The 288,358-nt window shown below is 34.1% G+C and overlaps 2 protein-coding genes and 1 long non-coding RNA gene across 5 annotated transcripts; all 3 read right to left on the bottom strand.

Annotated features, from left to right (window-relative positions):
- Positions 1-41,297: 41,297 nt before the first annotated feature.
- LOC128984656 (uncharacterized) lies at positions 41,298-43,716 on the bottom strand. The gene is made up of 3 exons (XM_054403989.1): positions 43,687-43,716; positions 42,237-43,291; positions 41,298-41,469 (listed from the first exon to the last, which is right to left on the bottom strand). The coding sequence occupies exons 1-3, from the start codon at positions 43,714-43,716 to the stop codon at positions 41,298-41,300; spliced, it is 1,257 nt and encodes a 418-aa protein (XP_054259964.1).
- Positions 43,717-64,225: 20,509 nt separating this feature from the next.
- LOC128985438 (carbonic anhydrase-related protein 10-like) lies at positions 64,226-256,390 on the bottom strand. 3 transcript variants are annotated; one of them, XM_054404916.1, is made up of 10 exons: positions 256,128-256,390; positions 141,940-141,987; positions 100,751-100,887; positions 97,495-97,686; positions 81,866-81,961; positions 80,668-80,740; positions 75,554-75,708; positions 67,049-67,189; positions 66,514-66,559; positions 64,226-64,627 (listed from the first exon to the last, which is right to left on the bottom strand). In XM_054404916.1, exons 1-10 carry the CDS (start codon positions 256,186-256,188, stop codon positions 64,581-64,583), a joined length of 996 nt encoding a protein of 331 aa, XP_054260891.1. In that variant the 5' UTR covers positions 256,189-256,390; the 3' UTR covers positions 64,226-64,580. The 3 variants fall into 3 exon arrangements, with proteins under 3 accessions (XP_054260891.1, XP_054260892.1, XP_054260890.1); XM_054404917.1 differs by lacking the exon at positions 64,226-64,627 and adding an exon at positions 65,563-65,659 and having other exon boundaries at positions 66,468-66,559; XM_054404915.1 differs by lacking the exon at positions 64,226-64,627 and adding an exon at positions 65,563-65,659.
- On the bottom strand, positions 219,213-221,270 carry LOC128985439 (uncharacterized). The gene is made up of 2 exons (XR_008490022.1): positions 221,122-221,270; positions 219,213-219,789 (listed from the first exon to the last, which is right to left on the bottom strand). It is a non-coding gene; the product is annotated as an uncharacterized LOC128985439 (long non-coding RNA).
- Positions 256,391-288,358: the final 31,968 nt, after the last annotated feature.

Raw genomic sequence — 288,358 nt, 5'->3', positions numbered from 1 at the left:
AGATGAAAGGAAACTGGTAATTTGTTTAAATAAAATTTTCAGACAAATATATGGTCCAATAACAAAGATGGGACTTGGAGAATCAGAACGAACAAAAGACATATTACAAGAGCCAGATATAGTAGCTTTAGTTAAAAGTCGAAGACTTCATTGGGTAGATCCAGATAGAAGACCCAGAAAATCAACCCTGAGAGTAGTGCTGGATGCTGTACCTGCTGGAAATCACCTTTATGATAACCACGGTTGTGATGGCGGGACCAAGTCAGAGGAGACATGAAGAGGATGTCCATAACAAGGGAGATGATGGAGGAAAGAAACTGATGGTGCAGAGCTGTAAGGTAAGTAAAAAACTGCTTAGCTTTGAGTAGCCAACTAGGTAAGGTAAGATAACTTCATTATGGCTATGTTTAACCATTACCTGACTAAACAGCCGTGTAGACAATTTGTGTGAAAACCTTTTTTGGGAGAATAGTATATTTGAGTAAGGTTTGCTGCAATGGAAAATTGTTTTTTGTTGTGTGGCAGCTCCAAATTTTCAAATGTAAACATCTATCACGATACCTTTCATTTTAAAGGGTTTCTAAAGACAAATTAAATGGCGCAAACTCGAGGTCAATATCGCAGCCCTAATATCAAAATGGCAGTTATTTTGAAATATTCCCGATTAACTTTTTAACAGGTTATAGCAGAAAAACTAAAATCAGCATACCTTTATAAAAAAAGAGAATTCACCTTTTGGTCAGTATTAAAAGTTAAATTTTTAAAGTTAACGGGGGGTGTCCAGACTTTATCTTGCTTGCTCATCTTAAATTAAAATGGCCATTTTGATTAGGGGTGCAATATTGACCTCTGGTTTGCGCCATTCAATTTCTCTTGATAAAACCTTTAAAATAAGGGGTCACATGATAGGTGTTTACATTTGAAAATTTGGGGCTCCCCTAAAATACCCCATTTTGGGGACTGGGGCAAAGTTATAACTTTGATGAAAAAGTGCAATTTCTTATGTTGTAAATATGTGCCGAGTTTGGCTTTCCTACTGCAATACGTTAAAACGTTAACTGGGGGGTTCCAGAGTTTTGCCTAACCCTGTATATTACCGGTTCTTGCATTCTCTTGGTGACAAGTTCACGTTCTAGCTTTAACTGTTTGGTTTTCCTACTGCATCGCGTTAGCAAGTGGGGTTCCAGACTTTTGCCTAACCCTTTATATTAATTTATTTTTATAAATATAAATGTGAGTCTGTGTTTATTTGCACAACAAATTGAGCAAAAATGAGTCGGGTTTCCTGTAATTCAGTTTTCTAGTAATATAATAAAAAAATTTATTAAACTTATGGTAAAATTAAAAAAAAGATCATCTCCAGAGGAAGAATGTAATTCTAAATTAATATCGATGTTATGTATCACTTGATATATTATAGGTACTACAAATATATACAATAATTAATTTGTCCTGTATTTCCGGCTTAACCCATCACATATAAATCACTAAACGCATTACGATTCACTATTTATAATTTAAAATAATTAACTAAAAATAAAATATTTTTTTTTGCTTTGTTTTTTACTCACGGGTTGATAGCTCAGTTTAGGTGTTAAGAACAAAAAGAAGCCACAAAGCAGTTTCTCTCTTTCTGTGGCATTATTATTTATGGAGTCACGCAATTGTTTCTAAAACACTTTGTCGCTGAAGTGAGAAAGTTTTAATGCTTTGTTGTTGAGGAAATGGAAGTTTAGGGTCTAAATGATAAGCGCTCCCTTGGTCTTCAAAACAACACAAAACGGTTTTATTTGGCCGTTTTCTTTATATTTTTAAATGTATGTAATGTAATAAATGTATGGAAAATTTGACGTTACCATTTATTTAGTTTTTGTAGCTTTTACATAAATAATACACTTATTAGGAAATTATTATAAGTTGGTACAATTATCTGGCATTGTGTTTAGCATCAGTTCTATACATATTGTTGATGGGATCGTACCGAATCTACTTTCTGGTGAATGAACAATAGACCTGCCAGTCTATATTAGCTTGAAACACGACTAAACCATTTGCACGTTGATATGTTATGTTAAGATAACCAGCGGTGTTTCATACACAATTGTTACACACTTCTTTTGCTTATTCATGTCAAGGTTATTATTATTTATTATTTTAATGATTATTTTACCAAAATATAAGAAGATATTTAAAATTTGTATAAAAATTAACCTACAATATTTCAATTCGTTACAAAAGTAGTTAACAAATAAAACAGTTTTGTGAAATAACATTACGCTTGTTGTACGAGTAACTTTTGAGTTTTAAAAAGTTTTACTTGTTATTATAGTTTGTCTTTAGTCCATGAATGATACCTCAAACGGTCGGTGGAGAGTTCAGGGACAGCCAGAATGAAGAAAGATGTATTGAATGTTGTATTAATATTAATGAAGTGTCCAAACTAATAATTTTTTTTATTAAAATATAAAAATATATTTAAAATTTGTATAAAAATTAACTTAGGTTTTTACGTAATTAATGTATGTACAATATTTAAATTCATTACAAAAATAGTTAACAAATAAAACAGTTTTGTGAAATAACATTACGCTTGTTGTACTAGTAACTTTTGAGTTTTAAAAGGTTTTACGTGTTATTATAGTTTGTCTTTATTCCAAGAATGATACCTCAAACGGTCGGTAGAGTGTTCAGGGACACCCAGAATGAAGAAAGATGTATTGAATGTTGTATTAATATTAATATATATTGTTCAAACGTCCATACAACATTGTTGTTTCACCAGCAGTTTAAGTTTCTAACCACTTACAAATAAAAGTTTTATTCTATTATTGCGTTAGCATTTATCAAACACCGGTGTTGTCTGTTCAAGGGCAACAAAGCCGTATTTAATGTAGACAACCAGAGGAGATTGTCTGACCGTGATGAACAGCAGTTGTCTCTTACAACCATTAAAGCTGAACTGGCAATGTCGATGAGAGAACACTATACATTATGTGATACCAATGATAACCCGGGCAAGTGATGAATACATACTAGGTGCTATTTACGAACGGGTTTATTGTTAAAATGGATAATAAAATGTCTCAAGTCATAAATAACACCCAGTAAAATCTATTTACCAATTATTAGATTTGATACTAGGTAATATGGAAGTAGTACCTATGTACGTATAAACTAATACGATATTCACGAGTACGATATTTACAAGATATTTTCAAGTAAGTTTATATAATTTCATAAAAAAATCATATTACATTTTGGGGTCTAGAGACTTCTTTTACAATACATATTTTGTCTTCACTGATTTGTCGTACAGAAAGTAAAAAAGTAAGCTGGAAATAAGATTGTCTAAAATACTTTAAAGGCCTATTTTTGACTGAACTTAATTTATTACAATTTTATGAGGAGGTCGAGATGATAAGTTAATTACTTACGACTAAGAAGAAGTGCATTTAAGTTACGTTTTCCTCTCCTGTAATGAAAACACTGGTCATTGAATTCTCCAGCTATCTCCAAACTTATTTAATCTAATCTGAATTTAATTTCCAGCAATAAATTAACAAACAACTGAATCGCTGATTTAAAATCCTTGTTGCTTGATTAAAATTAGATAAGTTTAGTTAATTTTATTAAATATTTACAGCTTACACACGCAATTCTACAATCCACACAATCACAGTAGTTTTATGAACAATTAGATTTTATAAACAAATAAATCTAAAGCGACAAATTTAAATTACGAAATTAACTATTTTGCCAATGTTTGAGTCGGTAATATTCTCAAAATAATCCAAATAACATATAATAGACACATGTATCATGACAATAAATATGTTTAATCAATATAGCAATATCACAAATCTGTTTTTATTTTATATTTATAGTCCTTAGCAATAAGATACGAGATACGATAACTGTACAGGGTGATTTGTACTCAGTGTGACAAAATTCTTTTGGTGTAAGTACAAAGTAAATGAAGTGTGATGATGCATATCAAATGTTCCAAGTCTAAAAATTAGCTTCCCAAAAAATTATTTTATGTTTTTCAAAAATAACCATGTTTTTAAACTTAATACAGCGATTTCTCAATTACCTGTATATGGATTTGAGTAGATAATGTAATTTTCGTGTTCTACATTAAATTTTGAACAAGAATAATAGAAAATGACGGAGGATCAGTTGTAAAAACTCCATTGTAAATAGATTCAAAGATAAAAATTAAGATGTTTGATAAAAATTTTAAAAACAATGGTCTATTGCATTTTTCACACCCTGTATACAAGAAAGTGTCGGAATATATTAAAAACTGCGCCATTTTATAAGCTTTCCAACGATATGCTACACTATTGAGGTTTATGTCTGCTTATGTACGCTTTAGTGGTTTGAAGACTACAAAGCACGGTGTCTTTAACATTTAAAACATAGAAAGTCGGCATGTATTAAGCAAAAGTTGTATTTTTGATTCAGCTTGAACAGTAAAAACAGTAAAAAAGTTCCCTGTTTTCTGGTATTCAAACCACTAAAACAAACAAAAAAATATCTAAACCTCAATAGTGTAGCATATGGTTGGAAAGCTTATAAAATGGCGCAGTTTTTAACATATTCCGACACTTTCTTGTATACAGGGTGTGAAAAATGCAATAGACCATTGTTTTTAAAATTTTTATCAAATATCTTAATTTTTATCTTTGAATCTATTTACAATGGAGTTTTCACAACTGATCCTCCGTCATTTTCCATTATTATTGTTCAAAATTTAATGTACAACACGAAAATGACATTATCTACTCAAATCCATATACACGTAATTGAGAAATCGCTGTATTAAGTTTAAAAACATGGTTATTTTTGAAAAACATAAAATAATTCTTTGGGAAGCTAATTTTTAGACTTGGAGCATTTGATATGCATCATCACACTTCATTTACTTTGTACTTACACCAAAAAAATTTTGTCACACTGAGTACAAATCACCCTGTATATGTGTGTTTGTTTTAAATGTACAAAAACCTTTTTAACAAATTAAATTACTGTAATGAATATAAGTATGAAGGTTTTTTTTAACAGTTGCAGAATAGGTTTATTATACAGTGTGTAAATTAAGTATGGAAACAAATCTGTATTTTAAAAACCGAAATAAGTAGAAATATTCTGTTCATTGCATTAACTGTTAACAAAGGTTAACATTAAGAATATTTGTTCAGGATAGGAGGTGTTTTATTATTTTCAAAAAGCTGCCTCTATCAAGTGACTTCATTTTGAAGGGTTTGTATAAAGAAATACAGCGACGCAAACCCGAGGAAGATATCTCACCCCTAGCCAAAATGGCCGGTATTCCAAAATTTGATTTTAGGTATGTGAAAAAGCGCAAATTTCACAAATGAAACAAGTCTGTATTTTTTCACCGAAAAAGATAGAAATATTCTGTTTTTGGCATTGATGGTTAAAAAAGGTTCCGGGATTTTCACATACAAAATATTTGTTAACCCCCCTAAAATTATTAAAAAATATTGGTTTAAAAATATTGATGGTTAAAAATATTTGTTAAAAATCAATGGCACAAACAGAAGATTTCTATATATTTCTGTTAAAAAAATACAGATTTGTTTCCATTCTTAATTTACACACTGTATGTCCTAAGGTTAAATTTATTAAGAATATCAGAAAATATTATGTCATTAAATCTTCCTAAAGTTTATAAAAAACAAACGAAAAAATTCTACAATTAAAAAAAAACTTCTCCCATTGCCATTAATGACTCGTATCTTTACTTCCGACTTTAACGTAAAAATACGGCCGAATTAATTGAAATTAAAAATAGACTGTATTACAAGATAAACTACAAATGACTTCTAAAGTATTTCAGCTCTACAAACTAGGATGTAACGATAGCAGAAGTAATCTAAGAAAAAGGTTTTAGAGGACCATTTTTGATGTCTGTGCTGATAAACAAAAAATTTCTTGCTTTAAACTTGCAATATTATCATATGCGAGTTTAGGACTTTAAGAAATTATGTTAACAAAATGACAGCTCAAAACTACTTTAAATAACTATTGTCTCAATCATTTTTAGCTGCCATTTTGTTATTAATGGTCCGATTTTTATTTTCTTTATGTTAATTGTTATGTTTTGTCAAGACCTACAAAACGATACCAAACTTGACTATTGTTACTGTTTGAAAATTTTGAGCTACCCCCTACCCCCGCTACCCCTAAGGGCAAAATTTTCAAAACTGACCATAATTATTGTAGCCTTTCATTTCCAAACAAGTTGCCGCAAACCGATTTCAAATATCTCAAATAGTTAAAAAGTTAAAGAGGGTGCAAGTTAATTTTTTTGCCACCCTCATGGTTATTTGGATTAGAAACGTTTTAGGGCGCCATTTTGTTATTAGTGAGCCGATTTTGGTTTTCTTTATGTCAGTCAATGTTCATGTTTCGTCAAGGCCTGTAAAATGATACCAAACTTGGCTATACTTGTCATTTGAAAATTTTGAGCTACCCTCTACCCCCGCTACCCTTAAGGGCGAAATTTTCAAAATTGACCATAATTATTGTAGCCCCTCTTATCTAAGAAGGTTGCCGCAAACCGATTTCAAATATCTCAAATGGTTGAAAAGTTAAAGGGGGGTGCAAGTTACTTTTTAGCCACCCTGTATTTATAAACTTATGTTGAGGAAATTTCTCAACACTCTTTACACATTATGACTCTTTTTACATTAGTTTCGTTGTTTTCCAAACAACATATTTATTTTCATTTGTTTCTCGTCCTTGGTGTGTCTTTTTAAAAGCTATATTTTTTTAGTTTTTTAGTATTACAATTTCTACCTTGTGCAGTAATGTTATAAAACACAGTCTAAGAGGGAAATGCGATGCGTTTGGCTCCCTACCTTTTCGATCGTAAACCTAAATCTTCTTCAATTTTTAAACATCACTATTGGCCACTTCACTGACTGCGGGGTTCTAAATAAGTCATTCCTCTTTACGTTGGTACTGCCCTGAAAACCAACTGAATGTCAAAACCCGTAAATACGGGCAGGGAAACATTAAACATATTTTTACTTATCTAGACATTCATCCCGATAGATAGATTTTTAATTCTTTATACTTAAAATATCCTATATTTTCTCAAGTATATCCAGAATCGTTGAATTTATGACGTTAAGAAGTATTTAAAATATACATTTACAATCGATATTTTGGTTTTCACTCACATAATGTTAATACCTACTAAAGCACAAAATACTCCCTTCAAAGTCACTTATACAGACTGTCCCAAAAGTTCCGGACCGGTTTAATATTTTCTAAACTAAAACAGATAATTCAATAAGATTTGGTACATCAACACCACACCTAAAAATCTACTTTTTTAAGGAAATATCAATTTTCTGTCACATCACGGGGACGTCCCGCAAGGAGTCAGAAGGAAATCTTAAATAGAAGCATGGGTTGACATGCACATCAAATTAAAGGTCTTCACTAGTAGATTACAATGCCGTAAATTATAGCTCAAAAGAACGCCTGAGTAAAAAATGGCAGTCGTTCAAAGATTCAAAATGGCAGGTTCAAAAAATCTTTGAACGTCTGCCATTTTTTACTCAGGCGTTCTTTTGAGCTTGAATTTACGGCATTGCAATCTACTAGTTAAGGTCTTTATTTTGATGTGCATGTCAACCTATGCTTCAATTTAAGATTTCCTTCTGACTCCTTGCGGGACGTCCCCATGATACGACAGAAAATTGATAGTTCCTTAAAAAAGTAGATTTTAAGTGTGGTGTTGATGTGCAAAATCTTATTGATTTATCTGTTGTCGTTTAGAAAATATTAAACCGGTCCGGGACTTTTGGGACAGTCTGTATATTTTTATACCCTAGTGTCACTTACTCAGGTGACATCGGTGTAAGCGACATAAGAGAGGTCACTAACAATGTGATTTATACTGACTCTGAAGGTAAGTGGGAGGATGTTGTTATACGCTAGTGTCACTTACTCAGGTGACATCGGTGTAAGCGACATAAGAGAGGTCACTAACAATGTGATTTATACTGACTCTGAAGGTAAGTGGGAGGATGTTGTTATACCCTAGTGTCACTTACTCAGGTGACATCGGTGTAAGCGACATAAGAGAGGTCACTAACAATGTGATTTATACTGACTCTGAAGGTAAGTGGGAGGATGTTGTTATACGCTAGTGTCACTTACTCAGGTGACATCGGTGTAAGCGACATAAGAGAGGTCACTAACAATGTGATTTATACTGACTCTGAAGGTAAGTGGGAGGATGTTGTTATACCCTAGTGTCACTTACTCAGGTGACATCGGTGTAAGCGACATAAGAGAGGTCACTAACAATGTGATTTATACTGACTCTGAAGGTAAGTGGGAGGATGTTGTTATACGCTAGTGTCACTTACTCAGGTGACATCGGTGTAAGCTACATAAGAGAGGTCACTAACAATGTGATTTATACTGACTCTGAAGGTAAGTGGGAGGATGTTGTTATACGCTAGTGTCACTTACTCAGGTGACATCGGTGTAAGCGACATAAGAGAGGTCACTAACAATGTGATTTATACTGACTCTGAAGGTAAGTGGGAGGATGTTGTTATACCCTAGTGTCACTTACTTAGGTGACATCGGTGTAAGCGACATAAGAGAGGTCACTAACAATGTGATTTATACTGACTCTGAAGGTAAGTGGGAGGATGTTGTTATACCCTAGTGTCACTTACTCAGGTGACACCGGTGTAAGCGACATAAGAGAGGTCACTAACAATGTGATTTATACTGACTCTGAAGGTAAGTGGGAGGATGTTGTTATACGCTAGTGTCACTTACTCAGGTGACATCGGTGTAAGCGACATAAGAGAGGTCACTAACAATGTGATTTATACTGACTCTGAAGGTAAGTGGGAGGATGTTGTTATACGCTAGTGTCACTTACTCAGGTGACATCGGTGTAAGCGACATAAGAGAGGTCACTAACAATGTGATTTATACTGACTCTGAAGGTAAGTGGGAGGATGTTGTTATACGCTAGTGTCACTTACTCAGGTGACATCGGTGTAAGCGACATAAGAGAGGTCACTAACAATGTGATTTATACTGACTCTGAAGGTAAGTGGGAGGATGTTGTTATACGCTAGTGTCACTTACTCAGGTGACATCGGTGTAAGCGACATAAGAGAGGTCACTAACAATGTGATTTATACTGACTCTGAAGGTAAGTGGGAGGATGTTGTTATACGCTAGTGTCACTTACTCAGGTGACATCGGTGTAAGCGACATAAGAGAGGTCACTAACAATGTGATTTATACTGACTCTGAAGGTAAGTGGGAGGATGTTGTTATACCCTAGTGTCACTTACTCAGGTGACATCGGTGTAAGCGACATAAGAGAGGTCACTAACAATGTGATTTATACTGACTCTGAAGGTAAGTGGGAGGATGTTGTTATACGCTAGTGTCACTTACTCAGGTGACATCGGTGTAAGCGACATAAGAGAGGTCACTAACAATGTGATTTATACTGACTCTGAAGGTAAGTGAGAGGATGTTGTTATACCCTAGTGTCACTTACTCAGGTGACACCGGTGTAAGCGACATAAGAGAGGTCACTAACAATGTGATTTATACTGACTCTGAAGGTAAGTGGGAGGATGTTGTTATACGCTAGTGTCACTTACTCAGGTGACATCGGTGTAAGCGACATAAGAGAGGTCACTAACAATGTGATTTATACTGACTCTGAAGGTAAGTGGGAGGATGTTGTTATACCCTAGTGTCACTTACTCAGGTGACATCGGTGTAAGCGACATAAGAGAGGTCACTAACAATGTGATTTATACTGACTCTGAAGGTAAGTGGGAGGATGTTGTTATACCCTAGTGTCACTTACTCAGGTGACATCGGTGTAAGCGACATAAGAGAGGTCACTAACAATGTGATTTATACTGACTCTGAAGGTAAGTGGGAGGATGTTGTTATACCCTAGTGCCACTTACTCAGGTGACATCGGTGTAAGCGACATAAGAGAGGTCACTAACAATGTGATTTATACTGACTCTGAAGGTAAGTGGGAGGATGTTGTTATACCCTAGTGTCACTTACTCAGGTGACATCGGTGTAAGCGACATAAGAGAGGTCACTAACAATGTGATTTATACTGACTCTGAAGGTAAGTGGGAGGATGTTGTTATACGCTAGTGTCACTTACTCAGGTGACATCGGTGTAAGCGACATAAGAGAGGTCACTAACAATGTGATTTATACTGACTCTGAAGGTAAGTGGGAGGATGTTGTTATACGCTAGTGTCACTTACTCAGGTGACATCGGTGTAAGCGACATAAGAGAGGTCACTAACAATGTGATTTATACTGACTCTGAAGGTAAGTGGGAGGATGTTGTTATACCCTAGTGCCACTTACTCAGGTGACATCGGTGTAAGCGACATAAGAGAGGTCACTAACAATGTGATTTATACTGACTCTGAAGGTAAGTGGGAGGATGTTGTTATACGCTAGTGTCACTTACTCAGGTGACATCGGTGTAAGCTACATAAGAGAGGTCACTAACAATGTGATTTATACTGACTCTGAAGGTAAGTGGGAGGATGTTGTTATACGCTAGTGTCACTTACTCAGGTGACATCGGTGTAAGCGACATAAGAGAGGTCACTAACAATGTGATTTATACTGACTCTGAAGGTAAGTGGGAGGATGTTGTTATACGCTAGTGTCACTTACTCAGGTGACATCGGTGTAAGCTACATAAGAGAGGTCACTAACAATGTGATTTATACTGACTCTGAAGGTAAGTGGGAGGATGTTGTTATACCCTAGTGCCACTTACTCAGGTGACATCGGTGTAAGCGACATAAGAGAGGTCACTAACAATGTGATTTATACTGACTCTGAAGGTAAGTGGGAGGATGTTGTTATACCCTAGTGCCACTTACTCAGGTGACATCGGTGTAAGCGACATAAGAGAGGTCACTAACAATGTGATTTATACTGACTCTGAAGGTAAGTGGGAGGATGTTGTTATACCCTAGTGTCACTTACTCAGGTGACATCGGTGTAAGCTACATAAGAGAGGTCACTAACAATGTGATTTATACTGACTCTGAAGGTAAGTGGGAGGATGTTGTTATACGCTAGTGTCACTTACTCAGGTGACATCGGTGTAAGCGACATAAGAGAGGTCACTAACAATGTGATTTATACTGACTCTGAAGGTAAGTGGGAGGATGTTGTTATACGCTAGTGTCACTTACTCAGGTGACATCGGTGTAAGCGACATAAGAGAGGTCACTAACAATGTGATTTATACTGACTCTGAAGGTAAGTGGGAGGATGTTGTTATACGCTAGTGTCACTTACTCAGGTGACATCGGTGTAAGCGACATAAGAGAGGTCACTAACAATGTGATTTATACTGACTCTGAAGGTAAGTGGGAGGATGTTGTTATACGCTAGTGTCACTTACTCAGGTGACATCGGTGTAAGCGACATAAGAGAGGTCACTAACAATGTGATTTATACTGACTCTGAAGGTAAGTGGGAGGATGTTGTTATACGCTAGTGTCACTTACTCAGGTGACATCGGTGTAAGCGACATAAGAGAGGTCACTAACAATGTGATTTATACTGACTCTGAAGGTAAGTGGGAGGATGTTGTTATACGCTAGTGTCACTTACTCAGGTGACATCGGTGTAAGCGACATAAGAGAGGTCACTAACAATGTGATTTATACTGACTCTGAAGGTAAGTGGGAGGATGTTGTTATACCCTAGTGTCACTTACTCAGGTGACATCGGTGTAAGCGACATAAGAGAGGTCACTAACAATGTGATTTATACTGACTCTGAAGGTAAGTGGGAGGATGTTGTTATACCCTAGTGTCACTTACTCAGGTGACATCGGTGTAAGCGACATAAGAGAGGTCACTAACAATGTGATTTATACTGACTCTGAAGGTAAGTGGGAGGATGTTGTTATACGCTAGTGTCACTTACTCAGGTGACATCGGTGTAAGCTACATAAGAGAGGTCACTAACAATGTGATTTATACTGACTCTGAAGGTAAGTGGGAGGATGTTGTTATACGCTAGTGTCACTTACTCAGGTGACATCGGTGTAAGCGACATAAGAGAGGTCACTAACAATGTGATTTATACTGACTCTGAAGGTAAGTGGGAGGATGTTGTTATACGCTAGTGTCACTTACTCAGGTGACATCGGTGTAAGCTACATAAGAGAGGTCACTATTAATGTGATTTATACTGACTCTGAAGGTAAGTGGGAGGATGTTGTTATACGCTAGTGTCACTTACTCAGGTGACATCGGTGTAAGCGACATAAGAGAGGTCACTAACAATGTGATTTATACTGACTCTGAAGGTAAGTGGGAGGATGTTGTTATACGCTAGTGTCACTTACTCAGGTGACATCGGTGTAAGCGACATAAGAGAGGTCACTAACAATGTGATTTATACTGACTCTGAAGGTAAGTGGGAGGATGTTGTTATACGCTAGTGTCACTTACTCAGGTGACATCGGTGTAAGCTACATAAGAGAGGTCACTAACAATGTGATTTATACTGACTCTGAAGGTAAGTGGGAGGATGTTGTTATACCCTAGTGTCACTTACTCAGGTGACATCGGTGTAAGCGACATAAGAGAGGTCACTAACAATGTGATTTATACTGACTCTGAAGGTAAGTGGGAGGATGTTGTTATACGCTAGTGTCACTTACTCAGGTGACATCGGTGTAAGCGACATAAGAGAGGTCACTAACAATGTGATTTATACTGACTCTGAAGGTAAGTGAGAGGATGTTGTTATACCCTAGTGTCACTTACTCAGGTGACACCGGTGTAAGCGACATAAGAGAGGTCACTAACAATGTGATTTATACTGACTCTGAAGGTAAGTGGGAGGATGTTGTTATACGCTAGTGTCACTTACTCAGGTGACATCGGTGTAAGCGACATAAGAGAGGTCACTAACAATGTGATTTATACTGACTCTGAAGGTAAGTGGGAGGATGTTGTTATACCCTAGTGTCACTTACTCAGGTGACATCGGTGTAAGCGACATAAGAGAGGTCACTAACAATGTGATTTATACTGACTCTGAAGGTAAGTGGGAGGATGTTGTTATACCCTAGTGCCACTTACTCAGGTGACATCGGTGTAAGCGACATAAGAGAGGTCACTAACAATGTGATTTATACTGACTCTGAAGGTAAGTGGGAGGATGTTGTTATACCCTAGTGTCACTTACTCAGGTGACATCGGTGTAAGCGACATAAGAGAGGTCACTAACAATGTGATTTATACTGACTCTGAAGGTAAGTGGGAGGATGTTGTTATACCCTAGTGTCACTTACTCAGGTGACATCGGTGTAAGCTACATAAGAGAGGTCACTAGCAATGTGATTTATACTGACTCTGAAGGTAAGTGGGAGGATGTTGTTATACGCTAGTGTCACTTACTCAGGTGACATCGGTGTAAGCTACATAAGAGAGGTCACTAACAATGTGATTTATACTGACTCTGAAGGTAAGTGGGAGGATGTTGTTATACGCTAGTGTCACTTACTCAGGTGACATCGGTGTAAGCGACATAAGAGAGGTCACTAACAATGTGATTTATACTGACTCTGAAGGTAAGTGGGAGGATGTTGTTATACCCTAGTGTCACTTACTCAGGTGACATCGGTGTAAGCGACATAAGAGAGGTCACTAACAATGTGATTTATACTGACTCTGAAGGTAAGTGGGAGGATGTTGTTATACGCTAGTGTCACTTACTCAGGTGACATCGGTGTAAGCGACATAAGAGAGGTCACTAACAATGTGATTTATACTGACTCTGAAGGTAAGTGGGAGGATGTTGTTATACGCTAGTGTCACTTACTCAGGTGACATCGGTGTAAGCGACATAAGAGAGGTCACTAACAATGTGATTTATACTGACTCTGAAGGTAAGTGGGAGGATGTTGTTATACGCTAGTGTCACTTACTCAGGTGACATCGGTGTAAGCGACATAAGAGAGGTCACTAACAATGTGATTTATACTGACTCTGAAGGTAAGTGGGAGGATGTTGTTATACGCTAGTGTCACTTACTCAGGTGACATCGGTGTAAGCGACATAAGAGAGGTCACTAACAATGTGATTTATACTGACTCTGAAGGTAAGTGGGAGGATGTTGTAGATTACTTCTGAGAGGCAGCTGTCCACGACAATGCCATAATGAGTCAGGCTTCCTACAACCATTATACTTGTAAATGTTCGTGTAGTAGTTTATTATTTGGATACCCTCATGGCTCAAAGACATATCTACAGCTTTTAATAATACATCTTATCTACTAAATCACAAAACTTATGACAGCTAGCCTGACCATACTACTGGACCGAATTATACGCGGTTGGTACCAAATGAAAGACATTTTCCTGTAAATGTGCAGAATACCTTTATAAATTAAAATAGGCTGAAAAATAAGCACAAAATAAATAAATAAATAAATGGAAGAAATTCCAATCACATGTTTTATTTACAGCGTGGGGTGAAAATAGAGAAGTTTGTGTTTATTTCCATTTAAATTTTACGTTTTGTTTTGTAAAGTTTATTTAATTTATCTTAACATTCCCCAATTGTTAGTTAGCTTTATTGATTGGTAATTAAATTAGAAGTAATTTGGTTCTACAATCGCTTTAAGTAGGCATCGAACTAGCAATTTCAGTTTCGAAGTCGAGCATTATAATCAGCTGGCTACATAAACCAAAATATAATACATATTTACATCTGTACAATGTATTCTATACATAAAATACTAATAACAAATAATTTTATACAATACAACACACTGTTGCTGAATGGATTCCTGAATTTCGTTTAATCAATATTTATGATGGGTCAGAATCAATTGACTCCATGTTAAGCGTACCATATGTCCTATTGCATTTGTTAAAAAATGCAATATTTGTGACGTTGAAGTATCCATTTTCTCAATGTATGGTGATTTTTAATTAAAGTATTCGGTTTAGCAGTACCGTATGGTATAAATGTATTATTTAAAACATCTGTATTCAATGTTTCCACATGTTACATTCATGTATGTTTTCTTTACCTATTATATTATACAGTTGTTAGGCTAAATTAACGTCCAAAAATAAAATAAAATGCATAAGAAATAGATAAATAATCAAATAAAACTAAATGAGAACACATATTTCATATAGTAAGAATAATTTTCTATCGAATAATTTGTATACTATTTGATTATGCCAATGTTTGTTTTAATTATTTAGAAGTAAATGTAAAAAAATAAAGTTTGATCAGGTTTCATATAAGAACTAGCTGAACCCGGCAGACGTTGTCTTGCCTTTGACTATTTATAATCCCGCGGGCTTTGCCCCGTTTAACTTCTTAATTTTCAAGATGATCTCGTTCGCATGGCTCAATCACGTCTTGGTTGAAGTTCGTTCGCTACGCTCACTTACCTTTAGGTTGGAGCTCGTTCGCTACGCTCACTCACCTTTGGGTTGGAGCTCGTTCGCTGTGCTCGAACACAGCTCAGGTTCGCTTGCCTTCAGGTTAGCTCGTTCGCTACGCTCACTTGCCTTCAGGTTAGTTCATTCGCTACGCTAACTCGCCTCCAGGTTGAAGTTCGTTCGCTACGCTCACTCACCTTTTGGTTGCAAATTAGCTGTTGTCATAAATGTAAAAGAAATAATAGTGCTGCACCCTGTTGGTAATCCTTGTAACTTTAATGCTATTGAACATCATAGAACAGAACCAACTTGTTTAATTGAAACAGCTGTTAAGATTCATTAATTCCATTTCTCATAAAGTTAACATGGGAAACTCCAGAGCCACTGGGGCGGAGCCGATTGGACGGATCACGAAATTGATGGTGTTTAAACCTATTCCATGACATTCTACACGTATGTACCAAGTTTCGTGGCAATCGGTTCAGCGGTGTCTGAGTTTATCACTGCCAAACAAACAAATATACAAACATCCTCTTTTATACTTATAGATAAATGTGTGATGTTGAGCTTTTTATATTAAAATCCAATTATCATATCGTAGAGATAATTGTGTAATCAACAATAATTCACAATTTTTAGATAGAGTAATTAAAAGCGATCATGCGAGTGAAAGAAGCACTTCGTTGAATAATTTGAACTTTTCGGACTAGAACTGGGTTATTTTCAAATGAATAAATATTGATTCCAGTTATCAAACAGGAGCAGTGATGTTGTTATCAGCTTCAATACACAATAGCTTGAAGCCGCGTAAACAAAAGCCATTGACTGTTTAAAAAACACTTTGTTAAGTAATTGAACTGTTTTGACAGAATCTGTGTAGGGTTAGCTTATACCTGGACATTCAAGAATATTAGTACTGAATAATATTGGATTGGTGTGCTCTACCGTAGTATAGCAAGAGTGGCAATAAGAAGTAAAAAGTCATAAAAAAGGCTCAGATTAAATTAGTTATAAAGTTATTGTTAGTAAATTAAATATTTTTTACAACTCAAAATAATATTTGTACTTAAAGTAGGCAAGGTTACGTATATACATTATATATTCAGTCGCGGATATTTATTTTTGAAACATTAAGCCAAGTAAATACAAGAGATATGACATATTATAAATTGTTTATTTTGTAACATTTTGATACATCAAAAGTAAAAGTAATCCACTATACAATTAATGACTCCGCCACCGATTTCCTAAACTCTGAAGTAACTATTAGAATAACTCAGTAACGCCAGTTCAAACCAACTTTGCTACCTAGAATAGTCTCGATTGTAGCAAAACTGCTGGCAACTTATTTGCATTTAGTGGACGAATTGGTTCTCGTTATAAATACTGTATCAATAATTTACCAATAGAGGCTTGAAGAAATTTAGATAAAATGAAACGCACCCGAATAAAACTACACATGGTAGAAGGATACAGTAAAAGTATGATAACAAAAGCGCAAGTAACAAAGTCACCACTCAATGTACAATTTTTAACAACGAAATAATTTACTCCCACAACAAAAGTTGAAGCAAAGAAAAAAACCTTTTTAATGTCTGTTATTTTTCTTTAATAAAAGACACTTGCTTGTAATTTTTTTCAGTAGTAGGCTATAATTTATTTTACTGAGCCTCTTCGTTGCAACCGCAGACTATGAGACAGAATTTTCACGTGCTTAATATTGGATCTTAGATTATACTTCGAGGTAACATAAAAAAAAAAACAGATCGAATCATACCACTGTTTTTGACAAATTTTTGTACTATGGATAATATTTTACAGTTTAAAGGAAAACTGTTGTAATAGTTTGCTCTTATATTTATGTTGAAACGGTTGGCCTGTTCCCTTAGCTCTAGAAGTGTAGTGTTTTCCTCAATTAGACCAAATTGGACACATTCAAGGTTTCTTCGTTTATTGGGGCCATGCCAGCTCTATAAGGGGCCTAGCTGGTACAGTCGTTCTTATGTTTTCGGAAACCTTGAAATTGTGCATGCAGGGCACCTCCTTGGCCTTGAGTATAGCTACCTGGTACAGGTTAGGGAACTTGGCTATCGTCAGTTCTGTGGATATTTAACTAAGTATCGCAGCGTAAGGGGAGTGGTCACTCCAGGAGTTGTTAGAGGAGATAGCCTCTTCTGCAAGAGCTTGAATGCTAATCAAGGGGCTTTGAGATTCAACGATCCCCTTGATGAGCTGGAGGGATCACATTCCGTGGAACTCCCATGTCATCACTTTCCTTCCTCAGTCACAGATTTCCTTCCTTGGTGATGTGGTGGGTCCCCCGACACCTTCATCCCCACGAATAGGTTTATTTGGGTTCTTATTATGGGACTTTGATATCAGCCCATGAATAACTAACAAGCTTGATCAAGCCGATTATGCTTGCTCTTCCATCGGAATATTCATTATATAAAATAGCATATCTTTAATAGAGTAAAAAGAAATTACTATAAAAAAATTTTAAAATTTATTTCTTAATAAAAGTTTAAAAGTATAAAAAAAATAATAATCTTTTTAATTTTTTAGAAGTAAACGTAAAAAACCAAGTTCAATCAGGTATTAATAAGAATAACAGTGCGATGTTGTGCTTTCATATTTAATCAAGTTATCATATCGTAGCGATAATTGTGGTATCAACAATAATTTACATGATTTTAAATGTAAGTAAATAAAAGCCATCATCCGCGTACAAGAACACTATAATTGAATAATTTGAACTTTTCGGTCTAGAACTGGGAACTGGCAAATGAATGGAAATATTGATTCCAGTTATCAAACAGAAGCAGTGATGTTGTTATCAGCTTCAATACACAATAGATTAAAGCCGCGTAGATAAAAGCCATCGAATGTTTAAAACACACTATGTTGAGTAATAGAACTGTTTTGACAGAATCTGTGTAGGGTTAGCATATACGAGGGCATTCAAGAATATTAGCACTGAATAATATTGGATTGGTGTGCTCTACCGTAGTATAGCAAGAGTGGTAAATTAACATTCTAAAAGGTTTGTTTCGTGACATGTTGATACCACAAAAATTAAAGTAACAATCCTCAGTACAATTAATGACTCCGCCACCGATTTCCTCAACTCTGAAGTAACTAACTATTAGAATAACTCGGTTACGTCAGTTCAAACCAACTTTGCTGCTGACAATAGTCTTGATTGTAGCATAACTGCTGGCAACTTATTTGCATTTAGTGGACATTTGTTTTACAATTCAGACTTTGAGGAAATTTTTATAAATTAACTGTATCCGAGTAAAATTGTATATATTTGCTGCGGCGGGGGTATTTTGTTTGTGTAATCCGTGATTGGTATAATAATGGTGTGGCAGATTGTGAAGCAAGAGGATTTGAGCATTGTTGGATAAGTGTAATATTAATTTCTCAATTTCTTAATTTATTATTGTTAATTTACTGTCCAACTCAGGTTTGTCATGGCGCATAGGTAATGTAGCTATGATTAGGTTGGTGTGACGTGTGGTAAGAAGTAGGGTGCGAACATCATCCAAAATATGTTTTACCTTTGTAGGACCAGCATCATTAGTTCCAGCTACCACAAGCAGGTAATCTTCCTTTGACAGGTTCCATGCGAGATCTACAATATCTTCAGTAACACCACTTAATTTAGCATTTGGTCTCACATGAGCGGTGACATTTATAGGAGTACACTGTTGCACCATGTTGCTTAAACCATGTCCATGACTATCCGCTATAATTAGTAGACTTGAGTTGGTGACAGATGTATTTTTAATTGTTATCTGTTTTTTAATTGCAGCTACATAGTTCTTATTAAGTGTGGTTTTGATTTGTTTAGGTTCTTCTGATTGAGTGACGAATGCCTCTATGTTTGTAGACTCATTATTAGCAGTTTCCTCACTAAACATTTTTAAAAGAAGTTCATATTTGTTTGGAGTAGCAACTGACGGCTTCTGAGTTGTAGTTTTGTTTCTCGAAGTATGTAAAGGTGTCTGCTACAAATTTTCTTGTGAGTTCTGGGTTAGTGGAGGGTTTAATGTAGGAAAGCAGGTGAGACATTTTTGTTCTATACTAGCTTTTGTGATACTTTCTTCAGGATCCTTATAATCATTCCTCAATATGGTTATTATGGTATTTAGATTTTCAATTTCAGCTTTAGCTTGTTTCAGCTCCTGTAGTAAAATTTGTGTTTGGAAGTCTAAGTTATTAGTAACAGGCGTGCTGCTTGTTTTCTGCTGTAGGAGAATTTCTTAGGTCTAAACTTGTAGAAATGTTTGCTGCTTTATCACAGTAAGAAGCCCTATAATTGCTGTTGTCACAGATCTGTACTTCTGTCTGTGGTTTGTGTAACTTAGGAGTTGAACAGGATTTTTTTCCCATCTGTACCAGTGCATTTAATTTCTATTGTTTTAGATGGTTTTGGTGTAGAGTTCTGATTTTGTTTAATTTTTACTGCTCTTTCAATTACTTGAAGTGCTGAATTAAAACTTTTTTTGTTTTTCCTTGTAATTACTGTTATGTTTAAATTTAATTTAACCATTTTAGGCTATGTTATGCCTATGCTAGGTTAGGCTTTTGTTAGATTAGTTGTAATAAAGGTAGGATTATTTCGCACTTTCATAATTTATATATTGCATAATGTACTTTAATTCATTGATATAATAACATTTCTAATAATTTATTTAGTAAATCATGCTAACTAAGAATATTTATACCCACTTACCGTACCTAGGTTAGCTTACCCACTTACGTATTTAAGTTAGGTTATCCATTTCAGCGACACAATAACAGTTATAAATTTACATTTATTTCACAAACAAAGGGATAGCCATGTAAATATAACACAACAAACTAAATAATCATAAACATATTTATTTTTTACATTTGATTAATGTTTGTTTATTAGTTTACAATAGTTACAAATTAGTTTACAATACAAATTCTTAGGTCCGTGAAGTTGGCCAAAGGGATAGCCATGTAAATATAACACAACAAACTAAATAATCATAAACATATTTATTTTTTACATTTGATTAATGTTTGTTTATTAGTTTACAATAGTTACAAATTAGTTTACAATACAAATTCTTAGGTCCGTGAAGTTGGCGTACCCATATTAGCGTATCCACTTTTGATCATACCAATCGGTAGTTCTTCGTTAGTCCTCGATAGTTCCCAAATTTTTTCGTTAGTTCTCAAAAGAAAAAAAAAAATTACGAGGCATACAAAGTGGGTACGCTAACTTTACAATTCTACAATTTCCAGCGGGCACAGTTTTTTTACTATTAAGGCCTATATCTATATACCAATCGTTAGTTCTTCGTTAGTTCTCGATAGTTATCCAATACTTTCGTTAGTTCTCAAAAAATAAAAAAGTTTCGAGGCATAAAAAGTGGGTACGCCAACTTCACAATTATAAAATTTCCAGCGGGCACAGTTTTCGGAATAAAAATGCTTATGTCTATATACCAATCGTTAGTTCTTCGTTAGTTCTCGATAGTTCTCCAATATTTACGTTAGTTCTCAAAAAATAAAAAAGTTACGAGGCATACAAAGTGGGTACGCTAACTTTACAACTATACAATTTCCAGCGGGCACCGTTTTCTGACTATAAATGCCTATATTTATACAGGGTGGCTGAAAAGTAACTTACACCCCCACTTAACTTTTCAACCATTTGAGATATTTAAAATCGGTTTGAGGCAACCTTCTTAGATACGAAAGGCTACAATAATTTTGGTCGATTTTGAAAATTTTGCCCTTAGGGGAAGGGGGTAGGGGGTAGCTCAAAATTTCCAAATGACAAGTATAGTCAAGTTTGGTATCATTTTACAGGTCTTGACGAAACATGAATATTGACATAAAGAAAACCAAAATCGGCTCACTAATAACAAAATGGCGCCCTAAAACATTTTAAACCCAAATAACCATGAGGGTGGCAAAAAAATTAACTTTCACCCTCTTCAAATTTTAAACTAAAAATGCTAAAAATGATTGAGACAATGGTTATTCAAAGTTATTTTGCGCTGCCATTTTGTTATTAATGGTCCGATTTCTATTTTCTTTATTTTAATTGTTATGTGTCATCAAGACCTACAAAATGATACCAAACTCGACTATACTTGCTATTTGAAAATTTTGAGCTACCCCCTACCCCCGCTTCCCCTAAAGGCCCTAAAGGCAAAATGTTCAAAACTGACCATGATTATTGTATCCCTTCATTTCCAAACAAGTTACTGCAAACCGATTTTAAATATCTCAAATAGTTAAAAAGTTAAAGAGGGTGCAAGTTAATTTTTTTGCCACCCTCATGGTTATTTGGGTTTGAAACGCCATATTGTTATTAGTGAGCTGATTTTGGTTTTCTTTATGTCAATGTTCATGTTTCGTCAAGACCTGTAAAATGATACCAAATTTGACTATACTTGTCATTTGAAAATTTTGAGCTACCCCCTACCCTCGCTACCCCTAAGGGCAAAATTTTAAAAATCAACCATAATTATTGTAGCCTTTCGTATCTTAAAGTTGAGGGGGGGGGGTGCAAGTTACTTTTTAGCCACCCTGTATAACTATCGTTAGTTCTTCGTTAGTTCTCGATAGTTCTCAAATATTTACGTTAGTTCTCAAAAAATAAAAAAGCTACGAGGCATACAAAGTGGGTACGCTAACTGCACAACTATACAATTTCTAGCGGGCACCGTTTTCTGACTATAAATGCTTATATCTATATACCAATCGTTAGTTCTTCGTTAGTTCTCGATAGTTCTCCAATATTTACGCTAGTTCTCAAAAAAAAAAAAAAAGTTACGAGGCATACAAAGTGGGTACGCTAACTTCACAATTCTACAATTTCCAGCGGGCACAGTTTTCTGAATAAAAATGCTTATATATATATACCAATCGTTAAAAATAAATTTGGGAACTATCGAGATCTAACGATTGGTATGATCAAAAGTGGATACGCTAATATGGGTACGCCAACTTCACGGACCTCAAATTCTTATGTTTATCGGTCTGAAGAATAACATTCTAGTAATTTATGGATGAACCCATTTTGTATACACAAGATTACCGCCTGTCTGCAATGTTTCACAACTCACCTTGAGCTATTCCATTACTTTCAGTCTTCTGTTTCTCGTAAAACTTGACTAACTTATCTCCGACAGTAAAGACGTGATCTGCCTCCTCATTTTTCACCGGGAGGAACTTCTGAAGCAAAGTTAGTGACTTCATTTAAGGAATGGAAAATTAAGGAATGGAAAATACGAAGAAATGACTGGAATTACAAATTAGTATATTATATTAACAATTTTGCTGTAGGGTGTTTTAAGTGCGTAAAGTAGTTTAAGTAAAATATTTTATTGGATAGTTTTAAGCTATTTAAACTTAATATGGACTCAAAAAGAGGTTGTAAAAAAGGAGGAATATTTTATTATTAATACAAAGTTTTATCTATATGGCCTTGCCCAATAGTTATTTGTGTAACTAGTGTGCGAAGTGGCATTTTGCACTCGCGTTACACACTATATATTTAATAAAGTACAAAAATAATTAGTATCTCAAACACTATACTACACATTTTTAGGTTATTACATCCAAGAGTTAAACGAAATGGGAGCGCTGCACTTGCTGATCGTAGTCGTAGTATCTTGAAGTAGTGCTAAACTATTTTGAAGCGTACACGTATTACTTGCCTAATAAAAGAACACTATTTTGTATTGTTTGGTTGGAATACTTGAGTTCGGCAAAAGTAATTGCGGCTATTAACTGACACAATATTTACAATACTTACTTGACATGCCAACTACGACAACTAATAATTAATTGTATGAATGAGTCAATCGTGGTGATCCGTTTAAACATTTCCCCCGAGATGTGCTTTCTAAATTGAAAAACACAAAGGCTATCACAATACGAGAGTGCGATAACATTTACAGCACATGGATAAAGCTTCCGGAACATTTGGTTACACAGACGACTTCACTTAAACACGGTTCTAGTGTAAAGTTCAACAACCTTAAAGTGTTGAAGCGTAGCTATAAAATATATTATTTTTAATAAATCATACTTTTATCCTTTTATCTTTTTTGTTACTGTGAATAAAAGTTTATATTACTTATTCGGCGTGTAATTACATATTTTCCAACAACTAGACCAATTAGAAAAAAATATAGTAATAGTAATAGAATGTTTGGTAACTCAAAAACGTCTTTAGTCCAGGATTGATCCCTTAATATTCCACTTAATATAATAGGTATAGAACAGCAAAGTAGCTGTAAGACAGGTTTTTACATTTTGCTTTTTTGCTGTAAAGCTATTAACTTGTTCAGTATAAACCTGACTAATATAAAAAATTGTTTCTTAACAAATACATGTTAAGTTAAAAAATATAATCCGTAAATTGATTTTAAAACAAAATTACTGTATGCTGTGGATAATATTTTTTTAAATTGACTTCTGAATTAAATAGGTTATTTTTAGTGAACACGCCACCTCTTTTCCTGAATAAAGAAACATATTAAAACATAAAAATACGCCTCCATCTGTTTTATGTTTTCACCCCGCTGGAGCACGGGAAAAGCATCTATTAAATTTATAAATATAGGGTAAACAAGTGTGGTAGTCAGCGTCAAAAATGTTAAGGCATAATTAATTACGCATGCAAATTGCGAATAAAATATGCGATTCAAAGATAGCTATATTTCTCTTATAATCTTGAAACAGCAATTTTTAGATTTGTAAAGATTTCTTGACATTATATTTTTTTACAGCTTTTAGCCAATAGTTATTTGTGCAACTAGTGAGAAAAGTAAGCAATTGACTCACTCGAGAGAAATCCTTACTCACGAGCCGTAGGCGAGTGAGGAATGGTTTCTTGAGTGAGGCAATTGTACTTTGAACTCGAGTTGCACATTATACTTTTCCTACAGTTACCATAAAACAAATAAATTTGTGAAAAAACATAACCTATTTTTACACAGAAGTGAACTTTTAATATAACATTTAATGTGAAGTGACAAATACAACAGTACAACAGCTGAACAGCTGATTTACAGCCAGTGCTGCCAACGTATTTCGCGCGCATACGACGTTGCCTGCATGTTACGCGCTCACTATTTCGTGCCTTCACGTTGCAAATCTGGAGTGAGACAAAGTAATTAGAGTGAGACAATGTTAACATTGTCTCACTGATGAGCGAATTGGCCACTTTGCTTTCTCAAATCAGTGAGAGAACAAGTACATTGTTAGGTAACTGTAGGAAAATTATGATTTTTTAACTCTTTTTAGAAACTGCAAAAAAAATATTCTATTAGGAAAATAAATGTGATAGCTCCTTATAGAAGAATCCACGTAAAACCTAGCTAACTTGACCCTGTATATTTCAATCTAATTGAATTTAAAATAAGACAAGTGGTTCTAACTCTAGTTAAACTTTGCATAACCTGACCTAGCGGTACACTTACAATTTATCAAATCCTTCCGTCATTATTTTTAAGACTCTATTTGCACCTGCGAGTATCGAATTAATAATAGATACGAACAGAAAAACAACAACAAACGCAAGGATTAGTCTGCACCACCGCCTTGTTTGAACTTGCAGTAAATTATTGAACAAAGGATAATTGTTTGCAAAAGATTAGAGTGGAGGGATTAAGGGAAAGGTGTTTCAACTTATACAACAAACTTAACTATCAACCACAGTAGGGTTATTCAAACTTTGTGTATTGAAAGTTTACAAGTTGGTATGATTTTTAATCTTTTGGGGGTTATTATATATATAAGCTAGTAACATTTCTGAATAGATATAGTGTTTATCACATCGAGAAAGGACGCTTTACATTTAAAACCGAGCTTTTCTCGTATTAAATAAAACATTTATTATATATGTTAATTAGCAATTAAAAATAATCTGTTTAGTGATCAATGTGAACACATATTTTGATTATTGAAATGAAACATTAAAATACTTCTTAATAAACAAATACTTCAACTTTTATATCTACTACTAATTCAACTTCCATATCGATCAGTTTGTCTTATTACGGGACAATTAGTTAATGAGGTGGAAATATAACACTATTCTTTAAAATGATTCTTCCAAACTAACCGATGCAGTTATTTTTGTTTACACCTTGTCAAAATATTACGATAAAATAACCTGTATCAGCTGTTTTTGCATATCTTGCATATCAACTTAAGCATATCTCCAGGCTTAACTTGTAACTGCAATGTGAATCCCTTTTTGAACCTTTGGGCTTGGTTTGAGCTAAAAGTATGATGTATGCCTTGTCCTTAATATAGAAAGAAATCGCATACAGTAATGTCTGAGGAACGGTCCTACAACTTTCTTAAATTGTAGGCATTTTAAACCCCAATATGAAAGTAAACAACAAAAAAGTGAACAATGAACTATAAACATATAATTATAAAACATTGAACCATTCTCTTTAACCACATGTTTGTCAGAGTCGAATGACAAAAATTAAATGAAATATATATTATGTAAATAAAACGCGATCAATATTTTATGGATAACCGTTATACAGTGTGTAAAAAATGTCTCCCCCCCCCCTATTTATTTTTTTTATTTTTTAAAATAATGAAATATCGTTTGGGGAGTGATAGTAACATAACGTGAAGTTTCTTTTGACATAGTTAAAATTTTTGAATTCCCCCCCTAAATGGGGGGTAAGGGGGGTAACTCAAAATTTTTAAATGTAAACCCCTAGCTTGTGACACCTCATTTGAAAGAGCATTAAAAAACTAGGTAAATGGTGAAAACTAGAAATTTCTATCTAATTTCTAACCGGAATTACAGCCAAAAACGCTCAAAATACGATATTTTTGGGAAACTCAAAAATGTAATTATTGCATACACCCTTTGAGTGATCCCTCATTTGAAAGATAAATAAAAATCAGGCCAATGATAAGGATTAATAATTTCTAACAGGTAATTAGATGGTTTTTTATGATTTTTACAAACAAACTAACCTTAAGTGCGAAATAACAGTAGCGATGTTGTGTTCACCAAATAAATACACAGCAAATGTTCAAACTGAAGTCCTCCTACTTCCTGACAGTAAAATAAACGAGACGTGAACTCTTCCCTCACGTTATGGAATGTTTCCTCAGTGATTTTTCTGCAGGCTTCAACAATCCTGTGTCTCAAGTCTTCAATATTCTGTACGGGAGTTTTATAAATTGTCGATTTAATAAACCCCCATAGAAAAAAATCCAAAGGTGTTAGATCGGGGGACCGTGCTGGCCATTCTATCCGGCCACGCCTGCCAATCCACTGACCATTCAGTTGTGTATTTAGAAATGCTCGGACCTGTCGATGAAAATGAGGGGGAGCGCCATCCTGCTGGAAGTGAACAATATCTTCATCAAACTCATGTGGATGTTGTGCAATAACTTCCACTATGGCTGGAAAAACCGACTCTTGAAGCATTTGCAAATAATGTTCTCCATTGAGGTTGCCATCGATGAAAAATGGTCCTAGGATATGATTACCCAACATCCCAGCCCATACATTTAATTTTTCTGGGTACTGCGTTGAGGATTCTCGGTAAACATGGGGGTTTGCAGTATCCCAGTATCTGCAGTTATGTTTATTGACAGTTCCATTAACAAAAAAAGTGCATTCGTCTGAAAAAGCTACATTATACACGAAATGTGGATTAGCTTTGATTAGTTCTTCCATTTCTTCGCAAAATTGAAGTCGACGGTCTGGATCATCGTCGTTTAATGCATGGACAAGTTTAAATTTATAAGCGTGAAATTTATTTTTCTTTAAAATATTTCGAACTGTTTGATGGGATAAGTCACACAGTGTAGCAACTGATCGAGTCGACTGCTGAGGATCCTCTACAAATTCTGCCACAACTTCAAATTGTGTTTCTTCGTCTAAAGATGTTCGGCCTGATTTTGGAGCATTAGCTACGGATCCAGTTCGTCTGAACTTGCCAATTAGTTCCCTCAAATATTTTCGACACACTGGTCGATCAGGATGTGCTTCGTTGAATCTCCTTTCTGTCTCGTGGTAGTTTTCATTCGAGGCACCAAAAGTTAAAACCATTTCCACCTTATCGTCTTTGCTTCGAGCCATTATTAAAAATTTCTAATAAACTTTTAACAAAAAACTAACTATTGAATAAAGAAACTAAATTAAAAAACCTGACTAACTAAATAGCAACAAACTAACAATTAATTATTAACCTTAGAGAATTTTAATGAACAAAAAAGTCTTTACAGTTATCAAATAGTTACATAATTGTTATTATTAAATAGAAATTGAATTTATGCTGCAGTACTGACCTAGACCTGTCTGTAACAGCTCATTGACAGAATGAGTTGAGGAAACCCATGCCAGGGCAAACAGGGAAAACCGGCTGAGCAAAGGTCATCTAATGAAACAAACTCATGTTCACGAAAATTTCTTATTGTAATAACCTTAAATTTTTAGTTTGTACTTGCTCTGTTGTGGATAACCAATACATTTCATTTTCACTTTTTTTCAAAAGATGTTATTTTGCACTTTTGCAATAATAAAGAAATAAAAGATTTTATTATAATAATAATTTATTAGCTGTAGAAATTTTTGGCTGTAGGAAGTAACAGTTTTTTAATTTAATAACATAAGCCTGATTTTTATTGCTCTTTCAAATGAGGGGTCACTCAAAGGGTGTATGCAATAATTACAATTTTGAGTTTCCCAAAAATATTGTAATTTTGAGCGTTTTTGGCTGTAATTCCGGTTAGAAATTAGATAGAAATTTCTAGTTTTCACCATTTACCTAGTTTTTTAATGCTCTTTCAAATGAGGTGTCACAAGCTAGGGGTTTACATTTAAAAATTTTGAGTTACCCCCCTTACCCCCCATTTAGGGGGGGGGGAATTCAAAAATTTTAACTATGTCAAAAAAAGAAACTTCACGTTATGTTACTATCACTCCCCAAACGATATTTCATTATTTTAAAAAATAAAAAAAATAAATAGGGGGGGGGAGACATTTTTTACACACTGTATGTAATAACTTATAAAATATTTTTACTATTTTAAATGTTGTCCACCAACTAAGATAGGGGAATATCAAGCATTAGACATTTAGATTTAAAAAGCTAAACTTTGTGATTACTATGAGTTTACTTCCCTTACCTAATGACTTCAACAATTTGTGATTTAATGGTTTCCTGGTGAACTTACGTAAGTGTTTAATGTATGTTTTTTTACAAATCTGCGTCTTAAAACGCTGTCCAGAAAATAGGCTAATTTAATGTGGTGTCTACTTATTTAATTAATTGTTATATAGCATCCCAACCTGAAGGTTGTAAAGTTTAACTTATAAGAAAATAAATGTTATAAGATATTCAATTATGAGGCTCAAAATAACATTATAAATACGGGATTGACACTACTACCATTCGAATTTTTAAAATGTTAGAAATCTTAGGAAAATAATTGTTTATAAATTGTTTTCCATGAGAGTATTTGTACTCGACCACAGCCCTTCAGACCAAGTGGTTCGAAATGGAATTTCAAATGTCATCAATATTTATGATGGGGAACAGAATCAATTGACACCATGTTGTCAACGCCATCTGTTGTATATCTGACTTTCTGCCAATTGTGTTTCTATTTCAACTATCTATTTAAAATTTTCAATATTTGATATTGCAAAAACGTTTTGCGAACAATTGTTATAATGGCAAACCGGTATTATGTTATACAGATTTTTAAATGTTTTTGACTAATTATGCAGTTTGTATGGACATGTACGTTTGTTTAATGTTTCGTATATTCTATAACATATTCTAAGTTTGCAATTTTAATAAAGTATTCATGTATTAATAAACTAATTAATTACTATGTTCCTGAGGCTATAGAGTACAATCATTGGTTAGGTATAACGTAAATGTAAAACATCTAAATTAAATCTAAATTATCTTTAAATGAGATTTAAACGCACGTGTGTAAATCCTTTAACACGTTGAGTGCGGGCATCATCAATAGATGATGTCCGACACTAGCACTGGTGGCGGACATCAGCTAAAGCTGACGTCATGCCACTCTCTCCACGTTAGTTTAGTGTGAGCTCAGCCTTTGCCGGGGAACGTTGTAATCGATGCCAGCCTGTAGCTTAGATTATGTAGCTTTAGTCTGGTGTAGGTTGGTACTAAAATTTCCCGTAAAATCCCGTCTAGCAATACTTTTGTCCCGGTTCCGGCAATTTTCTCTTTTCGAGCCACTTTACAAAGACACTGGCTACGAATCCAGGCAGTGCTGCTACCTTTGGGTGTTTCAGTGAACTACGTCCACTCTCGGGCTAACACAGCACAATCACCGCTGCTCTTTTTTTATTCGTCAGACTGAAATATTTGAATGCCAATTGCGTTCACCGATTCAGTTGCGCTGCGGGGCTTCGCCCGGGCCTCGCCGCCATTATCGAGCGCCTGTTTGAAGGTATTCCGCACTGAACGTGTTAAGAGCGTGTTACCTAAAAATAAATACTATCTATAAATACTATAAAAATATATGTATCAGATAATATGTATATTTATGTATTGTTAGAGGAAAATATTTTGTCAGAAGTCCATAAATTACTGGAAAATAGACTGTAATAGATTTTCTAATCGAAAAATGAACTCACTGATAATTCCAGTCACTTTTCTATGTTGTCAATGCTTTAAATGAAGTTCCTAAAATTACTTTAGAAGTGGAGAAGAAAAATAAGAAAAATTTAGGAGACAGATCACGTCTTGACTTATCAGAAGGTTAGCCAACTTTTTTTGTGAAGACTCGTCTGGAAGTTTTACAGCAATAGGTGAGTTGTAAAAAAGTTTAGGCGATTTCTAAATCCATATGTACAACACAGTGTATCCACACCAAACTTCAGTAAACCTTCAATGTGGTTTGTGATTTATGATTGTGAACTCCTAAACATACAGTTACTTTCTTACGATCTCTAATACGAGGCATGTTTTTTAAGTAAGTACCGTTTTTAAGCTTCTCCGTTCCAGCGCTGTGATTGGCATCTAAAGATGGCCCCACTAACGTTCATGATGAGCAACGCACTGGGTACTGGGGACAGTGACGCTGCCCAGTGCGTTGCTCATAATGAACGTTGGTGGGGCCGTCTTTAGATGCCCTTACCCACTTTTGTACCATTCCGTCACTCATAAATGTTCTCGCCATACACCTCACTAATCTGTCAATAAATTTTAATGGCTTTCACACCTTTAGCACTTAAAAATCTAATTACAGCGCGCACTTCACAGTCGGCGGCAGTCTCAATTGGCGGCACCATTTTGAATGCTCGATACCGGATGTAAACACGGCCGATTGTTGTCGAATTTCCGGCTAGGGCTTGCCAATAGATGCACATATACAGCGCAAATGTCCAAAATGCCAATCACAGCGCTGGAACGGAGAAGTTTAAAAACGGTACTTACTTAAAAAACATGCCTCGTACATGGAGTATTTTTCTGTGTCATAACATAGAACCTGTGTGACACTTGTCTTTTTAATTGCTTCTTTTATTTATAGTTTTATGTTAAAATATTTGGAATATTGTATAATTTTATCGACCAGGATAACAGCGACGAATCTGAAACCAAATCAAGGCTACACAGCGGTTATAGGTGTTACTTGTCTCTGCAAAAAGTTTTAACAAGTATAATAATTTCGAAAAATCTAAGATCTAAAATTTATGGCACCATAATATTTGCAGTGGTTACATTTGACCCAGAAACCTGGGTGCTATCCAAACAAGATAAAAGGAAACTGGTAATTTTTGAAAATAAAATTTTCAGACAAATATATGGTCCAATAACAAAGATGGGACTTGGAGAATCACAACGAACAAAGGACTGCGTTACATTTACAAAGAGCCAGATATAGTAGCTTTAGTTAAAAGTCGAAGACTTCATTGGGTAGATCCAGATAGAAGACCCAGAAAATCAACCCTGAGAGTAGTGCTGGATGCTGTACCTGCTGGAAATCACCTTTATGATAACCACGGTTGTGATGGCGGGACCAAGTCAGAGGAGACATGAAGAGGATGTCCATAACAAGGGAGATGATGGAGGAAAGAAACTGATGGTGCAGAGCTGTAAGGTAAGTAAAAAACTGCTTAGCTTTGAGTAGCCAACTAGGTAAGGTAAGATAACTTCATTATGGCTATGTTTAACCATTACCTGACTAAACAGCCGTGTAGACAATTTGTGTGAAAACAATTTTTGGGAGAATAGTAAATTTGAGTAGGGTGCATCCTGCCCTTTGCTTTTTAGGTTTTAGGGGTTATTATGGAAAATTGTTTTTTAATTGTTGTGTGGCTGCCCCAAATTTTCAAATGTAAACACCTATCACGAGACCCCTCATTTTGAACGGTTTTTTAAGACAAATTAAATGGCGCAAACTAGAGGTCAATATCGCAGTTCTAATATAAAAATGGCAGTAACTTTTTAATATCCCCTATTAACTTTTTAACAGGTTATAGCAGAAAAACTAAACTCAGCATACCTTTATAAAAAAAGAGAGTTCACCTTTTGGTCATTATTCAAATATTAAATTTTTTAAGTTAACTGGGGGTATCCAGACTTTATCTTGCTTGCTCATCTTAAATTAAAATGGTTGCCATTTTGATAAGGGGTGCAATATTTACCTCTGGTTTGCGCCATTCAATTTCTCTTGATAAAACCTTTAAAATGAGGGATCACATGATAGGTGTTTACATTTGAAAATTTGGGGCTCCCCTAAAATATCCCATTTTGGGGGCTGGGGCAAAGTTGTAACTTTTATAAAAAAGTGCAATTTCTTATGTTGTAAATATGTGTTGAGTTTGGTTTTCCTACTGCAACGCGTTAAAAAGTTAACCGTGGGGTTCCAGACTTTTGCCTAACCCTTTATATTAATTTATTTTTATAAATATAAATGTGTGTCTGTGTTCATTAGCACAACAAATCGAGCAAAAATGTTTCAGGTTTCCTGTAATTCAGTTTTCTAGTAATACAATAAAAAATGTATTAAACTTATGGTATAATTAAAAATATGTATCACTTGGTATATTAGAGGTACTACAAATATATACAATAATTAATTTGTCTTGTATTTCTGGCTTAACCCATCACATATAAATCACTAAACGCATTACGATTCACTATTAGACGAGTCAAAATAAGAAAATTTATTGCACAACCTTAAAAAAATTGCTACAAATTGTTTTGTATCGTTAATTTAATCTAATTGGTATATTAAAAAACATAGTAAAAGTCTAGGGAAATCGGAATCCCGGAAGTGGGTTATTTTCAAGATGGCGCCTAAATTAGCCAGAATGTACAGATTTTAAAAGTTATTATTGTATAAAAGGCACATTTCTTATCAGATTGTTTTACAATTTGGTTTAAATGTAAGAAAACAAATAATTTAGTATATTGAAGCATCATTACTAATGGTAAGGTTGCGTTTAGCCTAATGGTTACGGAAAAAAATTTAAAAAGTTTAAAATTAAATTCCCATGTTATTCTTATGGAGAATAAGTCAACTGTTGTAGTTTGCTTGTTTATGAACATATTTTGATCAAATTTGGAAAATACATTCATTTGTTACTAAACTACAGTATAAACATTTTACAGCAAAAAACACACTTTTACCCTCCCTGTTGCAGCAAACCTAAGTACTTGTTAAATTAATTATATTTAAATAGGGAATAAATGTGATGTTTTTAAGGAGACATTTTAGTGTAAATGCAATCAGGCAAATGGAAATTCGCTTAGTCTGCAGGTTTGCTGCGGCGGGGGTATTTAAATGTGTATTATTGATTTAAATTAGTTTTTAATCCGTTAGAGTATAATTTTAGTGAATAATTATTATTCATGTATTTCTTCGTTCTTTCGTATCAAAAACTGAATAGGCCTGGTGCTCTTATGCAATTTTCTGATATTATGGCTGATAAAAATTTTCAGCCAGCTTGCCTTATTTTTACAAACAACTAATCGTTAAATAAGAAGTAGTTGAAATCAGACAAAAAGGTGCGTCGAAATGTCCACCGAATGGTGGAATAAACGCAGCTAGTGTTCGAAGAGGGGACACCATAGTAGAGGTCCCTGGAAATTAGGTGCATACAAGTTGTCGCAAGATATACATTAAAAAAAGATATTATAATTTACAATTATCCCTTTCTGTACAAATGCATAATTTATTTAAGACCAGATTTCTAAATAGACACTTTAAATAAATTGGAGTTCTGCTCGTCGTATAGTGAAGTGCAAAGATTTGGAAATAAATGCTACTAATGGACTAATGCCCCAAACATGGGAATAGCACTGAAATAAAATATACAGCTTTGTTATTAGCAGCAGACAATGTTGACCACAATATCTCAACTCTCGATGTAAAAGTAACATTTTATGGAATGGAAATGATAGCTGCCATGACACCAGGCAAGTCCACACTAGTGTAGCCTTGCACCAGGACAGAAGACAGTTAATATAGCAAGGCGTCAATCAGCTGAGTTGAATATTGCTGTATTATCGAAAGTGCCGATATTTGTTTAATCTTCAGAAAACAATAATAGGCATATTCATAAAACATAAGTTTTACAGAGTCCCTAATTTTGCCTGAATGTAACTAGAAGATTGATATTTTGTGGGAACTGTCGTTCAAATCGGCTACCCTAGGATGGCATGGTTTGATGCACACTATTTATAAAGGAAATGGATACCCAGGAAAATCGTCCGTCAGGTATTTGTCAATGATAGATATGTACTCTGCAGACAAATGATGTATTCTTTCCACAGTGAAATTCCCATGTGTGTCCCAGAAAATGTCAAAAGGGGACCTTACCTTACAATCATGTACCAAAGTATTTACCACTCCGAACCAGACCACAGAGCTCATTTGATGACCTTGGTTGTAAGGCCAAGTCCATTTTATATATGTAGTAGTATAGATAGTACTAAGTACATGTAATGGTTTCATAGGAAAATTGCGATACAATATATTCAGCAAAAAGGTCGTTACCACTTCTTAATTCGTAAAGCCGTAATCACCTCCACCGACTGTATGTGCCTCAAAACTGCATTGTCGCAGAGGGTATTACCCGATTCTGGTATGGATGGGAAAGGAAAATGAGGTTTATTCTATAAAGTGGGACTGGAAGATCCAGAACAACCGATTCTACCCAATAATTACAACAAAGAGTGCTGCGCTAGAGAGTCTCCTGAAGGTCATTCATTGTAACTGTTCTACCAAATTGTAAAACCTTAAGATGTTCCTGTAGAAAGTATGGCCTTCCTTGCACAACAGCCTGTGGTCAATGCCAATATGAAGAGCGTGACAATGTGCAGAACAATTCATGTTCGATAGAGTTAGATGAAGACGAAGACGGTTGAACAAGTTTTAACAGAGCAGCCCATTTACTATATCAACATTGTAATGAATTGTATATTTGTTAGAATATTTATGCTAATAAAGTTTAAATGTCTTCTTGCACATTGTGTACATCATTTTTTGGTGTAAAATAGTTAATATTTAGATTGAAAATCAAAGATATGTGTTAACAAATATTCAAGATACCTTGATTTACTTATTTTTACAGGAATCTTCGACGCCATCTTGGAAATTACCCTTTCCGGAGGCCCGATTTTCCTAGACTTTTATATTTTCATTGACAGGTATCTATTAAAGTAAGATTCGGCAAAAAATCATTTGTAGCAATTTTTTTGGGGTGTTTGCATAACTTTACTTGACTATATTTATAATTTAAAATAATTAACTTAGAATAAAATACATTTCTTTGCTTTGTTTTTTACTCACGGGTTGATAGCTCAGTTTAGGTGTTAAGAACAAAAAGAAGCCACAAAGCAGTTTCTCTCTTTCTGTGGCTTTATTATTTATGGAGTCACGCAATTGTTTCTAAAACACTTTGTCGCTGAAGTGAGAAAGTTTTAATGCTTTGTTGTTGAGGAAATGGAAGTTTGGGGTCTAAATGATAAGCGCTCCCTTGGTCTTCAAAACAACACAAAACGGTTTTATTTGGCCGTTTTCTTTATATTTTTAAATTTATGTAATCTAATAAATGTATGGAAAATTTGACGTTACCATTTATTTAGTTTTTGTAGCTTTTACATAAATAATACACTCTTGTAGGAAATTATTAAAAATTGGTACAATTATTTGGCATTGTGTTTAGCATCAGTTCTATACATATTGTTGATAGGATCGTACCGAATCTACTTTCTGGTGAATGAACAATAGACCTGCCAGTCTATATTAGCTTGAAACACGACTAAACCATTTGCACGTTGATATGTTATGTTGAGATAACCAGCGGTGTTTTAGTCACAATCGTTACACACGTATTTTGCTTATTTAGATCAAATATATTATTATTATTATTTATTATTTATAATGAATGATTATTCTCTTCAAATATAAGAATATATTTTAAATTTGTATAAAAATTAACTTAGGTTTTTACGTAATTAATGTATGTACAATAATTCAATTTTTAATACAAAAGTAGTTAACAAATAAAAGATATAAAATAAAAACTTCACCAATATTTAAAGAATTTTAAAATTCTTAAAATAATGGCTAAATTTTATTTCAAATTATATTCCTTCCAATATTACCAGTTCTTCTTGAAAATTAAAATAAAACATAGTTTTGTGAAATAACATTACGCTTGTTGTACGGGTAACTTTTGAGTTTTGAAAGATTTTACGTATTTTAGTTTGTCTTCAATCCAGGAATGATACTTCAAACGGTCGGTTGAGCGTTTGGCGACAGCCAGAATGAAGAAAGATGTATTGAATGTTGTATTAATATTAATATATATTGTTCAAACGTCCATACAACATTGTTGTTTCACCAGCAGTTTAAGTTTCTAACCACTTACAAATAAAAGTTTTATTCTATTATTGCGTTAGCATTTATCAAACACCGGTGTTGTCTGTTCAAGGGCAACAAAGCCGTATTTAATGTAGACAACCAGAGGAGATTGTCTGACCGTGATGAACAGCAGTTGTCTCTTACAACCATTAAAGCTGAACTGGCAATGTCGATGAGAGAACACTATACATTATGTGATACCAATGATAACCCGGGCAAGTGATGAATACATACTTGGTGCTATTTACGAACGGGTTTATTGTTAAAATGGATAATAAAATGTCTCAAGTCATAAATAACACCCAGTAAAATCTATTTACCAATTATTAGATTTGATACTAGGTAATATGGAAGTAGTACCTATGTACGTATAAACTAATACGATATTCACGAGTACGATATTTACAAGATATTTTCAAGTAAGTTTATATAATTTCATAAAAAAATCATATTACATTTTGGGGTCTAGAGACTTCTTTTACAATACATATTTTGTCTTCACTGATTTGTCGTACAGAAAGTAAAAAAGTAAGCTGGAAATAAGATTGTCTAAAATACTTTAAAGGCCTATTTTTGACTGAACTTAATTTATTACAATTTTATGAGGAGGTCGAGATGATAAGTTAATTACTTACGACTAAGAAGAAGTGCATTAAAGTTACGTTTTTTCTCTCCTGTAATGAAAACACTGGTCATTGAATTCTCCAGCTATCTCCAAACTTATTTAATCTAATCTGAATTTAATTTCCAGCAATAAATTAACAAACAACTGAATCGCTGATTTAAAATCCTTGTTGCTTGATTAAAATTTGGTAAGTTTAGTTAATTTGATCAAATATTTACAGTTTACACACGCAATTCTACAATACACACAAGTACTACAAGTACTATAACAGTACTATAAGTACTACAACACACAGTAGTTTTATGAACAATTAGATTCTATAAACAATAAACAAATAAATCTTAAGTGACAAATTTAAATTACGAAATAACCTATTTTGCCAATGTTTGAATCGGTAATATTCTCAAAAGAATCCAAATAGCATATTATAGACACATGTATCATGACACAAAATATGTTTAATCAATATAGATCACAAATCTGTTTTTATTTTATATTTGTAATCCTTAGCAATAAGATACGAGATACGATAACTATATATGTGTATTGGTTTTAAATGTACAAAAAGCTTTTTAACAAATTAAATTACTGTAATGAATATAAGTATCAAGGTTTTATTTAAAACAGTTGCAGAATATGTTTATTATACAGTGTGTAAATTAAGTATGGAAACAAATCTGTATTTTTAAAAACCGAAATAGGTAGAAATATTCTGTTCATTGTATTAACTGTTAACAAATGTTAACATTTAAAATATTTGATCAGGATATGAGGTGTTTTATTATTTTCAAAAAGCTACCACTATTAAGTGACTCTTCATTTTGAAGGGTTTGTATAAAGAAATAAAGCGACGCAAACCCGAGGTAGATATCTCACCCCTAGCCAAAATGGCAGGTATTCCAAAATTAGATTTTAGGTATGTGAAAAAGTGCAAATTTCACAAATGAAACAAGTCTGTATTTTTTCACCGAAATAGATAGAAATATTCTGTTTTTGGCATTGATGGTTAAAAAAGGTTCCGGGATTTTTCACATAAAAATATTTGTTACCCCCCTAAAATGGTATGGGTAGGGGTTGACTTATTTTTCTAATTAGCAACCTGTGTTGAGTGACCCCTCAACACTACAGTACCTACTCTGGTTACTTCTAGCACTAAGTATGGTAAAATGTATACTATAAATGTATTAATATATTTATAAACTTATTTATGTTGAGGAAATGTCTTAACACTCTTAACACATTATGACTCTTTCTACATTAATTTCGTTGTTTCCCAAACAACATATTTATTGTCATTTGTTTCTCGTCCTTGGTGTGTCTTTTAAAAGCTATATTTTTTTAGTTTTTTAGTATTAAAATTTCTACCTTTTGCAGTAAGTAATGTTATAAAACACTGTCGAAGGGGGAAATGCGATGCGTTTGGCTCCCTACCTTTTCGATCGTAAACCTAAATCTTCTTCAATTTTTAAACATCACTATTGGCCACTTCACTGACTGCGGGGTTCTAAATAAGTCATTCCTCTTTACGTTGGCACTGCCCTGAAAACCAACCGAATCTCAAAAACTATAAATACGGGCAGGAAAACATTACACATACTTTTACTTATGTAGACATTTATCCCGATGGATAGATTTTTAATTCTATATACTTAAAATATCCTATATTTTCTCAAGTATAGCCAGAATCGTTGAATTTATGACGTTAACAAGTATTTAAAATATACATTTACAATCGATATTTTGGTTTTCACTCACATAATGTTAATACCTACTAAAGCACAAAATACTTCCTTCAAAGTCACTTATACAGACTGTCCCAAAAGTTCCGGACCGGTTTAATATTTTCTAAACGAAAACAGATAATTCAATAAGATTTGGTACATCAACACCACACCTAAAAATCTACTTTTTTTAAGGAAATATCAATTTTCTGTCACATCACGGAAGGAAATCTTAAATAGAAGCATAGGTTGACATGCACATCAAATTAAAGGTCTTCACTAGTAGATTACAATGCCGTAAATTATAGCTCAAAAGAACGCCTGAGTAAAAAATGGCAGTCGTTCAAAGATTCAAAATGGCAGGTTCAAGAAATCTTTGAACGTCTGTCATTTTTTACTCAGGCGTTCTTTTGAGCTTGAATTTACGGCATTGTAATCTACTAGTTAAGGTCTTTAATTTGATGTGCATGTCAACCTATGCTTCAATTTAAGATTTCCTTCTGACTCCTTGCGGGACGTCCCCATGATATGACAGAAAATTGATAGTTCCTTAAAAAAGTAGGTTTTAAGTGTGGTGTTGATGTGCAAAATCTTATTGATTTATCTGTTGTCGTTTAGAAAATATTAAACCGGTCCGGGACTTTTGGGAAAGTCTGTATATTTTTTATACCCTAGTGTCACTTACTCAGGTGACATCGGTGTAAGCGACATAAGAGAGGTCACTAACAAAGTGATTTATACTGACTCTGAAGGTAAGTGGGAGGATGTTGTTATACGCTAGTGTCACTTACTCAGGTGACATCGGTGTAAGCGACATAAGAGAGGTCACTAACAATGTGATTTATACTGACTCTGAAGGTAAGTGGGAGGATGTTGTTATACGCTAGTGTCACTTACTCAGGTGACATCGGTGTAAGCGACATAAGAGAGGTCACTAACAATGTGATTTATACTGACTCTGAAGGTAAGTGGGAGGATGTTGTTATACGCTAGTGTCACTTACTCAGGTGACATCGGTGTAAGCGACATAAGAGAGGTCACTAACAATGTGATTTATACTGACTCTGAAGGTAAGTGGGAGGATGTTGTTATACGCTAGTGTCACTTACTCAGGTGACATCGGTGTAAGCGACATAAGAGAGGTCACTAACAATGTGATTTATACTGACTCTGAAGGTAAGTGGGAGGATGTTGTTATACCCTAGTGTCACTTACTCAGGTGACATCGGTGTAAGCGACATAAGAGAGGTCACTAACAATGTGATTTATACTGACTCTGAAGGTAAGTGGGAGGATGTTGTTATACGCTAGTGTCACTTACTCAGGTGACATCGGTGTAAGCGACATAAGAGAGGTCACTAACAATGTGATTTATACTGACTCTGAAGGTAAGTGGGAGGATGTTGTTATACGCTAGTGTCACTTACTCAGGTGACATCGGTGTAAGCGACATAAGAGAGGTCACTAACAATGTGATTTATACTGACTCTGAAGGTAAGTGGGAGGATGTTGTTATACGCTAGTGTCACTTACTCAGGTGACATCGGTGTAAGCGACATAAGAGAGGTCACTAACAATGTGATTTATACTGACTCTGAAGGTAAGTGGGAGGATGTTGTAGATTACTTCTGAGAGGCAGCTGTCCACGACAATGCCATAATGAATCAGGCTTCCTACAACCATTATACTTGTAAATGTTCGTGTAGTAGTTTATTATTTGGATACCCTCATGGCTCAAAGACATATCTACAGATTTTGTTATTACATCTGATATACTAAATAAACTTTCACAAAACATATGACAGAGAGCCTGACCATACTACTGGACCGAACTATACGCAGATGCGGTTGGTACCAAATGAAAGATATTTTCCTGTCGATGTGCAGACTCCCTTTATATATTAAAATAGGCTCAAAATAAGCACAAAAAAATTAATAAATAAATCAAAAAATGGAAGAAATTCTAATCACATGTTTTATTTACAGCGTGAGGTGAAAATGGAGAAGTTTGTGTTTATTTGAATTTAAATTTTACGTTTTGTTTTGTAAGGTTTATTTAATTTATCTTAACTTTCCCTTATTGTTAGTTAGCTTTATTTATTGGTAATTAAATTAGAAGTAATTTGGTTCTAGAACCGCTTTATGTAGGCATCGAACTAATGCTAGGCAGCTTTGAAGTCGGGCATTATAATCAGCTGGCTACCTAAACCAAAATATAATAAGGCTTGTGCCTTATATAAATATACTAACACAAAATAAGTTAATTAAAAGAAGAGATTATAACATTGAAACACTTCTGTATTAAGAAAAAAACTACAATAAAATCAAATATAAAGTTTACAAACAGTCAGCTGATCATATGATAATTTTTAACGTTCAAAGTATAGTTGAGACAGTAATTAGCAGATTCAAATTAATGGCAAAGCCATGTAGCCACATACTCCCCTCCCAGTGTCATCGAGGAACATAACGATGCGGGGGATGAACACTACGACCTGATCTTGTAAAAATCAGTGTTTTTTTAAGGTCAACATCTTAATTTCTTTCTTTGGTCTTGTCTACTTGAGTTTCTCTAGGTTGCATGTCATTTTTTCTTACGTTAATGGTCGTATCGCTCATAGCATCTTGAAGGAGGAATGCCGGTTTGAGTCGGTCAATAGAAATCGACGTAGGTCCTCGTGGAGTAAGAATAGTAAACCACTTGTTCCTACATTCATGAATGTATGTACTGTAGTACTGTACTGTACTGTACTGTAGTACATTCATGTTTCTTTAAATTATCATAATTAAACATCTGTTAATATATCTGAAATACAAGTCATATCTTTGCAAAGAGGATAATATTGAATTATATACCAATATTACATTTTATAACACACTCCCCCTTTTTTTGCGAGATCGCAAAATAAGAAGTCTTCATTCAGTCCTTCTCCGGTAACTTCCAGTGGGTACAGTCGTTGTATGGGTCTTAGTATTAAACCCTTTTTAGTTTTTACTTGTACCAACCGAACTTTGCCGTCTTTCCCTGGGAACAGTTTTATTACAATACCCAAAGGCCAAGTAATTCTTCTTCTGTCTTCAATTTGAACCAATACCACGTCTCCAACTTTAATATCGTCGGATTTTAACTTGTTGGACGATTTCAGGAACCCCAAATACTCCTTTTTGAAACGGGAGTTCATATTGTCTCTTAGACTTTGAATATATCTCCATCTTGTTTTCAAACTGGTTCTCTCTAGGATGTCCAAGTTCGTGACTTCATTTCCCACAATGCTTTGTAGAAACAAAAATGGAGTCAGAGGTCTTAAGTCTCCCGTCTCCTCTGAGACGTATGTTAGTGGTCTTCTGTTCATTATTCCCTCACATTCACATACTAGGGTGTTTATTTCTTCGTATGTGAGAGACGAATTTCCCAAATTCCTCCGGAGGAGTCCTTTTAGGATCCTTATCAGTCTTTCCCAAAATCCTCCCTACCAAGGACTTGCAGGGGGAATGAACTTCCACACAATAGCATTGAGGCTGAATGTATTTTGGATTTCAGTCCAGTTCAGAGACTTTAGATTCTTGTTTAAACTAACAAAATTCGTGCCATTATCTGAATAGATAACACTTATCCGGCCTCGTCTAGCTATAAACCGTCGTAAGGCTCTTATGAAGGCTTCTGTGTTGAGGGATTGGATGACTTCTAAGTGGACTGCACGATACACGGCACATGTAAATATTACCACCCAACACTTCTGATTATCTCTAGTGATCAATGGACCAGCCAAGTCAATCCCACATGCTTGAAAACATGAAGAAATCTGAGTGCGGTCTGTGGGTAAGGGAGGTGATGGCATCTCTAAGGCTTTTGCTATGTGTCGCTTGCATCGAACACAGATGTGAACTACCTTTCCAACAGCCCTTCTGCCTTTCAGGATCCACACTCTGTCACGAAGGATGACAATCAATGCTTGTACTCCTGCATGTTTATTCTGTAAATGGTACTGCCTGATCATTTTCTCAACAGCAGGGTGTTTGCTAGGTAGAATGGCAGGGTACTGGTATTCAACACCTTCCTCCCGATCTGATACTCTGGTTTTCATTCTTATGACGCCATCTTCATCCACGAATTTTTGTACACCACTTAGCTCTTGAGATTTTAGACCTTCAGGAAAGCTCTCTCTTTGAATCAATTTAAATACAATCTTTTCTGCATTCAAGAATTCTTCAGAACTGATGTTATTTCCCAAGTTCAATTTATTCTTGGGAGACATTCTCAAGATCCACGCTACAGTTCTTACTATCTTAGTATACTTGGAAAATCTATTTCCTAACATTTGAGCGATTGATATTGGCTCAACAGAACTAGCAGTGACGACAGATTTACGAAGTTCTTCCTTAAGCTCTTCTGGATCAGGTGATGGGCGTTCTGCTGGCCATTTATCAGGAGAAGCATATAGCCATTGAGGGCCAAGCCACCATTGAGAATTGAGTAATTTTTTTAGGAGTGCATCCCCTGGAAAGAATGCCAGCAGGATTGTCAGGTCCTGAAACATGTCTCCACTGTGAAAGTTGGGTCAATCTGTTAATTTCTTTCACTCGGTTTTCAACAAAAACAGACCACTTCCCTTGCTTTGCAATCCATGCTAGAACTACGGTGGAGTCCAGCCAATAATAAACTGGGACTTTGGGGTTGTTGAGACACTGTAAAGCTAGACATGAGAGTCTCACACCAGTAATTGCACCCATTAACTCAAGACGAGGTAAAGTAATTGGTTTGATTGGTGCAACTCGTGATTTGGCTAATATAAGATTTATGTCAATGATACCATCTACTTCGGTTCTTAAGAATATACAACATCCAAAAGCAGATTTACTGGCATCACAAAAAACATGTACTGTACTTGAAGCATTCAAAAATATTCTCCTACTCAATACACACCTTTCCAGACAGCCTAGTTCCTCGACCCATTTTTGAAACTGTACCTGTAGGTTTTGAGGTAGTTCTTCATCCCAACCTACCTTCAACGTCCAAGTCGTTTGCAAAATAATTTTGGGAATCAGTCCAACCGGAGCAGTAAAACCAATAGGATCGAAAACCTTTTGAGCACATGATAGCAATGTCCTTCTGGTAAGTACTGAGTCCTTGATATTCAAAGGTTGAACATTACAGTACAGTTCATCTTTAGAGCATAACCATCTAAGTCCTAAGACGTTCTCAACTTGTTCAGGAGTTTTAAAGTAACCGTTACCAGCCCAACCCCTTAGGTTAAAGCCTCCTAGCTTTAAAAGTGTTTGAGCATCATTTATGAAATTCTCTTGCTCAGAAATACTGTTAACTCCCGTAAGGCAATTGTCAACATAAAAAGTTTTTAGCAAAGCCTTGGCTACATGTCTAAGATTGGTAGGAGCGTTTTCCAGAAGATTATATAATACTGCTCCCAAAAGAAAAGGACTACACGACAAACCGAAGACAACTCTAGCATGGCGGTAAACGATCACATGATTGTCTTCCCACCACAAAAATCGTAACATGTCTCGATCATCATGGTCAATTCTAATTTGTAGAAAAGCCTTTTCAATATCTGCCGTTAAAGCAAATGCATGTAACCTAAAATTAGTCAGTACCTTAGGTATTAACTCTATCAAGTTAGGTCCAGACTCAAGACATCCATTAACAGACTATCCATTTATGTCTTTAGCGGAAGCGTCAAAGACAGGTCTGATCCTCGTGGTGCTTCCCTCCTTGACAACAGCCCGGTGTGGTAAATAGTGACTTTTCAATGGCTGTGAAATGTTTTCATCCGTCACTCGCTCAATGATGCCTTTGGTCAACCAATCGTTCAATACTAAATCATAATCAAGATACATATTGCACTGTTTCAACTTACGTGTTGTTGACAACAGACGTTTTTTGGCTACTTCACGGTTCGTATCCAGAGGGGGGTGGTCTTCAATCCAAGGTAGTTTTACCTCGTAGCGTCCATCCACATCTCTGGTGACAGTGTCTTCGAAGAACGCTAAAACATCTATATCTCTCTCCTCTTTCTGTTGCTGGACACTCGGATCCATTATACCCATTGTCTCTAGTTCCCAAAATTGCCTAATATCTTGTGAAGATTGGAAAGCCACAAACATGGAGGAGACAAAAGAAGATTCCTCGTCAGACGTGCCAACAATTGTCCAGCCCAATCGAGTTTTTACAGCTACAAGTTGCTCATTTACCTTATGAAACTCTGGAGTGATTATCTGTGTCCAAACGTCAGCTCCTAATAAGACATCAATACCAGTGAAGTCATCGCCGTCACAAGAAGAAACATCAGTCAAAAATATGTTTTCTTTCTCTAAACGAGTGATCAAGCTGTAATCACAAAACTTAGGAACATGATTACATATAACATGTTGTTCTACAACGTTGACACTTGTCCGAAAGTTCTCATTTATTGAGCTAAAATTTAATTCATAGGTGTTATGATATTTAGGACCGGATTGTTTACCTCCAAAGACTTCTTGCTGGATCAGAACCTTACCATTGCTTGAGAGACTCAATTTAGATACACAAAGACTAGAAATAAAGCTTTTCTGTGAACCTGAGTCACATAAGATTCTAACCCTTTTCGGTTCTCCATTTACATTAACAAAGGCATACAAAGTTTGTAAATAGGTAGTTTTACTTTTGTTGTTCAAAGTCGAAAATGAACTAGTACTTTGAACCGGAGTTTGTTTTGACTTGTCCTCACCACTCGGCTTGGATTCATTAGTGGTAGGGATCTTTTGACATAAGATTGCCAGATGTTTACCCATACAGATGTGACATTTTACCTGAATCCTGCACTTACTTGCTAAGTGTCCCTTCTTCAAACATTTAAGACACAACCCCTTTTTCTTTGCAATCTCGGTTCTTTCTGAGGTTGTCTTATCAAAGATGGAAAAACAATCAGATGAATTGTGAGTTGATTTTCCACAAAATGCGCAAAGATTCTTATTAGGGTACATACCTGTGCTCATTTTAGGATCCTGATGTCCATCAGACGATACAAGGACTGCTGCTGAAGGTGTCTTAGGCTTACTAGTTCGTTGTTGTTTCTGTGAATCTTCATTTAACTTGTAATTTTCACTACTAACTACCCCAAAACATCCTTCTCTCAACTTAAATCTCTCTTCTGCCTCGACTTCCGTCTCTAGGAACAACAATAGCTCTCGTAAGCAATTATCAGGCTCCATTGTGGTCACATTTTTGCCTACTCGATACCTTTCCCAAACTTTAAAAATATTCTCTGGTATTGAAGTTTCGACAAGAGGGAATAACATAGCGGCATATTTTTCCTTAGTGACGCCCAAAGTTTCAAGAGCCCGCAGCTGCACTTCAAGTCTATCATAGAGGTTAGTGACAGAGACCTGGCTACTTTTACTTAACACTAAGGTCAACAGCTCCCTTACATAATACTCGATTAGTAATTCGTCTTTGCCAAATCGAGATTTCAAGAGCTCGATTGCTTTATAATAGTTTTCCTGAGACAAAGGAAAACCCTCGATCAGTTTTAGAGGCGCGGAACCTGGTGTCATTGATTGAATTAAATATTCAAATTTATCCTCATCATGCAGACTCTGATCATTATGGATTTTCGAAAACTGTGACCAAAATCCAATCCAATTTTTGAACTGTCCGTCAAATTTCTTTAGTTCAATTTTTGGTAAACGAATTTTGGTTTCATGTTTAGAGGGGTTCAACACACCTCGGTCGCTGCAGGGAGAGGTTTTTACCAGGTTTTTGTATTGGGCCTTCATGTTGAACCACTTGTCTCGAAACTCTAACGAAGCGTCGTACTCTGCGTCCAGGTCAGCGTCAGAAGTGTTCTCGCCTAGCATCAAGTCTTGTATCTGTTCATCCATAGTGAAGAGATTGTCACATGTCACCTCCATACTTAAATATTGTGTTTCAATGGCTACCAGGAGTTCTTCTTTTGGCAAATCTTCTTTTAAAACATTTTCAAAATTACTATGTGCTTTCAAAAATTTTCGCCGAAGCTGTCTTCTTTTCCTGTTTAAACGTATTAGGTCATCTGCCATTTTTTATTAATTGACCTTCAGGTTTTATACAATAATTAATACTTAAAAATAATTTATTCTTCTAATAATCCTGTCCAAGGGTCGCCAAAAATGTAAACTGACTCCAAATATGAGCCAATTTTCTAAAAAGTTAAATAAAATCAGTCTCAAGTTAGTTGGAACAAATTTACTATTTCTTTTTCAACACACACTGTTTACATTCATGTTTCTTTAAATTATCATAATTAAAAATCTGTCAATATATCTGAAATACAAGTCATATCTTTGCAAAGAGGATAATATTGAATTATATACCAACTAGCTGTAACCCGCGGGCTTTGCCCCGTTTAACTTCTTAATTTTCAAGATTATCTCGTTCGCATGGCTCAATCACGTCCTGGTTGAAGTTTGTTCCCTACGCTCACTCACCTTTAGGTTGGAGCTCGTTTGCTACGCTCACTCACCTTTTGGTTGCAAATTAGCTGTTGTCATAAATGTAAAAGAAATAATAGTGCTGCACCCTGTTGGTAATCCTTATAACTTTAATGCTATTGAACATCATAGAACAGAACCAACTTGGTGAATTGAAACAGCTGTTAAGATTCAATAATTCCATTTCTCATAAGGTTAACATGGGAAACTCCAGAGCCACTGAGGCGGAGCCCGAAAGGATTTTTGAAATAAGAATATGCCTATATGTTAATCGGGAATGTGAGCTATCATCATGCCAAATTTCAGTCCAATCCGACCAGTATTTTTCGCGTTCACTTGTCACAAACATACATCCATACATCCATACATCCAAACTTTCTCATTTATAATATTAGTAGGATAGTAGGATATTACATTTTATAACAGCTTGCAACGGTCTTCGGGATGAATCATGACGAACAAAAACATGGTTGGATGTTCTTAATTCTGGATGAACAAAGACCTTCTTAGAAGAATGGTATTTGGCTTCTATTGGTTTGAGATCATTCATTTTTTTTTTTCAGATTGTACACTAAATCAGGAACATTTGTTGAGGTATCTTCTGTGGTTTGAAAAAGATCGCATTGCAGTCTGATAGACTGACCTAGTGTCATTTCTGCAGCAGTAACATTGTGTTCTGGAATAATATAAGATCTTAGTCCCAGTAGAACCATTGGTAACGTCTGTGTCCAGTTAGATGTGAGTTGAGCTGTTAATGCAGATTTCAGATGTCGGTGCCATCTCTCGATCTTTCCATTAGCTTCAGGGTGATACGCTGTAGTTTTAATGTGATGGATACCGAGATGTTTTGTTAATTCCTGAAATAAATTGCAGTCGAATTGTCTTCCTCTATCTGTAGTAATGTTTTGAGGAACTCCAAATCTAGCAATCCAGGTAGAAAGAAGTGCTTCTGCAACTGTTCCAGCAGTAATATCCTTGATAGGCGTTGCCTCGACCCATCGTGTAAAGCGGTCTATGATAGTTAGCAAGTACGTAAATCCTTGAGAAGGTGGCAAGGGTCCAACTATGTCCACATTAATGTGAGAAAAACGTCCATTAATGTTGTTGTAAGCTCCAATCTCAGAAGTAATATGTTTCCAAACCTTTGATTTCTGGCAAGCTACACATGCTTTGGCCCAAAGTCTGACATCTTTATTCATGGAAGGCCAAACAAAACGTTGTTTAATAAGGTCCAGAGATCCTTTGATTCCAGGATGTGCCAGGTTGTGAAGGGAGTCAAATAACTGCTTTCTGAACTGCTGAGGAATAAATGGTCGTAGCCTTCCAGTACTTGTGTCACAACACAGCTCTGAGCCATTAGGAAGTAAAATATTTTTGAATATCAAAGAAGTTGTGTTTGAGTACTTCAGGTTTTTAAGTTCAGCATCTTGAGATTGAGTTTCAGAAATTTGTTCAAATGATATAGATGAAGGTAGGTCAATAGCACTTATTCTTGACATGAAATCAGCAGGAATGTTTTGTTTTCCTGGAAGATACCTTATGTCGGTAGTGAACTTTCCAATGAAGTCTAGATGACGCAATTGCCTTGGACTAGATGTATCAGAGGGTTTATTGAAGGCAAAAGATAGAGGTTTGTGATCTGTATATATAACAAAACTTCGCCCTTCAAGGAGATAACGGAAGTGCTTCACAGATAGGTATGCAGCCAGGAGTTCCCTGTCATAGGTACTGTATTTTTTTTGAGTTGTTGTAAGGGATATAGAGAAAAACCCAAGAGGTTCAAAGTTTCCATTACAAATCTGGTGGAGTGATGCAGAATGGTCAGTTCAGTATGTACAACACCAATACACTGTTGTACCACGACCCTCTCAAGGAAGAAGAGGTGGAGGCTGCTGCCTTGTTTGCCGCCGCTTGGGGAGCTGTGGACTCCAGCACAGAGAAACTACTGGCACAAGTCATCTTACCTGAGGAGAGTGAGGTGAACGTGATCCCCATGCAGGAGGAGCTAGAGGTTAGACTGGAAGAGATCAAGTCAGTACCAGGCTGGTCTAGTTATCCTCATGACACTAGGGCGATGACACCTCTTACACAGACCAACCCCTTGAGGTGACGCTGACTCCCGTGGTAGACAGTCAGGTGTCTAGTACAGTGGAGGGGGGAGGTGTAGCCAGTGGTTCACGAGTCTCAGCCCCCACAGACGGCACATTGCCCAAGACCACAGCGGCGCCTGTCAATGTTATACCCCCCACTACATTTGTGTGTCTACCTTCCATCAACCCAGTGACATCTGCTCCGCCACATCAACCCCCCCCCCCCCCACAAGGAGTGGTTAGTTCATCCGCTGTACCCTACCTAGCCTTGACTACCACAACAGCTGTACGAGCACTGCCCACGAAGCCTAAGGTTAAAATATGCACAAATTGTAAAAAAAAATCAAAGACAAGTACAAAAGGAGGATTGACGAGAAACCTGCCTGTCACGCCTGTTGGTCCTACTTAAGAAATAGAAAAATACCAAGGCCTGAAAAACTTTGGTAGACACCAAGAGAGAATGAAAAAACATAACAAAACTACTACTTCCTTCGACCTTACTTTCTTTTTTTATGTTCCTTACTTTCTTAGGTACTTCCTTCGAATCGTTACTTTATCTTTTTATGTATGTTGTTTCTTTTGTTTGATCATCGTCCAAATGGAGTCATTATTTTGATATATTGTTTTTTTCATCCTTTTTCAACATTCTTCCATTTCAAGTTTTTAATAATTAAAACAATTATTGGACATGTTATTAAAAAACAAAAAAAAACTACAATAAAATCAATTATAAAGTTTACAAACAGTCAGCTGATCATATGATATTTTAACATTCAAAGTATAGTTGAAACAGTAATTAGCAGATTCAAATCAATGGCAAAACATAATTGTCTATTACTTACAGCACATTTGTCTTTGTTTGTGAGAGGCAAAACAGATATGTCTGCTCCAGAATCCACGAGAAACTTACGACCACAGGGTAAGTCAGTTACAAATAAGCGGCGAGATTGAAAGCCCCTGTCATCCTGAGCCGCATTTAGTGACGGGGCAGGAAGTTTTCCTGTTGTGCATTCTTTTTTGGTGTGAACAAACAAGGTTGAACACATTTTTTAGCATTTTCACCAAATTTGTTATGATACCAGCAAATTTCACCTTGATCATTTCTCTCTTTAGGATAGTAATTGTTGTTATGTTTGACTGGGAAGTTGCGTTTACTTAACTTAAGAAGTCCATCAATAGACTGAGTTAGTTCGCTGACTTGTTTTTCTAAGTTGGCAATCCGATCACTAGATTGTGCAACATCCCCTTGAGCACAAACGTAGTTGTCGACAGCTGATAGTTCAGCTATTTGGTCACCTAATTTAGCTAAGTCATCAAGAGAATTGGTTTGAGAAGCAGCTAGAGCAGTACGAATGTGACTAGGTAGACGTTGTAGAAAAATAACTTTCAAAAAACTGTCAGTTACCTGTGTGCCTGCTAAGGTTCTCATTTCACGAAGAAGAGTTGTCGGCTTTTTATCTCCGAGAAAAACTTCTATTGTCAGTTGTTTTACTTTGGCATTTTCTGAAATTTCGTATACTGAGCAGAGCCTTTCTTTTAAGTCAGAGTAGGGAGTTTGAGACAAAGGTTTGGTAATAAAATCTGAAAGGTGACTTGCAACTTCATTGTCCAGTGAGCTCATTACATAATTGTATTTAGTTCTTTCCTTTGAAATTCCATGAAGAGAAAACTGACATTCAATTTGATGAAACCAAAGTGAAACATTTTTTGTCCAAAATGGTGGAATTTTCACTTGAATTGGTGAGATTTGTGAAGCCTCTGGTGTACTAGGAGTTGGAGTAGATTCTTGATTATTCATTATGGTCCAATTGAATTAATGACAATAAAAAGTACAGTAAGGGGTCACCAAATAAGGCTTGTGCCTTATATAAATATACTAACACAAAATAAGTTAATGAAAAGAAGAGATTATAACATTGAAACACTTTTGTATTAAGAAAAAAACTACAATAAAATCAAATATAAAGTTTACAAACAGTCAGCTGATCATATGATAATTTTTAACATTCAAAGTATAGTTGAGACAGTAATTAGCAGATTCAAATTAATGGCAAAGCCATGTAGCCACAATATTACATATTTTAAACATCTGTACAATGTATTCTATACATAAAATACCAATAACAAATTATTTTATACAATACAACACACTGTTGCTGAATGGATCTCTGAATTTTGTTTCATCAATATTTATGATGGGGTCAGAATCAATTGACTCCATGTTAAGCGTACCATCTGTCCTATTGCATTTGTTAAAAAATACAATATTTGTGGCGTTGAATTATCCATTTTCTCAATGTATGGTGATTTTTAATTAAAGTATTCGGTTTAGCAGTACCGTATGGTTAAATGTATTATTTAAAATAACTGTATTCAATGTTTCCACATGTTACATTCATTTATGTTTTCTTTACCTATTATATTATACAGTTGTTAGGCTAAAATAACGTCCAAAAATAAAATAAAATGCATAAGAAATAGATTAATAATCAAATCAAACTAAATGACAACACATATTTCATATAGTAAGAATAATTTTCTATCGAATAATTCGTTTAATATTTGATTATGCCAATGTTTGTTTTAATTATTTAGAAGTAAATGTAAAAAAATTAAGTTCGATCAGGTTTCAAATAAGAATAAATGTGTGATGTTTTGCTTTCATATTAAATCCAATTATCATATCGTAGAGATAATTGTGTAAACAACAATAATTCACAATTTTTAGATAGAGTAATTAAAAGCGATCATGCGCGTGAAAGAAACACTTCGTTGAATAATTTGAACTTTTCGGACTAGAACTGGGTTATTTTCAAATGAATAAATATTGATTCCAGTTATCAAACAGGAGCAGTGATGTTGTTATCAGCTCCAATACACAATAGATTGAAGCCGCGTAAACAAAAGCCATTGACTGTTTAAAACACACTTTGTTAAGTAATTGAACTGTTTTGACAGAATCTGTGTAGGGTTAGTATATACCAGGACATTCAAGAATATTAGTACTGAATAATATTGGATTGGTGTGCTCTACCGTAGTATAGCAAGAGTGGCAATAAGAAGTAAAATATCCTAAAAAGGTTCAGATTAAATTAGTTATAAAGTGATTGATAGTAAATTAAATATTTTTTTTACAACTCAAAATAATGTTTGTACTTAAAAATAGGCAAGGTTACGTATTTTATTCAGTCGCGGATATTTATTTTTGAAACGTTAAGCCAAGTAAATACAAGAGATATGATATATTATAAAAATTATAAATGGTTTATTTTGTAACATTTTGATACATCAAAAGTAAAAGTAATCCACAATACAATTAATGACTCCGCCACCGATTTCCTAAACTCTGAAGTAACTATTAGAATAACTCAGTAACGTCAGTTCAAACCAACTTTGCTACCTAGAATAGTCTCGATTGTAGCAAAACTGCTGGCAACTTATTTGCATTTAGTGGACAATTTGGTTCTCGTTATAAATATTGTATCAATAATTTACTACTAGAGGCTTGAAGAAATTTGGATAAAATGAAATGCACCCGAATAAAACTACACATGGTAGAAGGATACAGTAAAAGTATGATAACGAAAGCGCAAGTAACAGAGTCGCCACTCAATGTACAATTTTAACAACGAAATAATTTACTCCCAAAACAAAAGTTAAAGAAAAGAAAAAACCTTTTTAATGCCTTTTTTTTCTTCAATAAAAACACACTTGCTTGTAATTTTTTTTTTCAGTAGTAGGCTATAATTTATTTTACTAAGCCTTTTCGTCGCAACCGCAGACTATGAGACAGAATTTTCACGTGCTTAATATTAGATCTTAGATTTTACTTCGAGGTAACTTTTACAAAAAAAAAACAAGATCGAATCATACCACTATTTTGGACAAATTTTTGTACTATGGAAAATATTTTACAGTTTAAAGGAAAACTGTTGTAATCGTTTGTCTTATATTTATGTTGAGACGGTTGGCCTGTTACCTTAGCTCTTGAAGTGTAGTGTTTTCCTCAATTAGAGCAAATTGTTTAGACACATTCAAGGTTTCTTCGTTTATCGGGGCCATGCCAGCTCTAGTCTCAAGTGCTCTTCGAAGTAGCCTAGCTGGTACAGTCGTTTTTATGTTTTCGGAAACCTTGAAATTGTGCATACTGGGCACCTCCTTGGCTTTGAGTATAGCTACCTGGTACAGGTTAGGGAACTTGGCTATCGTCAATTCTGTGGATATTTAACTAAGTATCGCAGCGTAAGGGAAGTGGTCACTCAGGCGGGTTTTGTGCTCCCTCCAGGAGTTGTTAAAGGATATAGCCTCTTCTGCAAGAGCTTGAATGCTAATAAAGGGGCTTTGAGATTCGACGATCCCCTTGATGAGCTGGTGGGAGCACATCCCGTGGAACTCTCATGTCATCACTGTCTGGTCACAGATTTCCTTCCTTGGTGATGTGGTGGGTCCCCCTGACACTTCCATCCTCACGAATAGGTTTATTTGGGTTCTTATTATGGGACTTTGATCAGCCCATGAATACCTAACAAGCTTGATCAATCAGTTTATGCTTGCTCTTCCATCTGAATATTCATTATATAAAAAAAGCCTATCTTTAATAGAGTAAGAAGAAATTACCATCAGAAAATTTGTTTTACATTTATTTCTTAATAAAAGTTTAAAAGTATTTTAGAAAAAAAATAATAATCTTTTTGATTTTTTAGAAGTAAACGTAAAAACCCAAGTTCGATCAGGTTTTTATAAGAATAAAAATGTTTTGCTTTCATTTTTAATCCAGTTATCATATCGTAGCGATAATTGTGGTACCAAAAATAATTTACAAGATTTTAGATATCGAAAAAAATAATTTTTATTCGTTATTCGTATGTGTATTAACAATAATTTACAAGATTTTAGATATGGAATAAATTATTCTTTAATCATTATTCGTATTTACATTAATATATTTAATAGAGTCAAATCTTATAACTAATGGCCTTAATTAAAATATGATATGATAGTTACAAATAAAACTGTTTTTATTTGCTGTAAAACACTAATACAATTTTTTATTTTACAGTCAATAGGTATTATATGAGTAAATAAAAGCCATCATCAATGTACAAGAATAATTTGAACTTTTCGGTCTAGAACTGGGTTATTGTCAAATGAATAAATATTGATTCCAGTTATCAAACAGAAGCAGTGATGTTGTTATCAGCTTCAATACACAATAGATAAGCCGCGTAAACAAAAGCCATTGACTGTTTAAAACACACTTTGTGAGTAATTGAATTGTTTTGACAGAATCTGTGTAGGGTTAGCATATTCCAGGACATTCAAGAATATTAGTACCTACTGAATAGTATTGGACATTGTGCTCTACCAAAATATAGCAAGAGTGGCAAATTAGAATAAATCATCCGGAAACGTATCAGATTAAATTAATTATCAAGTTATCTATATATATAGGGTGATTTTTTTATTGGTGCGGTTTTTAAAACTAAATAAAAAAATGAGAAACAACCAGCATTGACATAAAAATGCATTTATTTGAGCTACAGTGTCATGACATTAACGTTTATAAATGATTTCTGGCATATGGGCTCAATTCCGTTCGCGTAGAAAGCCCAAACGAGAAGTCCAATTTTAGAATACTCTTTACAGCAGCTGTGGTTGAATTCCGACAATAACTCGACGAATGTTAGCTTCCAAGTGATTTAAAGTTTGTGGCTTGTCAGCGTGTACTTGAGACTTAACATATCCCCACAGAAAGAAGTCTGTTGGCATGATATCACACGACCGTGGGGGCCAGTTGAAACTACCTCTAAATGAGATGATACGTTCACCAAATTTTTCTGCCAGGAGGCCAATTGTGTCGTTTGCCGTGTGGCCTGTGTGGCACGTTGCGGTCGCGCGGTCTTGTTGGAACCAGACATTTTCTAAATCCACTTTAAGTTCGTTTAGCTGAGGAACGAAAAAGTCCCGTAACATTGCCCGATAGCGTTGAAACTTTAAATGACTTGGATTCGTCGAGTTATTGGCGGAATTCAATCACAGCTGCTGGAAAGAGTATTCGAAAACTGGACTTCTCGTTTGCCGTGTGGCCTGTGTGGCACGTTGCGGTCGCGCGGTCTTGTTGGAACCAGACATTTTCTAAATCCACTTCAAGTTCGTTTAGCTGAGGAACGAAAAAGTCCCGTAACATTGCCCGATAGCGTTGAAACTTTAAATGACTTGGATTCGTCGAGTTATTGGCGGAATTCAATCACAGCTGCTGGAAAGAGTATTCGAAAATTGGACTTCTCGATTGGGCTTTCTACGCGAACGGAATGGAGCCCATATGCCAGAAATCATTTTTAAACGTTAATGTCATGACACTGTAGTTCAAATAAATGCATTTTTATGTCAATGCAGGTTGTTTTTCATTTTTTTATTTAGTTTTAAAAACCGCACCAATGAAAAAATCACCCTTTATAAAAGGCAAAGCCCTCACTGACTCACTGACTGACTCACTCACTCATCACTAATTCTCTTACTTCCCATTTACCTAGGAGGCTGAAATTTGGTACACTGATTCTTTAGGCATTAAATAGGAAAACTAAGTTGTTTTTATCCTGATCGGACTCTCGGGCACCGCCCCAGTGGCTCTGGAGTTTCCCATGTTAACCTTATGAGTACTCATGTTTAAATGGAATTAATGAATCTTAACAGCTGTTTCAATTAAACAAGTTGGTTCTGTTCTATGATGTTCAATAGCATTAAAGTTACAAGTATTACCAACAGGGTGCAGTACTATTATTTTTTTTTAATTTATGACAACAGATAATTTGCAACCAAAAGGTGAGTGAGCGTAGCGAACGAACTTCAACCTGGAAGCGAGTTAGCGTAGCGAACGAGCTAACCTGAAGGCAAGTGAGCGCAGCGAACGAGCTCTAACCTAAAGGTGAGTGAGCGTAGCGAACGAACTTCAACCAGGACGTGATTGATCCATGCAAAAGAGCTCACTTATGAAGTTAAACGGGGCAAAGCCCGCGGGTACAGCTAGTTGTTTAAATATTGTATTAAACATAACTTTTCTTTGGCCTCAACTTAAAATATATATTTTTAATTCAATGTTGTAGCCTCCGATATTGCTGAGTTAAAAGATATCAAGGTTACTGCTGAGTTAAAAGATATCAAGGTTACGTACCTTATTCAGTCCGGGAAATTCATTTTACTATGCAGAGATAAGAGCTATGGAATGTTATAAAATTACATTTAAATAGTTTATTCTGCAACATTTCGATACCACAAAAGTTAAAAGTAATCCAAAATATAATTAATGACTCCGCCACCGATTTCCTCAACTCTGAAGTAACTATTAGAATAACTCGGTTACGTCAGCTCAAACCAACTTTGCTGCTGAGAATATTCTTGATTGTAGCACAACTGCTGGCAACTTATTTGCATTTAGTGGACAAATTGGTTCTCGTTATCAATAAATTTGTTTTACAATTCAGTCCTTAAACAAATGTTTATAAAATTAACTGTATCCGAGTAAAAAGGTATACAAGTATATGAGAAAGATATAGGAAATTAGGTACAGACAGCTCAAGGTAATACAAAGTTGCCAGTCATTACAAATCCTTGGCCACAAAATTATTGGTTACGAAATAATAGTTGTGATGTCATATGAAACACTTGCAGATATTCAATATATGTTGAAATAGTGATAGGTAAATAAAAGCTTTTCCCAATTGTAGCCAATAATATTGATCAATTTACTGCCAAAACAACAAATGAAACAAAAAACAAATTAATTAGTATAGCCTTTTATTTCAGAAGAGTATTTTTGTTTGCTGCGAATTACTGCCTGGATACAAAACGTCGTAATCATTTGGGTAGACTTGTTAAAATATCAATATAAGTAGAGCAACATACCTACAACACATGTTATGGCATGGATTTTGACTGATAAGTAGATGACTTAGACCTATACCCAACTGCTGCTCTTGAAACTTTCTTATCTTAAGTCTCTCACGTACTATGTATCTCTAAATGCAATTGAATGAAAAATTACAATTGTATTTTAATTTACCACATTGGTTGAACAGGATTTTAATGCTTTGTAAATATGTATGCAATTCCTCTTTTGTTGTCATTAAGTGCGTTTTTTTACGTTTGTGAAGTACATCTGTGTCTTACCGTAGGATTTTTAAAAGTTGTATTCTTTATGTATTATTTATTTAGCTAATTTCCTTTTTTGTTTAATATATGGTTTAGGAAGGTGTTTCTTAAAAATAACTTCTGGAAGGAGTGGCCGGTTTGTCATATAATGAACGTGATACGTTCGAGCTATTAACGTTATTGACGATTTCAGCAAAATTTATTTGTGCAAAATGTAATTTGAATATTTTCAGCTAAACTGTATGGAATCCATAATATTCTACAGCATTATATAAAAATGAATATTTTTAGCTAATTTTTAATAGAATTCAAAATATTCTACATTATTATATAAAAAAAATACTTTAAAAGTGAATTTATTCGTGTATTTTTATAGAATTTTACAGAAAGAAAACTAATGAAAACACCGAGTAAAAATTATAGTGACTTTTCTGTCCGTATTACCTACTTATCATCCCCTGTAGCTTCTATTAACAGGAATGAAGCTTCTCGTGTTAATGGATGTGGTCCAACCTACATTACTGCAAACCCTTCCAGGATCCATTACACGAGATGATTTACATTGCATTACACAAGTTTGGACATTATTTACATGTCACTGACGTAAATAAACATATTAGACGTTATTAGATTTGTTTGAGATTAAACTGTTATACAAAACATATAAGTATTATATGAAGTGAGTTAAGTATTCGGGTGGGGAAGAGAAAAGAAATTGCTTTTGTGTATCCTACTAGTAGAACTGGATACTTTCCCAGAAAGATTCAAGCAAAGAACCTACAGGGTTGGGCAAAAGTATGGACACATGAATGCTTCCGTTACTACCGTGCATTCTAGGCTATATTAATTGAACCTAATTGGCTTGGAGCAACACTGGTTAAAATCTCCTCTAAGCAATATTGTTTTTCCGCCCATTGGAACTTTTCCTAGTATTTACCTATTGAACAAACAAATACCTGGATAAACCCATTTCATCTTTATTCCCAAGTTGTTTTCTAAAAGTGGCCATTGAGGTCATTCCGTTTTATACAAAATATTGATTAAACACAATACATCTCATATATTAATGTTCGAAGATTTTCAAAAAAGGTGTAGAATTAATCTTGAATATGTTTTGAAATCAAAACAAAGCAGACGTTTTCCATTTAATTTTTAATCGTTTATTATTTAGTCAATATTTCATGTTAAACATTCCTTTAACACAACAACATCCTTCAAATTAGAAGAAAAACTTCATTGTTGTTTCAGCCATTCTAAGTTTAATTAACAACAATTGGTTAATCAAGTTTAAGTTTTCTTAACAATTGGACACCCTTGTATTGTAATCCTATTTTATGAATTGGTTGAAATGGCAACCTTACAAAGTATGTATTTTAAGCCAAGTATGAATGGAGGTGACGTTTTTTGTGTAAAAATAAGGCAAAGTTAGTCGGGGAACCCTTATTTTTGCCTTATTTTTACACCAAAAACGTTTTATTTCAGTTATCTTTTGTCCGATATTTTTGATCTTGGTATTGTTTGATAGTAAATTAAAAATGCTAAAAAAAGTATTCTTGACATTTTTTCATAGAATTTAGACGTTTTTGAGTTATTTAAGTTAGAAACATTCAAACGGCCGCCATTTTGAAATTTACAATCGGAACAACTTTATTATTTTTTCTATTATAGGTCTTGTGTATTTTAACATGTTTACCAAACTTCATAATCATCGGATAAAAAACTTCACAGATAAAAATATTTTTGTATAAAAAACGGCGGATATCTGGGTTAATATGCATTTTCGGACATACCTTCCCATAAACTTTTTCCTTCCTTTTAGTATAGGGATTAATTTCCCAAAGTCCTGAAACGTTTTTTATGGACACCCTGTATATATACAGGGTGTCACAAAAAAGTGTGATGAGCTATACAGGACCTAATTCTACATGCAAAAATAAGTCAAAAATGAAGAAAAATTTTTTTTGGATTTCGGCTTAGTTTAGCCGTAATCCGCCATTTTGTTTTTTGGGGAAAATATTTATTATTTCAAAATCCCTTTGAGATATTTTTACGAAACTTGGCAAAATTGTTAACACTATAGTAAGTAACATTAAAAAAAATTATTATTTCAACTTTCCTTTTATTTTAGCTTCTTTATTTATGAACCGATTTTATTCATTTTTGTTTTGTTGGATTTGTCATAATACATACTAAAACTTTTGTGTGTTAAAAAATTTTGATTTGGGTACCGGTTTTCATGAAATTTGGCATTACAAAATTCAAACGGCCGCCATTTTTAAATTTGGAAAGTTAAAACAATAATTTTATTTATAAATGTTACTTACTATAGTGTAAACAATTTTGCCAAGTTTCGTAAAAATATCTCAAAGGGATTTTGAAATAATAAATATTTTCCCCAAAAAACAAAATGGCGGATTACGGCTAAACTAAGCCGAAATCCAAAAAAAATTATTCTTCATTTTTGACTTATTTTTGCATGTAGAATTAGGTCCTGTATAGCCCATCACACTTTTTTGTGACACCCTGTATATAGCTATCCCTGTCATTGCAGAAGAATTTCCAAATGTCCACCATTCACCACACATTTAAAGTCTTTTCTTGAACTCTCTGATAGTAGCTTTCGGATTCAGTTCATTACTTCATGCTGTTAAAATCCTACCTCATAAATCTACAACATTTTGAACCGGAGTAGAGAACACTTTCTGCTTTACGTACCCCCTAACTAGTAGTCAAGGGGTGTGAGGTCTGGAGACCGCGGGGGCAAGGAATTGCTCCCCCTCTTCCAATCCACATAATCGAAGAATCCGATGGCAGAATTGATTTCTTAAAGGAGAATCTCTAGGTTTTAGGGCCTGCACTCGAATAAAATGGTAAGGATGCTGAAGCTTTTCCTTACGTAATAGCCTACTTACATATGATTGGGAACCCCCAAACACACGAGAGACTGCTCTTGTACTTGTTCTTGGGTCTCTTGCAAAGTGATCAATAATAGCTTTATTAACTCTTACATCTTGCATAACGTTCCATCTTAACGATTATTGATAGGAAATCTCCCACTTTCACGCAAACAGCCATGAACGTTAGCAAAGGTTCTTACATTCGGGAGCCTTCTGTTTGGATACCGGCGACTGTATTCACGACGGCTCTCTGCTGCATTATAATCACAAAACCCGTAAACCGCAAAAATATCAACATACTAGTGGTCTGTAGGGGCCATTGCCCCTAATTTAGGCACAATTGTCCATATGAAGGTAACTCCCCATTTCGCGGTAGTACCTAAGTCAGAAAAATATATCTATGAATTTGTCCCTGAATTTTAAAACAGGAAGGCCCATTTCCCTGGAATCTCTTTTTGTGTAGCGGAAAGCGACGCAAAAGCCATTGCACTGTTGTAATGCCTCATACTTTTAATGAAGTTAAAATCATGTAAAACATGACTTTTAGTTCGTAATTTAATTGTGGTTGTAGCATGTTAAATAGTCCATAGTGGCAACATAAATGCCCATTTGTGGCCTCCTCTGCGAAGTGAAATGCGCCACAATGCATGCATGTGCTAAGAGGACCTAATAGATTGTGAAAAACAAACTCAACTCCTTTTCCAGCGTTTTTCTGAAGGCAGGTTGTAAACCAGCTTGTGTATTTTCATATTTAGGCCTTATGACGTTCTCTTTCAGCATTTCTTGTGTTAGTTGAATTCCTGGATACTCTTCCACGTCTTGCAGGTCTTCCCCTACCCTATTTTTGAAAGACATGTTTTTAGGCGAGGTTTATAATACTGTATTGATCAGCTTGTGGGCTTCACTCACCTTATTTATTAATCCAGGACTCGTCAAAATGTAATACACGAAGACACACATACACACACACATACACACACATAAAAAATCGTCCTTGGATTTTCTCCGACGTTTCGCGGGACCAAAACAACGTCCCGCTTCCTCAGGGAATTAAAACTTTATGTTTCTCGAGTATACGAGCTGAACGCCTAACCACGACTCTAGTCCCTAGCTTCCCTCCTCTAGCTTCCCCTACCCTGTCTAGTTACTTCACTCATTATAAAAACGGACAACCAAAAAATTAAACGAATACATTTCATTTTGAAACATTATTTAACAACATTGACTTTCGGAATAAATGTAAACATTAGAAATAAATAAGCAACAGCTGTTTAGAATGCAGACGTTTTCAGTCCTATGCTTTTCTTATGGTTGATATTTTAGTTATATCTCGATTTCTGGTAACTTTATGGGAATTCTGCTATTTTCCCCGAGTTCCTGTGGTCAAGACCTTTAATTTAAGACCCCTCCCACCTTTCTGCGACTTACCAGACGTCCACAATGTTCTGGTAAAAAGTTTGTCTTACAGAATTATATATAAGGATTATTAATTACTAAAAAACATGGTAACTAAAAATTTACGTTATTAACTGTATCAGTTAATAAGTGCACAGAATGAAAATAAAGCAAATAAACAAGCACAATACATTAACAATCGAATCATCAGCTGATCATAACAAAATAAAAAAACCTTGATAAAACAGTTTTAACGTCCAATTAGCTGATTTATCTGATAAAATTACAGGCATACAGATAATAATTATAGGTTTGGTGTAAGTTTGGTCAGAAATAAGGCCAAAAACCCCAATGATGTTCCCTTACCAGGTTTTTAAGGAATAACTGGATTTTTCCCCACACAACCTCCTGATAATTATATGTCATTTTAAAGATATATAAACAAAGCAGTTTTTCATTTAACTAATTATTGGAATTTACACATTTAATCTATTTTCTTTAGCTATAAACTTTAAAATTAAATGTTGATAAAATTAATTTTACATTTAATGCTATTTTCAGATAAATGTATAAAAAGTGGTTACTTAGGCATTGTTTTTAATTTGTATTTAATTAACAATAATTAACGGTAATTAATTTAATTAACTCTTTCAACTTATACCAGTTTTTATGTTTTTCATACGTGGGTTTGGTTACTACCATCAAATTAACAGTAAAAAGTCGTGTTATTTAAAAAAAATCACAAATTACCCTATAAAAGCTAAACGGCAAGAGTCAGACCAGGGTTAATGGTCATTTTTTTGTTCCTTTTGATGAGTAGAATAAGTTGTTAAAATTTAAGCATTCCGTAGCGACTCACTCTGTATATGCGTTTCAAGGTAAGGTTTAAAGGATTCTAGTGTGCAGAAAATGTGATCCATCAGTCCATAAAAAAATATAAATAAATATAAATAATAATAAATAAAATAAAAAATTAAAGCTGAGTTCACATACTAAGACAGTAAGTTTGCCTTGCGGCTAAATACAATAATTTACAATGAAACTCTATTTGTTATAAATAATTTTAATTTACCAGTAATGATGCAGAAAGATATGTCACCAGATTCATTCATTGGAGGTGTTAACGAAGATACTTACATTCTTTACGGAGTCATGAAAAAAATATTTAGTCCTTACAGTCTTTGCAATCAGACCTTATACTGCAATTGAGTGCAAATAATTGACACCAAACTGTTTATTCAGTTTAATATTTGATGGTATTAATATGGAAAATAATATGTCACACACATCCATATATATATATATACTAGCTGTACCCTCGGGCTTTGCCCCGTTTAACTTCATAAGTATTCGCATGGCTCAATCACGTCCTGGTTGAAGTTCGTTCGCTACGCTCACTCACCTTTACGTTGGAGCTCGTTCGCTGCGCTCACTTGCCTTCAGGTTAGCTCGTTCGCTACGCTAACTCGCTAACTATGCTAACTTTTATTTACAGCATGGAATGAAAATATATATAGAAGACTTATAAGGATCACCAATAATGTTTTACAGTTTCAACATTTAAAAAGTATTTCGATCAATCCATTTATCTCTCGCAGCTGTTGGATTTGTTATCAGACATACAGGATCACTGCAATCCATACAAACAATAACTATCATCCATACCACATTCTCCATTGTGAAGTTCAAACAATCGGCGTCCAAACGAGTTATCCGATTAGCTTTTATGCAAGATAAGGGAAACAATTGTTCAAATATTGTTTTCAATTCAATAAGATTTCATATACAATACGACAGATAGGATATTTAAATTTGAAACGTATTTTTGACATTATATAACTTTCATAACATTGCTTATTTGTATACCAGTTAAAACCTTATAACATTATATACATTATACATAAGTATTATTTATCGTTAGGTTTCCATTGTTGTTGGGATGAAAACAATGTATAATAAAATGTAAAAGAATCACTCTACTATCTCGTCCAATCCTCAACCGTTATTGAACAACAATATAGATTACAGTGTAAATTATCAGTAAACAGAATATTCCTCCGATGTAAAAATATAAAAACATATTATGTAAAATGTATTATGATTGACTACATCAATATAGTCGGTCCCAGTCACAAAACAGCTTCTACACACACCTGGTGCCTGCCAATCATGTAAAAGCATTTGAAAGATATATATAGGAGGTCTTTTTCCGATAAAAGTGTTCTACGGCAAAAAACAAATTGTACGTGTATTTTGAACTTAAATAGAAAGGTACTACTAAAATAACCATTAATATTTAATTGAGATTTGGGTTTTTAACGAAGGTTACATAATATAAGGAAACATATTTTTATTTACAGCATGGAATGAAAATATATAAGTCTGTACATAAAATATTTTTAGTCGAGTTTTCGACCACTGGACGACCTCTAGTAATTATTATTAAACAAACTGTTTGTTTATTTAAATTGTTCATATTCGTATGCAAGTGAGATTATGACGACTCTTCACAATCCCAGAATTTAAGAGGGAATTTTAAGTTACTTGGCATTTAAAGGATTTTTATTTTCCAAACCAGTATTAAGCTGGTGACAGTACTTCAGGTATTCTAGCTTTTTATTGTTAGTTATAAACGGTACAATCTCTTTTTCTAGTACGGTTTACAAAGACAAACATTTAGGTATAAAAATTGAACACAAGTACTTCGTATATTTTAATAAATATTCGTCAACAACTAGTCAGCGGTGGCGGAGTAACGTCTGTACATATACAAGGTGAAGCTATCTACACAGGGTTTCTGGCAGCTACAGCACACAACACGAGGTCTACAACTGAAGGAACTGAGCGTCCGGCATGTTTCTCCACTGGTTAGCTGCAACACAATTGAACATACATTATTGAAGCTGAAGCTAGCTACACAGGGCTTCTGGCAACTACAGCACACAGGACGAGGTCTACAACTGGAGGAACTGAGCGTCCGGCATGTTTCTCCACTGGTTAGCTGCAACACAATTGAACATACATTATTGAAGCTGAAGCTAGCTACACAGGGCTTCTGGCAACTACAGCACACAGGACGAGGTCTACAACTGGAGGAACTGAGCATCCGGCATGTTTCTCCACTGGTTAGCTGCAACACAATTGAACATACATTATTGAAGCTGAAGCTATCTACACAGGGCTTCTGGCAACTACAGCACACAGGACGAGGTCTACAACTGGAGGAACTGAGCGTCCGGCATGTTTCTCCACTGGTTAGCTGCAACACAATTGAACATACATTATTGAAGCTGAAGCTAGCTACACAGGGCTTCTGGCAACTACAGCACACAGGACGAGGTCTACAACTGGAGGAACTGAGCGTCCGGCATGTTTCTCCACTGGTTAGCTGCAACACAATTGAACATACATTATTGAAGCTGAAGCTAGCTACACAGGGCTTCTGGCAACTACAGCACACAGGACGAGGTCTACAACTGGAGGAACTGAGCATCCGGCATGTTTCTCCACTGGTTAGCTGCAACACAATTGAACATACATTATTGAAGCTGAAGCTATCTACACAGGGCTTCTGGCAACTACAGCACACAGGACGAGGTCTACAACTGGAGGAACTGAGCGTCCGGCATGTTTCTCCACTGGTTAGCTGCAACACAATTGAACATACATTATTGAAGCTGAAGCTATCTACACAGGGTTTCTGGCAACTACAGCACACATGACGAGGTCTACAACTGGAGGAACTGAGCGTCCGGCATGTTTCTCCACTGGTTAGCTGCAACACAATTGAACATACATTATTGAAGCTGAAGCTAGCTACACAGGGCTTCTGGCAACTACAGCACACAGAACGAGGTCTACAACTGGAGGAACTGAGCGTCCGGCATGTTTCTCCACTGGTTAGCTGCAACACAATTACATATTATATATTATAGTAGCTGAACCTATCTACATAGGACTACTGGCAGCTTCAGCACACAACACGAGGTCTACAACTGGAGGAACTGAGCGTCCGGCATGTTTCACTGCATTGTAATTACAAGATTAATATAAAATAAAATAAATTAATCAATCTTAGTAAAGAGCTACACTTGCGGTATGTTTATACTCACCTTTCATGATAAGTTTTATTTTTTCAATACAGTTAAATATAGCAGATTCTTATTTTTCTTCCCAGGTTTAGTGACTAAGAATCTTGAGTTCATATAATAAGTCACATAGCGTGTCTTAGAAATAAGGGAAAGTGAGGCTACATCAGACTATGTAAATTGCTAGTTAACAAGTTAAAAATCTTCGCTTCCCTACTCCACGCATTATTATATTTGATGATTAATCTTTTTAACCGTTACTTATGTCTTAATAGGTTAAACTACAGTAACACGTTTTATTATTTTTATTACTATTTATTTTTCAAAGATTTTTCAAATACCTTTTATACTACCAATGATTTTTCAACTACAAAGAAAATTGATAAATTGATAAATTTCAAAGATTTTTCAAATACCTTTTATACTACCTATGATTTTTCAACTACAAAGAAAATTGATAAATTACTTGTTAAAATTTCAAGATTTTTACTACATCCTTTTGCGTACTCTATATTATTGTTCGCCATCGCAAAATATTTTAAAGCGCAATCATTGGAAATGTTGTTATTTTGTTTTATTTTAAAATGGTTTGTTTAGTATTATATTTTAAAAGTTTACATTTACATTTAAGTTATGAAGTTTATAATGAAGGAAGAGTTCCTCGAGTTACCTTTGTAGTACATTTCCTTCTTCATACTGACTGGACAGCTTTTGCCCTGGAATAAAAAATAAAATCATCAGGGTGTATTTGAATTGATTGTTCATTGTATGTTTTAAACTAGCAGATTACAAATTTCTTCTACCACCACTTAAGCCTTTACTTGAAAGTTAGACATAAACATGAACATTTTATCCTATTGTAAGTAGACAAGTCCCTTTGACTAACTGGATGTGCGTTAGCAAGTAAGTAAGCCCATGTTGATGTCGACTGATAGTTTCTCTGATATTTAAGGATACATTTTACAGCATGTGCCTTACTCTCAAGTTATAACATCAACTGATATCAAAACAGTTTACCAATAAATTATCCTGTTTGGGTAAACAACTTTGAAGTTGGTAGATAACGAAAAATAAATACTATACAGTATAAATTAGCACTTACAAGTTTTAAAATTACTTTAAAATTGTCTTCAGGTGATCCATTAGGATAATAACCTTAGAAGGAAAATCTAAATATAAACTATGGTATAAATAGTTGCAATTACCAAGGCATTGTCGACGTTTTGGAAGTCAATGTTGGTACGGACGGTGCGATGATGAAGTGGTTGCAGTGGACGAGCGTTGTTGCCAAGAGGAGCTTTAGGAATATCCTGACTGCCTTGCATCAGCTTCCGCAGGGCGTACATCTGCCCAAGACAAAACCGTCATTGACAACAATCTCAAATACTTATTTAAGTAGCTAACAAGCAGATTTTAAATTGTACCGAAATTTGGGGTGGTTGTAGGTCTAGTGCCCAAACCCCCAGAAAAATTCCAAAAAGTCACGATTTTAAATTTTAACCCCCCCGAAATATCGTATTTCCCCCCATGTTATTCTTATGGAAAATAACATTGAAAAATACTGAATTTCGTGTGCTGATCTGAACGGCTTAGAAACGTGCTAGAGACTTGAAATTTGGTAGTAACGTAGTATCGTATCTTAAATTAACGGGGAAATTCGCAAAAGTCCCGTTTTTAAATTTTAACCCCCCCAAAAATCCAAAATGGCTGACCTCTGAAAACGACAAAACACGATTTTTTTTAAACGGCTATAGCTCGAAAACGTTAAGAGCTAGAAACGATTTGAGGAAAAATCGTAGGTTCGGAATGAAATTTCCTACAAGACACTATTATGCGTTTTTCGAAAACCGCACTCCTTATCCTTTAAAAAACGCCCTACTTTCAAAATTTGGTAAATCTCTTTCCTATTTATACCGGTTTTCGCTATTTTTTTATACTTAAATTATTAATTTTTGCAAATATTATTATTTTTTTGTATTCTTCTTTCTTTACCTTACATTTTACTCTTTACATGTTTTTTCGTAACTTTACTCCTTGACCCCCCAAAACTTAATTTTAATGTCAAAATTTGAAAGTTTTTACGAGCCCCATGTTATTCTTATAGAGAACTAGCTGTACCCGCGGGCTTTGCCCCGTTTTACTTCATAAGTGAGCTCGTTCGCATGGTTTAATAACGTCCTGGTTGAAGTTCGTTCGCTACGCTCCCTCACCTTTGGGTTGGAGCTCGTTCGCTGCGCTCACTTGCCTTTAGGTTAGCTCGTTCGCTACGCTAACTCGCCTCGAGGTTGAAGTTCGTTCGCTACGCTCACTCACCTTTTGATTGCAAATTAGCTGTTGTCATAAATAAAAAAAAGTAATAGTGCTGCACCCTGTTGGTAATCCTTGTAACTTGAATGCTATTGAACATCTCATCATACACTCATCTCCATTCATACTTGGCTTAAAATACCTACTTTGTATGGTCGCCATTTCAAAGAAAAGTATTAAAGTATTAACATCATAGAACAGAACCAACTTGTTTAATTGAAACAGCTGTTAAGATTCATTAATTCCATTTAAATATGAGTACTCATAAGGTTATAATAGGAAACTCCAGAGCCACTGGGGCGGAGCCCGAGAGTCCGATCAGAATAAAAACAGCTTAGTTTTTCTATTTAATACCTAAAAAATCAGTGTACCGAATTTTAGCATTCTAGGTAAATGGGGAGTGGGAGAATTAGTGATGATTGAGTGAGTGAGTGAGTCAGACAGTGAGGGCTTTGCCTTTTATATACAGGGTGTTTTTTTTTTTTTAACTTGCATCTTTATTTATGAAAAACTGCAATAGATAGAAATATGCTGTTGGCGGGAATCATCTATTGGCGTATGGGGCACATTTTTCTTTAATTCAACGTAACATTCACATTCCCCCCCTTTCCCCCCTGCCACCAACTTATTTTTTTTAAATAGCAAGGTACCCCTTGTGACATATCAAATAAAAGAACATGAAAAAAGAAAATGTTTGATGAAAAAAAATTGAAAATCTGTTCATAAATTTGTGAGATATTCCCCCCTCCTCCCCCCCGGAACTTAATTTTTTTTAAAGCAAGGTACCCCTTGTAGCATATCAAATGAAAAAGCATGAAAATAGAAAATTTTTGGTGAAAAAAAATTTAAAATCGGCTTATGAATTTGTGAGATAATCCCCCCCTTTTCCCCTACCCATAACTTGTTTTTAATAGCAAGGTACCCGCCCTTGTGACATATCAAATGAAAAATAAATTTCACCAAACATTTTTTTTCATGCTCTTTCATTTGATATGTCACAAGGGGTACCTTGCTATTAAAAAAAATTAAGTTCCGGGGAAGGGGGGGGAAATATCTCGCAAATTTATGAACCGATTTTCAATTTTTTTTCATCAAACATTTTCTTTTTTATGCTCTTTCATTTTATATGTCACAAGGGGTACCTTGCTATTTAAAAAAATTAAGTTGGGGGCAGGGGGGGGGAAAGTTGGGGAATTTGAATGTAACGTTGAATTTAAAACAATTGGGCCCCTACGTCAATAGATGATTCCCGCAAACTGCATATTTCTATCTATTGCGGTTTTTACATAAATAAAGATGCAAGTTTAAAAAAAAAACACACTGCATATTTCTATCTATTGCGGTTTTTACATAAATAAAGATGCAAGTTAAAAAAAAAACACCCTGTATATAGATGACATTGAAATTTAATGACTTTGTTATGGTCATCTGAATCGTTTAGAAACGTGCTATAACGTGCTAGAGACTTGACATTTGGTTGCAACGTAGTATGGTATCTTAAATTAACGGGGAAATTTGCAAAAGTCCCATTTTCAAATTTTAACCCCCCCCCCCCAAAAAAAAAAATCCAAAATGGCGGACCTCTGAAATCGACAAAACACGTTTTTTACAAACAGCTATAGCTCGAACACGGTAAGAGATAGAAAAGATTTGAAAGAATTTTCATGAACGGGAATTAAATTTTCGACAAAATTTTTTAGGCGTTTTCCGAAAATCGCACACCTTCAGCTTCAAAATACGCCCTACTTTCAAAATTTGGTAAATTTCTTTCATATTTATACCGGTTTTCGCTATTTTTTATATTTAAATTATTAATTTTTGCAAATATTATTATTGAGTTGTATTCTCCTTTCTTTACCTTAAATTTTACTCATTTCATGTTTTTTCGTAACTTTACTCCTTGACCCCCAAAACTTAATTTTAACGTCAAAATTTGAAAGTTTTTACGAGCCCCATGTTATTCTTATGGAGAATAACATTGAAATTTAATGACTTTGTTATGGTCATCTGAATCGTTCAGAAACGTGCTAGAGACATGAAATTTGGTTGTAACGTAGTATGGTATCTTAAATTAACGGGGAAATTTGCAAAAGTCCCATTTTCAAATTTTAACCCCCCCCCCCCAAAAAAAAAAATCCAAAATGGCGGACCTCTGAAAACGACAAAACACGTTTTTTTCAAACAGCTATAGCTCGAACACGGTAAGAGATAGAGAAGATTTTAAATCATTTTCACGGTCCCTCTACAATATAGTCTTAGGCGTTTTTCAAAAATCGCACTCCTTTACCTAAAAAAAACGTCCTACTTCCAAAAATTGTAAAAAATTATCGATTTTTTACGTGTTTTTAGCGAATTTCCCTATAGGGAATCAGCTATTACTGTAGGTCTCATGGTAAGACTTAGGCTCGGGACCGATTTACTTTTTCATTTTGATGTCCCCAGAGGCCAAAAACACCATTAGTTCCAGTTTTTATATTTGGGTTTGACGTGGTTTAACACTTCATCAAATTTGGCCTTTAGTGTTAAACCCAAATAACAAGCATTTGATATAGGAAAATTAGGTTTTTTGTTATTTACGCAAAAACTAAAAGAGATATGAAGTAAGTGTAAATTACAAAGTTGTTAGGAATTAAAAAACCTATAAAATGATGTGCCACTTGACATATGTTGCAATTTGAAATTTTTGAAAAATGAGCATTTGCAAATTTTCAAAAAATATTTTTTTGGAATTTTTATAATTTCAAAAAACCGTTACTTGTAGCATATTAAAGTAAAGCTAATTGCATGACGAGTAAGAAAATTTAACCGGAGAAGGGATAAATGCATTGGTATAGGAAACACAGAGTATTAAAAAAATATAGATTTTTTCCAAAAACACTGCCGCCATTTTGAAACGGAAAAAGATAAATAATTTCTGTTTTCGCCAAAATGTTTGTCTATCAAATACCTTTAAAATGATGTATAACATGACATATGTTTACATTAAAAAATTCCGAGATTCGAACTAGTGACCCTCAGTTTTTGGCACACCCTGTATTGGGAAAAAGTTAAAAATATTTTTACGTTATTCCTTGGGGTCGATTTAGCGGGAAATAATTTTATTTCATCCTTGTACGTTAAGCCGTTTTTCCGTAATCGATTTGAGACACCTCTCGTGAGACACCCTGTATATATATATATATAGATTTATATATACAGACTGTCCCAAAAGTCCCGGACCGGTTTAATATTTTCTAAACGACAACAGATAAATCAATAAGATTTTGCACATCAACACCACACTTAAAAATCTACTTTTTTAAGGAACTATCAATTTTCTGTCATATCATGGGAACGTCCCACGAGGAGTCAGAAGGAAATTTTAAATAGGAGCATAGGTCAATATGCACATCAGTTTAAAGGGTTCAGCTAGCAGAGTTCAATGCCGGAAACCGCGCCTCGAAAGGATCACCCGTTACAAAATGGCGGCCGTTCAAAGATTTCTTGAACCTGCCATTTTGAATCTTTGAACGACTGCCATTTTGTACTCAGGCGTTCTTTTGAGCTTGAATTTACGGCATTGTAATCTACTAGTGAAGACCTTTAATTTGATGTGCATATCGACCTATGCTTACGTTAAAAAAATTTTCCGATTCCTAGGGCTGTGCCCCCAAATGCAAATTAAATGAATCTTTGAACCACTCTCATTCTTGACTTGGTTGTCCGTTTGAGTTCAAATTTGCAGCATTATATTCTGCTAGTAAAGACTTTTAATTTGATGTACATGTCAACCTATGCTTCTATTTAAGATTTCCTTCTGACTCCTTGCGGGACGTCCCCATGATGTGACAGAAAATTTATATTTCCATAAAAAAGTAGATTTTTAGGTGTGGTGTTGATGTACCAAATCTTATTGATTTATCTGTTGTCGTTTAGAAAATATTAATTCGGTCCGGGACTTTTGGGACAGTCTGTATATGTGTGTCCGTGAACACGATAACTTGAGTAATTTTTATCCGATTTTGATGAAATTTGGTTTGAAGGTGTAAGGCGGGATAAACTTGAATGAGTTCGCGATCCAGCATGATCGGACCATGGGAACAGGGTTTAATGGGGTAAAAATTGGTTTTTCTCACTTTTGACCCTCAAAACACAACATTTCCCAATTTTTCTCTAAACCTTCTTAAAGAGCTTAAAAAAACTAACCATTCAGTATATCAAAGTGTTTTTGTACGGTTATTGGTTACGGAGAAAACTAAAAATTGTAAATTTGAAATTCCTATGTTATTCTTATGGAGAATATTGTAAAATGTTGTAGTTTGCTTTTTTATGGATATCTTTTGATCAAACTTGGCAAATATATTCATTTTATACTAAGCAATAATTATTTTACTTAAAACACACACTTTATTGGTTCCCTTGTAGCAGCAAACCTAGGTACTCGTTAAACCTAATGTTATTTAAATAGATCGATTGAAAATCAATTCAGCCAAATGGAAATTCGCTTAGACGGCAGGTTTGCTGCGGCGGGGGTATTTTGTTTAATTTCCGGAAATAAAGTTTTAATTTTTTTCTCCTAATTTTTTATGCTGAAAGAAAAACACCCTAATACACATAAATAAACTTTCAACCCTTAAAAAGATTTAAAATGGTGGATTTTTGGTAAAGCAGTACACACAAGTCGCTAATGCAGTGTAATGAGTTGGTTCTCGCTCTTATTTTCGCTACCAAATTTCACTCCTATTTGGACTATTATATTTCCGAATTTTGCGATCTATACTTGTTATTCGATTAAACTGTGTGTTATGGATCACTATTGTGTTGCTGCTGGGTGCTTTTTAAAAGTGTATTCATTCCTTTTTGTGTCATTTATTAGCGTTTTTAGTTGTCTTTAGTTTTGAAAAGAACAATGTCTAGTGCCAATAGTGACGTGGTAATTGTGGATGCAGTAGAAGAAATCGCAACGCTTTTTTTAACAGGAGAACAAGAAGAAGGAGCTCCGAGCTGCCCAAAGTCATGTTTGACACTAGAGTGTTGTGGTGAATTCCACGGGAGATCCATCAGGGAGTCCATCAGGGAGATCTTAGGCCCCTATTAGCCGTGAGCAACATATGGCGCAGCTAGAGGAGCCGCCGGTGGAGGCGTCGGTGGCCAACAGCGTTTTGGAACCTGGACACTAGTCGCGCGACCGACACATTCGTAGCTCGCTCAAACCGTGGAATTCACCACAACACTCTAGTGTCAAACATGACTTTGGGCAGTTCGGAGCTCCTTCTTCTTGTTTTCCTGTTAAAAAAAGCGTTGCGATTTCTTCTACTGCATCCACAATTACCACGTCACTATTGGCACTAGACATTGTTCTTTTCAAAACTAAAGACAACTAAAAACGCTAATGAATGACACAAAAAGGAATGAATACACTTTTAAAAAGGTCACTGGTAAACAAAATGAACAGAAGTAACTAATCAATAGACCAACAATATAGCCGATGCACGTCTCAATCGACTCAAACCACGATGTAGACTGTGTGGCATGCTCCGTTTTCACGTTTTTAACGCATGCGTGAGCAGTCAGTGGCGTCGCATGTTGTCCACGGCTAGTTGGCTCCATATACTGCAATTGCCCCCCGACTGCCTGGACACTAAAACGGTCGCGACACATGTTGCCGGGCACTTATTTCACATTGTTTATACTACACAATATTTAACAACAAACATTAATGATTTTAAAAGCTTTATTTCTGACAACTCCAATTCAACACCTGTTTTACCAAAACATTAAAATGTTCATTTTTATAACCATTGATTATGTAACCTGATCAGGTAACTCAAGCAGTTTTAAAATAATAATAATTTTTCTGTGATATTTTTGATCGCTGCAAACAATTTTTATAAAAAAGAAACTTAATAACTTAAGTAAATAAAATATAACAAATTATAGTCACTAAAAATCATGAAATTATTTATTTTTGTAAAAAAAAACAACCAACTTCAAACGCTCTAAAAAGAATGAAATAATTTTCTTATTTTTTATATTTTCCCCCATTTTACCTATTCTTCCATTTACGTACTTACTTATGGTACACTTGTTAAGCAATTTATATTTTTCTAAACTATTACCTCTAGTATTTTCATTAAAAGAAGCGACAGCTGAAAATCTATTCTAGAAAAAGTGGCAGGCAATTAATACCATCCCACTCCAATGCAACAAATATTTTAACACATCAAAACGTACTTGAAATTGACAAAGAATAAGTCAATAAGTCCACTTTTCTATACGTGCCATATTCAAATTCAACGCTTCAATTATCTGCGAACATAAATAAACAAGAAATATTTGCGAAAAACAGGTAGGATATTAAAAACTATTATTTATTTACAAATATTTTTTATAATGCGTATAAGTTTCATCCCTTACACTACTCAAGAACTTCCTTCATCCATAGATTTTTCTTGCTCCCCATCTAACGAAGCTGTATAAGCTAAACGAAAGCGTTTTATTTTCTATTCCGAAGTGTTTTTCGACTTCTATTGAAGTTCTTTAAGGTCGAGCTCGAAGTTAACTTACCAACCTCCTCTAATATATTTGTGAAATTGTTTTTATATAATTTAATATTGACGGTTTCACATCTTGCTTTGTTACAACTTTACTCTAATCTGCTAATGACGACAATCACGCCCCTTCATCCCGCAGCTAATGACGACTAACAGCTAGGGGGCCCGGGGCGAGTTTCAAATATACGATCTGCATTCTTTTTAAACCAAATCGTTCATTTTGAGCGGAGTGAGCAAAGCGAGCGAAGCTCTTATACGTCGACTTTTATACATTTCGTAATACGCAAACTCCTCCTAGACGGCTGAATCAATCGTTTTCAAATTTTGGATGGTGATAAAGACTATTATATCGGTGAGTGCCAACATCTATATGGCGTTAAAACAAAACATTCGTCGACATTCGAGCCAAAGGCGAGTAGAGCTGTAGTTCTGTTATCATTAGTATGGTATCACTTAAGAAAACATGTACATGTACGGCAGAAAACAGTATTTTATAGAAGTACAGTAGGGTTATTGAACTCAGTTAACCTCTAATCCTTGACTTCAAAATTCAAGATTTCAAGATACAGATGCAATGCAGTATACTGTATTTATAGACACAGTTATAGATGTTAAATTTAGTTGCCAACAGATTGTCTTCACCGAGAGAGCACCATTTTTATATTGTCAGGTGTATAGGGTCAAAAATATCATCCTATTTTTCAGAAAATCTATTACCTCTATTAATATTGAAAATCTATTAATATTGAAAATCTAAAACATAGGTTATTCCACAAATGTTCTTGCCTCCTACTGCGTCCAGTCTACTTGACTGAAAAGCCTAACAATCTACTTTAACCCTTATTATCAGGTCCTTCGTGTTTATTTTACCTCTTGCTTGGTGATGTAGACAGGTTTGTTGATGATGATCCACACAGTAGTTTCCCAACATCCAGGATGGGTCGTGGATCCCTCGTACGTCATATAGTGAGTCGTGTCAGGAAGAAGACTGTGTAGAGACAGGTAGCGGATCGGCATCGATGATCCTACAGTAATAAAATAATTTAGTATCGCCCTATCTACCGTGACTATTTTAATTATAGATTATTTTCTTTTAAAATCGACTATTACTTTGAACGATTACAAATTACCTCTTTTCTTCGTGTATACTGGAAGTATGTCCATAATGCTTTAAAGTGTGTCGCCTATATGCGTGCAAGGGTGCTTATGAATATGGATGTGTGTTGAACTAGACTACATACTACAATGGTCAGTTGTAAATTATATTCAGTATGTGTTGGTGCTTAACAACAAAAACAATATGAGATTAAAATGAGTCAGTAATAAATTATTTTATAGCCCTAATAGATTAAATTTAATGCTTAAGAACGGACTGTGCCATGATGGTACGAAATTTCCCAATTAGATAAAGAGGAACGCTAATGTAATTGATCTTTCTATTACTACGTGATATGCTGTTCAAACACTTAATCTAAAATATTTATTCAAACGGATTTACAAAAAAACTGTAAATACGAGGACACTTTGTAGAGAATTTTGACACGAAACCGATTACTTTCGGGACTAGTAGTTAAATATCTCACCTAAATTAACTTGGCACTATAAATATACAAATTAAGGATACCACTAACCATGCATCTTTATAGAATAATAAAGAGTAAATAGAATCCATATAATGGTATGAATGATTAAACAAAATATAAACTATAAAACTATTCAGTAAATTCCTTAGGGTCGGTGGTTGGCCAAAAAACTGATTGATTAATCATAGTGGAATCATTTTATGAGAAAATTTGACCTAACCCCAACAAAATTGCAACACAAGCAATTTTTTTGGTAATGATAGCTATGAGTGTCTTTAATAACCCCTCTAAAATCGCCATCAATCGTACCTTGGCAACAAGCCCAAAAATTCAAAATGGCCGCCAAGAGGGATGCCAAAATATATATTTTGGCATATATCTCGAAAACGGTTAGTTTTATCAAAAACGTTATTTTAGCAAATATGTAGCTCTTTTACTGCCAATCAGTTTTTATGTATGCATTTTGTCTGTCAGACCTATGGTATGGCCGCAATTGAAGAGCCGTACTTCATTATAATCTGCCTTTTTCAAAAAAATTCAAAATTTTCATTTTTTTATGACTTAATGTTAGAAAATACAAATTGTACGTCAAAATAATTTAAAAGTTGTTTGCTATGTGGTTTCCTACTTATTTTCAGTTTTACTTGGGATTTTATGATTATGAACAATTTTTTTGCATGATTTAAATAATCTCCCATTTTAAGGGATAAGTAAGAAGCCAGGATATGGATATGTAATAAAAAAATATATGTTATTTAAATCATACAATTTTATTCAATACTACCAAAAAAAGATCCCTACATACAATATGTATAACATGAACATATAAACGTAGTTTTACCATTGTGTTAACATAATTTTGCCAAATGATTTAAAAGTTAAGTCAACATTTTCAAAAATACTAATCTCATCGTCTTTTCTTTGTCCAATGAAAACTGGAAACTGTTTTCACTATTGTTTTCTAAACAATGACCACAGGAAATAGTGCAGTTAAATCCATTTTTTTACACACACATCTCATTGAATTACAAGCAGTCTTGCAATTGCATCTAATCATTTTTAACAATGTCTCTGGTGTTGCTGGCAAATCCATCGTTTGGGGCACATACATGTTGTCCTGCAAAGTCCATCATCAGTCTGTAGTTATCATACTATCTTCTGCCCTTTTCCATATTTGAATTTGTAAATAGGCACGCAGACTGTGAAACTTTACTGCTGACTCTGTTGAAGGAAGTTGCTGAGGCTTTTCAAAGCTTTTAGCTTTTTTTTTTAATTTTGACAAAATACTTTTGTATCTACATGTGTTCATTGATTCGTTCTTATTCCCATTGAACAGACTAACCATTAGTTTCAGACCGATTTCTTCAACTTGATCTGGACTCAGATTTTGTGAGCTGAAAGATGACATCAGACCCTGAAAATACTCGTCTTCTAATGTTCTGTTGAATACAGATAGTTTTCCGATGTGAAAAATCCTCGAAGTAGTGTCGCACCCTGTATAGGCGTGCAGAGCTAATAGAGATTTAGCTAAATCTTCTCGAAGTGAGGATCTAATTTTTTTAATGGTATAAACATGATCTGAAAGTCGTTTGTCACTTCTGAATAGCAAGTTGTAATTTGTTGTAATATTACACCAATAGATAAGTAAAATAAGAAGCTGTCAGCGACTCTGTAAGACTAAAGGAAAGAAAGCGACTGTGTAAAAACTAAAAATAAGTAGGAAACCACATGGCAAACAACTTTAAAATTATTTTGAGGTACAATTTGTATTTTCTAACATTAAGCCGTCAAAAAATGAAATTTCTGAATTTTTTTGAAAAAGGCAGATTATAATGAAGTACGGCTCTTCAAATTGTGGCCATGCCATACGTCTGACAGACAAAATGCATATATAACAACTGATCGGCATGAAAAGAGCTACATATTTGCTAAATTAATGTTTTTGATCAAACTAACCGTTCTCGAGATATATGCCAAAATATATAATTTGGCAGCCATCTTGGCGGCCATTTTGAATTTTAGGGCATGTTGCCAAGGTACGATTAATAGCGATTTTTGTGGGCTTATTAAGGGCACTCTTAGCTATCATTTAAAAAAAAAATTGCTCGTGTTGCAATTCTGTTGGGGTTCAACACTAAAATGATTCCACTATCAAGATAAGAAAAACAAATTTCTTATCTCGACGACACATTTCAAAATGAAATTGCAATAAAATCGGTTTAATTACTCTCATAGCTTTTGTGAGTAATAATTAATAACTGTCTATGTGTAGTGACTTATTTGAGCATAACCTCATCAACCCGTCTACTTAGAATATGTCAACCGTTACAAATGTATCAATCCGCTTTGTGAACTAATCACAACTCTGGTCAATAATGAACAATAATTATTTATAGAAAACTTTCAGGTTTTTTAATCTGATTGAATTTGTTAAATATATTTTACAACAATCTGACAGCTGTTGGCCACAGATTGTTTCTTCAGGAATGTGGTGGACGAAAATTAAACAACTACCAAGAGAATAAAACGGAACAGTAGTCTAGGGCGGGGTGATAGAGGTTAACGGGGATCTAGAGTGTCCCGAGCAGAACATTTGCGTCGTTACTGTCCGAGGAAATGGCGATGTCGACCGTTACAGCTTAGCTCGCCTATATTATATACCCGGGACTCAACTGTCATGGCATAAGAATGTCGACTGGGTAAAACTAAATGGTGAACATATGGTAGGAGTACTATTAGAAACAATGTAGTGCAAAAATGTTCTAACAACGTGTTTGTTGTCGGTGTGCAAAGATCTCATAATAATTTCTTTTAAACGTTGCAACGAAAACGCGGTTCAAAACTACTTTAGTACTTCTTTTTATCACTAGAGTAAGTTAAGGACAACTTCTGTGCAATTTCCTTTGGTAAACCTATTGACGGAAAACATAGATCTGATCCATTAATATTTCATCATATCACCCTCATTACATTTTTCTTTCGTTTGATATCGTGTTTCATCGTATATGTTACTGCAACGACTATCCATTTACTGACATTCAGAACAATGGAAAATTTCAGTACGTACAATGAAATTTATTATTGCGTTGGCGGAGTGATACTGATACCTATAAACGTTATTCACACTACTAATACGGCCAAATAGTTTGATATAATGTTAAAGTTTATTAAGATGAAGTATATAGCATTATACTTATGTATTATTAAGCGTAAATAAAAAGCTTCATGTTGTTAGCCTCCGGATCACTGGTATAGTAATAAATGATGGTTAAAATACCTTTTACTGTCAAAAGTGATCCATTGAAGTCTATGTAGGCTACTGCAGTTTCATTCCCGAGGGAAGGAAGTCGTCACGGTAAAAATCCATCAGTCATATTTACATAAATCACGGACGAACTCGTGAAAATAACACAAACATTACAAAAAGACGGTACCGGAAAACACGTTACGCACTTTCGAAAACTGATTAAGTTTCCCCGGGAATGAAACTGCACCTACATAGACTACAAAGGATCACTTTTGACAGTATAAGGTATTTAAACCATTATTTTTTAATAAAAAGCGTGACTTAAAATATAGTTTAATCACATAAGTAAACAGTGTTTTTCCGATCCTTTTTCATTCCCGATCAGTCTACATACCAATAAATTATACAATTTAACAGAATGTTTTTATATAAATAGTAAAAAAGTGATGTTACATTTTAACAAATTGTACATCAACTATATACATCAAATCCATTGTATGTTTGCCCTTTATGCGTTGCCAAAACATTCATCCAATCACCGTGAAACTTTAGGAAGTTGCTGTATGTGTCTAGGGGTGTTTGTGAGAAATACAATTTAGAAAATTCCTTCATGGCTTTGCCCTAATGGTATTTAAATTGACCATGTTATCCTTATGGAGAAAAGATTTGTTTACGTTTGTACAGATGAATGCTTTTGAATGCACAATATAAATTAAGGGAACAAGTGGTGTTTAATATGAATCAAACAATCTTGACACTATTTCAACTGAATTACTACGTTGGGTTCCATGAACAATAATTTTGAAAAGTAATACGGTTCAAAAGCAGAGGGCACTACTATTTTTTTTCTCCCCGTTCTGAAGCATGGTTAAAGCAAGTTAATATTAAACGTTCTTTCACTTTTATAAGGTTCAAAGCCAACGAATTTAATTCACACACTTTGTTGGTTGTATAATTTAATCAAACCATATTTTTTTCTACTAACGGACGCAGCTTAAACATGAAAATTAAACTTTCATTGCACGGGAGTCGTAATAGTGAATTTCAGTGGACATCTCCAACTTGTTCCATGCAGTTTACCCACTGATGTATTCAAAATCTGTACAAATACATTGTACAGCGTATAGTTATGTATGTATTCAAATGTTTCTCACCTTTATACAACACCTTGTTGAACGTGCTGGTGATGATACGTAGGTCAGAGTTTGGCTGGTTAATGTCACCAATCTGCAAAATACTCAGGATATCAAGATGAAGAATTGCAACTTGAGCACTCAACAGATTAAAACAGAAAAGTCTAAAGACGTTAAATATTCATTACGAGAAGGAAGGGAATGTTTCTGATCTCTTGAATTACCTTTGCATTTTAATTACATTTATTCTGAGAGCTTTGGTAACTAAATATAATTTATGAAACTTTCATACTTATTTATAACGTAGAAGATTAGGCATTTCATAATTTGTTAATTATTATTTCTGGTCTATATTTACAATTTAAAAACTCCATAAATAATATAACACCAGGATTTTTAATAATTTAAGAGTTCAGTTTACGATGTATAATTCTATGTTTTAACTTGTCATTAAATGTGGTAGATTGTAAAAATAAATTATTGTATTTATACAATTACTGGATCAAAGGTAATTCTTAAACATCAGAAGAATTATTATTTAAAATCGTTAATTGATATTGAGATTTGTATTAGCGTATTTGTATGAAGCTAAAACAAATCACAATCTATTTTTGTAAATGAATTTTGTTGTATTAATAAGGCAAACACGCTCCATGCAATTTAAGTATTTATGAGGTAAAATGCAGTATAGTTATTGCAAATAATATGATATTTAAACTGTTTTAAAGGACCAAACCCTTTAAGTGTAAATAATTTCGTTGTTGTGTAACTTGTGGGTTTTTTAATCATCGTTCGCTTAGTTACCACTTAAATACACTCAAATACCAACCAAGATGCATAAATCAGACAAATTATTTGGATAAAATTATGGTAATAAATTATGACTGTTACAAAAACAATTATTGCATGGACAGTGCGTCAAAAAATAATTATTTCATTTGAAAAAACTGAAATCACTAGTAATGGTAAGAGAAACTAGATATGGTAACGTCATATTTTATAATTAAAATTTATACTGTCTCAATTGACAGTAAAGGTTTTTTTGGTATAAGATTTCGCAAAAAAAAAAAAAAAAAATATTCATACTCTATTTGTACTTTTATAGTACTTTAATCTATCTCCACTCTTAACGTGTTTGGCCTTTCTATCATTCGTGGAATTAAATATAATTTTCCCTTTTGCAAATAAGCATTGAATTTCAAAAACAAGAGTTACTGACCTGTACCATGAGAGATATGCCCACAATTCCTTGAGACTTGTGTTGAGCCTCCGACATGTTGTGGTACAACTCTGCGTTGAAGCCATACAGTTGTATCTGAAACAGTCAACAAGTTAATAATAACAAGAGGAAAGATCATTACTTTAACACGAAAACAAATAAATAAAGAAACAGTGAGTGGAAATCAATAAAACGATGTTAAATGGTAATTTGTAGAAACGTATACTGAATGATCACAAAAATATAATTTGGTGTCTTTGTAATAAACTTCAGTATAAATCAAAAGACCTTCCCGGAAGTTGAGTCTGATTTGCGAATTTAGTAGAAATTATATGAGGTGATTTGAATTATCTATCTTATGAAATAACAATGATAAACCTATCACTTAATGTTGCGGAAACCTTAAACATAATGTAGTATGCTGGTTGTTGAGATTTTTTATATCCCACCTTCATATTCTTGGACCCGGAACTGTTTTACACATTACTAGAAACTAGTCCTAGCATTATCACATAGGCGTTATAAAATATGGTTGGGTAATTAACTATGTCAAGTCTGATTATGAATATTTTGTTGTTGTTTATAAGTTAAAACACGTAAACCTGACAAGATTATAGCAATCAATACATATGTGACGCTATGCCATCTCAAAGAACTCTGGTTTAATTTAGTGACAAGAATTTCAGGCTAACACTTGGATTAGTAACTGTCGTTATGTATGAGATGAGAAAAGATGCCTTTTATATGACAATATTATGGTAGACATAAGCATGTTTCGTGTTGGTGTTTTGATGAATGATAGTGGAATGTTTAGGGAACGGGTCTGTCATAAAGTCAACACTATACTGGATGTATCAATTCTGGTTGTGCAAGACATATAGCAATCAAATGTCGTATACTAATGTAGACTGCAGATATGTGGCAATATGATAAATTGATGGCTTGTTGTGGTGACGAGACAGTCATCAAGTCAAGTCATCGTATAATTATTGTTGCTGTGTGTGAGATATTACACTATAACATGACAAAGTTATGTAGACAATAGATATGTGACGTTATGACATCTTGATGGATGATGGTTTGTTGTGGTGACGAGTCAGTCGTTAAGTCAACACTTGTCGTAACCATTGTCATTGTGTGTGAGATATTACACTATAATATGACGGAAGTTATGGTAGACAATAGATATTTCATGTTATGACATCTTGATGGATGATGGCTTGCTATAGTAAAGAGTCAGTCAATAATACAATACTTGGCTCAACCTTTGTCGTTGTGTGTGAGTTATTAGACTATAATATGACGAAGGTATGGTAGACAATAGATATGTGACGTTATGACATGTTGATGGATGATGGCAAGTTGTGGTGACGAGTCAGTCATTAAGTCAACACTTGGCGTAACCATTGTCGTTGTGTGTGAGATATTACACTGTAATATGACGAGGTTATGGTAGACAATATATATGTGACGTTATGACATCTTGATGGATGATGGCTTGTTGTGGTGACGAGTCAGTGATTATGTCAACACTTGGCGTTACCGTAGTCGTTGTGTGTAAGATATGTGACGTTATGATATTTGATAGTTGATGATAATTTGTTGCCAGTTAAAATTAACCTTGATATTTGACTCTATGAACATTCATGTTTTAATATTGTAATTTGTGTAAAAATATGTATACAGTTAAGTGCTTTTCAACAAACATTTTTATTTTATTAAATAGTATTTATTATTCTCCTGTTATGCAGTTTTTGTGAACATTAGTCATACATTTAAAATAAACATGTTCAAAACCACAGTCCATAAATTTGTAGAGTTATTTATGATAAATTTTGCAAATGGCCACTGTATTTTAAAATCCTATTTGGAACCGTCAAGCTAAGATAAAAACATTCATAGCCCCTTATTTCCTCATTTTACAACAGCTAAACTTTTCTTCATCTACTAAAATTTCCTCTACTATAACTATAAAACGAATTGTTACTAAATAATTCGCAATTGTTGGAGCTTGTAAAAATACATATTTATCATTAAATATGAATAAAAGATGCCGAAACTCAGCTTTATTATAGTATCAATTCTTTCCACGAAATATTCACAGACGATTTTGTTTAATGAATTACATATTAAATTTCTTAATATCTCTTATATCTGATGAAAATTTTCTTTTAGAGTTATTTCAGCTCATATTCAATTGCATTCAAAAATTAATAATGGTTTTAAACATTAAAAAGATAATGTTATTTCGTTTAACTTTTTTAAGCTACTAAAACACAAGCTGCAATAGCTCAAAACCGGTTCAGCATTACATAACCTACCTTAAACACCATCTGGCATTTCCATCATATACTTGAATACTGTGTTAAGGCTGTTCAATATATTATTTTATTTTTTATTCATTAACTATCAACTGATATTTTCGTTGTGTCATTCTGAGAGACAAGAAGCCATCAATCATCGGTGGTTTATTGGGTGTTGTATGTAAAGAGCGGCGACGAGACACTGATTGATCGCTCTTGTCTGAGCAGACACAATAGAGATGGGACGTCAAACATAATACATCACGGATGAAAAGATAATACCAAGCTGTGGCCGAGTTTACAAAGAGGTTTGTGTTTAAGAATCATTCTGTAGTTTTTTCTGATTACTGATACATCTCTTTCAAAGGGGTGTAAGTACATGTTATCTCAAGTGACTAATCTTTTCTTTTAGATGGACACTTATCAGTTATTGTTACAAAAAATTTGTTTACCGTCGATATTCCCAACAGTAGAGAACTCATTTGAATATTGCTTTAAAAAGCATGAACAAAGGGGTTGGGTGGGGTTGGTTTGACTCTACTTCTTGAATCCTAAGATACTCTGCTTCTATTTAAAATATTTTACATTACAATTTTTATTATGTCGTAGGTATTTGGTTCCTAAATTTTAATTTTCAAATCATATAGTTTAATGATAGCCTAATGGAGTAATATTGTTTGGTGATAAAATGGCTAAAATTTATTTGTACGATTATTCGTTGTTTGTTAAATAGTGAGATTCACTTGCATGAATGAATATATAAACAGAAATGCCTCAACAACCTGGGGCTGAATAAACATAGGTATAGCCACAAAACATAATTATATTTTGTTAAATACCGTAGTATTAACCTTATTAGAAGAAATTATTGTTTGAGAATAGGGTGGGAGTCTAGGATGGGTTTAGTATTTATTTAGGCTAAGCCATCAAACGTATCGCCATCGATAGGAAAAACGTAAAAATATTAATAAGCTAATAACTCATTGTTAATGAGCAAGTTAATTTCGACTTTTATTGTACGTACAGATACTTCTAGGTTGGAACTTCTGATAGTCAATAGCATGCTGATATATTAATAAATGATGATAATTAGCTATAAAACTGCTTAAATAAGTCATTTGTCAATAGTACTTTCCATTATGCATACTAGTTGTAAGTAGGGATGAGGTTCTTGTCATTCATCATTGGGTCTGATGGTGGTTGGAGTGTCTAATCGAAATGGGTCATCACTTACCATCTTTTATACATATTTACCGTCTTGTGAGTTAACAGTGTGTGTGTAAATAAACGTTTAAGTGTTATTAGACATAATTTGTATTTTGCTTTCCGTCCATTCTTTGTTCAGTCATTACCCAGCTTAAAATACCTTTCTTGGTAGTAATGCTCTTTTAAAAATAATGTCAATAATACTATGATGCTGATAAATTTAAAAACATAAGTTATTTGTGGTGGAGTTGATATAACAGTTATTGTAGATTTCCCACGTACTCCCTGTTTCCAGCTTTGAGTTTCATACTTTCAGCCCTTATCTACCAGTGGTGGAGGGGGTGAATGTGTGTTGTCTACACAGATCTCAAACTTGCCAACAACTCTCTTTACAACTCGCCCTGTGCCATTCAATTACCTCTAGACCTGTCTTCTGTTTCCCGTTAAACTTCGCCTCTTTTCTCTTGTAACTTCGCTACGTGATCTGCCTTTTTCATGTCTTTCTGTAATAGCTAGACTTTACCTCAGCGTTCTTATGGTCTTTACGTCAAGAGTATGAACAGATAAGTAAACTTGGAATGAACTAATCTTAGGTAACTTTTTGTAAAGTGAGCTTACACTGTAATGAATGAGATCTTTTTGTATGGTCTGGCTTGTGTCTTCACATTTCAACGGAATATAGTAATATTTGCTTGGACAGTTAACATCTTAGGACAATTTTATTAATATAAAAAAATAGATTGTTTATTAGCAAATTCAATTTACTTTAAAAAGTAATAACTACTGTGTAGTTTAGGAAAAAATACAATTTAGAACTCATTTTAAGGTAATATTTCACGATTTAGACGGTTAAATCGCGTTTAATCCAACTGCGAAAATTTTAATACCCTTCTTTTATTGTACATACATGTCATGTATTGATGGTTTGAATTAAAATTCTATTTTTTGGGGTGTTTCAAACGTTTGCAAAAACATACAAAGAAAATATACTGGTCTTTAAGGCCTAGATGGTTTATTAGCAAATTCAATTTAGTTTAAAAAGTAATAACTACTGTGTAGTTTAGGAAAAAATACAATTTAGAACTCATTTTAAGGTAATAATTCACGATTTAGACGGTTAAATCGCGTTTAATCCAACTGCGAAAATTTAAATACCCTTCTTTTATTGTCATGTATTGATGGTTTGAATTATAATTATATTTTGTTGGGTGTTTCAAACGGTTGCAAAAACATACTAAGAAAATATACTGTCTTTAAGTCCTTTCATGCAAGAACTAAATGTTAACTTAGAGAAGTTGTGCAAGGTGATAGTTTTAATACTGTAAAGAGGAAAAACAATCATGGACGTGTTGTTGCGACGTGTAATGTAATTAATTTAGGAATTAAATTGTAATGATCGTATGTTTTAAACTGCAAACGATGTACCTTTTCATTTTGTTACGTATAATCAATGGTTAATTGAAATGAAACTTTTCACAGGTGTAAGGCACACAGGTGGAAGAAAAAAAATATCTTTTCGTACACTGAAAAATGTTATTTAATCAACTATTTCACGTGACAAACTTATTCAACACTTTTTTAATGGTAAAACTCATCTGACAAGGATCTTATGTGCCTCAGTACGAATTTCATCAAAGTAACCTTTACTCATGATGAAGATCATACTGTTACCCTACATAATATGTAAACACAACAAATATTAATCACGAATATAAGCGTAAGGAAAGATTAAAATTCAGGTATGAATATTTTCATTTGAATTACTAATATGAGTTTTTAAACCTGGTTTTCTAATTAATGAAAGGAAATGGAAAAGTTTGTTATAATATGTTTCGTTTAAGCACTCAGTAAACAGCTAAACTTCCCGTTTTCATCAAAAAGTTCATCACAGAAGTTATTATTTAAATTGAAAACACAAGGTGCAAGTTCGCTTCCCTCCTCTCCACTTCAAATAACTTGCGCTCTTCAAAATTATATTAGGGATGTCCTTATATCATTTATATTAGCGCAAAAATGTGACTTAACTTCTTAAAGTATTTTTATAAAACAGAAACATATTAAATAAATGGAATAAAAAATCTGACGAACTTAAAATCCATAAACCTTTATGTATTTAAGGTTTTTTTAAATACACAAAATACAATTTCAATAAAAATCTACATTTCAGTCGTTTGCCGTATTCGAGTTCTAAATAAATGTTTTTAAGTGATAAAACCATGCAATCGTTTTTTGTATTAAAGATGACTAAGTAATTTTATCAACATGTAAATTTATGTTACCGTATTAAAAAAGGAATAATATTTTCAGTAAAAACATTCATATTCACATCAATCTTAAAAATAAATAGTCTAGGAAAGTAACACATTTCGATAAAAAATCTTCAATCAAAGTGGAACCGTAAAAAATAAACTACCTAGTTTAGTATTAAGTATTAAACGATCATCTTAAATATACCCTTAAAATTACAGCTCAAGAGAAAATGGAGGAGGAAAAATCCGTTAGGGCCTGACGATCGCTGGTGACACTACTCAAAAGTTATCGCCATCATTACATATATACAGGGTTGGACAAAATTATGGATAGCTTCCTTAATGATTTGACGGGTTACACCAGAAAATCTAAACTCTGCATATCTTTAAATAGTTTAAAAGTGTCCCACTCTTTGGTTGGTTGTCAAAATAATGGAGTATTTTGTGGCACATAAAAAATTTTGTAGTGGAAGGTCCAATAGAGTGACATTTATTTTAAAGTTCTATACAAAACAATACGTCTCTAATTCAAGTCAGTATCACTTGGCGGTTATTTGAAAACACATCGGTAATACATTTAAGCTGGTTCGCTGAGGCTGATATAAGTTTTAAATGACCAACATTTTGTACTGGATTAGTGAGTTTAAACGTTAAAGACCTTGAATCCACCACAGAGCAATGTGAGTTCGTTTTCTATTGACGCAAGTATTATTTATTTATCATAAAACACCTTCTTGCACTGCACCCTGACTTTGCTTTATACATTTCGAGAACAAGTCAGGGCCTATAAACTATTCTTTGCAACACACAAATGTTTAAGTTCCCCAAAGAAGTTTAACCTTTTGTTGTTGTTAATTATGATGAAAAATCTTTATACTTAATGCAATCAAGGTGTAATTTGGTACATCCCTTTACTAGCCGTCCTACTTAAAAGATTTTTACGATTGAGGTGTCATTTTAAAGCTCGGAGTGACGAATTGTGATTAAAAAGGTATTGTCCTTTAGGGAATCACCTCCAGCGTTTATTTTTTTCTAGAATTATTTTTCAATGATCCAGTAATGCTAACCAACCTTTTTTAAACAATTTAAATCTTGGTTTTAATTTAACAACTAATCTTCCTGTTGAATGTTTAATCACAGTCAAGTACTAAACAAGAAAGAAAATACCTAAAGAAACCGGATTTTAAATAGGCGCTTGTTGGATAATGGTTGCCTGATTGAGGTAGGCAAATCTCTTTTTTATGATGTAGATTTAAAATGAACAATTTTTTTAAAATTAAATATGTATCCAAGTTTAACCGTATTAAACAAACATAATCTGTAAAAATAAAAAGAATATAACATTATTCGTTTTGTCTTGGATTTGGTTGGGGGGGGGGGGGGCAATTGTGTACAGTTTCCATCGTGTTTGCAATTATCATTCAACTCATGATAATGTGACGCCACAAAACATAAACTAAAAAAAGAATAACCTTATCAAATTATGAAGATTTTTACACGTTTAAATAATGCCTCTTCGATAACACGCTAGAATTCGCCCACAATAGTTACATTTAGAGGGTTGTGTCAGAAGTGTAGAGGAGAGCAAACAATCAGAGTTACTGTGTTGTTTGCCGCTGCGACGCCAGCGCTCCTGGTGGTGGGAGTTGCAACTAAGTGACGCGGGCGTCCCGACTTGAACGTTCAAACTTTAGTACGCGACGCTCCACCGAGCCGTCAACAAGAAACATCTGTTAAAGCTATGTTCCTATATGGCGAGATACTACGTCAAATGTGTATATTATGTTTCTAACCTATGTATAAAACCTTAACAATGTCACGTAATATGAATTAGTAAATGAGTTTTCTTGTGTTGAGGTTTGGAGAGAGCGATTCTACTGGGTACGGTCATTATGTTTGAAAAGCTTCCCCGAAGTCTGAAGCTATTCATGTGTATTTTTCCTTGTAATCATCGTTAAAAGGTGTTTTCCAACAACAATCAATAGCGAATAACAAAAATCTTCATATTTTCACATCGTGTTTTGTATATTTTGCATGTTTCTGTAGTTCTGCAACCTTAATTTCGTCGTACGTGAAAGTAGTGATTCAAAATTAGTCGAATTAAATTAAATTTTTATTAACCTCCAACCTTTTAAGCCGTTATCATTTTTCTCTCCTCCAGGGGGACGGACCACAAGGAGTAAGAAGAAAATTATAAATGCAAGCATAGGTTGATAAAAACACATCAAATTAAAGGTCTTTACTATGAAATAAAATGCCCCATTTTTTTCTCAAACGGACAACCGAGTCAAAAATGGCAGCCGTTCAAAGATGCATTGAATCTGCCGTTTTGAATCTTTGAACGGCTGCCATTATTTACTCAGTTGTTTTGAGCTCAAATTTGTGGCATTGTATTCTAATAATTGAGACCTTTAATTTGATGTACATATCGTTTTATGCTTACGTACGATTTTTTCCAACTTCTATCGGCCGCCTCACTGAGAAGGTAGCTTTTATAATATAATGCGTCTTTGAAATTCTGTCTTTTTTGAACCATTTGTTCCGCTTGAGTTCAAATTCGCGGCATTGCATTTTACAAGTAAACACTTTTAATTTGATGTGCATATCCACCTATGCCAGTCCCCCTGGAGGAGAGGAAAACTGATAATTGCTTTAAAGGTAGGTTTTTATGGTAAATATTAAGTACAAAACTGTATCTATGTTGGTTTAAAAAAATATTAATCCGTTCCGGGACTTTGTTAACACAATTGTATTTATAAATCAAAGTTAATGATACTTTAGCACTGGGAAGCTTAAAAATGTCCATCACCATAATCCAAATATAACCTCTGAAGACAGCTATTAGCACGAGCTCTGTAGATTTAAATGAACTTGAAATTGTGTAATTTTACTTTTATTACTTGATTTTTATTTTGTAATGTGTTGATAAAATGAATTTCTACCTCGGAAGTAACCGCATTTCAACCTCTTGAGCTAGCTAAACATAACAGTCCATACAGGCGTTTTGTTAAAAATAAAGCTTAAAGACAATGCATGTACTACTGTTGTAGTCATTTTTAATTAATCTATTCAAACAACAACTTAATTTTTAAGAATTTATATTTTTTGCATAAAATAATTATGCAAATTCACATTTAGTACAAATTTCAATCGTTTTCATGAATACACACATGCAATGTTTCGATTATTTTATATTAGGTAACATTTATAATTTTACCAATGATTTTATTCACATTGCATTCTTGAGGATCAATTAATTAACCCTTTAGTTTAAATTACATCACTTGCCTCAACGATCCCACAATTTCTTTTCTAAATGTTGCTTAAAAAATATACAGAGAAGATATTTTTGTTCGAGAGTACACTAATCAAACATCACTGCATGTGTAAAGATTCTTTAACATGAAAAATATCGTTCATCGCTTCTTAGATTTTAACGATATGAGAGAAGTAATCACTACTTCGTAACTAATTAAAGTGGTACATAATTCATATCCAGCAAGATAAGTGGTACATAGTTTACTCTTATGGTTAATGAGGCTTCATATTCTGAAAGATAAGTTGTACATAGTTTACTCTTATGGTTAATGAGGCTTCATATTCTGAAAGATAAGTTGTACATAGTTTACTCTTATGGTTAATGAGGCTTCATATTCAGAAAGATAAGCTGTACATAGTTTACTCTTATGGTTAATGAGGCTTCATATTCAGAAAGATAAGCTGTACATAGTTTACTCTTATGGTTAATGAGGCTTCATATTCAGAAAGATAAGCTGTACATAGTTTAATCTTATGGTTAATGAGGCTTCATATCCAGAAAGATAAGCTGTACATTGTTTAATCTTATGGTTAATGAGGCTTCATATCCAAAAAGATAAGCTGTACAGAGTTTACTCTTATGGTTAATGAGGCTTCATATCCAGAAAGATAAGCTGTGCATAGTTTAATCTTATGGTTAATGAGGCTTCATATCCAGAAAGATAAGCTGGACATAGTTTACTCTTATGGTTAATGAGGCTTCATATTCAGAAAGATAAGTTGTACATGGTTTACTATTATAGTTAATGAGGCTTCATATTCAGAAAGATAAGTTGTACATGGTTTACTCTTATGGCTAATGAGGCTTCATATTCAGAAAGATAAGTTGTACATGGTTTACTCTTATGGTTAATGAGGCTTCATATTCAGAAAGATAAGTTGTACATGGTTTACTCTTATGGTTAATGAGGCTTCATATTCAGAAAGATAAGTTGTACATGGTTTACTCTTATGGTTAATGAGGCTTCATATCCAGAAAGATAAGTTGTACATAGTTTACTCTTTTGGTTAATGAGGCTTCATATTCTGAAAGATAAGCTGTACATAGTTTACTCTTATGGTTAATGAGGCTTCATATTCAGAAAGATAAGCTGTACATAGTTAATCTTATGGTTAATGAGGCTTCATATCCAGAAAGATAAGCTGTACATAGTTTAATCTTATGGTTAATGAGGCTTCATATCCAGAAAGATAAGTTGTACATGGTTTACTATTATGGTTAATGAGGCTTCATACCCAGAAAGATAAGTTGTACATAGTTTACTCTTTTGGTTAATGAGGCTTCATATTCTGAAAGATAAGCTGTACATAGTTTACTCTTATGGTTAATGAGGCTTCATATTCAGAAATCCAACCCAAGAATTCCACCCGGTCCGATAACCGATGCAGCATTATTCAACAATGGTTAATGAGGCTTCATATTCAGAAAGATAAGTTGTACATAGTTTAATCTTATGGTTAATGAGGCTTCGTATTCAGAAAGATAAGCTGTACATAGTTTACTCTTATGGTTAATGAGACTTCATATTCAGAAAGCCACCCCAAGAATTCCACCCTGTCCGATAACCAATGCAGCATTATTCAACGCTCAGGGAGACAACAAAGACATTGTTCCGAGCCTGGGTAATTATCGGGTATTGGCTTGGTATTTAGCAGCTGATTAGAGAATAACGACTTTTGCTTCGAGGATGTTTAAAAAAAATAAATTCCTTTTCTGTTTCAGATATAAAATGCTATTTCAATAAAAATAACTAAAACTATTTATAATACTCATTTCCGAATGTCATTACGGATCAATAATAAAATATTTAATTTTGTCTACTGTGAATAATAAAATGAAAACAATATGTCTTGGACTATTTTGGTTATTTTTTTACCTTTTGAAATTTAAAAGGAGACTCCCTTGTTTTCAGTATGGTAATGCGTAAAAAAAATACCTATTTATTTAGTTTTACTAAAAATTGCAGTGGAAAATTATTTATCAAATATAAATAAATGTCTTTCCATATATACTTACTTATATTCCACTTACCAGTAAAAATAAATAGTTTAAATCAATTAACTCGCTTAAAACCAAATCGTTCTTGAAACTAGAATGTTATTCAAAGTTGCTGATAAAGTTGTTGTATGAAATTATATCTTAATACTAAAATCCTAATTTCTTATCATGGAGAACGTATCAAAGACTGCCTAAATAATTAAATAACAGCTTTATTAATCGATATTGTATTCTACGTAAGCAGTAAATTGAAACATTTCAGACTATTGATCTCTAGTTGAAAGAGAGTGTTATTGAAAAAATATAGTTCGATTATGCAGCTATTTACAAACACCCAACTTGTCACAATATAGTTCATCATCGTCACAAGATATGAAAATCAAGTAACTCACGTCGCAAATCACAACCTCAACATCAACACTCTGACACAGGTCGCTCAGGGAGTTGGCTCGCTTGATCTGAGCATTGCAGCTCCGAGTTGTATAAATATGTCTTCCTCAGGGACATGAATGTTACAATATGCATCATAGATTGCTAAGAGGGTTCAGCGAAAACCTTTTTGAAAATGTAAGCTTCTTCTCTTATATAGAGGATGAAACTAACAACAATAGTAAATAGAAAAATAATAGTATTTCCCAATTTATAATATTATTGTATGGATACATGAAACATGAAGATGTACAGAGTCTTTTATTATAAGGAAAGTGCTTATTAATTAAAAAAAAGGTATCACTGTTAAAATTATCAAAATGAATAATCAAAAGTAACTATAGGATATTAAGTTATAACATGTATTTAAAAACACACAAATTGTTCATAATCGGCACACACTAGTGGGTACTAAAACAACGTTTAGATTTGAGTCAATCTATTTTTATTTAATTTTTTGGTCTGAACAAGAATTTATTTACAACCATTTTTTTTACTAATGTTAAAATGTTCAATTTTTCTTCTTGAAAACTTTTGAGCCAAACTTAAGACGTGAGTCTAACTATCTAAAAAACAAGAATATAGATCTCGAAAGCGATATGAACTTCTCTTTCATCAAAATCATACAAAGTTAAAATATTGTTACTCTGCTTACATAATAATTTTTGAAAATATGGATTGCAATTCCTTTTTGAAGGCCCTATCACTAAACAAAGTGAAAATACTCTAATGAAATTAAAAATAATGGCCATAGTTTAGAGAGAAAGTAATATAAAAACCCTCGTACATCAGTTGATGTCCAAAAAATGTACAGGAAAAAACTTCATTCAAATTTTGAGAATTTTACTGCAAATAGATTCCAATTAGAAAATTGTGTATGCAAAGAAAAATTTAAGTTATGCAATTTTTTGTTTTTAAATAATTCTGTTTTCATAAAAAACTTCATATAAATACATAGGCTATATAAATACATAGGCCTACAAATATAAAAGCTATCTTCAAATCCAACTGCCCAAAACAATTTTATCAAACTCGCCGAGTATTAGAGAAAGAACATAAAACGATAGCAATTTATAAAAGGAAATAGGCTCTTTGAAGAGAAGAAATCTAATAGTAATCTAATAGCGTAGAAAAGCTATTCCATGCTATCTGTTCTATCAGGAAATGATATTATTGGTTCATATAATATCGAAACAGGTAATTCCACAAAGCTGTTCTCGGTTGACGATATTGCGGCAGTAAAAGCACCGCCCCAGCAAGCGTCCGATAAATTCCACCGGCTTTGTATCAAAATACCCTAATCAGATTATTTAAATTTCTCTCATATCTTCCTTTTACTTAAGAATGCTGGTATTCTAGCCCCGCTTAAATATTTTCTCAGGAAAATTATTAAGATGTTGTGAATTTTGTTCTTTTAGTTATTTTCGCGAAGGTTTTATCAGTAAATAACAAAATTTATTTATTTAGTATTAAACTGTACATATATCCGTTTATTTTAGGATTTAGGAGCAAAAGTAATTGCCTATATAGTAGTTAAACTTGAAGATTATATTTTTTTTAAAGTTAATAGTTTGACAAAAGGTGCCACTATCGACTTTTTTATTTGAAATCATGGTGAATTCAAATTTATTTTTTAATAACGCAACCTGTATGATTATTTGTATGTTACGCACAACTTTCTCGCGTATTCTGAAATCAGAAATTTCTGAAATAAATTAAATTTTATGGGGGATGAATTACTTTTGACTGAAAGTAACTTAAATTTTGCATACATTCAACACTACACCTTGATAGATTAAGGCCATTCTTACATTTTTTTATATAAATCACTGTTACACGTAAATTGTACTACTGCTTTCCAATTAATACAAAAATCCATTACGGTTCTTTTGTCTTGCACAGACAACCAAAAAGCGGATATTTGATTCGTTATTATTCATAGTTAGATTATAGTGGACTAAATAAATCAAAATTCATACATCATATGATACTCGTGTACAATTAAATGGTATACCTCTCTGTATTTGAAACCACCCTCAATTATTGAATCACTGTTTAGCAAATAATTCATGTTTAATACTTGAACCTTAAATTAACTTACTTTCAACTGTTAAGTAAATATTTCAAACAAAAATAACATTTAGTGTTTAATTCACGAGGTGAGTTTGCCAGTTGGAGCCTAGAGCCGATATCGATCTCCAAAGTGGCACCCAGGCCAGCGCCGGAAACCGGCCCATTTCCGTCAGTCTGGTGATATAAAGTCACCCGGCTTATTCTGCCAGCTTCCCGCCCGCCACCGTCTTTTAATCAAAAGAAATGTTTGGATTTCTTTCCCGAAGCAATGAAATTCTGTGACGAAATGGAAATGGCGTTTTTTAGTGAAGATTTGTGTATTTAGTCAACAATATTTAGTGTTTCGCAAGGGAAGGTTTTGTTAGGGACTGTTATAGGTCCTGTTAAAAGATCTTTAGAAATCCTTTTACCAACACTTTAATTGCCCAATAGCATACTACATCTTGAAAAACACGTTCTGCTTAAGTGGTTAATACAAAATAAAATGAATATGTCTTTGGTTAATAATTTTATTTTCTGCCATATATATTGAAATAGAAAGATCATACATTTTTATAAATCGTCGAATATAAATAACTCGAAATCTCTTTTAGAACTTTAATTGTCTTAGCATTTTTAACATTAATAATAGTTAACATTTTTTACATAATTAACAAATTAACAAATTAACATTTTTTAATAATAGTTGGCCAAGAACGATTAATGGGATTGCAATAGTTTGTTAATTGATTCTTACTGATAAAAGGAATCTATAAGGCTCATAAACATAAACTCCTTTAATATAACTAAGATACTGAGGTAAATAACTAATGTAATCTGGTATCGTTAAATGATATCTTGCTCATTAAATGATATAGGATACATAACCAATGTTCCAAGTGGTTTAGCCAGCCTAATATGAAATCAAGCTATAAACTTTAAACAAACAAAAAAGTTACTGTGCCGAACAAATTAGGATTCATCATAAACTATCTGTCAAAAGTATCCATTTGGTTAAAAACCAAAATCTAATCAATGGGAAGGCAGAGTCCGTATCAAAGTAGACCTCTTACATTGAATATAAATTATTCTATTTATTTTTTAGTGTTAGGTTTCTTAGCTCATTGCCAAATCAGAAGTATGCTTTTTGTGTTTTAGTTTGAGTGTGAATAAGACATTTTACAGCCTAGTACCATAGGGTATTTATAGGAATGATCTTTGGATGCGAAACTCCCTGTGGTCAGGATTAACGTCTGCACTAGTGAGTACTACGACTATCCGCAGTACTATCCTGATAATTAGACAACCATTTTAACAATGAAGCTTAGTAATGTACCATATAATACCATATACCATATACATACCATATAATGTATTTGACGATTGAGATGTACATTGTATTTGTACCCAATTCATGAATAAAATATGTCTATGTCTATGTCTATGTCTAATGTTATTTTTTCAGAGTTGCTTTAAAGTGTAACATTTATTGATGTCGGTGATCCCATCTTTTGAGCTGTTTTTATATGTATATGTGGTCTTTGACCTAGGGATGAATTGTTTCATAGTTAAATAAGTGTGTGAGTTAGTTAATTTAAGTTATTCTTAAGTTACTCTGTATATAAGCTTGTAAATCAATATGTAACAATAATGATTTTCTGATTTTCTTTCTGAATTAGACCTATTTGTAAATTAGAAGTCAAAGATGTGGTTCGGATTCCAATATAAACTATAAGTCCCTTATTTGGCATTGTCAGTACGGGCTATTAACAGTCCTGTCTAAGGAATAAGTCGGCCTTAGTAACAAGACTACAAGATCACGTCACTTATCCTACACTCATCTCCATTCATAATTGGTTTAAAATACCTGCCTTCGTTTTTTGTTGGTGCCATTTCAGTTAAAAGTTTTATAACAGTATCAAAGGTATATAATTGTTCAGAAACACAACAAAAACGCTGTCCCCTCGATTAGGATGATTAATGAATGAGAGCGTGTCCTTAATTACTGGCCTAGCTTTCATTCACTTATAACCGTGCAATGTTACAATAGGCTACAATAGTGCTAAACCTCACCTCCCCCGGGAATGTGTAGCCGTGGATGCGGTGCTCCGAGCCGTGCTGGTTCTGGATGCCGTAGTGGAAGAAGAACTCCTCGAACTGGTAGCGATAGGCCAGAGGTCCTCCGGAGATGTTGACGTGTTGCTTACTGTCTCTGTCTACACGGAACACGAGCGACTGGCCTGTGTTGATCAGCGTACCACTTATCTGTAATGACATCCGATAAAATAAGTTGAAATGTTTGTGAAAGTGGACTACAGGATAAATTATACTTAATGTTATCAACTTATTTTGTTTAGTGAGTCGGTTCGGTGGCTCAGTTGGTAGCGTCACGGACTTCGGACCCAAGGCAGCGATGTCGTGGGTTCAGATACTGGTCACTGCCGTAAACATTTTATCAGTACAGTTCACCTTTGTACCGGCTCACCCCTTGCATTGCTGGATACGTTCCACGCACGGGCAGTTAGTCTATGTGGACGGGCAAATGCAAGGTTAAAAAAAAGAAAAAAATTACAATAAAACTTTTAAAGGTTATAATAAAAAAAGGTTTTTTGGAGGAGTATCAAATCAAATATATCATTCAACTTTACTTTCTTACGCTAACTTAACTTCTGTCTCACTGTCGAGTGTGACTAAACAAAGGATAAATATATTAATACGTATTTAATTAAAGTTGGCATGATAAATCTACCAATAAAGATTTTTAATTTACAGTTTTCTTACAGTTTTGTTTTTAGATCCGACCAACTTTTTGAACATATAAAGGACTAGCTGTAACCCGCGGGCTTTGCCCCGTTTAACTTCTTAATTTTCAAGATTATCTCGTTCGCATGGCTCAATCACGTCCTGGTTGAAGTTTGTTCGCTACGCTCACTCACCTTTGGGTTGGAGCTCGTTCGCTACGCTCACTCACCGTTAGGTTGGAGCTCGTTCGCTGCGCTCACTTGCCTTCAGGTTAGCTCGTTCGCTACGCTAACTCGCCTCCAGGTTGAAGTTCGTTCGCTACGCTCACTCACCTTTTGGTTGCAAATTAGCTGTTGTCATAAATGTAAAAGAAATAATAGTGCTGCACTCTGTTGGTAATCCTTGTAACTTTAATGCTATTGGACATCACAGAACAGAACCAACTTGTTTAATTGAAACAGCTGTTAAGATTCAATAATTCCATTTCTCATAAGGTTAACATGGGAAACTCCAGAGCCACTGGGGCGGAGCCCGAAAGGATTTTTGAAATAAGAATATGCCTATATGTTAATCGGGAATGTGAGCTATCATCATGCCAAATTTCAGCCCAATCCGACCAGTATTTTTCGCGTTCACTTGTCACAAACATACATCCATACATCCATACATCCATACATCTAAACTTTCTCATTTATAATATTAGTAGGACTAGCTGTAACCCGCGGGCTTTGCCCCGTTTAACTTCTTAATTTTCAAGATTATCTCGTTCGCATGGCTCAATCACGTCCTGGTTGAAGTTTGTTCGCTACGCTCACTCACCTTTGGGTTGGAGCTCGTTCGCTACGCTCACTCACCGTTAGGTTGGAGCTCGTTCGCTGCGCTCACTTGCCTTCAGGTTAGCTCGTTCGCTACGCTAACTCGCCTCCAGGTTGAAGTTCGTTCGCTACGCTCACTCACCTTTTGGTTGCAAATTAGCTGTTGTCATAAATGTAAAAGAAATAATAGTGCTGCACTCTGTTGGTAATCCTTGTAACTTTAATGCTATTGGACATCACAGAACAGAACCAACTTGTTTAATTGAAACAGCTGTTAAGATTCAATAATTCCATTTCTCATAAGGTTAACATGGGAAACTCCAGAGCCACTGGGGCGGAGCCCGAAAGGATTTTTGAAATAAGAATATGCCTATATGTTAATCGGGAATGTGAGCTATCATCATGCCAAATTTCAGCCCAATCCGACCAGTATTTTTCGCGTTCACTTGTCACAAACATACATCCATACATCCATACATCCATACATCTAAACTTTCTCATTTATAATATTAGTAGGAAGTAGGATTTGAATAGCATATGCTATTCCTTTTTATCAAGAAGACATGAGATTATTTAAAAATAATGTATTAGTTGTAATTGATTTATTATTGAAAGAAGATAATTTAATTAAAATCACCATTTGAATTAAAATAACTATGTCGACGGGAAAATGTAGGGTTAAAAGAGGCCGCAAAATAACTTAGATTTTATTCAAATAAAGTTCTATTGTAATTTGACTCTTTTATTAATTTGGTATGGTGTATTGATGGATACTTAAAAGCTCTTTAATACTAAATAATCTAAGGATAATCATTATTTTTACCTTATAAACAAACTGTAACAAATAATATACACTACTTAGAATCGATAGCCTACGTGAAAGAGTTTATTTTTATTCTATTACGAAACCTTTTGTAAACAAATAACAAAGAAATTAACGAAAATTTCACTGAGTACCGAGAATCGTGAAATTATCCATACTTTTGCATGATGCGCTCAAACCAATCAATCAATAACAAATAATCCTGAACACAAGCGTGTGTACGGACAAACTTTTATTTTCGTCCGAGGATTTTTAATTATTTGTTAAATATGTGGTATTTGGCTACGAAAATTCGATTGGACTCACAAGGAAGGGAAAAATCCTGTTTCCGCCCTACAGCCCTTTAAAGTGCCTATGTTATCGTCAACATATTATGTAGCTGCAGTTAATAAAAACAGCTGATACTCATCTATTTATAAAGATGTATTAAAATGCCTTCTTTGTATCATCTAAAATGTGTTCATATTGAATGCAATGCATAATAAATATCTTTAATTTAGCTCATTGACTTAAGTCTTAAGACTTAACTACAACAAACATTATATTATTTCTATAAACTATTATAGTCTATTATACTATTTCTATAGTGGTCAAATAGTTATCAAAACAATCTGTTATATCTCCTTCCCTGTTAATATTATGAATATTTATTTTCACTAATTATTTATCATATGGTTTTATTTTTGTTGTTGTCATAGTGTAATATGAATTTTGAAAATAGAAGTGTGAAATTAAAAAGATTAGTTTTTTTTCTTCTTTCCACTTGAAGAAGAGGTAGGTGTGTAGTATAAATTAACACAATCTATAACTAAAGCAGTAATTTAAAAGACTAACTGTATCTTTGGTTAATTCATCATTTTGTGATAATAGTAAGTGACTTAGACAATAAATTTACATTTTGCCCTAATTTATCTTAGGAGTTGATGGAGGGTCACCACACATCGTCTACCTTGTGTTTGTCGATGTCCAAGTGTCTGAGATGAGGATCAAACAACAGCTTGTGAGGTTCCACATTGATGGGTGATTGTCGTCTTCCTTTGTTGCACAAACTCCACTCAGGGTTGATACGCCCCCAATATTCTGGTCCTGAAACACAAGTACGTAACCTTTAAAGAAGCCCAGCGTACACGCGTCCTTTAATCACTTCAGGGTGGCTGAAGATTTACTACTTATGACTATATTAACAATAAATTTAATTAAACATTGTCATGACTTTTTATGGTGTTAGAGAACAAATAAAAGTGTACATTTAAACAATGAATACTCCCATTTATGATGGAACATGTTAAACCTCGACATATGTATTTGCATTTATAACATATTTTTCTTAATCCAAAAGATACATTATGAATAGATTTTGGAATAATGTCTTTTTGTAAAATTACCAAGAATATCTAAAATGGAAACTTTCAATTCATATAGAGTCTTTGGAATCCTTCCGTAAACCTCTTCTCTTCTCTTGCCCATACCCACGTAAAGATACAGGTCGTAAAGTCTGGGATACGCGCAGACTAGTGGTATGGACTATCTCATAAAATTTATTTACATGTAGCCAACAAACACAAATGAATGTTACATTTAGCCAATCTCGATTTTTTTTTTTTTATGCCACTTTCAAACAGTTAATTATGACAATTTCGTATTGTTTTTGCATTAAGAGAGGCCTCTCCACCACCTCTGGACCTGCGCAATAGACTGCTACACTTCATATTGTGAGGCAATTTTTGTCCTTTCCTCAATACTCAAAACACCAGCCACAATAGCAAACTTGGAACCTTCGATCAGTTTAAAATATGAACTGTCATCAATGGCATCGAATTAGCTTCAAGCAGTTGAGAATATGGGCCATAAACCTATATGGTGTTTTGGTGATGAACATTTAAAATTAGGTACATACTTTTCAGCCACCATGTATATCAAGTGGTTTAAATGTAATACGTATGACATTTTGCAAATTTCATAAACGTTTCCAAAATAATGTGTTAAAAAAAATATCTGCGGTCATTGAGCATCACTGCTAAAACATTCGGCAATTTTAATTGTGAGTTACACAATGAGTGTAAATATTTTTTACACATTAGCTTAAAAATAAGTTTAATCCCTTATTTATGGACCAATTTTCTTAAATTTGGCTCAGTTAGAATTTTAATATTTTTTTTAAAATAGAAAACTGCTACTGTAGTTTTGTTTACATAGGCAGCTTTCTATGCTATACAAGTTTTAGATTTTGAACCGCTCCCATTTTACAAATAAACATGATTAAAAATGATATTTATTAAATAAAATGGTTTATATTAGCTGTCCGTCAGTGATCCTATTGTTGTCTTCACTGACGTACAGGTAATATAAACAATTTCATTCAATAAATGATCCTGGGCCACTAAGCACAATGATATTTATTCTCAAAACAGGGCTTACAGTTATTGTATTATGTATCAAATTTCAATTTTTTTTATTTATGTTTGTCTTTTGTCCAGGAAAGATACCTACACGTGCACACTCTTTATATTTCTCATTATCTCATATTATATCAGAATATCATAGAAGTGCATATAAACTGGATCAACAAAAATTATCAGTTGTTTATAGCTTCCACTAGTACCATACTTTCACGGACCTTTTTCAACAGTAAACTGTTAGACTGTATCTAACTTAACCTTTAAAATTAATTCCATAATGCGAAATAAATCAATGTAACAATGTAAATAAATGTCCAGACCAAAATAAAATACCGGTCCCATATATTAAAAAATATTATGGCCAATGCCAAGATAAAGGAAACTCCTTCAATATTGTGTGATATGTTCCAGACTGGGTTCAAAAACAATAACAAATGCGAATCAGAGAATACATCGTCTGAGTGTTGAGTCAGCAAAATATCGCAGCTCGATTGTATACAATCACATCAGTTCTGATGGCAAGAGCCAATAAACCAGATTGTGAGTGGACCTTCACGCCTGGTGGAATTCTCTCACTCCCTTCCTAACGGCTTTAGATTGTGCGCTAAATCTCAATCCCGTCAATAAGGAAATACTCGGAGAACCTAACGTATTCCAAATTTATTTAGGATAGCATTGTTATCTGGGATTTATTTAGAAAGAAGGTTTAACTAAGAAATCCGTTAGCCAAAATTAGTACAACTGTTAGCTGTTTTATTTTTTAATACTACGGAGCCAGTACTCTTTGCTTCTTCTTTGCTAAATATTAAGTTTTAGAAGTGTATACGATGTTGATGATTCTCTTCCAACTTCTTAACACAATTAATTATTATTCTTGGCAGAATAAGCTGTTTTTAATTTTAGTTAAGGAATGGACGATAACAAATACATGATTAACTTGTGAAATACAAGAGTAAAGGTGGTAAATACGTTCAGCAGTCAACCTAGTTGTCTCGGGAATCAGGGAATTTTTGGTCATCCAAAATACAATTTAAAAAGTAGTCTTGATAAATTAAGTACAATTATAAAATAGGCATTAAAATGTATACTCGTTTACATCGCAAGAAGCGTGAACGAAATTTATGATTTCAACATGGAACGGAAAATTACTTGTGAATATTAGGGTATTGTTATTGAAGATACAATAACTTTTTCGGTAATATAACACATACAAGAAGTAAAATTCATACAAAATCGACTGGGGTAGTTGTATTCATTCGACGACTTAATTTGTATTTCTAGTTTATCTAGGTGACCTCTCATTTCCTTCAATCCGAAATCAGCTTAGAATCGTTAATAAATAATCAAAAATTTCAGATTATTAATTTCAAATCATAGTTATTCTTTTTTTTATGTTGCTTAAAATTGTGGTTTTTTCGATTACTGCATTAATTACTTAAATTTACATGCAACCATCTGAGTTACACTATAACAAGGTTTTGTAACTAAAAGTTTTAAGGTGTATTTTGATTTGATATTTTATTCAAACATTTAAACAGCTGATTGATACGTATGCAAAAGTCTTAGACAGAATCGTTGTAGGTTAGACGTATAGAGTAATCTGTAATTTACAGTTCTCACACGAGCTTATCAAACAGCTGACAGAAACTGTTCTCATGTAATTACTTATCAATCTCTGTACAAGAGTGAGCGCGCCTCAAGCAATAAACTTACATGCAGAAGACCAAACTTAAAATTCATTTCTCCCAAAAATAGTAAAATGTTTACTAGGTTTCGTAGGTTTAGTCAATACTTTATCTTGAATATCTTGAATATTTATCTTGAATTTTAATGGAACAAGGTCAAAGAACACATGTTTGAACAACGGAATTACTAAACAATCATTCTGTTCTGTTTGGTGAGTCGATGGGCTTTGGTCCCGAGGCGTTGCTATCGTGTGTTTGGACCTTGGTACCTGCCACTATATTATATCAGTATTGTTTAACTCTGTGTGCCTACTGTCGCAGCTCACCACTTTTCATACGATCCACGCAAAGGTATGAGGCATATGTGGAGGGGCAAATGCAAGGTTAAAAGAGACCGCCAACATCGTTATTAAAAATAAAAAGGGAATAAGTGAATTTAAATGTAATCGACACGTAATAGTTATATGTGAAACTAGTGTGCGAAGTGGAACTTTGCAGCACATCAGAGAAATGTTTACGCACGAGCCGCAGCCGAGTGTGAAAAGTTTCTTGAGTGCAGCAAAGGCAATAAGAACTCGTGTTACACATATTTGATTTTTTTTTTAAGAGGTTGGCGGCCTCATTTAACCTTGCATTCGCCTGTTCACATAGACTAAGCGCCCGTGCGTGGATCGTATACAGCAAAGCAAGGAGTGAGCCGATACAGTACAAAGGTGAACTGTACTGATAAAATGTTTACGGCAGTGACCAGGAACCGAACCCACGACATCGCTGCCTTGAGCCCGAAATCCGTGACGCCATCGACTCACCTACATATACATTCTTCCTACAGTTATTATAAAGCATCTATATATACATACTAGCTGTACCCGCGGGCTTTGCCCCGCTTAACTTCATAAGTATTCGCATGGCTCAATCACGTCCTGGTTGAAGTTCGTTCGCTACGCTCACTCACCTTCAGGTTGGAAATCGTTCGCTGCGCTCACTTGTTTTCAGGTTAGCTCGTTCGCTACGCTTACTCGCCTCCAGGTTGATGTTCGTTCGCTACGCTCACTCACCATTTGGTTGCAAATTAACTGTTGTAATAAATTGAAAAAAAGTCATCTCTTTTATTGTTCATAATACTTTGATAAAGATTTTTATGTTTTAATATTTAACATTGGAGAATGTAAACGTTGTTGAGTGCACAGGTGTGCTGCGATTGGGGTTTAATACATTTGGACTTATTAAAAAGTAAAATAGTTTTCTGTGCTGCACTCTGTAGAAACACTGTGGCACTATTTCAAATCATGACTAATGCTAATACAGAATGTTGTGATTATTCAAACCTACAAAACAGTTGGTGAAAGTAAACATCTGCTTTTAAATTATATTCATTTGTAAACATTGTGGATCAAAAAGTCTGACATTGGCCCACTTAAAACCCTCTATGGCAGAGCCCTTTTGACGGATCTGCACCAAACTTCACTCGAACCATCCTTGAAAGATGCTTAACAATGCCTGAAAGTTTTATTACAATCTGTCTAGCGGTTTCGGAGTCCATAACGTATATACACACATACACACACACATACATACATACATAGTTCCTCTTTTATAGATATTATCTATACTTATTTAATACGCAAGCAGGATTTTTGTGACAATTACTCCTCTGAAACTACTGAACCGATCGACATGTTTTTGGTGTCATTGGAAAGAGCGTAACGTGAAGTTGTGCAGGAAACTTTCTTTTTAGGGAAATAATTAGAGAGTGAGGCCCTGGGGCCCTTTAAAGTTTCATATTTCTCCATAAGGAAAACATGGGAGATGATTTTTATTTACAGAAACATATGTTTGTTACTTGAAAATAGACAAAGTCTACCACATAATAATTGCTGTGTATTATAACTGTTAATGTATAACTACATTTCAATCATCAAGGATTGTGTACCTTAAAGTTTACCCATAATGGATCTTACTAATTTATTTTAATGCTGGGAATAGTAAAATTTAGTTGAGAATAAGTTACCATGGTTTAGAAACTTTACTATAATAATTTATGTATTTAAAATCACAAATCTTTGACATTATTAATTTCTTTTTAAACTAAACAGCTGATCGACAAAACAAACCAATCATCTACTTCATGTGAATAATGTTTTTACACAAACATAGTGTTTTTTTTTTTTTACCAATAACTTGATTCTTTTTTACTTGTGAGTGTATTTTGAGTTTGCAGTTATGAAAGCACCAAATCAAGTAGGTAACTTTTATCTAATTTTCTTTATAAACTAACAGTATTAATGAATTACTACATGAACTTGACAAGTTAGGTAATTAATTGTCAGTATGCCAAAGGGAAGAAGAGTGGGTCCTCGAAAACAGACAAAGACGGAGACACCCATCTAGAAAATCCAACTGAGTTTTTAAATGTAGAGGTTCTGTGGATTGCAAAGACACAGATTAGACTAATAAAAGGGGGAAGTGGTTTTATTGATGAGGAATATTAATACATCAAAAAGGGCCTAATTAATGGCACAAGGCTCCATGTGATCAGAATGGTTAACAACTTAATAGAATGTAAAGTCCTAACTAGAACAAGTGAGTGGTGACATATTTTGATTTCCAGGATAAAAATGTGCCCGTCTGAAACAAACTTACCTTTTAAATTGTACACATGCTAATTTATGTTATCTTTGGCATTTGCAGCACAAGCACTTTAATTAAAGAGCAGCACTGTTCTTACCCAGACCAATTTCAGTCATGAGCAACTATATTATATTATGTTGTTTTAAGTAAGGCTACTTTTTTATTACCGTACTGTATTTAATTTTTCACGTGGAGTCAATACGTAACACGATGAATTTTTTTTCTAAATTCATATGTTATTTTGCGGGGCATTGAGCCGCACAGGTTCACTAGTATAAATAATTTAGTCTTTCAAACACTAAACAACATGTTTTAGGTTAGGTTAAATAATTAGTACAAGAAAGTTTGCTTAGTAAGGTAACTGCAGGAAAATATTGTTTTTTTACAATTTCCTTACATAGTTTTTTCTTTGATTCTTCAATTAAACTTGTGTAACAATGACGTTTTACCCGTAATAAATTAAATAATTAATAGATACAACTAAGAACGTTTTTCAAGGGGCAAATTTATGAATGCCAATTTTCATATATTTAAATATAATTTTATAAATAGTAGATGGTAAAGTATTTACATATGTCGATCCCCTTTAAGCCATTTGGTATAACATTTGAAAATAAACATACCAACATTTTTCAAATTAACTAAATATAGAATTAGTTAAGTTGGAAAAATTGTATAATTTTGTTATCCGCTACAATACTCGAGTCAGATTTTATCGACGTTCTCACTCGCACCAACCTTGAAGAGACTCTTACACTTGCAAATGTTTCTGACAATGCAAATATTTACCAGACATTTCTCTATCCAAACGAAATTTGGGAAACTGCAATAGAAAGATGTTGAGGGAGAGACCATTAAGGTCCACTAACTCTGCCTCACAATTCATTTTATTTCTTGCTCAGTCCCTGGAGCCAGCCCTTTCTTACTTTACACCTATTTTATCAGATTCTATACATTTGATTCAATCGCTATATTTAAGCAATAAGCTTACTCTTTGTTTAACTTGCTTAGATTATTTATGGTTTGAAAAACAGTAATTCTAGATTAAAGGAACTAGCGCAAACTAACTTGATGAACAATATTGTTATTTTAAAATTTTCTTTGATCTTGTTACTGATTTAATTACACTTTGTAGTATTATATTTTTGTTTGATGGTATTCAAAAGATTTTACATTTAGCTGTAAGGGAACATTATCATAAATCCTAACACGTTTCCTACGCGCATTATTCAGTATTTTCATATTTGTGTGTCTAAATATGCCAATGTGTAAAGAAATCGAAATTAACAAGTAAAGTCAGATGCAGTTACACCCATACTTTAAATATCAAATAAGATCTCTCATTAAATTAAATTAATATTGTTTTTACTGGGTATCTTTTATCATTACAACAAATCTTTATATTTTAATTCCTGTTTAAGGTCTGCTTTACTTTAATTGACCATACAATATTTTATCCAACAACATTTTATTAAAAAGCGTATACTCTGTATATGGATTTTTCTAACTGTAACCGTTTTGCCAATAGCAAAAAAAAATTATTAATTTTTGGAAACGTATGCAAATGTTTTTGGTTACTTTACAATAAATCTATCTATAATATTAAAACGAAACAGTGTTTTTTTATTTCACGATTCTGAATCAACCACTCGACGGATTTTCATGATTTTTGTGTTGAAAGAAAGATAATTTTGAGAGCTAGGGAATGTCGAAGCCATAATTTTAGTTTAGGGTCCCAGTTTTTTTTATAAATTAAGTTTTAGTTTTTTAAAAGTCTAGCAGCCGACGCTAGCAATTCAAAGTATTTTCAGTGCTGGTTAAACTAACAGCTGGTTATAAACTGTCATTGAAATGTTTATGTTTACAAGTTGTTTGTATACAAAAATATTGTTCTTCGGTGTTGGCCTGCATAATACTTCACTTTAAAATTTAGTTTTTTTTCTACCGTGAAGGATCTGCTTTATCAGGAAATGTGTTATTTTGATCTATACATCTCAAACAGGTTAAGCTTGTTTTGCAGTAAATGCAAACTGTGTAAGTAAGTTATTTAGTTTATGCCATGGAAATTTCATCTCATATTTGGGAAATCTTTTTTCAGAAATTTATTGCTTAATCGTTTAAGATATAAGTGGTTTACGTGTTGATACTTCTTTTTCTGTATGTCCGAATGTATGTGAGTCATACTATAATTTTGGTTTGTAATGAAAGCGTCAATTGGTGTAGTAGGTCTCTACAAAACTGTCCAATGAGCTGCAAGGTGCAGTAGAAACCAAAGTCAACTCATACCATACCATAATTCTCCCCGTAGTATTGAAAAGTGCAGACAAAATATACAGACCAGTTCAAGATAACGGAGGTCGAGATAAAAACAAACAGAGGGCTAAGAGAAATGTGTAAACACCCAGATATAGGGGTGCTTTCCAGAAGTAAAAGGCTTGGATGGGCAGGCTATGCGTGGTGGATAGGAGATAAATCAACTTTTAAAAGTATATTCCATCGTACCACAAGATAAAAGACCACTTGGAAGACCAAGAATTAAGTGGAAAGACCAAGTTATGAAATACATCCTCAGACCGGGATCTAAATTAGAAGAGACAGTGGATGGAAGAGAATGGGTGGCCGGAATCCTCATAAGGTGTCAGTCTGTGGTCACGGAGGTAAAGGTGCGGTAAGTACATATATAAGTGGTATATGCAATTTTTGCAACTCTACTCAATACCAGTGTGTGTGAATCGGTCTCCAATCTCGCTTCAAGTCTTTTCAAATCGACGTAACTGCTATTTTATGGTAAAATTATCGAATTTAAAATGCTTTTAAATTTAGGTCGCCTTGCTTTTAAATCGCTATATTTTAGGTCTATAATCGGATGGAAGGAAGACGAGGTAGTCACGTGACATTTGTTAAAAAGGTCAACAACTAAAAAATAACAATTAATTGTTAATTAGGTTGTTTTGGGGGCAGTTGGCCCCCATTAAAACTGCCAGAATTTGTCACTGTGCGTGTAAACTAGATGTTCTGAACTATTCCGTTTTAACTGACTACTCGATTCCCGTACGTAGGACGGGCCAACAGCTCGTAATTGTAATTTCGATTTGAGGAAATATACACAACAATACTTGGGATAAACAATTAATAGCCAACATATACAAATCAAGTAAATTGATTTTGTATTAAAACGCACATTTTGCTTTGGAATCTAACCAACCACTTCACAATAACCAATCGACGCAGTTTAACAGAATGTAGAGTGTAGAGTATGTTTGTAGCCGCGAACTCGTCTATAAACAGTCAAGTGGAATTCAAGTATCATTTGTGTTGTGAGGTTACACACCATTGCAGCGGTTTAACATTGTTCACTACAAAGCTTAACTTGCATTACACGCATTCACAACACAAGAGCTGGGTTGTAATTATTCCAATGAAATATCAATATTGAATAGTTATACTATAACAGCTTGATTAATCAATTTTATGTTGTTTTTTCCCTGTGAAAGCTATCAATCATTTTGTTCAGTTGATTTTATTTTCGATTATAGATTTACTACCATAGTAAAAAATTAATTTAATATAATTTTCTAATTGTAATGAAAGAACTCTGTTTAAAGCTGAACTCAGATAGCCGAGGTGGATAGGGCGTGTGTCATTTGGCCAGTGGCATTCGTCTGCTCGGGATCGAATCCCCTCCTGTGTGGCAAATAATTGGTGACCTGTGTGTTTGTGGCGATATACTACAACCACTGGAGCATAGTGAGGTGTTCTTAATCCTTGGTTTATACATACACCTCGAAATCATCGGATTGGGCGAATCTTTTAGCTAAGTGGTTGTTACCGTATCCTATGAACATGCGGGTCACCAATGGCCGTTTTGCTACTTTTTGTTCGAATAACCTTCCCCTCTATATCTCTGCAGAGTTTAAATCGATTGCTAAATTAAACTGAATTTAAATCTAGTTGATGATAAAGCAATTTGACGCAGGGTTAATGAGTTTCATGGCACCGTAGTGTTTTGAAAAGACATTCACATGGCCGGCTAAAACAAGTGATGACAGTCGAAGAAATCCGACATTTCTGCATCAGGAGCACGAACAAATAGATTGCCCACGAAGTCTTCAGTTGAATACCTAGATCGACGGTTTATGATGCTATCCGTAAAAGTTGGGTCTTTTTGCCCGAAAAGATTTCAGTTAAGGCATCAGGCAAACCCACTGAAAATACGCTAAGCGTTCAGAATTTGCCAGTTTTACGCTCACATGAGATTAAAGAAAATCAGATTTTTTAAATTATTCAGAATTGTATCAAAGTATGAAAAAAACTCCGTTGAGTTATTTTGAATAGGCCCCGAGGAACGGCCGTTTAAAATCCCGGCATTATTATATAAATAATGCATATTTGTGTTATGTACAGTACGAAATAACATCCAATCTCAAAGCAAAGGACGTCTTAGTCGCTTTTTCTACAAATCACATTACTTCCCCTCATACGTACAATGAGAAATGGGCAAAAATGTCACTTTACCACGGTAATAATACGCGTTAAACACTATGGTATTAGGAAATACAGGGTGAGTTTCTACTGACGCCCATAACTTCGCCAGTGGATTCTACTGATCAAAATGAACTAAAAAGTTAATATAAACCCTAGTCCGATTCCGAACCGTTTGGTCGTAATTGAGAATTTTGTGTTTTCTAAAAATATTGGACTTTCTGTCACTATTTACTTTATAAAAATAAAACCAATTACTCTAGCGATTTATATCAAAAATAATTCGAAAGGGCATTAAATTTGCTACAAAACCAAGGTTACATGAAAAAATATTTCATTACATACATCGGTTCCTAGCCGAATTAAAGTAAAAAATATTGTATAATTGTTATTTTGCTTAAGTTTTAAGACCCCTTTTTCTTACTTTATTCTGGTGCCACGCAATGTCCAACGAGATTAAAAACTTCCTCATTTAATAAGCTTTAAATTGATATGCAGTTTTAAATTGTTGATGGTAGAAATTACAAAAAAACTACTATGAAACTAAATAGAAACCAGGTTTACGAGTAAGGGTATTCTTATTTTAATAATGCGAGGCAAATGAACACAACATTTTCATACAGTAACTCAATGGTTACTTTGCATTAAAAATTAATTACTAGCATTCAGAATAGACAATGTTTATTGCTACCTAAGCAAGTTTTCAAAATGACCACCATTTTGTATGATGCAGATGCGGACACGTTTTCTCAACTCTCTAACAGTAGCATTCAAGTTTACCGTATTGCGTAGTCGTGCAGTAGCTGTGACAATTCGTTTTCTCACTTCTACAGCTGATTCCACTGGCGTCCGATAAACCTCTTGTTTAAGATACCCCCAAAAGTAACAATAAAAAAAAAAAGTAACAATGGATTGAGGTATGGTGAACGAGGAGGCCAGGCAACGGTTCCACCTCTTCCTATCCACAAGCGGAAGTTGTTGCTTAAATAGTCACGTACATTGAGATTGAAGTGCGGGGGTGCGCCATCAGCTTGGTACACAATGCGATCACGCAAATTCAATGGAATGTACTCCAGGAGTTCTGGTAGGATTTCAGTTTGGAACTGTAACTAGTCATCTCCATTCAGTGTTGGAGGAAGGTCAAGATATGGTCCAATCACTCGATTTCCTATCAGTCCAGCCCACACATTTACCTTGAATCGTGACTGACTCCTAGATTCACGACGAGGTACGGATTATCGTCAGCATTGTGATGCTCTTTGTGGAAATTAAAGACTCCATCTCTCGTAAACAAACATTCATCAGTCCATAAAATTGTTTTCAGGAAATCCCTACGGTCATGTTGCCGGATCCACTGACAAAACTGGAGCCTCTGAGGTGGATCTCTCGGCTCGAGTTTCTGGACGCGCGTGAAATGAAATGGGTGCAACCCCTCTTTTTCGTAATAGTTTTGACACAAATTTTTGAGACACCCCAAACTCACGGGCTGATGTCCTCGGATCTTCACTTACGCATTCCAAGACAGCCTCTTCCAATCCGACATCTTGTATAAAGTTTCCAACTAAGCGGCCGTTGGTGGGAAACTTTCCATTTTCCCGCAAACACTGGTGGACGCGAATAAATGTTTTTCGATCAAGAATCCTCCTGTCTGGAAAGCATCGAATGTACTCGCGAACACTCTCAGACGCATTTCCGGAACAAAAACCATAAACATAATGCATATCAGCATATTCTCCTTTGAACCTGAATCAGCCAAAGTGAACCTCTCCTTTGGCTGTCTGCCACTTCGTATAATTTTGCAATTGCCTCTTTTGTAATTTTAAAATTGATTATCATTTAATAACCACAATCTCAAAAAGATATCGTGACAGTTCGACAGATGTACTCTGACATTTGATCAACGACTACAAGAGACTTAGGGGAGATTCCGATTCCGATCAAGATGGCGGTCGGTAAAGTGGTGCTGACGTGTCCAGTGTGCCGAAAGTTATGTTTAGACGAGGAAAAATCTTTGTTATGTGATGGTTTTTGCGCCTCCTGGCATCATGCAAAGTGTGTTGAAATTTCTACAAAACGATTTAATGATATAACGAAGGTAGAAGAGTACATTAAGTGGTTTTGTACAGACTGCGACAGCAAGCTCAAGGACCACATTGTGCAAGTACAGTGTCTTGGATTAAACCTAGTGGACGAATTTAAGGACATAAAAGACAAGGTAACATCCTTTTGCAGTCTAGGACTTAATCTGGAAAAGAAAATTAATGTACTAATTAATCAGAGTATTAAGACGAAAGTCGGAATAAATCAAATAATGAAATGGAAAAAAAGTGAGGTTATTTCATTATCAGAAGCAGACAACTTTGAAGACAGTCGAAATGATGTTGACGTCACGATGACGTGCGATGAAGATGACGGAATCCGAACCAGTCCAAATTCACCAGTAGTGGATGGGAATGGAATCGGGACGCAGACAGCAGAGTTTCTGACACCGGGACCGGGACTGGAACGAAGCGACACAGTGGAAATGGAAATAGACCATTCCAGGACACAAGCTGTACAGAGGGAACAAGGAATTGAGATAGAAGTAGTTTCCAACTCTAACAAACCTAAACCTGAAAGTATCACCTCAAAGCATATTACAGCAGATAGGTTACCTTACTCTGAAGTCGTGAAAAATACCTCAAAAGTGAGAAAAACTACGAAGAAGACCCTAAATGTTGGTATTAAGGAAAATCTGAAGAGAAGTGATGTAATAATAGGCACGAGTGGTGCTAATGAAATCCTCAAGTCGGCAATCCAGCGGTCCCTATTATTTGTGTCGAGAGTTTCACCCAATATAACTTGTGACGGAGTTTTGAACTATTTAACTGAGAAGGGTGTTGCTGATGTTGAGTGTATTCAGTTGCAAGCAAAATACAAGTCCTACAACTCATTCAAAGTAGGCGTACCTACAAACTGTGAGAGTGACTTACTAAATCCTAACTTCTGGCCAGATGGTGTACTGGTGCGATCTTTTATTCCATCACGACGTGGTTCTAGGCCTAGCAATGCTAGCACTTTTTTAGGGCGAACTTTCCACAGAACCAAGAATCCTTAAGCACCTGTACCAGTGTGGTAGGGTCAAGAAATGGAATTAGGCCTACCAAAATCCGTATGTTGTGCCTGAATGTACAATCATTACAAAATAAAATCCCTGAACTGGAGGTTATGTTGTCACTGGATGACTTTATGGTGCTCTGTTTGTCTGAACACTGGCTAACAAACGAAATGATTTCTTGCAAGAAGGTGTGCGGTTTTACGTTGGCGAGTGCCTTTTGTAGAACTGAGATGAAACATGGGGGTGTGGCTCTATTTTTAGCCAACTCCCTTGCAAACAATTTCAAGGTCATTGATGTCTCAAATTTTTGCCGTGAACTTCACCATGAATTTGTATGTATTCATTTAGATTTTGTAAATATTTTATTTGTTGGAGTTTATCGTTCGCCTAATGGTGATCTTGAACAATTTTTGACTGCCTTTGAAGAACTTGTAATTTCTCTGAGCAACCTGAGAACTGACAACTACCTTGTAATAGGTGGAGATTTTAATGTGGATATCCTTACTCAAGACACGAGGTCAGCTTCATTTCTGTATTTACTTAGATCTCTTAATATTTATTGTAAAAACCATGAGCCTACCCGCCAAAAAGCTTGTCTAGACAACATAGTTACCGATTTAGACGACACTTGCCTCAAAGTGGAAGTAAAACAGATTGCTATCAGTGACCATGATGCATTATGTGCCGAGTTTATCTGCAACAACATGGAATCTGTCTCCAACGAGGCAATGATAACAAAGTGGGTAAAGAAGTTCACCGAAGAGATACAATATTTTGTATCACAACTGGACAACATTGACTGGAGTACGGTGCTAACATCTGTTAACGCAGAAGAAAATTTTAAACTCTTTTTGGACCTTTTTGTAAATACAATGGACTACTGTGTGCCTACCAAATGCATAAAACCCAAGCCTTCAACATACCGCAAGAAGAAGAACAAACCGAAGTTGCCATGGTTAAATGACACTCTACTCAAGAAGAGAAATTGGATGCTCTTGATCTACGACCTTCTTAGATCTGAAAATTCGCCTGAATTGAAAAACTTGTACCGCAGCGTGAAGCGTGAATACAGAAGTGACCTGAGACAGGCTAAACTCGAATTTAATGCCTCAAAAATTGAAAACTCGTCAAATAAATGTGCTATGGCCTGGTACATCATCAAGGCAGAAACAACTCCTGGTCGTCCGAGGTCAACTTCACTGCTACCGGATGACTTTGGTGACTTCTTCACAAACTCTGTACAGTCAGCGAGAGAGGCAGTTGGGGTAACAGCGACATCCGCCCAACAGATGCTACAGGCGACTCCTTCTCCCAACAGCCAATTTGAATTTGAAGAGACTAGTCCAACACAAGTGTTTGAGTTGGTATCAAGGATGAAGAACTCTACAAGTAAGGATCTTTATAACATTTCAAATTCATTAGTTAAGAGGGTCATTTTGCATATAGTTTTTCCGCTCACATTTTGTATCAATATGTGTATCAAGCAGGGTGTTTTTCCGAATTTTTTAAAGATTTCTAAAACAGTGCCTATTCACAAAAAAGATAGTTGGGACTGTGTGCAAAATTTTAGGCCAGTGTCCATTTTGCCAATTTTCTCAAAGATCTTTGAGGCAGTATTAAAATCTCAATTGTACAGGTATTTTGAATGCAACAATCTGTTGACGTCCTCCCAGTATGGTTTCCGCAGTAATCTATCGACAATTGATGCAATTGATTGTCTGGTAGCTAAAATTGTTGGGGGCTTTGAGGGGAACAGCTTTACTGGGGTTACTTTTTGTGACCTCAGTAAGGCTTTTGACACTGTCGACCATGACACGTTGTTAATCAAGTTGAAGCACTATGGAGTCAAGGAGAACTCAATTGAGCTGCTGAGGTCGTACTTGGGAGGACGACAGCAGATCATTCATGTGAATGGTATGAGGTCAACCTTAAGGGAAGTGAACCATGGAGTGCCTCAGGGGTCAGTGTTGGGGCCCCTCCTTTTTCTGATAAGTGTCAATGATATTACAGGTAATGTTGATGCTGGGATCGTCAGCTATGCTGACGATACCTCGCTGGTACTTACGGAACAAAATTTTTCAAAGCTGGAAACTGCCATGGGGCAATCATTGGATCAGGCTGCTGACTGGTTTAGGGCTAATTTCTTTCTTTTAAATGAAGACAAAACTGAGTCAGTAATTTTCTCATTGAGAAATAATGAGGTAAAGAGTGTTAAGGTCCTAGGTATTGTGTTGGATAGTAGGCTAACTTGGGCTAGTCATATAGATCTAGTTTGTTGTAGGCTGTCTAGAATCCTATACTTGCTCAGAAACCTGGAAATGTGTGTACCTAAAGATTATGTCAAAACTGCTTACAAATCCCTTTTTGAAAGTGTAATTTTATATGGTTTGAGGCTATGGGGCAGTGCACCAGATGTAAAATGTGTATTGCTACTGCAAAAGAAAGCAGTACGTCTGCTGGCTGAGGCAACGTCCACAGATCATTGTAAGCCCATTTTTGTATCTGAGGGCTTGATGACATGTTTTAGTTTATATGTATTTGTGTGCCTATTAAATTTAAAAAGTAAGATAGACGATGTTGATTTGAGAGAGGATTTTCATGAGCATGACACTAGATATAAGAACCTTTTTGATGTGCCATTTGTTAGATTAAGAAAAAGTCAAGTTCAACACAGCTTATTAAGTTTAAGATTTTTTAACAGACTCCCATGTGAAGCCCGAAACCAGAATTTTTCAAAATTCAAAACCAATCTCAGAAACCTTTTATTGGCCAACCCACTGTATTCCTGGAATGATTTTTTTAATATACCAGCAGCATCCGTAAGTACCTATTTTTAAGTTTTTTACCTATTTTTAAGTTTTGACTCTTGATATGTGATATTTATTTGACTTGCATGTGTAATTAGACCTTGCATCTTTTAGTTTTAGTTGTGAACATAAAGTGATTATTTATTATTATATAATATTTATTTATTGTAGAAATTTTGAGAGTTTTGTAGAAGCATGATGTTGATTGTTATTGAATTTGCCTTGTGATTATTATGACGATTCCAAATGCATGTATTTGTCTAAAGGAAAATAAATATTCTTATTCTTATTCTTATTCTTATTCCGAACTTGTGAAAGGATCCATAACGTGAAAAATAACAAACAAGCGTTTCAATCTGACTAGGAAACCAAATAACGTTATTTACTATAGCTGATTTAAAATTGCTAACAAATCATAACAATTGAATCAGCTGATTTGAACCAGTACGATTTGAACAAAGACATGTGTTTAATATTAGAGTTTAATTTAGTAGTTTTGTTACCTTGCTAAAACCAAATCGGTAAACCGGGTTTTACTTTAGTTTGATGGTAGTTTTTCTGTCAATTCTGCCAACAAAAATTTAAAATTGTATATCAATTTAAAGCTTATTAAATGAGGAAGTTTTTTATCTAGCTGAACATTGCGTGGCACCAGAATAAAGTAAGAAAAAGGGGTCTTAAAACTTAAACAAAATAACTATTATACGATATTTTTTACTTTAATTCGGCTAGGAACCGATGTATGTAATGAAATATTTTTTCATGTAACCTTGGTTTTGTAGCAAATTTAATGCCCTTTCGAATTATTTTTTATATAAATCGCTAGAGTAATTGGTTTTATTTTTATAAAGTAAATAGTGACAGAAAGTCCAATATTTTTAGAAAACACAACATTCTCAATTACGACCAAACGGTTCGGAATCGGACTAGGATTTATATAAACTTTTTTGTTCATTTTGATCAGTAGAATCCACTGGCGAAGTTATGGGCGTCAGTAGAAACTCACCCTGTATAATGAGGATTGTTTATTGTGCATTGACCTTGATGAAACAGTCTAAACAGGAAAAAGGCACCACAGCCAAAAACTGTAGAATTTTTTTTTAGTTACTATTTTGTCGAGGTTTATTTAGTATTATGTTTTATTCCGAGAGTGCTCTGGGAGCCATGAGGTGACTTCATCAGTCCAGTTTACTGTTTACAGCGCAGCAGACACTAGATTTACTGTGGCTTAGTCTTACATTTACGACCGGATCTTTTTTTACTTTTATTTGTTTTAATCCACAAGTTGTTTCACAGAGTTTGAAATTGGTGTTTACTTTGAATTAACAAGATTTTATTAGTTCCTGGATAGTGCAGAATAAAAGCAAAAAAATTGCCACCTTGGACGTTTTTGTAAGAACTATAGATTTTACAGTACTGTATTGTTCAACATTATTCATAGTTATGGTATTGCCGAATCAAAAATGTGGAATGTCATGCTGTAATTCAAAATCCGTATCTATTTTTTTTAGTGAAATCTAATTCGTATACATTTTATTTTCGACAGGAGATAAAAACGTAATTTAATTTGGCTTGTTACTTTATTAAGGTCTACTCCGCTTTCGAAGTTGCAAAATCTACTTTCCCAAATTATATTTAATAATGTTAAGTTTTACACTTAAAAACACATATTATTAAAACGTATCCAAAGGGTTTGTGTTCTTAGCTTCTAAAGTCTTAATCTATCCTTTGTAGCTTGAGGTATGTAATAAATATTATAAATAGTTCTGCTTTCCATGTTTTTATTCAAAATGCATGTAAATTGCTTTACATTAAAGTTTTTGATTGTGAAGAGGGTAAATATTGATTAGTTCTCTTGTAACCACCAAATTAACAACTCGGGTTTTAGCAGACTAGTAATAATGGAATAGAACTATGATTTTCACCGATATTTCCTCGTCCAAAACAGGGGATACAATTTATCATATACATTTACCATCACAGCCATTGAGGAAGATAGAACATAATTTATCTTGTATTATGGCCTAAAAAGTGTTAAATATATTCTTGTACATCAGCGCAGCTTTCATATTTAACTTTTGTATAACGTAGAAGTATTTACAGTAATAAATACCTCAGTAGTAACATCTTACTATAATTGGGAAAATCAAAATGTATTTAATGTATGATGCATAAATAATTTATTTTGAGAGTTCAATGTTCAAATAATGAAAATCCCAATCAAACTCCAGCCCTTGTGTTGTGAATGCGTGTAATGCAAGTTAAGCTTTGTAGTGAACAACGTTAAACCGCTGCAATGGTGTGTAACCTCACAACACAAATGATACTTGAATTCCACTTGACTGTTTATAGACGCGTTCGCGGCTACAAACACACTCTACACTCTACATTCTGATAAACTGCGTCGATTGGTTATTGTGAAGTGGTTGGTTAGACAAATTTTAACATCAGCACGGTTTGAAGTTATATCATTTATATCAGGTTTATTTAGTGTTCATAAATTGTATTATTGTGAATGTGTGTGTTATTGTGAACAGTTTTTGTTAGACCTTGAAACAATATAAAACAAACTTAATTGTATGTTCAAAGTAATGAATAACATATTTAATCAAATGCTAACAACTAAGGATTAGGGATTCGGAACAAATTGAAAACGTTTCGAAAATTTACAAAAAATATTGTAAGTAAAGAATTTATTACTTATAGGCCTGTTGCAAACCCCATACACGGGGCCTATTCCTGTTAATTAAATTAGAATGTTTTGGATATAGTATAATAGTATATCCCATTGCTAGTACCCAAAGTGCTATTTTGTGGTGAGTGTAAGCAGATTTCATGTGTAAAGCAAATTCGAACACAAGAACACTAAATTACTCCGTGCGTGGCGAAGCCGTGCATGTGAGAGTTATTTTCACGAGCGAGGTGAAGTTGAGGACAAAAATGGAATGTTTTTAATATTTGGTAACTTATTTGTTCAAACCGTGGTTGTTTTACTTACCTCTACCGTTTTCAAGCAGCATAATTGACAGTTAATTTTATAATATGGACAATGAAATGTAATGAAATGACAATGAAATGCCCTGAATCGAACCTGTTCTAAAACCACGGAAACCCTGTTTAGAAAATTAGAAACTACAAAATAGTTATGGACAAGTTCATTTAACTGATTGTGAAGTTGGTGTATATGCTACAAACTATTGCTAGATTTGCAAAGCTCATCAGTGTGGGTAGAAAGTTTCGGATTACAAGGATTATGAAGTGCTTGACTAGCACTAATTCGGTTCTCGTCAACTTTGTCACCAACGGGTCAGGTGTAGCCCACCTCCATTCTTTGAACGCTCTCACATGACTCGAAGGTAGCGTTGGAATACTGATGAGTCAGCCTGAAATCGATTTTGGTAGTATGTCCAAATTAAAACATTTTTCATGCCCTCCTTTCACAACCCAGGTTGCTAACCTCTAGTCTGTAATCTTCTCTTAATTTATTTTCACATATGAGTAATTATCGGGATTTGAACCCAGGACATCCAAGTCCTGCATTTGACGATAAACGAGTTCACTGCCCCAAGATAAGAACTTGCCATATCTTACTAATATTATAAATGTGAAAGTTTGTGTGTTTGTTTGTTTGTTTGTTTGAAGTTAAATCACGCATTAACTACTGGACAGGTTAGACTGAAATTTTGCATGATGATGGTTCACATTCCCGAGTAACATATAGGCATATTCTTATCTCAAAAAAACTTTAGGGCTCCGCCCTAGTGGCTCTGTAGTTCCCCATGTTAACCTTATTAAAGGGAATTAAAGAATTTAGTCAGCTGATTCAATTTAAAAAGTTGGTTCTATGATAGGCAAAAGCATTAAATGGTTATAAGATTTACCAACAGGGTGCAGAACTATTGTTTTTTTATTTTTCATTTACGAAAATAGCTAATTTGAACCAAGCTGCAACAAAAAACTGTGATACGCAATGAGAACTGTAAAAGTAGGATTGTTTACAGTTGTTTACTTCTTTATTGTTTGGATGAAATCGTAGAACATTATGGCTATGGTAGATGTGTAATAATATATAGTATACCGTAAATTTTAGAAGCAAATTTTATCAAATTGTATCCTCCCCCATTGCAAACGCAAAGCAACTATAAGTATAACTGCAATAAGCATTTTATACTTATATGCCAACCCCGTACGAAGGACGGGTACTCTGCTAGTTAACTATAGTTTCTTTTGATACTAAAACTAATTTTAAAGCTCTTAACGTTATTTTCATTTTCATCCGACCTTGTGAATCTATATAAACATCTCGCTGTTCTCGATTCGTTGTTCAATCTCTTTGGTCACTTTGTTAAATCTTTCTCTCTCCATGTTTATTTCACTCTGAAAATTACCGAGGTTTTTAGTTTTTATTAACTAACTTAGTACAGGATATACAAAATCTATATCAAATGTAAGCCTTATGAAAAAGGCTTGCCAGCAGAATTTTGTCTTTTAAATCAGTAAGCCAAAACTTTGATCTGTAGGAATATTTAATTTTGTACAAAAAAAAAAACTTACATAAATAGAGTATAAACAGTATTATAAAACGTATGATTTATGTACAAAAGGCAGGCAAGTACATAGTATTCAAAGAACTTCTATTCCAACACTTATTTACTAAAGATTATCATAAATCCCCTAATTTATTTATCTATTTATTGTATGTTTTATTTGAAAATGTATATTCAAGGTATATAGAAGTTTCTTTGAATTATATATTTAAGTTTTTTTTTTTTTTTGTACAAAATTAAATATTCCTACAGATCAAAGTTTTGCCTTACTGATGTAAAAGACAAAATTCTGCTGGCAAGCCTTTTTCATAAGGCTTACATTTGATATAGATTTTGTATATCCTGTACTAAGTTAGTTAATAAAAACTAAAAACCTCGGTAATTTTCAGAGTGAAATAAACATGGAGAGAGAAAGATTTAACAAAGTGACCAAAGAGATTGAACAACGAATCGAGAACAGCGAGATGTTTATATAGATTCACAAGGTCGGATGAAAATGAAAATAACGTTAAGAGCTTAAAATAGTTTTAGTATCAAAAGAAACTATAGTTAACTAGCAGAGTACCCGTCCTTCGTACGGGGTTGGCATATAAGTATAAAATACTTATTGCAGTTATACTTATAGTTGCTTTGCGTTTGCAATGGGGGAGGATACAATTTGATAAAATTTGCTTCTAAAATTTACGGTATACTATATTATTACACATCTACCATAGCCATAATGTTCTACCATTTCATCCAAACAAAAAAGAAGTAAACAACTGTAAACAATCCTACTTTTACAGTTCTCATTGCGTATCACAGTTTTTTGTTGCAGCTTGGTTCAAATTAGCTATTTTCGTAAATGAAAAATAAAAAACAATAGTTCTGCACCCTGTTGGTAAATCTTATAACCATTTAATGCTTTTGCCTATCATAGAACCAACTTTTTAAATTGAATCAGCTGACTAAATTCTTTAATTCCCTTTAATAAGGTTAACATGGGGAACTACAGAGCGACTAGGGCGGAGCCCTAAAGTTTTTTCGAGATAATAAATTAGGGGATTTATGATAATCTTTAGTAAATAAGTGTTGGAATAGAAGTTCTCTGAATACTATGTACTTGCCTGCCTTTTGTATATAAATCATACGTTTTATAATACTGTTTATACTCTAATTATATTTTTTTATATAAACAAGGGGATAATAAAAGGGTGGTAATGATAATAAAAATTCCATCTATAAATATAAATGTACAGTTATAGTTATTATATATATTTCATATATTTAAATACAATTTTATAAATAGTAGATGGTATAATATTTATATATTTCTATCCCCTTTAAGCCTTTTGGTATAAAATTTAAAAATAAACATACCAACATTTTTCAAATTACCTAACTATAGAATTAGTTAAGTTGGAAAAAGTGTATAATTTTGTTATCTGCTACAATACTCGAGTCAGATTTTATCGACGTTCTCACTCGCACCCATCTTGAAGAGACTCTTACACTTGCAAATGTTTCTGACAACGTAAATATTTACCAGACATTTCTCTATCCAAACGAGATTTGGGAAACTGCAATATAAAGATGTTGAGGGAGAAACCATTAAGGTCCACTAACTCTGCCTCACAATTCATTTTATTGCTTGCTCAGTCCCTGGAGCCAGCCCTTTCTTACTTTACACCTATTTTATCAGATTCTATACAGTTGATTCAATCGCTATATTTAAGCAACGAGCTTACTATTTGTTTTAATGGCTTAGATATTGTACGGTTTGAAAAACAGTAATCGTAGATTAAAGGCACTAGCATAGACTAACTTGATAAATAATATTGTTATTTTAAAATTTGCTTTGATCTTGTTACTGATTTAATTACACTTTTTAGGACTACATTTTTGTTTTATGGTATTCAAAAGATTTTACATTTAGCTGTAAGGGAACAATATCATAAATCCTAACACGTTTCCTACGAGCATTATTCATTATTTTCATATTTGTGTGTCTAAATATGTCAATGTGTAATGCAATCGAAATCAACAAGGAGTGTAAGATGCGATTACCCCTTATTTAAAATATCAAAAAAGATCACTCATTAAATTAAATTAATATTGTTTTTAATGGGTATGTTTAATCATTAAAACAAAACCTTCATACTTTAATTCCTGTTTAATACTGCCTTACTAAGAAGATTTTAAATTCTTGGAAACGTTTACAAATATTTTTGGTTACTTAAACTATGGTTGTTTAGATTTGAGGAAATATACACAACCATACTTGTAATATACAATAAATAGCCAACATATACAAATCAAGTAAATTGATTTTGTATTAAAACGCACATTTTGCTTGAAAATCTAACCAAACACTTCACAATAACCAATCGACGCAGTTTAACAGAATGTAGAGTGTAGAGTGTGTTTGTAGCCGCGAACTCGTCTATAAACAGTCAAGTGGAATTCAAGTATCATTTGTGTTGTGAGGTTACACACCATTGCAGCGGTTTAACATTGTTCACTACAAAGCTTAACTTGCATTACACGCACTCAAAACACAAGGGCTGGATTGTAATTATTCCAATGAAATATCAATACTGAATGGTTATAGGCCTACTATAACAGCTTGATTAATAGATTTCATGTTGTTTTCTCCCTGTGAAAGTTATCGATCATTTTGTTCAGTTAATTTTATTTTCGATTATAGATTTCATACCATTAATTTCATTTGTTTTTCAATAGAAATGAAAGAACTCTGTTTAACTAAACGCAGAAACCGAGGTGGCTGGGGCGTGTGTCACTTGGCCAGTGGCATTCGTCTGCCCAGGTTCGATTCCCGTCCTGTGTGGCAAATAATTGGTGACCTGTGTGTTTGTAGCGATATACTACAACCAACCACTGGAGCATAGTGAGGTGTTCATAATCCTTGTTTTAGACATACACCTCGAATCATCGGATTTGGGCGAATCTTTTAGCTAAGTGGTTGTTACCGTAGCCTATGAACATGTAGGACAACAATGACCGTTTTGCTACTTTTTCTTCGAAAAACCTTCCTCCATATATCCTTGCAGAGTTTAAATCGATTGCCAATTTAAACTTAATTGAAATCTACTTGATGATAAAGCCATTTGACGCTGGTTTAATGAGTTTCGTGGCACCGTAGTGTTTTGAAAAGACATTCGCCTGACCAGCTGAAAACAAGTTATGACAGTCGAATAAACCAAACAAATTTGCATCAAAAGCACGAACAAATAGATTGCCCCACGAAGTCTTCAGTTGAATATACCTAAATCGACACTTCATGATACTATCCGTAAAAGTTAGGTAATTTTGTCTAAAAAGATTCAGTTAAGGCATCATACAAACCCACCGAAAATGCGCTAAGCGTGCAGAATTTGCCAGTTTTACGCTTACATGAGATTGATGAAAATCGGATTTTTTTAATTATTCAGAATTGTATCAAAGTATGAAAAAACTCCGTTTAGTTATCTTGAATAGGCCCCGAGCAACGGCCGTTTAAAATCCCGGCATTATATTTGTGTCATCTACAGTACCAAATAACATGCGTTGAAATTGGCAACGCAAAGGACGTCTTAGTCGTTTTTTCAACAAATCAAATTACTTCCCCAAATACGTACAATGAGAAATGGACAAAAATGTCATTTTACCACGGTAATAATACGGGTTAACCACTATGATATTAGGAAATATAATGAGGATTATTTTATTGAGAATTGACCTTGATTAAAGTATGATCAGAAAAAAGGAGCCACAGCTAACATCTGTAGACTATGTTTTAGTTACTATTTTTGAAGCTTTATTTAGTATTTTGTTTTTTTCCGAGAGTGCTCTGCGAGCCATGAGGTGACTTCATCAGTCCGGTTTACTGTTTACAGCGCAGCAGACACTAGATTTACTGTGGCTTAGTCTTACATTTACGACCGGATCTTTTCTTACTTTTATTTGTTTTAATCCACAAGTCGTTTCACAGAGTTTGGAATCGGCATTTACTTCGAATTACGAAAGATTTGATTAGTTTCTGGACAGTGCAGAATACACGCAAAAAAATTGCCAATTTGGATGTTTTTGTAAGAACAGTAGATTTTACAGTAATATGTTGTTCCACATTTTTCATAGTGATGGCGTTGCCAAATCAACGATGTGGTATGTAACGCTGTAATTCAAAAGCCGTATCTAATGTTTTAATGACATCAAATTTGTATAAATTTTATTTTGGACAGGGGATAAAAACTTAATTTAATTTGTCTTGTTAATTTATAAAGGTCTACTCAGCTTTCGAAGTTACAAAATCTACTTTCCCAAATTATATTTAAAGATGTTACAAAGTTTTACACTTAAACAACACATATTTTTCAAACGTATCCAAGGGGTTTGTGTTCTTAGCTTCTAAAGTCTTAAAAGATCTTATTCCATCCTTTGTAGCTTGAGGTATGTAATAAATATTATAAATAGTGCTGCTTTCCATGTTTTTATTGCCCTCTTTAAAAATGCATGTAAATTGCTTTACATATAAGTTTTTGATTGTGAAGAGGGTAAATATAAATTAGTTCTCTTATAACCACCAAATTAACAACTCGGGTTTTAGCAGACTAGTAATAATGGAATAAAACTATGATTTTCACCGATATTTATCATCCAAAACAGGGGATACAATGTTATAAAATACATTTTACCATCTCAGCCATTGAGGGAGATGGTACATCATTTATCTTGTATTATGGCCTAAAAAGTGTTAAATATATTCTTGTACATCGGCGCAGCTTTTATTATATTTTACTTTTATATTCATACAAGTATTTACAGTAATAAATACCTCAGTAGTAACATCTTACTATAATTGGGAAAGTAAAAATATTTTAGATTAATATATTTATTTGTCTTATTCAAAACACTATTTTTAAAGGCTCATACAGATAATAATAGTCGTAAAAAGGAATTAGTCGAAAAGTAATGACATAGGCATAATAATCATAATAGCTTTTATGATGCATCATAAATAACTTACATTGAGAGTTCAATGTTCAAATAATGAAAATTCCAATCAAACTCCCGCCCTTGTGTTGTGAATGCGTGTAATGCAAGTAATGTTTTGTAGAGAACAATGTTAAACCGCTGCAATCGTGTGTAACCTCACAACACAAATGATACTTGAATTCCACTTGACTGTTTATAGACGAGTTCGCGGCTACAAACACACTTTACATTCTGTTAAAGTGTCGATTGGTTATTGTAAAGTGTTGGGTTAGACAAATTTTAACATCAGCACGGTTTGAAGTTATATAATTTATATCAGGTTTATTTAGTCTTCATAAATTGTATTATTGTGAATGTGTGTGTTATTATGAACAGTTGTTGTTAGAACAGAAAACAATATAAAACAAAATTAATTGTATATTCAAAGTCATCCTTAACATATTTAAGCATGCTAACAATTAAAGATTAGGGGATCGAAACAAACAGTAAACGTTTCGAAACTTACAAAATCTATTGTAAGTAAAGAATTTATTACTTATTGGCCTGTTTCAAAACCCCATACACGAGGCCTATTCCTATTAATTAAATTAGAATGTTTTGGATATAGTATAATAGTATATCCCATTGCTAGTACCCGAAGTGCTATTTTGTGGTGAGTGTAAGCAGATTTCATGTGTGAAGCAAATCCGAACACAAAAATTACTCCGTGCGTGGCGAAGCCGTGCATGTGAGAATTATTTTCACGAACGAGGCAAAGCTGAGGACGAAAATGGAATATTTTCAAGATTTGGTAACTTATTTGTTCAAACCGTGGTTGTTTTACTGACCTCTTCCGTTTTCAAACAGCATAATTGATAGTTAGTTTTATAATATGGACAATGAAATGTAATTTATTTTAGCTCGGAATCGAACCTGTTCGAAATCCATATATCAAGAAAAATTACAAACCACGAAATAGTTATACAAAATTTATTTAACTGATCGGGAAGTTGGTTTATGCGCTACAAACTATTGCTAGATTTGCAAAGCTCATCAGTGAGGGTAGAAAGTTTCGGATTACAAGGATTACGAAGTGCGTGACCAGCACTAATTCGGTTCTCGTCAACTTTGTCGCCAACGGGTCAGGTGTTGACCACCTCCATTCTTTGAACGCTCTCACATGACTCGAAGGTAGCGTTGGAATACTGATGAGTCAGCCTGAAATCGATTTTGGTAGCCTAGTATGTCCAAATTAAAACATTTTTCATGCCCTCTCTTCACAACCCAGGTTGCTAACCTGTAATCTTCTCTTCATTTATTTTCACATATGAGTAATTATCGGGATTTGAACCCAGGACATCCAAGTCCTGCATTTGACGATAAACGAGTTCACTGCCCCAAGATAAGAACTTGCCATATCTTACTAATATTATAAATGTGAAAGTTTGTGTGTTTGTTTGTTTGAAGTTCAATCACGCATTAACTACTGGACAGATTAGGCTGAAATTTTGCATGATGATGGTTCACATTGATGATGGTTAACATGGGGAACTACAGAGCGACTAGGGCGGAGCCCTAAAGTTCTTTTGAGATAATAAATTAGGGGATTTATGATAATCTTTAGTAATTAAGTGTTGGAATAGAAGTTCTCTGAATACTATGTACTTGCCTGCCTCTTGTACATAAATCATACGTTTTATAATACTGTTTATACTCTATTTACATTTTTTTCTATAAACAAGGGGATAATAAAAGGGTGGTAATGATGATAAAAATTCCATCTATAAAGATAAATGTACAGTTATAATTATTATACATAAGAGGGGTGATACGTTAGAACTCTAGGTCTTACTAATGTCTCACTCGTCTCTTCATCTCCTCCTCCTCCTTCTGCCTTCTTCCTCCTCATCACTTTCACTATCATAGTCTCTCGCGCACCTCTTCCTTTTGAGCTTGGTAGCTTGCTCTCTCCTTTCTTGCAGACTTGTGTCCTGACGTATGAGACCTAGTTCTTTTGGTAACTGCTAGGGTCTCCTCGTTTATTGGGGCCATTCCGGCACCTGTCTCTAGGGCTCATCTGAGAAACTTGGCGGGTACTGTGGTTTTTATATTTTCTGATATTTTGAAATAGTTCATACTGGGTATATCCCTTGCCTTTAGAAATGCAATTTGATATATAGGGTGTCCCGGAACTCTCTACCAATATTTTAGGGCAATGCTCCTGGGTAAGAAACATACCTAAATATCATATTTAAATTGACGGAAGTCCTTAGTTACTCACACAGCCACCATTTTGTTTTTTCAGCTATTATTTTTTTCTAAAGAATGGTTTAACTTACGAAATTAAAACTTTGCACAAACATGTATGACAACTAGACAAAGCTCCAAAAAAATTATGACGATTTTTCCAATTCATAAAACAAAATGGCGGCCATTAAAAATTTTGTTTCTTAAATAACTCGAAAACCGTTGATTTAAAAAAAAATTACAAGAATAACTTTTTTAAGGCAATTTAAATACAAATCGATTGATACCTTAGATAGATTGGACGAGTATTAACTGAGATATGGCAATTTTAGTGATACGTGACCGCTTTTAGCATGCGCTCCAACTAACCTTCAGAAGTCACATACCACAGAATTGCAACTTAAGTTAATAATTAAAAAAAAAAATACTGATATTTTAAAACAGTGTAATGCATCTCATAAAATATATTTACCATCATAGCCACTGAGGGAGTTTCAACCTTACCATTTATCTTGTATTATGGCCTCAAATGTGTAAAACGTTCTTCCATATAAGCGTAGCTCAACTTTTATGTATGCCCCTCACCAGTTACATCAAATAAAAATAGTGAAAATACAAGTCTTTTCGTCAAGTCATATTAAGAACTCATAAAGATATTATGGTAGTTCGAAAAGTAATAGCATAGGCATATTTAATAGCTTGTATGATGCATCATAAATAACTTATATTGAGAGTTCAATGTTCAAATAACTAAAGTTCCAATCAAACTCCCGCCCTTGTGTTGTGAATGCGTTTAATGCAAGTTAAGCTTTGTGGAGAACAATTTTAAACCGCTGCAATGGTGTGTAACCCCACAACACAAATGATACTTGAATTCCACTTGACTGTTTATAGACGAGTTCGCGGCTACAAACACACTCTACATTCTGTTAAACTGCTTCGATTGGTTATTGTGTTTGATTAAACTGATTTTTATATCAGCACGATTTTTTGCTATAAGTATACGATTCGGGCCATCAACGTAATTTATTTATGTTTATGATCCATATCAGTTCTGTTCAAGTATTTGTGCTTGGTATACAATTAATGAAAAAAACATTCATCCTTTTAAGATGAGCTAGACTTAAAAAAACATCAAATATCTAGAATATTTTTCAATATCTACAATAAAGATTTTAATTTGCATTTTCATAAATAATTTAGGAATCAAGTACAATTTGCACCTTTTAACATAAACTAATATATTGAACTGAATCTTATATGCTAATATGACTATTTGTCAGGTTTTGAAAATATAATGTTAATACAATTTGTTAGTAATGGACTGAATAATGAATAATAGACAGATTAAGGTACCTCGAATATTGTAAACAGTAGATATTTCTCTAATATTTATGTAAATATTTGAATTTTTTTACTTTTTGTGACCCAGTGGAAACCCCCGATTGTTTCAATATGGTATATATCCAAGTTATTGTATGCACAAACTACGACTAAATTAGTTTTTCATTAACAATCCATTTGGAATGATGAACTTAATTAAATGTTAAAACATTAGGAGATATCTTTTGAAATTATCATGTATAACTTACTAAAATGATTGTTAAACGAATTCAACAAACACCAGTGTAATGAGAATTAACAAAATTCCGACTAGCAGAGGTGTGGATTTTAGGTCAAATATTGACACTCAACAATACATTTGCAAGTATAAAACCCTTTTGAAAGTGTGTGTTTTATATCAGCTATAAACTGTGTTCTGCAAGAAAGAGTTCGTTGCTGGAAATCTGGTCGTTTATAAGCAGCACTCTTGTCTTTACTGAAAGAGTAGTTCTACAGCTTTAATAGAAAAGAAAACTAATTCATAATAAGCTAAAATTTGTAATATTCTAGTTGTTTTTCATAAAATAATAGTTTAACCTTAATACTTTGCCTATGACTGTGATTCATGATTAAAACATGAAATCAAAATTATTTACTATTTATTAAGTATATATTTTTAAGAAAACTGAATTACGTTATTATCATATTTACTGTACCTTAAGAAGGAGGTTAGTGTTCGCTGAATTAACACTGAAGAATTTCAACTGGGTTTAACTTCTTCAAAGATGGATCACAGGAATGATAGTAAATGATAAATATCAATAAATGATAAGTGATAAATGATAAATAGTAAATGATAAATAATGATTAGGTGTTCTAAATATCTGAACATTTATATTCTCATATTTTGACTCTGTTTAGTTATTTTACTTTATCATTGTCTTTTTAGTGCTTCGCCCAAAACTATCACTGCTAACAGTAATCAAGTTCTATCATAGAATAGAATAGAATAGAAATGTCTTTTATTTGAAGCGGTTTTCAGTACATAAGTACACTGCTTTTCAAAACAACTCAAGTCAGGTACAAAGTCTGCAATACAATAATAAAAGAGAACAAATCACTCTACAATAATCACTTCATAATCATTTCATGAGTGATAAATAATACTGAGATATTTACTAATATTTACTCTTCCAAAACATTGAGATGCAATCTCATAAAATACATATACAACCACAGGCATTGAGGGAGAATCATCTTCATCTTGTATTATGGCCCAAAAAGTGTTTAAATATATTTTGGGGTTGATATTAAATATATTAAAACACTTTCTTTTATTTTGATTATGGTCATCGAAAATAAAATCTTTGTACTTTAAGTATATTATCAATTATCAATTATTTAAGATGGGGACGCCACTATGTGCGTATTTTAACCCAAATATGAGTGAAGGATGAGTGTAGGATGAGTGGCGCGATCTTGTAGTCTTGTTAGTGACTAAGGCCGACATGTTCCTTAGACACAGCTGTTAATTAATAGCCCATACAGCTAATGGCAACTAAGGGACCTACAGTTTATAGTGGAATCCGAACCACATTTTTTCCTTGTAATTTACCATACCATTCATATTCCATACCAGAAATTATATGTCTAGCATGTAAACAGTTTTTTGGTGACAATTTGTATAATTTGAAACACATCTTACCTTCTCAAACCTTCTAGAATACAAATACAATAACAATGTATTTTATTTTGATTATGGTGAGTCTCGAAAATAAAATCTTTGTACTTTAAGTATATTCCATACCAGAAATTATATGTCTAGCATGTAAACAGTTTTTTGGTGACAATTTGTATAATTTGAAACACATCTTACCTTCTCTCAAACCTTCTAGAATACAAATACAATAACAATGTATTCTTGTCCAAAACATTTAAGTAGAATTCCAAGAGAGTAACTAGAACATTTACATAGTGTAACTAGAATACTTTGAGATTAGATATTTTATCATCTTCAGATATCATAGAAATCATTTGCCGTTTACAACTTAAAACTAAACCGGCAATCGACTATTCATTTGAGGTTCATATATTTTTATCGTAAATTTGTATGCCCCATAAAATGAAAAAAAAAATACAAATCACTCTACAATAATCACTTCATAATCATTTCATGAGTGATAAATAATACTGAGATATTTACTAATATTTACTCTTCCAAAACATTGAGATGCAATCTCATAAAATACATATACAACCACAGGCATTGAGGGAGAATCATCTTCATCTCGTATTATGGCCCAAAAAGTGTTTAAATATATTTTGGGGTTGATATTAAATATATTAAAACACTTTCTTTTATTTTGATTATGGTGAGTCTCGAAAATAAAATCTTTGTACTTTAAGTATATCATCAATTATCAATTATTTAAGATGGGGACGCCACTATGTGTGTATTTTAACCCAAATATGAGTGAAGGATGAGTGTTGGTTGAGTGTAGGATGAGTGGCGCGATCTTGTAGTCTTGTTAGTCTAAGGCCGACATGCTCCTTAGACACAGTTGTTAATTAATAGCCCATACAGCTAATGGCAACTAAGGGACCTACAGTTTATAGTGGAATCCGAACCACATTTTTCCTTGTAATTTACCATACCATTCATATTCCATACCAGAAATTATATGTCTAGCATGTAAACAGTTTTTTGGTGACAATTTGTATAATTTGAAACACATCTTACCTTCTCTCAAACCTTCTAGAATACAAATACAATAACAATGTATTCTTGTCCAAAACATTTAAGTAGAATTCCAAGAGAGTAACTAGAACATTTACATAGTGTAACTAGAATACTTTGAGATTAGATATTTTATCATCTTCAGAAATCATAGAAATCATTTGCCATTTACAACTTAAAACTAAACCGGCAATCGACTATTCATTTGAGGTTCATATATTTTTATCGTAAATTTGTATGCCCCATAAAATGAAAAAAAAATTAAACTATGTTTTTTAATCAATACAATTTTCAAAAAACTGATAAGGTTCTTCACTTACATTGTTAAATCACAAATCATCTCCAATTGATCTAATTTATTTCCAAATGTGTTTCTCTTAAATCTTTTCCAGACAAAGAAAGTTCTGTTTTCCTTAAGACTAACGAGATGAGCCAGTCGTAAACGCGAGTCTAAGCCAAACAGTAAATCTGGTGTAGGAAACAGTATAAAACTGGGCTGAGCGTCTTGTTGCTGATCTAGGCGGACAAGATAAAGCCACATTTAAAAGAGTTTCTCTTGTTTAACAGTCTACACTGTTCAAAATAAAGTAAATTAGAATCTATCAATACAGGGTGTTGAAAATGTCTGGAACCAACATTATATCTGGTGAGTGGTTAAAGAAAAACAACTAAAATTTTGTGTACGGATATACTATGGTTTTACCTATCTTTTGGTGCCTTATGAAGTTTTTTACCACTTATAGGGAACGTCCTGTGGAGGATACAGTAAAAAGTTTTAATGGAAGCCTATGGTAAATGATACATCATTTTAAAGGCAATTTTTTTCTGAGTAAGGAGCCACAAGTTTCATCTCAAAAGGACCACCCTAGCAAAAATGGCGACTGTTTGAAATTTAAAAACCCACTTATACGGAACGTCCTGTGGTGGATGCAGTAAAAAGTTTTAATGGAAGCCTATAATAAATGATACATCATTTTAAAGGCAATTTTTTTCTGAGTAAGGAGCCACAAGTTTCATCTCAAAAGGACCACCCTAGCAAAAATGGCGACTGTTTGAAGTTTTTGAAAATAATTGAAAGATGTTGCTATAATTAAATAGCAATGTTTTTAATTTTCAAACAGTCGCCATTTTTGCTAGGGTGGTCCTTTTGAGATGAAACTTGTGGCTCCTTACTCAGAAAAAAATGGCCTTTAAAATGATGAATCATTTACCATAGGCTTCCATTAAAACTGTTTACTGCATCCTCCACAGGACGTTCCCTATAAGTGGGTTTTTAAATTTCAAACAGTCGCCATTTTTGCTAGGGTGGTCCTTTTGAGATGAAACTTGTGGCTCCTTACTCAGAAAAAAATGGCCTTTAAAATGATGTATCATTTACCATAGGCTTCCATTAAAACTTTTTACTGCATCCTCCACAGGACGTTCCCTATAAGTGGTAAAAAACTTCATAAGGCACCTAAAGATAGGTAAAACCATAGTATATCCGTACACAAAATATCAGTTGTTTTCCTTTAACCACTCACCAGATATAATGTTGGTTCCAGACATTTTCAACACCCTGTATAGTAAATGCTAAATAATTATAAATATTGGTATTATGTGTAGCTATTCAATAATTGATTTTTGAGAATTTTAAATATCGTCATATGGTTCACGGTAGCTATAAGTAAGAAGGTATGTTTAAAAAAAGTGTACCAACACCCACTCTGCTGGTAAATTATGTTAATTAATTAAAACATTCGGCAAAGAATAACAAGTATAAGTTACGATTTTTTATTTTTTTTAAGTATATCTTTAAAGGATATACTTATATACTAGTATATTCTTTGGATATACTAAAGGATATATTAAAATTATTCTTAAAGGATATACTTTAAGAATATAGGCCACCGTACTATATATTCCGTCATATACCTTACTAAATATTTTTTTGTTCGCCTATTACTATTATTATTAAGTTTTAAAGTAACCGGTTATACTTTCTAATATAGTGTGAATATTCTCACCACATATTGCAACAAAATCTTAAAAATAAACTATTAGCGTAAATTTGCATCGGTATGAATTTACAATAGTTTTTACTATCATCAAGTATTTAAAATTGTTTATTACTGTTTGACATTGTAATAATACATTTTTATTATTTATAAAATGATAACTAGATTATTATTTACAATTTTGTTATTGGTGTTTTTGTCACTTTATTGTATTTTACTAGAATAGCAGAAAGCTAAATCTTAGTTTTTATTGTCAAAGTCTGTTTCATTTCCTTGTTCCGTGTTCCACAATTTACATTTTTACTGCTTAAAGACTAAATCTCATCGTCCTCAGGTTATATGTTTCATCATAACATGCTAATACCACGACATGTTGAAAGTTTACTTACCTGATCTCAGGTCGCCTGAGGCTCTCTCAAGTCTTCTACACACACTGACGAGTAATTACATGAGAACCGTTTCTGTCAGCTGTTCGATAAGCTCATTTGAAAACTGAATATTACAGATTACTCCAAACGTCTTGCCTACAGCGATTCTAGGTGCGACTTTTGTATACGCATCAATTAGACGTAATAGATCGATTAAAGCTAAGACGATTTGTATGTTAGCTGTCAGTTAGTTTGGTCACCTATCTTAGGAACTGTTTCATAAACAAGTATTCAATGTGAAGTACAGTAAAACGAAATTTTAAGGGACAAAAAGACTAATATATTTTTTTATTCCAAAAGCGCTTTCGACGTTTTAAAGCTAACGAAAAGTAAACGTTTATAGTAAATTAATTTTAAATAAAATTAAACAGATGATAAATATTTGAAAAACATTAATTTTTATTTTTTATATTCATTACAATGTTTATCTCGATGTAATTAATTAAAGTATTTCAGAGGTAATAATTGGACCGTCTTCATTATTTAGCAAATAATTTTGGCCTGTTTTTCCTATAAAATAAGATTACCACGCATTATAAGATGTTGATCTCTCATAATTGAATATACAAGTTTAATTTTTTTAAATTGAAGAAATGCCCTGTATTGATACGGTGGCTAGCAATAGCAGAGATTTTCTTCCGTATTCGCATGGCTTTCGTGTTTTTTTTTCCTTTTTTTTCAATTTAGTTTGGATTTTTTGTTTTGTTTAAACAATAAATTTCATATTGCAATCATTACAATTAATTTCATTTAATAATTTAATAAGCATTCAATGCTTATAGCCCAGGCAAATTGGACATATGCTCCCCAAAAAATCGTCTAAAGCTGGAAAGTGTTTTAATACCTTTTGGGGGTCCCAAATAAGAGTCCTGTGAGTTTGCGACGGATTCTGACGTCTGCTTAAGTTTTGGGAGTCGAAAAACTATGAAAATTTTGCACTTTTTTCAGTTTTTCGCTTATAACTCCTAAATAACGAATTCTAAGGAAAATGTTTTTCACATATGTCTTTTGGTGCATTAAATTCCGCGTCGATAGATGTTAAATACGTCAAAATCGGCCGAGCCGTTTACCCGCTGTAGCTTTTCAAAGTTGGAATATTTTCAATAACATGGCCAAAAGGTTGATTATTTGACCAGTTTCGGCTTACAACTCCTAAACGACGCATGCTATACAAAAATGCACCTGTAGTTAGTTGGGAAAACACAAAATTCTGCGTATGATGTGTTTTTTGTATTAATCAATAACGGCAATTGATTGTTACCTACTTTATATGGTCGTCATTTCATTGAAAAAAGTATTAAAGTTAAAGTTGGGAAATTTTACTAAAATTGGTAACAACATAGATCCTATCCTTAAATGGATTATGAATTATTAGATAGTGGTTTATTCCATGATGGTCATCCAGAGGTTTATCTAATAAGGTGTGATGAGAGTAAGACACCCTATGTAATTTTAAGTCTAATATTTTTGTCTGAGGTTCCGAAAATTCTAGGATTCATATCCCAACCACCCATTATAAAGGGTGAGTTTTAATTGTCCCCCCAACTTTTTTCTACATTTTTTGAATATCAATCCCAGACCACTTCCAAACATTGTTGGGTAGTAAGTACTTCATTTTGACAAGGTGGTCATTTCCGGCCGCCATCTTGGATCCGCCATATTGGACGTAAAATATTTTTTTCAAATGTAAAGGTGGGGTTGTGACCCAATATTTCGAACTAGATTTTTACCCTGATTACAATGCCACAAACCGTTTTTAAAATACTTGATTCATTCCAAAGTAATGGGGGATTTTTAAAACTTTATTTTTACCCCATTTTAACATTGTGCATGCACAAACTAAGACCATAATCTCAAAATAGTGCTAGATAAAGATAAGTATACACTACCAGTCATTATCGACGTATTTTCACTTGGTTATGGGTGATGTATTTTTATCGGCCGCCATCTTGGATCCGCCATTTTGAAATGTGATGAATTATTTTAAATGTGAAGGGGGTGTTGTGACCCATAATTTCGAACTATTTTTTAAGTTAAACTCAATTCCATGATCCGTTTTTCATATTGATATTTTGATGTTGAAATATAGACATTTTTAACAAAAAAAATTCAATATTTGATAAATAAAACTTGGTAACAAAAAATTGATTGCGGCATTGAGTTTAGCTTAAAAAGATAGTTCGAAATGATGGGTCACAACACCCCCTTCACATGTGGAAAAAATAGTTTGCATCCAATATGGCGGATCCAAGATGGCGGCCGGAAATGACCACCTTGTCAAAATGAAGTACTTACTACCCAACAATGTTTGGAAGTGGTCTGGGATTGATATTCGAAAAAATGTTGAAAAAAGTTGGGGGGGACAATTAAAACTCACCCTGTATAATGAATGGGTGGTTGGGATATGAATCCTAGAATTTTCGGAACCTCAGACAAAAATATTAGACTTAAAATTACATAGGGTGTCTTACTCTCATCACACCTTATTAGATAAACCTCTGGATGACCATCATGGAATAAACCACTATCTAATAATTCATAATCCATTTAAGGACAGGATCTATGTTGTCGCTAAAAGCTACAGCGGGTAAACGGCTCGGCCGATTTTGACGTATTTAACATCTATCGACGCGGAATTTAATGCACCAAAAGACATATGTGAAAAACATTTTCCTTAGAATTCGTTATTTAGGAGTTATAAGCGAAAAACTGAAAAAAGTGCAAAATTTTCATAGTTTTTCGACTCCCAAAACTTAAGCAGACGTCAGAATCCGTCGCAAACTCACAGGACTCTTATTTGGGACCCCCAAAAGGTATTAAAACACTTTCCAGCTTTAGACGATTTTTTGGGGAGCATATGTCTAATTTGCCTGGGCTATAAGCATTGAATGCTTATTAAATTATTAAATGAAATTAATTGTAATGATTGCAATATGAAATTTATTGTTTAAACAAAACAAAAAATCCAAACTAAATTGAAAAAAAAGGAAAAAAAACACGAAAGCCATGCGAATACGGAAGAAAATCTCTGCTATTGCTAGCCACCGTATCAATACAGGGCATTTCTTCAATTTAAAAAAATTAAACTTGTATATTCAATTATGAGACATCAACATCTTATAATGCGTGGTAATCTTATTTTATAGGAAAACAGGCCAAAATTATTTGCTAAATAATGAAGACGGTCCAATTATTACCTCTGAAATACTTTAACTAATTACATCGAGATAAACATTGTAATGAATATAAAAAATAAAAATTAATGTTTTTCAAATATTTATCATCTGTTTAATTTTATTTAAAATTAATTTACTATAAACGTTTACTTTTCGTTAGCTTTAAAACGTCGAAAGCGCTTTTGGAATAAAAAAATATATTAGTCTTTTTGTCCCTTAAAATTTCGTTTTACTGTACTTCACATTGAATACTTGTTTATGAAACAGTTCCTAAGATCGGTGACCAAACTAACTGACAGCTAACATACAAATCGTCTTAGCTTTAATCGATCTATTACGTCTAATTGATGCGTATACAAAAGTCGCACCTAGAATCGCTGTAGGCAAGACGTTTGGAGTAATCTGTAATATTCAGTTTTCAAATGAGCTTATCGAACAGCTGACAGAAACGGTTCTCATGTAATTACTCGTCAGTGTGTGTAGAAGACTTGAGAGAGCCTCAGGCGACCTGAGATCAGGTAACTAAACTTTCAACATGTCGTGGTATTAGCATGTTATGATGAAACATATAACCTGAGGACGATGAGATTTAGTCTTTAAGCAGTAAAAATGTAAATTGTGGAACACGGAACAAGGAAATGAAACAGACTTTGACAATAAAAACTAAGATTTAGCTTTCTGCTATTCTAGTAAAATACAATAAAGTGACAAAAACACCAATAACAAAATTGTAAATAATAATCTAGTTATCATTTTATAAATAATAAAAATGTATTATTACAATGTCAAACAGTAATAAACGTCTGCTTAAGTTTTGGGAGTCGAAAAACTATGAAAATTTTGCACTTTTTTCAGTTTTTCGCTTATAACTCCTAAATAACGAATTCTAAGGAAATTGTTGTTCACAGGTGTCTTTTAGTGCATTAAATTCCGCGTCGATTGATGTTAAATACGTCAAAATCGGCCGAGCTGTTTAGCCGCTGTAGCTTTTCAAAGTTGGAATATTTTCAATAACATGGCCAAAAGGTTGATTATTTGACCAGTTTTCGGCTTACAACTCCTAAACGACGCATGCTATACAAAAATGCACCTGTAGTTAGTTGGGAAAACACAAAATTCTGTGTATGATGTGTTTTTTTTATTAATCAATAACGTCAATTGATTGTTACCTACTTTATATGGTCGCCATTTCATTGAAAAAAGTATTAAAGTTAAAGTTGGGAAATTTACTAAAATTGGTAACAACATAGATCCTGCCCTTAAATGGATTATGAATTATTAGATAGTGGTTTATTCCATGATGGTCAACCAGAGGTTTATTTTATAAGGTGTGATGAGAGTAAGACACCCTATTTAATTTTAAGTCTAATATTTTTGTCTGAGGTTCCGAAAATTCTAGGATTCATATCCCAACAATATTTTACAATTTTTTACAATATTTACTCAGTATTCAACATTTTATTTTCTATATTCAGAGTAGTCGCTTTTTAATTCACAAAATTCAAAGGCCTGAGAAGTAAAAAGGACAAAGCTCTTTATGCCCGTAAAGGAATTGAACCTATTGAGACTGTATAGAATCTGATAAAAAGGGTGTAAAGTAAGAAAGGGCTGGCTCCAGGGACTGAGCAAGCAATAAAATGAATTGTGAGGCCGAGTTGGAAAGCCCAGTGAACCTTAACATCCCCAGTCACCCTCGGGGTAGCTCCAGCTCTCACTAGCCGATGGGATGGGAGTTTCTCAAATAGTCGTGACCTTGTAAATATATTCGAAAGATGTAGTAAATCAACAAAAGTTACAAATAAGATATGGAAGACATTTGATGAGAAACCTTTGTGAACTAAATCCTTTTTTAAGTTCAATAAAATTGTTAAGAATACATTTGCAGTTGGCTACTAAATGTTAACTCATTTTCGGCACTTGATTCTTACCAATTTAGAAAAGTATGTTTGTATGCTGCTTAAATACTAAATTCTATCGTACTGTCAGATCATTTAAGATAAATTATTCCAGGCTTCATTTTCTGTAATTAAAATGGAGTCTTTTCAAGCAAATTTAACCACTTTGGTAATAGTTATTTGTGCAACTACGGCTCGTGAGTAAGGATTTCTCTTGAGTGAGGCAATTGCACTTTGCACTCGAGTTGCACGTTATATTTTTCCTACAGTTACCACAAAATAAATAAATTGGTAAAGAAACGTGCCTTCACTTTGCAAATCTGGAGTGAGGCAAAGTAATTAGAGTGAGACAGTTTTAACATTGTCTCACTGATGAGCGAATTGGCCACTTTCGTGCATTCACGTTGCAAATCTGGAGTGAGACAAAGTAATTACAGTGAGACAATGTTAACATTGTCTCACTGATGAGCGAATTGGCCACTTTGCTTTCTCAAATCAGTGAGAGAACATGTATATTGTTAGGTAACTGTAGGAAAATTTAAGCCCAATCCAATTCAATCCAATTTCAATCCAATTTTAGTTTTAGTAGTTAATACGCAATTGAACTTCAAACAAACTAACACACAAACTTTCACATTTGTAATATTAGTAAGATTTGATTTTTATAATTGACACAGACACGTGATTGGTCCATAATAGGTCATACACATTTAAATCTATACATTTTTTTTATAATTTGGTACCATACACTCAATATAATTTGTTGAACTGGTGACACAAATGGTTGGTTGTGTGGTGTGGTTTTCACAGTTTGACTCCTCGTCGAGTGTTAGAATATCTATTTTGCGTCAAGCGAGTGAGATGTAAGCAAAGACAGAATGGGGTGTGAAGGGTCGCTGCTCAGACAGCCTTGCTCACAATTCAGTTTATTGGCTCTTGCCTTTGGGACAGAATCGCCTTATTCGATTGTATAAAATCAAAACTGTTATTTCTTTGCTGTTTGCCGTTTCCTTTCAAACATTTGTTTCTACCCTCATTCCTTAAGGGAATCTACATTCCATAAAATTATTTTGTAGTATTATAATACCTAGTAATGTTATGTCGTTTTTATGATGTGCAAATGCATATATACTTAAACCAAATTTCTTTTTTTACGTATTTTGTCATAAGATTTTGTTTTAGTTACAATTTGTCTCCACATTCAATTTTTCTTACTCTCACTAAAGTCAACATGTAAATAATCGATCACATCCACATTGCTTAATTTCTTTATTTTCATAATTTCTTACAGGACATAGAAATATTTCGATTCTAACCATGATCTATGGCTCATTTTATAGCAGCTTTAGTATAAGCTGGTTTAGGAGCGGAGCTAAAATTATAAGTTGCCACAGGCGACTGACTTATATCTTCATTTACAAATTACAAATTCTGTTTACGAAATCCGAGCTACCGTTAAATATTTTGTATCGTTAATGCCATGGCTGTACACATTTCTTGGCATTAATATATTACATAGCCAGTTCATTGAACTGTTGCATTTGAACAGTTAAGAGGAATAATAAAATCGATCACAGCTTAATTATCCACACTTAAATTACTAAATAAAATATCCTCCTACATTACCTTAATAATTTCTATCATTAACCACAGTAATCCAATGGTATAACAAGTTGATCAGAAAACTGTCTTTGTGGTATTACCGAATTGTTTGTAAATGAACGGAGTACTGACCTGATATACCATCATATGTCCACCACTCCTCCCAGCTGGCAGTGACCACTGAAACAAGAAGAGCAAAATCCAGTATTACATACCAAATATTATTATACTTTACCTAAAATGAAAATAAAAAACATATGTTTTAAGTAAATTTCTTGAATGCCATAAAATACTACTGGAAAATTCTTTTTATTACCTTTTTTAATCTTATATCCCTGGGCGAGTAAATATACAATTACACATATCCTAATTGTTTAGATTTTTATTATATTCATAATTTTAACTCTTCAGGTACAAAGATAAACAACTAATGACAGTCAATAACATTAAATTACATCTTAGTTAATAATTATAAGGCAAAACTAAAATTGCTCAATCGAATAAAATGGATTGGAAATAAGAAACTTGCATGATTTAATTAAGCCGTTTATAGAAACATTTTGGATAGTGACAGCCAGAAAGGATGTTAACACTACTTGTGGTTACAAGATCTGTTTATATTAAGATGACCTACAAATTTATTACATGAGGTTCTTAATCAATTAAAATTTCGAGATTGATATAATTTGATATGTTTCGTATAGGAAACATTTTTTTCACACTGAACTAATTAATGCTCAATGAATGCAAATAATAATATCGATTATTAGAGATTATCGTCTCTTATTGTCAGATTAAAATATGAATTTACTTGTTTAAGAAAACTAAAACGTGTCTTAAATATAACTGATACTTTACAAAAACTAATTACTTTCTACTTAGGCAAATATTTTATTACGATAAAAATAGGTATTCAGTAAACTTGTAATAACAAATCAAAAACAGTTTGCCTGGAGTAAAAAGAGAAGCATTTTCAGCCAAAGAAACGAAAGTTACGATACGATGATGAGCCTCTGAAGAAGATAAGAAACTCATCAGCACCACGTGACTTTTTCTTGTAACTTCACTTATTCTAACATCATACCCAGCCCGAGTTGATCGTAATGCCATGATAGTGTAAGTTGCCGTGGTCATCGCAAATGTATTATACTCAAACATGCCAGGGGTTCTCAACACGGTGGTGTAACATAGCCAGGGTAGATCGCTGTCTTGATAATGTAGCCTCGGACATTACTGAGTTAGTACTCGCAGTCACGTCACTAGAGAGCGTCTCACTTAAGGGACTGGTTCATGTTTTTGTACAAGAATATGTTGAACGATTACGATGCACATCCCCAGCGGCATCATCGTATTCACTCAATGTTTGTGCGCCTGCTACTAGGTGCATAAAATAGAAGAAACCTTCAGTGTCAAGCTGTCAATTGAAACGAAACCTCCAACGGCACACAATGTGTTTACCCACCTGGCTGGCAAACTGCAGTCCAATGGTCTACGCCAACAACACCTATAACACCACTAATTCTTTATTTATTCGAGTGTAACAATAAATTACCTAGTTTTAGACGTGTAAACATAATGATTTTATCACCGGTGATCCTACTCTCGGTTCAAAGTCCAAAGCAAGGCAACGCCAAGGAGTCAGTTGCATCTGGACACTCCGTTGAGTGCTGTGTTGCCAGCATTTAATCAAGTTGTTGTTGTTGCTTCCCTTGAATAGATTATAACGACAAATTTAGTTGTGACAGCATAATTAAACGGCTACCGTTGTGATGGAAAATATCGAGTTATAGATCAGCTCAATAGGATTACCAAAGTGACAGTTCATACCATCTGTTAGTTCAGCTCGTATTTGCTGCATTTCCTATCTCTAAAATGTCTGGAAATAGTATTAAGTAATTAAGTTTAGTTTATAAATGTAATATTCTTTAGAAATTAGTAAAATGTTTTATAAGTCCTTACTACGAGGCATGTTTTAGCGAATTTCCCTATAGGGAAGTAGCTATTACCGTAGGTGGCATGGTAAGACCTAGACCCGGGACCAATTTACTTTTTCATTTTGATGTCCCCAGAGGCCAAAAACACCATTCGTTCAAATTTTTATATATGTATATATATATATATAGACTTGTATATATATATACGTCCGTGAACGCGATAACTTGAGTAATTTTTGTCCGATTTTGATGAAATTTGGTTTAAAGGTGTAAAGCGGGATAAACTTGAATGAGTTCGCGAACCAGCACGATCGGACCATGGGAACGGGGCTTTACGGGGGGTTTTATGGGGTAAAAATTGGTTTTTCTCACTTTTGACCCTCAAAACGCAAAATTTCCCGATTTCTCTTTAGACCTTTTTAAAGAGCTTAAAAAACAAATAATTTAGTATATAAAAGTATTTTTGTTCGATTATTAGTAACGGAGAAAATTAAAAAAATTGTAAATTTAAAATTCCCATGTTATTCTTATGGAGAATATTGTCAAATGTTGTAGTTTGCTTGTTTGTGGATATATTTTGATCAAACTTGGAAAATTTATTTATTTTGTACTAAGCTATCAATATTTTACTCAAAAACACACTTTATTAGTTTCCTTGTAGCAGCAAACCTAGGTACTCGTTAAACCTAATGTTATTAAAATATATTTAACTGAAAATCAATTCAGACAAATGGAAATTCGCTTAGTCGGCAGGTTTGCTGCGGCGGGGGTATTTTAAGTAAGTACCGTTTTTAAATTTCTCCGTTCCAGCACTGCAATTGGCATTTTTGACATTTGCGCTGTGTAGGTGCATCTATTGGTAAGATCTAGCCAGAAATTCAAGAACAATCGGCCGTGTTTACATCCGGTGTCGAGCATTCAAAATGGTGCCGCCAATTGAGACTGCCGCCGACTGTGATGTGCGCGCTGTAATTAGATTTTTAAGTGCTAAAGGTGTGAAAGCCATTGAAAATCATCGATAGATTAGTGAAGTGTATGGCGAGAGCATTATGGGTGACGGAATGGTACGCAGGTAGGTAAGGCGGCCCCACCAACGTTCATGATGAGCAACGCACTGGGTACGGGGACAGTAATGACGCCGCCCAGTGCGTTGCTCATCATGAACGTTGGTGGGACCGTCTTAAAATGCCCTTATCCACTTGCGTACCATTATGGCACTCAAAATGTTCTCGCTATACACTTCACTAATCTATCGATGATTTTCAATGGCCTTCACACCTTTAGCACTTAAAAATCTAATTACAGCGCGCACATCACAGCCGGCGGCAGTCTCAATTGGCGGCACCATTTTGAATGCTCGACACCGGATGTAAACACGGCCGATTTTTCTTGAATTTCCGGCTAGGTCTTACGAATAGATGCCCATACACAGGGCAAATGTCAAAAATGCCAATCGCAGTGCTGGAACGTAGAAATTTAAAAACGGTACGTACTTAAAAAACATGCCTCGTATAATTTAATGTATGTTCATTACTACTTACACTTACGTAATCGGCCTATCTTGGTTAGATATTGATGAGTTCCACGAGTCCAATACCAGTGAGAAATGAAACGAATCCAATGATTCTATTCTAAATGCTTGGAAAATGTTCGGTGGCTTCTTTGAAAGAGAAAGTGATAAAATGACGGCGCATTCAGGAGAGAGAGTGTTGGTGTTATCAGCCCGTTATCAGTGAGGGTTGCCGCCATTGACTGGGTATCGGGCCACAAAATGGAACTGATCGCATCGCTGAGAATATCACTGAAAGAAATACTTAACTGTGCGAGTCCAGAAAATAGACTGCCTATCTTTACAAACATAGATTCATTATTTTCCTTATTTTTTCATTTATAAGAAACAAGTTGTGTGGGTGTTTAATGAAATCAATTAACATATTCTTGTAAACTAGTGGATGATTAGATTAACTATTTTACCAACTGTTTCATTTATCTGAGATTAACTTCATAATTAATTTTATGTTTCACTTGTGAAACAATAATATTCTACTCGTTCTGCTCTATTCAGGGTTTTTAATTGAAAATATGCAGTATTGAATCTTTAAGGAATATTTCTTCTTCAAATGTTTTACAGATATTTCATTGACCAATTTTTATTCAGATATTTGCAGATCATAAAGATGTATTAAACTATTGAAGATTTATTCAGTGTTTTTATTTTATTTGGTATGAATGGCGTTTGCTAATAGTTACAAATTAGACATGTATGAAGGGTTTTTCAATGTAGAAAGAAGACATTTATCAAGAAGAGACAGCGCCAACCAAGAGTCGTAACGGGAGATGTCGAGGCAGATATTATGGCTTACTTGAGGCACATCCCTAGGAATGTTGCCAAGATGAATCAGTTATTATCAGGCTCAATACAAAAAACTCTTCGTACAAACAACTACCATGCCTACAAAGTTTACGCCACTTTAAGCATTGATGCCTGGTGATGAAGAGAGGATGATGTTCTGTGCTTGGCTGTCCGAGCAGTTCATCGAAAACCCAAACTTCCTGCATCGCATCATTTGGACAGATGAAACATTTTTTTTTCAAATGACGGCATGTTCAACCCAAAGAACAATCAACACTGGTCGACAGAAAACCCTTTGTGTTTAAACGAAAGAAACCATAAAGTGAGGCGGGGTTTCATTTAGAGTTAAAATTTTAGTTATTCATATAATAATGTTAAATAATTATCCTTTTTATACATGGGTCAATCCATTTCAAATCACCCAGGTCATGTTGCTCAACATTTTTTATTTGCCTAATTTTTGTATTATGGGTTCCCTATAGGTAGACAATCACAAAACACCATTTGAAAAAAATTTACAAACCATAGTTTTTTTTGGCGGCCATTTTAAAATGGCGGTTTTGCCGATTTTAGTAAAATACAAGGTTTGCGGAAAGTTTAATTGCCAAGCTATTTTTTAAGATATCAGAAAAATTCAAAAACCATTGTCTTCAGCATAAAATGAACTTCAAGTTAACATTATATTAATGTTTCTTTTATGTAAAATAGTCAGTCAAACTTGTTCTGCAAAATATCGGATGAAACTCATCAATCGTCAATCTTTAAGACCTTAAAGATTTATGAAGGGAAAGAGACTCAGTGCTAAAACTTTATTTCTGTGTTGAATACTAATGTAACTACCTGCTGAAGAAGTTTTAGCTCTGAGAATGCTCTCCTTTTTTTTCTATACCTTTTCAAAAATGGCCAAAAGCCGTAAAATGTCAATTTTTGGGGGTTAATAACTAAAAAGGGACTGAATGAAAATAAGTGAAAACCTCACATAATGTTCTTTATACAAATAAGAATATCTCACAAAAAAATTATGACTGAGACCTAACTACATTTAGAGTTATACAGCATTGAATTTCAGATAAAAACGATACCCTCTTTCTAGCACGAGCGGTGCCAAGATAGCAGTTGAAATACAATTGACATTGTCTAAGTTATTTTTAAACCATCATATGAGTTTACAAAACATAATCAAACATTTTTAATATTGAATAAAAATATTTAGTGAGAATAATAAGTTAAGAATTATAATTCTTCAACTTAACTTACCGTTAACATTGTTGTACTTCACTTGCATATAGTTTACTAGTATAGACACAATAATGTTTTTCTGTACATTTAGATTTAAAACATTGGTTTCAATTACTTGTTAACTGCAATTTTCATCAGTAAATTAAATAAAGATGATATTTCATTACATAGTTTATCATCTATGTTATGTGTCCTACCAGACACAGTTGTTAGTTCTAGTGGAGTCACCTTTCGCACTATTTTCTTAGCAGGCACCCAGGCAGTGTCATTTTTGGAAAGTTGGAATGCAGTTTTGGGTCCAGGAGGGTGAAAGAAATGCACCAATACATCATTATTGACTTCACTTTTGTCTTCGATTTTACCAAGCCACCACTTGTCATCATAGATACAGGCAACATAGTCATTACTCGTAAAAGACGATACATTTGTGAAAAGTATCGAAGTTTGATGATCGTCAAAGTTTGAACCTGCAGAAGTAACAAAACATCTAATTTGATTGTCACTGATGGGGACGTATCTGTGATAGCTTCTTGTTCCTTTCACTGGTAAACAGCATTCGAATCTCTCAGTAAGTTTTGTTTCCATTTGCTTGATTTCAGCTGAAGAAACAAATATATATTGAACTCCTGTAATATTCTCTCGGCAATATTTGAACATATCTTCTGGGGTCAGGATATGTTCAGTGTAAGGTCTTTGAAGTGAAGCTCGTGTAACTTCTCGTTTAGTGGTTCCACCAATACCATCGCAAGAATTCTTCCCGTGTGATGAGGCGAAGAAATTCCATTCCGCTTTTAAACCAAAATCATTTTCGTGTTGGCAGACATTGATGAAGTTTTTCTTGTTCTTGTACTGGCTGCTTGCCCCATCGCTGAAGTAAATTACCATTTCAACATTAGGTATTATCTTCTTTATCTCCCTGATTAGATGATGTTGAAATGTGTGCACAGTCGTGGTATTGTGATCAAGACTGTCACTGATTACACAAATAGATTTGCAACTTAATTTGCCTTGTTTTATGTAGTAGATTACAAAGGGATGGAGAGTTGCTTGAGTATTAGTCCAGTGAAAACTTTGAATTTCATCCTGTACGGTAAATGTATAGTTTTCAGCAAAGTCACCGATAACCAAACAACGAGTTTCTGTCAGGTTTTCTTTTGTCGTCTTGAAATGTTGAGCTTGAGCTTTTGAGATAAAGTGATGGGATTTTAAAAGCACAAGCTTATCAACAAGAGAATTTAAAAATTCCTCACTGGGCATTACCTGTGTTATCAGCTCAGCTCTATCGGTTTGTACCCACTGTTTAAAAACTACTTCGTCAGGCAAGGTGTCAAGTTCATTGTTTAAGGTATCAAGTAGGGTATTTGGTCCAGGACATTTTTCACAGGAGTCGAGCATACATTTTTCATTCTCAATGTCACAAACCATGAATGATATAAGGTCTTTATAATTGGCATTCAGCTTTGCTCCTTCGATCATAAGCTTTGCGTTTTGGTGGTGCTTACAAACACACACACTATGTGTACCTGATGAACCTGGAAGTACGCACCACTTTGGTCGCAGAGCGCAAAACATAGAGCGACCAATCTTGTGATCAGGGTTTTTCTGTTTATAGAGGCTGTAGAGCTCATTCAGTGAGAGAAGAATTAACCTTTTCTGCTTATGCACCCTAACATTGTCAATTATAGTAGAAACACTCTCTTTCTTACCAGGACATAAGCGACTATGTTCATCATCCTCGTAAAATTCTTTTACACAATTTTTTACAACTTCGCTTATTTTTTTCCCTCCTTTTCTTTTTGATAGATGTGGTAAGATACCTTGGTCCTTTGTCATCTGCCTTGTTAACTTAACCATATATTCAGAAGCACCAAATTCATCAATTATCTTTTGTTTCGACCATGATCTTGGCAAGAGACTAATTATCTTAATTTTATCATCTTTACTAGAAACCTTGAATTTTTCTTTCAGTTTGGTTATTAATATTTCATACTCACTTTGTATATTTTCTGTAGTACTTTGTCTTGGGGCTTCTAAATCTTCATGGAAAGATTCTTCCAATTTCCTCTTAACTGCACTTGCAATTTTATCAGTTTTTTTTTGTAAAGCTGACAGTCGCTGTTCTGTGTTAAGCTTACTTATTTTACACAATGGAGATAATTCCAAAGTTTCGCAAATTGATTCAACTTTATACAGAGGGTTATCCTCAACTAATTCAAAAGGCTGAGGATGAAATTCAGGGTCATTTTCAACAAGATCCACCTCTTCTTCAACAGGTTTCTCAACAAATATTTTTGATGCACATGTTGGACAAAGAGCTTGTCCAGGAATCAGGTCGATGTCTACATTTTTATTCTTGGAAAGGTGATCCATAAGTATTTTACGCAAACCATTTTTAACTGGTTTTTTGTGGCAACCAAATGGATCACAACATTTTTTCCCAAAAATGTGGTTGTATTTGTCTAAATATTTATCTTTATGGTAGTGACAAATATTAGTAATTTCTTTAGAGATTCTTAATTTTAGCAAACATTGTTCTTCAGCTGGCAAGTCACTCACCCTAATTAATTCTTGAGGCACTTCTTTCTTGTAATGTTGTTTATGACACTGTTCACTTATTAGTTCACCCACAAAACAACTCATATTTAATGTTATTAATGATAAGGCGAATCACTATAGAGCATTGGCAATCCAAATTTTTAACAACACTGACAGAACATGATCACTAGTCAAAGAACTATCAACAACTGAGCTCCACCTATGTCTAAGCAATGAATGTGGGGGTGGGGGTTTCATGTCATAACTTGCAGAGACATGTTGGTACAGGAAGGCTGTATAGACTGTTTCAGTTGTCTAGACCTTACAATCCCTGCAAAACTCATTGACTTGTTGGAACATGATATTAATTATAAAATATTATTGAGTTAATAAAGTATTATTAGTTAGGCCTACTAACCTATATTTTTTACATAATGTTTTTATAAAATGTATTTAAATTATACTTTGGAACATATATTAACATTTATAATTATTTTTACAGTAAAACAGATAGGCCTATAATGTTTATTTTTCCTTAAAATAGGTTATATGAGCTAAGTGCTATTTTATGGTTATGAGTATTGTTTGATTGGAGAGGAACACCGTGTTTTTTATGGTTTTAAATAATTTTTATTTTAAATCATAATTTTACATTAATATAATAATGAATATAATGTTTTAAGTGTTAAATATAGCCTAAGTTAATTTTTAAAGTAATGACTTCTTGACTTCTTAAAAAAGCAGTCGTTCGCAAAGTTGGCAATGCACACGCGAGGAAAAAGGTAGCATTTTTATCTGAAATTCAATGCTGTATATGTCTAAATGTATTTAAGTCTCAGTCATAATTTTTTTGTTGGATGTTCATATTTGTATAAAGAACATTTTGTAAGGTTTTCACTTATTTTCATTCAGTCCCTTTTTAGTTATTACCCCCCAAAAATTGACATTTTACGGCTTTTGGCCATTTTTGAAAAGGTATAGAAAAAAAAGGAGAGCATTCTCAGAGCTAAAACTTCTTCAGCAGGTAGTTACATTAGTATTCAACACAGAAATAAAGTTTTAGCACTGAGTCTCTTTCCCTTCATAAATCTTTAAGGTCTTAAAGATTGACGATTGATGAGTTTCATCCGATATTTTGCAGAACAAGTTTGACTGACTATTTTACATAAAAGAAACATTAATATAATGTTAACTTGAAGTTCATTTTATGCTGAAGACAATGGTTTTTGAATTTTTCTGATATCTTAAAAAATAGCTTGGCAATTAAACTTTCCGCAAACCTTGTATTTTACTAAAATCGGCAAAACCGCCATTTTAAAATGGCCGCCAAAAAAAAACTATGGTTTGTAAATTTTTTTCAAATGGTGTTTTGTGATTGTCTACCTATAGGGAACCCATAATAAAAAAATTAGGCAAATAAAAAATGTTGAGCAACAAATTTTATTTTTATTGGGTGATTTGAAATGGATTGACCCACATACAGGTATTTGATGTAGCTTATATTCAATGAAATAAACACATTTTACATTCTATTTTATTGAATTGTTACAGGTTTTCCACAAACTGCTGGTATGACATACTGGGCAATCGTGTCTTAGCTGTTCATTTTATTTGTTAATATTTTAAAATGAAATTCCTATTTTAGAACAACTCATGTACCAGTAGGACGGATCTTCACTGCAAAACGATCAAGACGCTACCTCCATTCTGAATCGACACTCGAGATAGTGTGATAGCAACGAACGGGAATGTAACTTGGCAAGCAAGATCCCCGGACCTATTCACACTTGACTATTTCCTGTAGGGGTTTTTAAAATACAGATTGTATTCTAATAAATACGCTAGTGTGGATGGAATGCAGAAGTGGTGGAAATTCTGAATATTATTTACCATATCATGTTAGATAGGGTTGTAAAGCATTTGGAAGTACTGTAAGGGCACCCGCGTGTATGTGTGTAGAAGCAGGACACTTTATATGTAATAAGTAACGGAATTGTTCGGGAGTTTATTTAAAGTATATTAAAATAAAATAAAAGAAAAATATATTTAGTATACAATTGTTGCATAGTTAAACAATTAATTGTTGGATTTATTTTTTTAATGCTAGTATTTTATAGGTCAAATTTGTAAATTGTAACATCTAACTATTTATTTGAAGTAAAAGGTAATAAAAAGTTCCAAGAATAAAAGTCTCTAAATTCCATGTTCTATCCCCAAATACTCATATGATAAAATATAGGTTGTTTCATAAGAAGTTGTTCACTTCTGTAAAAGAATTTTACATTTTGTAAAATGCATGTCATTGGCGCAGTCAAACCTGAACCTATTCAGGAATTCTTTTATCTGTTTTATATGTATTATTAGTAAGGGTTTTTATGGATAACATTAAACATATCGCTTATTTAATCCTGTTATATCTAAATTCCTAAACTTAACAAAGATTTCTAATATCGCCATTGAATTTATTTAAGCTTGATGTTTACAACGAACTACAGGTCTCTAAGAAAGTAAATGCATTCGTTTTACAAGTTTGGGAATAGGTAAGCGATTTTTCCTATAAAGATCCATGATATTGAAAGGTTTTGGTGGGTCATCCCGGCAATATTCCGTGTATTGAAATCAACACAAATGGAAGTTCCATTTTTCATTCTATTGTGTTCAGTCAATGTCTATATTGCTAGGTATGAGCTCGACGGAGTTTAAAAATCTCTTTCATTCTATACAATTTACTTATTTCAATTATGTTGCTTCCCTATACAAATATACGAAAAATAGGGCTACTATGTATTAAGGAAAATTCAAAATTGATTAACTAATCAACGTTCCTTTGATTAAAGAAAATTTCAAGAAAGAATTCATTTAGAAAACTATTTAAAACAAAAATTACAAAACAAATGTGTGTGCATCCCATACAACAAAAATTTAAACAAGACAATAAGAAAAGCATTCAAACACACTTCAATCAAATTAAGTTACAGAACAAAAAATAGCATTTTATATACTTGTGGGAAAGAGTGTAAAAAGCGCAATACACTATAAAAAACATAAGTATACATATTAGGGAGAAGTTGTGGGAAATCCAATTAAAACATCAATGGAGTTTTGATCATCAATGAAATTGAATTAAAATTCTTCTTCATTGAGGCGAATATGTAGGAAATCATGGCCCTTTCTTGCAATTAACCTCTATTAATTTAATTACTATTTAATCTGTATCTGTATACCGTAACAATTCTTCAATAAATTCTAAAACTGTTGCAACGGAGACATCATATTAATGTTGCTAAGTCCGTCCATTAGATATAAATACATAAGTAAGACAAATTTTACGCTTTCGCTTTCAGTTGGGTAATAAATATGTGTTTAATTACGCTGAGTTATGAATACGTACAGTATCGCATAATGTGTAGAAATATTATGTTTAATTACTATTTCTGAAAGTGACCCATTCCGGAGCGAGATAGTAGTTGAAAATTATCGAGCCCCGGAATATAACATTCTGACGAGTAGTAAACTCATCACGATGCAAATAATTACACAACACTTCTTGGCTTAAAATGATGTCATTTTACTGCATAATCTGGTATATCTCTTTAAAGTTGTAATTTTAAAATGCATTTAAAAGTTAGCTGTTGCAAAATTTATCATACTAAAAGAAACATACGTAAGGATCCTGTTGAGCTAAACAGGAAGTTTGCTTGATAGGGAGGACAGAAAAATCATGATTTTATGCGTTGGAAATTGAAGAAAAGAGTGGAAAAGTTTCAAGTTGCGAAGTTTCAAAAAATTCCAAAACACGCTCTTTTAAACTAAAGCACCAAACGGGTTATTCCATCGTTAGACAAAAAAAATGAATATTTTAAAATATTTAGATTTTAAATCATTTATGTCAGATTTTTGCTATTAGCGAATTTCCCTATAGGGAAGTAGCTATTACCGTAGGTCTCATGGTAAGACCTAAGCCCGGGACCGATTTACTTTTTCATTTTGATGTCCCCAGAGGCCAAAAACACCATTCGTTCAAATTTTTATATATCTATATATATATATATATATATATATATATATATATATGTGTCCATCCGCACGATAACTTGAGTAATTTTTGTCCGATTTTGATAAAATTTTGTTTGAAGGTGTAAGGCGGGATAAACTTGAATGAGTTCGCGAACCAGCATGATCGGACTATGGGAACGGGGGTTTATGGGGGGTTTTATGGGGTAAAAATAGGTTTTTCCCATTTTTGCCCCTAAAAACACAAAATTTCACAATTTCTTTTTAAACCATTTTGTAGAGCTTAAAAAAACAAATAATTTAGTATATTGAAGCGTTATTATGCGCCTAATTGTTACGGAGAAAATTCAAAAAAATTGTAATTTTAAAATTCCCATGTTATTCTTATGGAGAATAAGTCGACTGTTGCAGTTTGCTTGTTTATGAACATATTTTGATCGATTTTGGAAAATACTTTTATTTCTTACTAAACTATTATCATTTTATAAAAAAATCTTTTTTACCCTCCCTGTTGCAGCAAACCTAAGGTACTTGTTAAACTAATTCTATTTAAATAGGAAATAAATGTGCTATTTTTATGGAGGCATTTTAGTGTAAATCCAATCAGGTCAATGGAAATTCGCTTAGTCTGCAGGTTTGCTGCGGCGGGGGTATTTTTGTTTCAGATTACACCTCAACGACTGATAAAAGTTACAGTAGTTAAAACAGTCTGTGTATATTTATTTTATCAACATACTTCATCCTATTGCCCTCTTGTATTGCTCAATCTGTTGACGATAGCTAGATCGAGTCTGTTTTGTAGGTAATGAAGGCCCACTTTGGTAATCGATCGCTGTAATCCGATTTCATCGACGTAATCGAAAAATCCATTTGCTCCAAACGAAGCACAAAACACGTTAAGTGGTAAACATCCTACGTGATTATGTAGTAATCCGTGGATATTGCGTTTTATAGATCCTCGATTAATTTGTTTTATATACAGGGTTAGTAAAAAGTGTGAAGACCCCCTGTTATTTTTTTAACGGCCCATACTAGAAAAACTAAACTCGGCACACCATTATGGCATGTTAAGAAGTAATTTTTGGGCATAACCGCCACTTGGTGTTCATCCCCAAAATAGGGGATTTTGGGGGAAACTCAAAATTTTTTAAAGTTAAGCCCCATCGAGTGACCCCTCATTTTGGTATATCCCATAACCCACTTGAAATATTTTGTAGTTTGAATAATTCGTGAAGGTATAACAAGAACAATAGTGTCGTAAAGTTAACAATTCTTTCTTGTTTTAGTTATTTTTATTCGTTGTTTATTATTATTTGACTGTTTTGTATTGCAAATCTACGATTTTTAGATAACATTTACAAGTCCATTCCTATGTTTATGAATATCACTTAAAACGTTAATAACATTTTAAATCAAACAGTGTTGTTGTGGCTAGTGTATTGTTTATATGATATTTAAATGCATACCCCTATTAGAGCGGGGTTGTTACTATTCTGTTGTTACTACTATTCCTGTTCCTAACATGATATAGTTTTGTATTTTACTGCGTTTACGGCTATTATTTAATGATTGTGTCCGTAAATAGATTTGATGTACGAGTATATGTATAGTTGGATAAAAATTACCAGACTATTTTTTTCAAGACGTTTGTTTTTTAATATACTGTTCAACAAGTATATCCATTCGGTCAAATATTTACAATTAACAGTCGCCCAAACAAACATAATATGAATTTCAATTTCAATCAAAAAAGCTCAGTTTCAAGCAATCTTCGTCCTGTACTATAGGAATTACTCGATCAACATTGTTTACATGCTATATCATTAGAAATCTGTATAATACCAAGGCCTTAATATTTTTCCCAATCTCTATGTCATTTTGTGATATTGGCAAGATTAACTCTAATAATTGCTGTTTCACTAAATGCAATGAATTTTGTAAATTTTTCAACTGAAATATTATGTCTGTAATGTGGTACAGTAGTCAATGATTGATTGTCTAAAATCCCCAAACATTAAAACAGGAATCCCACCAAAAAATGTTTACTTAACTATTCCATCAATAGTTAATAATGAGTAAATTTAAGGCGGTTCGCCTTATCAACGTACAATGATATACTATTAAACACTCATTTACATGAATTCACTAGGGTAAAACCGTTCAATCAGGTTGAGTCGAGCATTTGCCATGGGAAGGTTTGCAGGTCAATCGGCTTACCCTGGTGTGAAGGGCTTAGGGTAATAGAACCCCAACTACCAACATTGCATTACTAGCTACATGTAGACTTGCTTTGGCTTTATCAGGTTTGTCTCATTATGTGTAAAGTGTTTACAACATGCGCAGTATAACGATTTACCAGATAATTTTAAAAAGTATTTATTTAATATTACAATTTGTCTATTTTATTGTGCCACTTCGATACAGCGTAAATATGCTTAAATATGCTTTATTTTATATAAAGTACATAATTATATCTTTCCGAAATACAACTTGGCTGTAATTTAATTGATTCAAATTGTTGTACATTGCTTATTACAACTAAAATTTGCTAAAATTACTTTGAGAAGACCTTGAATCTTAATAAATTAGGTACCTACTCATTTTATTTTTAATAATAATTTTTTGATACTATTATCCTATTGGAAAGTGATTTTAAGCCAATATTATCATTACAGGTTTAAGTAAGTGCTTAGTTTTATACTTTTTTGCCACTTGTTGTTCGGTATGCATTAATTATTGCCATGATTTCAGTTATGAATGGTTATTATATTGGAATTAAATTTTTATTATAAAATCCATTGAGTACTTTTGTGCTTAGTGCTAATTTTTTAACATATAAACAAATATTCCCATGCTATGTAGAATCAGGGTAATTTTAACTAATTTTACTATATTCATTTATAATCTTATTATCTAAAACAGAAGATGACTTAAATGGGGAAAGGGAACGTAAAAACAGTTTGAGAGCGATGGAAAGGAGAAAAAGCAACAAAAATTGTATATTGCGGATTCGTGCATTTTGTCTAGTTAATATGATTACCGTAAAGTCTAGTACTAATATTTCGCATATTTCTTTTTTGGGGTTGTGTAAAACTAAGTTAAATTGCGTAAAGAACAATATATCTGCATACATACTTGGCAGATATAAGGATAAAATGCAATACTACATGGGGACACATTTTTAAGTCCCATCATATCGAAAGAGAGCAGTTCCAAAGACGCTCAGTCAGTTTTTTCAATGCGAACTACAAATGTTGTCACAAGGGATTTGTTTCCCTCTAAGAAGTGGATTCCCCAGATCGTTAAGATGAGTTGTATCCCGGTTTATACGGCTCCAGAGCGGGGGAGGGGGCGTCTGTGTTTGTGCTTTTGGAAAAACATCGGCGCCGAACGCATCCATAACAACGCGACCCTGAGGCGCCGACATCTACAACCGCCTCACCACGATCCACACACTTGCTTTACACATACTTTAACTCAAGTAAGAAAACTTGTATTGATATCAGGACGTACATGTACAAGATGTTATGCTATGTTTAGCCAAGATGTTATGTATATGTTTATATACAGTGTGTAAATTAGTCTTGAAACAAATATGTATTTTTAAAACGAAATAGATAGAAATATTCTGTTTGTGGCATTGATTGTTAACAAAGGTTCTGTAATTTTTTACAAAAATATTTATTAACCCTCCTAACAGGGTAGGGGGTAAGGGGGGACTTATTTTTTTGCGAATAGCAACCCCTATTGAGTGACCACTCATTTTGAAGGATTTGTCAAAAGAAACACAATGATGCAAACCCGAGATGTATATCTCATCTCTAGCCAAAACGGCAGGTATCCCATCAAATAGATTTACTGTATATGAAAAAGCACCAATTTCACAAATATGGAAATAAATCTGTATTTTTAAAACCGAAATAAATAGAAATATTCTGTTTGTGGAATTGATTGCTAACATAGGTTCCGCAATTTTTACATCAACAATATTTTTAAGCCCCTTTAACTGGGTAGGGGGTGGGGGTGATTATTTTTTTTTTAATGATAACCCCTAATGAGTGACCTACGATTGAGAAGCCTACATAGCGGGTATTCCAAAATTTGATTTATGTAAAAAGGCATCTATTTTGGAATACTTGCCATTTGGGCTAGGAGTGAGATATCCACTTTGGGTTTGTGTCATTGTGTTTCTTTTGACAAACCCTTCAAAATGAGGAGTCATTCAACAGGGGTTTGCTATTTGAAAAAAATAAGTCACCCCTACCCTGTTAGGGGGGTTACACAATTTTTTTGGTGTAAAAAATTGCGCAACCTTTGTTAAGAATCAATGCTACAAACTGAATATTTCTATCTATTTCGGATTTTAAAATACTGATTTGTTTCAAGACTTAATTTACACGCTGTATATAAACACTTTAACTTCAATATAGGAAAATTAAAATAAGATATTAATGAAATATAAAAAAGGTGATCACTTTCGTTTAGAAAACGTAGACCTATCACGAAACAACTCGAAGAAAACGTAATATATTTTATTAATATGAAAGATTTATCACATTCAAATATCCTTTGGGATAGAATTTCACTACATGTTTTTTAGGATCAACATCATCAGATGTATACTCTTGTGTACAGTTAAATACAGAACACGTGTTCACAAATGAATACAAATAACACTGAAAAACAATATATTACTCAGTTTTGTAACGGTCTATGCACGCTTTTAGTCGTACCTTTTTTGACAAGTTTACGTTTTTTTGACAAATTATGCAAAAGGATAAACCCGAAGATGAAAGTTCGTCACATTACATGTAGTGTAATTCAACTTAACAAAATAAAAATAAAAAACTGCAGTAAGTCATAAATATGTTACATTAACAATAATCAATACGTGCATGATAATAAAAATAAATTCCGGTACGTTTTTATATTCTGTTTTACACGAAACAAAACAATTGATGTAAAGATATTTACGTTTTCACTATCACGAAAGAAGTGATGGTAAATATTTATGAAATATGGTAAATGGTGATCGATTTCGATTGGAAACGTCAATCACCAACCAACCTAATAAAAAGAAAATCACGGAGGGAAGGAAAATGTGCTTTTATTATGCTGGTTATCATCGGAGCACTGGTAAAGGAAATTTATTTGTTAAAAATCAACTTCATAAAAGAGAACAGAATTTTACTAAAAATATAAATATGTATTTATAAATTATACTATTTTTACACATACATTAAATTGGCCACATTATATTATTTTGTATATGACAAGTTATTTTTATTAATTATTTTTTAAACTTAACTTACTTATATAGATATATTAAAATGGATTTAAAATAACAGTTATACAATTATAAACTGGTAAAAAATTTACAAAATTATCAAATTCAGGATCTTTTTACAATGACCTGTTGGTATAACTTTTCACTCTTTCAGTGTAACGGCTCCCTGGATTGAAGAAAATTGTTTTAAATTTCAAATGTAAGAAAACAATGATGATAACAATCTTGTAGGGATCGAGTAGTGATTTAATTTAATACAAGTTCATCAGTCGAATGAGAGTATGAAACAGAATGAGCGGTAAAAGAGAGGGTAAAGATAGGACGAACTGGCGCCGTCGTCGGTGACTTTGGCAGAGGGATTCACAATATCATATCAGATCGGAGGTCCGGCCCCGGTGGCCCAATCAATACAGGCCACCCTTACTTACATACTCCCTTCTAAATACCTCAGTCAAATCTTAATAATAATTCAGTAAATATAAACATTTTTTTCAATACATTGACTGCTTGTTTGGTTTTTGATCGCTTTTGGCAAGTGCTAGTATACTTTTCATCATTTTGAAAAATCTAAACCTGTTTTATGTGTGGTTTATGTTGTTGATGTTTATTTATGCTGATCTCTTTTTGAAAAGAGAAAATAGTCTGTAACACATTGTTTAGAATAACAGATGCAGTAATTATTCAAATTAACTAATCTATATGTATTAAACAACTTTTGCAAAACTTATGAGAGTTAGCGTAACCACATACTACTGGACCGAATTACAAGCAGGTTGTATTAAAAGAAAGGTGATCAGTCCTATATGTGCAGTGATTATTCGTATTTTGAGAATATTTATGTTAATTGGGTCAAAAATGAAAATTAAACTTTTCTTAAGGAGATTTAACATACGGGTTAATTCTATATATTAATAGACAAGCATGTTTATTGAAAACATTTTTTCTCGGCACCTGTGCATCGCAGAGAAAATGTGAGCATACTATTGTAAAGATATTTTCCTGTAGATGTGCAAAATCCCTTTATAAATTAAAATAGGCTCAAAATACACATCACAATGAGTTTAAAATAAAAATAAAAATTACATGGGCCTTATGGGTTGCCATGTTGGTGAAGAAATAAAAACAAAATATAAATAGAACATCAAAATAAATTGAAGAAATTCCAATCACATGTTATATTTATAAAATGGGATAAAATAGAGAAGTTTGTATATACATACATTTTGGTCGAGTTTTCGACCACACTACGAGCTCTGGTGCTTTATTAAATAATTAATTGCCGTTATTAGAATAACTGCTCAGCGTAGAGAATACTGAATGTGCTTACAAATAAACAAATATAATTTTAACAATGATATTTGGTTTTGTATTAGAACTAGTGGTAAAGGAAAAACAATACATACAATACATCAAATCCTTAAAAAGTCTATTATTTTTTTAAATAAGAAAAAAAAACCCATCTAAATTAAATTCTTAAGTGGCGTCAGAGATGAAACTGCAATACACACTCAGGTCAAATGTAACTTGTAAAAAAAAAAAATGTAACTATGGTCTGAATTCGAGATATTTATCTGTGTTTTTTTTCTGTACCTGAGGTATTTTTCGTCTTTCGTAGTCACGTCTTCAATTTAAAATTTCAACTAATAGCCTGTTAAAGGCTTTACTAACTCAGTTCTACATTTCATTTCATTTAGAAGTAAAAATGATTCGAAGCTTAACTTTTACTTTTTTTTGTCAATACTTTCTATTTATGAGATCAAATAAGTAAATCGCTAAACGCCCTAACTAAAAAATCCCAAACGTATAGAATATTAAAATATTTCATATAATAAGCACTAAAATACTAAAATACTTCACTAATAAGCATTTGAAATAATCATCGAGAGTAAGCCTACTAATAATAGCAGTAAGCTTCTGCTCAAACTTCTATTAATCCCAGCTGAAGATTATTCTCCTAACAACGAAATGTAGGATTGGCCAACCATAGATCGAGATACTAATTGGTAGTAATATTCCAAGAGATTCATTAGTTGATTAGTTCCACTTTTGCACCACAAAACTCGGAATTGCGGTAAGCAACGATCCTCGCGGGAGATTTGGTAAGTAATGGATGACGTCGTCGTGTCTGTCACTTTTAATATTACTCTTATTTCACTTTACCGACCAAGACTGTCAATTTTGAAACACTATTTAATGTTAATGTCACTAAAAAGAGGTACAAGTTTGAGAATATTGAATACAGTTAGTGACAAGTACAAAGAATTTGTAAATTTAATCAAATTAACGGGGCATGTCAGTAACGGTTTTTTATACGTGTTGGTTGTTCTTGAAATAAAAAAGATAAAACAACGTTCTTAAGTACGCTTAACACTAGCCAGGGATCGTTTTTTCACATTACTTAAGGCTAGACCTAGGAGTTGCGGCATTATCACTTTGATAAAATCAATGGTGATTTGGTGGGATTTGAATCCGGGACCTCAGGGCCCAAAGTCCTGCGCTCTAACTACTACACCAGCTCACTTATATTAGAATACTATAAAATAGCATTTAAAAATGCGTAAACACAATAGAAATTAAGAATTTTATTCCTGATTTATTAGAAATAATAAGGTTCATTTAAACTTTTAAATTCACGATCCTATTGTTGCGTCGTTAACTGTGTATTTTACATTTTTTATTAAATAAGTTATTAGTGTATTTTATAGTGGGGAGCGAGCTGGCGTAGTGGTTAGAGCGCGGGACTTCAGTCCTTGAGGTCCCGGGTTCGATCCCCGCCAAGTCACCAATGGATTTTATCTATGTGATAATGCCGCAACCCCTAGGTCTAGCCCTAGCGTCCTTAGGAAAAAAAAAAAAAAAAAGTGTATTTTATAGTATCTCGTATTTTACATGTGATGTTTTTCCCAGCTGTGCGTCTAAAAAATTAATTATAAAAACGTCTAATGGAAAAAAAATTAGAAGAGTTATTGGAACGCAAATGTAAGTCGAATGTGTGTATTTCGTTCTTTTATCCAGCACTAGGACTGAACTAGTTAACAGAGTACTGGACGAAGAGCTTCCATAATGCTATGACGCAACATACATATTCTCGAAACTATTTCTAAACAGTATTGGTATAAGATACGCATGTAAGCAAGACCAATAGCATGGTTTTTACTTAAGATTTTTAAAGTTTACTGGCTATAAAGTCAATACAAACCCATTATTTGTTTTCCAAACCACACAACCTCGATTTCATTTACATCTAAATTATTGAGGGAGCGTTCACAATATGAAATGAAAAATTTGACTTCCAATTGTGTTGGCTTCAATGCACTGAACATCGCGCCGAACTTTACCAACAAAACAGAGGGAAGTTGTTCAATCAATGGCCAACATTTAGCAAACAATAGAAAGTTTATGACTTTAAAGTTCGTTTCTAAAACCAAACGAAATACAATAGTTAATAAATGTTTATTAAATTATCAAAACTTTATTATGTATATTATAAATAATATAATTTAATTATTTTATGTTACAGGACAGTCATAACTCCTCAAATATGTCTATTATCCTTATGAAAAAGCTAAAGAAAGGTTTGAAGCACGTTACTATACTGTTTCAGGAAAGTAGTGGGGTTTTGTGTTATTTACTATGAATTACAGTTTTTATTTAAGCATTTTAACTTAGTTTTAATCAAAATTTTGGGTTTCCTCTGGTATTTTAAATTAATTTTATTACGCAAAATTTCTAATATACCCTTCAAAAAAGGGGAAAAATTTGGTCGACCGTCAAGAAATTAAAATGGCATTGAACTACCATAAAAAATACTTCAGATTTTGCTATGAGTCGAGAGATTTCCTTGAACTTATAAATCAATGGCATTATAAGTAGCTCGTCTGTGTCACAAAGCTGCGACCGGTACTAGTATTTTAAATATATTCAAACACTTATTTTACACGATTATTATACTTTAATATTTTCAATATAACATAATTGAGTCACTCAATGTGATTAAAGAATTTAAATACTGATGGATAAACTTAGATTGAACGATAGATGTAGATAGATAATTAAGAGAGAAAAACTAGATGATGTTTTTAGTGGACTGTATTTCTTTAAACTGAACAAAAAGTAAACATGATATAAAATAAGACCAGCTGTTAGAAACAGTGAATTAGAAAAAAATAACTTTAAACATTCTCCCCCCCATTGCACCGAAGGAGCAATAAATATTAATCACTGACTTCAATTGGAAGAGGACAAAGCTTGACTATTGGTCTTTTCAATGAGGTACTTGATGTTCTCAGAGTGGCTACTCGGGTAAGTCCATCACGACCTGGATGAAGTTCAGTCACTCTTGCTAGCGGCCACTTTGATGGTGGTAATTGCTCATCAACAACAAGAACAACTGATCCGAGTTTTATTGAACAGGAAGGAAATCTCCATTTGTATATTGCTTGAAGTTGTTGAAGGTACTCCCGAGACCACTTCTTCCAAAATGATTCCAACATTTGGCGAGTTAATTTCCATCGAGTAAGTCTTGATGTGGGTTGGTTTTCTTGATTAGGTTCTGGGATAGTAGTTAAAGATTCGCCAACTAAAAAGTGCGCAGGGGTTAGGATTGCTAGATCGTCTGGATCTTCTGTAAGCTGGCAGAGAGGGCGAGAATTGAGTACAGCTTCTATTTGTACCAGCACTGTCGAAAATTCTTCGTAAGTTAGTAGGTGGGTCTTCATAACTCTTTTGAGATGGTATTTAACTGATTTAACACCAGCTTCCCAATGACCTCCAAAATGTGGAGCAGCAGGAGGGTTGAATTTCCATTCAGTTCCATCATTAGCAAGCAGGGATTTGAGTTGACCTGATTCTGCTGAAGACGATGAAAACAACCTTTTCAGTTCTTTGTCAGCTCCTACAAATGTTGTCCCGCAGTCACTCGTTAAAGTAGCACAGATGCCTCGACGGCTGGTGAATCGTTTGTAAGCCGCTATGAAGGCTTCTGCTGAGTAGTTGGAAACCAACTCTAGATGAATAGCTGAGGTCGCCGAGCAGATGAACACCGCAATATAACCTTTGTAGGTTTTTCCATGCCATGTTTTGATTACAAAAGGGCCTGCGTAATCTACACCAGAGTGCAAAAAGGGACGTGATGGTGATGTTCTTGTAGGAGGAAGCTGCCCCATTAATTGTTGAGCTCTTTGAGAGCGATAACGAGCACAAGTAACACACTTTAACAGTTCTCGTTTGACGATAGGTCTACCTCCAACAACCCAGAACTTCTGACGAACGGTTGCAAGTGTACAACGGGTGCCACTATGCAGAGTCCTGAGATGAGCATCATCTATCACTAGTTTTGAGAACTTAGAATTCTTCGGAAGGATATAAGGATGCTTTGAATCATATTCTAATGAAGATTGTTCAAGTCTGCCTCCAACTCTCATTAAACCAGTGTTATCGACAAAGGGGTTAAGACTTATAAGATTAGATTTTTCTAAAGGTCTGTTGTTTTGTAACCGCGCAAGCTCATTTTTGAAGGCATGTTTTTGAATGAGTTTTACCCACAACAAAAGGGATGAGTTGAGATCTTGAGGAGTTAAAAAAGATTGACAATTAGTAGGGATGGATTTTTTTGTTTTGGCAATGAACTTTTGACACCAGGCAGTAACACGTAATAGTTTTGACAGTGTTGAGAAGCGCTCTAGCATTTCTGGTTCTGGTTCAAAGTTTAAAATGTGGCAAGTTGATTGAGGGATTCGCAGTTCAGATTTCGCTGCTTGAGCTGGATCAAACGTCGTGGATGGCCATTCATAAACATCTTTATTCAGCCACGGAGGACCCGTCCACCAAAGCTTATGGTTGCTAAGGATTTTAGCAGTAACACCTCGTGAAGCACAGTCGGCTGGATTTTCATTTCCTGCTACATACCTCCACTTAGCGAGCGGTTCTGTCTCTTGTATAACACTTACTCTGTTACGCACAAAGTCTTTCCATTTTGAAGGTTGATTTGTGATCCAGGTTAGGGAAACCATAGAGTCAGTCCATAACCATGCTTGGGTAGATTCTAAGTTGAGCATTTTCCGAACATACTTTACAAGTTTTACTAGTAGTGTAGCAGCAGTGAGTTCCAGTCGAGGAATCGACATTGTCTTGAGAGGAGCTACTTTAGTTTTAGAAATAACTAAACTAACAGTGATATTTTCACGATTAACGATTCTTAGGTAGACTACAGCACTCATTGCAAGCTTAGAAGCATCTGAAAATCCATGAATTTCTACCGAAGATAGTTGGGTAAGACCAAGATAACGAGGTACTTTAACTAATGGCAAATATTGTAGGTCAGCTTCAAGGAGTTTCCATTGGTCTTGCAAGTGATTAGGTAAAAGTTGGTCCCAATGAATTTTTACTAGCCAAAGTTGTTGCATGAAGTGTCTGAACCTTATGATAATAGGAGAGACAAAACCCAAGGGATCGAATAACTGACCTATTTGAGAAAGAACGTTTCTTTTCGTGCATTTGTCTTTTGGACTTAGAGTAGGAAGAAACTGAAAATCGTCGCTGAATCGATTCCATGTAAGTCCAAGAGTACGTATACTGGAGGATTTGTTTATCAATAAGGAATTGCCTTTTTCGCAATTACTTTCCGATATGTATGATAGTACATTTTGATCATTGCTGATCCACTTCTGTAAAGGAAAACAACCTAATTTGCAAAGCTCGTCAGTCTGTTTTACTACTTCTCTGCACTCTTCAATCGAGTCTGCACCACCAAAAATGTCATCCATATATCTCCCTCTTGTCAACATTTCACTAGCTTGGGGATATGCATCACCGTGATCGACGATAAGCTGATTCATTGTTCTTAGGGCGAGAAAAGGAGCGCATGATAACCCATATGTAACAGTCTGTAGTTGAAATTTTCTAAGATGACCATTTTCCATCCAGAGAATTCTTTGAAGATCTCGATCACTAGGATGTACTAGAATCTGGCGATACATTTTCTCGATATCAGTGGCAAATACGAATTTATAGCGCCTAAACCAAGTGAGAATATCAGGTAGTTCTGTTTGGAGTTTTGGACCACTGTAGAGTACGTCATTCAAAGATAATCCTGAACTAGTTGGGAATGAGGCATTAAAAACTACTCTTAATTTAGTCGTCGTGCTAGAAGGACGCAAAACACCATGATGAGGTAGGTAATATATGGGAATGGTAGAATCTATTTCTTCAATAGTTTCAGACATGTGACCAAGGTCCTTGTATTCTTCTATGAAATTAGTATACAAGTTTTTGTACTCAAGATCGTTTGAGAGACGAGTATTTAGCTTTGTTAAAATTTGAAAGGCTGACGATTGAGATTCTCCAAGCTGATTGACTGTTTCCTTCAGGGGAAGTCGGACTTGATAGCGACCGGAAGGTTCTCTAGAAAAGGTTGATTGATAATGTTCCTCACATACTTGATCATCAGGAGACTTGACTGATTCTTTAATTTGAGGAATTTCTTCCTGTACCCAAAATTTTTGAAGAAAATCATCAAGTTTGTTTTCAATTAAGCAATGAAACATTGATGAGGTAGATTTATTTTCCGTCATTCCAGTAGGTCCAGACAAGATCCAACCGAAAATTGTTGCTTGTGCTACTGGGGAGAGGGGTGGACCTTTAATTAGACCAGGAAGGATAATAGACGTGTAGATGTCTGCTCCTAGGACTAAATCTACAGATTCAGACTTCATGAAGGCAGGATCAGCTAGTTGAAGTCCCTTTATATGATTCCACGATGAATGATTTGGTGTTATCGATGGCAAATTTGATGTGAGATTTGAAAGGATGTGACAAGATAAAGAGCAGCTAACTTTGGTATCATACAGAGAACTAAGATTGATTGAAACTATACCACGAGTGGTTGGGGCTTGATGTCCACCGATACCAACAAGAGATACTGAGGAGTATGAACGCTTCAGATTGAGAGTTTGTACTAAGTATTCACTGATGAAAGAGATTTCAGATCCTTGGTCGATTAAAGCTCTGGCAATAACACTATTTCCCTCAGGACCAATTACCTTAACTTGAGCGGTTGCTAGGAGCACAGATTGTCGATTAATTTCCTTAAATGGAAGCATGTGATTAGAGGAGACGTGTGAGCTTGATGATGTGTTATCTGTAGATGAGATGAATTTGTTAGGGATGAGAGAACTTGACTTTTTTATATGAGGTATATTTGTAGTCTGGCTAACAGCGTCATGAATTAGAGTGTGATGTCTTTTCTTACATTGTAAACAAGATTTATTTGAGCGACAGTCCTTTAACAAATGTGAACCAAGACAGTTGAAACATAATCTTTTGTTCACAAGAACCTCTTTTCGTTGACTAGGTACTTTTTCACGAAACTCCTTGCAAAATGCTAAATAGTGATCTTTACTACACAGTTGACAATCATTTCCTATATTGGACTGAGATTTTGCTACAATTTGTGCTGAATGTACTTTAAGATTTTGATGAGGTTTACCTTTACATTGTAGTGTAGTTACCGTTACATCGATTGGTGGTGTTGCTCGTGACTCAATACTTTCCAGGGCTCGAATACGACCTTCGATGAAGGTCTGAAGATCTTCTAGGGTGGAGGGTTCTGTTGAGACTCCGTAACGAATCTCCCATGCTTCGTGTGTCTCTGGGTCTAGTCGTTGTACAATCATGTACACCAAGATGTGATCCCATTTATCTGTAGGAGATCCTAGCGCTTTGAGGGAACCTAAAGACTCATTGATAGGAGACATGAGGTGATTGAGACCACTAGCAGATTTCTTTTCTAGAGGTTTTAAATTAAATATATCATCCAAATTCCTTTTGATTAAAACACGTTTGTTTTCATATCTAGTCACAAGTTTTTTCCAAGCTGGCATGAAATTTTCTCCTGTTATTTGGAAATTGGTTAGCAATTGAGCAGCATCACCTGACAAACTGGTTTTGAGATAGTGTAACTTAGCTACATCAATTAAGTTAGGATTTTGGATCACCAGTGAAGAAAAAAGATCATGGAAAGGTTTCCAAGACTGGTAACTTCCTGAGAATTGAGGTAGAGATATTTTAGGTAGTATAGGTTGATTTGATTTACTCATAGAACTAGATGTATTGATATCAGATGTGCTTTGATTTTGTTGAGAATTTACCGATAGCTCATCTAAGAGAACAAGCATTGCAGATTTGCTTACCATATATGCTTCAAGTGCTTGACTGTAGTGATCTTCATTTATGTAGGCTAGGTCTTTTAGTATGTCAGCTTTTGACTCACATATTTTCTCGTGATCCCTCTCGAATTTCCTCCATTCTGCTTCGATAACATCAATCCGGGTTTGTACTTGAGGCTTCAATATAGTTGTTATATCCTTTTCCTTGAAATAGTCTGTGGCTTTTTCTAAGATTTTTAAGCGTGTTGCTTGAAGACCTAGTTTGGATTCTAGGGACATAACTTCAACTGAGAACAGGAAATTTTCTTGATTACTTTTATAACTGAATTGAAAAAATAACTGTTAATTACTTATTTAATCCGGGTCAGAAGGACCAAATGATTAAAGAATTTAAATACTGATGGATAAACTTAGATTGAACGATAGATGTAGATAGATAATTAAGAGAGAAAAACTAGATGATGTTTTTAGTGGACTGTATTTCTTTAAACTGAACAAAAAGTAAACATGATATAAAATAAGACCAGCTGTTAGAAACAGTGAATTAGAAAAAATAACTTTAAACACAATGACTATTAGTAAATTCGTAATATTACAACATGTAATATTAAACAAAATTAGGTTAATCTTATGTATCAAATTCGACAATTGCAATGAAAGGCCATGTATAATATTAGACTTGTGAATATATTGCTTTCATGTGGGTGTACGTTTAGTCATCGTATATAATCATATTGCTTCATTATTAGACACTCAATACTACTATTTTAACCTGAGTATTAGCGAATGATGAGAGTGTGGAAAAGAGTGATTATAGCTTGGTTACTAAAATCATTTATTGAATAAGATAATCTATAACTACGCAAAACACGTAGGCAATTTGATGGAATAAAACTAATGCAGTTGAATTTAACCATCGAAAGAGTGAGCTGCTGTCAATCGCTCATTTCTGTCAAATAAAGAAAATCATTAACATTTCCAAGTTAAAAGCATCACTGATTGTACAACACTTGGCATTCTATACATCACGTAATCAGTCATATTATCAAAGATATGATATAAAATAAAAGTAAAACTCCGTTTGTAACACTTTTTGTAAAAAGCTCATAAATATTTTAAAATTAAATACACGTTTAATACAACTGGTGCGCAAAGATATAATGCTTCTTTAGAATCCCGTTAATGCTTGATTAGTAGTTTATTTATATTGTCCATCTCTACTTTTTAAAAGCCCTTTGTTAGAACTGCTGAATCCAATTTCGAAGGAAAACATGTTGCTCACCTGTTTACGTATCAAATCTACAACCTACTAATAACTGGCAAGCAGTATAGAGTAATACAAACTAATTTGATATTTTTGCTGGATATATTTTATACCAGTGTAAATATATGTACTCTTTAAAATCTCAATCAATTATATGAATTACGACTTCAAAATCTAGTCAACATTAAAAACAGCTTTACAGAAAACGTTAACAAAATATATACATAAAAAACCTAAAAAATAAAGCGGCTCCGGTCAGCCACATCGGTCACCGTCAGGCTAACCCTCACCAATTTTTTGGGGGGATTAAAAAAATTATCTATGAGATAAGTAAGAAGGAAACCCGACCCCAAGGTTCATCTCGATGTACTTTATCATTTTTGACAGAGGAAGGGGTCGCTTTGCCAAAATCAAAGGAAACGGCGCCAGCATGTCGCGACTGCTGCTACAACTACCCCTTTTATCATCCCCCAGACACCGGACAGGTTACTGTGTGAAAAACTGTACTTCTTTTAGGGTAATCAGCTCGACCGGTAAGGTTTTTATTTTATCATTTAGTTTTTAAAGCTTACTCTATATGAATGTTGAATGAGTAAAAATATGTAGTTGAAATATATAAAATCAAAGTAGAACAAAATCGAATGTTTTAGCAGTAAATTTAATTTGACCAATTTCAAGGAGCCCTTATAGTCGTAATAAAGCACATGTTAAAGAGACTCTCACATATCAGAAAAATAAACAAAAAAAACCACGCAACCAGATCTTAAATATTGAAATATTAACGGTGGCAGAAAACCACAGAATCATTTTTAATATACGAGTACACCGTTTTGGAAGTTTATTAAAATGGAGCAAAGTGAATGGTGCCGAGTTTGGTTTTCCTTCTGCATCGCGTTGAAAAGTAAACCGGGGGTGTCCAGTATTTTGTCTAACCCTGTATAATGATTTTTTAATTAAATTTTTTGCTTTGGAATACATATTCGGTGTAATAGATTCATCACATTGCAAATGAATACATTTTTTTCAATTTTCAGATATGTTTTAGTATTAATAATTTGATAGTATGTGTTAAAGTGCATATTTTTAAGTTATAAAACGATATTTTTTAATTGAAAGCCAATTTCACAAAAGTATCACGATCAATAATTAGTCATATTCTGTAATCTCCATACATTTCAAACGGATAATGAATTATGTATGGTCATATGGCTTTGTTTACAGTTTTAAAAACTTTTGAATTATTCTGTCTTCCTCTCCCTAAATGAACAATACATGTATTGAGGTTATACAAAATTACAAATCCTGGTAAAGGTAATCTTAACGAGTATTCGGGTGACTTGACATGATGTCAGAGGGTGACGGGTTTCACCACTACACAGAGTGCCTGTCTACACAAACAGTTGAATGTATTCATCTGCATGGTGTTGAATCTGTTATACCAACAATGCGTGCCAAAGTGATTCTTAATTCTCTCATGGATTTACAAGCTTAATAAGACACGTAAACAGTGATAAGTTTGTAGATTAATACAAGTGTTGCTAGAAATTTTATATTGCATAACTTATATTTTTAATTTTATTAGTAGTTATCTTGCGTTGTAGAGCGTTTCATATAGATTTAACTATCCTGATTTGCGTGGTTTTTTTTCAAGATATGTGGCGTATTCAAATTTTGTATGTATAGCACAACTATATTGCTTTACTTGCAATACTTATATTTATTTAGAAACCATGCAGTCTTCTGTATTTAGTAATCGTAGGACCAGCCTAAATTAGGGTAAGAAGTGAAGCAATTCAAACTCGATATTGTTGGGATTTGTCAACAAAATATTTTACATAAATAAATTATATAAAAAAAGTAACAAGACAAGTTTCAATTTAATGTACAAGGTGTTCAATTTCTGAGAGAAAATTAGTCAAAAAACTTAATATTGAAACTCACCGACAATGTCAATCGTTATTTACAAAGTTGATTGATGGAACCGTCTTGATAGCTTGATTCATAGCTCCTTGAGTGATTTAAGTTCAAGTTAATGACTGTCTTGATGATTAAAAATATCACTTTAAAAATGTCTTCTCCTTCATGTAGAATTTAACAATGGTGATAATACGAATTGTATAATGTAGTTTAAAAGTAAAACAAATAATATTTTGCTTGAATTCCGTGAAAAATTATATGTGGGTTTTAAAATAAAATTGAGAATAAAATTACATGTGGTGATTGTATTGAAGATAGAAACACAATGTTTTTTTTTATAATAATCAAAAATATGATATTAATCAACATTAAATTAAATTACTTTCAGCTGTAAAGAAATTGGGATTGGAAAGTAAGATAGAAAATTGTAATTAGAACAAAGAGGAAATAAAATTATAAATATATTGAGATCAATTTAGAATAAAAATATGGAAAAGTTATGAACTAGTACGCAACACCCCTCCTACTTTTTTGGACAAATATACACAGTATTCGTTTTTGAAAGTCACATACTCACTTCTATGCATGAAATAGTTTTGACCAACATTTTATTAAATGTCACATAAATTGGATACATTTAATAAAGAAAATAGCCAACCAACATAATCATATTTAATACCTATTAACAAAACAATGTAATGTTTCAACAGGGTATTTTCTATTTTTGGTCTGTTTTTGAGGCAGTCAAGTCTTTCACCAATCCAAGAACAAAGCAAAACTCATGAAACGAGCCACCACTGTGAAATGTTGTCGTAAGAGATTTAATCTCCACTTGTCCGCAATATTTGTTAAGATGGCTCCGAGAGGCACTCTCCCTTGCAATCCGACCCTCATCCCTCACTAAATGATTTTCACCCCAAATATACCAAGACTTATCAACTCCGACCTATCAAGGGGAAAGGTCCGCTTACGTCGACATCATTCTAGTTGCCTCTCGTAATAAAACATATCTGAAAACTAGATTATACAGTGGGGTGGTCTTATAAAACATCCTCAAAGGAAACGTTTCTTAATGGTAAAGGGCTCAAGTGTTATTATAATTATCAGTGAAATGCACTTTCATGTGTTATGAAACTATCAATGTATAGTAAAATACGATGCTTTGGTTAGAAACTATGCAAGTTCCATCACTACAATGTAAAATGTTTAATAAAATTATCTCAGCTGTGTTTATGTTTACATAAGAGTTTTATTTGGCATATATAATTCTTTTTCTTGTTTGCACGGTATTTACTACTTGGTTTATGACAAATTCTAATGCAAAATTTGGTCCGTCTTTAAGTCAGTTACCCATCATACATGAGCCACTTTGACATTTGAATTTGTTATGAATCCAGAAGCGGAGAGCTACGAATCACCGTGGATACAGCCCACGTTAAATTTAATAAATTTTTATCAATATTCTACCATTAGTTAATATACCTTTAAAAATTATATCTACAGGGAATTCACACAATAAAGGTTATTCAACTGCTTAGTGTGTTATATTAATTTTTAGCTTATAATAATCAAATTGATAATTTATCATCACGAAAGGTTTACATTTTTGTCCTTCACGAAAACATGTTATTGGCAAGGAAAACGCCAGCAACAAATAGATCCATGCATTTTACGAGTTTAAATAACATTCAATGTTTGGTTTCCCATTTAAGGGTAAAATCGATTTCATGGAAATAATCATGAAGTAATCGTTTTTTTACCTTTACGCTATATTATTTACCCAATCCAGTTGCTTGATCAGTACGTATTACATTAGGAATAGAACAAATATAGAAGGCAGAAGGGAGGATTACGTAACTAAAGGCATTGTTGTTGTAACAGATTTATCATCTGGATGAATACATTCAATTGTAAGCTCAGACATGCACTCTCGGGGTAGACATCTAGCGTCTTCAGACATCATTTAACATCAGTAACAGGAGTTCACACAGCCTCTTAGTTATTAATACCTTGTCAAATTATATTATGTAGTAGCTTTGACTATTAATACAACTAAACATTTGATCCCCATGTTAAATTTGTAGCCAGGATTTTTATCAAAATTGTCATAGTTGATGTGAGCCACCTACACATTGCGTTGATCAAAATTACTTACCGTCGAGTACACAAAAGTTTTAAGATTTTTGAAGTAACAATATATAACTAATAATGTTCAAAGCTTTATTTAAAGCCTGAAGTGTGTTTCAACCACTTATTTTGCTGGTTATATTTTAAGGGAAAATAAAGTTGGATTTTCGGGTTTTGTGGTGACAAAAGAGTATACATCCTAAAGAAAGAAAAGTAATTAAAATGTACAAACTAAATACCTGTTTAACTCCTTAAGTGTTTTACTGCTACTAATATCTAACTAATGAAGGACAAAGTTTTAAATCTTAAATGCTATTTCCAGCCAACATACCTGTGTCAAGATAACAACACGTTAAACATATTTTTTTTTTTAACCTACTCACCCTGATCCTTATAAAGTAACTCTCCGATACGTAAGTCATTTAAGTCATAAGTAATTCATTATCTGAATAGGTAAAAGTTTTTATAATTATTCATCTCAGTCGTCAAATATAAGAACTAAAAAAATGTAATAAATATTATACACAATATATTAAAAATGAAGATGAATCAGTCACACATAATATACATACAAAATATAAATATTTACTTAAAAATTACTTAGCACAACTACAATGCCACAGTTACATATTACAAAAAAACTAATGTATTATACTATGTAAGGTTGGGAATCATATTCCCTAGCAAGAACCAACTAGATATCACTGACTCTAAAGGCAGGAATTTACCCGGATAAAGGACAATCATCCGGTAATAGGCTTACGAGGGCTCCCTCCTGCTACGTTTATTTTACCTATAGAAATATATCGTCCTAAATCAATCACAGAAGATCGATGTTCTTTCTCAACTCTCCCAAGACTCTTTTCCAGAAACATATTACTTCATCACAAAATATCTGTCTATTGTAAAATAAGTAGAAAAATTTAAAACAGATAATTTATAGTAATACAAATTTAAAATTAATTGCGAAATTTGCACCGAACAAGAAAGCGAGCTAGTAAAAACGTTTTAGAGTCTGAAGGTACTTTTTTTAGGGTCTAGAAGGTACATATTCTATTCCTTTCAAACGAACAAACATATACCTAAACTAATATATTAATTTATAATCGCATTTGTGAGCCACCTACAGATTGCGTTGATCAAAATTACTTACCGTCGAGTACACAAAAGTTTTAAGATTTTTGAAGTAACAATATATAACTAATAATGTTCAAAGCTTTATTTAAAGCAATTGTCACGGCTGGATGCCGACTGAGTTGCCGAGTACGCACATACCAAAATGTACGAGATCGGCGCGCGCATAGCGGCGTCATAACGAAACGTTCTTTACTTTCTGGATCGCCTTAGTATATTTTTCAAAGAAGGTAGGGACTATTTTATGATTTCCCCTGCTCATCTGCACTTTAATTAGCCGGCCATTTAGCATTTTTTCAGATGCGTTGCGTTGTTTGTGGAGTTGATGTGCGTTGTTATAAGTTGTTGTTTTAGTTGTACCATCTAGTCTGCAGGTCGTCTCGCAGACAACTCCTGGCACTGCAAGCCAGAGCCCTCCGCAAAGCCACCGGCACTCCTCAGTACGTCCGCAGCGAGATCGTCAGGAGATCTAATGGGACGCCCACCATCAGAGAGTGCGTCGACGCCCTGACTACCAAGATGGAGAAGACCGTAGAGACCACCCCATGGCAGCACATCAGGGACATGCTGCAACAGCCAGTCCCCAGACTCCGTCCTCAGATGGCTGACTGACCTACTAACCACCAAACATGACAGGTAGCTGTGCTACTAGGGCAGATGGCCCACAGTTGACATCAAGTCATGACACCACCAGGTGTCGACACTATGAAGAAGAGGGTCAAAAAAGACCCAGTCACAACCTCTGCTGCTAACTGGAAAACTGCGGTGGTTGTGTGGTGAACTTTTGGGACGCAGCTTCTTTTACGAACGATAATGTTTTAAACTATTTGATCGCCCATAGTTAAGCAAGTGAAGAAACATTTTGTGAACATTGCAACAGTGGCCTAAAACTAAATCGAGAAACACTGAGCTTCAGGTGTTATAATCAAATCTCAAAAGGTAAAAAGAAGAAAAAAACCTGTGATTGGAGGGGAAGTGCAAAGACGGGGGGCATTCTTGGTAAAAGTAGATTAGACTTGATTAAGTTATGGCGTATGATTGTGAACCTGCTGACGCATAACCCTCTTAGGCAGCAATTTCTTGTCAATGCACTGCACCTGAGTTCCAAAACAGTAGTTGATTGGGTTTCATTTTACCGTGAAGTTTTACAATTCCTCAACGCGAAGGATCCCAAAATTGGTGGCCCTGGTTGTGACGTCAAGTTGGATGAAGTTAAATTTGGAAAGAGGAAATACAACCGGGGCAGGATTGTTAAAGGGCAGTGGGTGCTAGGTGGGGTGGTCAGGTGGACAAAAGAAAGCTTCTTTCTACCAGTTCCAGACAGGACTCGGCGAACACTCGTGACGTTGGTTCGTAAGTACGTCCGTCGAGGTTCTGTGACCATTACTGATTGCTGGCGGGCGAACTACACCCTGAGGAGTCACTTTAAATACCTCACGGTCAACCATTCTAAGAACTTCGTTGACCCGGGTAGCGGCGCCCATACAAACAACATTGAACGTCGCTGGCGAGATATCCGGGCAACAATACCGAAGTACGGCCGATCAGAGGCCCACTTCACGGGGTACCTCGCCGAGTATATGTTCAAGAACAGATTCTCCCTTGAACACAGAGTTCAACGTCTTCTTCACGGCTGCCGGGGAATTATATCCTCCAACCCACTAATTTATGGTAAGTGGTATACATGAATACTACCCGCAAAGTTAGGTTAGGTGAGGTTGGATTAGATTAGGGTTAACACAAACCTTACCTAACCTATTATTCTGTTTTTCCGTCATACTTCAGTTGTTTTTATCGGATCTCTTAATGTTTTGTATATTCTTAATGTACACAATTTTCCCGTCATTTTGAATACCTACATGACGTATTTTGTAAAAAAAGTTTATTTTGCTTTTTTTGTATTTTCCGGTCTTTTCCGAAAAACGGAACCATCATTTTCGGATTCAGCGTAAAATTTAGGTAATTTTGAAAAAGAAATTCACTTTTGTGACTAGTCACGACGTCTGAATGATTACCGATTACTTCACATGAAGGTTGTGATTATTAAAGATTTTTGACTACATGACATAGATATTTACACAATACATCGTGCGCACACACATACGGTTGATAAAATAAAATTGTAAACACAGCCAGCAGACCGGTGTTGGTAATGAGTAAGATCAGTCTAGACTAATGTGTTTGTGTACATATCTATATCATGTATCAAAAACCTTTAATCCTGACGACCTTCATGTGAAGTAATCATATCGATGCTTGTACACACCCGATGAAGACCTCCTTTTAGGTCGAAACTAGTTGTGGAATACAATTGGATTGCCAGAATCAGGTATTTAAACCTCTATTATAGTTATACTTCGCAATCCGGTGGTTATACTACAATTAAATAAATAGGTTACAAATACAAGTCTGTCTGTGTTAAGTCAACTAATTACAAAGGGTTGACAGAAGCGTACCAACATAAAAAGCACTTTAAGAGACCGTTTGAAGGATTAATGAGTCTGATGGCCCTCTCGGTCCCTGACCGGTCATTTATTGATGTCAATCAGAGGCAACAGCTTTTACTGGCTTGGCTGGTAGTTATTATTTCCACACTCCTTTAGGCCACATTATTCTTTTAACTATCCAAGTATCTTACAAATAAAAAGATTACAATGAGCTTGCCAAATTTACAAAACACACAACAATCTCTAATTTCAACTTTAAAAAATGTTTGGTTTTTTATTGTCTTAGGATGGTTCTTATGTTGACGTCCTAAAATGTTTTCACTGTTTGAGGGACCAAATTCTACGTGTACGTTATCCTATTAACAGACATCGCCAAATCGAATTGCAGATCGTCAAAAAGTCAGAAGAAAAATATTTACTACGAGAAAGTGTAAAATAGCACGTTACTTACTGGCTGGATTGCATAAATATAATGCAAGTTTTGAAACTGCTGTATACCTCTAATATTCAGATCTCATAATTAAACTTTTAACTTTTGTACGCTCTCTAAGCTAATTTCAGAGGCAACACATTATCAGCTGCTTTAAACATACCTGATAATCACGAGTGATAGTACTGTATTGATTGAGCAGCAACTTACATTTTGTCTTGCATATTTATTCTTCTTGTCTGCGATTTAAATTTGTTTGGTGTGCAATAAAAAATATTTGGGGTTAAAATAACATGGTCAATATGTCATTTGTCATGATAAAACTGCGTGCAATGCGTAATTTTCCATCGTTAGGAAACATTTAAAAACTACGATTTCCTGTAATAATCCATTTCTAAATTTATGATATAGTAGTTTCGAAAAACTCATAATTACCCTGCGTTAGACTGACTTTGCTCAATAGGCAAAGTGTTCATGTGAAAAGCGTTAAACAAGATTTTTTTTAAATTGCTTCTTCAGTTGTTTGTTGATAACCCACAGATTGACGTTTTAAGAAATGCTAGGTTTTTATTGAATTTCTAAACGTCCTCTTCTTTTAGTTTTCAACTACACCTTATCATTGAACAAATAGTCCAAAACGTATATGGTAACATCATTTAAGATTTCTCAAATAAGTTTACTAATAAAACATAATAAAACTGCGTTACTTACTTAATTCCTTTTCATACCCTTCTCTGGTAGACTGTGTTAAAATCTCTGAAGCTTTTTTTTCAATTCATCAGTAATGTTAGACTGATTTTGTTGACGTTTCTCTTGCTCTAACTTAGGGCTTGAAAACAACTACTTTCTTTGATATCATTCGCTTTCGAAAATAGCTACTTTCTGTACAGTTTGATGAAAATATAGCTTGGAGGATCAGTGTCAGAAAACCAAGCAATGCTTCCACGCGAGTCTCCCATTAATTCATGCAAGCCAATTCTGATATCAGTGAGTGCCTCACTGATATCAGAATTAGCTTGCATGAATTAATAATTTAGACGATTTAGATGAAATAATCCATTAACTATTCATATTTCTTCAACATAATTTCCTCAAGATACTATATAAAGATATCGTTTCATTATTCAATTAACAGTAAAATTCGTAGATGTTAAAATACAGTACAGTAGCTTCAGAAATAATTGAAATACTTTGCATGAGAAAATGTAATTGTCGTCTACAGTAATATTTAACTTAGGACGAATCATTAGGTAATTGTAGCGGTAAGTAATCAATAAGCAGCAATCCTACAGTCAAGACGGTGACTCATTACTTAGCCAGGTCCCCGCAGACCGCGCTATCTTGGCTGAGTGATGACGTCATTGGTAGCTGAGGATCATGGGACAAATGACGCGCGAAAATCTCCCGCCAATTTCTACTGTTTTCTATCTCGTATCCATTACGTTTGATAAAGGGGGACATTGAAATGTAAGTGTATTGGTAGTTTTGTAAATTATATTTAAGAGGGATATTCGGATCACAACTATAGTTCGGCCGCTTAGAAAACGACCTGCGCGCTAATGCTAAACCAATGCTGGAGGAGGTCGCTTTCTAAGCGACCGAACTATAGTTAGAAAACCTCCATTTGACTCCCAATGATTTAAAGTGTATTTTTTGAACTAGTAATAAATGCTACATGTTTATTTCAACGCCTTTCTACAATATAATTTCAGGTACAATTAGGTAAAGTGAGCATCTTATTATTTTATATGATAAAGACTGTAAACTAGTTTCAAAATTCGTTTGCATTGCATTGCAAGTTGCCGTTCTAGTTTAAAAGGTTGTATCGCCAGTGACCCTCTTCCATTGTGAGATGCAGTTATCAGTAGACATCGGCCGCACCCTCCTTATCAGTGACTCTGCCTCTAGCGTGCAACACGACTCGCTGGAACTCTATATTTAAATACTCATTAGCTAACTACAGGGTGTTCAAAAGTAATGTTTACCAAACAGCAAGTTAAACGGTGATATTATACTCTAAAGCATTGTAAAGCAAAATACTGTAGGTTAATTATCATGTCTTTTTAAGTGGTTTAAAATAAATCTTTAGGCTTGATTACACCGAAGTGAGGAATGTACATTTTAACTAAGTTAACCGTAACAAGTTGTCTAGTAAAAAAAGTAAATAAAGTTACGAAATAATCGTGTAACCATGATTACTTAAAAACCACCTTGTCAGTAAACTGTCAATAACTTGATTGGCATTCAATAATGTCAATAACTTAAAAAAGATGTATTTTCCATGGATGCCTGGAGTAAACTGTTTTTCATCGATCACTAGGTCAGATTTTATATTTTTATTCAAAAAAGCTGTTATTTATCCTGCTATCCAAGTTATTGACGCGATTACTTATATTATAAAATAAGATTGTTGGCCTATTGTAATCTTAAGTACCTACTTTAATAAATAACTAAATGCTAAGAAATAACATGAACCCTTTTTTCGTTGAAACTACTCGAAAAACGAACCATCTTAAATGTGAATACTAGCACGAACTTACTTAAATATTGATAGGAAATAACAAGTTTCTTATGTGCTTATCAGGGATTGGCAGGTTATTATTAGTGGACGGATAAAATATGTACATCGGTTTTCTTCCTATAATGGATCACAAGTATTATCCTTCGAGACATTTTTAATCTGTAAAATGTGATGGCCTATCACAAGAGCTATGCGACCCTATCACTTCAAGGAAGGGTGAACCTGCCAGTTTACCAACTGACATGAATTATTGGCTGTTTCCTTGTAAATTCTTCACCCGGTCGAGACATAAATAAATGACGTTGAGCACTCAGAACAATCGACCGATCTATAAATCTTTGTCTCACTATCGAGAAATCATACAAATCAACACAACATTCCTACTTATGACATACATGTAATTAAATAAAAACATTATTAGTCACTGTGATAAAAATAAATATATATATACAGGGTGTCCGGTCATAAGTGTTAAATAAAATTGTGCATCAAACTATATGGTAATGGCGACATAATGACTCACATTTGAGGTTCCACACCTCAACCGTTAGGGAATAACAAATAAATTAAGATTTTTCAAAAATTATTGTAGTTGTTATGAAAAAGGTTATATTACTCTGTTAAAAAATGCATTAATTGTTAATTTAAATGTCATTTTCAAAATCCTCACAAGATTCTAAATAGGTATAACACATAATCGTTGGGGTACGGAAAAATATTCTACTTAAATTTCTTCCTTAAACAATTATTTTTAATACCGACGAAAATTTAAATAACATTCAGCGATTTATTTCTCGGTTACCGAGATCCGCTGAGTTAAAGAAATATCACTAAAAACTTCCTTATTTAAAGGGCTTTACAATGGTGTATAATAGTTTTTACCAAGTTTCAAATTTCCTAATGTAATTCAATCATTGTTGTGAAAAAACATGGTAAGGGAAAAGAAAAGCTATTGTGAAGAATAATACATTTAACTGCAGACAACGAATAATTTGTATTTTTTTTCTCGCATGCAACGTTTTTTTTTATTTTATAACTATTAAGCTAAGAAAAGAAACATAGTAGCAAAATGGGTTTGTGATAAAGTTACGGTTATCGTATATTTTTCATATTTCAGATAAGATTCCAATTAACTCGCGGAAGTTCGGTTGTGGCTATACCAAAACTACCCGACATGGATTGGACGTAGAGGAAGTGTGACATGGCCTCCTCGATCTCCAGACTTGAGCCCGTTAGATTTTTTTGTTTGGGGTTACATGTAAAGTCTAGTTTACTCAACTGTTGTAAACTCTAAAGTTGAGTTACGGTAGAGAATCTTTGAGGCTGCTGGGAAAGTAAGGGAAAAATTGACGTATGAGGTCACAGTTGGCGCGATTCACAAGCGAGCTAGGGCCTGCTTGCGGGAAAACGGAGGTCACTTTACACCCAACCTGTGATTCCACCTTAAAAAAGTTGTGCTTCAGACGAAGTGTGTCATAGATTTTATTTGTATTGTGTGTTTTTACCAATGTATTGTGTTTTTTTTTTTAATAACAAATTTTCCAAAGTCCAAACAAAACCTCATCATCAGTGGTCAGCTCATAAAATAGTAAGTAAAATTCATTAATTTTTACAATATCTGTTTTGGTTTAACCGTGATTTTTCACAATAGTACGTAAAATTCACCATAGATTTGACAGTAGATAATTGTAGTTATACATCATTGTAAAGCCCTTTAAATAAGGAAGTTTTTGGTAATATTTGTTTAACTCAGCGGAACTCGGTAACCGAGAAATAAATTGCTGAATGTTATTTAAATTTTCGTAGATATTAAAAATAATTGTTTAACGAAGAAATTTTAATAGAATATTTTTCCGTACCCCAGCGATTATGTGTTATATAGATTTAAAATTTTGTGAGGATTCTGAAAATGACATTTAAATTAACAATTATTGCATTTTTAATAGAGTAATATAACATTTTTCGTAAAAACTACAATAATTTTTGAAAAATCTTAATTTATTTGTTTTTCCCTAACGGTTGAGGTTGGGAACCTCAAATGTGAGTCATTATGTCGCCATTACCATGTAGTTTGATGCAAAATTTTATTTAACACTTATGACCGGACACCCTGTATAACTAAAAAATGTTTTTTTATTGCTCTACAAAATAGGATTTTCTACAATAGATTAAGGTAAAAAAAAATATTTGATAGCACGATTAAAAAGTGTTTTCAAATTCCTTCTTTGCACCAAAATGCATACTTGTGTAATTTAGTTGTGGTAATAGTGAAATCATTTGTCATTCAGCTATCAACTAATAGCACTATCTAGGTCGTCGTTGGGTAGTAACAATATGAGTTTGTACTGCTCCTAAAAAAAAACAATGTACAGTAATAACTTCAATGACTTAAATATCACGAAAATAATAAAAATATCTGTATTGTTAATTAATGTACCAGTTGAGGAAAATTCAAGTTTAAGCAAGAAATCGTATTCAAAACTACTCGCACAATGTAATCATCTTAAGGAATGATAAGGGTGGCGCAGATGGATCGGGTGGTTTTAAAATACTTGTCAAACTGTCAATTTTAAAGATATTGGATTGAAATAAAGTGCAAAACGTGTAGTTACAATGGAAGTTTATTGACAAAAAATTTGTTAAGTTCGTTTTTAAAAATTACATCCATCAAATTCCTTCCTTCTCGAGCGACGCATTCTTGGAGTCGGTCCTTGAGGTTCCGCATTGCTCGCTCAAGCACATCACCAGGAATTGATGTGATTTCGTTGTGAATTGCAGCCTTCGACTCCTGAAGCAAGGGTCTACATGAACAAACCCCGGACCATTCAGGAGTTGAAGGCTGCAATTCACAACGAAATCACATCAATTCCTGGTGATGTGCTTGAGCGAGCAATGCGGAACCTCAAGGACCGACTCCAAGAATGCGTCGCTCGAGAAGGAAGGCATTTGATGGATGTAATTTTTAAAAACGAACTTAACAAATTTTTTGTCAATAAACTTCCATTGTAACTACACGTTTTGCACTTTATTTCAATCCAATACCTTTAAAATTGACAGTTTGACAAGTATTTGAAAACCACCCGATCCATCTGCGCCACCCTGTATAATCATTTTAATTATCGTAAAAATGTTTTGTTAAAAATTGGTGTAAATACCTGCTTCTTGTAATCCAAAATATTACGTCATAGCAGCAACATTTTAGATTACAAGAAGCAGGTATTTACACCAATTTTTATATTCAACGTAATCCGGAGGCTAACATCAACAATTTTGTTAAAGGTTTTAACGGTTTGTTAAGCATATCTGGTCTGTACAATTTGACAAAGGTAAAATATAGCTATAACTATGAAAAGAGTAATAATAGATCAGCATGGGAGAAGTGAAGTGCACCATCAAAACGTAAGGATCAATATCTTTAAAATTCTTAATCATAATCGGAAATTCATTAGCTATAAGCTTTGACTATTAATACAACAACCAAAAATGTTACGACACATTTATGATCACCTCTAAAATTTAGTGAAGCCATTTCAAAACCTCATCTTAGAAAGAGTTGTCGGCGGGAGATTTTCGCGCGTCATTTGTCCCATGATCCTCAGCTACCAATGACGTCATCACTCAGCCAAGATAGCGCGGTCTGCGGGGACCTGGCTAAGTAATGAGTCACCGTCTTGACTGTCGGATTGCTGCTTATTGATTACTTACCGCTACAATTACCGGAAGTTTAGTCCTTAGGGAAATTCGTCTAGTAAGTGGAGGATGGTTGACAGAAAGATCTTATTGATGTTTAGAACATCAATCACTTTGGAGGTAATTGCAGATTTAAAACGATTGAATTGCCAGTACCCATTTTTTAAAGTTTACATATGTTTTGCTAAGTATTATCTGTTGACACTGAAATTCGGCCCAGCTGTTATAGAGGCAAGCACACAGGGTGTCTGTCCTGGAGAAATTGGATCAAATCTGACCATAATTTTATTCCTTTTAGCGAATTTCCCATATAGGGAATAAGCTATTACTGTAGGTCTCATGGTAAGACCTGGACCTGTGACGGATTTACTTTTTCCTTTTGAGGTACCTAGAGGCCAATAACACTATCCGTTCAGATTCATTTATATATATATATATGTGTGTGTGTCCGTTAGCACGATAACTCAAACAAAAATGATCCGATTCTCATAGAATTTGGTATAAACGTGTAAACCTACATTTATTTGAACGAGTTCGCGAACCAACATGATCGGACCATGGGAACGGGGGTTTTGCGGGGTAAAAATAGGGGTTTCCCATTTTTGACCCTAAAACATAATATTTTGGAATAACTTCCCCAACCATTTTGTAGAGCTTAAAAAAAGAAATAATTTAGTATGTTGAAGCATTGTTGTATGCGTAACGGTCACGGAGAAAATTCAAAAATTTTGTAATTTAAAATACCCATGTTATTCTTATGGAGAAAATGAAAACTGTTGTAGTTAACTTGTTTATGGATAGATTTTAATAAAATTTGGCAAATTTATTTATTTGACGTTTGGTCAAAAAATACATTTTACCTTCCTTGTAGCAGCAAACCTAAGCACTCGTTAAATCTAATGCTATTTAAATTGGGAATAAATATGTCCTATTTATGGAAATATTTTAGTAAAAATGTAATCAGACAAGTGGAAATTCGCTTAGTCTGCAGGTTTGCTGCGGTGGGGGTATTTTCATTATCACATAATTTAAAATACATGGTAATGTCTGGACTTAGTGACTTGGAGATTCAAAGGAATGAATATATTAATATCCAGAAAACAATAATAGGTTGGTTGGTCTGTCTGAGAGGAAAACCATTTCTGTTTTCAAATTTTTCAGCAATATTAGTAAAATAAAATTTAGTACGAACATTAGTACTAAATCAGGGAAATATACCGTACATGTTTAATTTAATAACGAATCTTCTATTCAAATCTGATCAACTTAATCGGACAGGGTAATTTCAATTAATAATTGAAGTTCCATTTTCTAACAATATTCGAGAACTTCAAACTAAACCAAAACCTGTTTGTTTTATTGATTGATGTTAGTCTATATCTAATAAAAAAAATGATTCAGCAAAAATAAATTAATTATTAAAGGCGAATCTATAAAATGTCACGATTTTATACACTATCCCGTCATTTCAACTCGTTTCTTTCCAAACCAAACGTTATTTTAGGTAGGAAATACCTCGGGCTTGATGAGCTACAGGAAGTTTCTCATCAGTCTCTGTTATCAGTCCTGATGAGAGCGGCTGATAAGGCGTTGGGTCTGTAATGAGTCCAGAGAAAGTTGTAAAGTTAAATGTTTATTTGTAAGCACCGCGTTCGTGTGGCACGCCATGACTATCATACATCTAAGGGAGGTTTAGACTGAGTTAGTGTTTCCGATGGATCTAAAACTATTTTGGTACACTTTAAACTTTCGCCAGCGCTTACTAAGGTAATTGAAACAAAATATGGACAATGTCCAAGTTGCTACTTAGACATAAAACTAACTGTCTCCTCTTGGCATATAAAATCAAGAACAATGAGAACTTCTTAATCAGGAAAATTAAACACTTCACGGTAAATCACAACAAAAAGTTTTTTTACTCAATTACTACATCCAACTCTCAGGCAATGACTTCTTTATGGAGAATTGTTAAACGCTTCATTATAAGTGGAGAAAAATGCGAAAACCTGGCTAATCGTTCATGTGAATATTTGTATAGAAGGGAAGCAAAGTTACCTGCCCAAGATCCCTTTTTCCATTTCTGAAACGCAAAAAGAACTACATCCTTGGGTTTATAACCTAAGTGGTGTCCTTGTAACAAAAATACTATTGTGAAGTTTAGTCTGGAATGAAAAAAAAAACAAAAAAAAACTTCATTACTAAATTTTAAAATAATATTTAAGTAGAGAAGGAAGAAATACAAATACAAAAGCACGCAAGTAAAAAAATACCCCCGTCACAGCAAACCTGCATACTAAGCGAATTTCCATTCACCAGGCTCGATTTCTACTAAAATATTCCCTATAAATTTTCAGATTTATTTCCTATTTAAATAACATTAATTTTAGTGAGTAGTTAGGTTTGCTGCTACGGGAAAGATGTTGAGGTGTGTTTTTTCAATTGAAATATTGATAGCTTAGTATGAAATAAGCCAAATTGCCAAATTTGATTTGAAATATATCCATAAACAAGCAAACTAGAACAGTTTATTTATTCTCCATAAGAATAACATGGGAATTTTAAATTTACAATTTCTTTAATTTTCTCCGTAGTCAATGAACATTCAAAAAAACTTCAATATACTAAATTATTTGTTTTTTTAAGCTCTTCAAAATGGTCTAGAGAGAAATTTGGAAATTTAAAGTTTTTAGGGTCAAAAATGAGAAAAACCCATTTTTACCCCATAAAACCCCCCATAAACCCATGGTCCGATTATGCTGGTTTGCGAACTCGTTCGAATAAATGTAGGTTTACACGTTTGTACCAAATTTCATCAAAATCGGATCAATTTTGCTCGAGTTATCGCGCTAACGGACACATATATATATATATATGAATTTGAACGGATGGTGTTTTTGGGGACCTCAAAACAAAAAAGTAAATCGGTCCCGGGTCTAGGTCTTACCATGAGACCTACGGTAATAGCTTATTCCCTATATGGGTAATTCGCTAAAAATGTTTTTAAATCACTCAAATAGCTCGATATTTACACATCAGGTTGTATTGTATTCATAATTCGGTTAAAGACAACGTGGATATGTGTTTAAAACTAGTTGTGATAAAAATTGATTTAAAGACTAGATGCATTATTTTTTTCACATTTCGATAGTAGCATGATTTTAATAATTTAATCACTCACTACCATGTGTCAGGAGACTACCTGTTAATAGGTTTAAACATATTATACTCCAAATTTGGTAGTAGTGATTCCACGGTATTGTGATGGATTTGCACATATTATTGCGAACGCCAAACAATTATTTAAACCACACCAATAGATTAAATATCAAATCAGATTGAACAAAAAATAAAGCGTCTATCAATGTATATATTTTTTTGCATTTCAACAGTGACAACTCTGCACCAGTCGATAAATAATTGTGAAACAAACAAAATTGTTGGACCAGAAATGTGTTTGTTTGGCGTTGGAACGTAGAATCCGCTGACAGAAGTTTAACGTGCGAGGGTCATTTGGTTGATTGTCACAACAGGTACATCAATTAAACACAGCCCCACTCCAGTGACACTGTGTTGCCTGTGTTGGCAGTGCATTTACAAATCTAATGCTATACTTTACTTTACAATATCAATGTGTATTTTAATTATCCTTTGTTTGATTGATTTCAATTTAATTACATTATTATGAAGCACACTTTTTACCAAGGCAGTCGTGTATGGTGATTCCTAAATTTACTCTTGTAATCTTTATTTTGTTGCTATCCTCTTAAAAGTCTGTTTTAATAATTTATCAGGACTGATATGTTTAATAATTTGGTTCGTTATATTACTATTGTCATGTTTGTTTTCTTTACTTTTTGGAAGCCAAAATATCATAGACATTTGTAATCAGATGTGTAGTTATTTACTTAATTTTTTACCTACATTCCTACAAATTGTTTGACTAATATATCAGCGATGAAATTATTATGAAGTCAAACTATTTTTTATGCTACGTATGATATACAGTACATTACTAACCTTAAAAATAATTTTGTATTCACCAAACTATGACTTAAACATCAATTTATATTTTTACTGATTTATATTTTTTATTGTTTTAATTTTGATTATAAGTAGATTCAACAATTAATTATTTCAGAGCTCATTTATCATTTTTTCCTTACTACACATCTAACTAACCATTCCATAATTTTTACATGGAACCATCTATGGGGTAGGGAATTCTTAGAAATTTGAAAGTATACTTTAAAAAAGTTTTTTTTATAAGGCGTTAGTTTTTATTCAGTATTGTCTAACAGTTAGAAATACATTACACATTTAAAAATGTCGAATAAAACTCCCCTCTACAAAAATGGTAAAAATGAAATTTCAGTTGTGATAACCTCTGCCAAAAGGTGTGTCAGACAACGTTGCCAAGTACTTTACAGCACATTCTGCCCAGAGGCGAGGGCGTGGTTCTATTTGTTGTAACTCAACTCTGGTACCTCTTACTCAATTTTTGTTAGTTTGGATTTTATATATATATACAGGGTGGTCCACGGGAAACGGACGTATTTGAATCGCGCGGTACTCGGCGACTGGTGGAGGGGGAGACTCGCGGTGAAGGTCATTCGACTCCCTACTCCGCGCCATTTAGTTGCCATCATGCCGCTGTGGACGAAAGATCATCGCGTGTTTGTATACGATACCTTTGTTAAAAGTGGTGAGTCTGTTATCGAAACTCAACGGTGTTTTAGGCGTCATTTTCGTATTGGTCGTCATGGTGAAGTCCCAAGTCGGAATACAATTTTAAGGTGGGTGAATGCATTTAGATCTAAAGGATCCGTAATGAAAACAAAGCCACCCGGCCCTTCTCGCACTGCACGTACTCCACAAAACGTGGATAGAGTGAGAGATGCGATTCAGCGCAGTCCTGGCCGTTCCGCAAGGCGTCACGCAACGGAACTTGGGCTGAGTAAGAGCACAGTGAAACGGATATTACACAAGGATTTAGGGTTTCATCCATATAAAATTATGATTGTACAGAAGTTAAACGATGCTGATTATCAACAACGCGTTATGTTTGCTGAAACAATGTTAAACATGTTTGAAGAGAATGACGACATAAAAATTTTAATGAGTGATGAAGCCCACTTCCATTTGGATGGGACTGTTAATAAACAGAACTGCCGTTATTGGGCCTTGGAAAACCCTCGTGAGCTACATCAGAGACCATTGCACAGTCAAAAAGTCACCGTTTGGTGTGCTGTAGGGAAATTTGGAATTTTCGGACCATTTTTCTTTGAAGAAAACGAAAGAACTGTGACTATAACTTCTGAACGATATGTCAATATGATGACAAACTTTTTCATTCCGGAACTTGAAAGACAAGGAATCGACCCCGATCATGTATGGTTTCAGCAGGACGGGGCTACTGCGCATACGGCCCGAGCCTCTATGGCAGCAGTTCGAGCATTGTTCCCAGGGCGACTAATCTCACGGTTCGGTGATGTTGCGTGGCCACCACGTTCACCGGACTTATCAATGTGCGACTTTTTTCTTTGGGGTCACCTGAAGGCAAATGTTTACAAAGAAAAGCCACGAACTCAAGAAGAATTGAAGAATGCAATTCGGTACCAAATTGAACTAATCAATGAACAGTTATTGATAAAAGTGGAAACCAGTTTTCGAGAAAGACTCAATATGTGTGTCAATTCAAATGGCCGTCATTTGGGTGATGTAATTTTTAAAAAATGAATCAAGGTACTTTTTGTAAATGGCATAACTTTACCTTTATTTCTGTACTAATAAAATTTGTTTATGTTTCTAGCTTTTAGAGCTATTGTTTTTTTAAATACGTCCGTTTCCCGTGGACCACCCTGTATATATATATATATATATATATATATATATATATATATATAAAATAAGATAAATACAAATAAATAAATATTTGTTTGGTTTGGCTACAGGGCTTGAGAATATAAACTTTTATGTTAATAATAAAGTCAGAAAATAGCTACGGTGACTGCTTTGCCCTAACTTCATTGTTGAGAGCTGAACTGAGTAAGAGAAGAATAATAATAGATTTATATACTTTTCTAGTTAATATAGATTGTATGATGTAAATTCACTTAAACATTTCCCCAAAGATAATTTTAAAGCTTTAGTATGAGTAAGCTTGCATTTTCTCTTGTCAATTATACCTTTTCTGTTGTATGCTTATACTCCTAAATAGTTCAGTAGATCAACTCATAATAATAATTCATTAACCAACTCATAATAATTCAGTAGAAGAAAAAAATGGAAATATTTTTAGTTCCCTCAGAAACAGTAAAAAACCTCGATGCAAATAGAAGGTTTAATTGTTTATTCAAAATCATCTAGTAATTTATATCTGAAATAATCGAGAACAGATCGCTCCTACCTTACAATCGTTGGATGGCGTCAAAATTTGATTGATGGCTGAGCATTGCTCAGTCAAGCTTAACTGGGATTGATGAGTCAGCTATCGTAATGCAATAAGCCATTATAGAGAGTTATAAATACTTAAAATAATATCTAAAAAATAAAACGCCTTATTTTAAACTGATTAATATACTGCATCATCAGTTTAAATTAACTAATATTTTGTTAGCTATTCGTTTGATAAGAGAGTTAATGATTCTTTGATGATAGCCAGCTGAGTAAGTAGTGTAGATTCAACCGTAACATAATCAAATTCCAAATGTTCAAAACTGATAAAGCTAAATTTGTAAAATTCGAAATAAAATTAAATCAAGGAAGTACCAGTATTGTATCATACTTTAAAATATGTATTTCTATAAGAACGGGTTACCATATAAATATTCCCTTTTCAATGTGTTTATATCTCCCTGAATATATTTGCCTTAGCCTTTCCTATCTCCTGAAGACGAGACCGTTTATGTTTAATACTGTTATGATAATATTAGTCATAACAGTGTGACAATGTCAGTGTCATAGTGCGATGTTGAATACAGTAAGTCTGTAAATATGATAAAAATCTCACTTTATCAATTATTTATCATATGGTTTTTTTTGTCTTTATTTGTGTTATATCAATTGTAAAGAGAAGTGTGGAATAAAAAAAGTCAGGTTTTTACTGATTTAATTTTATTTTCATCATTGAAGAGGTAAGTGTATAAATAAACAACTACTATGCCTTTTCCAATCAGATTAATTGTTAAATTTATTCCAATGACAGAAAATTAGGCTATATTTCAAATCTTTACAAAATAAGACAAATTCATGGGATATGAAACATAAATATACAGGGTGGCTGAAAAGTAACTTGCACCCCCCCCCCCTTAACTTTTCAACCATTTGATATATTTGAAATCGGTTTGCGGCAACCTTCTTAGATATGAGGGGCTACAATAAATATGCTCAATTTCGAACATTTTACCCTTAGGGGTAAGGTGGTAGCTCAAAATCTTCAATGACAAGTATAGTCGAGTTTGGTATCATTTTACAGGTCTTGACGAAACATAAACATTGACATAAAGAAAACCAAAATCGGTCCACTAATAACAAAATGGCGCCCAAAAACGTTTCAAATCCAAATAACCATGAGGGTGGCAAAAAAATTAACTTGCACCCTCTTTAACCTTTTGACTATTTGAGATATTTGAAATCGGTTTGCGGCAAATTGTTTGGATATTAATGGCTACAATAAGTATGGTCAGTTTTGAAAATTTTGCCCTTAGGGGTAGCGAGGGTAGGGGGTAGCTCAAAATTTTCAAATAGCAAGTATAGTCGAGTTTGGTATCATTTTGTAGGTCTTGACGAAATTAATTAACATAAAGAAAATAGAAATCGGACCATTAATAACAAAATGTCAGTTCAAAATTACTTTAAATAACCATTTTCTCAATCATTTTTAGCTGCCATTTTGTTATTAATGCTCCGATTTCTATTTTATTTATGTTAATTGTTATGTTTCGTCAAGACCTACAAAATGATACCAAACTCGACTATACTTGCTATTTGAAGATTTTGAGCTACCCCCTACCACCACTACCCCTAAGGGCAAAATTTTCAAAATTGACCATAATTATTGTAGCCCTTCATATCCAAACAAGTTGCCGCAAACCGATTTCAAATCTATCAAATAGTTAAAAAGTGAAAGAGGGTGCAAGTTAATTTTCTTGCCACCCTCATGGTTATTTGGATTTGAAACGTTTTTGGGCGCCATTTTGTTATTAGTGAGCCGATTTTGTTTTTCTTTATGTCAATGTTTATGTTTCGTCAAGACCTGTAAAATGATACCAAACTCGACTATACTTGTCATTTGAAAATTTTGAGCTACCCCCACCCCCGCTACCCCTAAAGGCAAAATTTTCAAAATTGACCATAATTATTGTAGCCCCTCATATCTAAGAAGGTTGCCTCAAACCGATTTCAAATATCTCAAATGGTTGAAAAGTTAAGGGGGGGTGCAAGTTACTTTTCAGCCACCAAAAACACACAATTCAAAACTAAATTGATACTACCACGTCGAAAACCAGGTTATACTAAACACTAAAACCTAAGAAAGGTTACTCGGGAAAGGGAAAAACTGTGACGAAGGCAGCAAACCCTCTTAAAGTGAGATTGTATCCGTCGTGATTTGTTCCAAACTATTTTCAAGGGCTTAACAAAGACGGATTGGCGAGGGACCGAGTAATCCCCGGAACACAATCTATCAACACCCGCGCTTCTCAGACATTCGGCGCATCGTTGACTTTATTTGTGAATAAACATTATTATCTACATTCTAATATTGATCAAAATATGTTGGGCGATTATAAAAACAAATGTTATTGGTTAATATACCGTATAAGAAGGTTAACAACAGTATTGCGTAGGAAAGAGATTATTCACTTTCCCGCTCAATTAATTTGTCAAAGTATTAAAGAGTGAACGATGTCTGCAATCCATCATTCGTAACATTTAGACAGTGACAAACCAACGTTGGTCCAGTTATTTTTCCCGAATTAAATGTTCAATTCGTTGCTATCTCACACAACCCAATTTAGTTTCCTTCTTTCGTTACAAAATATGTTATTAATTACCATACGGTGACGTCAACTGGCATAAGGAGAGGCATTAGAGCAAAGAGAATCCGCTTTGGTAAGTAAATAATCAAAGGATAGTTTACCCTAGACACGTGGTGCGCAGTATTCAATGGGGAAATAATTGATCCTTGTTTTTTTGACAATTACATAACAATTGTAACATGTACATTACAATAGTTTTAGATTATGGTAAATATGCATTTTAAGGTTTGCACCGGATTTTTGAAAAAAAACCTTTGGTCCAGACAAAAAAGGGTCCAAACAGATTAATTTTGTAAATAAAAGCACTTTTTCATTTAATTCCATCATATTTGTTCATCATATTATTTATTCATTATAATTGTTTATATTTAAATTTTAAAGTTTGATTCTCTTAATGTTTTAATTGTGTCTTGTTCATTTTTAAAGTCTATTATCTTTTTTTTTTATAAACGAAATTTGTGCTGGCTGTTAGTGGAATGTACTATGACTTAAGATTTCCAGGATGGGGGATATTGCTCGTTTTTTTCCAAGAAATAATTAAAGAAGCAATTCAAGAAGCAAATCAGTGCCATAACTGCAAAAACATAGTGCACATTGACCAAAATTTTAGTTTATATTGTCAGAAAAGAGTTCCCTTCAGAAAACAGATGAAGGAAGTGGTCCTTCTTGTGGTTAAAAGTGGTCCGGCAGAGTTTGAAGTTTTTTTTTTTTGCAAAGACTCATTTAAAAACAACACCATTATTCCAATTAATTGTCCAATTTTTAAATTTCGACCCACCCAGAGAACTACTTTTTGTCAAGAAATCTAGGAGTACAGCACCACACTTTGTAGACTGGTACAGTAAAAGAAGTGTACGCGTACCACGTTTCCAGAAGAAGCACACAATTGTGTTGCCCGGATTGTGTTGTAGAGATTGACGAGGCGCTTTTTGGAAAAAGAAAGCATAACAGAGGCCGTATCCTTAAAGGGCAGTGGGTATTAGGAGGACAGCAGTGGGGATCGAAAAGTGTTTTTTTGTGCCGGTAAAGATCGAACCATCCCCACCTTGATCAGGCTAATTCCACAGAGGGTTTTACCCGGCACGACGATCATAACTGACAGTTGTAGAGCGTATGCTACCCTCTCAAAGTTCAACTTCAACCATCTCACTTCAAACCACTCAATCAACTTCTTCGACCTGACCACTGGCGCCCACACGAATTCAGTGGAGCGTGCTGGAGAAACAACCGCTAGAATCCCCAAGTACGGCGTGAAAACAGAACATTTTGACGAATATTGGGCGGATTTTTATCCGCGGTATTTATTTGTTAGATCGGTTATATATGAAATCGGGTCAAACGCTGGGTTTTGTCTGTCACCTTAATTCATTCGTCAGTGTTAAGCTAGAAATAATGAATATTTGGAAGTTCATGCTAAACGGATGAGAACCGATAACTAGTGGTGTAGCGCAAAATTTTGCCATGTGAGATAAAACATTACGTTGGGACATTACGTTGTTTATAAATAAATTAACCTTTTGGAGTTAATCATCGCCCCCTTTCGGATCTCGCAATCGTTTAACGAATAATTATTTAAGTTTATAAAGCATAATTTTATCAATCACAGTGCTCAGAAGTCACCAGGGACTACAATTAATCAACCCTCATAACATATTTTGAGACTGAAAAACTAATGCTTTAATTTTGTCCTGTGATTGGAAATCACTTAAAATGTTTAGTAACGTTAAAATTAAACCGGCTGTCCACATGTTTTCAAAAACTCACGAACCCTTCTATGGTGTCTAAAATTATTTTGTTAAATCATTTAGTGATCTATAGAGCAATATAGAATTCCCCTATAGCACAATTGGATGAACAATTGAGCTTCGTTTTTGTTGGTTTCAAAACTCCTCCTATTACTCCATTACTCCTTTCAACGAATAAGATAATATGGTTTAATAAATACCGCCGGAATCATTTTGTAAAGCTTTTATACGAAGTTTTAGTTTCAATAATATGTAAATTACTGTATCTTATACTTTTCTTTTAATATTATTACTTAACTTAATTTAACTATCATAATTTTAAGCTTAATTGAACTTGTATTAAGAATATCGTCATATTTCTTACGAGACCTAATAACACCCTACACTATTATACGATAGCTTAGGTTATTTCTTACTAAAGGCCGTTTTTTATTGTGGAGGTAATGTGAACCCTTCGTCCATCGATCACCGTAATCCGATTTTATCAGCTGATTAAAAAAAGGCTATTTGCTCTAAATGAAGCGCAAAAACCTGTTAAGGGATAAAGTATTGGATTACAAACAACTACTGTAAAACAGTATTTTTTCAATGAATTCACGTTTGTATCATTATTTTAAAATACCATACAAAACATTCAATTACTAAAAAATATGAGCAATTTACGAACGAATTAATATTATATCAACAAACGTTGCTAATGATATTGAATGCAGATAACTGAAAATAACTAGCATTGTCCTTTAAGCCTTTACGAAATAATTTAATACATCACGAACTAAATATAGCATGAAAGCATTAATACAGGGTGATTTGTACTCAGTGTGACAAAATTTTTTTGATGTAAGTACAAAGTAAATGAAGTGTGATGATGCATATCAAATGTTCCAAGTCTCAAAATTAGCGTCCCAAAAATTATTTTATGTTTTTCAAAAATAACCATGATTTTAAACTTAATACAGCGATTTCTCAATTACATGTATATTGATTTGAGTAGATAATGTCATTTTCGTGTTCTACATTAAATTTTGAACAAGAATAATGGGAAATGACGGAGGATCAGTTGTAAAAACTCCATTGTAAATAGATTCAAAGATAAAAATTAAGATATTTGATAAACATTTTAAAAACAATGGTCTGTTGCATTTTTCACACCCTGTATACAAGAAAGTGTCGGAATATGTTAAAAACTGCGCTATTTTATAAGCTTTCCAACGATATGCTACACTATTGAGGTTTATGTCTGCTTATGTACGCTTTAATGGTTTGAAGACTACAAAGCATGGTGTCTTTAACATTTAAAACACAGAAAGTCGGCATGTGTTAAGCAAAAGTTGTATTTTTTCAGCTTGAACAGTAAACACAGTTAAAAAGTTCCCTGTTTTCTGGTATTCAAACCACTAAAACAAAAAAAAAAAAATATCTAAACCTCAATAGTGTAGCATATGGTTGGAAAGCTCATAAAATGGCGCAGTTTTTAACATATTCCGACACTTTCTTGTATACAGGGTGTGAAAAATGCAATAGACCATTGTTTTTAAAATTTTTATCAAATATCTTAATTTTTATCTTTGAATCTATTTACAATGGAGTTTTTACAACTGATCCTCCGTCATTTCCCATTATTCTTGTTCAAAATTTAATGTAGAACACGAAAATGACATTATCTACTCAAATTAATATACAGGTAATTGAGAAATCGCTGTATTAAGTTTAAAAGCATGGTTATTTTTGAAAAACATAAAATAGTTTTTTGGGACGCTAATTTTGAGACTTGGAACATTTGATATGCATCATCACACTTCATTTACTTTGTACTTATATCAAATGTAAAAGTACTTCATTATCAATTGTGGTTTTCAACCACATCTCTGGCACCCTCGAGAAGAAGTTCCACCCTACCTCCATCCTGATTGATGTCAGTAAGGCGTTCGACAGGGTGTGGCATGAAGGACTACCCTACAAGCTAGCCTCGTCTCCTCTCCCTGGTAGCCTGTGGAAGCTGATGCGAAGCTACCTTCATCACCGCAGCTTCAGTGTCCATGTTGAGCAGAAGATCTCCACCAGTCGCCCCATCTCGTCTGGTGTACCACAGGGTTCGGTGCTGGGCCCGATCCTGTACTTGTGGTACACAAACGACATGGCCGGTAGCCCCAAGAGTTCAGCTGTCCCTCTATGCTGATGACGCACTCTTCACAGCGACCTCCGCCAACCTTAGGATGTCGAGAGTCTACGTCCAACGGCAGCTGGACATCCTACAACCTTGGCTGACCAAGTGAAGACAATAATGAGCAAAGTCAAAGCGGACAAATGCGACGCCATCTGCTTCACGCGCTCCAGAAGGCAAGCAGACGGACACTCTCTAACCATAGACGACCAGCCAGTTCCCTGGAAGAAGACTCTGAAGTACCTGGGGGTGCTGCTAGACAGCGGTCTTACCATGACGCCACATGTGGACAGAGTCTGCACTAAGACTTCTGCTGGGATGACGAGCCTGCGCCCTCTCTTCAACTCGAAGCGTCTACCCGTCCCGTTTAAACTACGACTCTACACTGCAGCCCTGCGACCTGTGCTAACCTACGCAGCACCGGCGTGGTACCATCTCGACTCCATCTACCATCTCGAACAAGTCGCAAGAAGCTGCTAGCGGTCCAAAGCAGATGTCTCCGAACTGCCACCAAATCACCGTGGTACGTGAGGAACGTCATCAGGGCCGCTGCAAAGGTCCCCACCATCAGGGAGTACGTACTGGCTGACGGAGACCTTCGAGCTAACATCAGAGAAGACGCCGTGGGAACACGTCAAAGACCTCCTCCAGCAACCAGTCCCACAACTGCGACGCAGAATGGCAGACTATACTTCAACAAAACTTCAACAACACCATTGACAGGCAACTAACCAGTTGCCGGGGCTAGAGGCCCACAGTTGTCCTGAAGTCATGACCCCAGGAGGGGTCAACACCTCAATGAAGACGTAGTGAAAACAGCCTCAAAATATCTCTCTAATTGTGGTTTTGTTCCAAAAATGAGTAATATTTTTTAACAGTTATCTTTGTATAATGTTATTTCCTTTCCTTTTTAGGGGAGAATATGAATCATGATTTTAAATGTTAGGGGACCCTGATACTAAGACTACACCTTCAATCATATAAATATACATTTAAAATCATTGAAATAAATTGTCACTGTACCGTGGAATTAATCAACTTGTGACCAAAGCAAACCGTATTAGGCGCATCTTTATTTGCTACCTAGGCCACAACCTGCACTACCACGAACAGTATGGGGAATACGTCAGACAAATCTTGAAGTTTTTTTCCTGTTGCTACAAGAAATATATTTTAATTAAAACATTTGATGTTGCATCATTGGAGAATGATAAGGATTCAGGTGTGTTTAAAGATAGTCCTCTGGGGAAGAAATGTCTTTCGAAGGATCTTAACCTTCCACTGCCAAGAGAACTACTAGAAATAAATTGCGACCCACAGCCTTTTGTCATGGTAGCTGATGATGCCTTCAAGCTGTCAACCAATTTTTTATGCCCTTATCCATCGAGACAGTTGACACCGAAAAAAAGAGTTTACTATAGAAATAGTAGGTGAAAGTGCCTTTGGATTTCTAGCTAACAAAATGGAGAATATTTCCATCCTCGTTGAGCCAGATAACACAGATTATATTGTTAAATGTTGTTGCATCCTTTACAACTTTGTACGCAAAAGGGACGGGATAAATTTAGAAGACACGAAAACCCACCCGTTAGGAGACCTAAATGACATGGGACATGGACCTCGAGGTAGTGGTTTTTCTGTAAGACACTTCTTTGCTGACTGCTTTGTACGACCAGGAGCTGTATCTTTTCAATCAAAGTTTTGTTTCGCGATCCCACACCCAAAAAGAAGAAGAAGTACCTATACTGCGAAACCCTCGCGTTTCTCGAAAGTGCAATGGAAAAAAGACATAAGAGAAGAAACACATTCCAAACAGCCAAGATCGCGATGTTCCGGACAATGCAAATGTCGGCTGAGGACACCAATCTTACAACTACAAGTAGATATCCTTCGTAGCCCAACTCTTCACGTATGACACCGGAAAATACGAGCTGTTACAAAAAAGAAGCCCAAGGTTGACTTCATTTCAAGCTCAGATTCTTGAAACAATGGAAGGAAATAAAGAGCCAAAAGTTTATGAAGATCCATATGTGCATTTTCTGTTGTCACTACTTCCAGGATTTAAAGACATGGAAGATAACAATAAATGTTAATACCTGATGCAGTCACTAACATTTATTCAAAATGCATGTAAAAGACGCAACGTTAAACCCATGACCAATTACCAATTACCAACAGAAAGTGCAGAAGCTTTAGCAGCAAACACCAAACCAAATATATCAGTTACTTTGTACCATAGAAATGCTAGTACCTTCTACATGACCGTTGCAGGATCATTATCAATATCAGTCTCCATCGTTCTACTCCATGTAAAGGTCATATTATACCTATTAATAGTGAAAACACACTGAATGAGATTTGACTAACCAAGTTAGTTGGTTAAGGATTTAATCAAAGTATTGAAAAGGTCTGGCTTTTGTTCTTCTCTTTTTATGTATCAAATTCCATAAATTTTAATGTTAGTATTGTGTAAAATTGTTTTTTTTTTAAGTTTATTAAGAAAACGTCTAGTTTATTTCTGATCACATCATAATTCAAAATAGTAAAGGGTAGTCATTGATTTACTAGTATGGTACTAGTTAACAACGAAACGGGTTAAACACCACCTCATGTGGCCCCCAGCCTTATGCCAGACTTATCTTCTGCTGAAATCTGAACTTCCGGACTCGATGAGCTACCGGAAGTTCCTCATCACTCGCAGTTATCAGCGTTATCAGTTGTGATGAGAGCGGCTGATAAGGTGTTGCCTCTCTAATGAGTGTGGAGGATAAAGAAAAGTTAAATGTTTACTTGTAAGTTCCGTGATGCACGCAGGAACCGGAAGTGTAACATTGGACCTCTTAAAAACTGTAAGATAAATGTTGGTAATACAGAATTTTTTTCAGAATCACACGATTGCAGTAATTTCTATAGTTTGAAATAGTTTTTTCCTACAGTCACCCTACAAAGTTCGCTTCCTTGTACTGTTTATAGTACAGAAAGCTGCTAATTGCTGCATATTTATACTTTGCCGTACGGTTTATACTTTGTCGTACGGTTTATACTTTGCCGCACATCAGGATTCCAACGAAACAACACAAAACAGCGTGGTTCTATTATGCACGTAATCCGTGTACGCTTGGAAATAGGTTGGCAACACTTAAAGATAATAATACTATGAGCAGCTGATTGACTATTATAACTACGATTTAACCTGTCATTTCGTGTTTATAGTTTCGGTATTTTTGAACTTTCTGGAGTTTTCTTTTAAACGTTTTTAAAACATTCTTACGATCTTAATAAACAAGAAAATACCTTTAAAGCATTTTTTTAGGCGCGAAAACCACTTCAAATTACAAAAACATACGGAACTATATTCTCAAAACGCGGAGCACATTTCTTGCTGAGGAAAAATAGCGGAGTGATACGGACCGCGGGTACTACTTTCTCGAGGGCACCATTTGTGTTGCCAGCGCCAGCTGAACCTAAAAACGTGTTGTATAGTGTTTGAAAGACTAATTATTATGCTTAATTATTATTATGCTTTATAGTGACTGTAGGAAAAATTTAATGTGTAACACGAGTGAAAAAGGCCTTTGCTGCACTCGAGATCATTCCGCACGCCTGCGGCTCGTGCGTAAACATTGCTCTCGTGTGCAGCAAAGTGCCACTTTCACCACTAGTTACACAAATAACTATATATAACTGCATAATGTAGTTATTTTTGACCGCACTATATATTCGACTATTCGTCTTCTGAATAGAATTGGTTGTTTGGCCAATTTCACAAAAATGTATATTTTTAGACATTTTCAAGTGCATTTATTTACCTAATTGAGATTGGTAAAACTATTTCACCATTCATATATTAATCCATAACAAAAGCGTTATCAATAACTGAAATCGTGTAAAGAAACGATTGACAAACAAATTTTGCAATTTTAGAAAAAGTTAATTTTAAGTGATAAATGTTTTTGTCTTTACTCTAGTTACGCCTGTGAAATAAATTAAAGAACAGGATTGAAATATCAACTCAAACAGTATTAAATTTACTTATGTTGTACTTATGTTTTTTTATGCCCATCAAACTTTATTTTAAGTTAAGAAAAAAAATATCAAGCTATCGTTGGCTATTGACTCTGTGTTTTAATGATTCATTTCTAAAAAATGAAAATCCGCTTTTGTATAAGAGTATAATCAGTCAATAGGTTAACAAATAGCCTAATTGTAGATTGATAATGTTTTGGGATTCTACAACGGTTAATTATTTGTTGATCCACTGAAAGTTCTCTTTCAGGTTTACGTCAATGAATGACCGTTCAGTGAGCGAAACTTCCATTAGGCTCATTAATCCTTTAAACAATCCTTTAAAGTACGTTTTATGTTCGTTCGGGCGACTTTTAATGTAATTAGTTGACAAAATGGACATCGTTGTTGAACAATATGTTTTAAAACCCATTTCTCTAAACGTTTAAGAAAAATAACTGTCAAATGTAATAATTTTAATACTTTATGTAACTTGTTCGTTTGTGAAATGAGTATTATTTTTTAATAATGAACAATAAAACTCCTCATTAGCATATACATTCTTGTGAATAAAAAAAAAAATTGTGAAAAAATGTGTTTCTATGTTTGTTAGATGTATACCTAATTTCTCCAGGTAAATCCAAGCAATTCTTCCAAACTACTTTCATCGTATTTTATTTTGAAGAAAAAAACTTGTTATTTACTTTGTAATACTGTAGAAGAAAAAATCCAATTTAATTTTATTTGGAATTTTGGATTGAATTTGATTTGCAACATCGAATCACTTAATCCATGTGTAGAAAACTAAATATCCACTAGGTTTGTACATAATCACTTAGTATATTAATATTTAATCTGGTTTGCTCCTCATCTGGAGCAAATAGTTTTTTTCTATCAACACGATTAGGCCTACATAATTGATTACCAAAGCAGGCCATCATCGACTCCACCTCGCTATAGTCAATACATAGAGTATTATAAGTAAATATGTTATTGTAAAATAGATGTATACTGTCTGTCCTAAACAAAGTAACAGTTATGGCGTAGAATTATATCCATTTATGGTTTAAGTTTGATCCTGAAAAAAGCCCGCATATGTAATTGGTCACTAATTTGGCATAACTGCATTGGTTTTAATTAGAGGCTTTAAGAATTCTCTTCTTCTTTGGTTATTATTCCCTCTACCACAAATATGTACTAAGTGCAGTAGGCGATGTAATTTTAAAATAAGCCTATCGCGTGCATTGACAGGAATTGTCTGAAAGTCAACTGCACTAGTTTCAAATTGAATATTCTCTGGAAGTTTATTTCATTCAGAGTTTGCATCTCTTTAGAAAAACAAATGACGATTACTGTGGTGATAAGAGTATTATCAAGTTTTAATGTATATAAATTAAAAGTAAACCTTTCGCAGAGGAAATAGGTAGAAACCAAACAAAAGCATAACGTAGCTGTAAATGTTGGATACCAAACCAACTTGCGTTAAACAATGTGATCATTTGGCATCTTTCTGAAATACCTTTTCACAGCGTTGGCATGAGAGGGGGTCTAGTTGTACATATGTTTATATTTTGCAGTTATGGCAACGAAATTATTCATCTGATGTATGAAAGAGCGACAATTGTTCAACCCGTTGTGGTTGTAGCCAGCAATATAGAGACGTTTACTGAACACAATGGAATGAAAAATGGAACTTCCATTTGTGTTGATTTCAATACTCTGAATATTGCCGAGATGACCAAACAAAACCTTTCAATACCATCGATTTTGAAAGGGCGAGCAGTACTTGGCTGTTCTCAAATTTGTTGAACAGTTATTTGAGTTGACTAGGTTAGTTATTCCATGTAAATATGTTTAAGTAGCACTACATCGATATTTACTTTTCGGCCAGGTTTACAAGAATCATTATCGTCACTAGAAATTTATTTGCCTGTTTTCAGAGAATTTAAATAAACGAACGTTCATTGTTGACTGGCCACATTAGATGGATGTCACTCGTCTTAGAAAGAACAGGCAGTCTTTCGAGCCTGTGAGCTGAAAAGGTCTACATTTCATATATTTATGCCAAGGAATCAAGAAATTATTAGGAGGGTACCAATAGTGCAAAAAGGGTTACTACCTTTCGGCTTTGGGAGTTGCCACTGTTTATTTTTGTGTATACATAAATATTTATATTTTTTTAATTCACTCTGGACGTAGCTTACTCACTGTAGGCTACCTACGATTTAATGCATTGCTGTGTGATGAAGCTAATCTCATAAGGGCCGGGTTTCCCAACGCTTTTAAACTACTAGTACTAACTACTTTTTTTTTTTTTAGTAAGTTTTAAGTTAGACGGTGAATCAAGCTTAGTTTAATTTTGATAAGTGTTTTCCAAATGTAAACCCAGTATTAACGTAGGTATAAACTAAACAACCTTTCTATTGGTTTAACTACTAGGGCATAAAATAAGCCTAGGTTAAATTACAATAGCACCATAACCTCAAAAAATTTCAAAACTAGTAGTAGTGAAAGTTATTTGCAGAGAAAGCTGAACATTAATTTTGACCAAAGAGGTTTAGGAATGGCTTTAATGGGCCTATTTAGATTATTGAACGTTTATATCTGTACATTTACATTTTTAAAGTTCCTTAGTTAGGCTACTATTAATTTCAGTGATTAATAAAGAATAAAGAGAAATGTTTAAAGAAGTAGAAGATGAAGAGTGTGACTTTGCAGTACCTAGAACAGTACGGTCTAATTAAATAAGGGATAGAGTTTAAAATTTCAACAAGTGGGATGAATCAGAATGTTTTTGAGATTCAGAATGCAGAAGCTTACAGATCGATTTGAAGTTGATCAAAGAATGTTTGAGTCAATGGTAGAACCGACAAAAATCGTGCTGTTGCCTCAGAAGAAAATTTCTTTGCTTTGGGGTTCTATGATTCTAGCGGCTTTTTCATCAACAAAGGTGAGTTCAGTGGGCTACATAAGGCAACTGTAAGCAAAATCTATGATATCAAAAAAATTGGGTTTTTGTTAAATGTAATATAAAAATAAAATGTTTGTTTGTGTACCTAACACTATGGTGTAATAGTATTGCTTATTAAGCCTGCCTATACTAGAAAAAGAACAGCTGTTATGAACTTATTAGAATAACATTATAACAAATGAATGGTGTAAATAAACTATTAGTAAAACGTGTTTAAGAATGTTGTGTTAGTTTTGTGAATAATAATTTTGTTTAGTTGTAAAAAAGTGAGTATTTATTTAAATATAAAAAGTAAGAAAACTCTTCATAAGAAAAGTCGGTTTGGCTCTTCTTCCCGACCGATTTTCATAATTTTGGTTTTAGAAATAATCTGCAATGAATGACATGTAATTATAACTCCAATTTTATTTCCGTTGCAATATTTTATATGCCTTAGTCTTAAAATACTCCTAGAAATAAATTGCTTTAATTTAAAGTATTGATAGTTTGAATCAGTTAAGTTCGTGATACTGAATAGCTTGGTCAAAAAAACATTTTTTATTATCATTGTTGTGAATTTTATTGATCCGGCCAACACCAGGTTTTGCCGCTAGTTGTAAAAAATTGTCCGTTGCAATAGCCTGTTAGCTTGGTTTATTTATTGTTATCATAAGAAGCTTTCTAATATTCTAAGTATTATACAGGGTGATTTGTACTCAGTGTGACAAAATTTTTTTGGTGTAAGTACAAAGTAAATGAAGTGTGATGATGCATATCAAATGTTCCAAGTCTAAAAATTAGCTTCCCAAAAAATTATTTTATGTTTTTTAAAAATAACCATGTTTTTAAACTTAATACAGCGATTTCTCAATTACCTGTATATGGATTTGAGTAGATAATGTAATTTTCGTGTTCTACATTAAATTTTGAACAAGAATAATAGAAAATGACGGAGGGTCAGTTGTAAAAACTCCATTGTAAATAGATTCAAAGATAAAAATTAAGATGTTTGATAAAAATTGTAAAAACAATGGTCTATTGCATTTTTCACACCCTGTATACAAGAAAGTGTCGGAATATGTTAAAAACTGCGCCATGTTATAAGCTTTCCAACGATATGCTACACTATTGAGGTTTATGTCTGCTTATGTACGCTTTTAATGGTTTGAAGACTAAAAAGCATGGTGTCTTTAACATTTATAACATAGAAAGTCGGCATGTATTAAGCAAAAGTTGTATTTTTTATTCAGCTTGAACAGTAAAAACGGTAAAAAGTTCCCTGTTTTCTGGTATTCAAACCACTAAAACAAAAAAAAAATATCTAAACCTCAATAGTGTAGCATATGGTTGGAAAGCTTATAAAATGGCGCAGTTTTTAACATTAACCGACACTTTCTTGTATACAGGGTGTGAAAAATACAATAGACCATTGTTTTTAAAATTTTTATCAAATATCATAATTTTTATCTTTGAATCTATTTACAACGGAGTTTTTACAGCTGATCCTCCGTCATTTTCCATTATTCTTGTTCAAAATTTAATGTGAAACACGAAAATGACATTATCTACTCAAATCTATATACAGGTAATTGAGAAATCGCTGTATTAAGTTTAAAAGCATGGTTATTTTTGAAAAACATAAAATATTTTTTTTGGGAAGCTAATTTTTAGACTTGGAACATTTGATATGCATCATCACACTTCATTTACTTTGTACTTACATCAAAAAATTTTGTCACACTGAGTACAAATCACCCTGTATATTTTCTTAATCAGGAAGAAACGGAGATTAATTTTAGACAAAAAATTTTAATTTTTTAAGAAATAAAAGGTTCAGTCTCCCCTTAAAATGGCCACAACCTAAGAAAAAAATCAAAAGCATGAAAACATTGTTTTATAGTAAGATTTTCTAACTGGTGCCATAGACTGTAACCACGTAGAACTCCAATCTCTCGGAGTCTACCACAACAGGACAAGTGTCTTAACAAAAAAAATGTGCAAGCAATATTTGACTCTACTCTGTTGTTCAGAAACATCGTTGCTCGCTGGCCTGGCAATACACACGATGCACATATTTTTAATTTTTTGTTGCAATTTGCTTTGCTTTCTGTATTTAGTAATTACAAATATTGTTTTTCTTACGTATCTAAAATACAAATCAACTTTATTACATAACCTAAAACAGTAATGTTAGTATATTACGTTTGCATTCATACTTAGCTGTCTGCTTCATTGAATTTTACAAACAAAATAAAAATTACATGTTTGTCAACAGCTTGTATTGCAAGATATCTTAAACAAAGCCAGAATAGTGTTGGAGAAACCGAACATACATTTTAAACGGAGTTTAAAAATAGAAATGTTTATCAACAGATTTTTGTATTGCCTATTTTTCAGTTAAGTTGTTAAGATTCTATGAACGTACGTACATGTTTGTGTTTCATAATTACATTTATTTTTTCTATGACAGCATTACTATATTTGAGTCATCAATCCCAGTTAAGCTTGACTGATCAATCCTCAGCGATCAATCAAATGTTGACGCCATCCAACGATTGTGACGTAGTAAACAGGCGTTACATCCTTGGTCGTTACAGACTTAAGGGTGCAAAGGCATGCTTAATGTTAAGCTGTATCTGTTTACTTTAACTACAATTTTCTTTTTTAATAAATAACGCTGGTTTCAAGTAATCGAATGAACCAACAGCGGTTATTCATATAATGGATATAATTGATATAATGGAGTGTTGTTCGGTGTTAAGGAATTGGCAGTCCAAAGTGTTTATAGTATCAATTGTTTGAATTAGACAACAGCCCTCACACTAACAAAATTGTGGCAGATGAAAAATAATAATGATCGGATGCAGTCGTTGATTTATTACAGAAAAACAAAATGGACACCGTTTAGAGCTCTAGTTTACAATAGTACATTAAGTACATTTTCGATTTTGGAGTAAATTAGCTAAAATTATGTTAATTCAATCCTTGCCCGCTTAAACTTCCGCTTGGGTAATAAGCATCACTTTATTAACGCCTAGCGATTTGTAATTTTCCTTAATTGATAATATTATTATTGTGTTAGTTTTTGTTTTGTATTGCAATAATTCTGTAACACCTTTCCACCAAAACATAGCAAAACACATTTTTGTTCAGGTGCTATACAAAATTTTCAAATCGTGTTCTTACTTTGTTTGAAGTTTTTAAACTATTAAATCTTTCTATGCGCAGATTCGCTTTTAAGTTAAGTATATTTAACCAGTATTAGGATTAACATTGTCCAAATGTAGCCAAATATCTTTTTATATTTCAAATAACCTTCATACGGTTTGAATAAGGTATATTTCATTTTAGTAAATGGATAAAACCTACTTCTATTGTACAGGATAAGATAGTCCAAAACGAATTAATTATAAACTAAAGAACGAACAAGTATCTGATTTCTTAAAAGTATTCATGCTTTTCGTTTTCATTTCTAGCTTATATCCAAAATTAGGTTCAGTCTTTTATGATAACCAAGCAAATAACTGACAACCCATATCTGGTTAACCAGGCATAATCAATCAGGGACATGTCTATTGAAAGTTAATTGACTTATGTCGAAGGTGATTGTGGCTATTGTTTAGTACAGTAAGTAGATTACCAACTAAATATTGGTAAAGATAAACATGTCATTTATGTGGGTTTTGTTAGTAACATTATATAAATTATGAAGTTTTGATTATTGGACATACATTATTGGGCATACATTATTGGGCATTTGAATGTATGTGACTTTTATAAAGTCATATAGTAATTAAATGTCTTATTAGTAAAATTTTATCCATAAGTTTTATTGAATGCTAAACATTGTTTTATCAACATAAAAGAGTTTTTTTTTAATTGTATATAAGAATTTTATAGCGTTAAAAGATATATTCCATACTTCTTTTGGATTCCTGATCACGACTGTTGTTAATTATTGTCATCCTTACTTCTAAAAACGTGTTTCTGCAAGCTTATAATCCTACATTTTTAAAATCAAACAATAGATTCAGTAACACCTAAAGATTTCCCTATATATATTGTGCCTCCTCGTACACGTTTCCCCTTCAAAGATTACATATGCTATGAATTTTCTTCCATTTTCCCAAGAACCTTTTACTAAAATTGATAGTTTTATACTTTGTATTAAATTTCCATTTTTACCGCTTCAAATAGCAACACTTAATTGAACATAAAACCTCGACATTTACACTTTTAATGGCAATAATTTTTAAGTCAGAACAATAATTACCACAAAAAATGTTTGTTAACTTTATTTTAATTTTTGAAACTCAATTTCCAATACAATGTATACACGTGCTTTAAAAGATATTCTATCTTGATTCTGAGACAATCTAAATAGACAAAAGATGACAGAGTAACATAAGGAAGCAATGAACATAAAACAGCACTCCGGCTGATTGTCGCCGACAGTATTCGCAGTATAATAAACCAGATGTCAATGAGTTCTCATCGTCAAGTTGTCTAGCAAATGTTATTCTTATTCACTTCGGACGCTGTCCAATCTTATACAAGCAATCCGATAAATATTTAGTCTACAAAATATATTTACCGAAATGACTTTTAAAGTCCTCGATGAGTTGACATTGATTTCATAAACTACTAAACTCTTAACTAATTAATAACCTCAGCACAAGGTATTTAAACATCTCGTATTTAATTTCATAATTTATTTTAGTCTCTCAAAATGTATTTATTTTGGATAAATAAAATTGTGGCACACTAAGGAATATATTTCTAAGCAAAACAACAATCTCTCTTATTTTTTTTTTACAAGCAAGATAATAAGAACAGAATTAACATGAACACATTAACAACATGAATTAACATTAAAACGTCATCTGACTTCTTCATACAACCTTAATAGTACAGGTAAAACTCACCTAAGAAAACATAAAAATTAGTCCATTCATGAAACTTGCAGGAAACGTAGTAATTACCATTAGGTTTTGAAATCTGAAGAGTCCCTAGTGATTGTGGGGGTGGAAGTACCATTTTATGGGGGTTAAAGTTTATGGGGGTAGTGATTTTGAGAACAATTTTATTTATGGGATCTAAGCAAGTGAGGTGTCGTTTTCCATGTTTCTTAGGATGCAGAATCGAAAAAGAACATAATAAAAGCAATACAACCAACAGTTTATTAGAAAAAGACTATTTTTTTTATGAAAAACTAAATATGACAAATTAACTAAGGTAAAATAATCCAGTTAATATCAATTATTACAAAACTGACCATGAGGCTGTGTCACATGTTAAAGTTTTGAGGAAAATTAACCAAGAAACTAGGTAGTTTCGCCTCTTTAAGCACCACGTGTCATATTGTTCATCAGCTACTGATGCATCATCACCATCCATGGAATGGTGAGGGTCTCTAACTCGTTCTTCTCCATCGTCGTCTTGACTTGACACTAACAGCTAAGTGAGTATGGGTAGCAGAAAAATATTTCAGTTCTGGCGGTGATCCTGCGACTTAGGGTGAAGATAATATATGAGACCAAGAATGTAAAACAGCTCGGAACCCAATTTTTAAGGACCTTGGTCGCCCGTAATGACGTCATCAATATGGCGCTCGTAAGAGGGTGCTGGGTAGCTATGAATTGCTTATACTGTAATTCCATAACGCCTAAACCGATTTTAATTAAATTTGGCTAACAAGTGCTTGAATACGATATATAATCCCAGTTTGTCAATGGTCGAGTTTGATTAGTTCATTTCAAAATGGCGGCCGTTAATCACTAAAATAATTAAAAATTGTTTAGTGTTTTGTTTTATCAACTTTCTCCAGAAATCTGCAGCAATCTTTTATTTTCCTTGCAATCATAGGTCGTGATGCTGTCTCTGTATTTCCTGCAATAGGCAAAATAACCCCACTGCAGCAAACCTGCAGATTAAGTGAGTTTCCATTTGCCTGATTTGATTTTCAATTAAATATATTTTAATTGAGTTTAATTAGTACGGTACCTAGGTTTGCTGCTACGGAGAGGATAATAAAGTGTGTTTTTTTATTAAAATTTTAATAGCCAAGGTCAAAATAAATAAATTTGCCAAGTTTTATCAAATTGTATCCTTAAACGAGCAAACTACAACAGTTTACTTATTCCATTCTCTATAAGAATAAAATGAGAATGATCAATTTACAATTTTGAAATTTTCTTGGTAGGTAACCAATATTCGTACAAAAACACTTCAATAAACAACATTATTGGTTTTAAGGTATTAAAAATCATCATGGTATCCAAAATTGTTTATAGAGAAATTGGAAAATTTTATGTGTAGAGGGTTAATCATGACAAAACCCAATTTTGACCCCATAAATCCTCCCAAAAACCCCCCAAAAACCCCGTTCCCATGGTCTGATCATCCTGGATTGCGAACTCGTTAAAATCAATCTAAAGATTTTTTGTACTTTTCTATATGACATAACATCGAACTTTAACAGCGTTCATGACTGTAGACGTGTACTTTTTAAAGAACGTTAGCACGATACCTCAAGCAAAAATTATCCAATGTTGACGAAATTTGGTAAAAACTCGTAAACCTACGTTTACTCGAACGAGTTTGCGAACCAGCATGATCGAACAAATGAGAACAGGGTTTTCTGGGGGATTTATGGGGTAAAAATTGGGTTTTCTCATGTTTGCCCTTCTAAAGGTAAAATTTTTGAAGCCATTTTTAATACCATGATTGGATATTTTGCTAGTTTATGATTATATTTTGATAAAACTTGGATAGTTGATTTATTTTAACCTATTCATATTTTAATTTAAAAATACACTTTATTACCCTCCCCGTAGCAGCAAACCTAGTTAACACTAATTAAACTTTAGGTTATTGAAATAGATGTAATTGAAAATCAAATAAGGCAAATGGAAACTCACTTAATCTGCAGGTTTGCTGCGGTGGGGGAATTTTGCCTATTCGATGAAATGCAGAAACGGCATCACAACCTGTCATTGCAAGGAAAATGAAAGATTGCTGCAGATTTCTGGAGAGAGTTGATAAAACAAAACACTAAACCATTTTTAATTTATTTAGTGATTAATGGCCGTCATTTTGAAATGGCTTAATCAAACTCGACCATTGAAAAACTGGGATTAGATATCGTATTCAAAGCACTTGTTAGCCAAATTTCATTAAAATAGGTTCGGGCATTTATTCATTCATAGTGACCCAGCATCCTCTTACGAGCGCCATATTGATGACGTCATTACGGGAGACCAAGGTCCTTAGAAATTGTGGTCCGAGCGGTTTTTACATTCTTGGTCTTATACAGAGTGTCCCGGAACTCTCTACCAACATTTTAGGGCATTGCTCCTGGGTAAGAAACATACCTAAATATCATATTTAAATTGTCCGGAAGTCCTTAGTTACTCACACAGCCGCCATTTTGTTTTTTCCAGTTATTAATTTTTTTCCAAAGAATGGTTAAACATACGGAATGGAAACTTTGCACAAACATTAATGACAACTAGACAAAGCTACAAAAAAATTATGAAGATTTTTCAAATTCATAAAACAAAATGGCGACCATTTAAAATGTTGTTTCTTAAATAGCTCAAAAACCATTGATTTTATAAAAATTTTAAATGGCCGCCATTTTGTTTTATGAATTTGAAAAATCGTCATAATTTTTTTGTAGCTTTGTCTAGTTGTCATTAATGTTTGTGCAAAGTTTCCATTTCATATGTTTAACCATTCTTTAGAAAAAAATTAATAACTGAAAAAACAAAATGGTGGCTGTGTGAGTAACTAAGGACTTCCGGACAATTTAAATATGATATTTAGGTATGTTTCTTACCCAGGAGCAATGCCCTAAAATATTGGTAGAGAGTTCCGGGACACCCTGTATATTATCTTCACCCTAAAATGCAGGATCACCGCCAGAACTGAAATATTTTTGCTACCCATACATAGCCGTCAGTGTCAAGTCAAGACGACGATGGAGACGAACGAGTTAGAGACCCTGACCATTCCATGGATGGTGATGATGCATCAGTAGCTGATGAACAATATGACACGTGGTGGTTAAAGAGGCGAAACTTCCAGTTTCTTGGTTACTTTTCCTCACAACTTTAACATTTGACACAGACTCATAGTCAGTTTTGTAATACAGTAATTGATATTAACTGGATTATTTTACCTTAATTAATTTGTCATATTTAGTTTTTCATTAATAAATTAGTCTTTTTCTGATAAACCGTCAGTTGTATTACTTTTATTGTGTTCTTTTTCGATTCTGCATCCTAAGAAACATAGAAAACGACACCTCACTTGCTTGGATCCCATAAATAAAATTGTTCTCAAAATCACTACCCCCATAAACTTTAACCCCCATAAAATGGTACTTCCACCCCCACAATCACTAGGGACTCTTCAGATTTCAAAACCTAATGGTAATTACTACGTTTCCTGCAAGTTTCATGAATGGACTAATTTTTATGTTTTCTACTGGTTTTTTAGTATAATTTTACCTGTACTATAACATCATTTAACCTGTAAATTATTCAGTATAATTTAGGTCTACTTTTACGTTACTATTCAATAAAAGTATCATGTATCCAAAATCCAAGCCAATATTGTAGAGCGTATGAAAAATTAACTTACTAAAACACAAGTAACGTTCACGAAGTTAGTTATTAAACAAGTTAAAACAATACAAAAATACAAATATAAGAAAATGAAATCAGACTACCTCACTTTTACTGTGAGGCTGTTATGATATTGTTTAAGCCATTAAGCAAACAGAGCAACTGAGGTCATCAGTTAATTACTGGAGTCGTGTGACTAATGGGATTGTTTTGTCTGATGTCATACCTGCGATTGTTGACAAAATCGCGGTAAACTTGATAAAACTGGCGGGAAATGAAAGTGTTTTTTGAGTTTTTATCGTTAGCAGAAAAATAAATCGGTCAGTATATTGACGTTTTAAAATTGTGTGGTTAAGCTTTTTTTTTAACAATACAATATTAGGGGATTGAACGAACCAAATAAACTAAAAATCAATGGAAATAATAATATTCAGTAAGAATGAGGACACTGTCATATCATAGTATACAGATACATGTTCTTACTGTATTTTTAAGAAAACAGATTCTGTATTTTAAATTTATATAACACTCTGAAGAAGATTTAATATGTACACGCATTACTAAAAAAACGTATTCAAAATTTACTCAACACCATGAATATTAGTAATTCCAATTGAAAACAATCTTTTAGTATACAAGAAATATAAAATATAAACACCCTATAATATAGAAAACATTAAAAAAGTAGAAATAATAATTCGCTAGATTCATGTTAACTTAGCATAAGGTTATATCTATTTGTTTTATTTATTTGTATTTGTTTAAAATGATGACGTCAACATGATTATGACCTGGCGTTTGAAAACTAGTTTTTGGTAAATAAACATGAATTTTAAAAGGGCACTAAGAACACATAGTGTAAAATGGAAAAAACTGCTGCAAATAGTAAAAAATAATTATCGTAAAGATCTACAGGGTGAAAAAAAAACTGAAAACGGCTTGATATCGTTTTAACAAAATTCTGTAGACAATTCAAACTTTTCACATTAACTTATATGTATAAAAACTAGTTTTTGCAAACATTGCGATTTTTTGACCTCTGCCAGGGGACGACACATGAGGAGTAGGTACATAATCTATAATGTAAGTATAGGTTGATATGCACGTCATTTTAAAGGTCTAGTCAAATGGAGTTCATTGCCGGAAACCACGTCAAAAAAGGTTCATCCGTTACAAAATGGCGACAATCCCAAGTTCTTGCCGAATATACCTGCAGAGGCCTCAGTATTGGTAAGTACTCATATTCAACATTAGCCGTGAAATCTGAAACCCGGTTAAATTTGTTTTGTGCAGGTATATTCCACAAGAACTTTGACAGCCGCCATTTTGTAACGGATGAACTTTTTTAGACGCGGTTTCCGGCAATGAACTCCACTTGACCAGACCCTTAAAATGATGTGCATAACAACCTAGGCTTACATGAAAAATTATGTAACTTCTCCTCATGGGTCGTCCTCTGGTAGAGGTAAAAAAATGGTAATGCTTGGAAAAAGTAGTGTTCATACATGTAAGTTTATGTGAAAGGTTTGAATTTTCTAACGGATTTAGTTAAAAAGATATTAAAACGGTTCCAGACTCTTTTGTCACCCTGTATAATTATCATGCATTCGCAGACATTGTTTTGTTTGACTTTAAGTTTCTCGTCATAACATAACAGCACTCCATCACTTTTGCAATAACAATAATGTGATATGTATAAAAACATTAACGTAAAAATACTAACTATTTTCCAAATGTGGCTTAGATGACAATATTAACGCGAAACATAACAGCATACAATCACTTTTGCGATAACAATAATGTGATATGTATAAAAATATTAACTCTATTTGATTTTTATGTCACAAGTTATACAAGGTAAAAATATCCAATTTCTTGTTCTGTACATGGATGACATCTGCATCAATAGTCGATTACTAGTTAACCAAACAATAGATACAATCACCTTCAACATCAGGCAATTAACAGTGAATAGACTATAACAGCTCAGTGGATTGGTGCTCTTGGTTAACTAAATGCTGAATATGTACTATGGAATTAGCATAGATTATCTATGAAGAATCATTATAATCTACATAGAAAATCTATTTCCAAATACTTTGATGGGGGTGAGAGAGGAACTAAAATAGTTAATAATTAAAGAGGATAATGCTGGAATATTTTTAAAATACTCAAAATGCCAGGTTGTTTGGAAACTAAACATTTATTAATTTGTTTAGAAAGACTTAAATCTTGGAAGGTGATTGAAAATTACATTACATAAGATTTATTAGATTTCATACATATAACGTGTTTACTATTTTCTTATTCTGTTCTACAATTAAGTTCACTAGACAAACGTAATTAGATGGGAACCTCCCATTTTTAGATGTAATATTAATAAACGCAGCAAATAAACTTGAATTGGGCATCTACCGAAGAACATAACATACAGGTAGTACAAATAATTTAACAATGCTATAGTTGTTAAACACTACACACACACAGAGATTATTATTACCAACGACTTAAACCATACACCATTTCAGGAGTGGGCCGTTTTTCGTTCACTAATCTATAGATTACTTGATTACTTAATAAACCTTTAACTGAAAAACGAATTAACAAAGAACTCAAATATATAAAAAATTAGCGACTTATGAAAGATACACAACTACATTAGTAGGTAAAATTCTAAGAAAACCCAAATTAAGAAAACAGATAAAACCAGAGAACTAATCATATTATTAGAAAAGAAACCAGATAATAATGTGATTAGTATGACGTACGACTGAAAACTCTCAAATGATATTAAAAGTAATTTCAAGATTAGGTAATAAAAACCATCAAAATGCAACATGTCTGGAGTTAATAAAATCAACTGTAATGATTGTAATATGAAATATATATAAGCAAAACAAAACAATTCAAACTAGATTTGAAGATCACCAATTCCTTGCAAAATACGGATGATCTGAAAAGTCAATCCTTGCTAGCCACAGTATCAATACAGGGCATTCTTTTAGTTTGGGAAAACATAAACTTTTAAAACAAATTGTGAAACAGCAACATATTATACGTTGAAATCTTATTTTGTTGAAAGAACAGACCAAAATTATTTCCTAAATAAAAAGGATGAACAACAAAATTGTAATTTACTTAAAATTAAAAAGTTTGTTTTCTAAGATTATTTTTTCATAAATTTTTCCAATAGCCTTATACATCAACAGTTTAATTATTGCTTATTTATAAGTTAATTTATATAATTCAATCTTGTAGCCCCTTCCCCCTGGAAGAGTTGTTGTAGAAGTCCTGACACCCGTTAACCCTAATGTTATTGAAATGGATTTAATTGAAAATCAAATCATGCAAATGGAAATTCGGTTAGTTTCCAAGTTTGCTGTGGCGGGGGTATTTTTAATTTCTCTGAATCAAATTCTTGTACCTTAAACTATTATTTGTCATTAATTGTTGATGTATTTTGTTAAGTTTGCATTAACTACAAATGTATATATTTTTTAGGTGGGGAATGGAGAACCATATGTTGATAGAGCTTATAGATTTAAGGTGCAAGCCTAACGCACACAGTCAAATTATGAAATACAGACTGATCCTTCAAAACTATCCACAGATCAACGCCCGAATCCTTCTGGGATTGTTACGTAAGTGAAATTTTTACAACAATTTAATACTACTGAATTTAGGTACTGAATCATTAGGTACCTTTTTAATTAACTACATTCTGTTTAGTGCCTAACTAGCCAGACATTGTTTTTGTAGATATTAACTATTTCTCATTTTGCTTGACCTAGGTACAAAACCACTGCAGATCAGTGCTTGATACGGTATGATTTTATAGATAGGTTCAAGTGGAGGGGATACATTTATTTCCCTCTAGAGTCTGACCTAACCGTCTACATTTTGTGGATGTAGTAGGCCCATAATAGTAAATATAACACATATACATAAAATGTAATTATAAATAATAAATGTAATTATAAATATGTGATAAAAAAAATAACAAACACCTATTTCGAATACCAAGTTTATAATACCAGTTTCTTTTTTTAATTTCAGTCACTGACAAATTCGACATTGGAGAAACTATGAAATGATGGGCGACGTTGTAAGTATCTCACTGTGTTTATCTTTCAGTCACTGACAAATTCGACATTGGAGAAACTATGAGGTGGTGTGATGGAGTCTACCATTACCAAGAAATGATGGGCGACGTTGTAAGTATCTCACTGTGTTTATCTTTCAGTCACTGACAAATTCGACATTGGAGGAACTATGAGGTGGTGTGATGGAGTCTACCATTACCAAGAAATTATGGGCGACGTTTCACTGACGAATTCGACATTGGAGGAACTATGAGGTGGTGTGATGGAGTCTACCATTACCAAGAAATGATGGGCGACGTTGTAAGTATCTCACTGTGTTTATCTTTCAGTCACTGACAAATTCGACATTGGAGGAACTATGAGGTGGTGTGATGGAGTCTACCATTACCAAGAAATGATGGGCGACGTTGTAAGTATGTCACTGTGTTTATCTTTCAGTCACTGACAAATTCGACATTGGAGGAACTATGAGGTGGTGTGATGGAGTCTACCATTACCAAGAAATGATGGGCGACGTTGTAAGTATCTCACTGTGTTTATCTTTCAGTCACTGACAAATTCGACATTGGAGGAACTATGAGGTGGTGTGATGGAGTCTACCATTACCAAGAAATGATGGGCGACGTTGTAAGTATCTCACTGTGTTTATCTTTCAGTCACTGACAAATTCGACATTGGAGAAACTATGAGGTGGTGTGATGGAGTCTGCCATTACCAAGAAATGATGGGCGACGTTGTAAGTATCTCACTGTGTTTATCTTTCAGTCACTGACAAATTCGACATTGGAGGAACTATGAGGTGGTGTGATGGAGTCTACCATTAACAAGAAATGATGGGCGACGTTGTAAGTATCTCACTGTGTTTATCTTTCAGTCACTGACAAATTCGACATTGGAGAAACTACGAGGTGGTGTGATGGAGTCTACCATTACCAAGAAATGATGGGCGACGTTGTAAGTATCTCACTGTGTTTATCTTTTCATTTATTTATTTATTTCAAGTGTTTTTTTTATTTGGCCATTCAGTTACATAACAATAGGTTACGTCAAACAACAAGTAAATAAACATTTAAAACTTCTTCTTGCACTCTTGACTAACAAGATTAAAGGCTGAAATAAAAACATGCAGGAGGTCACTCATTACAAACCATGCGAAGCAATGTGTGCATACTAAAAATAAAAAATAAAAACTAAATGCTGCAAGCAGGGGCGGCTCCAGGATAGATTCTCGGTGGGGGCCATCCAGTGGCTATGGATTCTCCGGGGGGCCTGGGGGGTATGGAATCTCCCCCCCAGCGCAAGAGGGTGGGAAAATTTTGAAAAATATGTGTTCAATATTGCTGTTTTAGGCTATCTAAAAGTGCTGGCCGTAACTTCATAAAATTCAGTTTACTACAACATTCTTTAGTTGTAAGTACAGAAAATGATTTTTTTAACAGGAAATGAAGTTAATAATTAACTTATTGACTTTTTGTATTAGCTTTCAACCCAGCCTTAAGACATAGTTTTTGAACGCGCTTGTGAAATTAAAAAATAAATTATATAGCATTTGGCTTTTGTGCATAACAATAAGAACTACACTAATGTGCTTACTATAAATCTCTATACTATAAAGTATTTAGTTAAAAAGGCTTGAACACGAACGTTTATAAAACATTTATCAGTTCATATAATAATGACGGTCCATATTCTCTAAGGACAAAAGAGATTAGGTTTACTAATTCAAGGTTCTGTATGTCAACAAATACAATTAATTAAGTTAATATAATACAATTTACAACGTATGTTGGAAATAAAATGTAAAAAAAACAGCATGTAGGCCTAACAATAGAGCACGAATACTAGAACAGACAAGGAATTGATAATAAATATAAACAAATTATGTTACTGTCAATACAGTAAATTCCTCATTATCACACATTTTACGTTTTGGATACTCATTTGATGCAAAAAAATATCAAAAAGCCCATGAATTAACTGCAAATAGTTGTATATTTATTATTTATGCTCCTCTAGGACGTCCAGTGAAGTACAGGGCGAAGCTGGTCGCGACGAGGTTGGTGTTGATAGATTGTGTCCCAGGGATTACTCGGTCCCTCGCCAATCCGTCTTTGTTAAGCCCTTGAAAATAGTTTGGAACAAATCACGACGGATACAATCTCACTTACTTTAAGAGGGTTTGGGTCTTCCGTCGTTAGGCCGAGTTAGCTTTTATTTTCCACCTTAATAAATAAACATCCTCGGGAGCGTTTCTACTGTTGATTTTACACAATGAATACAACCACTCGAAATTCATTGTTCTACACTTTGGGTGTCCATTAAACTGTGTAAAAAACGGTTTACGGTATTGTCATATATTTACATAACAAATTGAAAAGGTCGAGTTAAATGTTAGAGGGGTGATTCATAGTTCGATTTCCATCGTCACCAAATACAGACACGCATTTCTTATGAACTGTAAGATAAATATGACAATGCGAAAAAAAACTATTAAAGCCTTGAAATCTGCAGTAAATATTGGTAAATTTATTAGAAATTTCTGTATTTGTCTTACGGATAGTGAATCTATCCAAAGCTATGAGCCGACCCCTCGCACCGCCCCCAGACGAACAACTATTGGAAGCATGCCCCCCATAGTGACAGTGCGAGTGGCCGCCCCACATCCCTAACAAAAGTGAAAGGCCGTGGGTGAATATCAAAAACAAAACAAACAGTTGTCAACAAAGCCTATAATTAATCTCAAAATTCAACAATAAAAACAATCAACAATAAACAACAAAGCAGCCATCCAAAGAATTATTTTATCAAAAATATTTAAATACCTTAAGCTTTCTCAAAACTTTACCCTCCTGAACTTACAAATTTAGTGGTAACTGTGGATGTTAGGCCTAACAATAATTAAATAGGATGGTACGGTTATATTAAACTTTAAATAAATTAACAAGCAATAAATAAAAATTTGGATACTATAAAAATAAATAACAATCAAATAAATAACAGTTCCTATGAAATACTAGAATGGATAATCAATCATTTTGGGGCCCCTTAAAAAACAGTCCTTTAAAAATGTTCATAATTTAGATATTCTACAGTATAACTTGCGGAAAAGTGGCACAAGATTCCTTGACGGTGGCAGGCGGTGGGTGGCTTAGTGGTCCATACTGGAAGATGGAGGCATAGTGGTCCCCGGAGATGCTGGGCCGTTGGCAGCCCAAGGAGGTAGAAGATGTAGTGCCCCTCCAGGCGAACCTCTCCGAGGACAGCGGCAGGTGAAGCCTCACATCTGGGACCCTTTGAACACATTCCAGGCCTAACTAATAAAAGTCCATATAAACTTGATAACATTAGGCCTACCAAGCTTTTCAAGAAATAATTCCAAAAAACAATTTCCGCACCACTCGTTCACTGACCAAAACTATTACAAATGAGATTTTTATTAAAAATACTTTTCTTTCAATAGGCTTTCCTTTGTAAAACAGTCTTTAAAATTAGAAAATGGAAAATGACTAGAAATAATTAGTTCAGATGAATAAAGCTTTAAAAACATAACAATAAATAGACTCTAGGATTTTGCAGATTTAAACAACACATTCTGACAGACATTTTCATAAAAACTTTTAGTTAACAATAAAAAATATGAATTTAGGGTCCAGAAGGGTAATATACACTAGTAAAACACAAAACAGTTACATAAATACTACAATAAACACTTCAAAAAACAGTTCTCACAAAATTTTAAAAATTCTTTGGCTGGAGGTGCATTTTTGGGTAAAACCGGTAATAACTCCGGTTATTACCAACCAAATTTGCTCAAATTGCTTTTAAAAGCTGTGGCACAGGTGCCCGCAGCTTTTAAAAGACAAACCCATGCCTACCAACTAGCCTGAGGCTAGGTAGGGGGTCAGTTACCTACGGTCACTCAGCAAACAGAAATGCGCTAAACTAAAACTTAAATAACTCGGTCATTTATTAACCAAACTTAAAGAAAATTGCAGGGGACAAGTAAGAGCACTAATACTAACTAATTATGACCGAGCTTGGCCCCCAGGAGGCGCCATTACTTAACAAAAAAAAAATTAGGCTGAGTGACATGGCCTACATTACAAATAACAAAAACACTATTACAGGGGACAAAGGGACAAAATTTACATTAAACAAGTTGTAGGCCACAATAACAAAACAAAATTTGAGCACAAACTAGGCCTTAGGCCTAATAAAAAGTTAACAGGGACACAGAACAAACGGACCCTAGCCCGCACAAAAGTGAGTTACAAAGTGAGTTTTCTTGGGTAATATCTGGCCTAGAGTCTCGGGGAAAGCTTTGAAAACTTGACAACAACAAAAACTACCTACTAAACTAACCAGAAAAACTTGTGGTCTGACCACACAAAGCTTGGCCAAAGGCCCATAGAAACTCTGAACAATTCCAGGCTCAGAAATGGGTCTAGCGCCTTGAAAAACAAGTAATTGGTAATTAAAAGTAATACCAATGCACAGAAGGTGCTTAATACTTGTTTTTCACTAGCCAAAACCCACTCAAAGCCTGCTCAACATGTGGCTGAAGGCCAAAACTAATTCAGAAACTTTCTAACCTAAACAAATCAAAATTAACAAACAACTTACTCATCTGACGACGGCAAACCGCTTAGCTACATAACAGGAGACTAAACAGTGTAACGTTGAACCAAAATAATATGAAGGACAACAACATAAAACGATTTACACAGATTCAATTTTACTAACAACAAAAACAATCCTGTGTGATATGACAGTCACACGCCTTCTGACTCCCAAGCGTCAGGCGGACATTCACTCTGGGTTGCAGGTTTGCTGCCCGACCCAAACCGACTGAGTTCCGGCGCAAAGCCAGTACTCGCACTATAAAAAAAACTGAGGCGTGACATTGGTGGGACGCTTGGTGGACATGTCACGGCTCAACCTCCCCCCCCAAAGGAGGACTTCCCCTCCAAAAAAAAAAGAAAACAACCTCTCCCAATTCTAGAAGATCTCAACACCACAGATCAACTCAAGTGTCTGAAGTGGGGAACGCCAAAAGTCTTTCAACTGGAGGGACAACTCACCCCCAGGGTTTGCACTGGCCAGTGCTGGAAAATTTACTAGGGAAAAATCTTCAGCAGCGCACAAGGGACAGAAGAGGTGATCAAGCTCTCTGGCCCAGTGCACTTCCCACTCAGACACAAGAGTAATGAAAGATGACCTACGGAATTGTTCCCCGGAAAGGCTTCAGATGAGAAATGTGAGCCCTCCGGAAAACTTCTCCAGTCTGCGGATCTCCCAGCCGCACGGAGACAGGAGTCAAGAACTTCAAGATGCGGTGGGGACCTGACCACCGATGAGACAACTTTGCGGCTCTCTTGTCCACGGCCGAACTGACCGGATGAGCCTTACAGAAAACCAAATCCCCCACCTGGAAAGGATTGTCCAACCGACCTCGATTGTGCTTCCTCCGGACCAATTCCCTAGCCCTGATCAAGTTCCTCCTAGCCGCCTGCCAAGTTGCCTTGACATTGGCAGCACCAGGGGGTGGCAGAAGGTCGCCAATTTTCCACACATTTGCCAAGGGATTATTGGGTGGATAGCCCAATAACAGCTCGAAAGGGACCGCCTTGTGACTCTCATGGTGTGCAGTATTGAAAGCAAACTGAATCCAAGGAAGTTCCTGATCCCAGGTGGTCTGCTTGTCAGCATGAAAAGCTATGAGAGCGGATCGAAGATTTCTGTTGAACCTCTCAGCATGGGAAGGCTGTGGATAGTAAGGAGAAGTGGTCACATGACGGATACCGTGCCCAAAGCACATTCTTTTGAAAAGGTGAGACACGAACTGAGTTCCGTTGTCGGAAACAATGGTGGCGGGTATTCCAAAGTGTTGGAACAAATGGGTACGAAGTGCCTGCACGGTGAGCTGTGCAGTGGCGTTCCTCAAAGGAAAAAGCCAACAAAACTTGGAGAAGGCATCCACACAAACAAGCAAGAATTTGTTTCCTGACTTGCTACGTGGGAGAGGCCCTACATAGTCTATGAAAACCTTCTCCAAAGGTCTCTCCGCCACCTCAGATGACAACAACCCATACTTGGTATTCTGAGCAGGCTTGCTTAGCGAGCATGTTTGACAAGAACGTACTCGTGCCGCAATGTCCCTGTCCATACCCTTCCAGATGAACATGTCCCTAACCTTCGCAATGGTCTTGTGAATCCCTAAGTGCCCACCCACAGGGGAAGAGTGAAAGTACGCAAAGACCATGGGTACAAGAAGACTAGGCAGCACAACCTTGGGTTTACCCCGCTGTCGGTCTCGACAACAAAGGGCACCCTGGGACAGAAAATATGGGGGGTGGGCTCCCCCATTTTGAAGCTCACCAATGATTTTAGCCAGCTCGGGATCTTTTAGCTGATGTGGGATGAACTCAGAAAAGGCAAGAGGAAACTCCAGGAGGACGGCACACCCAGTGTGCTCCTCCTGATCAGAAGGTTGGTCGTCAGGTGAGTGATACATCCTTGATAAAGTGTCAGCAATCACATTCTGCGTGCCTCGAACATGTTGCACTTGGAATTTGAGGGAAGATATTTGGACCACCCAACGACCAATTTTCCCAAGCTGGCGAGGATGTGCAAGGAGCCACGAGAGCGCTTGGTTGTCGGTTTCCAGCAAAAACTCTTTGTGTTCCAAAAAACGTCTGAACTTATTCACTCCAAACACGACAGCCAAACACTCTAACTCATACACAGAAGAGCTTTTCTTTTCGCATGGGTTCAAAGTGCGTGAGGCATACGCAATTGGCTGCCTAACACCATCTACCTCTTGAGACAACACAGCCGCAATTGCGACGGAGGAAGCATCGGTTTGCAAAACAAACTTTTGACTGAAATCTGGCATCGCCAAGACCGGAGGTTGCATGATAGCTTCTTTCAGAAGATCAAAAGACATCTGTTGTGCTTCACCCCAAACAAACTTGGCGCCCTTCTTCCGAAGCTCATTGAGAGGAGCCACCAACTCAGCCACATTGGGGATGAAGCGCCGGTAGAAACCCACCATGCCAATGAAACGGGCAATGCCTTTGACATCTCGGGGAGGAGGAAACTCCCTGATAGCCTGGGTTCTAGCCGGATCGATACAGACACCTCGAGATGATACTAGATGACCTAGGAAAGAAATCTCAGCCTGAGCAAAACTAACTTTCTCGGGATTTACGGTAAGGCCAGCCCTAAGCAACCTATTCATGACTTCCTCAAGATGAACCAGATGGTCTTCAAAGCTCTCACTGTACACCAAAAGATCGTCAAGATAGTTGAACACAAATTTGAACTTGACGTCATGAAAGATGGAGTCCAGAAGTCTGGTGAGGGTCTGGGCCCCCACAGCTAGGCCCATGGGAACACGTGTGAACTGGTACAAGTTCCACGGAACGCAGAAGGCAGTGAGAGGTCGAGATTCAGGTTTCAAAGGAATCTGATGGTAAGCCTGGTTCAAATCAAAGACGGAAAAATACTTGGCCTTACCGAACCAATCGAACGCCGAGTGCAAATCAGGGAGAGGGACAGAGTCAATTTCAATCTAAGCATTCAACTTGCGATAATCTAGAACCATTCGAGACTTGCCATTTGGCTTTGGAACTAGAAAAGCTGGACTTGCGTAACTTGAGCGAGAAGGCTCAATTACCCCATTTTCAAGAAGCTCATTGATGATTCCACGGAGTGTATCCATCTTGGGTGGAGCAAGTTTGTAAGGATGAGAACGAACTGGACGGGTGTCAGTCAAACGGATTTCGTACTCCAAAAGATTGGTGACTCCAAGCTTTGGCGTCAGCACCTCAGGAAAACGAGAACACAAGGTTCTGATTGCTTCAGCCTCACCAGGAGTCAGATGCCCTAATGGATCAACTTTTGGTTTGCTGGGTGTCTCAGGCTCGACCACAGCTGCACCATCCACAATTTCATCCGCAAAAGGAATGAGCACCCGTCTTGCGAAACGAAAGAAGCACTGGCCTCTGCCTAAATCCAAAATCAGGCCACAATGCTTGATGAAATCCGCTCCCAAAATGACAGGAATGCAAAGGTCCTTGGCTACCCAAAAACTCCAAACCCAAGAAAAATGTTCAATCTTGAATTTCAAACGGGCTTCATAGATGATAGGAAGTGGGGATTTCGATGCAGTCCAGCAGATGTGGGTACTTCGCTCAACTTGCTTGATTAGCCCAGAAGATTTTAGGTTTTCAAACAGGGAAAGGGAAATGAGACAACGGGCTGACCCAGAATCCACAAGGGCCTTCTGCACCGTTTTACCTAAGAAGATGTTGAGTCGTGGGCAAGTTGAGCGCGCCGCTTTCACTCCCATGCATGCAAGCTCCCTCATACCCCGCGACAGAGGCTCCCCGAACCCAGCACTCCCAGAAGGGGCAGTACTCACAGAAACCAAATTCTTACTGACTTTCTCCAAAACAGCTTTCTCACAGGGCGGTTTATGCAAACTTTCCCCTTGTGAGCTACTCAGGTTTTTGGACAAAGTCCCAAGATTAACCCTCTGACGACACTCTCGTCTCATGTGACCTGTTTGACCACAGCCAAAGCAAACGATAGGATGCCTCTGTCTCTGCGGTGTTTCAGGACCTCGACACACGGATGCTACAGCGGGATGGGGACCAGTCCGGGGAAGATGCCCCGCAACGTGCTCCCTCTGACAATCAGCGTCTTGAACGCTCCGTGAAAGGATGACCAACCTATCCAGGTCCGCAAAAGAAGAAGGCTTTGGAGCAAAAATCAGTCTGGACCGCTCCTCAGGCTTCAACCCCTGCAAGACAATGTCCACCAGTTGGTTTTCAGGGATGCCCAGCCGTAGGACACGCCACACGCCACGAATGTCACCCACATACTGACTGAGAGTTTCGTCAAATTTTTGAGGACGAAACACCCTCTCAACTTTCAATCTCTCCATGACCCTGAAGGGGACAAAGAGCTCAAGCACTTCACTGTGAAAATTGTCAAAATTTACTCCCCGTTTCAAACAGTCTAACAATTTGTCACCAAGAGGTCTCAGGCAGAGTGGAACCAGCAGTTCCAACACTACTGAGTCCTCCATGCCTGGGAACTCCTTCAGGTGCAACACCTTTCCCAAAAACTCTAACAAAGGTTCCACCTCTAAACCATCAACCGGGCGAATGTCGCTCAAAACCCCAGCAATGGGATTGGGCAGTGGAGCAAACAAACCCATTTTGCTCTCAGTCAGTCGGCTTACCTTCAAAACACACACAAAAAATTTTTTTTTTACAACGAACAATTCACAAACTTAACTAACTAAAGGCTCTGGACTGAAATGCCTACAGTCAGATGAGGTCCCAAACAGAAGAACCTGCCCATACACACCGCCTTAGCCACCAAAACAAAAACACGGACTTACACTCACGACATACACACATACATACATACACTAAACAACAACACCTAACATTTGTGTGATGAGGTAAACACACACACACACAGTTTCAATTTTGGGTTTGGCCATGCTTTTGACACTCTTGCTCCCAAAGGATGCAAGTCATTAACCAGATTCCACCCGGTGACTCGGCCAAGGGCGAGCTCCTAATAAAAAACTACAACAGTGTGCTTACCCCACCACGACAACATTTCTTCAAAAAATTCCTAAGACTGCTAGACCAGCATCACCCAAAAATCAAATCCAACCACGGCCCTTCGTGGAAAGAGCACAAAAAACCACGCTCTGCTACCATCTGAGCCGACCCCTCGCACCGCCCCCAGACGAACAACTATTGGAAGCATGCCCCCCATAGTGACAGTGCGAGTGGCCGCCCCACATCCCTAACAAAAGTGAAAGGCCGTGGGTGAATATCAAAAACAAAACAAACAGTTGTCAACAAAGCCTATAATTAATCTCAAAATTCAACAATAAAAACAATCAACAATAAACAACAAAGCAGCCATCCAAAGAATTATTTTATCAAAAATATTTAAATACCTTAAGCTTTCTCAAAACTTTACCCTCCTGAACTTACAAATTTAGTGGTAACTGTGGATGTTAGGCCTAACAATAATTAAATAGGATGGTACGGTTATATTAAACTTTAAATAAATTAACAAGCAATAAATAAAAATTTGGATACTATAAAAATAAATAACAATCAAATAAATAACAGTTCCTATGAAATACTAGAATGGATAATCAATCATTTTGGGGCCCCTTAAAAAACAGTCCTTTAAAAATGTTCATAATTTAGATATTCTACAGTATAACTTGCGGAAAAGTGGCACAAGATTCCTTGACGGTGGCAGGCGGTGGGTGGCTTAGTGGTCCATACTGGAAGATGGAGGCATAGTGGTCCCCGGAGATGCTGGGCCGTTGGCAGCCCAAGGAGGTAGAAGATGTAGTGCCCCTCCAGGCGAACCTCTCCGAGGACAGCGGCAGGTGAAGCCTCACATCTGGGACCCTTTGAACACATTCCAGGCCTAACTAATAAAAGTCCATATAAACTTGATAACATTAGGCCTACCAAGCTTTTCAAGAAATAATTCCAAAAAACAATTTCCGCACCACTCGTTCACTGACCAAAACTATTACAAATGAGATTTTTATTAAAAATACTTTTCTTTCAATAGGCTTTCCTTTGTAAAACAGTCTTTAAAATTAGAAAATGGAAAATGACTAGAAATAATTAGTTCAGATGAATAAAGCTTTAAAAACATAACAATAAATAGACTCTAGGATTTTGCAGATTTAAACAACACATTCTGACAGACATTTTCATAAAAACTTTTAGTTAACAATAAAAAATATGAATTTAGGGTCCAGAAGGGTTATATACACTAGTAAAACACAAAACAGTTACATAAATACTACAATAAACACTTCAAAAAACAGTTCTCACAAAATTTTAAAAATTCTTTGGCTGGAGGTGCATTTTTGGGTAAAACCGGTAATAACTCCGGTTATTACCAACCAAATTTGCTCAAATTGCTTTTAAAAGCTGTGGCACAGGTGCCCGCAGCTTTTAAAAGACAAACCCATGCCTACCAACTAGCCTGAGGCTAGGTAGGGGGTCAGTTACCTACGGTCACTCAGCAAACAGAAATGCGCTAAACTAAAACTTAAATAACTCGGTCATTTATTAACCAAACTTAAAGAAAATTGCAGGGGACAAGTAAGAGCACTAATACTAACTAATTATGACCGAGCTTGGCCCCCAGGAGGCGCCATTACTTAACAAAAAAAAAATTAGGCTGAGTGACATGGCCTACATTACAAATAACAAAAACACTATTACAGGGGACAAAGGGACAAAATTTACATTAAACAAGTTGTAGGCCACAATAACAAAACAAAATTTGAGCACAAACTAGGCCTTAGGCCTAATAAAAAGTTAACAGGGACACAGAACAAACGGACCCTAGCCCGCACAAAAGTGAGTTACAAAGTGAGTTTTCTTGGGTAATATCTGGCCTAGAGTCTCGGGGAAAGCTTTGAAAACTTGACAACAACAAAAACTACCTACTAAACTAACCAGAAAAACTTGTGGTCTGACCACACAAAGCTTGGCCAAAGGCCCATAGAAACTCTGAACAATTCCAGGCTCAGAAATGGGTCTAGCGCCTTGAAAAACAAGTAATTGGTAATTAAAAGTAATACCAATGCACAGAAGGTGCTTAATACTTGTTTTTCACTAGCCAAAACCCACTCAAAGCCTGCTCAACATGTGGCTGAAGGCCAAAACTAATTCAGAAACTTTCTAACCTAAACAAATCAAAATTAACAAACAACTTACTCATCTGACGACGGCAAACCGCTTAGCTACATAACAGGAGACTAAACAGTGTAACGTTGAACCAAAATAATATGAAGGACAACAACATAAAACGATTTACACAGATTCAATTTTACTAACAACAAAAACAATCCTGTGTGATATGACAGTCACACGCCTTCTGACTCCCAAGCGTCAGGCGGACATTCACTCTGGGTTGCAGGTTTGCTGCCCGACCCAAACCGACTGAGTTCCGGCGCAAAGCCAGTACTCGCACTATAAAAAAAACTGAGGCGTGACATTGGTGGGACGCTTGGTGGACATGTCACGGCTCAGCTAAGGTAAACGGCAAAATTCAAGCTGCAAGTTTAAAAATGTTGGCATTACAAGGTTTTTTTATTATATCATTAAATATTCATTAGATAATAAAAGTTATTAAGGAATAACGAAATAAAAATAAATCTATATTTAAAAGAGGGAAATAGAAGTGACTTTTTTAATCATAAAAGAGGATAATGTTTTGTTCAAGAACTGTTTAAGAAGTAATAAGTTAATATTTTTGCTGTAATGGTAAAAAAAACGAGGAAGTTATCTATGATTGATAAACATGGAAGAAAAACTATAAACTATTTATGTTACTGAACTTTGTATTTTAAGAAGACTTCCATAGTTGAGAATTAAAGAACACGTATACACTTTTACACTGCCCCTATACACGTATTTTCTTTTCATGTGCTTTTCTACATGTATACACTTGCCCTACAAGTATTTGGCAAATATCGGTTTCTGGCTCGAACAACTTTTACAAGCTGTTCCCGTTCAACAACTTACACAAGTCATTTATACTTATACAGGGTGAATAAAAAGTCAAGACCCCCCCCCCTCTAATATTTTTCCAAGTAAATATACAGAGATATCCTTTTGGTGGTCGAGCAATCTTAGCAGGAAGTTTCATTTTATCATTTTGAAATTTTTGAGTGTCCCCCCAAAAGGGGGGATTTGGGGGGCAACTTAAATATTTTAAATGTAAACCCCCTTCAAGTGACACCTCATTTTGAAGTGTTTACAAAAACTTAAAGAATGATGAAAACTAGAGGTCGCTATCTCTTCTCTATCTAAAATGGTAGCCCGTAAAATGTTGTGGAAAATCGACGGTAAAATTGTTAATATTGGCTGCCATTTTGGATAGAGAAGAGATAGCGAGCTCTGGTTTTCACCATTCTTTAAGTTTTTCTAAACCCTTCAAAATGAGGTGTCACTTGAAGGGGGTTTACATTTAAAATTTTTGAGTGTCCCCCAAAGGGGGGGATTCTGGGGACAACTAAAAATGTTACAATAAAAACCCATATCAAGTGACATCTCATTTTGAAGTGTTGAAAAAAACTTAAAGAATGGTGAAAACCAGAGCTCGCTATCTCTTCTCTATCCAAAATGGTAGCCCGTCAAATGTTGTGGAAAATCAATGGTAAAATTGCTGCCATTTTGGATTTTCAGGTTGGCAGTTTTTGATTTGCACAATTATTAATTTTTAAGTTCGCTATGTTCGTTTCATTGAAGATGTGTAATCCAGTTATGTAATTTATCTTTAGATTACAGTAGAATTTATTAACAATTTTTTATTTTAACCGTTACAGCAAAGCAACTACTGGTAGGAATCGCATGGTTTCGTGAGGAAGTTCTATTATCTTGGGCGTTGGTCGCTAACTTTTATACAATGGCTACGATATTTCTTTATCCATAAAACTTCTTTGGCTCAATATTCATTGTTGAACTTATAACACTATAGTCAGCAAAATAACTCGGGTTGCAGTAATTACAGTACCCCTGAAATACAGAATTAAAGATTCTAAAATAGGTTTACACGCAACTTAAATAAACGGTATGTTTGTTTTGTACACAGATTGATTGGTCCGTATATAATTGTAACGTATGTATGCTGTGAATATAGCTACAACATAACAACTTAATCAAACTTGACCATGTATTGGTATTGAACTTGATAAAACTTAGAAGTAATGATGAAAAATACAATACTTCATCATAACAAAACAATCATGTACTAACGTCTTCATGACGAATAGTAGATGTAACAAACTACTTGACTTTTTTTCTAATTTGTTTTTAATATAACTTACGTATAATTATTCACTCTTAAAATCAAAGAGCTAAATAGTCCTATATTTACTTGTAACTACGTTCTGGGTCAAACAACCTTGCTCTACCTGCAAATCTCTAGTAAGTTCAATAAAGTAAGAGCCAGCAAAGCCCTGGGGGGTCATATCGTTACCCGCTCATTGACTCCGAGTGGTTTATTGACCTATATCCTATCCGTTCGATACACAACAGGGACCTAGTGGCTTGCTTTATGGTTTGATATAGGTGGAATCTTATTTTAAATTGTTTAGTTGCAATCACGTTCATAGAATGTCCTTAAATATGCACACGACATGATCATAAAATCTTGATGATAAAATATTCATCAAATATGAGTAAATAGGTCTATAAGGTGTGCATTCAACCACTTGATGTATTAAATGCGTATCTTACATGTAGTAAAGACAAAAATCTAATAACGATTGATTAAAGAATGCTTTAATTATGACAAATGACACACAATTTTTAACTATTTCAAATCAAGCCCACTTTTGGCATAGACATGTGGATGACATTAGGTTTATTTAAATAATAACCCAGTCATATTGGATGATTAGGTGGAAATAATTCCCTAGATTCCTAAACTGTGCATATGTGTAGCACTAGCACCCAGTAAAAACATATTAACAATCGACATTCCTGTATGATGTGCTAAACGAATAATTATTTTTTTTACTTTATTTTTTCTACTTATTATTTTCACTTTTTTAACATATTTCACTGACACTAGGAAATACTAAAATATAGTAACACCAGTTGATGATCACGCAAAAATACATCTTCTTAGTCCTTAATATTTACAAAACTCTAATTTTATACTATTTCTGGCAGTTTTATTTTTTTCCTCAGACTAATGTTACATTGCAGTGGCCCTGCTAAGTAAAATGTCACTTGACAGCAGGGTTTCAGAAATCAGAAAAATTTATTGCCGAAAACATTACAAAAATGTATAGGCCATCGTCGTTTAGATATCAAATGTATGAATAAAAAATATACATATACATAATTTTAAAACATTATAGTGGTAGTAATAACGTAACATAATCAGTGGTTACAATGTAGTGCCAAGATTCGGCGTTTTGACTTTAAACATTTTGATTTACATATTTAACAAGAGAAGTTAAACACCTTAATAATAATAGCGTTCCGAATTGATACCAAAGATATTATAATACTTAAAAAATAACGATAAAAAAATACATACACTAAAGAAATCCTCACTGGCCACCATTTCCCATTGGCGTGACCCAGACCTATTATCTTGGGCGTTGGTCTCTACGCTTTATACAATAGTTACGATGATTGTTTAACTATGAAACCATTTTGGCTCTTACAGTGGAGTAAAATCATAGCGAAGACATAAAAATGCAAGTTTATTTTGAAAGCAGAAATAAACTTTTGGTTTTTTTTACCTATGGAACTCGTCAACTGATATTGTAACGATTCGTGATATAATTTATTGGGCCCCCCTCTTTACACCACAGACCCCCCGGGGCCCAGGATGAGTACAAACTTAACAAAGACACAGTTAATAAATACTCTAATGTTTGGTAACCATCTGTTTCAGTTTCAAATACTTTTTGGTGGTGTTACCATGACAAGAAAGGCAACAGAAACAAAACTGAAAAATTGTAACAATTCAATATTTCCACTTATATTTTTCATAGATAATTTAACTTTCACCATATGTTTCCTTTGTATCAATATGTCAATTTATCAAACCTTGTATAATATATGACCAAACAGACCAATGGGTAATTGATTCGAAACAATACAATATAGAAAATTTTCAAATAACCTAATTTCATGTAAATATATAATAGCCTATAATTTTTGTAACAAAATTGCTTCAAATGCAATATAATTTTATTTAAATAACTTTTCAAAATTCAAATATAGATCTATGGCAAATGAAATTTGTTATAATACATGTGTAAACAGTGGCCTACAATTTTATGTGATTAAGTCAGCATTGACATATGTGCGTGCAACAATGCATTAAACCAGCATGATTTTCAATGGAGCTGAGCTAGTATGATGATGGAAATTGGATACTACCTATTTTAATATCAAAATTTATAAAAAAGTGTCTATATTTGAACTTAAATTAGTGAAATTCGATTGAAAAAGAACCGTCCTTATTACAAACAGTAATAATTAAGTTACAACATCAAGAAATTTTGCTGCGAAGAAGACATCAATTTGGTGAGATCACTCCAATAGACATTTCGCTTTTGGAAGCCATTAAAACATTTTAGGCCTTATCTTTGAATATTTGTACCCAAATTCAAAGTCAAGAAACTAATGGAAACTTAGTATTCAGAACTTTAATTAATTCAACCAATCTATAATTTGAACCTATTCTATATTTCAAACAAAATTTTAATTAGGCTATATTAAATCACAAGATTAAATTCCAATGCCGCTCGATCACCCCACCTGAGATAAAGATCATTGCAACAAATTATAACACCTGAACCTTTAGAACTCTTGTAATAGGCTTAGCCTAAAGCTTTCATTAATTCATTCCCCACTTATTGTAAACTTTATTGTGAACCCCTTATTTTCTTTTACCATCAATTTTATATTTTAATTAAATAAATTTAAGTTTCGATATTGTACATGGAGTTTCCATAGTAGTCTTAAGTTAAAGGTTGATTACAAAATGAAGTCGAAAGACTGAAAAAAGAAATTTCCAACTTGAAAAGGTAAACATAGAGCGCGAACTTAGCAAATACACATCAGACTAACACATAGTTTTAAAACACACCCAAAAGATACAAACCAAACAAAACCCGTAGCTCACAAAACCAATACGAGATTAAACACAAATCACCAAACACTGAAATTTTGATAGAAGTAATGTTATTAAGGAATAAATTACTCGGATTGACAGCAGAGAATAATTTAACAATTTATTACCATGTGATTTTGTTACATTGATGTAGGTTTCCCCCTAAGGGAAACATTTTAAACTCCCAAACTACATCCTAAAGCCCCTGGAGATAAGGGAAAAAAGGAGTTCAAGGAGGTAGTCTCGAGGATACACTCGTAAGTATTAAATACCTAATGACATTTTTCGATATGTAAGTAGGGAGTACGCAACAATAGAGGGTAACACAAGAGACAAACGAAAATGCAGAGTTACTACAACTTGGTGACTGGATCTAATAGACAGTTGAGCGAGGTAATTCGTTTTAAGCGTGTCGCAACATCATACACGACGGCTTCAATTCTTCATAGTAGCCGATTTGCGTAGCCCGTGACGAACGAGTTAGCCAAACACAAAACCTAAAAGTCCTAAGTATTTCATATAGTGTTACGAGTTACAGTTGTGTTACATCCCCCAGCGATCCTGTCCTGAAAGAAATTTACAAATTGTATTTTTGCATAGAATAAATTTTAATACAATCCATAAATACATTACCGATACCACTTTATATTGTATTGATTAATATTTATTTAAATTCAATAGTTCTATTTAAAAACATATTCAATACTACTAAAATGTATTTCTGTAATGAAGTTTTACGTGTAAATTTTATCGGGAAGTTAATTCTCAAAATTCTAGGCATAAATTAATTTTACTGCAATTACCGGAGTTTTTTTACAATGTCTAATTGTTGGTTGCCTCGAATAGAATAGACTATTACAAAACTTCTTCAATTTTGTTAATAGATTATATGTTTCCTAAAACATAATGTAACAACATTTAAATTCATTTTCTTGGCTAAAGTAAAGACGCAATATTGTACAGTGTTAACGTTTTAGATTTCCCTTTTAATTCATGTACCTAGGTATATCAAGTGTCTGCTCCACAAAAATATCGAAATTATTTTATTTGTTTACTAATACTATGATTCGGTATTATTTCGGTAATAATACAGATATATTAAGAAGAACCAAACTATTGTTAACACTCGCACGACAGATATAATAGGCCTTTAAAGAATCAAATATTATAAGCTATCAAGGACAAGGGTTCAAGTTTACAAGCCCAGTATACAAAATACGAACTTAATAATTTTATTTGCAGAAGTTCACAAAATGGTATTAATTCGAATAAAAGAAACAAATGACCGACTACGAAAATAGATATTTCATAACCTGTAAAAGATCCACATTAAATGTACAGTATCTTTTTGCATCCCAATAAACTACTATTTAAGTAAGAAGACAATAGATAAAACATCCTCCCTTATATTAGTACATTTCTCATCCTTATAGATCAGGTGAAGACAATTTTATTGTTAGTTCTGTCCGGTGCACTGTCTGTAGAGGTCGTGTTTTGTTTACAATTTGTTTCTTGTTTTTAGTCATTTAAAACCTCGTTTAACCAAATAAAACGTTTTAATCATAACTAATAACATTAGTTATATAACCTAGTTATATAAGTTATATAACCTAGTTATACAACTTACACAGGGTGATTTGTACTCAGTGTGACAAAAATTTTTTGGTGTAAGTACAAAGTAAATGAAGTGTGATGATGCATATCAAATGTTCCAAGTCTCAAAATTAGCTTCCAAAAAAATTATTTTATGTTTTTCAAAAATAACCATGTTTTTATACTTAATACAGCGATTTCTCAAATACCTGTATATGGATTTGAGTAGATAATGTAATTTTCGTGTTCTACATTAAATTTTGAACAAGAATAATATAAAATGACGGAGGATCAGTTGTAAAAACTCCATAGTAAATAGATTCAAAGATAAAAATTAAGATGTTTGATAAAAATTTAAAAAACAATGGTCTATTGCATTTTTCACACCCTGTATACAAGAAAGTGTGGGACTATGTTAAAAACTGCGCTATTTAATAAGCTTTCCAACCATATGCTACACTATTGAGGTTTAGATATGTTTTTGTTTGTTTTAGTGGTTTGAATACCAGAAAACAGGGAAATTGTTTACTGTTTTACTGTTCAAGCTGAAACAAAAATACAACATTTGCTTAATACATGCCGACTTTCTATGTTTTAAATGTTAAAGACACCATGCTTTGCAATCTTCAAACCATTAAAGCGTACATTAGCAGACATAAAACTCAATAGTGTAGCATATGGTTGGAAAGCTTATAAAATGGCGCAGTTTTTAACATAGTCCGACACTTTCTTGTATACAGGGTGTGAAAAATGCATTAGACCATTGTTTTTTTTAATTTTTATCAAACATCTTAATTTTTATCTTTGAATCTATTTACTATGGAGTGTTTACAACTGATCCTCCGTCATTTTATATTATTCTTGTTCAAAATTTAATGTAGAACACGAAAATTACATTATCTACTCAAATCCATATACAGGTAATTGAGAAATCGCTGTGTTAAGTTTAAAAACATGGTTATTTTTTAAAAACATAAAATAATTTTTTTTGAAGCTAATTTTGAGACTTGGAACATTTGATATGCATCATCACACTCCATTTACTTTGTACTTACACCAAAAAATTTTTGTCACACTGAGTACAAATCACCCTGTATAAGTTATATAACATAGTTATATACCTAGTTATACCCTAACCTAGTTATATATATAACCGTCTCCTAGTGATATAACCAAACAGTAGAAAACCAATCATGAAAATCAACTATAAAATAATAGAAACACAATTTCGACGACACTAGCGATCTGCGTCACCGGACGTAAACTAAAAAACGAGCTTCGACATTTACAATGTGATGTAAAGTTTACTTGAACTGGTTAGTCTATGGTAAGACTATAATACATTTTTCACCATAATAATAATCATAAGAATAATATTAAACATACTTCTGAATCTATATATATAAAAGGCAAAGCCCTCACTGACTGACTCACTCACTCACTCACACACTCATCACTAATTCTCTCACTTCCCATTTACCTAGGAGGCTGAAATTTGGTACACTGATTCTTTAGGCATTAAATAGGAAAACTAAGTGGTTTTTATTCTGATCGGACTCTCGGGCTCCGCCCCAGTGGCTCTGGAGTTTCCCATGTTAACCTAATGAGTACTCATATTTAAATGGAACGAGAGGTCGTCCAGTGGTCGAAACTCGACCAAAAATATGTAATGTACTCACTTCTCTATTTTCACCCCACACTGTAAATAAAACATGTGATCGGAGTTTCTTCCATTTGTTTTGATTTCCTGTTTATATTTCGTTGTTATTTCGTCACCAGCATGGCAACGCATAAGATCCATGTTAATTTTTTCAAATCTTTAAACTCATTTTTTGTGCTTATCTTTGAGCCTATTTAAATTTATAAAGGGATTCTGCACACCTACAGGAAAATAGCTTTCTAACGGTATGCGTAGATTTTCCCTACGATGCACACGAGCTGAGAAAAATGGTTTTAAAGAAACATGCTTGCCTATTAATATATAGATAGATAAATGAATCTTAACAGCTGTTTCAATTAAACAAGTTGTTTCTGTTCTATGATGTTCAATAGCATTAAAGTTACAAGGATTACCAACAGAGTGCAGCACTATTATTTTTTTTTAATATATTTGACAACAGCTAATTTTAAACCAAAAGGTGAGTGAGCAAAGCGAACGAACTTCAACCCGGGGGCGAGTTAGCGTAGCGAACGAGCTCCAACTTAAAGGTGAGTGAGCGTAGCGAACGAACTTTAACCAGGACGTGATTGAGCCATGCGAACGAGCTCACATATGAAGTTAAACGGGGCAAAGCCCGCGGGTACAGCTAGTAGCCTATATATTTATTTTATCGGCTACATTGCTCTTACTCTTGCTCTTACAGTTAATAAATACTCTAATGTTTGGTAACCATCTGTTTCAGTTTAAAGCACTCTCTACGTGGTTAAAAAAAGATCGTAAGACAACAAAGAAAACAAGAAAACAAACAAAAAAGGATCGTAAGATTTTAAATCTGAAAAATGAAGTTTCATTCTTAAAAAGGTAAACCTAGAACGTGAACTTAGCAAATACACATCAGACTAACACATAGTTTTAAAACACACCCAAAAGATACAAAACAAACAAAACCCGTAGCTCACAAAACCAATACGAGATTAAACACAAATCACAAAACACTGAGATTTTGATAGAAGTAATGTTATCATCTGCTATACTGTTATACTGAGGTATCATCGTGCAGTGAAAACTCCAACCCAACAGAGGACATGGAAAAAACTTGCCATCGGAAGCTCCACCAGCGACACTACATTCGACACATACCCACATCCACACAGACAAAGACAACCAAACAACCTAAGAAAACACAAAAACCACCAATAACCCCAAATGTAATAAACACACAAAGAACAAACAACAGCAAGAAAACACAAACACAACTAATAACCCCAAATTTACCAAACACACGAAGAACCTAACACACACAACCTAACACACACAACCTAACACACACAACCTAACACAAACAAAGCCACAGTGCGAGCAGTTGTAGCAAGTCTTTGGTTAACCCACAACAAAAAGCTTAACTTTCAACGAGAATTCTTTATCTTTGTGTGGTTATCAACATTTTCCATCTATTGCAGCTTACCATACTAATGGTCACCATATAAAGGCCGTATTTAATTACTAACTCTGTTTCTGTTACAGACTACTACAAAACCACATAGAAGAAGAAATCAATTCAAAGGTAAATATAGGCCTAAATACGTGGATAACTAATCGAATTTCCATTCGTCCAAATTGATTTTCAATTAAATATATTTCAATAGCATTAGGTTTATAGCCCATTCAATATAGGTTTTATGTTAAACGTTAAATATGTTCTAAATTACAAAGCGGCAAATTCAAATACAAGAACCATAATGTACGTAAATTGTTTTCATTGTTGTGGCGCGTATAAAAGCCAGAGTCCGGAGAAATCGATTTACTGTACTATCTATATTAAAGACTCGGCAGGAGTGCACGTGGTGCAATGCTTCGGGCGACCTCATTAACTGCAATCACTAAAAACCATCACGGTGATATCGTCAGACACTGCAGATCTCGGTGATATCACTGCATGTGCTGAAGATCATGGTAGCATTTCAAGTAAATGAAAGCTTCTACAATGATCCAAAATGTTCATTGTAGCTCAAATTATACATTTTCTGCCAAAATTGAGGAATTCTAATCTAAGAAATACGGACATACTATGTTGGTGTGCGTAAAAAAATAATAAGTGGTCTAGTGGCTATGATGGGGTCCCTGTCAGAGAAATGACGTTTGCTATGGATCACTCATCAAACCCTTAACTCATTTAGTAAATGCTTCTTTCATGTAAGGAATTTCTCCAGATGAACTCAAAATTTCAAAAGTGGTAACAGTTTTCAAAACCATTAACCTGTTTCAATTTTAAAGATTGGTAAAACAACCCAATGACAATAATCTCTTCCGCCCAGGACAACACGATTTCAGGCAGGGCACATCAACCAACACCACCCTGATTAGCTTTACTGAATCGAATCAATAGATAAAAAACATCGTAGCTGGAATTTTCATAGACCTATCTAAGTCTTTCGTCAGTATATTTCACAACAAAATAAAAAAAAATATTTTAAGTGCTAAAAACGTGTATTTAAATGGGTTTGAAATTTGTCTTAAAGTAGAAGTCAATATGTTGAAATAACAAACAAGGAAGAAAATCAATTATAATTTTTGTGTTTTGTTTTTAAACAACATCCATTAGCATAAAACTGACAAAATAGAACTCTTCTTTTAAATATACTTTTAACTTGTTTTGTCTCCAATTATGTTAACCCTACTGTGTATTTTTTTAGTGTGTGACTTTTTTATTGTGATGTGAGGAATTCGTTTACAACTGGTGCATTTGTGTAGGAGACAGAGCCTACATTATGCCACAAGAAAAGATTAGATTGTGAAGAAGGATGCAGGGGGTTAATAAACCCAGATAATCTCTGCTGGATGAATGCCAGACTCCAATGCCTATGCCATACAGAGGCCCTTTTGAAGAAGAAATCTGTCATCAACGGCGAGATGGGCCGAGAGCTGGCCACAATCATGAGGGCCTTGTGGCAGAGGCGAGATGATCCGACTAACTGCTTCTCACTAAAGGCAAGTCTATATTCTGGGGTAATGCATATAAACTTGGCTAAGAATACCTACTTTGTATGGTCGACATTTAATAAGAAAGTTATAGTTATAGTTTAAATTAAACACAAAATATAAGATTGAAAATTTTGAAAATTTGAAAATAAATATGGATTTACAATCATTGCTGAATTAGAAAAATGTAAAGTTCATTTGCCTCATAGATTTATTGGCATTTTGAATGAAAAAAACAATTAAAGAACTAATAAATAGTTATTTTCACCACACTATGATGTTTTTGGCTGTATTACATACGTTAATTGGTGGCTGAAAGTTACGTTTTGCTGGCCATGCCAGCTGTCATCGTAATTTGGGGACCGAGCAGGTTTTTACAGGCCGGGGCCGCAAAATCAGCTGTCCGTTTACTTGCATAACATGAATGCATTTTAAATACAAAATCAAAATCCATAGCATTGCAATAGAATTGTGTTATTGTCACTGTTGCCTAGCAACTATTTATTTTTATTTTTGCTGATTCCTCAAATTATTTCTTCACATAACCTTAAAGTTGTAGTGTTGTGTTGACTATCAGTGTCCATTATTATAGTGGTGAATAGTGGTAATAGGGTATAGTGTGGTGAAAAATAGCGTTCGTACCACGGACCGAAATGGTTTTGCAGCTCTCGATCAATTTAAGTTCTCGACTTCGTCTCGAACTTAAAAACTATCTCGAGCCGGCAAAACCTCATTTTCGGCCCTAGGCACGAAATATACTATTGTGTAACTAGTGGTGAAAGTGGCACTTTGCTGCACACGAGAGCAATGTTTACGCACGAGCCGCAGGCGAGTGTGGAATGATCTCGAGTGCATCAAAGGCCTTTTTCACTCGTGTTACACATTATATTTTTCCTACAGTCACTATAAAGCATATAAATAATTAGTCTTTCAAACACTATGCAACACGTTTTTAGGTTCAGTTGGCAACACAAATGGTGCCCTAGAGAAAGTAGTACCCGCGGTCCATATCACTCCGCTATTTTTCCTCGGCAAGAAATGTGCTCCGCGTTTTGAGAATATAGTTCCGTATGTTTTTGTAATTTGAAGTGGTTTCCGCGCCTAAAAAAAATGCTTAAAAGGTATTTTCTTGTTTATTAAGATCGTAGGAAGGTTTTAAAAACGTTTAAAAGAAAAGTCCAGAAAGTTCAGAATTACCGAAACTATAAACACGAAATGACAGGTTAAATCGTAGTTATAATAGTCAATCAGCTGCTCATAGTATAATTATCTTTCAGTGTTGCCAACCTATTTCCAAGCGTACACGGATTACGTGCATAATGGAACCACGCTGTTTTGTGTTGTTTCGTTGGAATCCTGATGTGCGGCAAAGTATAAACCGTACGGCAAAGTATAAACCGTACGGCAAAGTATAAATATGCAGCAATTAGCAGCTTTCTGTACTATAAACAGTACAAGGAAGCCAACTTTGTCGGGTGACTGTAGGAAAAAAAGATTTAAACTTAATAATTACTGAAATCAAAACATTCAAATTGGTGATTGATTGATGTGAGGAATTCGTTTACAACTGGTGGATTTATGTTGGAAATCAGGTCTTTGCTTCATGCAGAGGTTTGATCAACCCAAAATACCGCTTCTGGATAAATTCTACAGTACAATGCCTCTGCCACACGGAGGCCCTACTAAAACAAGCAGCCTAGACCTGGCCAACAGTGGGTAGGCCAGAGAGCTTTGGAGTCTAGTGAGGGCCTTATGGCAGAGGAAGCAAACTCCAGTAGACTTTGTCAATTTAAAGGCAAGTCTATATTTTCTTAAAAGTAGAAGTCGATATGTTGAAATAACAAACACGGAAGAAAATCAATTATAATTCTTGTGTTTTGTTTTCAAACAACATCCATAGCGTTAAACTGTCAAAAATAGAACCCTTCTTTTAAATATACTTTTAACTTGTTTTGCCTCAAATTATGTTAACCCTACTGTGTATTTAATTAATGTGTGACATTTTTATTTTGATGTGAGAAATCCTTTTACAACTGGTGGTTTGTGTAGATTTGGGGCTTTTCACATAAAAGATGGCTCAACAAACTAATGGGGATGGCATGGAGCTGGAGACCCAAGACGAAACTTCAGCTGAAGGTACTCAGAGTGTTTATTAACTGTATCATTCTCTGTAATCCAACCGATTTGGAACTATTTCAATATAAACTATTAAAAAATACATTAAATTAAATTTACTTTAAAATTCTTCATAACGAACTATTTTTAAAGCAATGGCCAGGAAGGTATATCCTTGGAAACCCCTTTTTTACACTCCTAAAAATCTACTTTTGAGGGGTTAGTCCGTTTTGACAGGGGATAAAGGAAAGTCTATATTCTGGGGTATTGCATATAAACTTGGCTAAAATACCTGTATTGTATGGTCGCCATTTAATAAGAAAGATATAGTTTTAATTGATGGGCGAATATAGGTAAGTAAGTTACATTATATTCCAGCGAGAATCAACTTGATATCATTGTCTCCTGAGGTAGGAGTTAACTCTCCGAAGGACAATCAGCTGGTAATAGGCTTACAAGGGCTCCTTCCTCGCTACGTTTGTTTTACCTATAGAAATAAATCGTCCTAGATCAATCAGAGTTAATAGCCTGAGGTTTTTAGAGAATTTTACTCTGATCGGGTATATTGTAAAATATGAAATTATTTCAAGCTTCTGTACAAATGGAACATAAATTAATGCATAAGCTATACATGTTGCTGGACATATTTAAATGTTTTTGTTCCTTTAGGAACTTGTTTAATATGCCCGTTAGTAAGTACTAAATTACCTATGTTAGTTAAACAGTGAAGAAACATTCATACGTTATAGATTACTTGCAAAATAGAATCAAATCTAAATGGAGGAAGGGATCCATCTCACAATGTTTTTATTTTAAGGCTCTCTTCCTTTAGATTTATAAATGCAGTTAGTGCTTGAGGTATCTGTACTAATAACAACCACGTTGTAATTATGCTCATTTATATAATAAAAAAATCTAAATAACATTTTAAGGACTTGACATTGTGTTAACTAGTGTATGGCGTACCACCCACATTATCTAAAATCTTTCAAATAAAATATAATTATAAAATTGAAATTTTGACTATGAATATGACTTTTGATTGGGCACTTTTCTAAAGTGGAAATTTGGAATCAGGTTTAGATAAGTTATAAATAGCAACTCATTAAATTTATTATCTACTGCAAAACAAAAAGATTTTACATAACTCTTTGGAAAAAAAACTAGCCACCTTATGCATTTTTGCAAATCAAAGTTTTCAAAATTAATTTGATAATCTTATATATTAAAAGATTTGGTTTTTCTTTTCCGAGTTCGTTTGGCTCTTCTACCCGACCGATTTTAATGATTGAGGTCTCGAATTGAAGGTATGCACGCACAGATTTGCCATCAAGCATCGGCATATATTTATCTATAATCCCACTCAGTGTATACGTAAACGAAATTTGCTCCCCATGTATTTCTTATGGGAGATAAATTTGGTTTTTCTTTGCCGAGTTCGTTTGGCTCTTCTACCCGACCGATTTTCATGAATGGTGTCTCAAATTGAAGGTATGTACAAACAGATTTGCCATCAAGCATCGGTAGATATTTATCTATAATCCCACCCGGTGTATACATAAATGAAATTTGATCCCCATGTATTTCTTATGGGAGTTAATTTTGGTTTTCTTTGCTGAGTTCGTTTGGCTCTTCTACCCAAACGATTTTCATGATTGAGGTCTCAAATTGAAGGTATGCACGCACAGATTTGCCATCAAGCATCGGTAGATATTGATCGGTGTATACATAAACGAAATTTGCTCTCCATGTATTTCTTATGGGAGTTAAATTTGGTTTTCTTTTCCGAGTTCGTTTGGCTCTACTACCCGACCGATTTTCATGATTGAGGTCTCAAATTGAAGGCATGCAAGTTTTCACATAAAGCATCGCCAAATATTTACCTGCAGTATTACTCGACCATAACACATAATTTGATTTATTTTCTGATTCTTACTTCAATTTAAGATGTACCTTCACCAGTTATAATTTTATAATCCTATATATTTTAGTCTAAGAACCTTCATTGAAATACTGGCTTTCATTTAAACTATTAGTTATTCAAATCGGACGAGTTTCAAGCAAAAGGTTAATCTTGACTGGGACAACCATATTATAAAGGCTACGTTTATAAAAATCTGTAATTTATTATTCTAAGAATACCAAAGTGGTCAACCAACATAAAAATTATTTTTCATAAGGGTTTTATATGATTAAAAATCAATAGTTCCAGTCCATGTTTTTCTATATGTTTTAGACTCAAAATAATCAGTAAACTATAGGATTTAATTTGAGCTATTAATCGTTTAAATCAGTAAAGTTCAAAAAATCATAAATTTGATTATTTTTTCGGATATTATGTTTATTTGAACGCTGCAGAGAGCACGGGTCCTCTAAGCTCAAAATAATCATTTAATTACAGGCTTTAATTTGAGCTATTGATCGTTTGAATCAGTTATGCTCAAGATACTGCATTACTCAATAAAAAAATCATAAATTTGATTATATCTAGGATATTATACTGTATTTATTTTAACGCTGCAGAGCAGCATGGGTCCTCTAGTTTCTGTATTAATACATGTCATTTATCGATAAAACTTAAGTAGTATGTAAACATCTTGAAACAAAGATGTTGAACAGTTCTTAAATAACTTCACAAAAAAAAATAATATAAATTAATGAACCTTTTTGCACTACTACTGAGTAAACGTGCACAAACCCATGTGAATGTACAAACCTGTTGAAATTTTTGTGAGAAAACCGACATAAAACTCTTCATAACACGTAAAACTATAGTACTAAGCTATGAAGATCTTTTTGCACATTTAGAACACATTTCTAGTAAAATAAAGAGCTCTTTAAATAACAAATTGTACTCCACAAAAACGTCATTTGGTCGTTTTTTGTCAGTTTACTATATGGGTTAAACAGTAATGTTATGCTTACAGGTTACACATACGGAGTGAGTTGATCTTACGAGGCAATTATATCTTGGGACGCCGGGTTCAAATCGTTCTAATCACCTATAACTTAGTTATTAATCATTTGGAGCCCGCCTGAGCTGTAGATCCACCAGTGTAAATAACAATTAAAAATGTCTCTAGGAGAGCTTTCATTGTATGGAAACTATCCCTTTACTACAAAAGCTTATACTATAGTAGAAATTATAATTTTATATCTTAAATAATCTTGGTTAAGAATTAAAAGAACCCTGTTATATGTTCACAATTACGGTTACGCGTTTCGTCTAATGGTCTAACTACAGAAAGAGAAGATAAACGGCAGAACGCCAGAGCGGCCATATTTACCTGCGACTCGTAGTAGACTGACTCCTCCGTCGTGTCGTCCCATGGAGGGGTATTGGATCTTGGACTTTGCCCTTGCCCCCTTTTGAATATGCAATATTTATGCGCCTCCTCCGGCGTGCCAATATAACAAAACATGTCTCTTCTGACATAAGAATTTACTTTATATAATAAACACATAACTGTCTTTACTTAGGCTATAATAACTCCTCCCAACAAAATAAGTTAAAAAAATAAACTGCAAACTGTTCGTTATGTAAATAAACTCAAAAATTAATGACTTCTTTTGGGAGGTACTTTTCTTGTTTTTACAAGTCCAACTTCCTGGGTACGCGTCGTTCTCGCTGAGAACGGCGTATTGTCACAGACTTATTATAATTAGGCTTTCTTATTTCCAGGTTAGGCCTATCCGCTTCAAGTTCTTGAGATTGATTTTCCTTTGATTTAATGTTGGGTGTAATAGGCCTATGCGGTGTCTTCGCTGGGCTTGGTGAAGGTGTTTTCATTGGGCTAGGTGCAGTTGCTTCCATAGGTAAAACAGGTGGCATTGGTAGTACAAGATTTTCCTCATCTGGAATGCACTGATTTGTGCGTAGGTGGTCTGCATGCACAAAACGATTCCTCCCATCGACTTTGACAACGTATGTGACTGGGCTATTAACCTTAGTGATAATACCAGGCAACCATTTGAGTTTTTCTTGCCTAACGCTCCTTACAAATACACTCTCGCCCTCACAAAAAGAACGGAATGTTCCCCTCCTTTCATTTGCATTTTTCTCAATCTTTTCATATTTAGCAGATACGATCTTACTCAAATGAGGCTTTAGCAAGTCAAGGTGATTTTTAGGCTTAAACCCAAGCACAATTTCAGCTGGCGAAACACCAGTGGTGGAATGAGGAGTATTCCTATACACAAAAAGGAAGTTGTCGATTCGATGTTGTAGAGAACGAGTTGTTCCTGATTTTTCGTCCTGCAACAGCTGTCTCAAGAATGTGTTCTTGGTTGTTTGTACAGCTCGCTCCGCCAATCCATTAGAGGAAGGATGGTATGGTGGGGATACAACATGAGTGATTCCATTTGTTCTTAAAAAATCGTTAAACTCCTTAGAAGTAAGTTGAGGTCCACCGTCAGTAACAACCGTTGAAGGCAGTCCGTATGCCGCAAAACATGACCTGAGTGTATCAATTGTTTTACTAGATGTTGTTGAACTCATATGGAATACTTCGAGCCATTTTGAGTGGCTGTCGACAATGATCAAAAACTCCTTATTTTGAAAGGTAGCGAAGTCAAGATGGAGTCGCTGCCAGGGATGCTTAGGCCATGACCAATGTTGTAATGGGGCCAGAGGTATTGAGTTCCGAGTAGATTGACAAATAGTGCAGGTTTTAACAAGTTCTTCAAGATCTCGGTCTAAATTTGGCCACCATACATAGCTGCGTGCCAAATTTTTAATGCGGGATACACCTGGATGTTCTGTATGTAAAAGATTTAATATTTCCTTCCTATATGGTTCAGGGATAATAACTCTTCGTCCCCATAGAAGACACTCTTGATCTACAGACAGCTCCATAGCTCGGAAGAATATGGTTTTAGGCTATCTTGGGCCACATTATTAGGCCACCCATTCAAAGTGAAGTCTAAAACTTTGGACAAATTCGGGTCATAGCGTGTAGCTATGCTTATCTCCTTGTGAGTTATGGGTAACTCAGAAGTTACAGAGAAGAATGAGATGTTGTCACCGCAGTTAGATTCATCTGTACAAGGCAAACGGGACAGAGCATCAGCATTCGAAACATTGGTACCCTTACGGTACTCTATATCATACTCGTAGGCTGAAAGAATGATTGCCCATCTTTGAATCCTAGCCGCAGCTAAAGTAGGTATTCCCCTATTAGGCCCCAGCAGAAACGCTAAAGGCTTATGATCGGTAGCCAGAAGGAAACGTTTACCGTACAAAAATACATGAAACTTCTTCACAGCGAAGACTAAGGCGAGCGCCTCTTTTTCCAGTTGTGAATATTTCATTTCACATGGGGTCAAGGTTCGAGAACCAAATGCTATTGGCCTCTCAGAGCCATCCTGCATGCGGTGGGCAACAACGGCGCCTACGCCATAAGGACTTGCATCAGCCGTCACAATGATTTCTAATTTAGGGTCAAAGGGGATAAGTACAGTACTCTCAAGCAAAAGATTCTTGATTTTGATAAACACTTCCTCACACTTCTTCGTCCACTCCCATCTGGCACTCTTATTTAATAACTGATATAGCGGGTGTAGCAAGGTCGACAGATTGGGCAGAAATTTACCGTAGTAATTCAAAAGGCCTAGATATGACCTTAACTGGGTAACATTTTTGGGCTGAGGAGTCTTGGTGATAGTTTCCGTTAACTCTTCACTTGGATGGATACCATTAGCATCTAGCCTATGTCCTAGAAATGTCAAACTATTCTTGAAGAATTCGCTCTTAGCGCCATTGATTTTAACACCGTATTGCATAAGTCTATTTAGTACTTGATCAACATATTTGTACATCTCCAAATGATTGCTAGCTACAATCAAAATGTCATCTAAATAACAAAAAAACATTGTTTAGACCTGCTAATACTTGGTCCATAGTTGATTGGAAGATAGCGCCAGCGCTAGTGATTCCAAACGGTAATCTTCTATATCTATAGAGACCTTTACTGGTATTGATTGTTAGAAGTTCCTGAGAACTTTCACTGACACAAATTTGGTTATATGCCGCAGACAAGTCCAGTTTAGTAAAAACCTTAGAACCCGAAATACTCGAGAAAATCTCTTCCGGTGTTGGCAACGGGTAATGATCCGTGCGCAAACACGGGTTGATTGTAGTCTTGTAGTCCCCACAAATACGAATTTTGCCATTCGGCTTTGGTACCACAACGATCGGGGTAGCCCATACTGACTTAGTTACGGGATATATTATGTCATTCTTAACTAAATTCTGGAGTTCACTTTCTACCGCACCCTTTAAGGCATAGGGTACAGTTCTTTATTTACAAAACACGGGATTAGAATTTTCCTTCAAAACCAAATCGACTGTTACATCTTTGATAGTTCCAATTTTATCTTCAAAAACGGAAGAATATTTTGATTTCAGCTCATTAATCCTAGTAGTGATTGAAACAGTCTTACCGTTGTCGAGGATCGCTCCGCAGTCCAACTTGTTTCCTTGTCCCACTTTGGTCCAGTCAAGTTTAATTACTTCAAGCCAATTCCGACCCATTAGTGTAGGTTGGTTAGGCACATCATTTCGTACAACAGTCATCGGTAATTTGTGAACGCTGCTGCCAGAGCGTACGCTTGCCTGAAACTCACCGATAATATTAATATTATGGCCTGTATAAGTTTTCAATGTGATACTGCTTTTATTTAATTTCGGGCTTGAGTTACCAAAAATTGCAGAAAATACATCCCGGGGCATAACTGACACGACAGCCCCTGTGTCAATAGTCATTTTCACTGGAACATTATTAATTTCTACCTCAGCGGTAAAACTTTTGGGTTTAGGCCCATCATTGGCATAGGCAATAGTGAATAGGCCCAAGTCGAGATCATCGACTCTGTTTCCGATGTCATCAACATCGTCACAAAAATTTATTTTACCCTTAGGTTTACTTTGAGAGTGACCAGTACCTTGTCTACATACATTAGCCAAATGGCCTATTCTATTACATTTATTACATTTGTAATTTTTATAGGGACAATTATAACCATGCACTCTACCGCAACGGTAGCATTCTTTCCTAAACCCGACCTTCCCACCATTGGGATTTGGTCTGCCTTGATTGAATTTGTTTTGGCTAGGCCTAAAAGTTGACTTATTACCATATCTTACAGCGTTTACATCACTATCAATATTACTTATGTTACGATCTGCGTAACCATGGGGGTGCAGTTGACGCACACTACGACTAGCATCCTCCATCACCAATGCCATTTCTAACGCTCTTTTAAAGTCTAGGTTACTACCTTCTGACAAAAGTTTTCCCTGAATTTCATCGGACCTAAGTCCGCACAAAAATTTATCACGTAGGGCATCATCGAGAAAATCCTTAAAATCACACGTTGACGCAAGTTTCTTAAGTTGCACCGCAAATTCTGAGATAGGCTCACCTTCTTTTTGAGTTCGCTTGTTAAACAGAAATCTTTCGTAGGTTATGTTTTTCTTAGGTGTGTAGTGAGTCGTAAGTACACCAACTACTTCAGCGTAAGATTTATTGGCAGGCTTATTTGGTACCAACAAATTTTTAAGAACTGAGTATAACTCAGGGCCCATAACGGCAATGAACAAAGATAGTTTAACATTTTCTTCAGTGATTTTATTAACAGAAAAAAATTGGTCCAGCCTTTCAATATAATTATCAAAAGTTTCTACGTCTTTGTTAAACTCAGTAATTTTTCCTAAGATTTGCTTAGAAGCCATGATTGTTCAAACATGAAAGCCTAGGCCTAGTCACTTGTGAACTGATAATTTTTAGCTTAGCCTATTGGAACAAACTTACATTAGATGTCGGTGATATTGTTGTTAGGCCTACTATCAATAATTTCAGTCTTCAGTTCCTTTTTCTTGAAATAAAAGTCGAAAACGAAAATTTCCAATGTGACCAGAACATGTGATTGCGTAACAGGTTTCAAAGTGCAATTTTCCTGTTTGGTCTGGATTGCTTCTTCTTGCACAAGTTTAATATTAAAATTCTTGATTTTCTTCCAATATTTAGTATTGCACACTATTCTTTATAAATAAACTCACTTTCCTAAACGTTTACTTTAGTTAAACAACTTTTAATTTTCCTCGTCGCCATTTGTTATATGTTCACAATTACGGTTACGCGTTTCGTCTAATGGTCTAACTACAGAAAGAGAAGATAAACGGCAGAACGCCAGAGCGGCCATATTTACCTGCGACTCGTAGTAGACTGACTCCTCCGTCGTGTCGTCCCATGGAGGGGTATTGGATCTTGGACTTTGCCCTTGCCCCCTTTTGAATATGCAATATTTATGCGCCTCCTCCGGCGTGCCAATATAACAAAACATGTCTCTTCTGACATAAGAATTTACTTTATATAATAAACACATAACTGTCTTTACTTAGGCTATAATAAACCCTACCACAGCAAACCTGCAGACCAAGCAAACTTACAATTACCTGTTTGGATTTTCTGTAGTTTTTCCAATAAAACTGTCAGATTTATTTTTGATTTAAATAACATTAATATTAAAGGATGCTTGGGGCGAGTTTGGAAAGAGTTCTCGCTTTAAGGAATGTTTTGTTTTTGTTCTTAGAATGTTAAAGGCTTGGTTATGAAATAAAAAAATGTGTAATGTTGTTAAAAATATTTCCTTAAACAAGCAAACTACTGCACCACAGTTTTGATTCCTCCATAAGAATAACATGGATATTTTAAATTATTTTTTTTAATTGTCTCTGTATTTATTAGGGGTACAACAACGCTTCCATATTAAAAAATATTCGAAGTTCTGAAAAAAGTTGAGAACGAGATCGTAAAATGTTCTGTTTCCGAGGTTAAAATGGGAACAACATATTTTTACCCATGATACCCCGTTCCCATATTCCGATCATGCTGGTACACATTTATTCTAAATTTAAAAAAGTTTATATGACTTTATTTTATCCTTTATTTAGGTTAAATAAAGGTCCAAGCATTTATCCTAAATAATTTTACCCAGTTCACCATTGCTTTCCAATCTGGAACAGCGCCATGTTGACCAAGAATGGAATGTGGTCCAAATAATCTCTGGGGTTTTGCACAGGAATCACTATTTTAAAAATATGTTTCCACATCAAAATCTCAGTGTAAATAGCCTCAGGCATAATATTTACTAAAATGGCATAGTTTAATGGATGTTTTAAGCACGGATGGCACATTCATTTTTGCTTTACTTTTAGTATGACAACGAAAGAAAATTGGGGTGCTCTCACTGCCTCACCCTGTATTAGGTGTTCATTATGACCAGTAAAAATAAAATACATTATATGCGTCTCATGCAAGGGTACATACTTTGTGCCGGAGAACTTAATACATTAAAAGCTAAACGCATTATTGACAATTCATGCAAGTTATCAACTAGGTAAAAATTCAAAATGTCATAATTCATTCATTTGACAGAGATGTATGTTCGAGCCAGTAAAAATGTATTGTCCCGGGTCGAGGAAACAATTTCATTTGTTTAATACACCTGTTTCCATAACACTGAAAGCGGATTGTGATTTGAGTCATTTGTAAATTGTCAGTGGCCCGCTGGCGTCGGTGCGAGTGAGGTGTTTTATTTAATGCGGTGGTTTTGGTTTTCCACGCAACTTAACACTCTCTTTGTTGCCAGTTTTTGTCTGGATTTCGAATTTAATTTAGCTTTCATTTCATGGTTAATTAACATCCGTGTTATATATCCCCAAGTTGTATGTATCCAAGTTGTATTTTTAATTACGGTTTTGCGTGTATTATATTTGTTGTAATTAATTAAATAATTACAAGAACGAAGCAAGGTTGAAAGAGTTTAGTATTTAGATCAATAGTGTGTCGCTGGTCAATTTAAGACCGACATTTTTTGTTTGTATATTTAGTAAATTATAATAATATAACAGTACCGCCTTTCACTTAGAATACTTAAAACCCTTAGGCGAGTGGTCGACGAATAAGTACATTGTAAGGTAACACGTACAAAACATTCATATAAATCAATATCCCAGAAGTGAGATAATGAGTTCTAGTTATTCTAATCATACAATAATGTTTTTTGTTGGTGTTTTTAAATTCAGTTGTACAACGAACATATTCATCCTTCATTTCCACGTATTAAAAATAGTTATTAAGTTCACATTGTGTAAACTACTGTTTAAACTTTTACTACATACATTCTATAAACTTTTATAACAAAAAATGTCACTTGAAAGCTTTGACACTATTAGCAGTTTTTTCGTTGTAACTAACTAGTCTAAACAAAATCTTGTACAAGCAGTTCAAGGCGAATAATAATAATAATGTTTTGAATGACTCAGATGAACATTAATGTTTTTCAAATGTTACGATGAGGTCAAAAAATCTGATATTATTTGTTTGTTTTTGTATCATAATGAGAATAAATTTCGTTTTATTTTCGGTGATCGATATAGGACAATATATTTCCAAGGTAAAATAAACGTATCCAGAAAGGAGCCCTTGTAAGCCTATTACCAGCTGATTGTCCTTTATCCAGGCAAACTGCTACCTCAGGAGACAGTGATATCAAGTTGGTTCTCGCTGGAAAATAAAGTAACTTCTATATCTTCATTCTCCTATGCATGTATTTATATTACATTTATTTTATATTTTTATTTTATTAAAATTTAATTGTTTGTTTAGTCATCATACAGTATTTGCATTGAAATAAATAAATGTGTTATTCAATGTTTATTCGTTGATAAAAATTTAAAATAGCAAGCATTCTAAAAATGATTTGGTTAAATAAAATAAATCATTACACAGATCAAGGAAATAAAAAATTAAGAAAATTGCATTCATAAAATGAAATTAACTATGATAACTCATTTCTTATCCAATTAAAGTAAAATATAAAACAGTTTTATCTATCATCTAGTGTCCTATTATTTGATTACATATTATACAGTTTGTATTAAAATCGTTAACCTTTCATTATCTGTAACATTCCTAACTTTTGCGAATAATTAAAGCTTGCCTATTTATAATTAATAAACTTGAAGTTCTAAACTTAAATAAGTACTTTTTAGTGTTTATACAAATTTCAATCATTTGTAGTTTTTGGGTATTGTAGATTTTTTTTACTTAAAAAAATATAGTACTATTTAATAAAGTAAGTTTTACTGTACGTATTGTTCCAAAAACAATATTATCTCTTTATTTGTTTACAACGAATTAATCTATTGCAATATTTTATGATCAGGATAAATTAGGAGAGAGTACGTAGGTATTCAGAAGAATAACTCTTACTCAAAAACTGTATTTAAAAATATTCAATTGAAAATTAAAGGCTTATTACACTTTCAGGATTATAAATCATTATTATTGTCATAGTAAATTTTAGCGTTTTACTCAATTAATGTTCTGTAGTTAAAACACTAAAAATGGTGCAGGAGTCTTTATTGCCATGAGGAATTTTAATTATTTATTCCTATTGAAAATAAGTTTACTATTTCAAGGTAACTTTTAAAACCTGGTTTGATTTAATTTTCTTGCAAAAACATCCGTAGTAGTAAACTCACATTTTCATGGTGAATAAAAAGTCAAGACCCCCCCCTCTAATAGTTTTCCCATTAAATATACAGAGATATCCTTTTGGTGGTCGTGCAATCTTAGCAGGAAGTTTTATTTTATGATTTTGAAACTTTTGAGTGTCCCCCCAAAAGGGGGGATTTGAGGGGTAACTCAAATATTTTATATGTAAACCCCCTTCAAGTGGCACCTCATTGTGAAGGGTTTACAAAAACTTAAAGAATGGTGAAAACTAGAGGTCGCTATCTCTTCTCTATCTAAAATGGTAGCCCGTTAAATGTTGTAGAAAATCAATGGTAAAATTGGTTCATAATGGTAATATTGGCTACCATTTTGGATAGAGAAGAGATAGCGAACTCTGGTTTTCCCCATTCTTTAAGTTTTTGTAACCTCTTCAAAATGAGGTGTCACTTGATGGGGGTTTACATTGAAAAGATTTTAGTTGCCCCCCAAATCCCCCTTTTGGGGGGACACTTAAAAATTTTAAACGTAAACCCCCATTTTTTTATACTTTGTTTTGAAGTGTTTACAAAAACTTAAAGAATGGTGAAAACTAGAGGTCGCTATCTCTTTTCTAGCCAAAATGGTAGCCAATATTACTATTAAGAACCAATTTTTACCATTGATTTTCTACAACATTTGACGGGCTACCATTTTGGATAGAAAAGAGATAATGACCTCTAGTTTTCACCATTCTTTGAGTTTTTCTAATCACTTCAAAATGAGGTGTCACTTGAAGGGGGTTTACATTTAAAATATTTGAGTTACCCCCCAGATCCCCCCTTTTGGGGGGACACTCAAAATTTCAAAATCATAAAATTAAACTTCCTGCTAAGATTGCACGACCACCAAAAGGATATCTCTGTATATTTAATGGGAAAAATATTAAAGGGGGGGTCTTGACTTTTTATTCACCCTGTATAATAGGGATATTTCATAGTAAATATACGCTTTTATTAGAAAAAGTGTTTTACATACAATTTCATTCAGCTTGGTAAGAAACGTCAATTTACATCCAATAACATATATTTTTTTAATCAACCCTATTTATTTTGTCGTGGGGTTTGCATCTTAAACAGTAAGCTTTGTCAACTTTATTTGTTGATCAAAGTAATACAATATAACATTTTTATGGTATCTGTCATGCTTTCTTTAGAAGTTCTTAGTTCATAAAGGATAAAAAAAATAATGTTTAAACCAAAACAGTTCATTACATAACATTAAACTAGAAAGAGATTGGGGACAGGCAAACTTTCTTTTTCAAATTTCATATTGTCAACAATGCAGTATTATGGTTTAACGATTTCGAGAAGAAACATCACTACTACATAACATAACTATTTACATAACGTAACTAACATAACAAATTTATGTTAGCTTTTTTAATTGAGAAACGTTTTACGCAAAAGATAAATACTTATATAAAGCCCTGAACCTGTGAATTTAATAACATAAAATATGTATTTTTATAAGTATATCACGAGCGAATGCATCAAAGTTTTTTAATACGAAATACTTGATTCGATTCGGTCTGTACTCTTAAGTGTAGGTCTGTATAGTTTTATAATATTGTGCTAATAATAGTGAACGAAAGCCAGTAGAGTATTAGTGGTTGAAGATTCAGCGTACCAGTTAATAACGTTATACAGAATAATTGTGCAGGTGGCGAAGTAACTTAAAAAAGGATGAATTTCCTATTAGTCGAAGCAATTGATGTTTTAAGATCCATGTTTGGTTATTCATTCCTCAATTAAAATTGAAATGAGTTAGTTATTTTTAGATAACTTAATGACTTGTTAATACCTTTTCATCATAAATCAAAGGACACAAAAATATAAATGTGTAAAATGTAAGAGACGTTCTAACTAGTTTTAGAACTATCGGATGTCCGTTAAGAACCCCTAGGTTAAAGAACTAGTTTTAAAAATACTTTACGGTAGTATTAGTTTAAATTGATGAGTAATAATCATTTTGCGCTTTAGAATATAATTTTAAGTTTTAGTTTCGTACGTTAGCAATAAGTTTGGTAGACCTGTTTGACCTTGAGCGTAGTTTTGGTAATAAATAATAATACAAATAGTTTAAAAATAATGAGTAAACATAACTTGGATATCTGCATTGCTACAAATGGTTCGCATATCCAGTATACTAGAGTTAAAAGGATATTATTTCATTACCTTTCATTTAATGTATCAGTCATTGTAATGTGTATATTGTACAATAAGTAAATACATTTTAAAACTAGGGAGTTCGTTTTCGGAAACCCGGTATTTTTGACATTTTAATTTAAGTTTCAATGCAATATGTTAAATAGACCATTGTTGTCGTAAACATCATGTAGTTAGTCCCACAGCTATTTGGAAACAATTTCTGTCCTCTTAATCTTTATCACTGTGTATTAAACAATATAGTTTTTTAACTTTCGTCGAGTATAAATTTAAAAAAAATGTTTTTGATGACCACGTTCTAACGCAATCAAATACAACAAGAAATCGGGGTAACTGTTTTACATAACATTAAATAGATATGACTTTGGATATAGAATGTTCTCTTGTTGTAAAATATCTCTACGATTATTTATTAATTATAAACATTATTGAAAATAAACAACTACTTTTATGTTTGCTGAACAACTCTAGCCACCTTTTAACTTACCCTATTACTAAATATTTGATAGACGTGTAAATAACTAGATTGCAGACATACACAAGTTGTTTCCACATGGTAAGAATATTTTGTATTTAATCCATGTAAATATCCTCAGACAGCGATTATGTTGTTTTCAAATTATGACTTAGGATTTGATGTATCACTCTAGTTGGTCATAAACTAAGCAAACAATTATTGACATATTAAATCAGTGAAAATTTAATTTTGGCTACTTATTGTATCGTGCTCAGACTTAAATCGTTTTATGTTACTTTAAAGCAGTTATCAAATGTTTGTTTATACATGTTTAAATTAGTGAAAGTACTCTTAATGGCTTAACGTGCAATAAATATACTCACAGTAAAACTGTAGAGCGAAGAGGCTCCCAACAATGACGGCGATGTACAATAAACTTATCATGTTTACAGATCACAACCTTACAAATACAAAACTAAGATAAAGCTTATAAAATATTTAACACTGTAGTATTGCTTACGATTTCAGATAATTACTACTTAAATTGATAGACAAGTCTAATGTTTATGTAGCAACAATGCCATTTTGGAGTTAACTTCCTTCACGCGTAATATTTGACGACGAGCGACGAGAGTTGTGCCTTCGACGACAGCCGACGGGCTACTGAGGCGTCGCGGCGCCTGACTGCTCCGCCCCCAGCGCCGCCTCCACACCCCCACAACATCACCGACCAATCACAGACGCCCGTCCACAATTACTGTCTCCAGACGTGACAAAAAATAGTCTCGATCGTGGAAATAGTCGATCACTTCTCTAAGAAATATTCTTCTCAAAGCAGGTCTTCAAAGAAAGAACCCATTAGAAGGGCGTAAAGGCTGCGAGATATTTTCCGGTAATGGGGCAAGGAGAGGGTAATTCTCCCTTAACGTCTTGCCGGCGGAAATAAAACCGACAAAATGAGGTAAAAACGGCGAAAACGAGGTGTAACCTTGATTGTTTCTTTAGTGTGGCCCAGGTTAAACGAAGGCGTTTACAGACTGGTTTGGGCTGCTTAATGTGCGCCTTTGATAACCCTACGTTGTGTTTCACTAAGACATTTATATTTCTCCGTGTAAAATTAAAATTGTTGAATCTCTTTTTTTAAATTACGTGCATATGTGTGTATTAATAGTATGTTTGTCGCACTTAAGCGAAAACTGTTGTTTTCAATAAATGCGGACGAATAGATTATATCAGCTTTTGATTTTGCCGAAGAAAATAGTTTAACAGAAATTAACATTCTCAAAACAAAGTGGATGGTCCGTAGGCAAAGACTGTGCGTTAGGGACGAGTTAAAATCAGTACATAACCTTAGAACCTAACTAACACAGTTATACTAATCTATACTGATACATATAGAGAAGAAATGTTCACTAGGAAGCCACAACAGATAACCTAAACCATATAAAAATAGTTTTTTTTTAATATTTTTTTTCATTGCCATGTTACATTGTATATTTTAGTACAATAAAAACCTATTGATACTTAGGGCCTACAAATATTTGAATGTAAGAATAGTTCAGTACCTAATACAAGAACGGTTTTCTTTTTTGTAGGCAGAATAACACCTGACGCATGTAATATTTTTAAAACAACCAAAACACAACACATTTAAATAGGAAAACAAGCTTGAAGCATTTTGTGTGTTAGCTTATTATTGTTAAATACCTAAAAAAACTAGCCATGACGGAAAATATACACAACGCGGACTAAAAGTGTTTTTCCAAACCTTATCAGTTTCAAATTTAGGTTTCACATTGATTGTTTAACTTAAGATCAAGTCGAAAAAAGATACTCAAGGCACTAGGGATTATTTTAATATTGAAAATATAATATATATTCTAATCACACCCAATTTTCGTTTTAAGTGTTTCGGAGCAATGCGATGCCTGAACTAAATATAGTGTGTGTTAATCACATTGTTCCTTGTAAAAAATATAAAAATATTATCAACTGTGCAGGACATACGGTTTTTCACGTGCGTGCTACCCCACAACAATATCATTCCCAATGTACAGTGCAATAATTTGTCTGCTTATAACCTAACAAAATTACCAATATTTTAATTTTACCTGACCTAAACAAAAACTGATTGTATTTTCTTTCCAGAAGATGTAGGTATAGTCCCAAAACAACAATAAAAAATGGATCCCATTAATCATATGTACTTTTTCTTCTTAAACGTGTTTAGCTTAAATTTGTATAAATCCATCCTTACCTGCTTAAATTTAGATAACGATCCAGACGACAAATTAAAATGCTGGTTCAATGATTTATTTAATCAAATTTCGTTCTAATTAACTAGCATTGACTTTAATGCTAATGTAGACATCGCTCTAATATGAGCAGCTACAGGAAAGCCTCGCTAACTCTACAATTTGTGGCCTAAGAAGTTGTTGAGTTGGAGGTTGTTAAGTTATCCAGAACAATGAAATTTATATTGGATATTAATAAATTAATACATAATAGGCTAGTTTGTGCATATCAATTTATTACTGACATGAATACTTTGATGCATCATTATCAGTAGCAGATTATACGTTTAAGCAAAAGGTGTGTGGTGATTTTTAGTGCAACATGGCAGAGGTAGTGGGCGTTAGAGAGGTTAAGTTTTACAAAGCTCGTAGAAGCCCACAAACTTAAAATGGACACTATTTGGCTTAAATTAGGAAATTACTTAAAGATAGAATCATGTTTGGGTGAAGTCAATACTAACATTTAACCCAAGCGACGAAACTGCTTAAGACAATTTTTAACTGCAATTATCGAATACTTTCTTATTACTTGAAAGAAGCGTGATGTCCAACTGAACAACTACGGTCCTGCATCTCATAGATTTCAGATTACCCGGTTGAGATAATTCCCTAGTAGTAAGACATTTCATTCAAACTTTGTTTAGTATCGAGATAATTTATACAGCAATATTTTGCTACTTAAGGTTCTTACTACTTGACCAACTTTTTTCAATTAAAGAATGTTTTTTAAAATAACATAAAACCACAGCCTACTGTTAGTAATTATTAAAGAAAAATTTCAGCAACGATTGTTATTTTTATCTTACATATTCCGGGCGATCTCGCTAACTGGTATAGTGTCATATTTATAAAAAATAAAGGTTTTAATCTGAAGCATGACAACTCTGAATTCGGATTACTTATAATCACTAGTTAAGAGTCATAAATTAAACAATATGTTTCATTTTAATTGTAGAGATTGGTATTTTATACCATACAGCTTTTGGCTGTGACTAACCATGTTCTATTTAAGACTGTCTTGTTTACATACTAAAATTACCTCCAATCCTGGCAGTTATTGGATTGCTTTCACCCTGCATCGCTGCCAGTAGTTGTTTTTCCCAAGCAACCAATCAACTTTTTTTTGTTTCTGGTCCAATCCTGGCAGTTATTGGATTGCTTTCACCCTGCATCGCTGCCAGTAGTTGTTTTTCCCAAGCAACCAATCAACTTTTTTTTGTTTCTGGTCCAATCCTGGCAGTTATTGGATTGCTTTCACCCTGCATCGCTGCCAGTAGTTGTTTTTCCCAAGCAACCAATCAACTTTTTTTTGTTTCTGGTCCAATCCTGGCAGTTATTGGATTGCTTTCACCCTGCATCGCTGCCAGTAGTTGTTTTTCCCAAGTAACCAATCAACTTTTTTTTGTTTCTGGTCCAATCCGGGCAGTTATTGGATTGCTTTCACCCTGCATCGCTGCCAGTAGTTGTTTTTCCCAAGCAACCAATCAACTTTTTTTTGTTTCTGGTCCAATCCTGGCAGTTATTGGATTGCTTTCACCCTGCATCGCTGCCAGTAGTTGTTTTTCCCAAGCAACCAATCAACTTTTTTTGTTTCTGGTCCAATCCGGGCAGTTATTGGATTGCTTTCACCCTGCATCGCTGCCAATAGTTGTTCTTCCCAAGCAACCAATCAACTTTTTTTGTTTCTGGTCCAATCCTGGCAGTTATTGGATTGCTTTCACCCTGCATCGCTGCCAGTAGTTGTTCTTCCCAAAGCAACCAATCAACTTTTTTTGTTTCTGGTCCAATCCTGGCAGTTATTGGATTGCTTTCACCCTGCATCGCTGCCAGTAGTTGTTCTTCCCAAGCAACCAATCAACTTTTTTTGTTTCTGGTTTGATTTTAATCAATTTTCTTTTTCGACCTTGTCTCATGTTTTTAGGAATATCTTTTACTTTTAACCTTTTACTTGAAACATTTGCTTTTACTCCTGCTTTTTCATTTTGAGCAAATACTTTTTCAGCATAGGACCCAAAAAAACGAAAGCAAAACCTTTCACTTAACAAGTAAAAATTAATCCATTGGAAGTTTAGGTTTTGCTCATGACTTTAGTAAATGTTTATTAATAAAACTCAACATTTACTTTTTCTTTGAAGTAAATCCTTCGGATATTCTCGATTTTTTGCAAGTTAAAGGGTATTCTCTTCTTTACTAATACTAAATGAATTGCTTTTTCTAGCGAGTAAATCTTTCGAATCAAAAGTAAATGAAAAACTTGGTGCACATAAAAACAATCTGTAACATCTGATTTATTAAATAGTAACAGCTGATCAGCTGTTTTACTTTTAACACACAACAGCAATACGCATGTTTCCCTGTAAATAAAGGGATTTTATGTTCCTTAATCATCTATATCTGTAGTCACCCTGCGAGTGGTGGATTGTTTAAATAACTTTGATAACTTGTGTTTCGTTTTCTTTACTTGTGTGTTGTGGTAATGATAATGTTTAAGTCATCATTTCATCAAGTGATGACAAACCAGATAATGTGCAAACTGTAAATTGTAATAAAGAAATATTGTTTTTTGCTAATGAATTATGTTTGTACCCCAAAATACTGGAAAAATCCCGAATTCTGAAAATGAAGAAACTTAAGGAAATGTCCATTGAAAGTCATTCCTTGCACATTGTTTATATATTCATCACCACGAATTCTAAATTTCTCAATACAAACATGAGTACAGTCGAGTAACAGTAGGAAAACGGTACTTACACTGCCACAAAGTTTTTGCTTCTGTTATCTCTTGTTCGGTTGTAGGAAATTTTATCGAAGAACCAGCTTGGGCAACAACACTCGACTACTCTTGACACTGTGCTTTGTTCCCCACGTTGTTCCTCCTCACCGATACCGTTGTGAAATACGGGATGATACAGATATCTAAAAGAATTCTCCAATTTTATTTACTGGCGAAAGCGCACCACCACAAGATTTAACAGATTCTCCTACAACAAACATTATTTGCTAACCAAAGCACTTTATTTTGCTCCTAACAAAACAAACTTTTAAACTCCTTTGTAAGAGGACAACAAGATTTATAAACTTTTATTTCCCGCACATTCACTATATCCGCCATGATCAAAAACAAAATAAAACTTTGACTTGAGAGATTAGTCTACTACTGTATCTGATGTATCAGATTTGAAGGATTTGCTTGTCAGTACGAGTAAAATGTCGGCTTTATGCATACTCAACTGTTCTGAGTAAACGATCCGAATCACTGTTCATTAACTTCTTTCTTCAAATAAAAGGGTTTGCTCCAGGTTGTATTCATATCTTGTCAAAGAATTTTGCTCTAATGTTTACAAGTAAAATGTTTAACTTCACTTTATGCACAAGGCCCTAGTAAGACAATGCCAGGTAGACGTGCGTCCTGTTAAGCTGGGTTTTCCTAGACGCGGAGTCGGCCAGCGGAGAGCGGACAACGGAGAGCGGACTCAGCTTGTCTTAGGTAATTTAATGTTACTGTTTTCCTAGCAGCGGAGCGGAATGCCATGTTAATTTCAATTCCGCTCTCCGTTGTCCGCTCTCCGCTGGCCGACTCCGCGTCTAGGAAAACCCAGCTAGCTGTTAGCTGTTGGGCTACGTCCAAATTCACCAACATTTTTGGGGTCGTTTCTAATGTCCAAATTCACCAACTTTCTACCTGGAGCAGGTACGATATTTCTCCCGGCGGGCGGGGAAGGAATTCCGAATAGTTTGCCCTCGCCTGCTCCCTCTCTTCTCGGCGAGAGTGTACTGCTTAGCCCTAATAGTACTGTTTAAGCTGTGATTGTTTCAGGCAGCTTTAGGTTAGGTTAGGTTAGGTTAGGTTAGGTTAGGTTAGGTTTGGTTAGGTTTGGTTAGGTTAGGTTAGGTTAGGTTAGGTTAGGTTACAGTACACTCTCGCCGAGACGAGACGGAGCAGGCGATGGCAAACTATTCGGAGGTAATTCCTTCCCCGCCCGCCGGGAGAAATATCGTACCTGCTAAAGGTAGAAAGTTGGTGAATTTGGACATTAGAAACGACCCCAAAAATGTTGGTGAATTTGGACCTGGCCAGCTGTTGACTGTCAAGTTACAAGGACTATCGAGTTATAGCTCGGCCGCTTAGAAAACGACCTGCGCGCTAATGCTAAACCAATGCTGGAGGAGGTCGTTTTATAAGCGGCCGAGCTTTAGTGAGGTTTTACTTGTTTATTTAAAACTATAAAATTATAATTTCTTCCAAGGTATATTATACTGTACAATGATAGTTTATATGACATAAAAGACGCTATAATGAAAATATGTTGTACCATTTTGATTTGTTTTGAACGTTAGTTTATTTAACAGAAACCAGTAAATAACAAGGCACAATGTTAGTGGATCAGTTCTACGATGATCATTATTTTACCAAACCTTATACAGCTAAAACTTTTAAAATACGATGTCTGGTATAAGTATTAAAATTAAAATGGAAAATTTTTCAAAACACCCAAAAATAGTAGATTTGGGTTTAAATTGTATATTTAAGTTTGGGGTGAACTAATATTACTTACAGTTTAGTAAGATGCATTAAATTATAATTTGCCATTGACTTTGGGGTACTGAATATTTTACTTTGTATATTATCCTGCAAACTGTAACTCTTGGTAGTGGAGTACATTCAACCAATTACATGTTCCAGCTGTTTGCAGCTTTCCCGCGGTTATGAGGCCCATATATCCCGCCAGATGTGGCTGAGAATTATTTATCAGCAATCTTCCGTCTTGAAGCTGCAAAAAGAAAAACAACACCTTTTATTGCGTTACAAATGTGACTTTTTCTATGTTGTAAAAGAAATTGTGTAAACTGATCTAATGAACTGTTTTATAAGGCTAAATAAAAAAAATAATACAAAAATGTATTGACGAAATGTAGCACTTAAATATATTGATAACTAACAGAGTACCCGTCCTTCGTTCGGGGTTGATGTATGTTTAAATTGTGCTTTTTGAAATCTGAAATGTAAAATAAGATTCAATTCCAATAAATGTACCTATCAAAAATGTTTAACTTACTAATTACATAAAAGAATTTTCAAACAATAAAACTAATAAAAAACTCAAAGCTTTTACTTACTTTTAAATGATAAAATCAAACATAGGCAAACAATAATTTACAACATCTGGTCTGGTTAATATTACGGATTGAATAAAAAGAAACATGTGATCTTGCTTATAAAAAGCACTGCTCACTTCGCATTAATTATATAAAATACAGGGTGACACAAAGGAACCGGACGTTTTTTAAACAGCTGTTCCATTGTTGTTGCACGTGGTAGGAAGATTGAAGTTATGTCATTACCTTCATTGAGGCTTGCCATTTTTGTTGAAATAGCTCAGTGGACCCTAGACCATCGCGTTTTCGCATACAATATTTTAATCCGAAATGGTGAATCTGACGTCAAATCCAGCGGGAATTTAGTCGACATTTTAATATTGAACGCCATGGAGCGGTTCCAAGCCGAAATACACTATTAAGATGGGTTTCAGGGTTCCGAAAAACTGGGAATATAACAAGAAAGCAACCACCAGGCCTTGTTAGAGCTTCGAGAACACCCGAAAACATCGCCAGAGAGAGAGCAGTATTGAATGAATGTTTCCTAAAAAGGTGATTTCTCGCTTTGGTGACATGCCGTGGCCGCCAAGATCATCTGGCTTGTCCACTAGTGATTATATCCTATGGAGGTTTCTTAAGGAGCGTGTTCATGCTCCCAAACCACGCCTCAAGAGGATTTGAAGTTTGCAATCACAGAAGATATCAATGGCATTCAACCTCCTGACCCGAGTTTCAGAGGATTTTCAGACCAGAATACACTTTTGTAGATAAGTACATGGCCGCCGTATGCATGACGTCATTTTCAAATAATTGCGGTTTTGTAACAAATGGCAAATGTTTACCTCACTATGTACAGTATTAAAACCAGTTTATTCCTTTTAACTACTGTGTACTACTTATTTCAAAAACGTCCGGTTCCTTTGTGTCACCCTAACACTCTTACTACTAAATCAAACAGAAATAAACTTAGCCCTACTATTTATAGCTCCTACTATTCATGCACCAAAGGCAAGTGCATATACAACTTAGTTTTTTAATTGTTATTTTTAAATTCAAATATTTGTATATCAGCTTAGAATTAGGAAATTTAACGTCATTCAAACAATGTTTATGTCGAGGGTAGGTGAAGCTAAGAGGAACTTGGTTGAAAATATACATTTAATGACCATGAAACGCTCGGAAAAAGTTATTCATTATTAGAATAGAATGTGAAATATACAGGAAGTGTCAAAAGTTATAATATAGATAGGTATAGTAGCTATCTCTGGATAATAAAACATTATAACTAATGGTACAATGGGTAGTAATATAAAATTATGATTTAAAAATTTTGTGAAAAGGCAAATGGTGTGAACACTATTTCTCTCAAAATGGCAAATATATACAATTAATTATCTTCTTGAGAAAAAGTTTAGATTTTTAAGGTGTGTGCCCTACTCTAAACACATTTTAATTGTTCAAAAATGTTAAAATGATTCAAGTAAATGTAAACTTTATAATTTAACTATTTTTTACACCAAAATCGTTCAATACTTCGCCTATAACCATTATACTTGAAATATATCAATACTTCAATACATTCACATTAGCGAAATGTTAAATAATTAATTAGGGTTGGATACAACAACAGATATACAGTATAATCTCACTTATTTCATAAAATCAATAATCAACGAACCATCAAATATAAGAATAAATAAACATGTCACATGATTGTAGAGAATATTATATGCCTATTTATAAACCAGCTGTGAAATTGTGAATTAATGTAGTGGTTTGACTGAACTGTATTATTATTATTATTCAATAAAAATCACTCAAATTTAAATTATGCAAAGTCACGAACTCAATGACAGCAGTCGCGGAGAAAACAGTCGAGAAAACAGTTTACAAAGTAAGGTATGAATATTTGAGCGAGAGCGATGACAAATGAGCCGGTAAAGACCAGCAACTCGGCTACGTTCAACTGGAAACTTATAATCCCGCATCTTTGCTGTCTGTGCCATAATTACTTTCTCAGCACCAACTTCTACACTTGCATCGCACAAAGTTTTCACTCAACGTTAAATTATCTCTGATCTTCACAGAACTGTGGCTTTGGTTAAAGCGGCGATAATATTAATCTTGGCGAGAAGAGTTTCTAGTTCATCTTCACTGTTTAACTATTTCTGCTCCATTAAGTATTTAAACGAGTACCTTCGTTCATACATTTTTTACGATTATGGTTAAAGGTTGTCTTTCTAGACGACTTCATACAATACCGGTGTGTTTGAAAAGTCCAGGAACGGTGTAGTTTATCTTTTACCATTTTAGATTAATTTTTGAGATTTAGATATATCAATAATAGCCATAAATTTATATTCTTTCAAGCTATTGTTACGTTTTGTTACTATTTACGTTTTTTTAGTATCGAATTTAAGGTCTTATCTAGTTAACATTACAGCAAACCCGAACTTAATTAAACAATTGTAGCCGTTTAAATATTTCTTGAATCCATTTTTAGAACGGCTAGCATTTTTTACTCAGTGGTATTTTCAGTTCAAATTTGCGGCATTGTATTCTGTTAATAAATTCCTTTAGTTTGATGTGCAATCGACCTATGTTTAAGTTTTACTTTTCTTCAGAATTCTAGCGAATTCCTTTTTTCCTAATAGCGTAAATAGCATTGCAGTTTCAATGAATCTTTGATCAGCTGTCATTTTTGACTCTGTTGTACGTTTGAGTTTGGGTTTGCAGCAATGTGCTCTGGCTAAGACCTTTATTTGTATTACGAAATCGACCTATGCCTCTATTAACAATTTTGTCTGACTCCTCGTGGGCCGACTACCTTAAGGCGTTAATCTTTAAAGAGTACACATTCATAGTTATTATTGATATTACAAGTCTCATTACTTTATCTAATAGTAAATATTTATTACACCGTTCCAGGACTTTTCAATCACACTATTACATCTACAAACTCTTATTCACTTAACATTTAAAAGACGACGGATGATGATTAACAGTGGTCGATTTCCACTAGTCCAATTAAAGACTCCAAATTGGTTGGCAGTGTATAAATATTTTCATATATTTTTTAAGTAATGGTGAAATGAAAAAAATATATATTAACGTTATTTTGATATCCAGGACATGTTTTATATTGCATTATAAATAACAAAATTTGTTTATTTCACTTTCATTATTTGTTATAGTTTACTTATTTAGGCAAGTGTTAAACCTAAGGGTGCAAGTAAATCGAAAGACTTAACTATGTGAATTTAAAATGCAATAACGCTGTTTTAATAGATAACCCAATTCAAAGATTTATTTTTTAATTGTTTAGTATTTTGTTTTATGATTTAATATTTTCCAACTGCCCTATCCATTTAGCAACAGATTTTTGTCATGTATTTTTTATTAGTCTCTAGGTTTTTGACAGTTTAAACTTATTTTCATTCATTCGAAAGACATATTAATTCTAAGGGTATTAAACACACCAATAATATTTTTTTAACTTCGCTACAGTGAACATCTGAGAATTGCGAAATATCTGCTACGTATCGTCAACAAGCAATTCCATGCCACTGTTAATAAGGTTTTTTTCTATTTCTATGCAGAGATTTGGCCTCCCAATGTTAATATACTTTTCTTATAATACAACATTCTAATTTAAACACATAGTCAAAATTAAAAAAGGTTAAATAATTATGTGTTTTAATTTTGCATTTCGATGTGAGAGTGCAAGCTTTATCCCCGGAAAGTCCTAAAAATGTGACTTTTTCGGTTGAACGTGTTATTATGTCGAGATAGAAAATAAATTTATCGTTGACCATGAAATCAACTAAACTAAAATAAACTTATGTTTCACTTTCGAAGTAAATCCACATTCAAGTTTGTATTAATTCTCTTTAAATTATGATTTAAAAAAAAAAACTCTATTGTTAAATACAAATCCTATTTGGAATTTATGCACTTTTTAGTGCATCTTAATGAAATTGATAAACTGTTTTTTTTTGTTTTTTTTTTATATTTTCCACTTCTGAAGGTAACATTTGCTTTTATATGTAGAATATACTATAGAGGATGTTTAAAAAGTATTTGAAGAAATTTGACGGATGACAAACCAAGAAAAAAAAATATACAGGGTGTCCCGTAACTCTCTGGACACTTGTATATAGCGTTATTCCTTAGGTCAAGACAAACACATTTCACCATAGGAACATGGGTCTGTGGTGTCTAGTTTACCGACTGTCGGTATTTATGTGTTTTTTACAAAAAAACTAATAACTCCTAAACGGTTTGAGATACAGCTTTGATATTTTGCAAAAATGTTAATCTTATTAAGACCTATTATCGTTAGAAATTAAACTAAAAAATCATTAACCGTTTCAAAATGGCGGCCATTTAAAATATTTGATGCCAAATTTCACAAAAACCGTTAACTTTACAAAAAAATTACAAGAGACAAAAAAGTTTGTAAATTTTATGTAGTTTTCAATGATACCTTATTTGTTAAAATTGGATAAATAATAACAGAGAAATGTCTTCTTTTCTAAACGCATGACCACTTTTCTCCATATAAACAATGCGAAACGAGTATTAGCATTGTTTAAATGGAGAAAAGTTGTCATACATTTAGAAAACAACACGTTTCTCTGTTATTATTTATCCAATCTTAACAAATCAGGTACCATTGAAAACTACATAAAATTTACAAACTTTTTTGTCTCTTGTAATTTTTTTGTAAAGTTAACAGTTTTCGTGAAATTTGGCATCAAATATTTTAAATGGCCGCCATTTTGAAACGGTTAATGATTTTTTAGTTTAATTTCTAACGATAATAGGTCTTAATAAGATTAACATTTTTGCAAAATATCAAAGCTGTATCTCAAACCGTCTAGGAGTTATTAGTTTTTTTGTAAAAAACACATAAATACCGACAGTCGGTAAACTAGACACCATAGACCCATGTTCCTATGGTGAAATGTATTTGTCTTGACCTAAGGAATAACGCTATATACAAGTGTCCAGAGAGTTACGGGACACCCTGTATATAAACGTCCATCAACCTGATTTATATAAATATTATACAAACTTTTTGGAATTTTCAAAAACGTTAATAGCACAAGCACATCTATGCTTCATGAGGAACTGAATACAAAGATTTAAAGCGAAATCCATGATTTATTGAACAGGAATAACTTAATCTAACTTCCTCGCCCAAGTGTTGCAGTTTAAAATAATTGGAAGACGCACCACTTGGCCGCGCAGTTGTCGAGATTGCTGTTAAATAATTTCCCTCCAAATCTCGAGATTTATTGCCGCCATAACGCCAGCTGTGACGTGCATTGGCGGGAAACAATCACAATCTTCACTGTATGTTAGTTTCTTGTCTATGTTTAATTGTTTTTACCTCAAATAAAGGAAATTTACTTTTTTTTTACTTCAAATCCTTTACGAAATAAAAAATATATTTTTTTGAAACAAATCTACATGACAAGACCATTGATTTTTCTCGTAAACTTGGAATAATTACGGGAATAATTTACGCAGGAAATTGCATTTGACTTATGAAAATGGGACGTATTTCACAAATATAAATTTTACAGGTACAATCTAGATGGTTTCTAAGTGATTTTAATTGTGTAAGATTAGTTTTTAATTCAAAAGAAACAATAACTATCTTTAGAAATACTATTTGATTTGCCTTAATATAAAAACATGACAATTTCAATATGTTTGTATACAGAGTGGCTGAAAAGTAACTTGCACCCCCCCCCCCCCTTAACTTTTGAACCTTTTGAGATATTTGAAATCTGTTTGTGGCAACCTTCTTAGATATGAGGAGCTACAATAATATTAGTTGATTTTGAAAATGTTGCCCTTGGGGGTAGCGGGGTTAGGGTAGCTCAAACTTTTCAAATAGCAAGTATAGTCAGTTTGAGTTTGAGTTATAGTCGGTATCATTTTACAGGTCTTAAAAAAACAAAACAATTGACATAAAGAAAACCAAAGTCGGCCCACTAATAACAAAACGGCGCCCTAAAACGTATGAAATCCAAATAACCATGAGGGTGGCTGAAAATTAACTTGCACCCCCCTTATCTTTTTAACTATTTGAGATATTTGAAATCGGTTTTGCGGCAACCTGTTAAGATATGAAGGGCTACAATAATGATGGTTAATTTTAAAAATTGTGCCCTAAGGGATAGTGGGGGTTGGTGGTAGCTTAAAATTTTCAAACAGGAAGTATGGTCGAGTTTGGTATCATTTTACAGGTCTTGACTGACTTAACGAATCAATGAACATAAAGAAAATATAAATCGGACCATTAATAACAAAATGGCAGCTAAAAATGATCAAGACAATGGTAATTAAATGTTATTTTTAACTACCATTTTGTTTTTAGTATTCTGATTTTTATTTTCTTTATATCAATTGTTTTGTTTTGTCAAGACCTGTAGAATGATACCAAACTCGACTATACTTGCGATTTGAAAATTTTGAGCTTTTCCTTACCCCCGCTTCCTCTAAGGGCAAAATTTTCAAATTTGATCATGATTATTGTAGCCTCTCATATCTAAGAAGGTTGCCGCAAACCGATTTCAAATATCTCAAATGGTTGAAAAGTTAAGGGGGTGTGCAAGTTACTTTTCAGCCTCTGTATATCAACTAGTACCTTTACATGAAGTTAGCGATCCAGTCAAACAATTGAACAGATAAAAGTTCGTATTTTGTATCTTGTATCCGATTTAGCAAAACATGTATACTGTAACCACTGACATATAATAACATTGTTTTAATGTTGTATCTTAGGGGATATTTAAACATTTATAGCTGAACAGAATACCGTAGGTGAGTGCTAAGAAATTTTACTTTCGTATAAAACGTACTTGTAAATCTCGAGTTCATACATAATCTTATTACCAACTGTCAAGTTAATATAATTTAGTGATTTCCGGACGACGGGAATAACGGCAGACTAACAGAGGGATGAACATTGATGGTTGATTGTTAAACGATATTTTTAAATATTATTTTTATTAAAGTATAGAGTTATATTTTAAAATAAAACAAATCATTCAATCAGATTAAACGAGCTACAAAAATAATCAAGATATGATATAATGACATTTAGACAGGAAAAATCCACCAGACAAGAAGTTAGAAAACGAATATATCCGGTTATGTAATATCCGGTTAGGTTCTGAGAGGCTCATTGGGGGTGGTTATTAAGTCTTTTTATTCAAAAACCTGCCAACGACTCGATGAATTACAGTAACAAAAGCATATTTATATTTTTCCTGTGCAATTTTGCCACCAATATTCTCCAAGTAATTTACTTTGAATGTTAAGCATTTAGTAAAGACTTTTCACATTTCATGTTCTTATGTTCATATTTAACTAACTATCTACAATTAATTTAAAGGGTGCTGATTTAAAAGGAGGGAAAAGATAACAATATAAACTGGCAAGCAATGTATGTTTCATGGATAACGATAACCGAAATAAATTGATTTAAAACGTAACTTTCAACCGGGATTTTTTAGAGATTTCGAAATGTACATTTTCAAGATTTTTTTTCCATGTGGATTAAAACACTTTTTTCTTTACAAAGACCAGTTTATTTATGAAACTTGTTATTAAAAGGCTTAATTCAATGACACAATCTTATACTACGCATTTACGCACTTTAATTACCAGGAACGGAACATTCATCGGAAGCTTGAGAAGGAACGAGGGTTAATTTGCGCACAGATTGACACGTGAATTGCGTCATTTAGTTCCTCGCCGCAAATGAGTTTCTAGGATGTCGCGTCTAAAGTTCCCAACAATACCTTCCTCAAACAATTAGTCTGTTTCTGCCACTCTACTGCTGCTGCACACTAATACTTACATGGTATAACCATATATTACGATATTGCATATTACACATATCATTGATAAAATAAAACATATCTTCTATCGATTCAAAATTATTTAAAAAATTAACTTATTACTACACATTGAAAAACCGTTTTGCTGTAAAACATAGAATAATACGACATATAAATTTTACAATTTTGTTCAAACCTAATTATGAGCATTGTTATAAAGGTGGTTTCTTATGATGTTAATAGAAAATTGTATGGCTGTCAAAGATATTAGATAAAGCAATTGATTTTCCAAATTGAATTTCTTCCAAAATTGCTGGACCTGTTTAGTAATCGTTCCTCTTAGCCAATGAGTGATCAAAAATATTCAAATTTTGAAATTTTATATTTTTACGATTAATAGGGGATAGTTCTCTTATATATTTTAACTTTTTCTTCGTGCACTTGCTTTTGCTGACTATTATTTGTCTCGAGACGAATTGTTGGGTCAATAATAAGACCGTAATCCCTCCCCTTGTTTATAACAATAATATCCAATTAAACTACTCTGATTAATTGTAAAATAATTAATAAAAGCACGCATGTTAACTCAAGACAACTTCTAATTCATGAATGTAACATAAACAATAGAAAACCTAAGATAGTAAAAATAATAATAAATGAAATATTTTACAGTCTTAGAGAAGTCATAACTGTCTCCCCCACAATTTTAAACTTGCAGTTTAAGAAAGCACAAAGTCCTTGTAGCGGTATGGCATTTGTCTTTGTCAGCTTGGGCTCACAGGGACTTTGGCAATGTTTTTTTCTTGAACTACAGGAACCTCTTGACTGTTTACTCCTGGAGTTGACAGTATTTCGGGAACTGATAGTTTTTTTCGGGAACCGACAGTGCTTCAGAGGTAAACTACTGGGAAATGGTTTTACGAGTCAAAATAAAGAGAATAAGAAGATAAACCAGTCAGGTTGCAGCTTATAGTGTATTACCTCATTTTCAACGCATGAAAATCGTTTTATTTCATCAATTTTTTACTCGATATTTTAGCTTGGGGACGTTTAATAGGAAAATTTACATTAAAAATATTATTGTACTTAAAAGTATTGTACAATAAAATCAGCCATTTTTAGTAATTTTAAATATAAAATGAAAATTACAGCCATTTTTTATTATTGAATTGGATCACGCCATTTTCTATACTAAACGTAGGTCTCTTCCACCGTAAAATAAATTAAAAGTTCGGCAGTCTGTTCCTACTCGTGGTCGCGGCAACGTCGTACAAATCGGTTTGCCTACTCAAATGTATTTTATCCGTCCGTTTGTGTCTTCGTGTGGTTGTCATCATGTGTATGTGAACTAAATGTCCACCTGACGAAGCTACAATAAGTCGATTTATATGTTCCACTACAATTTGGGAACTGCAGACGAGGTAATAACCTTCACCTTACTTTAGTCTTAATAGCTGTTTTGGGGCTACAACAAAGGATTTTTCATCTATATAAACCAACTGTACATAATAACTAACGTGCGAAATATTTACATCTTCCTCAGTACCCAATGGACTGAACTTCTTTGTGTTCTTATTTAGTTTCCTCGATTTAGTTGTTTTTAAGTTTTCCTAGGTTTCTTGAGTTTTCCGCATACTAAACTGTTTTCTTGAGCTATCCATCTTATTTGGTTAAACATAAACAAATTTGAATTCAGTCAATAACAATGCAACAATGAACTACAAAAATCAACTACTCGGTTAAAGATATTTGAACCGTTAATGTAAAATGACATTGGTGAGTCGGTGGCTCAGCCGGTAGCGTCACGGACTTCGGGCCCAAGGCAGCGATGTCATGGGTTCAGATCCTGGTCACTGCCATTATATTTATCAATACAGTTCACCTTCGTACTTCACCCCTTGCTTCGATGGACACGTTCCACGCTCAGGTATGACAAATGCAAGGTTAAAAGAGGCGACCAACCTCTTAAAAAAAATTACTTAAAACTACGTTTTATGTACTATTTTGTTCTAATATTCAAATAGCAATGCAAATTAATATAACAGGGTACATGCACAATTACCGAACTCCCAGTTTCTGTTACCCAAATACAGATATATCAAGCGGCAAATGGTACAGTCGTGTCCTCCGGTAATAGAGAGTGACGTGGCTGATTGTACATGCATCAACACCTGTGCGCGATCTCTAGAGTAATGGCATAGCTATTCCAAACCACCCGTGGACACTATGATATTTGTAACGTTAAGAACATGATTTTACTGTCGAACAACAAATTTTAAACAAGTTAGAAATGATGACATTTTTGCAATAAGGTAACTCGGGAACTCCAAGTTTGATAATTAAAGATAGTAAAAAACTGCTGTACAAGTAAGAAAGTACGACGACTATTCACATTTTTTAAATATCCTACAATAAGAAAGAGAATCTACTGTTTATACAGCTTAGATTCACATTACTTATTACTATTGGACTAACATTTGTTTATAATAGTTATACCTACGGGGCGGTAAATATTGTCATCTATTTTTACCGATCAGTCATGGTTTTTTATACAAAGAAGCTTTACTGAATCTGTCAAACAATCTGCAACCTCTTGACTGTTTACAGATTAATGAGCAGAGTCAAGCACCATCCTGGCGTTACCACCCTGTCAATGGTACTTGGCAGTGATTGCTGCATTGTGGGTTTACTGTACTAGTGGTACTTGATGAACAGCATGAACAAGCATTACTGAATCTGTCAAACAATCTGCAACCTCTTGACTGTTTACAGTTTAATGAGCAGAGTCAAGCACCATTCTGGCGTTACCACCCTGTCAGTGGTACTTGGCAGTGATTGCTGCATTGTGGGTTTACTGTACTAGTGGTACTTGATGAACAGCATGAACAAGCTTTAATGAATCTGACAAACAATCAGGAACCTCTTGACTGTTTACAGTTTAATGAGCAAAGTCAAGGACCATCCTGGCGTTACCACCCTGTCAATGGTACTTGGCAGTGATTGCTGCATTGTGTGTTTACTGTACTAGTGGTACTTGATGAACAGCATGAACAAGTTTTACTGAATCTGTCAAACAATCTGCAACCTCTTGACTGTTTACAGTTTAATGAGCAGAGTCAAGCACCATCCTGGCGTTACCACCCTGTCAATGGTACTTGGCAGTGATTGCTGCATTGTGGGTTTACTGTACTAGTAGCACTTGATGAACAGCATGAACAAGCTTTAATGAATCTGTCAAACAATCAGGAACCTCTTGACTGTTAACAGTTTAATGAGCAAAGTCAAGCACCATCATGGCGTTACCACCCTGTCAATGGTACTTGGCAGTGATTGCTGCATTGTGGGTTTACTGTACTAGTAGCACTTGATGAACAGCATGAACAAGCTTTACTGAATCTGTCAAACAATCAGGAACCTCTTGACTGTTTACAGTTTAATGAGCAGAGTCAAGCACCATCCTGGCGTTACCACCCTGTCAATGGTACTTGGCAGTGATTGCTGCATTGTGGGTTTACTGTACTAGTGGTACTTGATGAACAACATGAAGATGATTTACTGTCAAACAATTGGGAACCTCTTGACTGTTTACAGTTAAATGAGCAGAGTCAAGCACCATCCTGGCGTTACCAACCTGTCAATGGTACTTGGCAGTGATTGCTGCATTGTGGGTTTACTGTACTAGTGGTACTTGATGAACAACATGTCAAATGCCCCTGTCCCTGTCAAATGCCTTATAAAACATGATTGGTACATCAATAGGTCTCGAGAAGATATAAACATATAGTAGCTACTCTTTAATTTTGAAACGCTATGTAGCTATGAATAGTTATAGTCATGTAGTCATAGAATTATAGATGTATATAGACGAACACTTATAACCACACTTATAAGCACCATACTGGCGTTACCACCCTGTCAATGGTACTTGGCAGTGATTGCTGCATTGTGGGTTTACTGTACTAGTGGTACTTGATGAACTGCATGAACAAGCTTTACTGAATCTGTCAAACAATCAGGAACCTCTTGACTGTTTACAGTTTAATGAGCAGAGTCAAGCACCATCCTGGCGTTACCACCCTGTCAATGGTACTTGGCAGTGATTGCTGCATTGTGGGTTTACTGTACTAGTGGTACTTGATGAACAGCATGAACAAGCTTTACTGAATCTGTCAAACAATCAGGAACCTCTTGACTGTTAACAGTTTAATGAGCAGAGTCAAGCACCATCCTGGCGTTACCACCCTGTCAATGTTACTTGGCAGTGATTGCTGCATTGTGGGTTTACTGTACTACTGGTACTTGATGAACAGCATGAACAAGCTTTACTGAATCTGTCAAACAATCAGGAACCTCTTGACTGTTTACAGTTTAATGAGCAGAGTCAAGCACCATCCTGGCGTTACCACCCTGTCAATGGTACTTGGCAGTGATTGCTGCATTGTGGGTTTACTGTACTAGTGGTACTTGATGAACAACATGAGGATGATTTACTGTCAAACAATTAGGAACCTCTTGACTGTTTACAGTTTAATGAGCAGAGTCAAGCACCATCCTGGCGTTACCAACCTGTCAATGGTACTTGGCAGTGATTGCTGCATTGTGGGTTTACTGTACTAGTGGTACTTGATGAACAACATGAGGATGATTTACTGTCAAACAATCAGGAACCTCTTGACTGTTTACAGTTTAATGAGCAGAGTCAAGCACCATCCTGGCGTTACCAACCTGTCAATGGTACTTGGCAGTGATTGCTGCATTGTGGGTTTACTTACTAGTGGTACTTGATGAACAACATGAGGATGATTTACTGTCAAACAATCAGGAACCTATTGACTGTTTACAGTTTAATGAGCAGAGTCAAGCACCATCCTGGCGTTACCAACCTGTCAATGGTACTTGGCAGTGATTGCTGCATTGTGGGTTTACTGTACTAGTGGTACTTGATGAACAACATGAGGATGATTTACTGTCAAACAATTAGGAACCTCTTGACTGTTTACAGTTTAATGAGCAGAGTCAAGCACCATCCTGGCGTTACCAACCTGTCAATGGTACTTGGCAGTGATTGCTGCATTGTGGGTTTACTTACTAGTGGTACTTGATGAACAACATGAGGATGTTTTACTTTCAAACAATTAGGAACCTCTTGACTGTTTACAGTTTAATGAGCAGAGTCAAGCACCATCCTGGCGTTACCAACCTGTCAATGGTACTTGGCAGTGATTGCTGCATTGTGGGTTTACTTACTAGTGGTACTTGATGAACAACATGAGGATGATTTACTGTCAAACAATCAGGAACCTCTTGACTGTTTACAGTTTAATGAGCAGAGTCAAGCACCATCCTGGCGTTACCAACCTGTCAATGGTACTTGGCAGTGATTGCTGCATTGTGGGTTTACTTACTAGTGGTACTTGATGAACAACATGAGGATGATTTACTGTCAAACAATCAGGAACCTCTTGACTGTTCACAGTTTAATGAGCAGAGTCAAGCACCATCCTGGCGTTACCAACCTGTCAATGGTACTTGGCAGTGATTGCTGCATTGTGGGTTTACTTACTAGTGGTACTTGATGAACAACATGAGGATGATTTACTGTCAAACAATCAGGAACCTCTTGACTGTTTACAGTTTAATGAGCAGAGTCAAGCACCATCCTGGCGTTACCAACCTGTCAATGGTACTTGGCAGTGATTGCTGCATTGTGGGTTTACTTACTAGTGGTACTTGATGAACAACATGAGGATGATTTACTGTCAAACAATCAGGAACCTCTTGACTGTTTACAGTTTAATGAGCAGAGTCAAGCACCATCCTGGCGTTACCAACCTGTCAATGGTACTTGGCAGTGATTGCTGCATTGTGGGTTTACTGTACTAGTGGTACTTGATGAACAACATGAGGATGATTTACTGTCAAACAATTAGGAACCTCTTGACTGTTTACAGTTTAATGAGCAGAGTCAAGCACCATCCTGGCGTTACCACCCTGTCAATGGTACTTGGCAGTGATTGCTGCATTGTGGGTTTACTGTACTACTGGTACTTGATGAACAGCATGAGCAAGCTTTATTGAATCTGCCAAACAATCAGGAACCTCTTGACTGTTTACAGTTTAATGAGCAGAGTCAAGCACCATCCTGGCGTTACCACCCTGTCAATGGTACTTGGCAGTGATTGCTGCATTGTGGGTTTACTGTACTAATGGTACTTGATGAACAGCATGAACAAGCTTTACTCGCACATTATTTAGTAACTATTTCTAATATTTAAAACATTTTGTAATGATTCGTTTAGTGTCCAAAGTAGTCCATTGCCATATAATATTATTTAATAAGGTCTAGTCCTTCATTACATTTCACGTTTTTGTGCAAAGAAATTTATTTTGTTTGGTTAATAGTCCATGGTAAATATGTTTTGTAACCATGTCCATTTGAGAGAACAGACTGAAGGAAAAATAAGTGGACTGTGAATTCAACCAAATCAGTTCCGCAGAATGAAATTTAGTAAGGTATTTGAGGTCACACAGAGATTAGGGCATATGAAACCTAAAATTAATAAAATTACTTTAATAGTTAGTCTTTTAAACAGTAAATTTCAAAATGAAAGAGCATATTGTATATGTTTATTAATTTAATGCTATTAATTGACCAATTGTGAATCTATGGCCTTGGATGAAAGAAGAATGTTAACGTTTCGTCGCCAGTTACTATTTTCTTAAAATATTTCATTTATGTTTACTAGTGTTTTAGTTATTATTTAGTTTATTAACTTCGGTTGTCCGACCGAGGTCGTCCTGTGGTGGTTTTCTTGCTTAGGTATAAACTATTTCCTATTACCTTAACATGCCATTCATAAATTTATGTGTCGATGTGGTTGCTTAAAATATGTTTCCCAAGACATTCGTAATACTTTAAATATTTTTCACATCAATCATTTTTTATTTAATATCTGTAATAAAAAAGGATTTTACTATGTAAAAACAGGCGATAAAATGATCCGACAGTGAAACTTCATTATTGTCCCTGTCAAATGCCTTATAAAACATGATTGGTACATCAATAGGTCTCGAGAAGATATAAACATATAGTAGCTACTCTTTAATTTTGAAACGCTATGTAGCTATGAATAGTTATAGTCATGTAGTCATATTATTATAGATGTATATAGACGAACACTTATAACCACACTTATAACCATTTAACTTAGACCATTGATAGTAAACATGTTTTTAAATGTTTTAGCTTGGACGTAGTAATATTTAATATCGATAACACAATAAATTAAATATACAGATAATGATTTTAGTATATATTTTTATCTCTATATAACTTTCAAGCTTAAATTTTAGATTTTACGTTAATAAAATAACAACTGTAATAGTATATTTAAAAATAAATAACAGCATTTTCGCTCTAGAATTTTTCAACATTTTGATAAAATTATTGAACGAAAGAACTTACAATTTTAAGAATTGGTGCTAGTTATTTATTTTTGATAATGAAAGTATAAGAAAACATATTTACAGAATTCTCTTTTGCATTCTATTTCGAAGATAGCAAATCACTGTTTCGACATTACACTACTACCGAACTTACAAGACTATCCAAAGAACAAAGTCACGTAGCTGAAAAGGACTAAACAAAGTCTGCGGAACAAAAGAAGTTTATCAGCAGTCAGCGGATCGTGACCGTCGTAGTAACTTTACTTGTTTTCAGACCTCTATGTAGACTTGATATTGGATAAACTGTATAGTCAGTGTTCCTGTAATAGCTGTGTGTTTTGCTCCTGATAATAGGTTAATTTATAAGGTTTTTTTTATTTTAATAAGTTTAATCCCCTCTAGTTAAGTATTCCTCTACCAAAAACGTTATCAAGCTCAAATTATGGTACAAAAATAAATACAATCTGTAGTTTCTAATGTAAACTCTTATCAGTGGGAGAAATGAACCAAGTAAACGTAGAAATAATTAAGTACCTGGATTTCTTGCTATGCATTATCTTAAGAATTGTTCTACTTAAAAGTGACATGCTCATAAATAAAGTGAAAGTAAACTATTTTGGTTTACTTCAAGTGAATGTAAACTATCAAACATTTGCTATGTTAAAAGCTTTGCGTCGGTGTATTTTTAGCTCTTTTATCGTATTTTTTAATGTTGTTTGTCAACTTTGGCGTTACTGATAAAAGCTAGACCTAATCCTGGAGATAAAGGATAGGAATTCTGCTTATTAATAGTCTGTTCATATTTTTGGACAGTCACACTCTAGTCCAATTGTTACCATCAAACAAATACTCACAGGTAAGAATGACTTGTGGTTAATGTATAGGAACAGTGACTACTCAATAATGATCGAAATTACCACGAAAAATCCAACACTAATAGATGTGTTCGAGTCCGCTCTGTTATTCAAATGATATTCTGCTTCACAAGAGGACCTCGCTTATGAAATATGTATTGTGTCGTATTCAAGCGCTGAGCCTGAGTCGCAAGATGATATCAAACAGAATGTCAGAGAGCGGATATAATGCTCTGCTGAGTGCTGATTGCTGGAGTGTATCTTGTTTGTTGATGTGTCATTGCTGCATTAGACACAAACACGCACACTTTACAAGCTCTAATTGATCGAATGATTATTATATTGTTATTTCTTAAATTATGCAGAATCAGTTGTCAAAAATATTCACTATGCGATTTTGTCACTAATACTTGTTAGTTTAACACATGATATTTTTAACACAAATTTATTCCACCCTGTATTTGATTAAGATCAATGCGGTTAAAATTGTTGTTTGTATAATCTCTTTTGGAGCTATTTTTTGTTTTGACAAGTGTGTTATTTTTTACTTTTGTTGTTGACAAGTTCCTTATGTCTTAGTTTAGTTTTTAACAAGTGTTTTCTCTTTACGTTCCTCAACTGAGTTGTTATTTAATCAGCTTGAGGCCAAAGTCAACTATTTTATTTTCTTTGTGATATAAGTTCATCATTTTTTAGTTTAGTTTTTGACAAGGGCCTTTTCTTACTTTTCTCAACTGAGTGTTTATTTAATCAGCTCAAGAACAAAGTCAACTATTTTATTTTCTTTGTGATAAGTTCATCATTTTTTAGTTTAGTTTTTGACAAGGGCTCTTTTTTACTTTTTCCAACTGAGTTGTCATTTAATCAGTTTGAGATCAATAATCTACAATTTTCTTTTCTTTTTGTAACTTTCTTATTTTTAGTTTGGGTTTTGACAAGTCCTTTTTTGCCTTTCTCAACTGAGTTGTTATTTAATCAGTTCGAGACCAAGATCTACTATTTTCCTTTTCATTTGGACAAGTGGCTTATTTTTTTAAGTGCCTAATTTTTTATTGTAATGAAATGAACTGTTATTTAACTACTTAGAGGCTACAAACCTGTGTTCAATCCAACCCAGTGACTGTATTATATAATAAGTTGTTATTGTTACTAGAAAATGTACATATAGCATTTATAAATTAAACTTTTTTAAGTCTGTTAAAACTGTAACCTTAATTGTCAATTACTCACTTGTTTAGTTATACTTCTAATAATTTTCATTGGTTTACCAGCAACTATCTTCAAGGTACAGTTAGACATAATCATCATCATCATCATCATCGATTTAGCAGCTACCATCTCTAAGGTTCATCAACATTACATTATCCTCGTCTCTTAATTAAGTGCATCTCCTTTTCTTCCACTTGTTGTGTGTGCTTTCTTTGTGTATTAAGTCCTCATTTATTACGTGATATTATTATTTCTCTCGTGGTATTTTAACTAATATATTTCCATTTATGTCTCTTTTGAGCCATCAAAATGCATTGATGCCTATTTTGAAAAAGGTTTGCGCACTCAACAATTTAAAAAATACGGCTCAACTTCCAACGATTCCCTTCTAATTGGTACTAATGTGTTAGATTTAGGCTTAAAAGTAGAATTTATGCTAAGACCTGTTAAAGTCTAATATATCACATTACTAGTTTTGAAAGCGGCATTTTCGGTGTAAGCTCAAGCATGTGTGAGGTAAAACCGAAAATAATTGTGCCAAATTTTACGTGCAAGGTGAAACAGAAAGAAGCGTTTGAGCATTTTTTTCATGTACGATTTGAAGCCGATAGCCTTCGCCTCACACGTAAAATTTGGCATAATTCCTATGTAGAGCAAGTACAGGAAAATCACTTTCGGTACAAGTTATAAAGGATGTTTTTCATCGCGACGTAAAAATACTTACATACAGAAAAACGTACCTCAGTAAAATAAAATCATTACATTTTTAATTAACATTATCATAAAAACAAACGCCAAAAAGCATTAAAATGCACTACGTAGCATAAAAATTTGAATTTCTAGTTCAAGGTTAGGTTTATTGTGCAGTAAATACACACTAGGAGCTGGAAACACAGGAAAACTGCTTAGGCATATTTCTGTACATATTCTCAGTAGTAAAAACAGTAAAAAAATCAACTGATATTATTCATAGAAATAAATTGCAAACAAAAACACCATCGCGTAAAGTAGGTGCGTGTATCCGAACTGATCCGAGGCCAGAGGATAGTTCTGGACCTGTGACTGTGAAAACTAAAACATAATAAAATGATTTATATTTAAAATGTTCAATATACAAATGTTCCCATAATGAAAACGTAGAGATTGATGCTTTTTTTTCAACATTTGTTAAAAACTTTATTTTAAATTATTTTGATTTGTCCCTTCACATTAGAAGGGAATTTATTCCTGTGTAATGAATAATAGTTGCTTTACACGTCCTTCACAACCGGATGAGAATACAGAGGAGAAAAAGACCATTTAAAACTACTGTAAAACACAGTTACACCATTGCCATTGATTGTAGATGTTCAAGATAAAGAGAAATCTCAATTATACTTTTATTCCTTAATTAATGCTAACTCATCATTACATTACATGTATTTATCTCTTTATACATTAGAATTTTGTTATTGTTAGTGAAAATTGATTTTCCATTATAGACTGACGAGATTAAAAGAATCTAATTTTGAGGATGAAAAATACTTTTAATATAACCTTGCATCTCTTATTATCAAACTAAAAAGTTAATAAACTGATTGATATAAGTACTTAAAACATCCAGTGTGCACAAGTAGTTAAACAAAACATTATTATCCAACTATACTAATATTCAAAGGAAATTTTACTACTATAATGGAAGGTTTTGAAGAAAATGTCCTCGAGGGGAATTATTATATAATTCATCAGTCCCTAATTATTTTTAAAATCTGATGTAAACTAGAAGTTTATTCTTTCCATTGTTCGAACACTTACTAAATTGTATACTAAATAGTCAGTTAACAAACAAGTTTTAGTGATCACGTTAAATTATCAAGAAGCTCTCGACGGCTCACGGTTTAACGAGCACAGCCAAGCACCATCAAACTGTTGCCGCCCAGTTAATGACTCTCAACAGTAATTTGTTATCTTGATCATTCAAATTAAAAATAGTAAATGATATACTAAATCATAACTTATAGTCAATCATACTAAGCATCTATTACACTAATCTAAATGTACAACACTTACTAACAAACAAGTTAACGAGTTTTACCTTTTTCGGAAATAGACCATATTTTACATAGACTTTTCTAACATTTCTAAATCAAAAGAAAACTATGAAAATATCTATTACGTTAAAACTACACTTAAACCTTACTTTTTTTACGGGAAGTATATGTTCCACGTCGAGGGATATTTCGTTTAAGGTTTTGACCTCATCAGGTAAAGTCCTTTGATTTTATTGGCGTGTAGCCTTCGATTATCCTTTTCCAAAAATATTCGATTATCCATTTCCAAAAGGAAAGTGGACGATTCAATCTTGATACGTCTATTTTATTTATTATGGTTTGAGTAGATGTTAACATTGAATATAGGACCTGTAATGACTCAAAATTCAATGTTTATAATTATAGTCCTTATTTAAATTCCAAACTCAATATATTTTCAATATTTATTCATGTTCATTGTTAATATTATTACAAATATATTGTATATTAACAACATATATATAATTGATCATCAAAATTTATTAATTGGCTTATCCAAAATTATTATTCAAAACAATTCCTCCATTTAAAATACAGTGCATCTGGGGTCAAGATTACAAGTAAATTTCAACCATGTTTTTATTTATGTGAACCCCATAACTTGAAATGATTTACAACAATGAATAGTGACAGTGCAGTTAAAGTATCCAAGAAGAACACACAGAATCTATTAACTTAATTGTGAAAATAATCGTGAAATTATAAAAGAAAGTATTGTCAAAATTTCTAAATTTAACTGAAGAAAGAAGAATTTAGGCCTACATTACTAAGAAGAAAATTTATTATTACAGAAGATTGGTGAGAACATTCCATTTTTATTAAGTTATTAACTCAGACTAGACTCTTCAAGCATCCATTTGTACCCAATTGACCTCCATTAATTAAAATCAAAATCCTTCCTATTTAACTTATTGTTTCTACAAGATTATTTAATTTATAACTTACCATACTTATTGAAAATTTAAATTGGAAATCTTTTGATTCAGCCAGCACGAATCCCCACCCCTGAACAATTTTTGTAACCCTATTTTAACCATTTATGTACCAATAAACATTGTACTTTAAAACCTCTGTCCACGTAATTATTATTGTTTAAACTAAGATAAGATTAGAATAACACCATATTTAGAGGTTTATTTCAGACCACAACGAGTTTTGTGAAATAGTATTGAGAGGTTTTTAAAGTTAACTAAAAGCACATTTTCATTGGTCGATCTTACTTTTTTCTGGCCATTAAAATGATTGTTGGTAGGTATTCTCGCACGCTTTCTTCGATTTCAGTTGCTTAAAAGATTACCAGAAACAGATTGAGCTCTCATTTCCTTCTTGTATACTTCACTGCTACTATCGAACATTTTAAAATTGTTTCAATCCAAAATTAGTCAATCAAAAATAAATTGGTTGTTGAAAATTCAAACAGTTGACAAAGCAATAACAAATCCATGTTTGTTTACGTCAGATTGATCAAAAAATTACTGTACACATTACTATCGCGTAGTTAGCTTTCCTTTTCCGTGGTAAACAATGGAATTATGAATTTTCGCAGGTGATAAACATGTAACGAAAACAGGCTGTTTCACAATAGTATAGCGAAAAAGTTGTTTGAAGGTTTATTGCGAACGATTTCATTACAATTTTAAAATACAATAAGCAAAAGTGATCAGAAATCTAAAACCCATCCTCTGGTCAAAAGACTTAGCTGGAAACGTATTGTGAAAGAGTATTTTACCAACTTCATGGAAAATGTCCGCAATAAATCTTTGGACAACATTAATTAACCATTATCATCACCAACAATGAACTTCAAACAAAGTTACAAGTCAAAGTATATAATATAAAACAATGTGAAAATAAAACAAATAATTGCATTTCATAAAATAATGCAACTTAGCTTTTATCTGCGAAGTTAAATTTACAATAGAGACACGGTGTAGTTAGTGCTTTAATTAGTTAGATGTACAATTGATACTTATACTTATTTGTACTCATTTATTTATAACTGTACTTATTTATAATTTATAATTGAAAAACCCTATTTGAATCCGAACGAATTACAAACGATCGCTATTGTTGAAGCGTCGTCTAAATGTACTAGAATAATGGAAAACCTCATCAGTGGAAGACATTAGAAAGACAACAAAGAAGTTATTAAATACAATGCATATCTCCGTCTTACCTGAGAAACGGTTTTTCAAAGAACAACCCGAATTTTTACAATTTTGTTGTTGTTGTTGATTAAGGAATTTAACGTCTAAAGGTATTCAATACTAAACTATTGAACTAGGCGTACACCTTCCCGTACAACTGATGCTTTAAGTAAAAAAAGGTTTTTTGAAGATTTATCTTCGGCCGTCGATTGCATCAAATGTGTAGTTTGATAATCATATATCAAATTACTAATAATTATTAAATCGGATCATATTAGGAAAATTAATTTATTTGAAAGTAAAATAATAACGTTGAAAAAATACTTTTACCCTACCAAAGTACATAATAAACTAGTGCTATTTAAATGTTAGTGTAAATCCAATCAGGCAAATAGTAATTTGCTGTGTCTGCAGCTTTGATGCGGCAAGGGCATTTAAATTAATATACTAGACCCTAAGTCTGGACCAAACTTCCACCAGCTATACGCACGCGTTACCTACCCATAATGTTTTTAAATAGTTGCCCAACGGTCTCCATGTTTTCAAGAGAAACTCGTCGATTTAAGAACGAAAAATCAATTAAAAAGGTTTTTATATATTATTTTAAAAATTATCAACTTTAAAATAAGTTTTTAGTAATATTAGACGCTCTCTACAGTCCAAAGTAGCATAGCAAAGAGTTGGATTTTTTCCTAACAAATCACAAATTCAAACTTCCATTGCTGAATAAGTAATCCTACAAATATTTAATCTTAATGGCATTGTACAAAATCTCAATGAAATTTTTGGAAATTTAATGAGGATCCTGAAAATTACGATGAGTTTGAAATAAAAAAATGTTCAATGCACTTATGGCAATTTTCTCTTAGCAAATACAAATATTATCTCATTTTCTGTTTTATTACCTACCAGTGAGAGTATGGGAACCTAAAATGGTGCAATTTTGTCACTAATACTTGGTAGTTTAACACATGATATTTTTAACACAAATTTCTTCCACCCTGTATTTGATTAAGATCAATGCGGTTAAAATTGTTGTTTGTATCATCTCTTTTAAAGCTATTTTTTGTTTTGACATGTGTGTTATTTTTTACTTTTGTTGTTGACAAGTTCCTTATGTCTTAGTTTAGTTTTTGACAAGTGTTTTCTCTTTACTTTCCTCAACTGAGTTGTTATTTAATCAGCTTGAGGCCAAAGTCAACTATTTTATTTTCTTTGTGATATAAGTTCATCATTTTTTAGTTTAGTTTTTGACAAGGGCCTTATCTTACTTTTCTCAACTGAGTGTTTATTTAATCAGCTCAAGAACAAAGTCAACTATTTTATTTTATTTGTGATAAGTTCATCATTTTTTAGTTTAGTTTTTGACAAGGGCTCTTTTTTACTTTTCCCAACTGAGTTGTCATTTAATCAGTTTGAGACCAATAATCTACAATTTTCTTTTCTTTTTGATAAGTTTCTTATTTTTAGTTTGGGTTTTGACAAGTCCTTTTTTGCCTTTCTCAACTGAGTTGTTATTTAATCAGTTCGAGACCAAGATCTACTATTTTCCTTTTCTTTTGGACAAGTGGCTTATTTTTTTAAGTGCCTAATTTTTTATTGTAATGAAATGAACTGTTATTTAACTACTTAGAGGCTACAAACCTGTGTTCAATCCAACCCAGTGACTGTATTATATAATAAGTTGTTATTGTTACTAGAAAATGTACATATAGCATTTATAAATTAAACTTTTTTAAGTCTGTTAAAACTGTAACCTTAATTGTCAATTACTCACTTGTTTAGTTATACTTCTAATAATTTTCATTGGTTTACCAGCAACTATCTTCAAGGTACAGTTAGACATAATCATCATCATCATCATCATCGATTTAGCAGCTACCATCTCTAAGGTTCATCAACATTACATTATCCTCGTCTCTTAATTAAGTGCATCTCCTTTTCTTCCACTTGTTGTGTGCGCTTTCTTTGTGTATTAAGTCCTCATTTATTACGTGATATTATTATTTCTCTCGTGGTATTTTAACTAATATATTTCCATTTATGTCTCTTTTGAGCCATCAAAATGCATTGATGCCTATTTTGAAAAAGGTTTGCGCACTCAACAATTTAAAAAATACGGCTCAACTTCCAACGATTCCCTTCTAATTGGTACTAATGTGTTAGATTTAGGCTTAAAAGTAGAATTTATGCTAAGACCTGTTAAAGTCTAATATATCACATTACTAGTTTTGAAAGCGGCATTTTCGGTGTAAGCTCAAGCATGTGTGAGGTAAAACCGAAAATAATTGTGCCAAATTTTACGTGCAAGGTGAAACAGAAAGAAGCGTTTGAGCATTTTTTTCATGTACGATTTGAAGCCGATAGCCTTCGCCTCACACGTAAAATTTGGCATAATACCTATGTAGAGCAAGTACAGGAAAATCACTTTCGGTACAAGTTATAAAGTATGTTTTTCATCACGACGCAAAAATACTTACATACAGAAAAACGTACCTCAGTAAAATAAAATCATTACATTTTTAATTAACATTATCATAAAAACAAACGCCAAAAAGCATTAAAATGCACTACGTAGCATAAAAATTTGAATTTCTAGTTCAAGGTTAGGTTTATTGTGCAGTAAATACACACTTGGAGCTTGAAACACAGGAAAACTGCTTAGGAATATTTCTGTACATATTCTCAGTAGTAAAAACAGTAAAAAAATCAACTGATATTATTCATAGAAATAAATTGCAAACAAAAACACCATCGCGTAAAGTAGGTGCGTGTATCCAAACTGATCCGAGGCCAGAGGATAGTTCTGGACCTGTGACTGTGAAAACTAAAACATAATAATATGATTAATATTTAAAATATTCAATATACAAATGTTCCCATAATGAAAACGTAGAGATTGATGCTCTATTTTTTTGAACATTTGTTAAAAACTTTATTTTAAATTATTTTGATTTGTCCCTTCACATTAGAAGGGAATTTATTCCTGTGTAATGAATAATAGTTGCTTTACACGTCCTTCACAACCGGATGAGAATACAGAGGAGAAAAAGACCATTTAAAACTACTGTAAAACACAGTTACACCATTGCCATTGATTATAGATGTTCAAGATAAAGAGAAATCTCAATTATACTTTTATTCCTTAATTAATGCTAACTCATCATTACATTACATGTATTTATCTCTTTATACATTAGAATTTTGTTATTGTTAGTGAAAATTGATTTTCCATTATAGACTGACGAGATTAAAAGAATCTAATTTTGAGGATGAAAAATACTTTTAATATAACCTTGCATCTCTTATTATCAAACTAAAAAGTTAATAAACTGATTGATATAAGTACTTAAAACATCCAGTGTACCCAAGTAGTTAAACAAAACATTATCACCTAACTAAAGTCTGATGCATTGTTCGAACACTTAATAAATTGTAAACTAAATAGTCAGTAAGCAAACAAGTTTTAGTGATCACGTTAAATTATCAAGAAGCTGTGGACAGTTCACGGTTTAACGAGCACAACCAAGCACCATCAAACTGTTGCCGCCCAGTTAATGACTCTCAACAGTAATTTGGTATCTTGATCATTCAAATTAAAAATAGTAAATAATATAATAAACCATAACTTATAGTCAA

Source organism: Macrosteles quadrilineatus, unplaced genomic scaffold, assembly GCF_028750875.1.
Source record: "Macrosteles quadrilineatus isolate MER2022 unplaced genomic scaffold, UCM_ALF_1.0 Scaffold_2__2_contigs__length_208266976, whole genome shotgun sequence".
Lineage (NCBI taxonomy): Eukaryota > Metazoa > Arthropoda > Insecta > Hemiptera > Cicadellidae > Macrosteles > Macrosteles quadrilineatus.
Note: the sequence above shows the minus strand (reverse complement) of the source record. Positions and strands in the feature narration are given on the sequence as shown.

What these genes read in the sequence shown, in the direction of transcription:
- LOC128984656 (XM_054403989.1), bottom strand. Translation starts at nt 43,716, where the DNA reads ATGGGTCGAGGAACTAGGCTGTCTGGAAAG. An exon ending in GAACTAGGCTGTCTGGAAAG is followed by an intron (nt 43,292 to 43,686) that starts GTGTGTATTGAG and finishes GACATGTTTCAG; the next exon opens with GACCTGACAATCCTGCTGGC. An exon ending in ATTCCCCCTGCAAGTCCTTG is followed by an intron (nt 41,470 to 42,236) that starts GTAGGGAGGATT and finishes TCATGAATGTAG; the next exon opens with GAACAAGTGGTTTACTATTC.
- LOC128985438 (XM_054404916.1), bottom strand. Translation starts at nt 256,188, where the DNA reads ATGATAAGTTTATTGTACATCGCCGTCATTGTTGGGAGCCTCTTCGCT. An exon ending in CTTCGCTCTACAGTTTTACT is followed by an intron (nt 141,988 to 256,127) that starts GTGAGTATATTT and finishes TTCTTGTTTCAG; the next exon opens with TGGTCACTGCCAGCTGGGAG. An exon ending in GCATATCTCTCATGGTACAG is followed by an intron (nt 80,741 to 81,865) that starts GTCAGTAACTCT and finishes AGTATTTTGCAG; the next exon opens with ATTGGTGACATTAACCAGCC.